The sequence below is a fragment of the Anopheles maculipalpis genome, chromosome 3RL (genome assembly GCF_943734695.1).
Source record: "Anopheles maculipalpis chromosome 3RL, idAnoMacuDA_375_x, whole genome shotgun sequence".
NCBI lineage: Eukaryota > Metazoa > Arthropoda > Insecta > Diptera > Culicidae > Anopheles > Anopheles maculipalpis.
The window spans coordinates 13873157-14158261 of NC_064872.1; the positions used below are offsets into that span (position 1 = coordinate 13873157).

Sequence of the window (285105 nt, forward strand, 5' to 3'; positions counted from 1 at the left end):
CACTTCACTAATAGCAAAATCAAACACTCGATTCAAAAAAAAAAAAAAAACTGGTACACACAAAACACACAACACACGCGGCCGGTTGAAGCTACTTCACTACGCCTCTTGCGCACTTCACTAGCCTGCTGCTGATAGCACCAATAATCACTCCGGGAGCCTCGCCGAAGACGGCGTGTGAATGACGATGAAAAAAGGCGCGTTTGCGGGGAAGAACAGGCGCATACACTTTTTTTTGTTGTTGTAAATATTTTCGTTTTAAATTATACACACACACACACACTCACAAAAACAAGCACTGGTACCGTTTGATTCACTTTACCGCGTGGAAGTTAATTTAACTGATAGGAGTAAGCCGTAATGGGCCGATAGAGTGAACAGAGCCTACTAAAGATTTTTTGTTTGTTTGTCGCTAAACTGTGGTTGGAAATTAAATTAGTTAAACTAATATGTTTGCGTGACAAAACGTATGAAAACGATCGACCGTCAATTCGAAACGCCTTATGGCAATTTATGAGCTAATTGTTATTCGCAGCTGTCAAATTGCACGTGGTAGGGAAGATCGCGCAAGATCGCGTGGACTTTATATAATTTTTAGATATTTTATGAAAATTATTATTTTTCTCATCTCACCGAAGAGATTTAAAATAAGAACAATGAGAGCAATTGAATCAGATTAATTAAAATTTAATACTTTTTGAATAACAAATACACAACGTAACAAATTTAAACTAAACCAACCAATTGAAAGCTATTTAAATTCTATTAAACGTATTAGACTCACTACAGCCATGTATCAGTAAAAACTGACTAGCTTTAAGCTATTATGTTTGCGGTTTTCACACAAGTTGTTATGAAAAAAACATCATAATAAATTTTTAAAAAACCCTCTCATATGTACTTATTTATAATACTGTTATCGTGGCTTTTCTCAACTGCTCAACAATTTGCATACAGTTTAATGCACTGTAGCAAGAATGACGACGGTCTCGTATTACACGCGACCAAAAAACACCGTTTTTACGGTGCTTTCAACTGCACACACAACTGGCACAATAATGCCGAGGATCAACAGTTGTGAGGAGCAAAAAAAAAAATCGTCTACAAATAAACAGCACATCAAGCAAAATTGGCATACAGCCCCGCTCGGTAGACGGCAAAGGGAACGTTCTCACGTATGTGAAAAAGCAAATAAAATTCGTATATATTTAATCAACTCTTCAAACGGCTTGGCAATGACCGTGGGGTGTGGTGTGTTGGGTTGCTTCGCAGTAAACGATCCCCGTTTCGGTCCTGTTGCATAAATCTGGAAAGATACGAGCACAAAAACGCACGTTAATAATTTCAACCAACGATGGTAAGTTATTGTTGAGCAAAGTAAAACTTTCAAAATTATTCTTTAGCCATGAACAACCTACTTTAAGATAACTTTAAATTAAATACATCTCACAAAAACGTTTATAAATAAAGGTTGCCTCTGTACGGATCTAAATTTGTCCAACCGGTGCTACCGTAAGATAAGGCGATTTAAAAATATTGCACAACCACCATTTGCCGTTTGTCTTTTGCTTTTTGGGTTGTGAATGTAAATTTAACCACATTCTTCAAGTCCGGCTAATAGATTCAAAGATGCACACAGCCGACCCGATTCGAGCTCAGCACGAACAATATTCTTCTTGTGCTCTGGTGCTCACAAAACGGAGACACCTCACGCCCCGAAGCAACTGATCACTATCAGTGGACAAAGCAATAAACGTGATCCAGCATCCATCCTCTCCCAGAACATCCCATAAAACCGCCGCGATAGATCGTTCGACAAATCTTGTTCTGCAGAAACAGGTTGAAAACATGTGAAATGTGGATTTGGTGTGTTTGAGTGCGGCAAGAAGGAAGAAAACATACACATCCAGCGGGCTTTGTAGAACACTCTCCGGTTATCCCTAGGAACCACGAAAAAATCCAATCCGACAACAGCCAAAAAGCCATTGAAGAACGATCTTCAAAACAACGAAGATCTTCTGCTAAATGTTGTTTGTCTCTTATAACGTGTGTGTGTGCGAGCGCGATTGTATATGACTTTTTATGCCATCCTTTTCTTTGAACGGTGCAGGCGGCGATGGGTTGTTTATCTACATAAATTAGCATAGCCGCCGCCGGTCACCGTGGAGCCAACGGGTTTTTTTGGGAAGCATTTCGGTGTGATGTCTTTAACGTCAGCGGAATTTGAAAACGCGGCACCCAAACTGGAATTGATTGCACTCCCCGTACGCTGAATGCAAATTGATGCGTCTTCCAGCGAAGGCTAAAAATAGAAAGCAAAGATGACCGGTTCGAGAGTCAACAGCACAGCAGCCGGGGTTGCATTAGAATAATATTAGTGAGGGCTGCGCGGTGATGACAACAGTTCAAAAGTGAGACATTTTTCGACATCTTTTCTAGATGCGAATGAGAGGCTGGGGTGGTGATTTAAAGCCTACCATTTTTAGTTAAGGAATGCCGGAAGTTCAATCGATTGCTTAATTTAATTTTGTCAGTCAACGGGTCTCCTCAAACTGATCGATTTTTTTAATTGATTGTAATTGAGGACCCTTCTAATAGGGTTTTAATGAGGATCATTAGAATATTTTTTCTAATGAAGAGTAGTTTTTCTTTCAGATCTCTGAAACAAAATGATTTATAGTACGGACAATTAAATGAAAATAAGGTGCAACGTCTAAGATCCGGGCGGCCCAGTAGTGCAGGCGACAACGGCGCCGGCCTTCAAACGGCAGGACCAGGCTTCAAATTCCATCCAGACCGTCACACCGTAATGAGGACTAACTATCCAACAACGTGGTTATCGGCAGTCTATCGGCAGTATCGGCCATTTTATTTTCGGCGTGACCTTAGAGGTCGTTAAGCCAAGAAGAAGTCTACGATCCTAGAGTTGACTTATAGGAAATTGTCCTAGAAGTTTACACCTCCGAATTTCGGAAGGTCCTTGCTAGCGTCAGATAACACAATTCTGTGATTCTAGCAAAGGAACTAGAGAGGTTTCCGTCACACAACATGTGAAGTTGTGGGTCATTATTCTAACAAGCCTAGTAAGATTATTAGAGATACGCGACGCCATAGTTCTGTCCTACGCAGTACAGATTAGTCATTTACTGTTATTTAAAGTTAAGCCTGTCAGAAATAGAAGAAACATACATCTTAAGCTTCTTGGGCCTGTACAGCCAAAAGGAGTTCAGATTCTATTTTGGCTTCTTCCTCAAGATTTGCCGAATGTTGAAGAATTCATTATTTTTGCAATCCTCTCTAATAGTTTCCCGTTCTAAATAAACAGATATGCCGAGAGGCGAATGTAGTCTCTAAGCCTCTAAAAATAAACAAAAAGTAGCAAATATGCTGCATTTCAGAAACTACTACTCAAACCATGCTAATTGTCATGTGAGAAACGTACTTTAACCGGTTGAAGAAAAAATTGCTTACACGATCTTGGCCGATGAACGTCAGAAAACACTCCTTCTGCTTAACATCTTATAAACAATGTCTTTCTTTTAAACAAGAACTCATTTATTTTACCACAAGAGTTGGTATTCTTTCCCATCTAAACAATTCAAATGATATAACCTTGTTCAGAAAAAAAGCAATCCTCTAAATACCTTGTCAGTGTGAGGATCGCCGAGAGGACACCAATGGTTTACAATTCAAACTTCTAAATGTGTCTTAACGGTCTGGTTCACATGAACTTTAAACAATTTATGTTGTTTACTTTCCACATAACCAACGACGCACTGAATGCATATGTTGGTCACGGTCCAGCTTAAGTGCTTTTCCTCACTGATCTGCAATACATTACACTCAACACTTTATGCTAGGAACAAAACACGTAGCACCGCGTAGTATGATGTCACACCGGTACGATGTGCGCTATGTAACGACCTTCACCGTCAACTGCGCCAACCTCAGTATCGTGCTTATCGTCGACAAGTATTTTAAAGCCATAAGTTCAGAGTACTCGCCCCAATTTGGGACACGAAATCGACCCCTCCGATTTCATATTGGACTTTCATTTCCTGTGTGTAAATGTGATTCTTTCTTCTTTTTTGGTTACAGACATATGAGTGTAAATCCACAAACATTCCAATCACTGGATGCGTTGCAATCGAACATAGGATTCTTTCCTCCCCATGCGTAGTATTAACTGCTTCGTCCCATCCATAAAGGTGATACCGAGCGATAAGCTCGTTTGAAGCGCTGCGGAGGAACCGGCGGCCGTGGCCCAGCTGCTCTGTTCATTAACCTAAACGGTTACGATCGGTTCGCGCGCCATCGATAACGTGCCCATGTGCTCGATACACGATAAGGATAAAAATAGATGCCGACAGTGTGCTGCACTCGAACAGAATCATGCTCACGTTGGACCATAGAACAAAGAAGAAGAAGAAAAACACAAAGCCGCTTGACGGTGTCCGGATAAAAAAGGGTGTCCGAATGCAATCAACAGGCACCGGTTGCTGAAGCGTTGTGAGGGAAATTGCCGGGAAATTGCTATAATCACCTGGTTGCAACTCTTGCACGAGATAGCAACATTTTACCAGCATCAATGTAGGACCACATACGTTACCATCACTCGCTTAACGGTACTTTGAGTGGACACAAAATAAGATGGGATGAAACAATCTGTCAAACCGCCTCACTGCTCACATACCACGAATGATTGATCAGAATTGTCAAACGCTGTGCTTTGCGCCGGGTAATTAGCACCCGTTTGCTTGTGGAGCCCGGCATCGTTTGGAGGCTGATAAGCGAATTTCTTCTGACCAACTGACCGACCGAAACGATCGATCAAGCATTCGCTCGTAAAATGCACATAAAAGCGTGTAAGAGCGACAGATTTGATGAGATGTTAGAGATTGGCGGGTGCTGCTTGATACTGTACGAGTAAGGCAATGTGCCGTGTAAGATAAGACCCTCAAAATCCGAGGGGGGATCACGCGACTGGCGAGAGTTGGGATGACCAATTCACAATTCATTCATAGTTCTCCTGTGCTGATTTTGTACTGGTGGTCTTAGGTGATCATCTTTGACTGTGCTACTTTTGATACGCAGATGAAATATTGAAATGTATTTAATAGCTTTGGGAACATCCACCAATTATAATCCTGTTGATGATCTGTCTTCTTAGTGTTAACATGAAATAAGAAATGAGGCTTTATTGTCCAATATCTTGGAATCATGGAAACTTTGATAAGGTAATGAGAGCTACTTGCTTTAATAGTAAGAATTGAAATGAAGTTCAACCTCTGACTACATTAAGTTTCAGTACAAGATAGTACAAGAAAACTTAAACTTGATTTTTAAAATGCGACTTCAAATAAACGTATCAAGCGTAAAGACCTAATTATTGAAGAAGTATGGATTCCAAGCTGTATACTAATCCACCAAGAGGATCAACGTCGCTTTAACTTGGACCAAAATGACTGAAACTCATACATTCTTCTTGGCTTAACGACCTACTAGGTCAGGCCAGCCTTGTAATGACTTATTAAACTTTTTGATATCATGTATTTGGATAGCCAGTCCTCACTACTAAATTACTATTACTACTACTACTATACTCATATACCACCACTAAAAGGCATTCACCAAGTGTGATGTTGCTTCCCTATACTTATGTCATTAATATTGGCTTAAGTCTCTCACAAAAAACTACAAATCTGATACTCAAATTCCCCAGCTCTACTCCAACCATTTTTGGATAAACAAACACTCGTAACCGTTCGACATCTGTGCCGTGGTAATCTTTCCCTGCAAATCTGCAATCGTTGCAAACGTGCACAGCAAACTGATTCATCCGTCGGATATCACGATTCCGAAACCAACCTCGTCCATCGGTCCGGTCCATGACAGTTTCGCACAGAAAAAAGAAACCTTGGCCTGTGCACAACCGACCATGTATGCCATTTTGCTGCCATAATCGGCAACGCGTATTTACGATATGGCCGCCTACAGCCAGCATTAGCCAGTCATAAATGTTGTGCCGATACAGGGATAAGACCACCAAATGCACCGGGCAACGGTGTGCATTTTGGGGAGGGAAATCCCCCACAGAAATGAATTGGATTTCGAAGTCCAAGTGAGGGATGTCGAAGAATAATTTCGTCAGAAATTAAACATATTTTACAAGGACAAAAGGTGATAATGGATTGATGGCAATAAAAGGATAAGTGTGTCACAGACTGTTGAACGGTAATTGCGGACCTCTCCACTTGAAAGGTTCGATAAATTTAATGGAAATTTTATATCTTTTGATGGAATATTTTTAATAAGATAAAATTATTTTAAAAAAACGAATTAACAAATTGAAATCACTCTTTTTCAATTGCGCTTTTAAATGTACCTATCTAACCTGTTTACCCCTTCCACCGTCTCTCTTATCAGACCAGCACCATCTCTTTACGGCCCTTTCTGACGGGATTACGCCAGCACAAATATAGACCCAACAGACAGATCCCCTTCTAAGAACGCCAACTATTGCAGAACCATGCTGCTTCGGCATACCACCAGCCAACAGCCACCCACGTGTTTGAACAATAAAATCCTAACAACAACACAAACAACAGCGATTAAGTGCACCGTTGCAATTCTGCTGCACACAAAAGTGCACAGCGGATGTAAACACATTTATTACCCAGGCCCATAAAGACCACCACACCAAACCAAACAGTGCGGTTTCTTGAAGAGAACGCTGCTGCTCACAACCTCGATCACGGGTAACGATCACACCCCAAGAGAATGTAAACAAATCGCTGTCAAATCATCATCACTCTTCGCATACTTTGGATCTCGGATGCTGTGGGATACCGGGGAGGGGGAGGGGGGGGGGGAGATTGGATGCTGGGTGTATAGAAAGACGTCACTTTGATATAATCATCTGTCATCAGTACGATCGCGCGTTGTGGTTTATTGTGCGTTTTGTACAATTTACCTCAATTGTGCAATCTCCCTGTGTGTGTCCCGGGGTTTGCCGTGGCGTTTTAGGTACTGCGAACATACCAGAGAACCAGAAAAGTACCACGGAAACGGATCTTCTCCCCACGCACACACACGCGCGCGCACAACACACCCATGTGTTTGCTATGCTATAAATAAACAAAAACACACTCTATTGCAGCGTTCCCGCAGCACACGGTTTTGGCACTTCTTTAGACCCCCGGAGCCAGAGCAGACAACCTTCAACAGACAAAGGAACGACAAACGCCTACGCTGTTGATCATCGGGATGAAGCGCTGTTACTTATAAGCATAGCTTGGTGACACAGCCACGGCGATCATCACCTTAAGCTATGCGAAGATTTATTTGGAGACAAACACACACACAGGTAAGCATTTTTATAACGCAAAGTTTGATCAATTTTGACAGCTGTTTGATGATCGCAAAGAATCACTTCACTTCACTTCACAATCGCATTTCCTATGCGATCATATACCTGCGGTACACAGTATAACAACCTCCGGGTTAAAAACAACCAAGAAACACACCCGCTGATACGTACCTCCTTCTACTTGTTTGGTCCAACGGCCAACCAGCAGCATACACACCGTAAGTTGCATCCGGGGCGCCGATAATGACTGATAAAAATCCGGTTTTCGCTTCTTGCAGATCCCCGGTTGCTCTGGTTGCTGCTGGTGCACACACACACACACCCGGTTGTACCGTTATGCACCACAGAATGCACACACAACGCGTTCAGGTGGCGGATGGCCATGCGATTTTCCGCGCGAGATCTACGGCTTGCACCTTCGCTCTGGGGAAGGAACGCTTCTTCTGCGCTGTGAGGCGAAAAAACACCTCGTCCGTCCGCCAGGGAGGGAAAGTAACAGGCAAACAACACCACTAACAACAACAACAAAAACCCGGCGTACTTTGTCACACGTTTACACACACATAGTGGCCAAAAGGGGGCCTCGGTCGCGGAAAAAAATAGAAACACGCACACACACACAGCCACAACGATGTTGCGCGAAAGACAACGCGAAGAGGAATGCGTGACGGGAGCACGCGCGATCAAGCACAATGTAGTGGAGACATAATACCCGCGCGCGCTCACAACACTCACACACGCACACGCGGGTGCTCGCTGTGCAGTAAAGCCGAATTCGTCGATCTACCAGCTGTGCAGAGATCGGTGGATCGCGCGAATCACTCGTTTCTGGATGGTGATGTGTGCGTGTGTCGCGAAAAGGGGTTTTTTGTCTTGTCTTTTCTGTTCGCCCTTTGGAAGTTGCTGGCTGCCCTGCAGGGGGGTACTGTATTTTGCAAGAAGGCACTTGTTTCACCAGAATGACTACCTTCCGTTGCGCAAAAAAAACAACGGGCCATCGGTGATGCGGTTCGCTCCCGGTGAGCAAGAACGATATTGAAAGATGTTAATTGTTGATTGATATCTTGTGGCAAAGTAATAGTAAACAATTGTTTTAAAAAACACACACTCACGCACTGTTGTAAAACTTGCCAAGGAAAAACGCACCGTGCGTGCGTGAACGAGCCCGACCCGTACACACCGTACTGGACGCAATCGGACGGTGTAAGCGCTGCTGAGGTAATAATAATGGACGTCGTGTTTTTGTGTGTTATCAGTGCCGATGCCGCTCTTCTTCGCATAGGGGATGGTTTTAGGAATTCTCTCTCTCTTTCTTTCACTTGCATTAGCTCTGACACGCGCTTCTTAAAATCCCCGAGACTCAATAAACGATAGATTACTTTCACTCCTATTTAAAAGCGAAGATCATAGAGTGATCGGCATCTGACAACTGACTTCTTAATTAAACACCTCCAATATGAACTCACTTGTTTGTTTTTTTATAATAAAACACTGGCGAGAAACCCGAACTGCACACAGCTTCGCGCACACGTGAAGATCGCAACGCAACAACACAACAAAACGCGCTACTTAACGCTAAGATACCACGGACCGAACAGCGTAAATCACGGTTCCTCGGGCCCGGTGCGTTTTACAGGGTGGGCCAGATTTTTTTTTGGGCGAGGAGTTTGATTTACTAAATTAAAAGCAGTTTTTACAGCCGCCTAATGAATTTGACACTTTTTATGAAACATTTGGAAAACTAACATGCACTACGTTGTTTGAGTATATTTTTCACAATTTCCAACTTTAGCCAGCTTAAGCGTTCCATCAGCTTAATCTAGATGTTCGCTGAATAAATCTTTGCTATTCAACTGATATGATCAAACAGACTATTTTTAACCTGTTGGCAAGTAATATTTGTTTATTTAATTTGCAATTCTTTAAATGTATGAAATTGTTACTAAATTTCTAAAAAAACACACATATTCTGACAAAAACAAAACACTATAATGCCACTATAAACCATAATAATAACAAAAAACATGTTTGATTTATGCTGCTAAAAATAAATAAATCTCGGTGTACCCTGTAAGCTGAACGCCTTCGACAGTCGCGAACACAACTACGTGCGTTGCGTATGTGAAGTGAGTTTTTGGGGGGATACACATTGGGTGGATGGCTTGGTTGTGTATGTGCTACGTGCTTTGGACCATACGCATACACCGTGCTCCAATGCAATCAAGAAAGAGAGAAAGATACAGTGGGTCGAATAGTAGTTTGTACAAGATGTATAATAATGTTTATGTTTCGATAATTTACTTTTACAAGTTAAATTGCTCTTGCCCAAGAATAAGCTATGTTGATGTAGAATTTTCAACGTAAGTATCAAGTTTCAATATAAAAATTCGTGACTAGTGGTATAGGCGACAGTGTCATCGGTCTTCTCACTGCAGGACCGGGGTTCAAACCTCTTCCGGACCGCCTATTAAACTACGTGGTACGGGCAAATCTAGTAAGTCATTCGATGGCCGGCGCGACCTAGAAGGTCGTTAAGTTATGAAGAAGAAGATAAATATTAGAAACTATTAAAAAAAAAATTGGAGTGCACTAATAGCAAAAAAGAAGGCTTTTTCAACGTTACTTAAAAAAATCAAATCAAACTTGGTTCCGATTTATGTGAATATTTTGTTGCCCCAAACACAATCCAGCCAGCTATGACCTAACATAAGCATACGGTCCGTCCCTACCAAATAGTCCCAATGCACTGTCAGAGTGTGAAACGATGTTGGAAGAATTTAAACTGAAACCAACTGCACGTGTTCGCGGGTATCGCACTGGCATGATGCACCACAAACGATCGTGTTTCAAATGCTCTGTTAAATGCTTCCTTCCGTTTCGATTCATACAACAAATTGCCGAAGATCATAAGGCCGAGGATGTTTTACGCTTATCTATTATCGCAAAAATCGCCAAGAAACCGTGCCGTGCATCTACTGCAACGCTCCTGCAAACCCATGTCATGTAAGTGGAAACGATCCATTCGGTTTACATACAGTGTGGGAAGCCGTATGGAAGGAAGGAATTAGAAGGTAAAGGTTGCAATAAGCACAATTGACGGCCTCCGATCGACCCGACAGATCGTTTGCGCAATCGCAGATAACGCAAATGATACGCCTGGTGCATAAATGCATCTATGATGCTTATAATGATGCTAATAACAATGTCGATCCGGACTGGATGGTCACATCTCCCGTCTCGCTCGTACGCCATGCCCTCCTGAGCTACCCTGTAGGTATTGCACCGAAAAGAGGCGTTGTTTAGGGTTAGTGGGTTGCACATGCACCGTGCCGTGCATACCACCACCTTCGATGCACTTTGCATTTCTAATTGACCCGCAGTACAACAACGATTGCTGCTCGTCTGGTGGTGATGGCGTTTCGGGGCGATGAGGTTTTGGGGTTGTATTGTACTGGAGAAGAGTAGAGATATCTCATGCAAAACACAATGTTTGTGCAGTTTGTCTGCTTCGGCGTACCGGTGTGCGGTTTTACATTTCCATTGCGTTTGTTTTTGTTTTCGTTGCACTTCGTGGTTGCATCGGGCGATTTGTTTCCAGCGGCTTGACTGCATTTTGGATGCATTGATCGCGCCCATGGTCTGGGTGCAACCGAATATCGCGTGCGCTATGCACATTGCATGGTGTTTTGGCCGCGAGCCGAACAAAACGAGATACACAAAGTTGTATTTTCAATAGATTTGCCGACAGCCGGTGCATCCTGCATGGAATACAAATACCAAACGATCTTCAGTATGCCACGGAATCTTTTGTGGCAATGAGGAATTTTGATGGACACCGGGATTACATCAATATTGATCGAATGTCGAGTGAGCAACAACAGTTGGTGTCGGCAGGCTGGCATGTGGGTAAAATGTGGCAACTTTGTATCGCAAGGGAATAAGATTTTATACTTCAAGAGGGTATGGTACAAAGGTGAGATATTTGAAACTTACATTGGTAATTGATTATAAATCGATATAACTAACAAAAACGTCATCCAAACGAGATATTTTAAATTATTCAACATGAAAATTGTGTTTAAGTTTGCTTTGATTTTTTAATATCCAAGACTTTGTTAAAGAATATGAATTTGAATAAGTTGAATGGTGTAATAAACCATGAGAGAAATAAACATGCAGGATTAACGTGGTTTACTAAAATTAACGTATTATTTTTTATAAATGAAGCGAACTTTTCCACAAATTTTCCACAAGAAGCAGTTTTGAATAAGGAAACCATAATCATTGACGTCATTAAAAAAAAAACGAGACCGAACAACAGATGAGGAGAACATTCTGTGCGCTGGTATGAAAGACACATGGAAAGTGTTGGTAGCCGCTATTCCAAACAGAAAGCTTTTGATTTCGCCTGCTCGTTGATACAGGCGAAAACGAACTTGTACAGCTTGGAGGGGAAACTGTTGAAAGCTTTACGCCTGCTGGTATGCAATCTGATCGGCAGCTTATCCTAACCGTTACGTCATTTATAATTTGAATTGAATCTTTGAACATAATCGTTAGTGTGTTTAGGATAAAAATTGTATTTATTCTTTTAAATTATATTGAAGGGGCATGATGGATATTTTGTTGAAATTCTTGTACTTTATTTCGTTTTTTAAGCGCTTTTAAATGTAACACTGGTCTAGCAAGGATGACAGTTAAAAGCTGACAGCTACAAAAGATTTTTTTTTATAACCACTATTAAATAATGATTTAACACAATTTTTGTAAAATTTATACAAAAAATATAACTGTTTAGATGGTTAAGAGATGTTTAATATTTTATGAAATACTTTATTTGCCAACCAAAAAATTCCAGCTTCAACAAGCCTGATAGACAAATTCAAACCCTCTGCATGCCAAGTGATGTATTAAACACTGACCAGCTCCTGACACATCTAATCATTCGATCACTAATAATAGATTAAAACAAATCTTCATATTCAAAACCCACAATGAAAAAAGTTTGATCTTCGGAACAGAAAAAAAAAAAAACAAAATCATTTCATTCCATTTCGCCAAAAACTAAATAATCCTAACAGGACCTCCGGGAGGCTTCAACCCGGAGCCCAGTTAGTACCACTTTTCCTTCCTACCACCACAAAGACATGTAGAAAGAAAAACAAAACAAGTAAAAAAAAAACCTTTTGCAATCCGATTTACGAATCTACTGTCCAGAATGGGTTTTGGCTCCCATTTTCGTTAAGTGATTGGATTTCAAGGGGAGCAGCAGCAGCAGTGGAACCTCCAGAGCAAACCAGCCAGCAAGAAAAAAAGCACATGGAGCACCCGTCGAGGGTCTAGGATGCGAAAGAAAGCAATTGTTTTGTTTGTGCCACGTAAGGATGCTGCCCGTCTGCATTCCAAACAGCGTACGTATTGCGAAGATATAAAGCGTCCCACACATTTCTCACTCACGGACTGTCCTGCAGCTGTAGGGCGAAACATACCGAAAACCGGAACCATTTACTTCGTTAGTGCTTTAGTAGCCGGTTGCGGTGATCGAGGGAAAGAGAGTGAGAGATAGAGTGAACAGAAGGGCCCGAAAGGCTACGAACGGACTAATATCCGAAATAACACACCAACAGCAAAACGGGAGCAACTCAATTCGAGGATATAAATGACCTCTATTATTGGAATTTATCTTAATGGAAAATGGACCATCGTTTCTAGCGGTGCCACATCCCATCCTCCAAGGCAATCGTTATGGGTTGTTTGCCCAATTGCTAGGAAGGTAATAAATTTTATTGGTTTTCTTGTTATTAGATTTTTTTCCACATTCCTTCACGGAAAAGCTTGTGCGTGAGGATGCTTGTGTTCTTTTGTTTTGCAATTTGTTTATTATTCGTTATCAAACAAATTTGTAGTTTTCGTACATTCATTCTCCCAATCTTATGTCTTCAGTAATTATTAAAAAGAAACACAATTTAATTGGTTTTATTTATTTGAATTTGCACTACAACTAATAAACTGTTGGATGTTGAAATGATGCGTTCCAGGGCCGACATCCTTCCTTTCAAGTCTCAAATCCGATCCATCGCCTTCGAAGACATGCCCACACTACCTCTAACTCAAATCGTAGTTTAATCTGTATGTGCCGCGCTATGACATTTCCTTTCATTGCTCTATTTAACGTTGAGTAAAAGCATCATTCAATTTTTTCACATCAGAACGCTGGCAGCCTTTTCCATTTAGTTGAAGTATTTATCTTTTGCTTGCATCTGATTGCAATCTAACAAAAAGGGTATTTATGCTTTCAGTGCCCGGTATTTACGATTAACGTCCCGTTTGTGGATGCCCCGGCTGCCATACCTGAACCATTCACGTTCTTCGCAATTTTTCCGCAACTATTCAATTTTCGTTTCTACTTTTCTTGGTCAAAGTGCAAACCTCCCGCTTCTGGAATTTGCTTACATTGACAAAAAAGAAAAGAAAGAAACTGCACCGGTTGCATCGAATACTCATTGCAAAGCATCCCAACTTCATAATATATTCCGATTGATCCCGAGCCTTGGGATGACATTTTTATTTGTTATTTATCTCCCCACTTCTTGTTGCGGGAGTGTCTCGATTTACAACTACTTGGGCTTGTGCTTGGCTGTAAACCAGCGCCCGTTAGTCGATGAAATGCATTTAAATGCGTCTCAAGTGCAGATGGACATCAAATAGATGATTCCGGCTCACTGATAGCTTCCGTTTCTTCTCTTCTGGGATGCAGTTAGGTTTGATAATCTTTTTCGGATTGGTTTGAAGGAAGGGATCTTACCGGGCGGGTAAGCAAAACAAATTATTCATTCTTTATCGCGGTAAGTTTCCTGGAGCAAGGTTAAGTATATGTATTTTGAAATTTGTTTGCTAAAATTATAGGCAAAGCTTTGATGTTTCCTTGTTGAATGCGTTTCCTTTTCATGAGCAAAACATGTTACATCAGCTGTAGAATAATAAAATATTCGGTTTGTCGATAAAATAAATAAGAGTTTCAAAGGGTACGTTTAGTTAATTCGAGGACACACATTTTAGATTGAAACTGTTGTTATTGCTCTGATTATAAGTACTAGCAATGAATAAATAATCTTAAAACCATGGAAAACACTTGGATGACATGGATACCAGAGTAGAAGATAAGTTTGAATAATACTGAAATATTTGGTTTATTCTGATAAACAAAAAATCATAATTAATAAAAATGGTTAGTAGACCTTAAAAAGTGTAATAATAACTACCTTAAAACATAGTGAACATAGAATAAATGGAAAAATGTTGAGATGATGTCACACGTCAGGTGAAGGCGGATGAATAACTCTCCTTCGCGAGGGAGATGGGTTTGTCTGTCTTCTCTTCAATTCGGTGCAATATCCTAGGCTCAGAAGAAGGACTTTCGAAAACCATCTCTTATTTATTCCACATCCTGGTATATTCAGATGATATAGGCATCTTTGGTTTGAGGCTCTCCTGTGAAGCAAAACTTACCAAAAGGACGAGCAAACCTCCAAGCATATACGACGCAAGAGCGATGTACACATTGGTGATCGCAGTTTTGAAGTAGTTCGAAATTTTACCTATTTTGTGTAAGTACCGTTAACGAAACAGATGTTGAGTTATTGGTGCTTGCACAGATTAAGTGCAAAGAATATTAGCTGCCTACCCGTCATACTCAAGAAAGAGGAGACTTTTCATGCTTTGGTGTGCTGGTCATGTCTCAAAAATGACTCCAGACGACCCAGCTCAAAGAGTCTCTTTAAGACGTCCACAGAGACAGAGGAATAGGTATAGGAGTAGTATCCAAAGAGAAATGGATGGACGGCTATAGACCACGAACAGTATCAAGTATTGTTAGAGCAGAGCAACATCACGAACCCTTCGTATCAGGACTTTGTAAAAATAGCCAAAGAGAAGGAGCCCGTTTTTTGGGGATAATTACCAATAAGTTGTGTGTTGACAATACGGCATTGGACCGTCATAATCAATTGTAAATAAAATACCAATAAGTTGTGATCAATCAATTAGCATTTTATAAATTTAATTCATTAGTTCATAAATTTTATTAGCAAAAGTTCAGTTTAATATTCTCCTCCAAAAACAAGGATTAATTAATTCCATAAACAATTCCTTTCTTCTCGACAAAATAACGGAAATCCTTTTAACCAGTTAAAGATCCTGACTTTCTCACAAAGTACTGCGTCTGACAGTCAATCCGATCTTACTGAGTTCCTTCTATGCACACCGAAACAGACTATCCATGTGTCCATGTTTTCCCAACAGTGACCAGAAATTTGTTCTTCCCCATGCAAAGAACGTACGCAAGCGCCAGTCTCAGTCTTCACACAGATGCTCATGGCGTAGCACGGGAAAAACTTGCTGGAGGGAGAATTGCACTGAGAGTTTTCTCAAAGTTAGGGGAAGCGTCAGACTTCCTTGTCACGCTAGCGGGCAAACCCTTCACGCCTCTTATCATTACTGCTAGCCAGCAGTATCATATGTTGATTAAATTCCTGTCCAAATCCACCCTACACCGTGCAATCCCTTCCGTGCACCTCACTTCCCGTTCAGTCCTTCCCTAATTTCCCCTTCTATTTTCCCCGTTCTCTTCACAGGAAGAAACGAACTACCAAAACCAGTCAACCAGTGCTGCAGAAGAGAGAAAAAAAAGTCGCAAATATTATATTTTTATCGTTTTCATTCAATTGAAAGGCCGTCCCTCGGCCCATCCATCCGTCCCTCGCTCCACTTCCGGGCGGAAAAGTGTCCTACCCGAAACCCCCCCTGCTCGGGTCTGATGGCGGAGAAATTCGATTACCCATACATGCGCACGTGGGTCGCGTGTGCTGTACGCCATTGCATTTTTGCGTAAGCGCAAACGAGAGCTCGACAGCATCCGCCGCGTGCGCTCCGATTGGAAAACGGGGAGGAAGATCTCATCTCGCAGGCCGCTTTCGATGTTAGATGGCAACGAGCGCGAGCGCGCGTGACAGAGCAAGCAAACTATAGCGGCGAGCGTGAGTGGGACAAATTGGATAACGACAATAATGGCACGCCGGGGCCGGGGTGTTGATATCAATCGTGCACCACCCAAAAGCGACAACCCTTGAACGGTGCCAGTTCAGTGTGCGTTTGCGAGCTGTACGTGCATGTGAACGCGCGGTGACATTTGTCGAACCTGGCACGTGAGCCAGTCTGGTGCTAGAGTCCTTTGGAAAGTCCAACAGTCGTTCATTGGCCGTCGCGTAAGTCTCGTATGCTGAACGTGGCAATTCTGGTGCTTCCTTGTCCTTGGTGAACGAACGCAGCAGTTACGCTTGGACAGCCCTATCGTGTAGCAGCGAGACTCCAGTGCGAAAGTTCTACAGGGCGTTCGGCTTTTTGTGAACTTGTAATTGGATGTGAAGTAATTTAAATCGTTCCATAAGAAAGAATTTTATTTTTTAGTGAATCGAAACAAGTGGTTTGCTGAACGGTGCAATTCGTTCCAGAAAACAAAGTTGTGGAGCATGTTCTAGAACTAAGTAAAAGTACCGTCGGGAAAAGTGGTCATATGCGTTTCAAAAAACGGCTTCCCGAAATTCGTAAAACAATTAATTGTGTTAGTGAAAATCCAATGAAAGAAGAGAACAAAAAAAAATTAAGCTGTTTAGTGTAGCACAATTGAAAAATTGCATACTTGCATTTGAGTGTGTGCTAAAGCTTGTGTGTGTGTGTGTGCGTTAGAAGGTTTTAGTGGTTAAACGAAGGGTCCAAAAAGTTTTAAAAAAAGCTGAAAACATAACCGTACTTGTTGAAGCAAAAATCTCTTGAAAGGAAAGGTTTTCCTTCGTGTTTGTGTTACAGTTTTCCAGGTGGACAAGTGACGAGGTCACTAGGCCTCGTTTAGCAACAAGCAAGATTTTCACGGACGGGAATAAGGTATGCTTGTATAGAATGAGATTTGTACGTTGTAAACAAATGGTTTGAATATATAGAAATTGGTGAAAGTTTAATAAAAATATTTTCAAAATCAATTGAAGTCAATGTTTATTTCACCATTCATGCCAGGAATGTAGTAAACAAGAATAAAAAAATACAAAAACGGCTAGCAACAAATCAGTTGATGGTAGAACTTAATATTTAAGTAAAAAATGTACAAAAAATTATAAAAGAATAACTTCCATTAACAATCCGAAAGAAAAGTTCACAGCTACAATAAAATGTTGGTACTTATTTTAAATGAGAAGACATATTTTAGAAAAATTACGAGCAAAACAAAACTCAAAGTTTTGAAATGTTTTTTTTGTGAAAATAATTTTATTATTTCTCACCAAATCGTCTTGTCTCCAAAATATTGATTATCAAGAGTGCACTTTTAATTTTGATGAGTTTTTTTAAATCTAGTCCTTTCTTGTTATGATGCAATATTTACTATTTTAATAAGCAGAAACCAACATGAATTCTTTATGAATTCAATGAATTTCTGTTTTTTTTAACAAATAAAGCAAAAAACTGAATAGATACTGTCCAACGTTTTCTTTGTTTGTGCATTTTTTTTAATTTAAATTTTCTCAGTTCTTTTTGCAATAAATACATTTCTTCCTTGTTAAAAAAAATGCACGAACACTTGCGAAAATTGTTTGATTATTTCATACAAACATTTGCTTTAAAACTCGTTCAAAAATGCATCCGACTTAGCACCATTCCAATATGAGATAATCCATTGACCTGAGTTAAACTTTATGCGTGTTTTAGGGTCTTGTTATCATTGATTTTGTTCTTCGTTTAAATTTTCGTTTAAATTTTCGATTTTCGTTTAAATTGTTTTTCATGGCATGGTTAAACATTTTCAAACACCTGACAACCAAACACTGAAACTGATATGAAACTGAAACTGAAAGAAGATTACGTCACGTGATCACGCGTCACGAATTAAGGATTCTTTTAGAAAATATTGCTTTTATCACATTGCCTGGGACTATCCCATGACCTAGCTCTCGGTAGCAGACACATAATAAATAATTGATAACGTTAAGGATTCTCTTTCGTTGTTTCATTAGAAAGAGAGACATTTAAAACTAAAACTTGATGAATATTTTAATTTTTTAACTTACAATGTCATTTATCTTATAAGTCATTTCATATCTTAGCATAAATTAAACTATTATTTGAGGATTAATTCTTATCGATCTGTACGCTATTAAAATTTTCCTTCGTATTTTGTATATGATTTGAGCAGGAAATTCATTCAAAACCGCTGGAATATCCGTCTGAATTTAAAATATTTATCGTTTTCAAGTGAACAGCTACAATCGTTTTACGATTTCATGCCGTACAACGTCAAATTCAATTGACGGTGTACACCTACCGATGTGAAATTATTTGTAAAATCTCTGTCCAGCTTTTGCGTGCGTGTGTGTGAGTATCTGATCGAACAAATCAAATGTTTCCAATCGAATTCCTTTTCGACGCTTGGCGCTCCCATCACCCACATGTCCTGTGCCAGCTGCAATCGCAGCGCAAATAATGCGTTCTGCCTCCACCCGTGACACATTTGCAACATACCGATACCGATAGTGGTATGAAAATTGCCCTTGGGGTTGGTTCATTTTGCAAACTTTACAGCCATACACCCTACCCCACTAAAGGACCCAACACACATACACACACACACGCACCTTTCTGCTACATGCAGCCACCATGTTGGAGTGCTGGTTGGCGGCACGAAAACAGCAACGCCATCGGAATGCAAACAGCAAATTGCACAGCAGCCGCCCAATACAGGCAAAACCTCGGCAATGCGATTACGGTTTTGGGGGCGTGGGGGAAATCGGTTTTGACTTGTGCCGGAAAAATGGCACCAACCATTTTGGAAAGCCGGAAAACCCTCCGCCCGGATCGACACTACCCCCTTCCGGGCGACACATAAATCTATGTTGTGGTGCCAAAAAAGCTGCCGGAAAGAGCCTTGAGCTTAAGCACGAAAAGAGCACATTTTGTCTCGTTTTATAAAGCCGTTCGGGTGGGGGAGCAATTTTTCCCGCTCCATCCTACCCCGGAGCACCCAAAAGCCAAATTTCATGTGGGTCAACGATGGTTTACGGTGAGTTTTACCTGCGTGGCCCAATGTTGATCAACTTAAATTGCATCCCGGTGTGAATAATTAATTTTTGTTAATTTAATTCGATTTAATCCACCCGGACAGGCCGGTTTGCATTGGTTCAAATCGTTTTCCATGCTCGTTTTCACTTGTGGAAAGGTGGGATTTTGTGTGATTGTGTGTGTGTGTGTGTTTTTTTTTCGCCTGTTGTTAGCTCTGATTGTTTTTGATATTAATTTATTTCGCACAATAAACGATTGAACAATCAAGGTTGTTCCGGAGGTGTTGTTGAGTGGTGCAGTATTTGGTTTTTGGGAGCTTTCATCAATCTCAATCAACGATTTAACCAAGTCATTGTACTGACTTGTACACAACAAATGACAGCCTACAATGAATGTTGATTTTTGACAAGAAAATGGAACAAAACAGATACGAAAGGCTTGTACGTTACCACAGTAATAACTTTGATTGTAATTAATGTATGTTATGCTGCCATGAATATGAAGTTTTGGGCACATCTGATGATTGATTAGAAAATTTTAGAGCTACAATTATTGATGTTAGTTTTAAATAATCTATAAACAGTCAACATAACCACCACTATAACCATTGTAATGGGTCTCAGTATTTGATTCGCTACCTGGAAACTTCATTACGCGAGTGGTCCTTTTTTTCAAATAATTTATAAACAATTTGGATTCTTGCGAACAAAGTGCTCGTAGTTGACTTCAATGTTGACTTAAAAACCCCTCTATCGCTCTCCCTTCCCTAGCACTAACAAGCTCTTTTACATTCTTGCCTCGCGAAGTATGATTTAATTGACTACAATTAGTGGAATTCGCAGCATTTGCCTCCTCCACTATGACGATCATCATGCGATCTAGCGGTCCAACAAACCAGCTCCAACTCCCTTTACTCGCCCATACTGCGCTTTGCGTTCGTTTTCCGGGTTCATCATCGTCATACGCACTCGGACGACTTCAAAGTTCCCCATCACGCAAAGCTTCGGAGGCTTTGGCACACTTTAATTCATGAGTATCTTCCGGTGCTATCTGTCTATAATGTCCACGGCTATTTTTAGCTAAACATGACAAATGCTAGAATTTATTTTAGCATCAAACCTACGCATTTCGGCTCGGTAAAGTAGTTTCGGCGGCAACGCGTGTGATGTATTTTTGTTAACAAAGGATGCATATAGTAACAAAGTGCATTGCGCTTTTTCCTCTGCAATTTAACGCTACGCTGTGCGTAGGTTCAGGTTGAAGCTGGTGTGAAAAAAAGAGGACTTATCTTACTATTAATTGAAGGTGGTGTTTCTAAAAATAGAAATGGTCAACGAGCGGAAGGTGTTTGTTAATGCTTGATGAGCATAAACCCACATAGAGCCACATTTATTGCTGATACAATCATCGTTCTACATCTAGTAAACGCATACAAGTTTATTTTTGAAATTTAAAAATTATCAATTCAGATGCAGACATATTGTTTGTAACTTTTTTCAATCTACTGGAGCTTCAAAAGACCGCCTTGTGTTTCAGCGTTAAGGTACTGTACTTTGAAAACAAGGCAATGTCTTTTAACATCAATATTACACTCATCTGCCTAGCTCTTCTTAACCTCTACAACCCCGAGCGGTCTTGGCTTATTATTGGTTCCTGTGACTTAGAGTTTACGTTGTAGTCGCTAGCTCCTCGATACTGTCAAAACGATGTTCCAAAATGGCCGTTTAGGCTTGTTAAACAGCCAGAAGTTGGCTGGTGCCAAATCTGGCGAATACGGCGGTGGCTAAAAAAAAAGGGAGCCAGTTGTTGCTATAAATCCCTCAAAATGATGGCCGTATGGGAGGGCGCATCTTTTCCATCTTTCAGGATGGTGTCGACCGAGGTTTTGGAAATCCCAACACATTCCGAAAAGTCTCGTATCGTTAACTGACGATTGTTAACCACCAAATCCTTAATTTAAACGACGTGGGCGTCGTCGGTCGAGGTGGATGGTCTCCCCGGACGATCCTCGTCTTCGACCTTCTCACGGCCATTCTTGAAATCACTGTACCATTTGTACATATTTTTCTTCAACAGACTTTCTTCCCCGAAGGCTTTTTGTAACATCCACAATGTTTCCGCAGCGTTTATGTCATTGCGCAAACAAAATTTGATACATGCGCGTTGCTCCACAAACTTGGACATGGTCAGTATGGACAAAAACACTAAGAGCAGCTCTGAAAACAAATTGTCACTCCTAGACGGGTAGGTGTTGTGACTTGAAACGTGACAGAACTGTCATAAACATACATATTGACAAACGAAAAATAAAAACAAGGGGCTTCTTTTAGCGCGCGAAATTTGACATCCAACGTCACCTTACTTTTCGGAAACAGTAGTACTTCGCTCTATCTTGTGCTTCTGTGTATCCTTCTTATTGTGTGTCCATCTTTTTCAACATAAGAAAAAGAATTCACAGCCCTTGATTTAGTACAAGCTGGTCTGTATCTTCAATGAAGGATATACACCCTGTTGCTTCTAGATTAGCTACACTTAGAGAGACCCAGGGCTGATATGAAAAAGGATTTAAAAATAAAATGTCCCTCACGTCTTCTTCTTGGCTTAACGACCCCTAAGGTCATGCCGGCCAACGAATGGCTACACTTGTTGGATAGTCAGTCCTCACTCAATGCCCCTCAACATCCAACGAGTAAAAACTATAAATCTAAGATTCCGAAGCTAATTTACTTATGTACCAAAAAACAAATCAATAATCAATATGCCCTCAGCACAGATACTAATGATTCTGAAATTTGATTTACATCTGCAATTTCTTGATCACGGGTGCATATGCACCTAGCACATGGAACCATGCCGTAAAGAACGCATCATAAATGGCACCCCGCACTCCTTGTAGCTTGCAATACCACTCACGCTCGCAAACACAAACACGCAACACGAATTCTGCCTGCTGAAATGTGCTGGACGCTCAATAAAGCCGAAGATGCGTCCCCATGCGTGCGATCCAAGCGGATGGCGACAGGGCTTAAAACAAAATATCAACCAACCGTTTATTAAATTAGATTTCATTGAATTAAATTAAATTAATAATTTAAATTTATCTGCATACGTATCAGCGTCATCACGCCCGTCACCATCATAATCGTGGCGTATCGGTGTACTGACGGAGCAGAAAAATCGTCGTCGTTGTCGTCGACGCCGTCGCAACCGTCGCTGTTGCGTGGTGGATTCCGTGCCAGCATCATTTTGCGCGAACATCGTACTGCAGCACTACCACATCACAGCCGATGGAGCGAGCGTGTCTGGCCGGTGCGCTGCTCGGTGCGTGGATCGTGGCGAGGTTTGCCCCGTCACTATTGGATCTTAACATTATGCTCATTGATGGTGGCCAAATTATCGCTTCGTTTCTAGTGCTGGAGTGTTCAGTGAGCAAAGCGTCACTTTCTAGACTTGCTGGACGCCTGGACGTATTCGTCGCTATTCGTTCTCTAAGAATTTAAATCTGAATTTAAAGAAGATATTAAATGAAATTTTAGCATTCAACGCACGAAAATATTCAAAATAAAAGGGTAAAAACACACTCTACATCATCATCTGTCCAAATCCACTGACCTGCATGACCTCATAACACACATTTACGAACCCCAAACGGTCGGAAAGTAAATTCCATTTCCCGGGCCGTTTTAGACATTCGTCACAAATTTGCAGTACTCAACTGCAGATCAATCAATCTGTTCGCTTCACTGCACTAGCTGCTGCCACTATTGGTGCATAAAACATCCCATTCTGTTAACCCGTCGAGGCCGTGATGATGCTCGCTCGTACAATTTGTCCGGCAGGACTTACGTACTATTTTTATCCAATGTTCTGCTTTTTTTACGGTATTCATATCACTTCTAAATCAGTATGCCGGCAGTAGCTCTACTCGAAAGGGTCGGCATGTGTACGGTAGTCGATGAATGTTTAATCGACACAGGCCCTATCAACCCGTTTCCGCAACCACGATGCCAAGGGTCAGTTCAGCCAGCCTAGACAGCAGCAGTTGAGCGAGGGCGACGAAATGGCCAGCTCCGGTCGGTTAACGCGGTGTGCTATGATACTGCAAAACTTTTCAACGACCACCCCTCCGCTGCACCCTAGCCGGGGAGACGTTGGTCGTAAAAAAAAAGTATCCCTCAGTAAGCCAACAATCAAACTGCTACCGCTACCCGGGCATCGCTAAAGTGTGCACAGTTCAGCCGCAGTCGTCCGCAGTCTGGACGATCTCGCGTTCCGGTGCGTGATGTCCCCAGTGCAGAGCAAATTGTTTTAAATTTATGACGGATGTATTATGTGAATATGATGAGCTATAATAGAATGAAATTTGACTACTAGATCAGGCACCGGGCTCCGGTGCTCGGGCCTCTCCCGGGACAATCCCGGGCCAAGGTCAGTGCACGGTGCAGTTCAGGGTGGGTGAGTTTTTGTTTTTTTTTATGGGTAGAGCATTTTGGAAGTGAGACACTCTTTAACGAGTCTACTGAGTGATCATATGTTTTAGTCTCTTGCGAAGAGTGAGAGAGTTAGGTATGGTTGACTTTGAGAATGTGAAAATGATCAAAACAGATGCAAATAATGCAATCAAATTACACAATGTTTATTAAATATTTACGCAATTTTTGTTAATATGTATCATAAACATGATTTGAGGAGCACTCTTTCCTGGACTCATTGTTTTAGTTTTTATTTTTGAATAACTGGATTCAAAATGAACTTTCTCAATATTGTAAGGTTTAAGCAGTACTTGGCTTGGACGACCGTAAGGCCATGCCAAACTTCAAATGGCTTACTAGTCTCTCCAATACCACGTTGTTGGGCAGTCAGTTCTTACTACTGGAGAGACGTTCCGGAAGGGATTTCTGGTTCATCTTCTTCTTGGCTTAACGACCTACTTAGGTTACGACAGCCATCGTATGGCTTGCAAGACTTTTCAATACCACGTAGTTAGGTAAACAATCCTCACTACGGGAGAATGGTTCGGATGGTATCTGATCCTCGGTCCTGCCACGTGAAGACTGACACCGCTGTCGACATTTCTCTAGTGAACCCTAAAATCTTACTTTTCTCCCATAAATCTTAAAACCTCACTCTGAATGTGCTGTGGGATGTTCGGACAACATGTGTCATACTCTATTTGAAGCTAATAGCGACAAGTTATGCCAACCTAACTACAAAAGCACTAGTGATCATACACACCAGTCCTTACCGGTCGTATGTTTTATTGAAACAAATTACAAATTTAAATAATCCTTTCCTAACTCAATCTTGTCGCAACCATTACAATGATTTCGATTATTACATTATCGTGCTAATAGCCGCATCTTAATTAATGCTTCAATACTGTAGATGCGTTTCATGCTGGTCACAAAAATACGACTCATTGTCGATGTTTATCCTGCATCATTCAGTTTATAATCTTTTTTTCCGTAAGGGAACGTGCAACCCAAGAAAGGCGCCAAACGATCATTGAAAAATGGCTGCGATTTATGACGCCTCGCTTGCCTGCCGTACAGATATATTCTACCAGCATAAGCTATCGTAAGGGTAGGCGCTAGTATTAATCGATACATCCATTTGATGCGGTTATCATCAAATCAATATAATTTTGATAACATTGAACAACAAAAGTATTGTAATGCTTAAGCACAATAAGAGATGTGATTATAAGGCATGATTAGAATTTTGTTAAAGAATATCCCAAATTGATTCCTATTAAAGGGTAGAATAGTTGGAAGGAACCAAAATCCATTTCTGCATGAGCCGAACGGGAAGCAAATGATACATCACACATGTGCGTAATTCGTACAGCATCCGAGCTCTGTGTGGAAGATTGCGTCGGTTTATGCGCTTTGACGCTTACGCACAGCCGTACGCAAAACTTGGGCCGGCTGAGTGACGACGGCACTACGGCGACACTAATTGACGATGCTGCTGATGGGGCAGACGATATACATTTTCATAAATTAATATTAATTAATTCAATTTGTGTCGTTTAATTTCGTGTGCCACCAGCTTGTTTTTGGGTCATTTTTTGAAATAGCATCAGTTGTGTGAGGTTGATGACGAGCAGAGACTAGAATTTTATTTACAACTTGTTGTAGCCTATAGTTATGGCAAGTTGAATGATATAAGATATGAAATAAGATTCTTACAAAAAAAAAAAACAATTCGGTTGAAGGAAATATTAAAAAAAAATCTGCTGTCTCTCTATAAAGAGACCAAAACACATTTAAATCACTAACAAATTATTTTTATAACTAAAAAATTTAAATTTCTTCCAGTTTCTTTTTTCTGAAAATATTCAGTGAAAACTTTAGTTGTTTAATCGTCACCAAATTGCATACACTTTTGTTGATAAATATTAAACTCGACTCCATAGCTGTCGGAAAACGGTTTAACACTGTTGAAGTGTTTCCTTTCGCTCCTTGGCCGAGTGATTGAACGCAGACCTGCGTTCCCCTTTCTCAAAACACAGCGCAAACGGATTAAACCAGCAAAAGGAAATACACAAAACAAAACATAAACAAAAATGCGGGCACGCTCTTATCAGAAGTACTCGATCATCATCCGCAGTCCTGCTGACGCACATCGAAAGAAATCCGTGACAAATGGAGCATTAGCTCTTTTCGACCGTGTGTGTGTGTGTTTGTATGATTTCCATTCCCGCGCACATAATTGAATGAGGCAAAACATTACATAGCCTTTCCTCTATCTCAACTGCGAACATCAAGCACGATCTTTTGCGATCGTAAAACGGAAGGATTTGAGTGAACCAAAGTATTTGAATTGCACCAACCTTCCCATAAACAAAAAAAAAACTCGCGCTTAAGAACATAAACATGGTGCGCGTAATAATCTTGAGCTGGTGGTACACGATAACCATCACGGCAACCGCAAAAACGGGTTCTTCCCTAAACCGAGTTTTCGAGGCGTTTTTCAAGAGGCTGCTAAATTCATTTTCCCGCTGTAGTGTGTGCTATTAAGTGGTGGTTAGCGTAAAAACAACAGCAAACAGGAACCCGGAACCGATTTTACCGGAGCAGGAATTCAATTAATGCTATAAAGGTGGGAAAAGTGACGGCCAACGGGCTTTTGAATTGGTGTTTTTTTTTTCGGCATGAAGGTGTAATTTGTTTGTGTACCGTGTGAATTCCTGCCTCTAATCTTTATCGTCACACATTCCATTATGAAATTATTTTTTTGTAGTTGATTTTCTTTTCTAAGACAGCGGGGAAAGGCGTAAAGATTCTAAAGAAAAGTCGACGGCTGCTCCCTACACGCACACGTACAGGACAGCCATCCGTCTTGATTAATTCAATTCGTTTGGCTATGTGTATGCTGCTGCCGGTTGTGGTGTGTGATGCCGGTACCCTAGCATGCCTAGCAGTGTGAAGGCATCCCGCCGAAGCGTGGAAATGAGTTTTTATTACAATTAATTTATGTATAAAATTATTGACAAAACCGTGCCAGCGTGCTTTATGGTCAAACAATTCGATCTAAATTGAGCTTAATTGAATTGAATGGTATCAGAGGCATTGAATCGAGTTGACCATACCCGTTTCTGCGTTGCGGTGATCGTTTGCTCTCTGGTTTGCCTGCCGTTGGACTGCCGTTGAACTGCCTGCATGCACCGTTCGTTTGGAGTGAGTCGAAACCAGTGCCGGACAATGCAAATCGATCGTCAGTGATTGATGTTAATTTGGTGAGCAGCGATGTGCGAGAGGGATGTACTTAAGAACACTTGCCAGTTTGCAAGGGCTTGAACTGGTACGAAATATTTCTAGTCAGATTCAACTTATAATATTGTGCATTAAAGTATTGCTGAATTTATGTTGATTAGTGCCATTATAACTATATTAACAACAGAAAGTTAAAGCAAGAATAGATATACATAAGTTTGTAATAGATTTCCCAATTTTTTATTTAAATTTTAGATTGGGAAAAAAGTCTTATTTAAGGAATTGATTTTGAGAATTTTTTGCACAAGAAAAACGAATTCAAACGACTTGTTACACGAATTTTTTATCATCTGACCTTACTTTCATAGCAATGTGAAGTAAACTTTTAAAACCTTGGTCATACGAAGCCAGAAAATCCCTAGAAAGCACCGTAAAGTTGATATGACAAAACTAGGCGCTGCAGGTGGCTTCATTGATTCGCTCTATTATTTCGTTGAATGTCAAAACATTCAAGCGCCAGAATAGACTTGTAGAAGAAGCAATATTTTAATCTTTATACTCATTTAATGTTTTACGTAAAATGAAAGGAGCGTATAGGAGTGCGCACATTTCAAAACAATAATATTGAATTACATTTAAGTTTACTGTCATTTCATTTATTTTAAGAACGACGGTCGTATTGCCAAATTTGTTTGTTAGATAGCTTTAAACTTGATTATATTGTGCTATTGCTAAATTAGCATCCTTGAGCCTCGTTGAGGTAGTTCAGAACAATGGAATAAACACTCGTTTGAATAAATTTGGGTCCTGTACTAACTGCTTAAAATCATGCGTTTTACACATATTCCAATCAGCAGAATGCAAATATGACGTTAGAATAGCCAATTCAGACAGGAAAAGGTAGGCGTTAAACGGTTGTTGCTCCGATCGCTGGCAGCATCCATCAAAGTTGTAGATCCACCGTACCCGGCTATCATAAATCATTCAAACATGAGTGTAAAAATATCTCCCAGATTGCCTGATAAGCGTCTATTCTTGATGACAAGCTGACCTAATAAATCGTTCAGTTACTTTCTACGCGGGCAAGCCGCTCACGCCTAGCAAAGTACACTTCCGATCTCGAGGGCCGAATATCAATGGTTGCCCTTGAGCTGGAATCCCTCGAAGGTACGAAAGCCGAATGGATCAACTTTCCTACAGCAAAGAAAAAGAAGCATAAGAACCGTATCGTACTGTTTCGCCACTAATCTACATGCAATTATCGTATCATCCTATTCAATTTACCACTCAATTACACGGACGGTCCCTCACGGTAAACAGGACAGCGGGATAGCGCAAAACCTCGGAAGTAGTGCGGCCCCTAGAACGGACGGCAGACACGACCGGATCTAGGCAATAGACAACGGCGACGCGATCGTTGGAGGATCGCAAAATTGTCATAAATAGATTAAATAATTACATCGCGAAAAATGGATCCACTCGTTTGCGAGCCTCTTGGTGGAAGGAAGCGGGCATGCAGATGCAACACACCAACAACCGATGGGGCACGATGCCGGTCGTTGAGAATGCACCGTATTGCATCATCCAAAGCGTCCGGTACGGGTTCGGGTGTGCCGTACGAACGCTGGACGCTACAGCCTGTTCCGGATGTGACGGCGTGTTTGTGCGGAAATGCATGCCGTATCTTGTCGTGGCCGAGATGCATTTTATGCAAAATATCCTCCTCCAGCTGTACAGTGTGTAAGAGTAAAATTGAACCAAAAAGCAAAACAAAAAAAGGTTTGTTGATGTTTTATACGAAAACCTTGACGAACCGCACGAGCGCAACGTTTTTTTGTTTTTCGTTGTATCGTTTCACGCGCCACTCGCGCTTTGATCGTATACCGCCGCGTTAGACTAGTTGTAATTTAGCTCTTTTTTTATGCTTTCCACTAAACTGCACAACTGCATTTCCACCACCAACAATTCGCACACAGTCACGGCACGGTTTGCCACGAGACAGGTCGCAGATATACATATTCTGCCAGCCAACAAAAATAGGCAAGCCGACTTTCGGGGTTTGCGGTCGGCAAATAAAGGAAAAATAAAATTTACATCAATAAATGCATTTGAGCCAATCGGCGCTGTTACTGATGCTGGTGTAACGTTTGCCGGCGGCTCAAACCGGGTGAAGCAATGGCAGAATGGTAGAGCTGCCTAGTCGGTGTATGGCTAGTTGAGACAATTTAGGTCTATCACTATCATTCGACACCAGCCACGGGTGTACGGGTGTCCCATCTAGGGGGAGTAGGGAATGGAAATGCAATTCACGGATGCAATGAAATGCATCTGTTATGAAATTAAAATGCACATCAAAAGATTATGCAAAACTCTACATGTGAGTTGTTGCGGAAAGGATGACCAGGCTTAATGAATGTATTTCGTAATTCCTAATAACTGATTTCAACTGCTTCAAGCCTTTTTTTTAGTCAATTCTACCAGTCAACATCTTTGCTTTTCTGGAGAAAAGTAGAAAAATGTTGTTAGACACTTCTAATGCATCAAAAACTTTGCTTATGATTAACTAATAGCAGCTTCAATTTATTATACGTGGGCTGCTACATAAGTTTCTAGCCTAGGCCACAAGAAGATTGCCAGATGCAATCTGGTATTTTTATTCGAAAGTTGAAGCTGGAGACATTTTGGAGCATAATCACACTCACAACGTTTTGACGTACGACCATCATTTGTGATGTTTACGTTGACTTGAACAAATCAGTAACGCCAAAGAAATGGAATTAACCCGTGGACTTTTTTTGTGCGATCATTTTTCACAACTTTCGACTTGGACTATCAAGACAAGACTGCTTTGAAGAACTTAAATCGTTGTATGATGATAAAGCACCTTCCTATAGCACTGTTAAAAACTGGTATATTGAATTTAATCGTGGCCGACGCTCGCTCAATGACGATTTTCGAGAAGAACGTCCAAAACCGACCGTTGTGTCTGAGAACATCGATGCCGTTCGAGATCTAATTGCACAAGATCGTTATGTGACATAATGCGAGATAGAGGTAACTTTGGGCATTTCTTCCACCAGCATAAACACTATTTTACACAAAGACCTGGCCATACAAATTTTTTTTATCGGAGGATCCCGTACAAGTTGACAATCGCTCAAAAAAAAGGCTCGTGTCGATTGGTGCAAGGAAATTTTGAAAAATTACGATCATGGTGCTTCTCAGGATGTTTAAAATATCGTATATAACAGGTGACGATATCATGGATCTATGCGTATGAGGCCCGAAACAAAACAATCTTCGGTGAGTCTTCAACCTACAGCCAAATCCAACTGTTCCGCTAGGGCAACGTAGGACGATCAATTCTGAATGATACACCACAGTTTATTTGCCAAAAGTCTTTGAAGAAATTCGGAAAACGAACAACAGAAGACGAATCATTCTTCACCATGAGCGATACGAGCTTTCACACATCGGTTCAAACCTTCGCTCATTTGACCGGCCAAAACGTCGAATTAATGGGTCATCCGCCCTATAGTCCTGACTTGGCACCCAATGACTTCTTTACATTCGCGTACATCAAGAAAAAAAGCGTGATCAACGATTTTTGTCCCCAGAAGATGCTGCTAAGGCGTTCAAAAACCACGTTTTGGAGGTATCTTAATCAGAGTGGAAAAAGGCTTCGACAATTGGTTTGAGCGCATGCAAAAGTGTGCATGCAATCATGCTGGAGAACACTTTGAAAAATAATAAAACAATTTTTGATGATGAATAATGGTGTTATTTATATATATTTATCCAAAAAAAAAACGCCTAAAAAATTGGGTAAGTTTTGTCGTATTTTTTACATTTAAATATCTTTCATTAATTAGTTTCCTGCAGCAGCGGATCACAGCACAAGCACAGGGTGGCAGGTTTGATTACATTTACTAGATCAGATGGTTGCAATTGCTAATTATTGTGCGCTCACAAACAGCTGGTGCGCACGCAAATTTCACCACAGACCTACGTCTACACGACGAACCGTCAATAAATCTTCCATTACCACACAAAACGGCATCGTGTTCGTACATGCGAAGGACAAGCCAACCCTTTGGAAGCATCACATCCAACTTGGGCGGTACTCGCACACTATCAGAAACTCTCCCACTGGTAGAGCGAGAGAGAAATGGCAATAAATTATTCACCTAATGAAACAATATTAATAACAATTATAAATAAAATACAACTCTCATCCAATAAAATGACGCCAGCAAGTCGCTGAAACCGGGGGAAGTGCACAATACCCTAGCAAAGAGTAGAAATTTACTATTCTACAACAGAACGCGGAGGGGTTCGTATGGAGGTTGAATGTTCAAAACGGGTATAGAATCGAACGCATGCTCGTACAGCAAAATGGAAGCGAATGAGAGCTTTCGGAACCGATTTTGCCATACTGGAACGAGACTCCATTGTGGTTAGTGTCGATGTATTGGATTGGACTCAGATGGTGTGAAAACGGTGACTATTCCACCCATTGTCTAAGACTGGAGCCTTTTGTAGGTAATGAATTTCCCAGTTATAAATATCGGAATGGAAAACTTTATCACACCTTCGGGATGGATTTTCCCAGAATAGAGTGAAGAACAGACACATCGGAAACTGATTGTTTTGTTCGTTCATTAGTACGGCGTAAAGGGGTTATAAAATAAGAATAAGGACTTTGAGGAAAATAACATAACTATTTGGTAGTGAAATGTAAATATGTGAGAATATATAAATAAAATAAATGTTAAACAAGAAACAGAAATTGAATCACTCATAACAACTGAGGCAAATACGTGACATGAAAAGTGAAACTAAAACGTAATGAATAAAGAAAACCAAATTAGTATTGTATGAAGTAAGATGGATAAAAACAAATAAATTAAATCAAATATATAATGAAAATTAAACATATATAAACCAAAACTAATCAAAAGAAAACGCATAATGGCGCTGTTGCCAGCAGTCTTCCTCATTGTGATACGTTTTAACTACTCTCTAGCTCACCACATCCACTCATTCGAACTTGATCCCGGATATGTGACACCCTCAAGTCGGCATCACCATCAATTACGCCTCAATTTCACCAAAGAACAACGCGATCTAGCAACATTTACCACGAAAACACACACACAAGGTAGTCCGAAAGCTGTTGAGCTTTTTGGTGTGAATTAAATGGTGTCTAATTTTGCCACCAAGTTTTGGGTCCCCGATGAATTCTGGTCGAGGTTTGCACCGGAACAGCAGCATGCACGCATGCACGTGGCCACCCGAACCGTCACACGACCGTTGTACACGAGTGCCGTCCAGCGGACGATAAATTTATAATCACAAATCCTTCTCACAAGCCCGTATAAATAGGAAGCCTCAAATATGGATGTGAGCATCTGCTGTACGACCGGTACAGCATCCCTCCGCTGTCGAGCTGTTGCTCCAAGTGGTCAGCTAGCCACCAGCTTCCGGTCGGTGCACATTGTTGATCGTGGGTTCTGTGCTTCATCACAGCACAAAAGCGACAACGCCCGGTTGGTGTGAGCAGGTGAAATAATATAATGACAATAATTGGAATAAAAGTTTTCATTATACACATCCTCACCGCACGGTGTGTGCAACTGGCGCCGGGAAAACTCCTCCAGGACATCAGGTGCGATCTCGTTCCAAAGTCCCGACTTCTGCTTACTCTCCGTCGAACGGGTTTATCTCGGCGTGGTTGTTCTGTACTGACTGTGCAGACAATGTGCCGCCTCGGTACGCTGCTAGCTCCATTTTGAATTCTGAGTTATGATAATTTTTAATTAATTGTCAAAAGTAATTACCCACAATTGCTTTGCCTTTCAGTGGTGCGGGTTTTTGCGCGCTTGCAAATGCTTGCAAAGCCGGGGAGTAGAGGAAGTCCTTCGATGGTGGTCCCACTGTTGGGTGGCGCACAATGAAACATCCATTCGGTGTAATTTATTCGATTGTGTGTGTGTGTGTGTCGGGTAGGGAAGCACAGAACCAGAGCTATTACGCCATCGTCGTGGCTTACCGTATCCGGTAAATGAAGGGTGGTGGGGTAAGGTTTGTGGAAGGGATTTTGTGGGTTTTAATTTTTAATCAACGAATTGAAACCATAAATCAGAATTAAATTTTCACCAGTGCAAATGCAAAATTTCGCAACAGCTCCACCACAGCCAGAAGGCGAACCTGGCTGTTTATTTTGTTTAACAATTCTTTTCGCCACTTTATGGCGGCATATCCTGCAGTACATTGGGTTTGGTTTTTTGAGATTAATTTGATGTTTTCTTCTTTCCTTTTGCATCTACAGCTCGGCTCCGCAACGGCGGGAAGAGGAATGTTTTGTTATCATTGTCCACCGTCGCTGCATCCTGCCGGACCACATCCCCCTCGGTTACCAACCCTGGAGTATCCTTTTGCGCCAACACATCCTTGTAAGTATTCGATTTGTTTCTATATTCTACAAAGAATGAATCTTACTGTACATACGGTTTGCAACACAACTTAGAGAAATTCAGAAATAACACAGGAATAAATTAATATTCCTTTTAAATTCTGCGAACTTAGTATATTTAAAAAAATAATATTCAACTTGATGCAGCTTTGCAGCTTTTTAATATGCACATGAACGTTGAAGAAGCTTCATGTTTTGAAGGGAGCAGTTGCTATTGGCCCTTTTTCTTCTTGGCTCCTGCTCCTTGCCTGCATGGCTAGATGACATAGCCAGGTCCCCAATCCGTTTCCAAGAAAATCGGTCTAGGACTGCAAATCTCCATTCACGGCTGCATCCGATCTCTGACAGGTTTTACTCCAAGTCAACGGGCTCGCTGTGCTCTTCTACGCTGAAATTATGGCTGACAAGCACCTTCCTGGTGAGGCATGAGTCCGGCCCCTAACGTGCTCCTAACATCGTAGCCGTTCGTATCTGCAGTTCGCAAATAGCGAGTGATTCCGTTCCGTTTTCCTTCAGGGTTTCGGAAAACGGAGCCAGCATAGTCCAGGACTCGTAAGAGAACTCCAGTAGAGAACTACTGGACGTATCAGCGTGCGATACATCGTGTTGCAGTTTCCTGGATCGCATGGGTTTGTGGAGACCCATAGTAGTAGAGCTCTTTTCTACCTCGAGATCATCGCCGACAATTAATACTCTGCTTCCGAGTCGGGCTCTATCATGGTCAGAACCCCCGGTAAACAGATACTTTGTCATCGTCGTATTGATCTTCAATCGAATCCTATCGGCTTCGTGTTTCTTGTTTTTTCACTATTTTGGAGTAATATTAACTGTAGTTGAAAAAACTCTACGATTATTACCCAACAGACGTCATACAGACGATCGAGCAAGTACGCCCCGAGCGCCGCCCAGAGCAGTGGCCCAAGTTCTGGCGGACGTGTGGATCGATACAATTTTTAGCGCGGATCTAGCTGCAAGAAATACAGCTCGCGCCATCTATTGGCGGTAAATAGCAATTATTTGCTCATTAACCCCAAAATGCCATCTGCATTTTGGTTGACACATTCAATAACAGAAGAAAACAATATTCTTTTGGATGAAGAATTTTCTGATGCTGCCGCTGTGACGCTTTTTTCACGCACTGCACTTCACTACGCACTTTCGCACTGTTATCGTTCCACTGAGAGCAACGGATTGATTCCACAAGAATCACTACGAACACCACGCTTTTCAACACTCGTTAATATAGTATGCCAGCTACATCACTCGACTAACAATTCCAGATGAAAATTTAAAAAACTTACCGATATTTTTGTTACAGCAACTGCACCCGAAGTCGACAATCACAATCACAACTTAAAGTACATAAAGATAATTGCGGAAAACATTGCTTTTCACTACAAAATACGGAGTGGCCAGCACGCACTTCCTTCCCCATTGGAGATTTGTTTACATTTCGATTTTGTTCACGCTGTCAGAAAGCAGAATCAACATTAGAAGAAGATGGTGAAGAAGCAGAAGATCAGACCGATCTGCAGCACGCAGTTCAACCATGGATCCAATCCATTTGACCTATTGTGTATAAAAAAGGTTTTAAAAAATGTTATACTAACATTATGGCTGAGTTTATTACTTTTGATTGACGTACATCATTTCTTTAAAAAAAAAAACCCCTATTCTGGGTGTTTAAAAAACATGCACTCATGTTAACAGGAATAAAAAGAATTTCCAATGGGTTTTTTTACGATTCAAAATTGAATTTGGCTGTTTTGTGCGGTTGCTAGATTAAAATAAATCAAAAATCAATTACAATCAGTATCCCAACACGGCTAATGCTCTTTTTACTCCCTCGATTTGGAGCGTGCTGCTATGTAAAGGTGGCTTGATCCTTGAGCTTAGCGAAGCAAGCAACTGTGGATTTATTTCCAATATTAAGTAAAAATTCTGGCTAGAGAGAAAGTAAAGGGAAGAATGAAAAGTATTAAGTTACAAGGTCGACTCCAGTGGGAATTGTTTCACTATCAACGCCGTATATCGAATGTTGGTGGAAATTGAAAAGGGCAAAAGCCGGTTCACAATATTCAAGCATTTTGCAATCGCGATAAGGATCGGGTCGGAGATTTTTCCTCCGCGCATAATGTTCGTTTTCCCAGCTGGGATGTTTTAATAATGATAATTTCTAAATTATTATCATATTACACTTTTTTGTTGGGGAGTGATTCTTCTCGGGATTTGCTTGAATCAGGTTTCTTATACCATTTTAAAAAGGTAAAATTTCACGCATAGTCATGCTATGCATTTCTCAACAAATATTTCCTACAAAACGTTATTTCACGCTGATGCTACAAAATCAATTTCAAACAATTTCCCATTAACCCTATTGCCCGTATCCCAATTTCCCAAAGCTAAAAGGTGCCACGCTTACCAATATGCTGCACAAACGTTCGACCACCGGGGAACCGTGACTTCGCATCCCAGTGCATCATTGCGATGGCATTCCGATAGCACTTTGATTCCATTACTGTCAACTCTTATCCCATCCATCGTTAGTCACCGGAGACAACCACGACGCGAAAGGTTGCATCTCAAACGCAATGCGTGTCCTACTGGGCAGCGGACCTGGTGTTGAAAGATTTCCCGGACTGATCGATTTCCCGTACTGTGGGAAGGCTATCCGTACGGGCATCAATCCATCGAGCAGCGGCCTAATTCGATTTCGCTATTTCTGCCATTAATTGAACTGGAATGACTCCTGTGTGGCCTCTCCCGTGAGTGCTGTTCGGCATTGTCGGTGTCAAGCTGGACTGTGCGACATGCGACGACGAGGAAGGAAAGAAACATCTAATAACGAATAATTCGATGACGACTGACATCGAAGTCGAACGTGTGCAGGAGTCAGCTCTCAGCGGCGCGCCAAGGGATATCTGGAACATAGGCATCTACAAAACATCGAGACGAAACTTGCAAGAAACATCGACCGCCTAACCGCCCGCTCATGGTAGGCGCCTGAGCAGCTCAAGGCGCTTGGCCCGAACTTGAGATTTGCCCTCGAACGTATCGATGATTCTATTAGTGTTTGTTAATCCTAAACTCCAAGGTGGGAGATTACGGTCGCGAAACGCGCCTAGTATGCGGTGAGAATTGGCCTGGTAGTACGAAGATTTGCCTTCCCTAATCCGGTTCAAGGGTTCCTTCCCAAACCCAAGTAGCGACCCGAATGCTTCTAATGGCTCTGCTAAATGACGATAATTCTTTCGAAAACCGACACTTCTCCTCGTGGCGGAAGATGGTGATAGGTACAAAACTTCTCGAATTACCGAAAACTTTACGCCCCGTTCGTAATCTTTGTGGGGTAACTTCCGGGCTGTCGGGAACTGTACTGCCAGCAGTGAAGCTGAGGATATGTGCGCACCACTCGGTAGGCAAGTGACGAAGCTCGGCTCATGATGATGCGACTGATGATCCAAATGAGTAAATTGAAATAACGTCTAATGTTGGGGAGGTGAGCACGAGTGCGTTGTGCGTTTCCGTCACTGATGCACTGGCAAACTGAGGTCATTCTCGTACGGTTCGTGCTTGGTCTGTACGTACGTTTTTGATAAGAGTCGGTCGTACAAATTGAATTACACGCATTCTGCACTCAAACATTTCGCTCCCTCTTACTCTGCACCTCATCAACTACATCACCATCGCCGGAGTTCCAAACGATGCATATGGCTGAAGGCCGTGGTCGAACATGCCCACTTGGTTGCGGACCGTACATGAAACGTGAAATGTGATCCTTCACGTTTTATCCCTTGCGAAGGAAGCAGCGGTTGATGATGAGTTTTAATTAATTTACGCTCTAATCAAATATAGAAGCATAATGTGGCGTAAAAATAGGCTGCACTTTTGGGACTTTCAGGAAGCATGTGAATGTGTTAGCCGACGGAAGCAAGGATTCCATATGACGGTTGACCTGCCGGTGACGTTATCTGGAATGAAAATGCTGAACAGCATTCAACGGAGCAGAAATTAGCGTGCGAAGTTAATTACTTTGTGTGACTTTCGGTGCAGCCAACTGCAATCTGATAATTAGCAGATGGATGTTATGTGATACAATGAAATTGCTCCAGGAGTGTTGATGCATAATGCTCTCATGCTGTTGATTATGAGTTGTTGACAGCACTGGACAGTCCATATTGTCCAAAATTACAGAAAAAGAATAATTGTTCAATTTGAGTCCGTTCGGCCTCGTGCCGCTGCTTACGTCGTTGTCCAAAGTTACGATCATTCCAAGGTAGCAGAACTCCTCTACCACCTCGAGATCGTCGCCGTCAACTGATACTCTGCTTCCGAATCGGGCTCTATCACGGTCAGAGCCTACGGCAGGTATTTTGTCTTCGTCTTGTCTTATTTTGTCTGCTGCAAGGTCATTCTGCCCATTGAATGGTTTACAAAACTTGTTGATACCTCGTAGTTGGATAGTCAGTTCTCACTATGAGGAACCGATCCGGATCCTTGAAGACCGATGCAGCTATCGCCTTACCACCGGACCAACCCAAGTGCTGAGAATCTATCAGATTTAAAAGTAAAGTTAATCGTAAATCGCGTTTGCCATTGTCCAACCAATGTCTGATGGATGAATTCGAATGACATGTTTTTCGGAGACGTCTTAAAAATGGTATGGTAAAAATAGATAACAAAAAGATAAACATAATTGAAGCATAAAATGTTGAGGTTATTTCATTCATTAAAGTGCATTACTAAAAATATCTAAAAATAAACTGAAATAAAATGAACTCAAACACCATCTGGATCAATTTTACAATCCACTTTATCCAACAACACGGCAAAAAAGGAGCAGCGTCGGGTAGCATATGCAAATCACGGTCGCATTTGCTTTTACTATAATCACTGCTGCACCCGAATTGACATCACAAGCTTGATGCTTATCGTCGCTTATCGAATTCCGATCGATGCTTCACCGCCATGATAAATCTTCTTGAAATCAAATAACAAGTGCCGCCCGATGTTTTATCCTCCCCTCAAGTGCCAGGAAAGGAAACGATAGACGAAATCTGTATGAGTCGTACCGTTCGAGATAACAATCGATCAACAGGGACTGATTCAAATTGCATCAGACTGGTAAGGTCTAATACGGTTAGGGAAGCTGTGCCTTTTAAGGCATTCAACTGTGGAAGGATAACGCTGGAACAAGATAACGTTGTTGTCATTTGAATATTTTATTCCTGGAAGAAAATGTGTCATCGCACACATTTCTACGTGTGTATGCCACTAACTGGGAGAATGGTTTTCGGTTTGCATTCTAAGAAATATTTTTAATTATAGAAAGATATAGAAAATATGATACAATTTACCACTACAACGCTTCCCATGCTAAGTAAATCCTCAACATTTGCTTCTTAAAATAGATTTTTTTTAAACACCAAATATTAAACGAAATTATGCTTTATCTCTTGTCTCGTATCTTCACGGCTACGATCATCTGATTCACCCATCCCCTCAACGACCAACTGGCGACTGTTTTCAATATCAATTACGTCATTTGCATATTTTAAAATTAGATCAACTTACGTTCACTCCCAAAACCATCCCCGCCGGTCACATTCCCCAAGGAAAAGGCAAATTTGTCACTGAGCCGTAAGCGAAAAGGGACGCACAAACCGAGGCCTATCGTGCTTTGCTAAGCCAGGAAATTCCACATGAACCTTCGTTTGAAGTTACTACGCAAACACCCACAGCTACAGTATGATCCCTTGGAGAGGGTGCGTTGGTGCTGCTATCTCGCGCTACACCTTCTTTTCCTTTCCGTTTTCCCTGTCAAGCTCGGTCATAAAATTGCCCCGAAACCAAACCGCGAACCGGGTCTCCGTTTCGCTGATGGACGCCGACCGAAAATGGGAAAACGGGATCAAAAATCATGTCGTTGTAATTCAATTATGAACCATTCGTAATTTAGCAGTGGGCCGGTTTTTGCGTCGCGTCCCTGTCTGGTGTGGGAGATTGAGAATCCTTGAAGAACCTGGTAGAGTTCCGCAATGTTGGGAAAGCCATTGCGACTAGAGCGTGGAGCGATCGTCCGAAAAGTTTGTAGCGGTATGAATTTTTGAAAAGGTGCCATTCTTTTTTCATGATTTTGGTTCCACAGTCACAATGAGCTGCTGCTGGTCGGAGCAGCTGGGTAACGGGCCAGCTATATTGACTGATAACCTGACGGATTAATTTAAAGTAACTAAAATTAATCAATTGATGAAGTAACTTCAAACCAACCCCATATTGTTGGTGGGTTATTGAGCAACCTGGTAGTCCGATCCTCACACTCGTTGCACCGTTCGAGCTGGAGAATTTATCTGTGGTTTGCGGATTATCGGTCAATTTCGATCAGGTTGTGGTTCGGTGCAGATAAAAACTCGTTACATTTATTTTTGATTGCGCTATTTTGTTATAAAGTGGTTTTTGCACTTCCGTACCCTTTTCCGCCTGTCAGCGATCCGGAATGACTGAGCAATCAATTATCGGGAATATTTTTCTACGTTTTTGGTTTGCAATGTTTTTTTTTTTTTGCGATGGATCACGGGTTGATCACTATGTGGATTTAATTTTTTTCTGGTGAAAATGGAAATTTATACATTTTAATGGTTTTTCATTTGTGGCAAAGTGGTAACCTAGACAAAAGGGCACCCCCGGTGCATTTTTCATGAGCAAAAGTGCAATGTCAATGAGTTGAAAGGAGCCGTAAAAAAACAGTTCATCCAATAATTGAACAAAAAACGCGCAACGAGACAAAAAACAAAAGAACACAGCGAAAAAATGTAAAAAATACGTCAAATAACGCACGCGGCTCCCGTTAGGAGGAAAGGATTTGTGATCGGTTAGGAAATTAAAACCGAACCATCCCGTGGGGCTAAATTACTGTTTTAAAATTATTTCCGGTTAGGCAACCACGGAAATGAGCTTACCCGGGTTGTGGTGTTGATTTCCATTTATTCAGGTGATGTATTTCAACTGGATTAAGGGTTTGCTTTTGACGCAACTGATCGCGAAAGTATTGGTGGATAGGATGAATATTTGAAGCTTTCAAGTAGCATAAAATGTCGAAAAATTTTTAAAATTGTTGAAAATATTTATTATTGTGAGGAAGACGTTACAAGCCCAGGCAGGTATTTATTCGGTTAAGAAGTGTTAAGCCAGATACCAAATTGTATTACATCTTGGTTAGTTTGAAAAGCCTTCCTGATTCATGTTATAACAGCTTGACCGATCACCCTGTAGCATCGATTTCAGGATATTCCTTGGCCTTGGCCATGGTTTTGCTGACGTAAATCCTGCTAATTTTTTGAGAACCTTGATTATAAGTGAGAAATAGATCAGTTTTGTATAATGTCAAAAGACGACACTGGCACTGACTAAAAACTAAATTAATGTGGAAGATGATTTGAAAAATTCTTTTATTTACGTATCATAAAGTAATACAATGTTCAGGTCAAGCTACTGATTAGTTACTGCAGCAGACTTGTCACGGTTTTTTATTGTTCAAATCAAACGTGAGAGAATAAGGTAAATATAAAAACAATTAAAACATATTTGAGTTCAATTTTTCCCTGCTGCTTTTCAAAGACCAGTAAAAATCGCTCCGTAATTTACCATAAGTCCTGCAACAATAAATGACAATACCAAACAGTACTTATCCTCAAGTACCAGCCGATTACCAACAACACTCGATTGTTCATTACCAACCCAAAGCAAATCGTGTTTATTTTCCACAAGATTAACAAACACCAGCCAGAAAGCAACACGAGTTCGACACGACCGCACCAAAGGGCATTCAAGTACGCATCGTACACATGAATCAGTTCGAGGATTTTCGGCACCTTCAATCACCACCCATCTCAGCCGGTTATGCATGATTTTCGGTTCAGAGCATCGGAGATCTCGTTTATCCCGCTGTCTCGTCAGTGTGCACCGTTTTCCCTCACAGGACAATCTGTTCGCTTTCTGGTTTGCTACTTCGGAGTTTTTATGAGTGTTTTTCTTTTCTTTTTTTTTGCCCGCCATTGATTGCACTGCAGGACATGCAGGGTCCTACTGCTTAATTGTTGGTGATATCAAGGGGAAACCATAAAGCAAGCGAAGATAGGCACAAGTCACCCTTCGATGTTGCGATGTGCGAAACAGCCCTCCTGTTTTGTGTTGGAATACATGAGTGTCACTCTAATTGCCCTCACCGTAGTGTGTTGATGATGATGTTAATGATGCAGAGACATCCAGCCGGGAGAGGGTGCGTAATGTTTGGTGTTTCGTTGTAATGGTACGGCCTTCGCTCGTCTTTTGCGGATAATTGTTGCTATCGATCGTTGCTAACTGTAGCTGGTGTTGTTGTCATAGGTCTAGTGAATGAGGATTGGAAAGTAATATGATTTTAAATAATAGTTTTTTTGGTTAAATTTTTGGAGAAAAATTCAGTTGATTTTGAAAATAATTTGATACTCTTTAGAATAAAAATTATTCTAAATTATTTATTATTCAACGTAACAAACAATTAAAATATATTACATTAAGACATTTCTGCTGGTTCAGCAATCATTAAATCATGGAAAACGGATCGTGCATCAAAGAAGCAAATAAAGAAAACTAAATAATCTTCAGACATGTCCACAGCATCACCAATTTCAAACAAATGGTATGATCGGTGCATACTTATCAATCAAACCACGCGCCTATATGCGCCTCTCCTTGTGCATAAATCGTTAAAGTTGCTTTTGACACGCGCTTCAAGATGAAATGCTCGAAGAAAGAAAGTAAATTGTTTTCATCGAAGTCATAAAAATTGTCGTATTACATTGCGCTGCCAACGTTTTGGTTTCCTTGGCACGTACGTGCATTTTCCATCCCTCAACAACTCCCTCGAACACATTTCTTTTCACGAAACGAATCGAAATTTCTTGCGGTTCGATAGATTGTTACTGTAATTCAATTGTTCCGAACCTTTTTGCGCCTGCATGTTCGCACCTCGCAAGATGCCACGGGTGATCGCTGTACCGATGTGGGTGACGTACGGTTTGCGTGTTTTTGTTTTAACCCAAACCCAGAAACTCCACTCCTTGTTTTTCGGCGCTATGAAGAATGTATGCACTGTGGTCGGAATGTCTGCATACTTCTTTGCCTGATCTTTGGCCGCTAGTGTGTTTCGCCGATTGGTCCAATCGGCTGGTAGAAATGCAATTATTGACTATTGACAGGGTATTCGCTTCATCAAAACATCCGTAATCATCATCATTACAAACATCATTGGCACCGTTGTCATTATGCTTATTAGCGCCCTTCTGCAGTTCGGTCTGCACGAAGAAACGGCGTCAACTAAGGGGATGGAATTCACAGAACTGGGCATTGTTTTGATTTCTGAGAAATCAATTTTGCCATTGCAATGTTGCGGTGCACGAAAGAACGCGTCAATCACAAATTAGAAAGGAATTTTCGGTATGTTTGCCGTGTGTGGTATGCTGCGCTCAAGATCAAAATGCTATTCAATATGTACCGATGAGTGATCAGATGACGTTAATTGATTTCCAAGAAAATGCATACTTTCCTTAAATTACATTCGTTTTACATTCTTAAGGCTTGAAATATAAGCTGCTTACAACAGAGTTTTCAACAGTTTCTGAAATTCTTTACCTAAAATTAATGTTATTTGCAGCGAAATTCATCATCACATAAATACTCTGGAAAAATGCCCTACAGAAACAACGACGAGTGTGATTCAATATCCTTGCCATCATTTACACACATCAAACATTGAGCATGTTATGAAGAGCATTGCAATCACTCCCTCAACCATTCCCCCCCAAAAACCCGTTAATCCAACCGAATGTTTTAATTCCATCAGTCCATCTTATTATCGGCAAAAATTCAATTTCTCCATTTCTGCCATCGATTCCGCGTCCCAAATTGGGTGCGAATGGTTCGGGAAATAAATTGTGCACGCATCATCGCTGATGACCGTTAATTTCGGCCACGTGCCCTCGCACGACTCGACTAGTCGAATTATCTTGTTCGTTTTCCTTTGCTGCTGAAGTATCCCTTCGGTTCGAAGCACTATCACCATCGCGCACCGGTTGCTGGCAGTGCAAGCTGACTTCCATTTCTGGGTTCTCTTAATCGAAAAGGTTCCTCGAACCCCCGGCCGGAACAAACCCACCCTTAGCGTACCTGTTTAAACGATTTTGCAAGGGCTTCGACGGCTCGTGCTGGTTGGAACGATTTCAGTAATTTGATGTTAATTTTTTATCACGGGAAAAATCGTCATTAATACGCAGGATGTTCTGCTTCTGGTGCAGGATTGCCAGCGGGCAAAAATGGTTCGATCAATCTTGCTGACAATACAGCAAACAAAAACAAAAAAGCGGTACAAAAGCGGCACTGCCCACACGTTAAACCCGTCCCTGATCCTACTACGACCTGAACAGAAAAAAAATCAAATACCGGACGCACGCAATCTCGGCACGGATTGGATTCGCGTCCGGTTCGGGACGATTTAACGCGAATCCCGGGTCAGAATGGATGAACAAAAAATCACTTCGCACCGCTCTGGTGAAACTTCCGTCCCACGAGCGAGGTTGTGGTTTCAAACGGGCGCTTTCGACTGACCTCAGCGGCAAGGAACACTCGTAATGGAAAGATAAAAATTGTGAAAAATTAATTTCCTATTTACGTGAATAAATAATGAAATTAATTATAATTCATATAACTTGCTTTACGGTGATGCTTCGCGGGATTAAAGCCGAGTCGGAAAAATCCCAGGCTTGTGGTACGGCGGTACGAAACGGCAAAACTCTAAATGGCGGTCACGTTGGATGGATGTTTGTCCATTACTCGAACAGGTCGTTTGACTGTGGTCAATAGAAAGCTTAAACCAAGGCCCTTCGTAAATATTCAGAAATGTAATGATTTGTTTTTCTATCCATTTTCTCCCTTAGACACCAGCTACTCGTACCATCCGGCCATCCATGATGAAAGTTTCGTTAGGCGGAAGCAACGGCGCAATCGGACCACTTTCACACTCCAGCAGGTATGCTTACATAGAAGTACGATTGCTCATTTCATGAAATGTCTTAATTTTGTTGCTTATTTTTGGAACCTCTCCAACAGCTAGAAGAGCTAGAAACAGCCTTTGCACAGACTCACTATCCAGATGTGTTCACGAGAGAGGATCTTGCGATGAAGATCAATCTTACCGAGGCAAGGGTACAGGTAAGATATGTATTTAATTACTTTAAAAGAGTTCAACTCTTTCGTGGTTTGAGCAGTCAATTGATCCTCCATTTTGTCTAGAGTATGATTAGATAAAGTCTTTTGAAATAGAATTTTCAAAACAATATTTTCATCGTATATATTTTAGAGGCTCCTTACTTTAGACTAGTGGAGATAATATTGTTCAGAGTATTATTGAAGGGCTCTGGCTTCGCCCGCCTCAAAGGCAACCTTTCGATCCTCGCAAAGGACAGTGCAAGTTACTGAGTTTGATCTTCAAAGATCAATTCAGTGTGGAGAGAAATATTCCATTTCGTACAATGTTTCAATTAAGTCAAGGTTATTAGAGATGATCAGTCAAGATATCTGGAAGTTGTGGAGACAATGGAGAAACTGAAATGGAATGAAGAAAAGAAATTGAGAGTGTGGTTTGGGCTACCTTTTACCTTCAACTGTTTCATCTGCAAATGTTACCACCCTAAATAAGTGGTATATATTTGTATAATGGTAATTGCTTTTTTACTCCTTCGATTAAACGGGTCTGTCTACCAAATCGTCAAATATTCATAACAATTCTCGCAAAAAAGGCATTCTCTTACCTCATGTCATTGATGCTTTAGAGTATTCATGAATTGCTGTGCACATCTATGAGAGTTAATCTAAGTAAAAGCCTACACGAAAACCCCTTGAACCTTAATAACAAACTCACTATCATTCATACACTTACGCACAGAGAACACTATTTACTTTATTAACGTTAAGCCTCACAAAAAGCACACCCACTTCCCAAATGACCCATTCTGCAAAGGAAAAAAAACCCCTTGATCTAAATGCAATTGCCAAACTTTGTTAGCTGCACGACCTCTTGCCTTTCTCTACTTCTAAGGTGCCGAGAAGAATGTTTCTACGTCAGTGTTTCGTTCTCAGTCGTCACTTGTAGGAGAAAACCAAACGTACACACAAAAAAACAGGCCACAAACATTTCAGCATCCCTTTTAGTTTGCCAGTTTTTTCTTAATCTATTCTTCCCGGTGGGATTTGCTGCAGCGAAGGGAAAAAGAAAACACCTCCAAACGAATGAAATTACCTCAAATTTGTGGCAGCTTGTTTGGTTAAGTAGAGCTTGTCTTAACCTTTACCAGCACAGCACACACCCACAGACCCACAGACAAACTATCATCGTTCGACTACCTTCCGGATGCTGGTCGCGACCATACACCTGGTGATACTGACGAGGAAAGATGTGGTGCAATGCGGGCAGTGTGTGCATACGTTAGTGCCATCCACCCTTGGAGAAATACCCGGGACTTCGGGGATCTTCTTCGTCTCGGTAATTCACTTTGTGTGCGCCACCGACAAGTTCATAGCCGTTGACAGGTCCCCTTACTGGAAGGCGTGGGGTTTTTGCATCGGTATTTCCGGCAGCTAGTCGACATTCATCTCACTTGGCATTTGGTGCCGGTGGGGCAAAAAGTCGAAAGGAAGGAAATCCTCGCTGACAAAAAAAAAGCTGGTAAGCGAGTTGGTAAAACATACGCTAAACACAGAGGAGTCTTGCCACAGGGTGCACCAGGGGCATAAAAGGGAACCGTATCGGTATGCGAGTATGGTTATGAATGTTGGGTACGGTTCATGAGAAAAGCATAGATCTGTGAATATGTGAATATGGTACAGTACTTTGTGCGGAGGGTAATTTTTTGGTGGTAGAGGGATTTTTTGTTTCTGTACGTCATGGTCCTTATGGTGCGGATTTTGATGACAGGTCCTGTACTTGACTCTGTTAGGATAGCATGGTGAAATTTACAAGCTGTATGCGAAGGTGAAGCTCCGGGCAACGGTTTCCTCTGCGTCGGACTTAACCATAGCCCTGGAAACAATCTGAAGCAGCGAGAAACAGCGCACGAGTGCTAGCAGTTTGCGATCTCTGACAGGTACCAACGGTCCGGTTTGCTGGGTGCTGGACGATTCGGTAAAATTTAATATTGCTTCGTAAATCCCTTAATCCGATAATGTGATGTCGATGCTGCAAAGGTTAGGTTGGAGTCCTCTCGCTGGTCCCGTTTGTTGGACTAACTTCTCTACGGAAGCTGCGGTTCTTCTGCTTTTTGTACTTACGTCACATCTAACATCGGGTAGGACAACATCGGACTAAGGTGCGGTACTACTTTCATCCCTACGGTACGGTTCCATGTGTTCCAAACCATGTGCCAAAACCTAAACCAAATTACTTCCCGCTAGTGAATGGTTGAATGTGTGTGTGTTTTTTTTTCATTCTCTCTATCTCTGGGTCCTTCTTTTGCCCTGGTTTTTCCGGCCATGTCGGTTTGCAAAGGGTGGTGAGATTAAAGTTTAGCATCCCACACACATACACGCCACGAGGTCAACCCGATTATAGCGCTCTCCAGGATTGTGGAACCGGATTGTGGTTGGTGTTTTAGGTAGACTCCACTTTTACCGCATTAGCGAGTCGCAATCAGGTTCGGAAGGATGTAATGGTTGCAGGACGCACTGTTGACACGGGGTTTGTTGTTTGAATTAGATAATGTGTGTTTGCAGGTTAGATTAACTAGCATAGAGGAATAAAAAACCTGATAGACTCAACCCTATTACAATGGTGGAAATTACTTTAGTTGTGTGTGACAATTTTGTAATAAATTTTTCTTGTCCTGTACATGTCTAGGTTTATTTACGTTTTGTCATGCTGTCTTGATACTTATGAATGGTTTTTTTTTCCGGAATCCGGATCGTCATAAACGTATGCTTGACTGACTGTACTGTTACGAATATAACCAAGTCAAGAAAATCAGAAATGACAAGCAAAGAAAACAAAAAAAAAATGACTATTTTTCTCTTCAATATTTTTGCCTTAAAAACGTTTAAACGTAAAACGTAGTTTCTAAGGAATAATTGTCTTTAAAAATTTTCAATGCATCATTCGCCACCTTAAATTTTTTTGTTTATTTATTTATATAAATCTCTCATGAGCTTTCTAATTTGGTTTTTGATTTGTCGTCTTTGCTGGATGCCTGTGCGGTTTCTGTATGATTGATTTGACTGAACTTGATATTTTTTTATTCGTAAGTTAAAGTACTTTCCTATATAATACTATAGTTAGTATACTGTAATTATTAAAGAATCTCTTTAGAACAATATTCTCAAATAAAGTCAAAGATTCCAACAGTTACTTACCCTACAAACTCGATAGAGATCCAAGAACAAGAACAAAATATGATAATATTTCTCATTTTTCGTACAACGAAATTTATGCATCCCTTCGCAACTCAATCAAAGCATTCGAACCTGACCGAAAGACCCCCCCGAAAAAGCCGACAGACTGCAGTGGTAGCAGAAATTTTGAATTTTTAATCATTCCAAAGGGTCAAACGTAGTGAGCGTGTCCCTTTTTTTTTTTGTTTGCTCCGGTACGCATATATACATGACACGGTCCCCATCTGTCAGGCAACCTAAACTTAACACCTTTGCTGCTGCTAAATGAAGGCAAAGGGGCGAGAGAAAATGGAAGCATGAAAACCCTTTGCTTCTTACACAAATCTCACAAGCACGGTTACTTCAAGTACCGCTTCCTTTTACTCCGGGGCGAGAGCATTTTCATTTACAATTCATTTACGCTACCATGAGTGAGTTTTCCCTTTTGCTGTTTATTTAATTTTCCTCCAAACGTGGCACAGGCAACCGGGCTTCTTTTTTCCCATTTCTCCTCTTTTGTTCGGTCGGTGCATTTGGACACTTTGTTCTTTGTTCTTGCAAGATGGACATGACATTTTTTACCATCCCCTTTTTTGCAGTACCCCGTACCAGCCGCCCACCCGTGGTACGAGTGGAAAAGGCTCTTCATCTTACGGTTCCGGTTCATAGCGAAGCATAAAGCACTTAAAATATCACTCTCCCCAACAAGGAGCAGTACTCAAGTAGCACAAACTCCTCAAGCCACCAGCCGTTTCCCTTCGAGGGGGGAGGGGGGGAGGTAATGTTTTACTTCGCCAAATGTGCGAAGACGGGAAGTTCACTTCATTTTCTGATTTGCGACAGAGCCCGAGATTCGAGGCGACCTTCCTGCGCCATAGGCTGCTCTCGCTGATGAGAAGTAAACTTTGTGCAAATATAATTAAGCAACAATTGAAGAAACAATGGCGGCACGGTACAGCGTGCCGAAGCAGCACGCTAATAGACCTCCGAGGCTTACCGACCGTGACAGTGTGCGAACGCGCGTGCAGAAAAGCGTTGAAGTAATTAAAGCTTAAGGTAAACATCAATCAGAGTTTCCGTTGTTTTGGGACAACCAAACCGGAATGTGCCGGCAAGGTTGCAAGTTTTCGAGACGGAGCCATCCCTGGTGCCGTGTGTTATACGATTACTAATCTTAAATTAATCAGATGTGTAGCGCAACGGTGAAGGAGGTCCACTTTCACGGTTCAACAACTTTGCAGAACGTTGCTAATGATGGAAATAAGCGATTGTACCGGCTGGATAAGGTATGGTGGAATGATTGTTTTGGCTTTATTTAGCAAAGACTTGAAATGTTCTTCAAAAAATACATGCAAATACGAGTTTATTTATTTTTCTATACAATTTATTATGTGGAAATTATTATTTTTGGCCAATGATAATTTTCATACCATCTACATTCCTCAAAAAAATCCTCAAACTCTTGCATAACTTTAGAATATATTTTTCAACCAGGTGTTTGAGCCAAAAAATCCACTCTCAAAATATGAAAATCAACCCTCTCAATCTCTTTTTCAAAACGAGCAACAGACAAATGCTTCCGCAACTCTCGAGAGATTTCCACTTACGCCGGTGTTAAGTTACAAATTGTGCACCGAGCATTAGTATCGATGCTCTGGGGAAGCAGAAAACTAGGCCATTCTGTGATATTAGTTCACTTACAATCCCGGCACTAAAAATCCTTCCCATCCATCGTGGAGGATTGTTTCAAGGCATCGAAATCAACCTACCGTGTGCAGTACCCGACACGTGTCCGAACATTGTCACAGTCCTAATTCGATTACGCTTGGAAGCGATTGTAAAGGTGGTTGGTTTTTTGTTCGTTTTTGGCTGGGAAAGTAGCAAGAAGCAAGTGTTCCACTTGACGTGAAAACGGTTACACAATTTATGACGGGTTATCGTGCGTATCAGTGTCTCCCGTAAGGAGGATCCTATTACAAACCTGCGTCCGGTTCGCTTGGTGGGAATGTGAATTCTATTTCGATTTTCTTGGAAAGGAGACAGAAAAAGGCATAGAAGAAAAATGTTCTTCAATTTGATATAAATGACATTTTAGGCCTGGAAATTCGAGCAAGAAGAGAAATGAAATTTTTATTTGACAGCTACGTGTTTTATTGGGCAAAGTGACTTAAAGTGACAGCAGCGTGCAGCATCTTACTAGGACGTACTGCTTGACCGATACGGGACACGAAATTGACAGCCCTCGGTTTGTTGGTTTGTCTTTAAAGTAATTGTGTACATTCTCTTCGTTGAAGCTATGCAATCTTGTTGTACTAAAAAGTCGTTAAGAAACAAAATCTGCCTGAAAGCTTGTGAGTAACATGCGTTGCTACCCATCACAACAGTTTGTCCACAGAATGACAGCAGTAAAAATACCCACTCGAACAACTACATTATCATCCAGTTAACAAACAAACTGTGACAAAAATTGACAAATTGTGCTTCGTTTAAGGATTCCCGTCCACAACAAAACCAGCTTATCCGGAACAATTGAATTATCATCTGCAACATCTTACGTTCACATCGCTCTGCATCTATGTATGTAGAAACTTCGCCAAGTCTCCAACAGCGCGATGTAGCCTCAGCTTAAGGAATAATTATTATGTATTACTCGATTATTATTTTCATTAGCCTTCTTGGTACGGAACTCGCCTGCTCTCGTAGGGGACGAACGTAAGCATGAGACAAACAAAAAAGCAAGCTAGTAGGGGAAGAACTTGGCTGTGGCCTAACGGATGTCAGCTCTTGATTGCTGATTGTAAGTAATAATAGTTATTATTTTCGATTAAGCCCGGTAATGCCCGAAACTGTCGACACCCGACAAATTGGCTCGAAGTACTTGAAATCTGCTAGTTGGCAGGGTGGACGACATGGACGCTTGCGATTCGCCGGTACACTGCCTAGTGTGCGTAGACAATAGGATTATCGTTTTGATGATTCTGAACGACGTCGTTCGAATGGGGTATTATTATCAGTTTGCCATTTCGCGAGGGTGAATCCTTCAGTGTGAGGACATTCGTGGTCACTGGTACATTGTCAAGACCAGCGAAAAAAAGGGTTCAAAAATGGGGAAAAGTGCACATGTGTGATGTCATGATCCTGCATCCCTTCGGGTTTGCCCCGAAGGATTGACGGCTTTCGATGGTGAGCACCTTCTCTCGTTCGCGTGGTGCGGTTAGCTGGTGAGCTGAACAGGTTGTGAGCATTACAGCATGCGAGGGTTTTCGGGCGGGTCACGCCATCAGGGCGCTACTTTACAAAAGGGGTTGAAATCCACCTAATCTGTTTATACACCTATTACGGCTCGGTGCTTCTGTAAAGCACACTTCTCGCAAGACGAGACGAGACGACCCCTTCACCGTTATGTTAGTACTCTGCATAAGGGTTTTTTTTTTCTTGCTTATGTTAGATGTTCTAACATTTACCTAGTTCCTAGTTCTAGGCTTTAAAAAAAACTCTCCCCTATTCTACCGGTGTTTTGTGGTATTGACTCGAGTACACACGTTTGTTATTTTCTGGCAGTCAACCGTCTCGATTTGCATTGATGGGTTTTTGGTTAGTGTTGTGGTTTCCGGCGAAAATATGTTTCCTTAAGCTGAAAAGTGATTGAACTGAGGGGAAGAAAAGAAAACAGGTTATTCTACTGTAGATGGGATTTAAAAAAGATGTTGATTTATGTTCATCGTATCTTTTGTTCATTTGATTTCAGTTCGTTTTATGCCAAGAGTATGCAAAGTTTATTTTCCAAAATATTTATTTGCTTCTGTTTGAATGCTTCTACCATTTATGATGATAAAATGTTTCCACAATTTTGAACTCATTTAGTAATTTAACCCCCAAATACATAAATGTTCTTTTTTGTATAAAAATTAAATAAATATTATTTGAAGTATTTCTAGCAGACAAAAAAAAGCAGGATGAAGAATCGCACAAAGTTTATTTACAATTTATAAACCTTCATTGATCATAAGACAATTTAACAATATTTATGCTTTGTGTATACTCGGAAAAAAAAATAAAAATGTAATAAAAAATATCAAAAAGTTATAAAAAAAGCAGAAAAATCGTAATTTTAGAAAAAAAAACTAACTAGCTATCTCAAACTGCAAAAAAAGGAACCGAAAAATAGATTTAAAAGTGTCAAATCTCAAATCTAAGATAACAAGGAACAAAATGAACAAAATAAGCGTATAAATCAACGAAATATGATACAAAAAAAGAATATTCAACATCCAACAGGATAAGCACAAAACTGTATAGAGCTCAAACATTCTTTACATAAAACAATTTGAAAGTTTCGAATTTTCATACAAACACTACAACGATTCAAAGTGAAATACAGCTTTAATCACGGCACTCTCCTATTGTGCTGTAACAGCTGCATTCTATTGCAGTTAAGCTACACTGCTATCGAAACTAGCTTCAAACTCTACCATTAAAAACCAACCAAAAACACAAAAACTGCCTTCATCACCCACAGCTACAAACCCGTTTCAAACCCGACCCAACGGCAGGGCGAATCAGCAAACGCACCAAAATGTGCAATCCTAGTCTGAAGAATTAGTTGGATCAAGTGCATTATTACGGCCTTTGATCCTACCATGTTGTGTGTGTGTGTGTTTTTTTTTCTTTCCTCAGCAGGTTTTTCCTTCTATTCTTTTTGGCCTCCCTCGTACCCAGAGGAAAACTACCGTTTCTCATCGCACCGGATTACCTCGGCTCGTTAAGGGACTCGTTGATGGGTGATTGAATTAGACACTATTTATTATCGTTTGTCGATGGGATTGTGTTTTTGTTTCCTTTCTTTTTGTGAGCGTGAGCACACCCATCGATCCATCGGGCATGAAAATCCAAAAATCCACTTCAACAAACATTCCACCATGAACAGCGGAAAACGAACTCCTGTAGCATTCCGAGAAAAAAAAGCGGACAGAAAAATCCACTTCCAAATTGTTATTGATGATTCGTGGCTAAGGCTAAACGAATCCGCACACCCGCAAATCCCTTGTTTGATTATTGAGCAGCGTGCGAAGGGATCGAGCGCGAATGGTGTTTCACCTTGCCCAGTCCCCTTTGACGCTAATCCCGTGGATGAGGAAGATTCATTTTTCATGGGTGAAAATAATGCAAAATTAAGTTGAAAGAAGTATAATATCTTGTGCCGTTGTGCCCGGTACACAGTGATGGTTGATCGAATTTTCCTTTATGCAAATCCACCTGCTGCCCATCGGTTCAGATCACTGAAGATGGAAATTGAAATTTCCACCAATGAGCAACCGGCTACAATTAATGTTGCAACAATAAATTTGCCGCTGGAAAACACAATTAACGGGCTTGGTGGAGCAAGGCATTGAGAAATTGAATTCTTAATTATAATTTCGCACAAAGTTTCGCCAAAACAGACTGCGCCGATTTTGATGGGCGGTGGCAAGAATGGGCCAAGGGAAGGAATTTCATAATGAAATCGTTTCTCGTTTCTGGGGAAATAATAATATTCTTCCAAACGAAATGAAAGCTACCCGTTGTGTGTGTGTGTGTGTTTGAGTGGGTGTATGTGGTGAAATTGGGCGCACTTGGCTTTTCCAACTGAACCGTAGAACCGTTGGGATTGGGTTGGCGCGATAGTGGTGCTTGGTGATGATGATGATAAGTTTTCCTCGACGAAACCGACCCAAACGTGGGCGCCTGTTGTCTAATAAAAGGTACGGCAGCACGAGGCAAAATTCATAACTACATTAATCCTATCCCTTTTCGGAATGGGAATGAGAAATTATTATCATTGTACAAATTAGGACCACCGGGGGATTTGTGGAAATGTGATTCATTTGAATCATTTCATACCGAATTGTACACTGTACCGTTTGTTGTGCGGTTGAATGAAGTTTTGGTTATGAAGTATTTTAAATTTTAAGTATTAAAATTGAAGATGTATCTAATTATTTTACTTTTATTGTTAATAAATAATTTCAAATAAATTTCAAACTATAGAAAAACTATCTTCAAACTAGTATTTTTTCCATACAATTCTAGATCAAGGTATAATAATACAAAAGTTCGAACAAACGCATGCTTTTATTCATTCGAAATACACACAAAAACTAACACTGCTTGATAAATGGAACTCAAAGTGGATCTTGACACAACACGATAAAGAACCATTCTGTGCGCCATGATGGTTCCCGGATAGGGAGGAAAATTTCATTTTATTGCTCTACATTATCTCGGTCTCCAGAAAAGAAACAACCGATTGTATCCTTGCGCAAGACGAATGTGATTGCACCGGGCAAACGAAAGAAACTACAATCAATGTGTATCTGTGTGTATGTGCATGCGACAAACGAGGAAAATATAAAATTCATCCCCACTACTATCAGGAAAAGTTTTGGCATTTCTTTTACACTCTATTGTGGCACTCAAGCACCTCAAACACAAAAGAAACGAAGCAAGAGAGAGAAAAAAAGACAACAAAGCACGCTCACAACCACCATCCTAAGACAAACGCCTTAAGGCGCATGTGCGGTGAAACAAAATGGAGAAGCGCCACACCAACACCGACACGCGCATCGGGGAGAATCGGGGTTTTTTTTCAAGGAATTCTCCCGAGAAGGGAATTCTTATGCAGCTCCAACGGTAGCTTCTTCCTTTGCTCCGGGGTCTCCGGAAAGACCCACCAGAGGTAAAACGTAATTTGGCTACCTTCCTTTCCCCGTGGTACAGCGAGCGATCACCTCAGAAAAAGCGAGCAACCGCCGGCCATTGAGTGTGTGTGTTTGTGTGTGTGTGTGTGTGTGTGTGTGTGTGTGTGTGTGTGTGTGTGTATAACATTTTGAATTCAATCAGCCAATTTCGTTCACTTATTGCACGTTTTGGCTCGAGTTGGCTCCGGTTGATCGGTCGGAGCGGCTTCAGTTGTTCCCCACAGCCCCAATCCTGGTGTGTGCCCTTATGATGCCAGCTCGAGCTCTTCGCAAGGGCTTCATTTAGGACCAAAAGTGAATTTGGAACGTCGGCAAAAAGCCGGCAGGCCGGCCCGGAAGTTGAGGAATTCAATTTGGTTCGTTATTTAAGCTTCTGATTTGGTAAAGCGAGCAAACGAATAAAAAAAAAAAGGGAAGGGCAAGAGCAAGAAGCGTACATTGGATTTCGTTTCGATTGCAAGATAAAGTTGATAAGCGAGCAGGCAGGGCAGGAAGAAGCTTGCCGATCCAATGTCTGCCAAACTCTTCACTAACAAGATATATGCTCACAAGACATAATACAGGCGCCACAACTCTTCCACCGCGCCGAAGAGCTTTGGGGCGGGAAGCAAAAAGACACACCGAGCATCCAATTTGGCAACAAATCTAATTCCAATTCCGGCGTGTGTTCTCGGGTCTCTTGATTGCAGGTCTGGTTCCAGAACCGGCGGGCCAAATGGCGCAAAGCGGAGCGGCTGAAGGAGGAACAGCGCAAACGGGGCGGCAGCGGTGGTACCGATGGGACCGACTCACAGCTGATGGGCGACAAGGTAAGATGCTGGTGTTTGGGGTCTTCTTCTACCATTTCCCGGTGATGTTGAGATGAAAATCTCGATAGGAGTTTGAGCGATAGACGGAAGTCTTCCGTATGAATAAAGCATAAATGTGTATGTTTGATTTCCGTGTTTTTTTTATGTCCCATTTTTCTTCAGCTCGATACGGACAGTCGGGACTCGAGTCCTGACATAACTGGCGATGCGGATGATGATGATATGCGAAGCTCCAGTGTGCCCCCGATGAGTCCTCGGGTGGATTCGGAACCGGAGCGACCCGGTTCATCGACGCAGCTCAACTCGGCCCATTCACTGTCCCAATCCGCTTCCAACAGTGCCGGAACGCCGTCGCCAGGTTTGAAGTGAGTTTATAACAGTATCTGTCGGAGTTTTATGTATCCGAAACATCGAAAAATCCTTATTTTAGTTTCTAGCTTTTAAAATCCAATAATTATTACAAGCTCTAAGGTATACATTTGTGGTTGTGTTTCGAGTAAATAAAGTATTATTTTAATCAGAATTTGTATCTGAAACCCATATCCAGCGCACGGTATCGATGTGTGAATTGACCTACTTCTTTTACTCCGTTGCAGATTCGCTCAATACTCCGTGCCAAGCCCGGCCCCATCCGCCTCAGCTGACTCACCGATCGAGGTCGGTGGTCCAATCTCGCTCACGACCACTTCCCGCACCCCACCGAATGATTCGCCTAATCAGAATGCCAGCTCCATTGGTGGCCTTTCGTCAGTCACTACAACTCCCAGCTTCAGCAGTCACATCTTCGGAAGCTTCGCTGAAAGGTAGGAATTTTATTTAAAAAACGTCTCTTTTGTGCATTTTCTCATGCAATTCACCTTTCCAATTTACCACGACCAAAAACCCCTACATGTTTGCTAAACAAACTGCAGGACGCATCCTGATCAAGGCTTTCAGCCTTGAAGCTTTGAAAAATAAAGTAAAAACTCATGAGAAAATATTTCTCCACATACTACTATTAAACTCGCATTTTGCCATAACTTTGTTTGTTTGCTCGATCGTTTTGTTTTGCCATAATACACTCCTTTGTTCTCCGCGCCCCGAACAATACAAGCAAACGCATTTATCGAATATTCCGTTTAATGTGACACGTGCCGGTTAGGCGAAGAGAGCTGTCAGGTTGGTTGGTTGTAAATCTTTTTTTCATCCAGCACTGGCACATCGGCCCTGCTGTACCAATGCAAAGTAGCACGGATAATTAAGACATCGTCATCACCCTCAACACACTGCTTCCTGCAGTGTCTTTTGCACCACATTTGAGAGCTAAAATACGTTACGACACGCGTAATTAAGCTACAAACTCTCTTACATCCCGGGAACCCGCCTTCCGGTTGGGTAATGTAAAGCGAGTGCACTGCTTTCCGCCGCGTACATCCGCGTAACGCATGGGACGGCCCCTATTCTAATGCAATTAAAGATTTGCGCGCAGATCGTGGCACGTGTGTTGCTGCTGAAAAATGCTGATACTGCTCGGCGTCGGAAGTCACCTCCTGCCAACAACCCGCCCGCCGGTTGGTTCGAGGCGTGGGGTGAAAAACAATACAGGAGGAACGCTCGCGTACCGCACGCCATGGGAGATGGGCATAACATTTGCCAAATATTGTCGTTAATTGTCCTGCACCGCACTCGTTCTCGGTGGGACAGAACAAGATGCTTGACATCGCACAATTGCACCCCGAGGACGCTGTTGTACCGGTGACATTTAGACGATGCTAAGGTCAGACAGTGTCAGAGTATGAACTACTGTAGGGAAAAGTCGTATCCGTAAGCGAAGGACAACACCGCTGAGAAGGGATCAAAGGAAAACCTTTGTGAGCCCGTTGGTGACATTCGACTTTGACACATTAAAGGATCAGCCACGGGACTGGTTGAATCTTTTGTTATGCTGCGTTTTATGAAGCAAAACGGTTATTAAACTTTTTTATAACATGATTAAAACAATGTTTTTGGAGAATAGTATTCACAAAAAATATATTTTGTATTAGATTTTTTTTGTTTCCTTTGTTTAAAATTAATATTGTACAACGATTAAAAAAAACGAACGCATTATTATTTTTTGCTTTTAAATGATTTGACATATTTGACGAGAGCCTTCGCGCGAAAGCAAAAAACTCCGAACGCGTAAGCCACACGGAACGCATCTACCCGCACGATGTCCTGAACCGGGCCCAACCAGAGCGAACGCTCCAAGGCTTGCCGCCAAAACAATTATTTACCTTTTCTGAAAAGCAATTTTCCGCAAATTTAATTTCCCCATACACCGAGCAATTAGGGCATAAAATATTGGGCAAATAGGTTTAAAGAACGGAACGGAGAGTTGTGGTTCCAGGTAGGCAGAAGACAAACTGTGGGGAAGGCTCGGGACGTCATGAATGTTTCGGGTGGTGAAATAAATAAAACTCCGGACTGGAGAAGTCGCACGAAGTCGGTGTACGGAGTCAGCTCACAGGTTTCGCGTGTTGTCGAGTTGCCTGCCCGCCATAAGCTCTTTTACGCTCGACATATGTGTTTTCCTGACTGTTCAAGCGTATCACAAAGCGAGAGAGCGAGAGAGAATTGGAAGGAAAATTTGACAGCAATCCTCGGCGGAAAACTCAATTCAGCAGAAATTTTCCTACTCCCAATCGGCAGACTGGAAGGCGCCCTTAGGAAATATTTCGACGCTGGCTCATACGCTGTAGTCGCTTGCTCTTGTTCCGGTGGTCGGGAAGATGATGAAAGTAAATAAATTGTACCAATATTAACTTTAGAGATCGAGCGCATCCTAACGTAAAACGGCTCCCGACTCAGGCTATGTGCAGTACTATGCAATTAGTTCTGGAGTGAAATTGTTCTGTAAGGTGCAGCAAATTTATCACTATTGTCTTTTGCTTTGCAAGCAAAGCAGCCATTAAGTAAGAATTTATTAAAGTTTTGTATTTATAAACAAACAAAAAATCGACTTTCTAATAGACTTTTAACCTTTTCGTAAACTCCATCATAATCCAATACTAGCGAACCAGCAATTGATCTTTAACAACAACAAAAGGGTTCAAAAACCCTTCACCGTACTTGTTGGAATTCAATTTGCCAATAAGGCAAATAACCGACGCCAATAACGATGTTCTGCACTTTATTATGTTTTCCCAACCCAGCGACCTAATCCGTTTCGAGTGCCCGGGAGCTTTTAAAAAAGTTTCCTTGCTCGGACCGCAGCAGCGTGCCAATATTGATTGAATCCTTCTGCCTGAGTTTCTTCTGGTTCTGAAACATTCCTCTAGGAACACTGGTGAGTTATGCGAGGCGGTACGGTCGGAGACAGTCGAGTCGAGCGCAATTTGAATTTAAGTAGATTTTGACAAGCGTAACGCAATATTCCTTTTCCCCGGTGGGTTCAATATTAGACCGGACTCCGCTTTGTTCCCCGCGCTACGAGAAGATGGTGATGGTGAACGATTCGTTTGCTTTGCCAGTGTCAAGAAACTTTTGCATTTTCATATTTTGTTCACATTTTTCTTCTCTCTTTTTGCATTTTTTTGTGTCTACATTTCGAAGCAAGGAAGCTGTTCGTTGGACTAACTTTACGAACAAGAAAGATGTAGAAAAAGAGACGGACAAATTCCTGCTAGAAGTGGGTTTTAAACTTTCATAAAATTCTGCACAAGCTCACCACCGAACCGAACGTGAGCTTTGCTTGGCCATCGTGCATTTTGCAATTGTTTCTTGCTCTCTTTTTTTTTTGCACAACAATCATTCATCCGATTTCCACCCGAATGCTAATGTGCTGTAGTGATTGGGTTGGTTTGTGGCGGAACGGAAGGTAAGATTATTTTCCCAATTTTCTTTCCTTCGTTGGATGACATTCTTTAAGGTCGAAGTTTTTATATTTCTCGACTCTACGAAGGCACGAAAAGGCTGTGTGCTGATGAGAACAAAAGACACCGTACCACTTGTAGCCATCATGTTTTGAAAGTTTTTTTATTTAGATTTTTAAAATGCGGTTTGAAGAAAATTTCATTTTTATTCTCCTTGATTGTATCAAACAATTATTTTTAAAGATTAAACCTGTAATCAAAAATTTCTTTAATTGGTAAATATTACGATCAGGCCTTTATGTCGTAAGGAATCATTCAACCTTAAAAAAAAACAAGACAATTTATTGTTTAATGTTATTATCAGAGGCAATCTCATCGATGGCCATAAAAATGCATTAAAAACAAGACAAGTCACAAGTCTTTTGGAAAATAAACGAAAAGGCGTTTTGAGATGATACAGAAAGTAAAGCGAAGAAAAAATCTCACCTCTTCAACAATACGATTATGGTTTCTACTTGATCTGTCCCTTTTCCTGGCGGGTGAGATAGAAGGTACTACCGATTCTCCTTTATTTCCTACCAGTTCTTGCCCAATAACACCAGAAAACACGAAGCAATAAAACCCTCGCAATAGACTAGGACAAGTCCACCCGGTCCTAATGACATCAGCATTTCTACCAAACGATGCAAAGAAAGCCGTTCCCCCTATTTTGCGAATGGTCGGTGTTGATTTCGCTTAATTTTCCACTCACATCCCGCTTGGTTGTGGAAGGTTTGTGGGAACTGTTTTGGTGTGCAGTTGAATCAGAAAAGCACAAGAGAAAGAAAATCTATTGCCCGATACAAACGGGACAATCAAGGGCACAGAAACAGATTTTTGTTTTCCATTTGTTTGGAACGGAAAGGGAGATGTTCGCAATTGAAATTAGCATTTAGCATGCCGTTTGAGGACACTTCTTCGGTAAAGCGTTCATGGATAGATATTCAGTTTGAGGATGCGCTAAACGTAGGCACATTTGAGTCCCAATTTGGCCAAGGAACAGTGTCACACCCTTGCCGGCATGACGTACAGAGATATTACCCTAATGAACTTCTCCTACTCACTCTACGTCTATACGGCCGCACGCTCCACGATGACTTCCGGATATCCGAGTACTCGGGCGCACCATTAGAACGCTCCATTTATTGCAACCAGCACCACGGTAGCGTGCATTATCATACATACGTCGTGAGAGGCTTTTTTTTTGTCTGGGAGAATTTATTCCCAGTTACACTTTGAAGCAGGGTCGCTTTTTTGCAATTGTTTATTTCTTAAGTACATTAATCATTCTTGTCCTTTTTTGCGTGTGGCTCACAAAAGACTTACATGACTCTTATTGTTGTAAGTCCAGTACATTTTGCGTGTTATTTTGTCAGTGTTCGAGATTGGTACAATTTTTTATCCATCTACCACCAACCAACTCACAATGCCGACGAACCGTCCAACCGTCGGTGGCAAAATTAAAGCAGCAAACGAAAAAAACCCACCCACGGTGGGCGGCACATCCGGAGGAAAACAAATACATCCCTCAAATTCAGTCGGCGATTCAGCAACGCTATAAATTGCTAACAGTGAAAGGAACCGCCCGCAGATTCGGAAGTCATTAAACACACTTTTCGAATAATCGATACCCTCGAAAGTGAACTGTCGCTGGAAGGTGACACTGTTGGTCCGATGTCGTGGAGAGCTAGTTTTTTTTTTTTCAAAATCATGTTCTCCCTTAGGCTGTATAGTGGTTGGTAATAATCGATGGTTGATGAACCCTTGAGTTTTTCTAATGTAACCCCGATGTAACGGGCTATTTATTTACATGATTAACGTTTAACTGGCTACCGGATGCGTGGTTAAGATGCCGGCGGCAAACATCCAGCAAACAACCGCAACCACATACGCATACAGGGTTCCACACGAATAACCTCGAGGCCATTCGGGAGAAAAAACTTATCCAAGTGTATTTTTTTAACAGAAAAGGGGTCTCTACAGCTCAATATGTTGCCTTTTTATGGAGTGCTGTTTGCTCATCTGGCACGATTATGGATTATGAAGTTCAGTAGAGTTGTTTTATTTGTAATTACAGTATATTATAACATTGCAAAGAACATCACCAACTATTTGGCAAAATTAGTATACACCACGCTCGTCAAATCTCGGCTGTACTCTAGCTCAGATCAACTGGGTACATGGGAGTTCCCTTCACACCGAGTCCAGTTACCGCAAACAGTGCACCAGCCGGGGCGGGTTGCGGCGTCTTAAACTCCTTGGCCGCTGTCGTCACGTACAGGATATCCAAGTTCGGTCCTCCGAATGCAGCCGACGTCACCTGCTCGCATGGCAACTTAATCTCCAGCTCCACATTACCCGTTCTGCAGTTGACGAAGATAAAGCAACCAAACATTGTAAACAACGTCTCATGTCTCGTAAACAACTCCGGGCCGGACGCGCGAAGGTCATCCGGCCCGATCATACGTACTTTGAGTTAACCTTGTAAACGGTAGATCCGCCAAACGTAGCGACATACAGCGAACCGTTCGCATCGATGGTCATACCGTCCGGCACGAACGAAGGTTTCTCGCCATTGACACGGAAATCAATAACAACACGCTCACCGGCTGCGAAGACAGTAAACAGCGAAGATGGGTTAAATCATGGGTTAAATCACAGCTACTGAACTACTTACATAGATCACCATTTTCATCCACCTGGTACTCCTTCACGTCCAGATCACAGGAATCGATGTAGTAGAGCAGGTTACCCGTCTCATTCCAGCACAGCCCGTTCGAGACACCGATCTGCTTCTTCAGCGTCACAAACTCACCGCGCTTGGCGTCGTACCGGTAGAAGGTACCGAGGCGCATCTCGAAGATGTCACCCTTAGCCTCGAGCCGCATAGTACCGCCATAGAAGCGTCCCTTGCTGTCCACCTTCGCATCGTTGAAACGGTTGTCCTCCAGGGTCGGTTCCACTGAACCGACCGTACGGACGAAAGTGGCCTTCTCCGAGCGACCATCCCAGTCGACAAGGGTTACCTTACGATCGGTGCCGATGATAAAGTGATGATCGTTACCCTTGACTGGGATGATAAACGAGATCACCGGGAAGCCATCTGGAAGGGAGGATATGAGAAAAGAATTTCTTAATACAGCCCTGCCGCCTCATTGAGAGTATTTCACAATTTGGAGAGGTTGATTTTTTCGGGTGACCTTTTGACATTGAGATCCCGAAAAGAACTGTTACGTAACACACACATACACTTCATGATGTAACAGGAGCAAATCTCCTTATCACCAAATTGATTGTCGAAAGTACCACACAGAAAGTAGGCGTTTGAGGATGCTTAATGATCACTTCTTCCCTTTCAACATACCGATGGTTGCGTTGTAGGTCTTATTCTCAGCGTAATCGTAACGATGGATCGATCCTCCGTAGATATCGTTGTAGTACAGGCTCTGTCGTTCCACATCCCAGTGAGGTCCTATTATTATGAGAAAACAAATCACATTTGTGTATTATTCCACATCACTAAATTCACTCCATAAATCACACGAAAACGCACCTTCCCCAAGCACGGACAGTGGCGACGGTAGCTGCTCAACCTTGTACGATGCCATTTTCTTCGCTACGGGTTCTTGATAGTGTACGTCTACCAACGGTTGCTACGATCGAATGAAACGCCAACCGGTGCCGAGTGCATACTTTTATACCGCCATCCGATTCCCGCGCTTCCGCACGTTACCTGCTACGAGAAGCGTTACACGATGCGTTATCTTTTCCGTCTTTGGTGCGTTTCTTGCAGCCGAATCTTGTGTTATCAGTAACGCGGCCCAAGATTCGGTGGTGGTGTTGTCTTATCAAACGGCCCGTCCTGTCCAACCGCCACATTAAGAAACTCATTAAAGGATGCGACTTATCGACCGAGTGCTCCGAATGGCTTGGGAACTGTTGGCTTCACGCGTTTTGCCATCCATCGCTTCGGAGAGCGATAATGATGAGCTCAGGTTTGAAATTTGAACCCACGGATCGGGTTCTTTTTTTTTATTTGGTCTTTTTTGGGTACTCTTTCATCGTACGACCGGTGATAGAAAACTCACTCTTGTCAAAATGATAGGATTACGCTGTCTGGTGGGATTGGTTCTGTTCCTTCTTAAAAATTTTCCAAATTATTCATTCACATCTCTAATGGCACCGGCATGGGTCGTAGACCGATAAGATGATGCACTGCGCTACTTATCTAGGCGTTGTCCGTTGCTTGCCGGTTGTGTCGCTTCCGCTGCACATCGTGTAATCTTGCTGAGCGCAATTATTGCCATTGAAACCTGATTGCTAGACGTGTCTGATATGAGGTAATTAATTTGATTTTATTGCCGCTAGTTTCGTGTTCGTGGATGTGCATTTTTTGTTTTGCAAACGGGTAGCGCCATTTGCTGGTCAAGTTCAAGGTCTAAAGATTTAGTAATGGTGAGTAAAAAGATGATTGTTTAATTGGTGATTTGGGTTGATAATTCTCTTGTTAGATGGGGGTTTAAAGTATGTTTTGAGGCTTACTTTCCAACAAAGAAACTATTGGGAATTTGAAGTATGAAAAAACCCAAATAATATTTTTTTTCTAGTAAAAGAAACAAAAATCTACTAAAATGACCAATTCCAGCCACCCAACAGTGTTGTAGAACACTCCTAATGCATCAGAAACTTACAAGGAAACCAAAGCTTTAATTTCTGGTGGATTTATCATTGAAACTGGTTTCTAGGGGTAAGACCTTCCGGCTAAACGTTGGAAAATATCTTGTTTATGATGGACATCCTTCGCAATCGCTTCGTCGATTTCTTCTAAATTCCAGGGAGACTTCCAACAGACCTCAGGCGAGTTCTTATTCATTCACATTGTATCTTCAACAGAGACGCAGCTGAAATATAAGGCATAAAAATCACAAAAATGAGATTGTTTGGCAAATTGTTGTAGAATGCTTCTTAGGCGTTGGATTCAAGCAAAATCTAATTCTATATGCGTCATCGTTCAAGTTGCATCTATTTCTAATACAAGCTTGAAAGCACTTGCAAATCTCTAAGAATCGCTCCATCTCAACATGAATGATTCTATCAATATTTCCCCAAACGATGAAATAACAACCACAGCCTTAAAGAGAAAATAAAACATATTTTTAAATGCTGATGATATTTCTTTACAAAGAAAAAAGAAACATATTTTTATGAAAGACTTACTCACTGTATCACCACCACGAACTCCCGGCAGTAATCCATTAGCCGTAATCAGTGTGTATAATCGTTACAACTATCCAAACATTATCATACCCTCTCCATGCAGCCTTTTCGCTCGAAAACTTTTACCCACCGACAGGCCTGGTCCCATACCTCTGCCAAATCACATCATCGTACCGGCCCCGTTTGATGTTTAACTGATAATTGATTCCCTTTTTGCCAAGCAAAAAGTAATCTGCCATTATGCATAAACCATAAGCCTCCGGGACCTTCATTACAGCAAAATCACGTTTGCTGGCAGGCAATCCGTTTGAGTAAAGTGGTTCGGATTCAATTATCGGCGAGCTGCCGCCCGATGGTTCGGTCCGAGGACATTGAATGAAAATTATGTTTTTCAGACACACACACACACGCACACCTATGCTGTAGTAATAAAAAATAACAAATGATCCTCCGCCGTGCCAGACCGTGATTAAAATGTACACAACATGCATGGCGGGTTAACTTGCTACCCCAAAATGCAATAATTACCCTTTCATTGGTATGCTAATTTATGCTTTCACACACACACACACACACACACACACAACACTGCCCAATACACACATACCCAATGGCCTGTAAGCGTGCCATTTTTGAATTTCCAATTTTTCATCTGCAAAGCTACACTCCCACTCACAACTACTATTCATATCGGACGCTTTATCTCATAACTTTACGTCCTACTTATTTGATTGCACCTTCACTACTCATCCCTCAATGAAAAGCATGATACTTCGAATGGGATGGGCATGTGAGATAGGGCGAAGTAAAAAGATAAAAAAATAAGCAAAAAATTGTGGCTTCAAATTTAAGGTTTTCCACCACAAAACACAGTCCCGCAGGAGTGGGCACAAACGTAAGAAGGATTAGAAGGCAAGATGCGTTGCAGAAGAGGAGTTTTTCACGACTTCAAATTTCGGCACCTCACGTCTTTTCCTTGCCATTCGTCTTCGTGCGGTTACCGCACTATGAAGGTGGATTGGTGTAAAAAGTGGAAATGGATAACGAAGCCATTTTCTTTATTTTATTTGCAAAAGGCGCTCTCGTACGCGCTCTCTCTCTGCCATCTTCTCCACACTGGAGCGCGTTTTGATGAAATAAAATTTTATCATCATCATATTTTATGAGGTATAATTTGCATTTTTCCTGCCTCCTCCTGCAGCGCCGCTGCTATCGTGTGCGGAATTATCGTGTCATGAAATGTGGGCCTCGCCACCGTGTGTGCCCATGTGCTTCGTGTGATGCGAGATGACTGACATTAAGCCTCCGTGGCCTGGTAGTATCCGAACGGGAGCCCCACACCTTTGCCAGCTTCCGGAGCCTCGTCCGTAGACTTTGGTCGTCTCACAACATATTTACAATTCTCACCGGGGAAATGTTCTTACCCTCGGTATCTGTTTTTAGCTTTTGCGTACTATTGCTTCTTCCGGTGCAGCCTACATGGTCCCCCTGTGTCCCCCATCAAGCGCGAAGGTTGTGCGAGTGTCACAAACATCACTTTCGCGTCGTGAATTAGTAAATGGCGAAACATTACTACCCGTGGCCTAAGGTTCTTTTCTTTACGCTTCCAACCGCCTCGCCCCCCACACATTTGCTGCCATTTCCATTCTTTGGCCGGAGTGTGAGTACCATCCGCGAGTGTCTCGGGCGTCTGGTGAGCTGCGTGCAAGCAAACAGCAAAAACCTCGCGCTACACGATGCGCCCGACAATCATGCATTTTTGATTACTGAAATGAAATAAAATTCAGTTTAGCCCATTTTAATGCACTTCACATTGGGGGGGGGGGGGGGGGGGGGGGTTCATCCGGGGGGTGGAGAGGAGGTTAATTTTTCTTTCCACCATATAAGGGAGGCCAGTAGGGGAGGACGAAATTATGACTGCAGAAACATTTCGAAGCTAAGTGGATTTTGGCCAATAAAAGCTGGTAATCCAAGTCACATGGCGCGGGGCATTTGCTGTGGGTTGAGAGAGTTTTATTTTATCTCATCACGTTTTAGGACGTGAGTTTTTGTGCGGTTTTTTGGTTAATGCATATTCAAATTTGCTGCGCGTGAAGATTAGAAAGAAGTAGTTAGATGGAAACTAAATAATTTGCCTTTTGGATATGTTAATGCAAGAGCATTTGGTGTTAATGGAAGAGACAACGTGATGCGAATGAAATAATGTGTATTATAAAGAAGAGCAATTCTTCTAAAGAACTTTGTTTATTTAAATATTAACTTGTTTTTTTATGCACATTTTTCTTGTAGATTTTAATGTGTTAATTTCTTTGTTGGACTCAATTGTTTGGTCTTTGATTTAATTAATTAATTCTCAAGTTTTTTCACTGTTAAAGGAATGTTTCTTCTTTTTCCACTTGTTCTTCTTGACCTCCTAGGTCATACCGACTAGTTGTCATACGAGATTTATTGCAAACCACGTAATTGAATAATCCGGCCCAGTTGGAGTTTAAGCCCCGGATTGTTTCACTCTAAAGGAATTCGATTGTTTGAAAATTTACTTGCACTTTACATAAAATATTCAAAAATTAATATTCTGAACACAAATGTATCCTTTTGGATTGAAAAACATATAGTACAATGATTTTGAAAGCAAATAAGACGAAATCAATATTTTACGTTACGATTTTTACATTTGCTTCTCTTCAAACAAAATGTTCCCGAAGAGAAAGGGGTTTTCTTGGCAAAATCTAATACAATAAAAATCAGAATAATACATACATAATTCATACAGTAAAGAGAGAAAAAAAAACGTAGAAAGAACCTTTTTTGCAAACCAAGCAGTTCAAACACCACGGCACAGAACAGGGTTCAAGCTATCCTCAGCCCCGAAGAAAACACCGAATGAGGTCATGAATAAGAAATTAAATCATATTTTTTGCATCAAAAGCTCGGGTGACATCCTCGCACCGTACGTACAAAGTACAAAAATCAAATAAAAAAAAAGGAACCGAACAAAGGGCGTTGAATTGTATGAAATAGGAAAACAAAAATGAAAACTCTCTTCACACATACAAACAGGGGGTGAAAAAAATCACAAATGCTGTTGTTCGTTTGTCACCGACCTTCCAGCGAACGTTGGTATGAGTGTGATTCCGCACCGTCCGTAAGTGGGAAAATATAAATATTAGGCACACTAAGAGCACGCCATCGTGGAAATCGCGTGGAACCAGGGAACCAGGGAAAACCGTCCCCGAAATGAAGTGGGCGGAGTTGATTGTGCTCGATTCTTTCGCAGCAAAGGGGAAAAAATGGGATACGTCGTCGTCGTTGTTTGCGTCCTTCAGAACGAAACGCTTGGCACGGGAAAGCGACCAGAAAGGGTGCCGATGGTGAAGGGTGAACCGAGGAATTCTTCACAATGAGCAGAAAAAGAAACACGTATGTCTGTGTGTTTGTATAAATGGTTAGGTTTGTGTACGGCTAAAATAACAAAACATGAAAGTCGGTATGTACTTTGGTGGAAGAGCCAGCAGCACCGCACTAACCTGTCTGCTCCGGATTGTCTTATAAATGTTGCAGCGGAGTAGCCGAAAGCGTCACGGGCCAAGAAAAACAAGCGGGCGGAATAAAATTATAATCCGAATGAATACATTTTTATCATTTTGTGATTACCTTCTACTTTCTGTTTCACCCTGCACATAGAGAACCTTTCTTCTTCAATGACTGCAGGAAGACGAAATAAATACATAATTCTACCGTTGCCTTCGTTTTGCTACTACACGGTTTCTTCCAAAGAACCACGCGAAGCGGTGTCAAAACCTCTTGACGATTCAAAACGCAAAAAAAAAGCAAAATAATGCAAGACGCGAAGGACCGGAAAAGGACGGGAGCGCAGATTAAGAAGGTTTAAAATGAAATAAAATCGAAAAGCAAGACGAGAATGCAGGAAAACGGGTCCCGACCGAAACGGAACATTTTTCTCGTAAATATTGCATCAGGCATAATTTGCTAAAACGATATTCAAACGAAGTAGAACCAGTACAGTAGCACAAAGGCAAAGGTGCAAAGGCGTTGGGTAAAGTAAAGAAGCATTCGAAGAAGTAGAAGCGAATTATGATTGCGTTTCTCTTTCAATCTTTCGGGAGTACACAAGAATATTTCGAAAAAAAATGTTAACGATACCGAAATTGAGGAAGTCTTCCGATTGGAACAAAATTAACTAAAAACGATTTGAAAATGGTGGGATTTTTCTTGAAACTTGACACTTAAAATAGAAAAAAAAGATCATTTAAGACAATGTACTGTATAAATTGTTCAAATTACTGTGGCATCATTTAATTCATTACCATCAATTGAAGTCACTATTTTGGTGCCCTTTGTAACTTTGGTTCTTCACGATCTGTTATTAATAATTTTTCTGCATGATTTTTAGTTTATGTTTATGTTTAAGCCTTAAAAATTAAACATGGCTAGCCTTAGACTAGACTGTCTTTAGTAAAATTCACAATTTGAAATACAAATCGCCAAATTAAATCTAATAAACCATAGAAAACAACCAAGTCAACTATGTGAAAAAAAAATCTATTAAAAAAAATCTTTTACAAATACGGACTTTCTCTTCTATATAGTCCCAGATTTGTTCATTGCGACCGATATTTTTTAAGCTTTCCTCAGGCTTTAGTGTGACCGATTGGCAGCCAGTATTCTTGTGCGTCACTGAACATCTGTGATGGTGTCAGTGCTGACTCTTGACTCCATTTTGGTGAAGTTTTGGATGACTTAAAAAGGTGCGATCATTTGTGTTAGCAAGGCCGCTTTGCTGGTGCTACCATCGCTCTTGTGTCCTTGGGGCTACATATTGGGGCTGCCTATGGCAAGATCTGGATTAACTTATAGCCACTTCCAAGCCTCAGGGATTCTCTTAACCATCTCTAAAGTAAGCTAGAAGTAAGCCATCTTCCTGCCGTAGACTTTTGATGGAAGATCCAACGGAAGGTGGAACATTTTTACAAATGAGAGCTTCCTCAAATCAGACATTAAATCTTTCCGCTTTCATAAACCCCTCATTGCCTATTTCGAATCAATGAACTTATGCTCAATGTCAAATTGTAGATTAAGATAAATCATACAACCAGCACACGCCATACGATGGTGCGATTGAAAAGTAATTCCATTTGATTGATTTTGTATGATCGATGACACACCATTCATTCACCTCTTTTACGGGCTGAATAAAGTAACACCAGGGTCGCCAAACCATGCTCATGTCCAGCCATTCTAACAGCAATTGATCACGTGTCCTCGAGACGATTCTGCAATGAAAACTCTTCAAAAAAACAAGTCAGCCGCTCGTTAAAGCAACACGCATCACGTCATCGGATTTATAAGCACGGGCTGGAATCCAACACCCAAAACCACCAACGGCGTACGACTGCATACTTCAAGTGATTCGTAAATTAAATTGTATACACATTTATTCAAATCAATTCGATAGCAGCGCGTTGCACGAAGGAAACGATCCCTCTTCACTGCACATCTCTGTTCATCTCACATCTCAAAAGCAAATGTCACGCATCCAAAGTAGTTTGCGTGGAATGCTTTCGAGTTTTTGATGGCTGTTGTGCTGCTACTTGTGCTGATTGGCTCAAGATGTATGCTCCAGTTCGCGAGTTCGAACACAGTGCGGCCCTAAAGTCGGCCACTCGGCCTCGGCGCGAGAATGGTTTTGAATGCATTAATTAATCTTAATTATGACTAATAAAATTTGTTCATCATCCGAATTAGACCGATACGGCAGAGCTGCATGCACCTAGAGCTACCCCACTATGGTGCCCATGTTGCGGGAGAAGGTCCTTACGGGAAGCACTCGGACACAGCACAGTAGAACAGTCGAACAATCAAACGGGTTGACGGGTGTGAACGAGCGTTTCGCGAGCCTGGATCTAGGCAGGGCGAGCGAACGAACGCCAGCCTCCAATTGAGCGATTCGTGGGTTGACAGATCAATTAGTAAGCATGGTGAAGCTGCTGGGTCCGCGGTATTAATTGGCGTTAATTAATTTATTTTCATCTGCGTTTGTTTTGCATAAGTGCTCAATTCGATTGACTCGAGCTCGGTTGCGAGTTGTCGTCAAGAGACATCACACGCTGATGTTGTATAACATGCAAAAGGCATCTTCCCTTTTCACACAGAAAGTTTTGCGGAGAAAAAAAAGAGGTTTGTATCATTTGTATCAAGAGTTTTCGCTTCAACAAAACAAGGGATCGCTTATGTGTTTGTAGTCTGGCCAAGAATCCCAAACACTGAACAGTATCTTGAAGTAGACTTCAGGCACATGATTGAATCACATGACATGACCCTAGCAAAATAATTCCTTCAAAAATAATTCGTCTATTAAATTTATTCAGCTTTTAACGCCTGATGCTATGATCAGCTCCAGTGGCGAGCGTTAGCGACCCCAGTCTTCACACATCAGGGTTTAAATCCCATCCGGATCATTCCTTGGTAGTATGAGGACTGACTATCCAACAACGTGGTTTCCATAAGTCTAGTAAGCCACTCGATCGCCAGCGTGACCTAGTAGATCGTTAAACCAAAATGAAGAAGCTATAATCAGTTTCATTCTCGTTGTTGACCTGAATAATACCCATGTGTTGTGAAAACCTGTAAAATACTCATGTGAAAACAAATGTGTTTTTCGAAGTTTAAAACATCATAAATCCAATACATGAAAGTACTGTCAACATATTCAAATCAATTGTTCTCGTCTAACCCAATTAAAACTCATCCAAAAATCTACGCCAAACACACATACATACAAAGCACCCGAATTCAATCATCACTCGTAAGCTTCTTTCGAAATCCCCATCATACAATATTTTCTTGAAGCCTTACCGAACAAAAAATCGCTCTAAATGAAAGTGCGAAAGGTTTACCGCCTTATTTGATTAATTATTTAACGGATTATACGCGTTTGATGTGTTCAGCGTACAGCGCTTTCCAACCTTCATGTTCCTTAGCCGCACAGATCTCAAGATCAATCGACCATTTTGCTCGTGCTCTTTCCGTAATGAAAATCTGTGCTTACCTTCGGTACCTACCGGCACAAAGACGGCTCAAACGCAGAATGTGCCTGTCTGTATGTGTTGTGTTGCTTTATTGAATTAATAATTTTCATGCACGAAAACACAAGAAAGTTAAGGTTTGATTTTCCCGTTGATTATTTACATGGCAGGAACCGTGTTAAGTGGTAAGAAAGGGGTTTCATCTCTGCACGCGTGTGATAAGGGGGAAGAGGATTCTAAGTGTGAGACGTTAAGTAAGGGCACGATTCAGAGAAATATCGAGATTTGCCTACAAAACCCATCCGATTTGTAAGCTCACCGTTGGATTACGAAACTCAGAACGGTAGATGCGACCATGCGGAGAAGGAAGAGCTCCACATTACAACCTACTACTACCCGGGGGGGAGTAGGCACTCTTGTACTAAAACATGTTTTAGCTAATTTGATTTCCCTGCTGCTTCCCGCATCGGCGCCTTCGAACCAACCCATACGATTGGAATCTGGGAATGCGGAAAATCGGATCCAACACTTCCCAACACTAGCTCCCGTGCGCTCAGCTCCTTACAACTTGAGGATGAACTTATCCCTCTTGATTACACAAACCCATTAGGAGAGTGTCCATTTTCTTCGTACGAGAGCAAAGATCCTCAAGCTCTCAAGTCATCCGGCCAAACCATCGCACCAGGCAACCATGGTCACGGAAGAGGGGGATTTAAAATGCAATTAACCAAATCACCGAGAGCTGACCAGGATTACTGAAATATTGATGAGTTTTGCACCGGGTGTTCGGACATCGGACACGTTCGAACCGTTCGAACCGTTCGAGACACAGATGCCGTCAGCACGAGCGAGGTGTGAACCGGCCGGACTCGATGTCTGGCCGGCATGTTCTAACACCGACGTTCGATAAATCGTATTTAGCAGGTGATGAAATTAGCACCTCAGGGCTAAGGGCGTGTGTGTGTGTGAGATATGCCATTTAATTAAGGATCGCTTCTACACATGCTAATTAGATTTTGACTTTGTGTTTGATAATTAAGAGACTTTTCTTCTAAGGGTTACTTTCTCGAGCACAGAAACAGATAGAAGAAGCTAATTTCTTTCACCATGGCAAAATTAAAATAATTTAATTTTTAAACATAAAATCATAACTGTGTGGCACGAAATGCTACTACGGGAAGCCGTTTCATCTCAAACGTAATTAAAATACGTACCATCACTGACACCTCCATCGTTCCGGATCGTCCATTTTCTCATTCACATTTCCATTCGCTGCGGGAAAATTAGCAACACGAGCGTACGTATTCCAACTTTTTCCCCTTTTTTGCTGCGTACGCTCATCCTGTTTGAGATAAGAATTAGCAAATTAAACAGCGTAAATTACATCAAAAAGCTTGAGCAGCGCTTCAAAAGCTGCCCTCAGCAAGCTACTTACAGGCGGGCTTCCATTGCCATTTGCCATCCCAAACCTGGCGCGCCTTTCAACCAGCAGCAGCAAAATCACGAAACCAAACACTAATATTTCCACAGAAGATTAAACTGCTCGCCGTGTTACACCCAGCCCGTTGTGTGTGTGTGTGTGCGTGTATGTGGTTCATTTAATTTGAATTTGAATTTCAAAAGAATATCAAACGCTTCGTTTTCCCCTTTTTCCCAATGGTGGAAACCGAACAGTTTTTGCTGGATCAGCTTAGTACGATGATGAAGACCGGAACCGTGTGTGTGTGTGTGTGTGTGTGCCCTGATGCCATACCGAAGTTGATTACAAATTCCTCGAAATAATCTTCTACCGTCGCAGTTGAACAACGGGCTCGCAAGATTGAAGGATGTTCTCTTCACATCAGACAGCAAATTTTCCATGTTCCAACCGTCCCCGTTGGCCTTAACCTGCCTTCGTTCCACTTTTCTACCCAATATCCAAAGTAATGGCGTTTCGGAGAGCAAAAGTTCGATCGTACCGGGTCGGGAACGTAACGAAATAAGCATCAGTGTAACGGTGTGCTGCACCGTGGAAAGAAGTTAATTCGATAATTGGAGATAGATTAGCGCTAATGAAATATGATCAAGCTGGCATCGGGAAGCTGAAAAGGCCCCACCCAAAGGTTACGTCTCAAGACGGTGTCCTTGGGCGTGAGTTGGCGTTTGTTTCTGCTCAGTAATTGTTTACTGAATGTGTAAAAAAGCTATGTCATAATCAATTATTCTGCAACTAAATCATCCGCTTATGGTTGTGCTTCATTTCAGCAATGGCGGATTCCGACCGGTGCTGGATAATGGACAGCCGAGGACTACGCCACCGTTGTTCTTGCCGCCCCATCTTGCTTCGCTTAGCTCCCAGTTTAATCCACCTCTGTTCCCCAGCTTGAAAGGTAAGCTAATTTAACGTTAAGTATGTTTCTGTTTACATAGCAAAGGTCGCATGTGCTTTATGTATAAAATAGGCGTGATCTGATCTATAACTTTGCAAAGTATTGTAATGCCTCTCTCATGGAAAAAGGGAAATATTTCGTGGAGAAAGGCGAATCTCTTGTGTTTTAGTGGGATCAGTTATAAATTCAATATTGTTTGCTTTTGAAGACGTAAGAAGTTAAAGTGCTAGAAATCCTGAGGTCAAAGAGTAGACAATAATTAAACAATAATACAATTCTTGGAGCAGTGTTCTGTGGGCTTGAAAAAAGTAACCTTCTTGAAGTCCTCCAAGTTCAAGTCAAAATCTCTATAACTGTGCTCTATAATGCACTTCTAATGCGAATATGCACTTTCCCCCTCTAAATGTGCTCTTCCAATGCGAAATGGCAGGACCAAAGTGTATGTCCCGCTACAAAGAGACTGTGTGCCACGTATTTACTCGTTAGGTAAGATGAGCCTACCGAAAAGTATCCATTCCAAGGCACCTTTTGGCCTTTATTACATTTTAGCCTAAAATATATTTTCATGCTTTATTCTGAAGATAAACTTTTCATATTTTACTTAAATTTTCGAAATGCTTTAGTTGTCTTTCAAAATATTAAAACAAACATTAATAAAAAGACAATTCGGCAGAGAGCTGTCGTACTCAAAAATAATTAAATAGAAAAATTAAATAAATTTTTCTGAAGTCAAAATTACACCTAATAAAGTTAAGTTTCTCATTACCCAACGTTCATTTCATAATCTTAATGAATCCACAAGGAAAGCTCTTAGCGATGTGCCAAGTGCTGAGACGAGGCCATCACCCTGCCACCATAACTTATGTGCTCCTGCTCAGCCACCGAGAGTAAGCGTTCGCCTCCCAGCAGCACAAAACCCAAAAAGACGGTCTCTTAGCTCACCCAAGAAAACCCAGTTCCCTCCCCGTTACAGGGTTTGGTGCCGGCGCACCAAAGTGATGCTAATTAATTATTCACTTGTGCACAATATTGATAATTTAAACAGCATCAAATTACACTTTAACGGCATGATTATGCTTCCCCAAAAAACAGTCCGCGGCAACGCGGACAAGGATGATAGGGAAGAAACCAAAGGGGACTCGCCGCCCGGATACGATGGAAAATTTAATAAACGAAAAGCGAAGGCAATCATGCTGCACCTGCGGAACACCGAGGACACGCGCTCGGTGTTTCGGGTGCCCTTTTTCGGTGCCCAACCATTACCGAGGTGTTGCACGAAAAGCCACAAGACGGTCCTCCTTTCTTCTGGCTGACTTTTGCAAACACTCGTCTACTCGTCGTTGTCGAGATGCCGCTGTCGTCTGTTCCGGATAGTGCTAATAGTTCAAAGGAACACCATCCAGGGCGAGTCGGTACACTAACTACTGGGGAGGGGGGGGGGGGGGGGAAAGATATAGTTTCTGCTAAGAAGATTAGTGAGCACCACACCACTTCAGCAGATGAAGCTCCCGCTTGATTGAAGTGCATCGGAACAAAACTTCCGAAACGTAGCAACGGCAAAACAGAAGACGGAAGCATTTGCACGGCGGCAAGTTCACTCTTACATTCAGGCACCTTGCAGCGCATGAATTATTCATCTAGAACGCAACGTAACACACACCTTGGTGTGCTCTTGGGTACTGTTGGCACGGAAAGCTAAACTATTTCTGCCAAAGGAACCGTACCCTTTATCGCTGCCGGGTGATGGTTGACAGCGGGACGAAACGTTCCTTCCAGAAGGATGCTTTCCTCACCGAAGTCAAGCGAATGCTCCATCATTCCATCAAATTTCACCGCAAACCCTCGTTCGTACAGCTGATGATGAAGATGATGTAAAACAATTTTCTCCCTACATTAAAATATAATTCTGATTCACCGCGGAAAAGATTTATGCTCGCGATACTTGAATTAGTCAGCTGCACTGCTACGGGCGGGCGTGTTTTAGTGGATGGAAAGTGTGCTGTATATCGTCTGTTTTTGCTTAAGCGGTGATCCATTGCATGTGCTACGCTGACGAAATCCATCAATTTTGATTAGATATTCGATACAATCAGGTTTGGCAGTAATCATGATAAAATGGTACGGCGATGTAATTTTTTAGCGTAAAATATTTAACATTTTTCCATGTTCATGCTACCTTTTAACAAGGTTTGAAGTTAACTTATCAGGTTAATCACTTCGTTGTGTGTTTAGTGCGTTACTCAGCTGTACAAACGCTGATTGAGTAAGAGTAAAATTAAAAACTTTTTAAATATTGTTGAAAAGTCATTTTAGCAACTAGCACCGAATAAAAAACACATATTTTTAAAATTATTAAATTTTATTACACACAATGCAACGCTTTTTTTCATTGATTATGGAGTTGATCAATGAAAACTCCATAATCGATTGATTTCGGAGAAAGCTTCGATAATTTCTGAATACATATGTAACGTAAAGATGCTGCTGGTATCTTAATTATGAGCTTATTTATTTTGGGCCGTAAATTTATTCTAAAAAATATTCTGAAATTTTTTATGCTGTTAGAACAGCCTGGCCGTATTACTAAAATATTCTTAGACAAAACTAACAAATTTAAGACATTACGATAAGACTGAAAATGCATGTAAAAAAGTTAAAAAATATTCACGAGACGTACAGTAAGGAAGAAAAAAAACATCAAGAAAACAAACAAACGAATGAAACTATTAAATTATAAGAATTATTAGCTATAAACCATAAACCAAGACAAGGCGTTAGGCATAAAAAAGGAGTCTGTTGCCTTTAAAGCTACAAAAACAAGCACAAACCTTACCCGAAGCAGTATCATTATAAGGCGCCGAAATGTTCCAATCCATGAAAGATTTACTTCCATAACAACTTTGCCAAATGGCGATCACATCATAACGATGGGGTTCTTTCACCCCTTAAATCGTCCATTGTCAACATCGAGTCGCTTGGTTTTCCGTATCTCAAAACCTACGTACTGAAGGCATCCAACCAACCGGTATCACGCTCATGGTGGTTATTTACTTATCGTCTTTCCCTAACCTTACCGTCCGACCGCAAACAAAAGCCCGCACACATCCGGGCGCCGGAACGGGCGCACCGTAACGCTACAGCGATGGCAACAGCTTTCGCTTCAGCCAGAATCGCCTTTTAATTCGTTTACCAGCGTCAATATCAAGTTAAAACACCCGTAAAAATAAATTTAAATTTCATTACATCCCCGCACCGCACCGTACAGACGGTGGTAGAAAGCTGGGTGTAAAAGAGCGGCAAAAGATATAAAAAAGAAGCTAAACACAGCACAGTATTAGCTCCTACACAAAGACTCTTTGGCTGTCTGCCGGTGGGGGAAAGGAAAAAAACGGTAAAGAAACAGGATAGCATTTTATGGGGTACAGTTTTGCAAAATTCTTTCCACACAGGCAGACACACATGCCTATGTGCGTAAGTACCCGTTAACTCAATATACGCTCCTTTTTTTTTTTGTTGGCCAAATTGTAACGAAGTGTTGAACATGTTTTCCACGACATGAAAGTCGCTTCAAAGTAAATACCTACAGCACACCTGCGTGTGCCTGTCCCAAGCTAAACGGGATGTACAATAGCGTTTTGTTAGGTTTAATTTTCAACCCGTGGCATCGGTGACCATTCAATTCAAGGACTTTTTTTTCCATCCAAGTTTAGAGCAAACTTTGTAGATGGAGACGCATGGTTGCTGGTGAAATGAGCCAATGGAGGCGCCCGGTCAGTGGTATCAGGTGTTTTTTTTTTTGTAGTCCACAACGACCATCAGGGGTACGGTACCGCAAACACGATGCTTCTGCAGCCTTCACATCCTTATTCTGATCGTACTCGATTAAAGTTTAATGAGATGCGGTACAACTTTCCCTAAGGGTTATTGTTTTGGGGCAAATTGAGTTAAATAAAATTAAGCGGATTAAACCTCACCTAGGTCCGAGGTCCATGGGTACGGTGTATTGTTGTCGATGTTCAGCATCAACACTCAGATGGTCAAACATGGAACAAACATAATGATATAAGCTTTGCTACTACTGGATCAATTATTAAAATGATGCCTCAACCACTTAAGTAATTTTTACGAGCATCTTTTATCAAAATTAATCAAAACCAATTTTTTTGTTTTTACTTTCAGCTGCCTTTCCTGGACTGTGTTCTTGCTGCCCAGTTAAAGCACCCACCACGACCGGTTCGTCCTCCTCACCGACGTGCAGCTCTTCTTCCCCACCATCCAGTCTGGCCGGTTCCGTCGTTGGTTCATCCGCTTCCGGCCTTTCATCGATCACCAACACGGTTGTCAACAGTGGACTGCCCGATCCCCGGTCGTCCTCCGTCGCTGAGCTACGGCGCAAGGCACAGGAACATTCGGCCGCACTGCTACACTCGTTGCAGGCGGCCGCCGCCGCCGGGCTTGCCTTTCCTGGGTTCCATTTGCCACCGCTTACGCTACATTCGGCGCTTAGCAGTGCCGGACGCAAGCCATCCGATTTCATCAACGATCTTTCCATGCACCATCACCACCATCATCATCATTTGGCGGCGGCAGCGGCAGCGTCGGCTGGTGCGCATCATCTGGCCGGTGCTGGACATCTGGCAGGCATGCATCACATTCCAAACAATAATAATAATAACAATAGTACCAGTACTAATAACAATAATAACTCCACTGGAAGCAACAGTGGAAGCCCATCGGAGAACAGAACCATCGTGTCGCACGCAGACTCACCCCGATCACCGCGATCGCATGCGGGCTCTAGTAACGAAAAGCCAGACTCTAACGAATAGAAGAGATTTCTTGCGGTTTTGCAATATTTTAGAGCAACAAAACACAAATTACACAATAATGCATAAAATCGATAAAGTATTCCCAGCGCAACCAGCTGAATAGGCGAGCTGAATCTTAATTAATGTTCGAAATTAAATCTTCACCATCCGTTGATTAGCTAAGGTGTAAATAATTCCCATTTGAAGAGTTAAACCACTCAATTATTGATAACATTTCAGTCTACTAAAATCTGCAAAAACAGTATAACATTTTTCAAAAGACAAATAAAGTACGTCGGAAATTAAATTAAGCAAATAATACTAATAAAATTATATAAAACGTACCAGGTTTTGTACAACGTAAAAAAAAAAAACTATAACAAACTAGCTTCACGGTAGTTCAGACAAGCGAAGAAATCCCCATCGAGCACTTGAACGGCAATAGAGAAGGAAGTACTAAACATGTACATGTAGATTATGATAACATATTAATTGCACACTTGTAATGCTAGTGATAACATAAGAATCAAAATGCCGATACACAAACACGCACACACATATACAAACAATTGTACAAAAAGATTCTGCGCAGTATTCATTAGCAATATAACCCAACACAAAGAAGCGAAACAAACCGCGAGGAGATTTCACCATGCTCTCTCTCTCTCTCTCTCACACACACTCTTTCACATTCTCTCTGTATTGTACGACGAGGATATTGAAACAAATATTACTTATTATTATGCAAACACATTGTAATTAACAGATAAAGATTACATTTAAGCGCATCGTGTGCGAAGAAGGATCGCTAATAACAATAGAGTGCCAGCAATATTATAATGTATTATGAAATTAAGATCGAAAACTCACACAAATTGTAGCGGTATAGACTTTTCCAGTGCAAGAAGAAGATAAAACCTTCCCGAGAATGTAGGACAACACCAGCAGCTATAGCTATGCTACTTTAAAGTATGTACATTAGTAAATGAATAGAATGATGGGAGGTGCTGTAAATCGAAACAATTCAATTTTGTGTTTTTTCCCCCCAGTTCGTCATGAAAGTAAACAATAAAATGCAAATTAAAATGTTCTTAAACCTTCTTCATCGTTTTTTGGCCCTGATGTTTTGAGCGATGCATAGGTGGAATATCACAAATATTTATTTATTTAGAAGACCTTCTTCTTGTTTATCTGCTCTACGAAGCACGTCATCAAAGCATAACCAGGTTTACAATCCATTTCCAGGACACTCGGTCAAGGGCTGCATCTAATCGTCGGATGGTTCGTTTGTTCTCGATCCAGCAAACGAGCTTGTTTTGCTGCTTTACTGTCGTATCCTTCCGGGTTGCCGTCTTTTCTTAGCTTAACGACCAACTAAGTCAGTTTTGGATGACCTTCTAGGTCATGCTAGTTGAAGGGGGGTTACGGTTCGGGTGAAATTAGATACCCGCTAATAGGATGTGAAGACTTCCCCATCGTTTGAATATCTACACCGTTGAAGAACTCTGACTCTTTCTACTTGTACACACGCCCTAAATGCACAAATCAAACTACTACTGGACGAATCAGAGTGCATTGTATCCAATAGTAGGAGCGTTTCTCATGAACAAACCTTTAGAACTGTTTAGAACTGCTCCTTTGAAATCGATGGTCACAATTTGGCTTTTCAGTTGGCCTCTATCACAGTCAGAGCGTACAGTAAACAATTAAAGTCTAAGCTGGAAAGATGCTTATAATAGAATTGTATGCCTCGCATATTAATCGCAGATATTAGTCCGTACATGTCGATGTTTTCCACAGGCTAAATAGCTTTTTTCAATCATGCAAAATGTGGGAGATGATGAATGCCGGTAGCTCCGTGATCACTGAGGACGAAGAGGTACTTCATGAGAAAGAAGAGCTCGAAAATTGCGAAGAGCCACCACGGCGAAGAGTTATCTCGTGAGGGAGAAGAGCTCGAAGAGTGAGAAGATCTACCTCGTGAGGAAGAAGAGCTCCAAGATGGCGAAGATCTAGCTCGCGAGGGCTCTAAGAGCTCTAAGATGGCGAGGAGCTACCTCGAAAAACTTGAACAGTTCGAAGAGCTACCTCGTGAAAGTGAAAAGCTCGAAGACTGTGAAGATCTACCTCGTTAGGGAAAAGAGCTCCAAGCTGGCGAAGATCTAGCTCGCGAGAGTGAAGAGCTACCTCGTGAGTGTGAAAAGCTCGAAAATGCGAAGATTTGCATCGTGAGGAAGAAAAGCTCCAAGATGGCGAAAAGCTACCTCGTGAGGGCTCTTCGCCATCTTGGAGCGTTGAGGTGAGACCTACCGGTAGCTCTCGAACTCACTAGTTTTTGAGTCCTTTGACTTCAACCGTCAATATTTCTAGCGAATCAGCAGTCCAACCAGAAATGTTATATATGAGACTGGAGTCTGCAGCAGAGTTTTCGGGAAAAGATGCCTAAAAACCATTGAAAATCGTTCGGTAACAAATTAATTAATTTATTTATATTATAGTATTACAACTAACCGCCGTATTGACAGATAAGGTTAATGAATTCAACGAGTTTCGCATTTAAAAATACACACGATATTTATTAAATTATTATTATAACCTTCACTTCACATTAAGTCTTGTAGAGTTACATCTTTACGTACTGCGTTGTTGTATCCTTCCTTGTACCGGTACCAAATTGGACTCTTTACAATCGCATCAGTTCCACCTAAAAAAACACACACACAAAATGATCACAAAATCTGGCATCATTTGTTAACAGTTTTCCAAACTGTACGATAGAAACGCCCCATTGCAAGGCGAACAAAAGGCAAAGAGTCAAATTGGAATGTTAAGAAAGAAACTCTTAAAAGAGGTATCCCGCTCCAACCAAACCATTGTCCGGTTCGGGGAAAAGAGATTTCTATCTCCACAACCTAACGATCTCCAGACACATAAACAATTTGATTTGTCACACGTTCAAACTTACCCTCCTTCACCGACAGTGCCGTTTCCTTTGTGCAGATCCGCCCGAAAAAGTCCTTCGAAATCTGTACCGAACAAAAACGATAAGAAAAAAAGAAAGAAAGGAAAAGGATTGAGAAAAATTGACTGAGATTATAGTAAAGGTCAACGGGTATGGAAGCTAGCCGTAGGCGTACCCAACCAAATCGTCGTATAAACTGTTTATATTTTCAAAGAAGGACCAACGAGTTACGTGTGGGGAGCTACCTTTGCTTCGTATACCAAGTTCCCGAACATACCCCACCGAGTAAACGTGAAAACAAGCAAACAATGGCCTTCCGGTCAGTGGCCAAACGCTAGACCATACTATTTCAACTCGCCATTTTTCCCACCCACGGGGGATTGAAAGTAAGTTGTCGCAAATTGACATGTAATTTGAACCTAAACAATATAAATTGTACCGTCTATTGGGAAGATGATATTTAGGTGCAATTGGTATGTGAGAGAAATTTCGAGAAATAAGTTCACTTTTGGTTTTTTTTTTTTCACTATAAATTGAGCAATTTTGAGCAGAAAGTTTTAATAAAAATATACCTGAATCGAGAAGCATCGTAAAGCGGTTAGTTTTTATTTACATTTGTTTATATAAACAAGAATTTTGTACGATCATGGTACGATTGACCACAAAAGTGTTCCACAAGAGTGCAGTAAATTTTTCAAAACCAAAAAATATAAAAATCTCCTCTCCAAAAAGAAAAAACCACCTTTGCACAGCATGAAATATAACTTCCACTGCATCAGATCGCTGCCGGTGCACTAAATAAAGCGCAAAGCCGATACACCATTTACCAAACGATCCATTCATTCTAACCGTTTTGGATTATACGCTTCCTTCTAGCTTCCCCTGGCATCATTTCCCCACATCCATTCACCCTACCACCCCCCTCATCGACAGTATCTACATCGTTAAGATGCAATAAAAATAAATCAACTGAATTTCCCTTCGTTTGGGTTTCCGTTACTCGGAAAATTGTTTAACACACTGAATTACGTTCGAAGCGTTTTTCGGCATCGGTTGCGGTTCCAGTCCGGTTGGGTTATTATACGCTTCTCGCCACCACTACTGCTGGGCCGATTGGCTTAGATTTGGGGCCTTCTCGTTTATGTGGCCGCGCCAAACACCACCAAATGATCCAGCATCCTTGCCCGCACATGTTGCGTGATTTGAGCGTTCCTTTCGGTACGAAGTGAAAATCCATCCACTTCCGGTTGGCTCGGTGGTTGGTGAAATTCACACAAAGACGCAGAAGCTACGCCACTTCTTCCCTAGAAGTGATTCCGCTGAGCTACACGAATAGAACGAGCAACCAACACATAACCCTGATAAACGGAAGTCCAGCAAGCAAGCAGGGATGATTACTTTTATTGCCTCTTTATGGTTCGTCCCGCCACTCGTCAGGGGCCCCACTGCTGGTTCATGGTAACGGCAATAAGGACAGGAAAAATTGTCTTTCCCACCTCCCCATAATCAGCAGCCGCAGCAGCAGCTTTTACTCTAATGCATCTCCACTTCGCAAAAGGATGATGCTAAGCGTTCGATTCGGTTGATGTTTATCTTTTGATTTCACAGCGCTTGCAAAGAGTCATAAAAATAAGACTCACTATTTTGCGTGCACAAAAAAAAATCCTCGGGGTTGTATTGTGTGGATACAAAATAATTGTATTGATTCTGGTGCAAAGTGAATATTCGGATGGGTTGTCTAAATGATTTGTATGAAGGTTCAAATTTTACCAGGATCATTCGAACAAACCTGTAAACCAAGGAAGAAGACTTAGAATCAAGTTCGTTGTCCAAGAGATTTCGATTAAAAGAAGTACTTGTAGTCTGCAAATTGTCTAAGAGGGTATATCAACCAAGAAATGTCATCATCAAGGAGGTCCCACCGTCCAAGAGATTTTGATTTCCAAGAGTCCACCTTGTATATCAACTTCCTAGGGGTCTCATCTTTCAAAATGTCTATTATTGCAACAGGTCTTTAAGTTCACGTGACTGAAACACTTGTATGAATCATTCTTAGAATTCATTTACTTATTATCTTAGTAAGTAACCTGAGTAATCTGTGTGTTGTAAATGTACACAGGATGTAAAATTTCCTTTTTTATCACGAAACGTAATCATATTCTTAATGATTTTTTTCATAAAAAATGTTCTTACAACGATCAAAACCTGAAACGAATCAATCTCGTTATAAGAGGCCCAACTGTATAGGATGTTGAAGCTTCTACAAAATGATAACTTTATAAGAAATCTATGCCATTGCCACTAACGCTTCGAACACCGCATCAAATGATCCCATACGAACGAGTTTCCGTTTATGTAATTACACGTATAAAGGCATCCTTAACGATCCTGACACCGTCCATAAAACGGGACCTGACCACTCAACCGACCCCGTACACTTCCGGCCAAAAGCAAACACAATCGCAACCCCAGCAAAAGCAAAATCCCATTCCCCACGCGGACAGTACAAGATTTACGTTCTACGGACGTTTGATTTTCTCTCCATTGCAGCGTCTTCTTGCTGCACAGTGCGTCTTGGTGTCAACCTTCTTCAGACCAGCGCTCCGAACGAACGAAAGCACCATGCTGCCCGGATCACGAAAGAAGTAGTAAGTGCTACGCAAACTCGCCGGGTGGCATCCCCTAGAATCCTTGACCACTATCGAGTCCATTCACCGTCAAAGGCGGAAAAACGTCGTGCGAACGAACGAATGGCGAGGAAGCAAAGCGTTACGAGAGGAATAATATAATATTCTCTATCTTCACGGAACAACGATTTGTGTTTGCGACCCGTTGGCGACCCTTACGTACGTACATTTTGGATCCGGAAGAGGGTTCCCCTGGCATGGGTCACCCTTTACCAGCACGAAGCAGACGAAATGATCTTATTTTTATTAAGCATTCAGCTAACGCAAATGTGCTTTTTCTCCAACCCGGATATAATACGAAAAAACAACCTACACACACCAATCCTTCCGGTAGGAATGGGTTTTCTTGTAACTCCACCCGAACACAGATTGGGTCACTGGCAAATAATAAATCCTCTAATGGTATCCGGTTCGGTTGCCCCGCTGAGCCACACTCGCATCGCATGCAAACGAAGCACATTTCAAGGGGCGGCGGGTGGATGATGATGATGGTACCACCACCATCATGCTGGGCAGTAAATGATTTTATGCATTAGCCTTTACTGCTCGTGGTTAGGAAGTAGCTGATAGCTGATTAGTAAAGAAAAAATGAACGCACACAGAAATGTTCCGTCAGCTTCGAGCGATAAATGATGGAATAAGTCGAAAATGAACGATAATCAATCTTTTCACACAGCTAAACGATCAATTACAATTGTGCTGATCACGGCTCGAGATGAATAAAACATCAGCCGATTCTAAGATTCTAGCCGAATTCATCTAATGCATCTAATAGCTTATTATTAGTTCATCAGATAAGTACGATTCAGAAGAAAGACGTTACACTCATTTGTAATACGAAAACTAAAGCGAAAAATATAGTAAAAACTATTACACAGAACACAGAATGTTATACAAAACAGTCTAACGATGATAAAAAGCTACCACCATGATAAAGCGTTATCGAGGACGCTTGAACGAAAAAAAAGGGTAACACCGATCCGAAACGCCAGAATGTATGCAATCAATCTGAATTATAAAAAAATACATCTCAAATTGATCCTTGATGGCATAACTCTAAATTACCCTCTCTTCTACCCCTTCTCTATGCTTCCCTCTTGGCTGCATATTCAAAAAGTAGTTCTTGCTTGCCTACCCTATCTGAGAAGCTAAAAAAACTCGACTAAAGTGGAAAAGAAGAGCTGCCAGAATCTGCTTACAAATTTGCTGGTTCTTTGTGAGAATGTATCCACACACACACACACACACACACACACAGCCATTGGCAACCCTTCCGAAACTTATCATCTAACGGAGCAGGAGCCCCCAAAATGGACGACCAGACACGACATGGAAGGTGGTACACAAATGTATCGAAAATTGTGTACAATTTTTCATTTCACCCTTCCCGTACAGCGCAAAGCGTGTGCAGCGTGGGTCTGTGCGCCTTCGAAGGCGCCATATTTCTACGTTCGCTTGTACGTAGGAACGCGGATGACGGAACGCAATTTCTACCCCGTGTTAGGCTTCAGCCACCACTTCCACCATATCGCAAGAAAGCGGACACACCAAGCAAGAGAGAGAGAGAGAGCAGCTTCTTGATCGATGCTTTCCCATTTCTCGGCAGCATCTCGGCGTCACACACGTACATGGGAAGGTATTATATTGAATGCTTTATTTTATTTATTTTGCTGCATCACACCCACACACATACACACACACACACCATTCCCCTGTGTCCATGAAACACACACTTACAGTTGGTGAGGGGTGAGATGGTTCGTTTTTATTTTCTGCTACCCTTCCCGCTGCTTCCCGACTGCAGCTTCTAAGCTGGTTCGTTCACTGATTCTGGGTGAAACACTTTTTTGTTGTGTGTGCTGCTTTTGCTGTTGGGCACACCTTCATGTCTTGGCATGCGCGTCCAGGGAAATTGATGCGAAATTGTGAGGATAAATCGGTCACAAAGTGGAAGGAAGGTAGCAAGGACCGAAAACTAAGGGATGAGGGTGAACCGAATATCAAAAATTTGCAGGATTGAGAAAACTTATTCTTCGTTCGTTCGTTTCTTAACTTATATTGGCAAAATTGCCAAACAAACTGGTTTCTTGGTGCTTGTTATATGAAATTGAAATATCGATGGTAAAGGAGTCAACAATCAAAGAGAAACCATTTCGTCCGATTCTAGTGCTTATAACCGACTTATAAATCATTGAAATTATTGCATCTTCTGATTGGTTTAACGACATTCTAGCTCATGCCGGCCATCGAAACTAGGTACGACTCCTTGTTGCCACGTAATCACACCTCAAACGAGAGAATAGGATTTGAACTTCGATCCTGCCCTGTGAGGACCGGTGTCGATGCTGTTTCTATCACCGGCTCTGCTCTGCTGAAGGTCTGCTTAGTTCAGACGAGCAGCTAAATGAGAACTCTGCGCATCTCCTGGAGAATCTGGACAACCTGAATGAGACCCACACGGTGGACTCAGCCCATCGGATGGATGACGATTGTTTTCTCTTGCACTATGCATTTAAGAAAACTTGAAAAGTTGACCAATAAATTAAAATTAAACACTATTGAAATAGATACCCAATATAAACAATTTTATCATTCTTATCTCTTAATCATATCATCAACTTTAAATAAATAAATAAAATTATCGCTTTCTACATAAAGCACTTTGTGTAAAAAAAACGTATTGCGCTACGTAAATACACCGGAATTAGTACAATAAAATGTATTCACATTTGGTTAACTCATTCCATTCAATCTGCTATACAAGCTCAGCACATTATTGTTCATACAGCAATGAATATATTGATGGAATCATTGGGCAAACATGCAAAACGGCACAATACATCAGTGCTTCAGAATATGATAGAATAATCAATCAATGTATGGAAAAACGATACGCAGTACACGTGCTACGTTCGGTATGTCATAGAGGAGACTTGAAATTGAAGGATATAAGGTAATAGCTTTTCTTTCGTTTTCACCTCGAGTACACGAATAAACATGGACGATAAGACAATTTCTTTACGACGAAAGCCTTCTTCTAACCGTGCAGCTTATCGCAATAAATAAAAGAAAGCATATCCATTTATCCATCTTGCCAAACAAGCCTCCGGGCCACTACAACGCATCTCACAAAGTCATCAAATTCATGATTTAAAAGATATAAAATTGCTCCATTCCACAACGAACCTCATCAACTTCCTTAAACAATAATAGTACCCACACTCACAAAGAAAAAAGTTCCTTCTCCACCAACCAAATTGCGCAAACGGCTTGATTTCAATTTCATTGTACTTGATCTATTGTACAAGCACCGGCGAGTATCGTCGCGTACAAGATGGGAACCGGGCACCAAAGATTGATTGCACTCAATTTCCAATCATCTTTTCCATATAAATTGAACCAGGTAATAGATTTGATGGCGTTTTCTTTTGTTTGCACCTTTCACCTTGCCAAAAACATGCCATAAAAGTATCATCGCCATCGTCAGGTTGACTGGAGGCGCCAAGGTCTGATCCCCAACCTCCGGACGAGACATTTGAATGGTAATGCAACGAAATGGAGTTTCACTTACCACTTGCTTCGTTTTCTGCACAATTTGCTTCGGCTTCAGTGTGCGCAGATGATTTGGCAGCTCATGCGATGACGTTGAGGCGGCCCTGCTTGGCTTCTCCATCGGCGGTACTGCATTCTCTTTGTGTCCACCGTTTGATAAAGCTTTGCTGGAGCTAACTTTCGTGCTGGAGGAGCTGGTACTAGCGGCAGTGCCAGCGTTCTTTCCCGCTACCAACAGTTTCGGTTGTGCTCGACGCATTTGCTCCAGCTCGACCTCACGTGCCACGATCTGCTTGCCGAAGTAGGTGGAGCTTTGGCCGGCCGTTCCGCTGAAGCAGCACAACTGATCAAGATCCGGATTCAGCTGATATTGATACGTTCCTTCGGGCGTTTTAAGCTGGATGTAGTTCAGCCCAAAATCAGCCATCACTTGCACCGTGTGCGTGAGGTCGGATTTTTCTCTACAAATATATAAATGAAAAAAAAAAAAAGAAATCAGTCATACCTTCCCAAGGAATAGCGCAAGCATTATCACAAAATGGAAATTTATTCCATCCTAATCCACTTACTTCTGGGATAGAAGCTGCAGAGAAACCGATCGCAGGGACGGATTGATGACACGCTTCAGCATCGGTATCGTATCGATTAGCACCGCTGCACCCTCGCCAATGCCTTTCATTTGTGCGGACAATCCTTTCCGCAGTCCGGTTAGAATCAACTTTGTACTGGCCAGTTTTTGCGAATGCTGAAACATATCGAATTACAATTGATTTCTCCCGCATTAGAAAAAGGATTTGCAGCGTAATCCTAAAAGCAACAAAATAACGCTCACAACAAAAGTAAACATAATTTATAACTCAAGATGGAAATCATCTAGCGGAGGATGAGGGACCCAAAATGAGAAAATCAAGCACCCAACTCGAAAATACAATCAAACGTACCGGCGGCACGACAAGGTGCACGTGGAAAATTATATAAATTTTCCAACACAATTTCGCTCGAACCTTCCCAGAGATCCGCTCCCGCGAGCGTATCCTGATCGTACCCTTTTGCGAGCTGATAAGCCTAATAAAGGAACAAAAACATGCGAATAAAAGCGGAAATCTGTGAGAAAACCGTTCATCCCTTCAGGGTTTATTTTTGGTCTTGCCATTTTTTTGTTTGTTGACCATCACCGCGCGTCTCACAAACGCTTTCAGAGGGGTCTTTCTTGTATGTTTCCACATCGAAGCCGTGGGGTACACGAAGCCGCGCTCCGAGAGCAACAAAAAATTAAAGGGTAAATTAATATTGAATAATTAATAGAATCATTTCATGAAAAACAAACTCGCAACAAAAAAAAAACTCGCGAACAAGGTCTCTTTTATTCTTCTGACCGGGGTACACGTGTTTGTTTCCTCCATTTTGGGGCACGTAAGCGGGCACAAATAGGTTTCTTTTATTCCCCGTCCTTATGGTCGTTTTTTTTTGTCATAGCCTTGATACGAAAGGGATGAATACTGTGTGCCTGCCATTCTACGGTTCTAATTTATCCGCGCCCTCACCGTGATTCGAGTGAGAATTAATTTCCTTTTCGTCCGAAAATAATAAAAAAACAACAAATTTTAAACGAAAATGGCGGCTTCACTCAACCTGCGACTAAAACTCCAATTCTTCACAGTGATGGTGACGGAGATGTGCGATGTATCTTATTTTTACCCAAAACACACCCCATCCTAGCTGGTTGGCGTATTTTGATTGGAGCAAAAAAAAAAAAAACGAAAGAATGTCGACCGTGATGAAGTACCACCCAGGGCTTAAAAGGTGAGTGTGTTCTGCAACAAACATGACACTTTTCAATACCCGAAGCACAATCTTGTCTTGTTGACACCATCTCTTGTGGAACACGTGAGACTTTCCGAGGTTCTCCCGAAAAGAGTGCCTCATTAGTGTAACAGGTGCTCCAAAAAAGTAGAGAAATCTGTACCACCAAACGCAAACGCCAACCCAAACCAGAACGGCAATGGCAATAATGAAGACTAAAAGGCGTTTGATGGTTATTTTCGGAAGAAATGTGCTTTCGGCTCACGTCAGCGACACGATTATAAGCTCAATTAGTACCGTGGGAGATAGAAGATGACTTCGGGTACATCGTCTTCCATCGTCCAATCTATGCCTCGTACTATGGACACATGCCTTCCATGTGCTCCCACCAAAAGAAAGACACAAAAGCATGGCAAGCAGCAATGGGTGAGGGGAAAACCGCATTATAACCGTTATTTACTTATCCACGTACGAAGGCTTAGGTTCTGGTTTTCTAATTATCTCTTCAACGGAAATAGCCTACCCTAGCCACAGCGGGAAACACTGGCCAACGTTGTTTTTAATGCACATATGCACATAACGAAGCCACAGGCAACACTGCTACCCACCACTACCGCTCACATTCGCTGCCCGCTCTTGGAGCTATTTTCCGTGTCAACATCGTCGCTTTCAGGGAGAAAGACCTCTTCATCACACCATCCATCCACCGACCGTAGTGATTTCCACCGCAATGGGAAAAAGCAGCAAACCCGAGCAATAGTAAGGAAGTACAAAAAGAATTATTTAAAATGGTGTAAATTATGTTTAAACTGTGTGTATTCTATTAACCAACGTGTACGGTACAGTACGGTTCCACCCGTACAGTGGCGCCTTGGTTGCATCTCAATGCAATTTTTTATAGGTCCGTTCTGTTCTAGGCTCGAGGCCATGCTTCCTGCAAACGTGACGATGATGTGTGCACTCGGGATGAAAAGCTCAATCACGCCGTGACCGTAATAACGTCGATAGCATAGGGTAGACGGGTTGATGGTGGGGAGGTGAACGGGGAAAATTCTTCAATTGACACCGTGACATTATCCGGTGGTTGAGGATGTGCAGCAAGAGTGTGTTCTTTCACACACCCTAGTTGTGGTGCTCGTTAGCGTTTAACCATGTAAGAGGTTGTAGTGCCACATTGTATCAGTAGTAGTTGGATTGATGGTCAAAATATTTTTTTAAATGTTTAATATTTGTTGTTTGGCTTTGAAAACCTCGAAAATTTTAGATCCACCATTTCACGCTTTCTTTGAACTCTAAGAAATCAAGTGGAAGAGGTTTCGTTGTCCTTCAAAGAAATCTTTTATCTCAAGAGGCTGCATTTCATCTTTTAAGACCTCCTCGGTGGAGCTAAATCCTCGGGTAAGGAGTAATAATAGCATCTCAAGTGAAAATCTTCTTAATAGACATTCTCATAGTCCTTCTTCCCTATAGCCTCCGAAAGATTTGCATCTGATCATATTTCAGTAAACAGAGGAAGCTCTGAGGCAAGGACTTTGTCCAAAATAGAAGAAATATTATTTAGTACGTTCGACATCACCATGCAAAGAAGAATTTAGCCCTCGTGGAATTGTGCAAGGATAATACAGGAGTCGACACAATGGATGAACTCTACGTACTGTATCTCACTGTGTATGGCTATCGGAGGGTTTTTTCGTGAAAAAGCTATTATACTAAGTGTTGGTGACGGGAAAAAACCAAGAGCCCGAACTCTCGCGCAGTTCCTTGTTTGGTCGTCAGATCTACTTGGATCAGACGGATAGAGTTTTTCCTGGCTCAACCAGGACTAGTTCCTACTATTTGATTCGCGCATCTGCTGACAACCAGTTGGAATGATCGGAATCATCCGCTTCCCTCAGGTTGGACGTGTAAACCTTTATTCCTGGACTATCCAAGAGAAGCATTTAACTACGGACAACACTTCAACCAGCGACGATCTCCCCTCATTCTTCTGATCCGTAGAGAAAGCAAAGGCGAAATTTCTCCCGAATTTGATAGAGATCCTATAAAAGACATGTAACGGCGTTATTGTGTCCGATTCGGACCACATCTTTTGACCACAAATCAGTTCTAGCGATTGATGGGTAAGTACCCAGATATTTAAAGCCCAACACAGCTTTATTTAATATACAATCTCAACCAGTTTTAAGCGCCAGGAAATAAAACGATGAATACCAACAAATACTGATCGAATTCTGACGGAATACGATAGAAATTGGCCCAATGTAAAACATATCCTTAAGTGCGGCTATCACTCCAGATTGTTGCCACACGGAATTAGAGATTCCTATTTAGATTGCATCCTTGGAGTACGAGTACGCGCACCCACTGTCCCACGAAACTGGGGGGAAAACCCGAAAGGTAATTAATAAAACACCAGAACGCTTTGTCGTTCATCCTTCGCCTTTAGCCGAACGGAACGGAGGGGGGCCGAAAGGAAGCGCACTGTTATTTAAGGAGAAACTTTTCAATTGTACCACATTGTACACAACGTAACGATAAAAAATTCTATCTACCATACTACTTCTATATCAAAGACCCCAACTGTTAAGAGCGGGGTTCTTTTCATCCTGCAAAAAAAAAATTAAAACTACGTAATAGAAAGCATAATTTTATCTTGCACCATATTTCATCAAGTGCAGCAAACGGTGCAATACAAAACTCCCGGATGAATAGTAAGAGTTCTTCAGAAACAGCTCCCTCAACACTTGCTCCAGTATGACAGCTGGATAACACCTGAACTTCTACCCTACTGTACCTACTTACTTCGAAGCCCTTGCTGGGAAAATTGATTTTTGGCCAGGCGAGCGTTGCAAACAGGTAGTGCCACATAACGAACGCGTACGCTAGATACGGATAGATGGCGTAGTTCTGTAGCTGATTCACCGTACGCTGTAACCGATCGTTGAAGCTAAACCATTCCGTTGCCTCGGCCACACCGCACATGTCCGCATCGGGCATCTTTTGATGCAGATAGTTTTCGTACACACCCTGCATTAGTCGTTCATAGTCACCGGCCATTGTGACGACCTGAAGTACGTTGGACATACGCGTCGAGGCGGACATATCGGTTAGCGTAACCATTTCTGTGACTGTGGCGTTCGGATCAAAGGTAATCGTTTTCTTTGGACGTGTTATCTGAAAATAATAATAAAAAAAGAATGAAATACTTGTTATTGGTGATTATCGGACACTAATCAATTAAAGCAACATTAACTCTGTTGAATGTTGTCTTTGCGAATCAAGAAATACAACTTTTCACATTCCTTAGCATGTTTCCGTGTTCCGGGGCAGTTTCGATAACCTCAATGAGGGCAATAAATTTTGTGAAATCAATTATGATGACATAAACAAACCGAAGTCATCATTATTGGCCATTATTTGGCACATTTTTCATTTGTTTTTCCCCATTCCTGAAGGGGGACATATGGTCCTACCAGCAATGTCGTTACCCTTCTACTTGAACGGTACGTACTTGTTGTACTTCTTATTAACTAGGGCATGGGCTTTCATTGACGTATGCATCGGTTAACGACCCGTAGCCACGTCACGCAACAGTCGAGTTGTATTACCCTGTCAGCTGTTTTTGCATAACACGGAAACCCCGTACGGGCACAAGTTTGATGTGGTGCTCATGTACACTACTGTAAACAATATTCCATAGCAACAGCAGCGAGAGCTTAGCAACGGTTCGAATATATCATCATAACCATGCATAATTCCATCGAAACCCCTAACCTTGGCTACCGATAAAACATTTGCTTCAGTTGCGAAAGTTCCGCAGGTCCGGCAGCAGCACGGAACTTCCTTCCAATAAGTGTTTACAGTTCGTGGGGGTTTTCAGTCTGCAATTGTGCTTCACAATGTCCGCCCTAGTCAGCTACCCAAGAGTGCGCCTGTTAGAACCGAATGCAGCATTAACACCTCTGCTGCAAGAAATTATCCGTAACTGTGAGCGACGAAACATCCGATACGATCGACCATTGGTCCACTTCGTCACGAATCTGCTGAGCCTGGACCCTCAGTACGAACTGTTCATGGAAACGCTCAGCACCGATCGACGCAATCATGATGATTTCGTTGAAGCTTGCTGCAATCTGCTTGCCGACGACAGATCGCCAACATTGATCACCCTCCGAATGCAGTGCTACTTTTTGGATAACTTCTTCGACAAGGACGAAATTGTCGAGAAACATGCACGCAATCTGCAGGCTAAAACGTTCGCCCTCACCAAAGAGATTATTGACAACGATGTGATCACGAAGGATGAACAGGACGAGGTATTTAACAAGGTAATACTGGACATTGTGATTAACATGGGTTTGGGCAATCCGGACTGTAAGGATGTGATAGCCGAAACGATGCGTGCCCTCAACTCGGTAATGTCGCGCAGCGATAAGGCAAAGTTTGTTGCACTCGATCGGAAGGATCGCCTGATGGCGTTGAAAGACATACGGGAAATTGTGGCGGGCATACGTATCTTCAACAAACACTCCGGAAATACGGCAAACGGAATGGCCGATTGTGAGTAGGGCAGCGCATTAAAGCTTTGACAAGGTAAGTTTCAATGATTTTTTACCTTTTTTTTTTTTCAGTGCCAAAAATTATCGACCAGTCACACGAATCGACGAAATCGATTCTTCAAATAACGCTGTGCGAAATCATGGACAAGGTAAACCTGCTGACAAGCGCCCTGAACGCGGCGATAGCGTACGATTTGCGTAATCGATCGATTATAACGCTGCTGGCGGAAAACATTAGCGCCGATGATTTTGAAACCATTAAAGACTTGCTTGCCATGTACCGGCAGCACGAGGTGTACACGCGAAAGCTTATAGATGAGCTGGCGAGTATTAAGCTGAGCATTGATGGATGTAAGCAGGAGTACGAGGCGAAGCTGTTGCGCATCCATGAAGCTGTTCAGTACCGTACGGCCATACCGACGGATCGTGTTTTTGTAAGTTTCACCAAGCGGATAATTAACTCAGCGCATCTGACAATTAGTAGAAGTACTGAGGGTGGTCTTACTATTCCAAGCGACACCGTACATAATACTTTCGTCTGCAACTACTTATCTATTATAAAAAATCTTTTTCTTTTTAGCCAAAATTCTCCGAACTGACACGTGTTTGGCTGCAGTTTCAAAATTTCATATTTCTGCTTTCGGAAATGAATCAAATCAGTAACATGCTGACAAGTCTCACGGAACGGTGTGGTAGCTTTGATGATCTGGCTTACCGTTTGCTTGGCGAAAGTCAGATCCAAACCGATGTCGATCGGTTAAACAAAGTCAGCACGAAGCGGTTCGTCCTGCCCGATCCGAAGAACTGTGAAATTGTTCCGTTCGAGGAAAATATGCATGTAAGTGGTTAAAAATTAAGCGCAAAAGTTCAGGCACCTCATTACGACTAAACGATTTTCATGTAACTGCATAGATCCAACTGCTAAAATTTTGCTTGTGGCATTTAGCCGAAGGCAAGGGATTACTAATGCCTGGAAGCACGGACCTGGGCGTATGTCGCGTGCAGAAGGAAAACTTTCTTTTCAACATCCCCGAGCCGGTCTCATTTTTCGACGAGGATCCGAATAAGTATGATTCTACAACTATAGTACACTTGCGTGATTGAAATTAAACTATTATCCTCCAACAGATACTTCTTCAAAATAGTGGAGACAGCTAGGAAGAAGGTACAACTGATCTGTCTGCTCAACATTTACGACAAGCTACATTCGTCATACAACGCACCCCGAAGCGAAGGCTTTCAGATGAAGATAACGACCACCTGCGATCAGGAAGTACAGACTGATCTACACCCCGTCCCGTCCAACATTGATCGCGAGTATCGCTGGAATATTTGGGACTATCGGCGTGAAGCAATTCGGCTTGCTAACATACGCACCAAACGGACCACTTCCGTGCAGACGCTCGAATCGAGCCGTGCCATACCGAAATCGACACAAATCTATCTCGGCAAACCGCAGACCACACAGACGCGCGTCAGCCGCAGCACGGAAACGGAACAACGTCGGCAAACGGGACTGAAAGTGATTGAACCGACGGCACCATCCCCTTTGAAGGTGTACGCACTGACGCTAGCGCAGACAAGTCGTTCCGCCTTCAATCGCAACGGAGAGCGTTAGATCGGGAGCTAATGATGATGCGAAATTTGGCAAAATAGTCGTAACAAGTGTTACATTGTAGTAGGTAGTGCTTTATGAACTAGTTCAACCCCTAAAAGCAATATACCTGGAATATTGATGACCATATGCTGAAGAGTCCTTTATGACGATCCTTTTGGCCAACGTTACACTTGAGTACGTCCGTGAGTCGGATCGGTTTTTTCATGCAGGCGAAGAACTGCAACATCGAAAGGCAGGCCCGTACATCGTTTCCGGTCTTTTCTGCCAGCGCCAGCATCGAGGTAAGATCTGTTGTTATCTGTTCCTTTTTCGCAATCACGAGCAAGCTAGCGGGGAAGAGGGAAATTTAAATTCATTTTAAATCAAAATGAAATCTCTACCTACCGTTCCGCTAGTCGAGCACATTCCGTTGGTGGAAAGTTCACCACATATGCAACCTGTCGCAACTGTCGCAGTGCCGGTGCATACATATCGTTACAAATGCAGATAATCGGACGCTTCAGCACAAATTTATCGCGACCAGCTTTGCCCACTTTCTTTGGACCTCCGGATTTCTGCGGTAAACCAGCGGTGCCTGCTATAAATCGTAGCAAAAACTCAATGGCCGCTACCGGTGCACCATCGATTTCATCGAGCACGATACAGTTCGGTCGGTTTTCCTCGTTCAATACCGATTTCATCTGTGTTCCATTTTCCAGCACCAACCGGAACGCATCCGGACTACGATCATCGGACGCATTTACCTCCCTTATGGCGTACCCTGCGTGCCGAGCAATTGTGTGAGCAAGTGTGGTTTTTCCCAACCCCGGAGGTCCACACAGTAAGGCCACCTTCTGAACTGGACAACCGTGTTCGTCTAGCTCCGTGTTGAGGGTGGCTCCGCGTGCTTTACGGGCTCCCTTCACCCAGCCACCGTTCGACTCGAAGCGACCCGTTTTCTTGTTGAAATTGCTCATCTGTGTTTTGGTGTCTTTTGCCTTTTTTAACGGCTCCCGGTTAAATACCACCTTGTCCCAGAGTTTCAGCCACTGCAAAAGGCTGCGGTTTGTGGTTTCATCGGAAAGCAGATCAATATAACGACGCGGACGATACTTTTCTACCCAAAGCACGTTGCTTTCGGTTGGTATAACGATTTCCTCTATCTCTTGGGAGGGCAGAGCGTTGGTCGGTTCCGTTAATCGTTTAGCAACCTTAAAATAAGTACAAGAAAACTCCAATCAAATTGAAATCTTCCATTTGAACTGCAAATAAAATCGCTACTTACTATCTCATTCGCTTCACGCCAGATCCGTTCCTTCTCGGGTCCCAACAAACCATGAAACCCGTCCCTCGTACAGTTGATCTCATCGATCTGCTTCTTCTCGAAATCCTCCGAATGAAAGCGAACGTAAACGCTCGTTTTATCGTCCCTCATAACCGTCATTGATGGCCACCTGAAATAAAAATTAAGCTTTTATTCTCTGCTTATTTCATTCGACTTACTAAGCGACAAATACTTTGGTGGTTCCAGTGAAATGTTATCCATCTTGAACCGATGTAACGCTTCCGCCCGCGAAAGCATTGACGGTTTAGACGGGTTTGCAACCGAATTGTACCGGTGCCGTGCTTCCAGTATTCGTTCAATCAGCTCCATGTCCTGCTCTTCTTCGGTTTTTGTCTTTTTCTGGGAAGAATACACGTACTGTTCGTACGGTTCCTCTTCGATGTCGTGAATATCACCGAACAGTGCCTCAAGTCGACGTTTGCGTGGGTTTGCGTCCATTTGTTGCAATGATTGAAGAGCGTTTGCATTTGTGGCTGCTCCTGGAAAGGGTGTTGATGCGGCAAGACCATATTTACGACCACCGTTCGGTGCTGTTTGGGACGGGCCAGGTGTATCGAAAAGTCGTTTATGGACGGTGCTACTGCCACGAGTGATGATAGACAGTGCCGGACTAGCAAGTGGACTTTCGTCGATAGTTCCTAACTGACTCGGTGTCTGATAGTTGGAGCAGGAAGTTGAAGCCCTCGGACCTCTGCTAGAAGACCCATTTGATGGTGTACTTGGCACAAGCGTACCGTTCACCATATCCGTTGGTGGACCATCGTCCATTTCGTCCATGGCTTCGAGATCATCGCCGTACACCAGCTCAAACTCTTCTTCCTCTGTTGGGTATTGATCCATCGCACGACCACTGAATTACCACACGATAAACCGGCTTTAAAACGATATAAAACAGGTAAAAATGCGTGAAAACAATGCTTAGAGAACGAATTGCAAACACACAACACAAAATGTAATCAAAACAGCTTGGTTTGACGTTTCACTTTTGGCGCCATTGCACAGTGGGTGTTGCTGAGCATACGATGTTTTGTCATTTCATTAAATACATTTTTACATTATTTTAAATTGTGAGAAAAATAAACAAAAACCTATTTTTTTAATTGTTTGAAATAACTTGAGTCACTTTTTAAAATAAACAAAACCTGTTAAATGATTAGCAAAATAAAACTAACTCTATTATCCAACGTGTGATGTGTTTTCCTTTTCATGCGATGTGGTGTGCTGCCACCTGCCGGCAAATAAATAAAGCTACTTGTTTTGAAATATATACTGTGGGAGTACGAAAAAGCCATTGGAACGTGAAAACAACAAAAATTAGCTTTAATAAAAAATGAAATGGTTTGTTGACCGAGGGGACTAAAAGAAGTTTAATAAATCGACCCACCTGGGGTCCCTCATTAGTTGCCACGTATAAGGCCCCAGGTCGCACGTTGAACATTTACAGGGGTTCAGAATGCCAGTCGCCAGGCCGGTGGTTAAAGCGACAGCAGCGCCGGTCTTTAAACGGCAGAACCGAGGTTCAAATCCCATTCGGACCGTCCCCCCGTAGGGAGGACTGAATAACCAACTACGAACTAGAAGTACGAACAGCGAACTCGTTCGTGTTGCTGCGGGATAGATTTTTTCCGATAATTCTTGAATTCAGATCGAGTTGATCAGATCGAGCTTGAAATGTACAAATTAATAAATATTTGTGCATGTGCATAACTATGATTGTTTTGTTTTGGTCAGGACGCTTTTCCTGTGCCTCACTTCAATATGTCAACATCTAAACCAGAAACAGCAATAGAACCGAACTATGCATAATATTCAATTCAGAAAGAAATATTTCATTCCAATTTCCAATTCATTTATAAAACTGGATTTCGAGTAACATATTAATTTATATTATTCGAGAGAGCATATTAATTCCGGAGGCAATCGATGATAATTCGCTCAGTTTTCGTACGATCGAAGCATGTAGCATATTGTTGGATGCGTCTTTGAGCAGCACATCTTTTTGTGGAACACCCCACCCCGATCCATCCTCATGCTGCTCAAATAGTCAATTTTTTTTAAACATATTTGGTTGGTTCAGTTAAGATTCCAAAGCACATCGTTCAGCAAAATTTTGAAAAAAAAACACCATATAAAAATACCGCTAACCGAGTATGTCCGCGATACGACAAATAACAAGGAGAAAGAGCCTTATCTTCATACAATTAACTCATCACAAGCGATGTCACAATTAGTTATAAATAAAAAAAATACTGCTGAAAATGTGATATTGGTTGAATAGGAAATTGTTCGATTATTTTAAATTAAACCAAATCATTAAGACAGAAAGATAAGATTTACATACATTTTTTATTTATGCTAGTAAGTTTCTTAAGCCTTAAGCCTTACATACGAAAATGCGTATCATATATAGCGCTACCACATCATCATCCTTGCTCCAACTTATCCTCGAAATTAGTATGATTGCAAACTCTACAGACCCTAACGTTCAACAGACACTGTGAGGCACAATAGCAGCTGCATCACCACTGTCAGCATTACTTTATTAACTTTATTCAGTACTGTTTTCGACACAACCTCCAACGCTTGGATCGATGGTTGGGCGTTGATCTTAGTGGGGTTTCTCTTGATTTTTACCAAGCTAGGAAGACAAGCTACATTGAAGTTTGAGACAACTAAGATTAACACTCTTTTTTCATTTCTACTAAGCAAAATCGCAAATGGCACAGGACACGCTGCGGAGACATTACACAGCGCGGAAAGCCTTAAACATCTACACGGGGGAAAAAATAAGGCGCAATTCTTCAGATTCAACTACCGCTTATAAATACTTCAATCTCGTTACGAGACGACACTACGAGGCTGTTTTGCGTTTGTTTTCAATCTGCCATACATACAAATTTCTTTTTACAATCCTTTTTTTTGCGAAATGAGAAATACTTGCGCTAACCAATCCAACCCAATTGAACACACTTAATAAAATCTTGTTTACTGATTGACTAAATGACATCTTGAAAGATAACCCCACTTTCTGCTCGAAAGCTACGGATGTCGTTAAGCAAATTCGTCTGCAAAAGCAATCAATACGGCAAACATTTCACCTCAACTGGTTGGTTGATGCTCATAGCCATTATTATCGGCTTTTCGTTATCGAAAATGAACACCGAAAATTGATTTCGCTTCGCGCTTCCCAAAAGCTTCATACTCTAGCACGCTTTCACACTCGCAAACAGCACTTCCTGTGTCGAAAGTGCATTCGCACCGTTTGGAGCTCTTTAGCCTTAATCTTTACCCTGCCTATTCCCTCCCTTCGGTGGACATATTCAGGAACGCTAAATATTTGCTGCTGTGCTTAAAGTTTTTCTGTGCTTTTAAAGGGGGAGAACACACAAGAAAAAAAAAACACACACAGGCTAACGGCTTCACCACACTTCAGCACCTCGTAAAGAACAGTTTTCACGATCATGTTACCGGTCACCGGGTGATGTGATCGAATTGCTTCCAAAACAAATGGCTTCTCGTTTTAAGTTGTTACGTTACTCACAAAAAAGGCGATCCACACACACAAACTGGATTCTCATTTAATGGTTTCATAAATCTGCCACCCATTGGGGATGAAGGGGCAAGAGAATAGGAAAAAAAAAACGGGAAAGAGATCGATCCGTTCCCGAACGATCGGGCGTAGCATAAGTGGGGAAAAAATCCAATCAAAAATCGATTGCATTTTTGTGAGCTAACCATCATCCACGTACCATGCACTTGATGCAAAAGCAAAGTACCCCACCCCTCTTCCATCCCTCCCCTTCTTTCACTACACATACCACCCAAAAAACCATCATCAGCATGATCGACGATGTTGACGCCACAATCGCGTCGAAGAGAAAATTGCCACCAAAACACTAAATTATTATCGCCTTCGCCTGTTGTTTTCTTTGGTGTGCCACGGCAAGCATCACGGACACGCACCAAAGAAAAGCAAAGAAAAGCGAAACACACACACACAGAGAGAAACAGGCACACGCATCCGAAACTTGTTTTGCATTTCGGCATTACGTCCAGGCGGCGGCAACGTGCTACGTTTCCCGAGGGCATCATATTTTGGCGAACCATTAACCAGAAACGGCGCAACGGTGCACCAACTGCATTTATTATTATTTTCGCCCAGAGTCTTGCGGCAAACGATGTGCATCTTCGTTTGCTGCAAACTACGATTAACCCTTAAATGATCGTGGTCGAATGTTGGCTTGAATGCTTCTTCATTTTCGGCAGTGACCATTTCACATTTTTGTGGACACCGAAAAATGGATGGTTGGTACAATTGACTGTGACATGAAGTGGATGGCCCATACAAAAAGCGAAAACTCAAACCGGAGGTTATAAAACGTTGCTCGTTACATGATCGTAAGGTGTGAGTGGTACGCAAACATCGGCCCAAAAAAAAAACAGGACTTTCAAGTTGAACTGTAAAGACACTTTCTTTTCCTCCAATATGTTCTGGACGGGATTTAGTAAGAAACAGCTTGAGGCATTGCAATATTTATTGATTTGGCATTGCGTACTTTTTGCATGGACAACGTTTTGCATCGTTATCAATCTATTTTTATACGCAACGTTGGCTAAATTAATCGAGAGTTATGCTCGACTGCTCGAACAACTTTGGGTGCGATATGGTACGTAGTGATCGCCACTTTCCAGATGCCTCAGGTCCTTCACGACTCAGGCCTTGTACCAAAGGATCGCTCCTCATAACTGTGGCTTAACTTTAAAGTTTACTCTGAATTTATTTCGGAGCATTGGATTGATCCGGAACCTTAGAGTACAGCCCAGAGTACACGATTCGTATCTGGTACTTCATAAACTCAGTCTTAAAGGATTCGGGAATCCATCCCAGAATTCCCATCATTTAATGGATCTCCGTGGAAACAGTGAAGTCCTAGCCTGGACTTATGGACTGAAAAAAAATTAAGATTTCCAATACCAATGTGCCAAGAAATTGCCATATGACATCACTAGACGTCGCTGCATTTCTCATTTCGCAAAAGACAAACCCTTTTTGTCCAACATGATTGCGTGACCATGTCCTCCCGTACTACTCTATAAACTAACTAGTTTGTTTGTTTTAAGTAGGTTCAATTAGTTTCAATTTTCTTAAGAATCTTTCCAAACATTCCTCCGTTCTTATAGACAGTTTGGCAATAATTTTCACTTTTTACAATCGCCATCATAGAAAATATTCGCTTCAAGAACCAGACCTCTTCTAAAATTGTTCGCTTTTGAGAGGATATGGTTTGCATTTGTAATAATTTAGTAATTTAACATTAATATCACAACTTTCACACGCCTTTCACACTGATCATCTCAGTCAAAAAAGGCGCATTTTAAAGGCTTTTTTCCCTCGTTCTCGACCCCAATCCTGCTCCTTTCTCTTCACAGCACCGTCTCGTTTCCTGTTAAACTGATCGTTTGCGTCGACATCTTGTAACTACGAGGTTTCCGGTTGATGTGCGAATGGGAAGGATACTTTCGTGCGTGCCGTACCGATGGCAACTTGCCAATCGATACCGATACGAGCGGATTCTGTGGACAAACGGTTTGATACGAAACGGTCGAGTAGGTCGAGGATGCTCCCGCAAATCCGCCCAGCTTTGGTCCGACCTGTTGCTTGTAGACGGAACCGGCGGAAAGTTTACCCGCCCCACCCCGTCCACCAACACCACCGCCGACATCTCCACTGCCACTGCCATCACCACCACGGCAGAGGCCTACGATCCGTGGCCCAACAGCCCAGGCTGACGCGAGCACACCCACCAACAGCTCGATAAACGCACGCAGCAGGAAGGGCCAAAGAGGGGCCCGCGTAGGTAGTACGGATTCCTGCGAAGGATGGGGCAGATGTAGCCAGTTCTCCCGGCAAGCGTACTCGTAGAACATCAGCATCAGCAGTGCGGCACTCGGGACGGTGTAGATAAACAGGAACTTGCCCATACCGTGTATGTGAACGGGAAGGTTGTGGACGAGGGGTGGGGCGGCCGAACGCTTCCGAAGGTAGGCGGTAAACAGGTAGCCGGAACCGATCACCCAGCTCGACAGTAGTGGCACAATCACGAACGTTAGCAGCGCTTTGTCGGATTGGTTTCCGATGAAACAGGATCCTGGGATAGAAAGTAAGAGAAAAAAAAGAAAAAAATTAGGAAAAGTCGAAGAGTCCCAGCTAAGAACTAAGAATTTTATTTTAGCTGCGCCATTCCACAACAAACAAAGCATACACCAGACAAAAAAACCCTCGACCTCCTGGACAATAAATTAATAAAAAACGTGGTTCATCTCCTGTCATCGCCTTGCCTAATAGAATACCAGAGGTTTTGCCCTTGCCAGCTTTTCCCACCGTTTCCCCGTCGTTGTTAGGACTGAGATTTAAGCGATTGGGCCTCATCTTTCCCCACCAACGCCCAGCATGAAACCAACCAAGTTTTGCAATCGTAGATTTATACTTCTTAATTTCGTGCAACATTTACAGATAAATACCCCACCGTCCCCCGGTGAGCGAAAAACATCCCGCCGTGAAACGCATTTAGCATCTTTTTCCACCCGTTTCTTGAAGTTGGGAAAACTCCGCTCGATCGATTAGCGAAGTGAGAGAAAAGTGCTGCAGATCTACGACCACCACCAGCTAAGTAGAGAAAATGTGTGTGCGAGGGAGAGAAAGATTGAGATAGATAGCGAGCGCGGCAAACGAAAGCAACGGAAGGAAATACTGAAGATGGCCTGGCTTACGCCCGTTGCCGGCATGAATTAATTATCCAAACAAAATCAAACAATAAATTACGGAATAATAAATAAACATCAGGTCGCGGCCGGGCGCGGTGAAATGCTACATCTTATGCGAGTCCAAAGTTTTCCGGCCGAGTTCTTGCTTTTCCGGCAATGTATATGTGTATCGCAACAATCCGTACGATTGGGAAATTTTATGTTCTCTAGATGAATTAGTTATTACATTATTTGTGCTTTACATTTTCAAAATAAATTGTGTAAAACTGTAAATCGTTCAAAATCTCACAGATGGCGCTAGGTTATAATATACTAAGCCATACTGTCATGCGTTTATTATCACAGTAGTTGATTGCTTAACTATTCTTTTGACAATAGCCAACTAACATTTTAAATCTCTTCAAACCTTCAGAAAAACAGCAATGCATCTTGAGCAAACTCAACAGTAACTCTCCCTGTTTGATTAAAGAATAAAATCATCTGTCAGCTCTCCGGTCTACCATGCTATCGGGGCGGCTGATCAAGACCCGTCCGATGCTCGTTAACTACCCATCCCATCCTTCACCCGTACGGAAAAGCCGGAAAAAAAAGTTGGAAAACGTTCCTTCACACATCGACGTAATCGATGGATTAACCGGTGAGCGCGGCTTGCGCAGTTTACGGCAGGCACAAACAGACCATCAGACAGACACGTGGTTCACGCTGCCATCGATCTCGATCACTGCACGGCGTAATGGGCGTGAATCCTGCAGCGATGCCCTTAATTTCTTTGAACTGTTTATTGTAATTTATTTAATAGAACAAACACTGAAAAAGCACACACACATAAACTCCCTTTCGAATGTTGTTTGATGCGACTGAGCAAGTAGCCATAAATCGGTGTTATCAGCTGGATGCGTTGTGCATTCTCATTTAGACATAGGCAGGTGCATTCTATCGCTCTGTTGAAGATCGTGATCGATTGGAGGGCGTACCGGGAGAAGTTATGTTATGAAGATGTCTGGGGCTGGAAGACTAATGCATTCTGCCATCTGATGTGCGAGTGTGTTGATACGAGATCGATGAACGATACCAGCTGGTTTGCTTTCTTAAGTCAGTCATATCTTGCATAATGTATACCTTAAACGTACAATCGTTAAGCTTCTTAAATCTTCTACTTAAATACATAAAAAATTAGTCAATTTTGGCACAAAACTCTTCAGCATAAATTGCGACAAATCCTCCTCTCGTAATAAAACAAGTAAAAAGTAAAAAGCCACTCTTGCTGAAGTGCAAATAATTTATTCGCTAAAGTGCAGCCCCAGAGGTGAAAAGGGTCAATAGGGAATGGCCAGTTAACCTCGAAGGTCATTATGCGGTGAACAACTGCTTGCGAAAGTGCGTGCCAAAGCTAGCACTCACGAGAACCCTCGCCAAATCTCACCTTCAATCGATGGTCAAATAAAATTAAAAGCAGCATCTTGCAGTTTTAACCGGAAGGCGAGATTGCAGCACGCAACTGCAATGCAAGCGCAGGAAAGGAAGCATATTGCCAATCTCTTAACACGCTCGTCTAACAAAGCGATCCGGTAGAGAGGCAGAGCAAAACAAAAAAGCAACACAAGAATACGACAACAAAACATTTGAATGCACTTTACTTGAGTGACGCACATGTACGCAGCACAAGCGCTCACATTTGGGGGGCACAAAACAGCACCTGGAATGCACTTTCAAGATGCAGTCGAAGCTGCGTCTCGATCGGGTAACCATTTCGCACCGTTGAGAGGGCACAAATGGATGGAAACTGTATATTGGTGGTGGTGGTGGAATATGCTGGAAGGGGGTTTCTTCGCACCATCCTTCGACCGAGGTTTTGCGCTCTGGATATGGCGGTGAAGGAGTACTGTGTGCAGTATTGCTGTGTTCGGTGACGTGTTTTGCCCTTACCTTTTTATTATGCCCACATGCTCACACACACACACACATCCATTCTGGCCTTGCAATCTGGTCCCTGGCGATTGTTAAGGCAGGTGTGGCATTTAGTACATACTTTCATGGAGTTACCCTTAACGTTGACGCATAGGCATAGGCAACGTCATTATTTGCTGGAAAGTCTATTCTAATCCCTCAACATTTTATCTAGGAATCAGCCCTTTCATTGAGGGTCCTGCAATTGAACAACGCGAATTGAAGATATAAAATTTTGAGCGACAGTCCTCTCCAATCAGCGGTGTAGCTGCTGATTCAAATTCGCTACAATTTACAACAACCATTTCGCTTTGGGCTTCAGCTCGGTGCCCCTTTAGAGCCGTGAGTCCCACGCGTCCGCTCAGTCCGCTTATAGGAAAACCCGCCTCTGGAAATGAGGGGTATGGACGTCCTATAACCTGGAGGACGGCTAAATAGCTACTGAGCGAATCGGAGGTCTGAATTTCTGTATCGCTACTTATTACCGTTGGAGCTGATGAGATTCCTCCAGCATTCAAAGCTTATCTACTGGCTGTGACGACATCTATCTCCCCAAGAGTTGGCCAGCGTTGTAGTATAAAGCCCAAGTTGCTACAAATGAGACGATGTCATTCTTAGTACTCCTTGAAGTCTCGTCCTTTTCGATACATATCCTTCGGTTTATCTTGCTTTCGTTTACTAATAAAAAAATGGTTAAAATTGCGCTCATAAAGACTTTAAAGATCAAAAGTTTCTCTACATAGATTAAACCAGTTACAGAACAACTTTTTTTACAATAAAAACACCTTCCAGTCTCAGCAAACATTCTCTCCCCCATTCTAAATGTTCTTCCTTTATAATAAATGCAGTCATTTACTTTACAAATACCTGCCTCATGCATTTATATGCTGCCCTTTTAACGAACCCAATTCCTTTTCGACCAACATTTCTGCTCTTGGAGCATTGCATTTTCCAGCTTCTTTTGAATATTCAGCAGCGTTCGTGAAAACGGTGAACACTGCACAGCCACAGCAAAATGCTAAACGAAGGTAGCACTGCGCCACGAATTCAATCCCCACTGCATTGCTGAACTGCGCCATTGTTCCCATCGCTATGCTTCCGCCGGCTATCTTTATCTCCTTTTCACTAGCAGCCATCCTCCATACCTTCACTAAATCGGTGCTTTAGTTTACTTGTGGGAAACGAACACCATCTTCCCAAATGTACATGATCCCGTGACCCGGAACCCTGGGCCACCGAAACTCCACAGCTTATGTTTACAATTTAAATAAATTACTAGCACAGGCCCAAGGGTAGAAGCCATCCTTATACAGCGCGACAGTAGCCAATGCCGAGCGGAGCCATTTATTTCACATTTAATTGAATGCATTCCCCATTTTGCCCTTACCAGAACTAGCAGGTCCAGGCTCTAAGGGGACAAAAACACAAATGAATCCACCTTTCTACCAAACAACAAGTTTGCATTTGTTCTCCCGTTTGCCACAACCACAATCGACCCGAGTTCGAATATTCCGGTGCCTTATTCCTTCATTCTTGTTCGGAACAAAACAGAATTTCTTTTTAAATAAAAACCAACCAGAAAGCAAGCAAACGCAAACGCCCGAAACAATGCGTTCGGTCAACTGACTAGCATCGGAACCGCTCTTCCTTGGCAGGATTCCGATCAACCTTCCACTGGTGCAGCTTTGCAAAAAGAGAATGAAAAGGGGAGCATAACTTTACATAGGTCGGTGTCGTGGACCAAAGAATGACTCGACAAGGATCGTGGTTTTGAATGGTTCCATTGTTTTCCCGTTTCGTGTATAGGGAGAGGAAAGGGGGAGGGGGAGGCGGTCCCTTCTCGATCCGCTGGGGAGCGAGGGATGCTGGTTAATGTAAAGATTGAGAATGATTTATGCGCTTCGTTCGCATAATTTGTGGCTTTGTTTTATGCTCGCTGTACGCGATCGATGCTACGCGATCGTTCGATAGTGTGGTGCATAACCCTTGAGGGTACAGTACGCGTATCACTACTGTTTCTTGTTCAGAATGAGAGTAAATATTGAAAGATTTAAAGTATAAATATGTAACAAGCCCTTTCATAATCGAGTCTTAAAATTTAAAGGCTAATTATGTTATTTCAAGGCCAATTGTGTATTAAAAGAATAATTTAGAAAACTAAAACTACTATCCTATTGCCTCGTTATCTTTTCGCTTATGGGAAGTTTGAATAAAAAGATCACAATGCTTCCTAGCGTGGGAAGACTGAGGTCGACACGGTCGTCCCATTGCAACAAACAGCCACTAACAAGCAGAACTCGCTTGTCTCAACCGAACCGTGTGCACTAAACCGCTTCAGACAATCCTTTTCCGAACGCGAACAGCTAGCAGAAGATCCTTTTTCATTGAAAAACCAACGGTTCAACTACCGCTTCAGTTGCTTCTTCTTCACGCCATTACCGACACGTCGGTAAGTTCTTTTGCCGGTATATTGCAAGTACTTCAAACATTACGCCGGCTCGACAGAAAATGGTGTGAATCCTTTCTTTTGCTTCTTACAAAAGAAATATAAAACGATGATCGCCAGCATGGTCCGTGCGATCATTTTGATGTTTAAATTATTTACTCAACACGTGTTCCTTTTATAGGATGAGCAACACAATCGGTGCTTCTTTATTTCAATGAAACTACAGACGACAGAAGTGCTCCTTTTTTCAATAGCAAAACAATAAGCTACAACGCCGCCATCCTCCGGATATGCAATTCGAGTGCACTAACGGATGGTTCCGGCCAGCAGAAGCGTGTGAAATTTGACGGTTTAAGGTGTAATAGAATATGGGGGAGTTATGGACCGTTTGAAAGGATTTGCCTGATTGCAACACAATGGAGCAAAGGTGAGAATGGAGTTGCATTGTACTCCATTGTGTCTGTGAATAAGGGAACGAAAATGAAAACTATTGAAAGTGCAAGCTTTATTGGGCACTGAATATTTATGGATATGAGCAGCATAATGGTGCAAAACTGCTAAATAAGAAGTTTTATTTAAAAAATAAGAAGTGAAATGCATTAAAAATAGACCAATTCTGAACAATAGAACATACTGAAGAAACATACATAGAAAACATCCTGCCTAGAATGTTTTAAATTTCGGGTACTTTAACTGATATTTTACTACAATAAAGCACCATGCAATATCTTCAGTTTTCCACGACATGAACGATGACCAAATACACGTCTTTATCTTTCTCTAGAAGTGAGAAGCAATTTTAAAACATGATGAGGTTATCGCCGGTGCTCAAGATATGCTTCACTGTTTCCAACTGCTTTGCTCAGTGATAAAATTTATAGCACTTCTTCAATATTCAGTTACACTTCCTCGTTGAAGTCATAACTGCTCCAAATCAACGGAAACATTTTTTCTACAACAAATACATTAAATAGAAGATGCTGAGCTGAGACAGCTGAGCAGATCGCTAGGTTATATGGTCTACAAAATTCTTAATAAAGGTCTTGTTTGTATTAATATCTACATTCTGTGATTTTTAATGTCACTATCTTACACCCTACCGTTTCTTCTGCCTTTACATGCCCAACAGAAAACGATCTAAAATGTGCCACAAAAAGCTATAAAACGACCAATCGTTATCGGTCGTTCAAAACCATTCCAACACCTACCTAAACAAGCAACCGACCAGCCTCATAAACCACTCGATCAATCCGACCAAAAAACGGCACCATTTCCTCAATAACCTACCCAAACACATCCGGCCAGTGCGGTTTCCAAGCGGTAGCCCTAATCAATTTCTATCGACGATAAATCAATCAATTCATTGCTGCTGCCTTTTTACCCTGAATCCTTCCATACCTGCTACACACAGGCAGGCTTGTTGCTCCTCCATTCAGTCACTTCACATACTTTAAAACATATCTTATCGCGTGGTTGGTCCGAAAAAGTTGTCGTTGATTTACAACCACGTGCTTCGTTCCCTTTCCAACATCAGCCACCCGGTTGAGGAAAGCGAAAGAGCGGAAATCAATCGACTCAACCTTACGCCTGCCCAACAATGAAGCTATTTTCGTAAAATCGTGATCACCGCTAGGGCGCCATTTGTCAAAGCGGTGCGATAAAAACAGTAACCGCGCCAGCAAACCGTCCGCGGGTGATTAAATGCGTTCTCTAATAAGCTTGTTAATTATATTTTTATGTTTGCCCTTTTTGTTTGCTGATGAGTGGTTCGTTTTATAGCAGAATTAAAATTGCATGTAGCGCATGGTAAACACCCATGAGCGATTATCGTTTACCGTGCGTGACATTTAATTTATCAAAAGCTAATTGAACGCTAAAAGCTCTTTATTCTGGGGAGGGAACAATGTTAATAGAGAATTGTCTTCACTACAATGCTTAACCGAAATGTACTTTATTTCCAATTGACTACGCTCCCAATAACCATCAACTGTCAGAACGTATGAGCGATTGCTTCATCCCACTGGCCGATGCGGTGCACCGTGCCGTTCCGTTTGATTGGCCCTAATTAACCAACCGACTCGAGACGACGTTGTATCCACACCGTCTCGTTTCCTATGACCATGCAATGGCAAAAAGGCTCCTCGCTCTACTCTCTCTTTGGCAGCTGTGCTACCGTCCCGGGGCAACCCTGGGACCCTAGAAAAATTGGCGGCATACAATAAAAACAAAAAGCGAGGCGAAAAATAATAACACCATACGGGACCGAAACAGACAAACAAAAACAACCCACACCGACAAGCTTCCGTTTGTTTGGCAGGGCCGGCGAAGGCAATCAATCAACGCGAGTACGCAACTGACCACAAAGAGCGCGTCTAGATTGCACGGAACATCATCGCTACACGGAACATCGTTCGCACGATCAATCTAGGCTGATGCGCGTACCCTACTGCTGCTGGGTACCATCGTCTCATCAACCGGTTGCCCGGCATGCTCTGCCAGACGCGTGGAGCATCCGAAGTGGTGGTGGTGGCGGCAACAACTTCCAACAGTACGACAGCTAGCTCTGGGCTCGTGTGGGGTTGGGAATTTTGGAGGTCCCCCAAATGTGCGTAGCGTCGCGAGGAAAGATGGCCCGAAATAACCGGTAGTACTAAACGGAGGGCTTTCTTATCAGTGGAATAGAGGCTATCGTGGTGGGCCGTTACCGCCAGCAAACAAGTAAACCCACGAATCCCAGACACGCATATGTGTTCCGTGATCGATCACATCTCAAACTACAGCCGTCAACGTCTGATAGCATCGAGGAACGAAATGTAATAAATTTCACCAAATCTGACAGGACATTCGATAGTGCAAGAAGGGAGCATTCTTCCCAAATATTGCTCGCTGAGTTTTGCTGAAGCATGTTAAAGAAGATGTATTAAATCAAATTAATGCTTCATTTCTCATTAGTCTGGGTCTGGGCGTCAAAGAGGGCTAGTGTTGTTTTGGTTAGCAAATGCACCACAATCCATACAGCACAAGTCATCAAAATCTCTATAATTAGAAGATTTAAACGTCTCGACGACGATAATGAGCATAACTAACGAGAAGCGTATCAAGAAGAGAGCAGAACCGCATACACACACACACTCACAACGCACGCAAAAGAACCCGAAAGGATTGGATTTTCTGATTAGTGTTGCTCTGACAGATGTCTCTTGCTGACACATTTTAATGTATCGCCAGACAACGCTTGGAGCTGATTTTTCCGCTTCCGACAACTTTAAATGACAAGTGTTGACATACGTTCTCCTTAATTATGCACCTCAGTGGGAAAGGTAAAGAAAGAAACTAAATCATTCGCAAAATTGGAGATCACGTAAGGTGTGTGAGGAAAAAGCTCCATAAAACTATTTTTCGTCAACGTTATGCACTGCAAAACATACAAAAATGTTACAATTTATTATGTACGAACAAAAAACCCGCTCCCCATTTCAGCGAACGCCAAGGACCGGTTTTAAATGACATGGAATGTCATTTAAAAATGTGCCGCCCGTTTTGCATTAAATTATGGCTCGCAGAATCGGGGAGGAATTGATTTATATTCAACAGCAACAGCAACGACCAGGTTTTTCGCGCAAAATAAAAACTTTTATATGACCATCGAAACAAGACGCGTCCCTGTTGCTTCTGTGGCAAGTACTTCCTTTTCGAATCATGGCTTCAATTCAGGCATTGCTATAAATATTACAAAGATTCTTGCATGTGGCAAGGGAAGAACAATTGAATTTTGAATTAAAATATTCAGAATGATAGATATTTAAGCATTCTTTGAGAATATAACGAAATTTTTCTGATTTTTATTTTACTTTAGTTTAAGACTTTTAAATTAAATATTATTTCTACATCCAATTTCGAATCAAATTTATTACTTCTTAAGACCCTTAAAATGTAGTTTAATGTACCTATTAAAATTTACACACCAACAGCCCTATAATCGATCATGAACGTACGTACGTCATCGCTTGAAAGAGACTGAAATCCATAAACCGCCAGCGCTGCGTGGCCATGGCCCGCTTGAAATGCTGGTGATAGTAAATCTCACTGGCAATGCTGTAGCTCCATTTATGGGTAGAGCAGCATAGCCCAGCCTGTCGACACCGCGTGTCACTACGAAGTCGTGACATTATGTCGCACTACCGTTCTTGCTCGCTAAACTGCTAACAAGCTTCCAGCAAACTCAAGCCATTCTTTTAACATAAAAATCCTTCTTTTTCTACTGCTTCGCTTAATACCAGAATATGGAAACCATCACTGCAAACGATATTGCAACGCACTGCTCGTGGAAGCAGGCACGAAAGGATAATGATTGGCCGAATGATCGATCGTTAGCGATTCTGCGCACCGCCGAGAAATGCAACTACAAGCTGCACCATTGTTGCCGGTGCCATGTTGGTACGAAAGGAAAGCATACATGATAAGGGAAGCATAAGCAGCAACAACAAAAAAAGGCATTCTGAGAACAAAAAAAACACGGGGAGGGTGAAATATGCTTCAACCAACGAAGGGCAACCATCGAGCACCATCATTCATAAAGCAGCATGCATCTTCTTGGTTCTCTTTATTCTCTGCACACCGATGCAAGAAGGTGTTGATCGTGTGCAGACGCGCTTCTTTCGTCTTGCTGGCGAAGGTGTTGAACTGAATGCATTTGCCTCCACGGTTCCGCGCGTTGCCAAGCACGCCACGGTACACACCGCACCGCACACATTCATAATAACGTTAATTCGCTCCTCGTTCCCGGATTGATTTATTTCCGATTATTACTGGTGCAGTGCAGTTTTCCTACACGTACACGTAGCACCTTTGGCATTGGAAGAATATTTTCTTCGACCTCCATCGGCTGCACTCTCCCTGGTGCCTCTGCTCCGGAACACTGAGGGCAGAAAAGTCGTGCACAAAAAAAAAAAAACGGTTCGAACCGAAACACATAAATAATACAGCAACACACCGTCTACGAGATTGCAAAACTTGTGCAGCTCATGCGAAACAGCAGAGCGAGCGAACGAGTAATGCGGGCAATGTGTTGGCGCATCCGATGCTGGGTGCATCCGAACAGAAGCATGGTAATACGATTCGCTTTGCCACCTACCTACCAGCGCCGTGTACGGGTCGGGCTGGTGGTATGGTGCATGCCGCATAAACATGCCGTCTGCCGCTCGGAACAAACTCGATCAACCGGTTTCAATCGACACCTCGTCGTCCCGAATGTTTCCACCTTCTCTTCGATCATCTCAATGCAATGTTGTAGGGATGATTGATTTTTTTTTGTCGCACTATGCTTTTGTTGTTTGAGTGCGCTTCGCTTTTTTCTTCTCTTTAAACACACAAGATAAATTTGTGCTATGATCGAACAGATTCAATGATCGATCGAGGTGAAGTTATTTGCACGCGGAGCTTTTTCCTGCCGTACTGTTGAACGTGTGGAAATTTTTAATTATTTTTGTTATGGGTCGTTACACCAATAACAGCTACTAATCAATTAATTAAGCTGTTCAAAATAAATATATCAAATTAAAACTAATTTTTAAACCTCGATTTGACGTTGCAGAGCATCCATCATTAGTTTAACGACCAGTTAAGTATAGTTAATCATGTCCAAGTACAGCCTAATCTCATCAGATATTTAAGTCCATTTCAGAGTAGAGATTTTTGGAAGTTGTACAGGAAGAAAATAATCTAATCAGTAATTGAAGCTAGATATTCCTGTTCCAATTCGTGCTTAACATCAGGTATCAATCTTTAAGGATACTCAGTTATTAGCTCTTATTCTTCTTGACTTAACGACCTACTAGATCACGCCAGCCATCCAATGGCTTACTAGTTCTGCCGATACAACGTAGTTGGTTAGTCCGAGGTTAGGGATTTGAACTCCGGCCCTGCTCTTTGAAGACCAGCGCCGCTGTCGCCTACACCACCGAACCGCCCCAAGTTATAAGTCGTTATTGGGATAATGGACAGATGGTTTAAAAAATGCTATAAAAAGCGTTGAGAAACCTCAATTTGTAATACGAATTGCAAACTGTTAACATTTATGTGACTTAAACCTGAACTAAGATAATAAAAACTGCGCTGTAATAGACGAATTGATCTTACTATTCTGATCAAAAATTCAACACGTGCCTAAGAGACTAGGAACTGCAATAGCAATTGACAATAAAGGGTACAGATATTTCATCACCATAGTTATAAGTTACAGAGCCCAATTGTAACTCGGCTAGAAGCCCTAATACTTTGTACGCCTGGACCACCAATAGTACTATTTAAATACATGCATGTTGGTAAATATGTGATCTACACTTCTTCCCATTCTTTCAAGAGCCTACCAGCCACTGGTCAACATGAATGAGCCAGTTACAATATTGAAACAAGCTCGTCTGAATCTGCCGACCGTTGCGGTTAGTTTTGTTTTGGTTTGATGTCATTTAAACACACTCTTTCTACTCAGATAAACTCAGATAGCTAGACAGCAAACATGCTAATTACACTGGAAGCATGAACGCTTTCTCGGCAGAAGAAAGGATTCTGACTTTCTTCTGCCTTCTGAGAGGAATAAGCTCTGAGCTTATTTAATCTTCCCCATCAAGCACCAAGCAAACATTCGTATTTCACCTTAGAGTGGGTGAAACCGTGTGAGAAGCCATACTGAGAGCTAACCATAACGCACACCAACACTGGAAGAACCTTCTCCCTCATGGGCACGCACATGGCGCACTGTCAACAGAGGGTGCGTATTGCCGCCAGGAAAATGGTTTGACACCAAACAAGTTTCAGCGATAAAAAAAAAAAAGTAAAACGCACGGGGATTGTACGTCGGAACTGTCCAAAAAAAAAAAACTCAAACGCAACACGTAACCTCCAAACACACGCGATCGGTGGCAGATAAGCACCGGTGACATCTTCACTGCACACACGACGATGCAAGGAAAGGAGGCAGTAGAATGGGGACTGGGGACTGCTTTTTATCAACAGAACAACAGTGCACATTGTTGGCTGTCAGGCAAGAAGGTAGCATCGTGATAATGGTACGCTAGGTCGTACCCGTGTCTCGTGGGGACCACCCCTCCAGGGGATGTGCTTTGGTTCTACAGGATAAGTTAGCCGCCGACCGTAGAAGATAAGCAGCAAACCTCTTGTTAATGTTTTTGTTTGTTCAGGGTTTTTTTTTTTTCGATGCACTGTTCGGTCAATATTTACTTGCTGATAAAACCCCCAAAAGAAAAACCAACCGTACTACATTTTTATTTCCCAGTTCGATTCCCAGTTTTTCTACCAAAAAAAAAACGCAGTTACATTACTTGAGTAAATTACCTAAATATATGATGCGGCGGAAATGCCGCCCAAGAAACCACCCAACACAATAATCAACGAGGTGTCATAAACGGAGGCAAATGTGACTACCAGAAGGTACAACAGTCATTGTGTGGTTCCGTGTCGCCTCTCGCAACGCGACGCAAGCAAACCCCGAAAAACTCCACACCCCGGCACAGGAAGTGGTGTCTCGTTAAATAGAACCATTAAATAAAAAAAGACACACCGAAAAACAAAAACAAACACCAACAAAACTTACCGAAAAGTTCATCTGCATCGACTAGCCGTGCCACCAGCACGATCACGGTGAGGATCGCCGGTATGCCCCAGGCCGCCAGCTGGAACAGCGTGTCGTGGGATGAGTTGGGTTTCTCCGCGTGTATGTCGGCGGGTGACCCAAGTTCGGTACCCAACAGTCGGCGGACGGATTTACTCCAACGCAAACACAGGATCGCCCACCTGCAGGAATAGAGAAGAGGGAGAAGGTATTTGATGAGTTTAGATTGGATGCGTCTAGGAATAAATAATTTAACGTATGTAGCAGCCGACGCTTACGGTCGATTTGTGAGGTCTTTGAATAAATTGAACAAATCTTTATGATTATTGATTGGGTCGAGTTGAATTCGCAGTCGAAAAAGTCCTAACATATATCTTTGCAAGTTTATTTATGGTATAAGAATGAATTAGAATAGCTGTCAGGTGACCAATCATAAATTTAATTTAAAACGATGTGAGGACTAACTATCCAACATGGTGGTATCAATAAGTCTAGAAGCCCGTTCGATGACTGGCGTCGATAAGTCATGCAGAAGATACTTAAAGCTTCGTAAAAATAAATAAGTGCTTCTGAATGATGATCTAAAGGACCTGTGTCTAAAGGATATTATGCTGATGCCTAATATTATAACTCATAAAACAATAAAACATATCCCCCAGTTCCCAATTACTAATACGTGAAGAGCCAATAAATTGCATTTCTGGAAGCCACACCCAGCCAGATGCCGACTGACCACCTACATTCCAACTATACGACCGTAGCTTCCAACACCCGGTTCCAAACAACATTTTTATTCAATAAACTAAAACCAGTAGCTACTGGGTGAATCCTTTTCTTCGTCGAGGCCGACATTTCCTTCCCACAACCATCCCATGGGCCGCAAGCGATCAAGACGGAAGAGAACATAAAAATCCTCCACGCCAGTTGGCGGAAACGGTCGCACTGAAGCAAAACGCGAGGAAAAATCTAATTAGTTAAGTCTATTTTTACATGAAACATTTACCGTGCCCGATTAGATAAACGGTTTGTGCGCGCGCGATCCGGCGTCCGGGAGAGCGTTCCTCCTCTCCCCCAGCCGAGGAGAAGCTTTGCTCGATTTAATTCGGCTTTCTTGGGTTGTTTTTTTTTTCAGTTTTTTCTTTTTCTCACCACCATTTTTCCCCCATTCCAAGTGAGAAGTTCGACGGTTGGAGCCGTTTGTCATTCGGTTTCATGGATCCTCCGGTGGCATGGATCCGGTAGATGGAAAGAAGGATCGGGGACGAAATAAAAAAGCGATACACATAAACTACGTCAACCGCGCGCTGGCCCCGGCGGTTTCTGCTACGGGTGGTGGCGGTCGTCCCGGCAGCGAGACCGAGCGAGAGAGATTTAATTAAAATATGCCAGATAAAATGGTGCGATTAACGACACGCCGCAACGGATTATGACAGGCCCGGTAGTGTGTTGACGGTTTTCGGTGGTCGCCGTGTCTTTTGCTTGTTTTGCTTGTGGCTTTGACCTTTGCATGGGTAGTTGGACTTTGCTGATGGTTGAAAGTGATAACTTATGGGAAGAAAATGATGGTTTGCTTATTTCCTTAATGATTTTTAGATCCCAAAGATCGTGAGGATCGATGATCACATAATGGACATAATGCATATAAAGCGCCGAGAGTCTAAATATTTCATATACATTTTGAGTTCCATGAAGGCTTAGTGCTTGGGCAGTAAAAAGGCAACAGTTTTCGTAAGGCAGGTCCAGGAATCGAATCCTTTCTGGACCGTACGTAGGACTGACAATATCTAGCTATGGGCAAAAGGAAACCGAGGAAAGCCTGGCAAGGCAATCCAATCCTTTCGAGGTTGCAGTGCCAAAGATGAAGAAGAAGAACATTATAATACAAAAAGCTGGTAAGAAATAAGTAAGAAAATATTCATGAGGAATATACATAATCTAACATTTTATCAAACTTTCCATCTGCTGCATAAATAATTCTTCTTGTTGGCTTAACGTGCTGCTAGGTCATGCTGGACATCGATTGGCTTTTACTGGACATGCTGATAACCACTTAGTTTGAGGGACGGTTAACACTATGAAGGAACGGTCCGGAAGGGATTTTAACCCCGGTTCAGTCGTGTGCAGACCGCTGTAGTCTCTACTTCCCGAAATAATGGTAAACTCCCTTTTGAAGTTCAAATGTGATACCCCCTATCTGTATTACTGCATGCCACGCCATTTTTAGCCACTTATCCACAGCTTTCCCAATTAATGATTGGCCAATTTTTTGCCCAAAAAATATGACCATAACTACCGATCATCTCTTCCCGCTTTCATCACCGTACGGGCTTGATTGGTTTGCCTATAAATTATTGCACGCTGCGGTTCCATCGGTCCAAGTCCAGCCCGCTTCATAGGTCATTATTTATTAGCTGATTAATTTTTAACATCCCCCAAAAGACCCGAAACGCGGCAAGTTCAACGGGGCGTTGTGCTCCCCATTCGGTAAAGAATTTGTTTTAACGATGTGTCAATCGCCCTTTCCGCGAGCGTTTTTTTATCGGACGCCGCAAGATGGATCGCAAGCGTTTAATTAAAATGGTCGGCCCCGAAATAAACGGTTTAGCTTAAACGCTCGATTTGATATCAAATAATTACATCAGGATTAATACATTGCTCACGCACCGTACAGAGTAATTAAAGTAGCGTTTTGGATGTAAGCTTTTGAACAACTAACTGGTGGGGTTCTCCTCCCAACCAGTCCCAAACATGACATGAGAAAAATGTCCAGTTTTACTATCATTACTAACCAACGACAAGAATTGAATAATTGGAGACTTTTCCTTCTACAACAATCACCCTTCAAACGATGGATCATGGTTGAAAGAATATTGCAAACACAACAGATACTTTACGCCTTTGTCCTAATAATAAATAATGGAAACAGTCGTGAGATGAAAAGATATTGCTTCCCTTTGCTGGATCGATGGTTGAAAACCGGTCACAAACAACAACAAAAATCGACCCATTTCAACCCGTCCCGAACCTCAATTGGACGGACACTCAATTTTGACAGTTTCCGTGTGGAGAGGGAAAGATTCCGAAAACGATTAGGATTCGTTTTGTGGCGCGGCAAACTGCACAAGCCGAAACGAGATCATCAAGCAGCACCACGGACGTATCAGATGGAAATGATAAATGGTGCCTAGGTCGTGTTGATTGCATCTAGACGATATCGCTATCGACCGAGATAGGCAATAAAGATTGGAAGAGATTGGAAATAGCCCCATCGTTAAGATGAGAAAGAGTTGGATATTTTGGACTTCGTTTGTTAAAAACATTTTTTTTAAAGCGATGATTAATACTCCTGCTTTTATATTATTCTTCTACCGTTTTCAAGAACGATCGAATGAAGTACTCCAAGCAAACCTCAACGACGGGAACGATTAGGTGAATGGCGTGTGCGTACACCTTCATGCAGAAGGAAAAGACCCGATGTGCACGATCTCTTGCGCAACTCGGTACATGCTGGCTCCACCGCGAGGGTCAATTAACCTTCTTCGCGCATCGATTGACCGTCGTCCCACAAGCCACAGAGAACAGTTTTTGTTTCTTCATACGTGCTTAAAGCTGTGCTGCGCGACGAGATTCTAACGTCCGGTTGTGTGGCTGAAAAACCACGGCTATTTTTCTACCCATCTTTAGGATGGCTCGATGACGAGACATCATTTATCAACATGGCTGATTGGTTTGAAGTGTGTTTATGTATCTCGACGCTCGTCTGTGTGTGTGTGTGTGCGTACACGGATCGATGGGTGATCGACATAGCTGCCGGAGCAAGCGGACAAGGAGCCGACCCATCTTGGACACTTTGGAAACTCCAACTCCACCAGATAGACTTGACAAGCCGCCCTGTTTTTTTTACCATTTCCTAGAATAGTGGTATGTTGCTTATTTACACTGATCGATTGTGCCCGTGGATTGAGCGCGAGACGCACACGTCCAGTTGGCGGCTAGATTGTTCAAGCTGGACAGCTGTACTGCCAACACCTCGCCTATCTATCGATCGTTTGATTGCTACACAGGGAGCGGGGTCACCGTGTCCGGTGGAGCTAGTTTTCAAGTGACTTCGATCTACCAGTCCGACGTCTTTTCAGGGTTCATTTCACCCTCCCGCCCAATAGGCCCAATCGCTCTACTGAAGGGTTGTTGTTGTTCCTTCGGTCAACCAAACATTCAAAACCACCGTATCGGTTCGCCGGCTGTCAAAGATGACAAATTGTTGCCTGATAAAGTGGAAATTAAATTCTCTACACATTTCTGTTCTGTGCCGTGCGTTTGAGGAGTTTTGTTTTTTTTTCCTCACGTCGGAGTCGGTCGAAAATGTGTTTTCACTTTTGGACATGGTTCATAAACATACGATTATGTTTTCCCTGCTGCCACTCAAGTCCCAGAGCAGCCCGCAAAGAAGTCAAAATGATCCAGTTTTATTTCGTTATTTCCAGCATAGCTTGCAAGAAATTCGGGCGAGATCATTCGATCCGTTGCAGTATTATTAAGTTATTTCATAACCAAGATTAACTTGTCGCCTCTCAACACGCTTCCTTAACTATAATCGCGGCTTAAACCTGATAACGTCCAGCCGGTGCACGATACCGCGATGGCGCAGGATGGAATAGATTTGTCACTTTATTCTATTTAGGTTAGTAAGATTAGCATGCCAGCCTGAGCAGCTGTTGTGCTGAGAAGCTTTTAGAGCGTTGATTCAAACACTGCGAAAGAGATAAGTCAGCCATGTCAATATAGAGTTGGGATGGGCTTAAAAACGGTCAGCTCTTGGTCAACACGGACAACAAAGTGACAAATAATTTTCCTAATTTTTCTTGTTTTTTTTTAAGGTTTTTCCTAACGTCCTACGAGAATCCGATTATGTCAGGCTGTCAGCAGAAACAAGCCAAATCTGTTTGAACAATTGTTGCCCTAAATTGACTAATAACTCTGTATAGTTATGTCTGTTCAAGAACGACTTAATACACAAAATGACAGCGACTAAGGTTGATCTTTAGTTGAAAGAACCTTCATTAAAAAATGCTACAGATTAGATAGGTATTTTAAAGAATCGTTGACTCATTAATCTACTACTAACAAAACAAAGCTGACACTTTAATCACTACAGAAATAGGACTATCAGTTTGGATCAAAATGAAGAACTCCACTCCACACAAACACACAAACCCAATCTAATCGCCAATCATGTTGCATTTCGCGCAAAACCAAACGTCCCTTTACAGCCATTTAAAAAACACAACGGCAGCTCGTTAAGTTTTTTTTTAGAGTTCCAAATTGGATCTCGTCTTGAAACGATTTTGACTTTATTATACCCCTTGAGTCAAAATTGAGGTGATCTTCCGTCCGTTGGTCGTTTATTGATTTCGTCTTGGAATTCATCCAGCGGATAAGAGAGAGAGAAAAAAAGTCCATACAAAAAAGCAAACAACACGATCAACGCCATCGTCCTATCGATCGATAGCCTAACCCTCGTCGACTGCATTATTCAATCAAAACACCTCCACAAAGACCATCCGGCTGGGCCGACCAGTCTCATCCTTGCTGCAGGCGAAATTTCAGCTGCCGCGTTTAACCATCCACCAATCGATCTGTCCATTCCGCGGGTATACGAACCGAATGAAAGCATCAAATCAATAATAGCGACCTGGTAACAATATAAGAAGAAAAAAACACGCTTCCTCTCTGTCCCCTTTTTTTCCACGCACCTCCGACGATCCGAGGGGAAATCGTTCAAAATCTTAATCGCTTTATTTTGTAGATTTTATTCCGCATTTATTTTTATTAATTAAAATTTATGACCCCATCGTGGATCAATTTATGGTGCGCCGAGATGAGGTAGGGGGGCAAGGTATTGGCAGGAAAAAAAGCCTCCGGAATGGACGAATTCGAATTGCTTTTTGAGTATTCCATCTCAAGTTCTACGCATGCACACACTCACCTTCCGAAAACTGGTCCACACGGTGTCCATGCCTATCTGCTTTGGATCCGTGCAAGGTGACCGGCGCTGACGCGTTCTGGTCTCAATAAGACATCGAAAGAGTGGAAAAAAGGCACACAGCGACACACTACGCTGAGCAGGACCATCCCACTAATCTACCATCATCCTCACCAGTTTATGGCAGAAAGCATCCAAAGCAGCTCATCCTTCGCGTGCGGAATGCTTATGCGTGTAGGATGGAAAACTGTTGGCCAAATCGCCGCACCCACCTTCTTTTCATCGATCGAAGCGTCCTGGACGACCTCCCCGGAATTTGGCCGGATTGATGAGCCAAGTGTTAAGAAAAAAAAGCTGTCAAAATATTTCTCTTTCAACCGGATCGCTTATCTGATGCTCAGAGTGCGGACGAAGAACTCTATGTTGCTAGGAGGAGGCATCGGGCATGGAACGGATATTCGATGGTATCTTTTCGACGATGGGGGTTTTTATTTAAAAATTATGACTTGAACTTGAAAGTGTGTGACTGATGTTTATATTTGCTAAAGTCTTCAACTCAACTAGACAAGAAATTGTTGGTAAAACCTCAAAAGAGCCCATAGAACACCTCAATTACACGGTGCTTCAATCAAGTCGTTCAGCAAGAATTCTACCATCTCTTTCGTTATGATTACACTGAACAAAGAACAACAAATGATAATCAATCCCACCTGGACTAACCCATTTCGAATGATCCTTTCCAAACGACTAACGATCTACATATTCCCTCCACTCCATACCTCGTGCCCTCTCTCTCTCGTTTTGTTGATTTGCCGAATAAAAATGGTTCAAAATCGATAAACCCTCGATCAGGCTCGATCGTGAAATGTAAATCTTCCCACTATCAGCTTTTCCATCCCGTCGTGTCTCCCCTCACTCAAAACCCCACGTGTCTCAATCCCAGATGCTTTCCGCAAACAATCGTGCGGCGGTGCGCCCGCTGTGTAAACGAATCAACCGAACGATGCGATCGAAAATTATCATACTCCGGAGAAGAATAATTTTCCTATAAAAGCAATCTTCCAGCGACCGTATAAAGGCCACTCGTGACTTCGGTCCAAAACGGACAGACAGCTCGTTACGGCGCAATCGGGGGACGTGCCTGTCCGGGCCGCAAAGGGGCGTTACCTGTTGATGTCTGTTGTTCGTTCCAGAATAATAATGGATGCTGCTTTGCGCACCGGCCATCTTGCAGGCACGGTCACCCTCTGTGAGTGTTTTGGGGGGATTTGGGGAGAATCCCAAAAGGAACCAGACGAGTGAATGGAGTCCGGGGACTTGGAATGTAATTATTCTCAACAAGCCTTTCGACATTTCTTCCTACGTTCGTTGTTCGTGCGAGTTCTTCTTGGGACCAGGAAGGGAGCTCTCTTCTGATCTCGCTCGCCTTTAGATTGGGCGAGCGTTTGCGTCGGACGAATTCTACCGCCCAGGTTGAAAGGTGGAAAGTGCTGCGGGTTCAGGCTGCTTAGCGTGCCTGAAATCCAATCTGACACCCCAAGCAAATCATCCCTTTTACCACCTCGATCTCCCTACGGTATGCGTTCAACATCAAGGCCCACAGCCTTTAGCAAAACAACCTATATTTTTATCTCCCCACATGCATACCACATACCCTTCTCGCAGTTCCCCTCCTTCCCCTCTCATCCCTTGGAGCTATATTCTTGTCTCATTTCGCTTGTTTTTCGCATGGTGCCTCGAAGGTGTCGACCGAAAGCGCTACGAAAGTCGCCCATAAAGATTACGCCAAACAGGATGATGCGGAGTGAGGCTGACGCTGATGGCAAAATGCAGTTGAAGGTAAAAAAGGATTGAAAAAAAAAACACCCCAGCAAAAAGCAACAACGCAAACAATCTACCGAAAACGGGATAAAGGCGCAAAGAGTTACGTGCAAAATCTGAAAAATAAAACGACCATCGCACAACCAAAATCGAAGTACGTTTTCCAATCTGTACCAAGGAACGCTCCTCCACGGCAAACATGCCCGGACAAGGAATGCAAGAGGAAGGAGTTTTTTGACACATTTTCGAAAGTGTTAAAACCAACAACTGCCGGATTATTTCCACCTGGATGCACTTCCCGTATCCCGGCTAAAGGGGGGGTTGTGCTGCGCACATTTTTCGCCAGCCCATTACCACCTTCGACATTCCTGACCTTTTTTTTTCTACCTTAACATTATTCCAGCTTTATGCATTTTTTGTTCTTGATTTAAAAACTAGAATCGATCGATACGCCAGGGCAAATCCAAACGAAACGAACGGATTACGATCTTCTCTTTGCCCGAATGCATGATTGCATTCCAAAACCTGATTGCGAGTGAGAGTTGCGTGTTCGTGTGGAGTTGCATCGCCCGGGTTGCCCCATGGCTAAAATGGCACGCAGTTTATTTTAAAGCTGCCGTCAGTTAGCGGTCAGATTTGGCTGTCACTGACCGGAGATCGTTACATGCAGGATTTAGGATTAATACTTCATCAGCCTCGCTCTCACATGTGTTGTTAAGGCAATAAATTGCCTTTATTTAAAAGTTAATTTTATTTACCTTTCGATTTGTGCAAAACAAATAATAAATTTTAAATGGAAAAGAAACTTATAAGCGCCTGGTGGTTAGGCTATGCGCATGCGTTAGAATTCGAATAAATGGACGAGTAACAGATATGTATTGTAAGTTTTCTAAAGGAAATTCATATTTAAATCATTTCCACATCAAAGAGCATTCAACGAAAAAATACATATTTAAAGATCCACATTTAAAGATGGTCCACAATTTATTTATTTATTTGTTTTCACGAAATTTTATACAAATTTCTCTCACAAAAGCGACAAAATAGCTCACCGAGTCAAAACAGTAAAAGACACGAAAGGCATACTAAATCATCAAACTGGAGGTTCACCGAAATCACGCTGCTACGAGAAGCAACGACACATAGGAATAGCTAACCTGATTGATTTATGGTACCACCGACCGTTTCCGTACGCACGCACCCATAAATCGTGCGATGCATTAAAGACATGCATTAGGTGTGTATGCAGCACGGAACAGTGAAACTGCATTTCACCCCGTAAACCGTACAGCGAACAGAGCAAAGATCAATCAAAAATGCAAATTGGTACATCCCTCTCCTAGAGACGCAGTGCAATGTACAACCTTTGCATGACACTTCCATTGCGGATCGAACGCAGATCGAATGGTTTGCCATTTGCCAGACCGGCCGCTCGCTTTCGGGACGGAGTTTGACAAGTTGATGCGTTGTTTATACGAGGATCTTGTAGCTGAAAGTCGACTTTATAGGGCGTCGCTGTTTACCGTGGGCATACCGGATCACACGATTTTCTGCCAGCTTTGTCCACTCTTGTTTTTGCTCAGCAGGGCATTAGGCGTTTCACTGCTACCGTCCAGCACATGCATAAACAGTGGGATGCTCAAAATAGATTGCATTCGGATATTGGAAGACCTTCGAAGAATTTTTCCCAAAGAGCGATACTGACTGCTGGTCTGCAATTGCTAACAAGTTTTTTTTTCCAGTAGGGAGGTTCTCTATTTTCTCCTTCCATATTCAGATCCAGATTCATTGCAATTGTTGCTCCGCTTCGACTCCCTCAAAGCACCAGCGTGTGCTTCGAACGATCTGGATAAACTCCAAAAGCAACGGTACAAGAAAGATGGTAAGAAGGCACAGAGGCAGTGGCCAGGAGTGCTAAAGAAAACTCGATACGAAACACAGCGTTCAACGCCGGCCATGTTTGACTGTCCCGGTTTGATATTTATGTTTTCCTCTCTTCCTTTCGGCTCGTTAGTCAATTCCGTCTTGGCGTCCGCCTTTTTCTTGTTCCCGCTGCTGACAGGGCCAGGGTGAGAGAAAAGGCAATACGAGCCACCGCATGGTTCCCGAGTTTTTTCTTTTCTTTTCTTCGTTTTACTTCCCTGCCAGACCTCTCTCTATCCAGGCTCCGGGATCGGTATTTGGCTCGTTTCAATGTGAAGGAATTTATTTTTTCTTCCCTGTGGCTGCTGACAGCGCGTTCCTTATGCGTTCGTTTCTCATTCACGGAAGGATACAGACGAGTGTTAAGCAATGCATTTTTTTTTTTGCTTTCTTTAAACAGGCAGCAACAACGAAGCAAAAACTTAAATCACCCAAAAAAGGTTCGAATCGGCGAACATTACCGAAATTGTATCTTATCTCGTTTGGGCCGCGAAGGCGTGCGCGCGAGCATTCGCGTGTTTGCGTTTCCTGCTTGGGAGAAGATCCTTTTTTGGTACCGTGCCGTGCTCCTTTCGCTCGTTCCTCCATTTGCAAAACAATATTTTCCCGATTGGGTTTGTCCTTTTTTTCCCTCAAACGTAGGACACAATATTTGGGCATAGAATTTCTAGCGGTCGCTCGGTTCCTTTGAAGGTAAGGTCTCGCAAAAGCATTCAACACAAAAAGTCAAACCGTTCGGCAGTGGGAACGCGATAAGAACGATTTGTGTTTGTCCACTTCCACAAACCGTCTCAGCCCATCTTATGACACTTGGCGTGCATTGTTGGCTCGGGTCACTAAAACAAACAGATCGGTGTGTCCTGCAGCCCGTAGACAAAGTTCAAAGGGCCGTGCTTTTGTGTTTTTCTTGTCCCACTTTTTTTTTTTTGGTTTTCTTTTTGCAAAACTACCTGCCCAATTCTATAGCGTTCGTGTTTTTGATTTGAGCTCTGGTCGATTCCTTTCTCCTGCAACGAACCTGCTGTGCACCATCCGTCTCATTCCTGTCCTTTCGACCTCGACCGCGCGCCATACACAATTAGACACCGTGGATGGATTAGGTTCAACCGACCAACAACAACAACAAAAAAACAAAAAAAGCCGACCAGTAAAACTAGTAAGGCCCCGCTTTGGATGTTTGTCGTGCTTTACCCTCTTACCCTTAATCTGGACAAATTGTTCGACGCAAATGCGTCAGCTAACTCCCGCCCGAAGCCAGGAGATATGATAGACTTCACATTGAAGCCTACCCTGCATACCGGAACCTAACACCGGAGCTTAGGGCTGCCGACAGTGCGTCGCCGTACGGGAACGCAACTGGCTTCCCAGCAATTGCGTCACGAGGAAGAAGCCTCACAGCCCAGCACACACGGAAGGTGTCAACGGGCAGCTTCAAACCAGACAGCGCACAGTGTCCGGTGTCCAGTGTCAGATGTACTAATCGGAAAAGAAGGGTAAGCAAAGCGTGCACAAGGTTTATAACACCCGCTCGATAAGGTTTCCTTTTCAAGGCCCAGCGAAAACTTTGCTGTCTGTGAGCTAACGAAATGTATGCAAACGAAATACAAACCAACAAATAGCTACAAACTCTCGATATCGGCAAACAGACATGGCAGCAGACTTAACCCGTTTCGAAACGAACGTACTCCGACAAATGGGACTTGCTCGAAACGGAAGAGTGGTAAGAAATATTGGCAAATTTTTACACGTTAACAAGTCCGGTACTTATACGTACTCTGGCCTCGGGTGGGTAAGAGCTACACTTATAAAAAAATAAAAAACCGCAAGCTCTCACCAACTCTCGGCCGTCTGTACGCCCATTCGCGTGTTGTGTAAAGTCTGCAAGAAAGGTGCCTACAGGGTGGGTAATACGATACCAACCTTACTGGGGGTCTTCGCTGGAGCCACCAGTGTACCAGAAGTTGGAGGACGTACACAAGACATGCAAAGAAGAAATCGGGACAGTAAATCTTGTCCATCCAATCGGCAGCAGTAACACCTAGGCTCTTGGGCTGTCTTATGGCAGCTCGTCTACGCCATCCAAGAAAGCCCTCCGAGAAACGGCAACCACACACGGGACGCTTACAACCTTGGCACATTATTTCCAGCCAGTTTGCCCGATCGGCTACGATTACTCTCGTTCATGCATAACGAGAGTCATCCGTCAAACACAACTCCACGACACTTGGGCAAAGACCAAGTCCGCCCGGTTCGGAAGGTGCAAGTTTTTGCGCTACACCGCACTACATGGAATGGCCGATCGCTGCTGATAGTTGTCGATCAAGGCAATCATCATCGCCATCATCATCAACATCATCATTTCTCTTCGCCTTTCAGCGTGTTCTGCCGCAAGCGAGCAAGTTATCAGATATTCTTTTCGCCGTGCCGTTTTGCCTTTATTGCTAAGTTACTGTGTCGTCGAACCCTCTTCAAACATGCCACCGGGCAGGGACACGATCCTGCCCTCCCTCCCTATCGCTAGCACGTGCAATTAGCGAACGAATGCTAGTGCTGAGTGGCTTTGCGATCGTGCTACTATGACTGCGCCCAACTTGTACGCAGTCGAACACGAGGATCAAAATAGCAAAAATCCTCTAGCGAGTGAGAAGGTTGTAAAACACCACTCCACTCTAGCACGTCGCTACTCCGATTAAAAATAGTGAAGCGCACGGAAACGAGCCCGTAACGGCTTCCTGCCGATGGCTATGGCCCGGAACCGGCCGCCGTTTATAACCTACCCCATTCGCCGGAGCACTTGCCATGTACGACCTTTTCGAAGGTTTTATGATCTGCATCGTACAGTGATTGAATTTGGTGCAGTAAACGTGTGCTGCGAATAGTCTTGGATCCATGCCCCCATGGGTCCAAGTCAGTCGCACAAGTTTCGCTTCAACGGACACTACCTTTGATCGCTGCAGGCGTGCTGTGACTTGGTTGAGGGAGGTTTTTTTTTTTTGTTTTCTTTTCGGCAATATCCCGCTTTAGCTAACAAGCAATTAACGAGCCTCTTTTGGGATGGAAGATGATTTATCATCCTGCCCGTGCGTTGGTATTAGTTAGCCGGTAAATTATTGCCACGAGGGTCCTTCAGTATCAGCCAATGTTTTCTTTCCACTTCAAAACGGCGAAAGGTAAGGAGCGGTTTTGGGGTTTTGAAGCTCAAATAGAAATTGACGTTTGTTTAAGAAGCAGAACGCCTTTCAGAACTATTTCTGAGCTGTTACTGCTTGCTTCCTGTGCGACAAGGTTTACACGAGCTAAACCATGTCGAACAGGCTTAATGTAAAGCAGACCGTTTCGTGTTACGTTACCTACTTTGCTCACTACGCAACGGTGTGTAACATGCTTTTATGGGTGACACCTTAAACACAATACAAACGATTTAAACAACAAGCGACAAACCGCTTCCCGGATGCAAACAGAAACCTCCATTACGCCCGAGTAGCTCGGATAAAAAAAAGCCGGGTATCCCATTATCGGTACGGTCCTGGTCCCATCTCCAACCAGGTAAGGTACATATTTGATCAATTACTCAAATATTGTTCAGTAGCGTCGACAGTGGCAACGAAAGCATCCGAGGCCCGGTTGGGGCCAACACGTACAGTCCGGTAGCGAGCTTTCGCTGCAGGGTTTGGGATAAAAGTAAGCCAACGTTGCCTTACCCCCACAGTTATACCTTTTTCCCCGTCCGGATAAACACTGTTCACGTTTCAGCACCAAATTACGTGGTGTGGTGCACGCGAGCCGGGAGCCTCGGCAGTGGAATGGCGTCTTGTTTGTACAGAAATCGAATTCTGCATCTATGTCAATAGGCAGCTACACAACACCCTTGTACAGTGTGTCCAGTGGTACCCCATACTACCGGAAGATCGGAGCCTACAAGCAACACCAGCATCAAGCAAACACACAGTTTCCCAGACCCAAAGCTGAGCATCATCTCCAAGAGAAGCATCGTGCGGCACAGTAAACAAGATCAAGGAACGAGAGGATGGATGAGAGAGTTCAATGTAGGGAAATTATAAATAAGAAGGCTTTTCACAGGCAACCCACTAACCACACAAACAAAGCTGGGAAGATCGATCGTCGAGACTCGGACGGGTCCGGTCGTCGTCCGAGAGCTCCCAAATCTTCGTATCCGTTGGGGACGCTATCTGACATGAAGCTGTGACTGCCGCTAGCTAATTATGATCGCAATGATTATGCTTTGCCCGAAGCATCAGGCGGCATAACTTTACGCGGAAAGTTGATAATGATCGAGTGCGAGTCGAGAACAATGTGAGGTACTGTAAACTGGTTTGCGTCATAGTATTACTTGCTTTTACAGCGCGTGTATACAGCAAAGATTCAGTAATTAAACACTTTCGTAGAATCAAAATGAATTAACCCGCAAAGGATTTAAAGACAAAAGAAAATAATAAATGTATCCTTAAGAATTTTAAAAACAATATGAGTTTTGTCTCATGTTCTGCGTATTATGTACTAAAAATAGGCTCATGAAGTTATTATCATAAAGACCAGCTGGTACTAAATAATCTCACTCCATCCATCTAATTCAAACCGCGTTCAAGTACCGTGAGTTCGATCGCCGATCCTCATTCACTACGCGCCACCAAAGTATGTTCGAAGCACACTGAATGAGAGCGATTGATTGGTTTGCTTTCGCCACTCGTTCGATACCCTCTGTTCAACCTTTCTCCAATTCTCGACTCCCCGGCACAATGCAATACACGCTCCTATTGACTTCAGCCCCTCGCTTGGGCCTCATCTTCCAAACGCCATGAGCCATGCCCAAGTGGGCCACAGCCGCACACTCGACGAGGTGGCGCTTTTCTCTCGGGTGCGGCACGCCATCCATCATGGCCGCAAACTCGATGAGGCCGGCCATCGAAACTCCGGAGCCGCCACTTCTCGTCAGACTCGTAACGAGTTGGCAATTATGGTGTGGTTGTTTTCGTAATGATTCAAATTTCACCCACCCCTGGCGTGATGGTGGAGGGGCAGTCAGGCTGGACAGGACGATAAATACACTCTGTCTCACCAAACGAGGGGGGGGGGGGGTTGTGCTCCGCTCGTTAGCGCTCCACGCGTCTGCTGTACCGTCGTGACAGGGTCCATTTCGAGAGCTCGGGCTCAAGCCATTTTTGCCTTCGTATGGAACGCATCTTTTTGGCAAATCGGTGCTCGCTTTCCACTCGTACGTACGCCAACGTGTACATTGAACTATAATTGGAGTGTACAAGCGAGTACATCGATAAATGGAGGTGAACGATGAAGCATGATGGAAAGAACGGATCGACAAGGCGTAGATCCTATTAGATGCACGCATTGCGCTACACTGGAAGACTAGCTGCTGTGAGTGGAAAACCTCTGAAACAACTCTTTTCAGTTACTAATAAGCCCTACTGAGGGCAGTTCATCATCCGATACTTTTTTTGTCTTGAAACACAGAAAACATTGCCAGACCAGCTAAATCTATGGGAAACAAACTGCACTTAACTGGTAGCATTTTTCTTCAAAACCCATCTACCATTTCCAACACCGCGTCGCTTTGATTAATACGAAACAGATAAAAAAAGCGTTTGAATTGCACTTCCAAGCTTATTCTTCTAGCGAAGAATAATAATCATGTTGCGGATGACGGAAAGATAGAAAGCCGCCTCGGGTTTTCCATTCCAACACTTGATCCTTATCGCGCCCCATTGCGGTGACAGCGAAGCGTGAAGCGCACCCGGCACACCGACCGACGGAAAACCCTGCTGTTTCCGCCTATCGACAATCAAAATTCTCACTTCATTTAAGCTAATTTAAACCCCTGCCAAGCGGAGAGCGTAGGCAGAGACGAAAGGCGGTGCAGGCACACATGTGAAGTGATTATTTATGCCAACTTCCAAGGAGCCGAATGGTATCCGGTTCCGGAGCAACGACGACGACGATCACTGTTCCGTCGAAGGCAGTCGCAACGTTTCCATTCCGACGACAGACACCGAACATCACACTTGAGTTCCGCCAGTACCAGCTCCAGGCTAGATTTGGTCAGAGGGCGATCGAAGTTAAGCGACGGATGCGTTGGAGCACAAACGCTAAAGTATCAAATTTCCTACCAACGTCGAGGGCATGGAAAGAATGACGAGAAACATGGCAAACAGAACCCCGAAAAAAAAAACTCCATATGAACAAATTATACTTTATTTATTCTAATTTAAAACCTCATCATATGCAGACGCTGCGGGATGCGTTCGGGCCAGTTCGGGTCGGCTTCAATATTTGTCCAACGCTAAAAAGGAACATTTAAATGTACGAACGAAAGGTACACAACAACGACAACAAGAAAAGGTTGGTTGGAAAAAACAAAACGCAACCCAACAAGCAAGAAATGAGTTAGAAACGATAAGAATAAGAGACAGAAAGATCAGAGCTATTTCTCTTCCTGCACATGTCGGTTGATTTCGACGTCTTGAAGAATAAGGGACTGACGCGTATATTTAATTGGGGAAAAAAGCCACTAAACAAGCAAGCAAGCAGACAAACAACAGACAGACGGAAGGCAGCCAGGCCAGGCTATCCGGAAGAGAAGGACCAACTAAATATGTTTTTTGGCAGATGCGTTTTCTGGGTAATGACAACTTGAGGATCGCCGTTTCCTAAGGCTCCGGAGCTGTGTGTGCTTTTGGTGTCTGCTACATTGGAAAGCTAATAAACGATTATGAAGTTACCGGAACCCATAATCATTTTGCCATTTTTGGTAGTTCTTTTTTAGATTTTCACTGTACTTTATTATACCTAAGTTAATAAATAAATAAATAACAGTCTTGTGGCCGTGATAGACGCGTTTCGTCAAATCGTTGCGCGACTCTGAAGTGCGACAATATTTTTTAAGAATCAATCGATTATTCAAGAGATAAAATCCTGAAAAAAAATCCCAACAATACACACAAAGAAGAGGCATCAAAATATGCAATCACATGTGTTTCATTAGGAAACAATCTCGAACATTTACGAGCGAAGAAATTAACAGCTCAAAACAGACTGTTTTTGCCTGTTTCTCTCCACTTCCAAAGCTTTGTGCATAAAAGCATCGCCACAAATACGATCACGTGCGATCGATTGGGCTATCTCGTTTATTCCGTTGGATCAACTTGGCGGATGGCATCCACCCGGTGCACATTCCAAATGTCATTCTTAGCCGAATGAATCGTGCGGCCGCCGTAACCTGTCGTCGGTGGTTGAATGTCACAAAACAAAAACGCCGAGCACCGCAAATGGTGCCGCTAAATGTTCATAAATCTATCAAATAAATTATTTCCTTCACGATCCAACACCACCAGCACCTTCTCCACCAGGCAATGTGGGTTTCTGCCGCGAGTGACAACCATTTCTAAAGGAAAAGCATAGCCCGAACCTGGACCGGATGGGATGGTATCGTTGCGGCGATTGTGGTGACACTTTATTTACGCGTTTTATGGGACTTTGATTTTCGGGAATTGATGAAACCTGACACCACGCTTATACCAGAACGATTTCGTCACCGGAACGCCTCAAGAGCAGCTATCGTTCCATCAACTGTCCGGAGGCATATGGGATTGCAAAAAAAAAAGAAAAACTACAAACGAATAACTAATGATCGTAAAAGTGGTGACATACAGTTTTCCTCACGTCCGTGATTTACCTCCTGTCCTGTCAGTGAAGATCTTGAGAGTGAAAGAGAATGTCAACATGGAACAGCAGCTCTGCAGTACCACCCATACTTTCAATCTTCATCCTCTGCTGCTCGCGTACCGGTCAAGCTAAACTGGAATGTCCGAAAGTAAACAGTCGCCGGTCGGCAAGCGGAAGACATTGGAGCTGGATCGGTTCCCTCCCTGTGGCGTCGAACACGGGGGAACGTTGGACGTAAATTAACATAATTTATCGACCGTTCTAGGCGCATAATTTCGTGTCGCCATCGTATATATTTTTTTTCTGCCTTGTTCGTTCTTTGGGGTCGCTTAATTACGTGTACGTGTAACCAGGGAGAAAAAAACGAGTGGGGTGGATCATAAGAGCCAACAAGAAAAGAAGAGAGTCGTAAAACCCTTGGCACGGCGATGCTGATCGTTAGGAGGTAAACGATCATCTTGTCGTTTACGAGTCCGAGGTTGGGTGGTGAAAATTAATCACGTCTGTTAACCCTCCGGATGAACTGATTTCTACAACCGTTCTGCTCGTTAATCTAACGAATTCTGATAGAATTGAAGCTGGTATCGCCGTTCTTGGTTGGTCCGATTTATTTTTAAAAACACATATGTTGCTGGCCCTTCTTTTTCTGTTCGTAAAGCGGAAGCGAACATGTTGGGCGTCTCATCATTTCATTAAGATTTCGGACCATCACCACCAAAACTACTTGTTAAACAGAGAGCGAATCTTGTTTTATGACGATCGATTGAGCATTCCTAATGATACCGCCACGAAGCATTGTTCAACAGCCGGGCGACAGCCCCATACCGGTGGTTCGATTTTTCGCATCGATCGGTTCACATGAAAGGCGCACAAAAAAAGACAACTATTTACCCAGGCACTTCACATCGTCGCCAGCAAAAGCAGGAAAAGGAATCACATCACGTTCAAACCATTCACGGCCCTTCGATCGATTGCGTGCTGGTGTTTGGTGGTTTGCTTCAGGCCCAGAGCAGCATCTGATTGAACCATCGTTCCCGGTTGAAGAGCCGTCGATTATTAGTATTCCCGGCAGGTCCGTGTACCCCGCCAAGGTGTGGATTCTTCACAAGCGCAAAAGAGCTCGAAAAACAACGATCGAAAGGGAAAAGATCTGTAGCTTTTACGGGGCCTACACCAGCAAGCCCAAAACGTTGGAAAAGGCGAATACACATCAGGCGCATGAATTGTGCCCCTACGTTTCCCGACAGGCCGTTCGATGAGAAGATGATTATCGCACAAAAATTGGGAAGGTGCGCGTGTGTGTTTCGATCGGACGTACAGAAAGACTCAAGAAGAAAAGGAAAGATGGGCTGGGAGGAAACAACACCCCTGGCACACCACCACCACCACAAGCCACGGGAGCCACCGTCAGCGTACCCGGTGGTAGAACACACAAAACGTCGAACGACCGATCGATCCACAAGCTTGTTAGAAAGCTCGATTAATGGAGCCTTCCTCTAGCAAACCTCGTTCGAGTCGTTCTTGGTTGCTTGGCTCGCGCTTCAACCTCCTAATGAGAAGCTCGCACAAGGGTCTATCAATTACGTTTCGGCCTCATCGATCCCGGGCTCGGGGGGTTTTTCCATAATTTCAGAATTCAGCATCGATCAGCTTGTTTATGAGGAAGTGTACAATTATCCCTTTCTGGACCACGGCACACCGTGCAACCCGCACGCCTTGTCCGGAAACCATCCGGAGGCTGTTACGGTCTATCCGATGCTAAGCCTCAACCCGTCATCGACTCAATTTTGTGTTTGTTTGAACAACAAATTGTTGGTGCCCGGGATCCCACTAGCTCTAGCAGCTCACTTTTCCTGTGTCCAAATTGCATATAACTACGGTAGCAAACCCCTTCAAACTCCCGGTTTCTACACCCACTCCAAACCACGATGCTAGTTACCGATCCCGTGTGATCGATTTCCTTTCTCCCGGCCACTAGCAATCATCAGCGAACGATCGAACCGTGGGCTCACACGATTACCGCACGTAATCAGACGGTCAAATTTACCTCCTAATGAGACCGGTACCACCCTCGTACCGATACCGGAACGGCCGAAATTAGCCCCGGTCGCTGGTTCCCTTTGCTTCCCTCCGCCAGTGTAATCACAACGTAATTGAGCGCCTTTTTTTCTGCGAAACCAGAGCTCCCAGCGCCCACAGCAATCACAAATCGGATGTATTTAGCAAAACGATAGTGATGGCTGGGAAGCAGGATGGCAAGTCGTATAGATCTCGCACCCAATAGGTAAGGTCCCACCATATCGACACGCCGTTTGCGTTTGATTGCTGGTGTTTGGATTGCGGAGTTGATGGGGTTCTGCTGATCATTTGTGACTCCCGAAACATCGGTAGGCCTTTGTGTTTTTGGAGGGAGATATTCATCCGATTATTATTATGCTGATGATATCCGTTGATGGTGGTGCTGGTAATTTGGCAGAAGATTAGTCAAATTTCTAGACCAATTATTACCCATAAAGATGGGAAAACAAATAATGGGCACGATTTTGGTACATTAGCGTTAGCTTGAGTTAGTTATAGAGATCTCTCCCAGAGTATTTGAGAATTGAAAGGATTCCTTTTCACAAACTTTAAAACACTATAAAGACTTCTCACACAATATCTAATAATAGAAGTAAATAAAGAACTCAGCAGGATGCCTGGCAAAACTAAAAACTCAGAAGCTAAGAAGTCATAAAATCGATCGTTTACCCATAGATTCCGGTAGCAGTCGCCTTCCAACGACCATGAAGATCTTCGCAGGTAGTCGATGCTTAGGGTCCCCGTTCGAAAAAAAACACCCCTTATTCGGTAAAAGAACAGCTAGAAACTGTTCGAGTTCCTGGAAACATTCAAATGGAATGGGTAACCTTACCATCTTGCCGCCATTCTGAACCTGGCAAGTTTCAAAGGGATGCACCACTTCCAAGACCGGGTGTATCTCGGGGAGGTTTGTAATGATTTTCCCGGAGCGTTATTACCCATAACTGACAGTTGTCCAATTTGGGAAATGATGTTACCCGTCCCCCAAGGGGACGTCCACCCAAAATTGGTAAGTTTATGAACCCCTGCAAAGCTCATAATTGTCTGCAAGCTTGCGTAGCTCCGTTAGCGCTAGAATGTGTGGCGAACGGTAGTCACTTTGCAAAACGGTGGTGCCCATCACCACCATCATACACAGCGGCACGGCCACGAACGGGGGCGCAATCGTGGCTGGTTAGTCCACTTTACCCCGAAGCGAACTAACCAAACCAAACAGATAATTGGCTCCGATTCCCTTTCCGGTTTGCATGGCATAATTGTAAACAGTTTCTCGCACTTACCAAACAGCTGCCGACAGGCTGAAGTAGTACCGGAGCAGGAACGTGGCCGCACACGGTGCCGTCGACAGGCCGTCCGTGAGCAGCAGGGCAACGCCCGGCAGTTGCGGATCGTACCCGCAGGCCGTAGCATTGCGCCCGGCTAACCACCGTACCGCCCATCCGACCGTCACCAAACAGTGGCTAATCACTAGCGGCATCAGGCTCTTGTCCCACCGTTTGGTAGACAGGATCAGGCACAGCGTAGCCACGATTGCCGTGCCCAGTGCGGCCACACTCCACGACGTTAGCCACACCTCGGCAAAGTGTTTCTCGTTCTGCTCGAACATAATGTCCGCCTCGCACAGTGGCGCACACCGGCCGGAACGGTTCAGCTGCACGTACAGGTTCGATCGCTGCAACCCCTGACAAGATGGACGGTCCGATACGAGCACTTCGCCCTCGGCCGGTTCACCCGGCCCCTGCATGCACATGTGCTCGTGGTTGTTCTCCTCCGGGAACCGATTGCAGTCCAGTGCCGAGGGCCACGGAAATCCAAACCCCTGCAGGATTGGGTGACATCGATTCTTCACCGTATTGCAAAGGCTTCGGCACGGCCCAATCGGCATCGATACCTTGGGCGTACACATCGGCACATAGGTGGCACATAGAAAGAACTTTAGCTGCTTGCTGCAACCGAACTGGATCAGTGGAAAGAAGGTCTGGAGCGTAAAGTTGGCATCTGATTGTAGCTCATGACCGACAATGTTCGGGAGGGACGTTTCATTGTAGCCAATGCCTCGGCATAGCTCAATTCGTATCGGTTCGCAAGTCCTTTGGCTGGAGAAATCAGAATTGGTGCCGTATGCAGGTACGGCTCTCAGCAGCAGATAACTCAAGATCACTAAACACACTCTTGGCAACACTGCCATTTTGATTTTTTCTTAATCCTCTCTTCGTAACACCTGCCGAAACTTCCTCTAGTTTGCACCCTTATCACACCGTGACGGGTTTCGGCCTACACACTAGGTTCATAAATTTTTCGCAACGTTTTCTAGCGATCCACTGCTCCACTGGTAATTGCATTGCCTGAAACGTAGCAAATCCTGCGTACGGGATAATTCACCCCAACAGCGCCATAATGGTGTACCCACTTAACACTGAGGGGAGTTTTTCCCCTCGATCGTTCCCTCGGCACTGAAACGATTTACGAAGATGGGTCTGCCTGAATCCCGCTAACCTTCACCCGGGACTCGTTAGTGTCGTTGGCGCGCTGCTTTATACGTTCAGTCCTACAGGTCGGACCCAGTTATTTCCACAACCGAAAATTCCCTACACGACGACCACGGTCTCGGCCACGCAGCGTTTCTTCGCCCGTCTGCCAGCAAATCGCTCGAGACGCTGGGTTTCGGGAGTGTTTTATGATGGTCCTTCGCCTTTCCTCTCGCTACCAACGCACCATCGAAACGTCTGAACGTGTTTCTTTAACTCGTGAACCCGTTTTCTTTCGGATCCGTTGTTTTTGTACGGACCGCGTTCTTGCCAGTTAGTTTTACGCTTTTCTGTTTACACTTTGTTTCGCGCTTCTCGTGCAGCTCACTCAGCTCACTCTTGAGCTCACGTCTCACTGGGGAACGATCTTCTGAAGGGGTGTTTTTGCTGGTGTTTCTATGCTTCGTTCACTTTGCGAACGAAAAATTTGCACACTTTAACTTGTAGCCATTTTCTTTGATTTGAACCACACATTTTGTTTATGGTGTTTTATGACACACGATCGATCGATCACAACCCACTCAGATATGAACCTGTAAATACAGAACCGACAATTAAGTAAGACATGCTTGGCTGGCAGGCTGGAGATCACCGACCCGTATTTTGAAGGGTCATGTAGCTGGTACAAAAATTAAAAGAAACAAACACACTCCATAAAACACATACGCCCAGCATTCTTTTACACATCCGTAGACACACAAACACTGGTATAACACTGCTGCTAGTGCATATTCGCGCTTCTAATTAAAAATAAATCATCACTCAACACTGGCCTGATTTTTCCAATCTGCTTCCATCTTGTTCCTGCACCCCTTCCATGCCGTAGGTGGATGCGTAGGGGGTGGAAAAATACACACCATACATCGAATTTCGTATGTAGGTCCCTACCCGCGATCGAACCGGACTCATGTTTATTTTTGCACCGAACACGCACTCTGCGGCGCAATCACACCGGAGGATTGCGGAGATGTGGCCCTTTGCGGTATGTTTTTCTTCTCATATTTTCGTGTTGAATGAGTAAACTCACACGAACCAAACATAGCGGACATGTGAAACTTCACCCTCCAAAACAAAAAAACAACTCTCTCGAACAAACCTCACTAAAATTCCGAACAATTTTTGCTGCCCGAGTCAGCCTGGCGCAAAAATTCAAAACCATCTGATTTCAATTTCAGCATCCAGCGCGCGAGACGATCGGCTGCATTCATGACTGTCTCACGCTCATCATCGCTTCCCTGCTCACGAGCATCGGGTGGGGGATGATGCTTTCGGTGTCTCTGTGTGCGTTAAGTTAAAGCAAGAAAGAGCGCAGATCGGATCGATTGCTGTTCGGAGATGGAGAGAAACAGTAAAGGAAAAAAGCACGTACACGCCAGAACACATGTGGATATGTGTGTTCTGCGCCCGCGAGCGAAACAAAACCCAACATAAACAACGCACTGGCGCGACTGTTTGTGCCGTTACCCGAATGGCGGTCGGTAGTAACAAATAAGTAAATACTGCAGAAACCATCTGCCGCCCGGGCTGTTGTGCATACACACCATACACTGGGGTCCGAAGGAAAAACATTCCGTCACCCGCCACAAACTGAAACAATATTTGAACACCCACACATAGAGCCGCCATGATCCCGGCCAATGATTCGGAGCTAAATGTGGCAACAAGTACGCTACGCACTTGGGGCAGCATGGTGTCGGTACAACTCGCTGACGTTACACTATTCTCCCTCCCCGAAAAACGCGCATACACAGCTAACGTAGAAGAAAGAAGAAAAAAAACGTAACATGAGACCGTAGGGTGTTCTGGATTCAAACCATCATTGACACCTGATAACAACGATAACAACCCCCACAACTGGACGTTGCTGATGGGTCGCCTCCCCGGTGTACCTCGGTGGCACCTTCCGCTCCGGTTCCCGTTACATGTTGTTTCTGTGACGTCTGGTGCTCCGGGTGGAAGATATTCTGCAGGCCCCCGTTTTAATGACACTGCACAAATTCACACCTTTTTGCCTTCGCACCGATCTGTGAACTGTTTTGTTTTGTAGCGTCTTGGTCTAGCGCGGGGTTTGCTTTGCAGTAGACAGATTACTTCACTTATATCGCTGTACCACACGTTGGTAGGATTAAACAGCACCAGAGCTTTAGCGTTTATGCCTTCGCCTTCAATACACATTCCAGTATCAGTGAGCGATGATAACCGCACGCGAGGACAAAATACGGATTGCCATCGGCGAACTCATCCACTCATTTATTAATCCACCATCAAACCCAGGAAACTAGTGTTTATCTGATCGATAGTGAGCTGCGTGTTTGTATGTGTGTGGCGGTTTATTTCACAACGTTCCAATAAAATCACTATTGCCGAACCCGTCCAGATATGGGATTGCATAAAATTACCTACAAATTGTAACACACTGCACTAGAAGCAAACGTTTGTGTAAGTAACACGACAAAACTACCGCGCGCACCGAGATCGAAGGCCGATACGGGCGCCGCAAAACTCCCTTCCGAAACGCAAGTCTTTCGTGAAAAAACTGAGAAATTTATCTCGAGCTGAAGACGTTGAACCTGTTTGTCTCTCGCCTTGAGTTTTCCCCCGAATGGGAGAACGGAATTCCAACATACGTTCGCTCCGGTGCGGCGAGAGAGAGAGCATAAAGAGTGCACTGTGGGAAAAATGTTTGGTCTATTTTTTTGAGTAAATTTCTCACTAGAAAGAGTGGTAGAATTCGATTTTACTATTCAATAAGTAAGCCCATAATACGCTTATTATTTCAATTATTATTCTTGTCACATTTTCTGTCACAAAAATTTTAATGATTCCTATTCTACTTCTTCCAGCAAAGTATTAAAAAGATAGAAGCACAAAACAAAAGCCACAAAAAAAGTAAATGTTTATTTTTTAGCTTTTATTTTAACTGTGTATTGTATGTTGCAAGGCATTTTTCTCGGTTTGCAACAAGCTTCTGGTGTTATCGGTTCTTTTAGGATAAAAAAAAGTATTATTTCTAGAACATAAAGTCGTGTTAGTGACGACAATACGGCACAAGCCGTCATGCTCAAAATAAAAAAATAAATAGTTGTGTTAGTAAAAACAAGGAAATTAGGTTAACATTCAATAACTCAATAAAACCTCTTGTGATGGTTTTTAGCTTTATTGGAAAAAAATCCTTTGTTTCTAAAGCATACACTTGTGCACTGAGATTGTAGTGCCAAAGAAGAAGTATAAGAAAAACAGATTGATTAGGACACTGTCGAAGGGATGTTTACTTCTATAGATTTGATCATTGAAATAACTTCTTGAACATAAATAACATTCACCTAGTTGAGGAAAGAGCTTTTTTTCCCCTGTTGTGTGAAAATTCCCTAACAGTGCCAAAAGCCAAGTATTTTGGCCTAATTTACGCCTTAAAAACTAGCATTTTACCTCCTTTCAAAATAATTTATTGTCCAAATATTTCCGATTCACCCATTGTGTGAAAAATGCGTAAGCATAATTTTCTCGCTCTGTCTTTCTCTCTCTCTCTCTCTCCCACAACCGTTCGCGCTCTTAAATACGCATACCAATGATTGATCCTCTCCTAAACATACCTTTTTTATTTTGAAAACAAGGCACCTACTTAGCATAAGAAAAATGTTTTAATTGCGCTGCTAATGCACGCTTTCATACGAAATCATCTCATCGTTCAACCAAAGGAAGGCCCATCAGCGGGTTCTCTGCCTTACTCATGGCAGACGCTCTTTACTTCTCCGTACAAACATCTTGCCCGATCTAATCGATCCTCCCGATCGAAGCAGCGTTCGAAGAGAAATGAGCTGCTTAAGATTCTTTCCAGAACTGGAAAAACCGTCCACTGTGCTCCTCACGCTTCGTTTCTTCCTTCTCGCAACGATTCTTGAAACGAAATCAAACAACAAATCGCACTCTCTCACGTGCGCACATTGGAAGTCAAATGCGTCCGGCAAAAAAGGGGACCGATGGCGAAGCACGAGAGATATCCAGCATAAGATGGTTCATCGCCTCCTGGTCCCTTCCCTTACACATAGAAATGGCACGCTATGCTAGCCACCCGAGAGAGAGAGAGAGAGAGAGAGAGAGAGAGAGAGCGAGAGAGCCCACAAAATGTGCCCCAAAAGTGGTACCGCGCATCATGCTTCGATCGATTATTATCGATGATGGGGCGAGCCCCCGTCTTCGCGCCGCTCGTTACGTGCGGGAATGGGGTGCCGATGGGTCCTCGATTTCGGTATGGGTAGAAAGATGGGCAAGCAAAGCAAAGAATGGAACGAGTGTCAATTGGAATAGGGTCGTAAAACATCATCCCCCGTCTTCCCCTACCAAGCTACCAACCAACCAACCAACCAAGCTAGAACAGATGCCAGGAGGGCAATAAATCATAGCGCAAAGTAAATAGCAAACAACAATGCGAGCCACCGGGCTAAGCCGAATATTTACCGCTTAATAATCGCCGGTCACAATTTTCATATGCAAATATTAATGCTAGAAGTGCGAAAGAATAAAATGTAAATAATACACGGCGGTGGACCCATAAATATAGCGTGAAAAATATGCTTAATAATGAAGATCGTCTCGTAGATGTTTGAGTTTACACATTTTTCAAGATCAAACACAGAGCTACAAAACTGATTCCCTCAAAAAAAGAGAGAAAAATAAAGACACAACAAACAAGGCTCTAACACACGCTTCGAATTCTCTTTATGCTACAACCCCCCCTCCCAGCAACAAGCATGGAAGCTGGCTATAATTATACCAAACAACCAGTGCCACGCAGCACCATTGCTGGCTCCACGAGCACCGCTTCGTGGCATGCATGGAAATGTTGGCTCCTTATTATGCTGCTGTCCGTTTCCGTTTTGTTTGGCCCCACCCAGCAACCTACCACCCCACCTACATTTGGTTTCGATCTGGCAGCCGCCTCATTATTCACTCCTCGCGTTCGATCTTCACCATGCTGAAACGGCTTTTGCCCTGTGCGCCGTTCGTTCGATTGGGAATCGTCAGTACAATATCACCTCACTTCACGATCCCGAATCGAATCGAGATTCTTGTCGCTCGAGACGTCACACGAGTTGTCAAATCAAACGATCGATTGATCGTCGTATCGCGCGCATAAAACGACCGAAAAGCGCCGGTCACACATAAAACTGCAAACGCAAATTTCTTTTCACATACACCGAAAGGAAAACAACCGGTCGGGAGATGCGGTGGTACTACAAGGTAACAGGGTGATTATTTCTATGTTTCCTTCCAGATATTGTTGTTATGTTTTTCTTACCTTTCTTTTGCTTTTTTATCCGTAATTTTATGCTCTTTTTCATACCATTCTACTAGCTCTCGTTCCCTCACTCACTCAACTTAGATTTTATGCTCATAATGCTTTTGTTGGCATTTCTTCTCGTTCTTTTCCGACCGTCCGATCGGCGATGACTCGATCATTTTTTTTTTCGGGATCTTCCTTTATTAACGAGGTCTTTCGCTGCTAGGAAACAAGTCATAAACCTTCAACCGTCAGACACTGGCGGCGCAAGGGTGCAAGGAAAGCCCCTACGTGCATACAGGTTTAAATGTCTGTGTATCGGTGGCTACACGATCGCGAGACGGTTAGCGTGGGGTTTTCTCTTGATGGTGGGATCTTGAAAACAAGTCCACGGACCAGAATCCACAGGGGGAAGCGATCGGGTGAAAAAATCGATGTGCCGATGCTGTTTTTATGCTGTGCGACTGCGCTACCACGCATGTTGCGCCTCGTTATCAGTTTTCTCAAGCCTCAGTCTCGAGTTTTTTGTCCTCCTGTGGCAGTAAGCGTGCGTGCGTGTGAGCGAGGGAAAGAGAAAGAGGCACAGAATCGGCCAGTTAAGAGGGTCTTAATTTTCTTATGTTTTACCAAACCTGATCGTACGAACCATGCATGTAGTTCTTATCTTGTTGAAGCTATTCAAACTGTCCTACTGTCGGGATGTGTTAAATGTGGCACAGCATCGCTTCGAATGGAAGCAACTTTTTTTTCGTGCTGTGCATCATAAGCACTAGCAGGGTGGTGTGCAATGGGGTAGGTTTATTTCATGTCGTTTAGATAGGCTATTTACTGTTGGAAATGGGTAATTAAATTGAGTTTTAATTTAATCTCCCTCGACTGCCACTGTTTTACGTAGAAACTATGATTTAAACTCGTTGTTTTCTAATTTTAAATTGTATAATACAAAATATTTACCGCTTCAAACGTAAAATATTTTCCTAAATGCATTTGTTGCTTGCATTAATTTCTTGTTTCACACAAATCACATTCCCTTTTGGCGCCGAACTAAATTGCATTTCCCTTTGTTTTAGTTTTTTGTTCTCTTCTTGACAATATTGTGTTACAAGCAAACGCGCGAACCTTGTAATCCATTCACGTGTACCACTTTGGAACGTCTGGTTACGCGTATAAGGGAGTACCGGCAGTAAAAGAAGTAAATGGAAAACGGGAAAAGGAATGGCAAGTGAAGCTCACCCCGCTACGTGGACAGGTACCACTTAGCAAGATATATTGGAGCACAGACAATCCAGATTATAGCCCTGTGCCCGTGACGCAATTGATGCAACCTTGAGCTGGATTACTGGCGCTAAGTGCAGTGGAGTGCATACAACTAAGCTTTAGATGGGTTAAAAATTATTTTTTTACTCTAAACGTGTTGTATGTGCCAACTGTCAGCAGTTTTAGCATTATTTCAATAGTTCAAATAGCAATAAAAAATGCAAAAAAATAATGCTTTTTATTATATCAAAGATTCCTACTAATATGACTGTCCCCGTAGCTTTTCTGAATTATGTTTGTGACTTCACTTGCAAATGGCAAAATTATCATGAACATTTTTGTATGCTTCAACCCCAGCTTCAGTGGTAATCGCATGGCAGATTCAAAATTGTATTTCTTGTATATTCTTTTCTTCCTTTAATTTGTTACTCCAGTGGTGTCTAACCTCTTGATTTTGTCGTATTGTTTATTTGATGATACATTTAATATCATTTAAGTTCGTTTTTAATCATTTTTAAGTTCGATCATGATTAAACAAATAAAAAAAGTGTAATGTAATGTATTTTCTTTTAAATATTCCTATCACAAACAGTTTTATCTCTATTTATTTATCGAAAACACTTAATTTTTAGTGTTTATTTTGTTTATTTTTATTTTTTTTCACTTTTATATTTACCAGTTCATATATTTTTTAGAATTAAATTAATTTTTAGAATTAAAAAACATGACGAACTCAAACTTAATACAAATTTGATGAAAATGCAAGAAGGACCTTAATAAATATTCATAAATTCTACAATGATATATCTACAAAGGCTAAGGAAAAGAGCTTGAAGTTGAAGCGTTATGAAAACATTTTATCTATATTTATTTTTAAGAACCTGATAATAAAATATAATTTTCATGCTTCACATTTTTTTTATTAATTTGAAATATGATTCTAAGTGTTTTTAAGCACACATCGATCTATCTTTCTAAAACATTCCAACACAATTTTAAGATTCAGAAGTTTCGAAAGAAAACCGACTCAAACTAATGTACCCAGCCCAGGCTTTTCCCTCGCTCTCAGTGGTGTTTGCCGCTCATGACTTTCCAGTATCATCTGCATGTTACACGGTCACGCCTGCCCATTCCTCTTACCTTCCAAGACTGAACCCAAAAAGTGATAAAACAGGATCGAGTTTCAACAAACTTTTCACGCCCCAAAGCAGATGAGCAGAACATAACAGAACAAAAAGAAAACCACAACTGCTCCGAACCTCAACTCAGCTCAGTACTCGGACAAAGAATCGCTCCAAAAAGGTATTGTGAATCCTCCTTCCTTGGATGCATGGAGCTTTAAGCTGGAGTGTGTTCGGTCTACGTACAGGTATCAGTTCTCGTTAATCAGGGACGAGCTCGTTTTATGTTGTTACTTATTTATTTTTTCCCCAAGCAATCCACACCAGTGTGGGGCGTTATTTGCGCACCTTCCTTTCTGTTTTGCCTTTACTTTCCTCGCCTTACCCTGCTTGAGAATTCCCCCTAGCCCCCTAGAATTGCAGCTTGAGAAAGAGAAAAGATATGCTTATCACCCGGGACCTTATGGTGGAAACGCACAGGAAAAATCCCGTTCCTGCGTTACCGTGCGTTTGCCGCCACAGGCGTGCAGCTCACGTACGAACCATTTACAGATGTTTTCTAATACGGCAACGTTCCTTTAGCAACGCTCATTAGCAACAGCAAGGTTTTTTGCTTCCCCCCATACTCCCGATTTCCCCAGGAGTGAATCCGCTGAAGTAGGCGGTCAATTGGACGTCGGTAATGGCGATTGCGCCCGGGTGTTAACGATGCAAAATAGCACAACATTCTGCGCTACATGCACGTACGGATGTTTATGTTGTTCTGCTGATTAAACCATTCAGTGCAGCAAATGTTTGCCTTTGATCGATACATGTTCCGTCAATTTATGTGTTTGCTTTATCTGCGGTTGACTGTGGAGCATATAAATGATGATAAGCTTGTTGGACTAACAAAATCAAATGCATACAAAATTATGTGAAATGTTGAAATATATTAAACTAATCTCCTAGCTGGTGTGAAATTAAACGCAATATTTTTTCCATATGAATGGATTCGTCTGAAGCTAATAAAATGTGCTAATTTCTACCATTGCCAGATTGGTGCTGCTTGGCTTCTTCTGCTTAGTACACACATACACCATCATCCTCCGTGAGATTGCAGAATAATCTATCTTGTTAAAATAACGATAGCTTGTTGAACGAACGGATTGGCACGGAGCGGAAACGCCACCATATATCCGCGTTAAGAAGAAGCTTGACGCACTTTTCTCCCAGCGTCTCCTCAAACTCCCCAGGCCGACCGTTTTTTTTTTCTCCCTTCTTCTTGTTACGTATTCTCGCACGCCTCGTACCCATGTCGATACGGTAAAAGCGATACAGAATAACGAGCGCAGAAGGCACAACAAGTACATGTATTTAATTTTTCAAACCGTACCCTCCCAGCCGCCTCGTATCGTATCTGTCTGTTCTCATTAGGCAATGGCACGAACCACCAAGCCCAAAGCCAAAGAATAAAACGCGAAACACACCAAACCTTCATCTGCTGGAGTTTAAATCACGATAAAAAATGGTTCTTCGCGTTCGCTTTGCATCGAGCAACAGCGGCAGCAGCGTGTTGTCTGTGTTGACGCGAAACTTTACGCAAATGGTGATGGGTGCCGCAAGAAAAAAGAGAGAATGAAAAACCGAAGAAGGCAAGAACAGTTCATCTTAAGAACGTACTGAAATCTTTCCCGCCGTCCGAAATGTGTTTTTGTTTTCTCCTTTTGAGGTTCCTCGCTTGATGTTGCATCGAAGTCTCTTGTTTTATTTTACATTCGCTCACACCGCAACGCCATAAACCGTCCACGCTCTTTTGCATGTCCATTTTTCTCGCATACGTACCCTTTTCCCTCTCCTCCCTTCACTTACTTCTCCACTCCACCGATCCTCCCTACTCGGAGGGGTGATCCATGCAATCCACAGGTCTGAGGAAAACAAAAAAAGAGCGATCGTAAAACAAAAGTGAATAAACCAAAATATCGTTAATCACCGCAAACGCAGCAGATATTTCAACAATGTTGCCCCAGCCCCAAACGCTTTGCTGCCCATACCCATACGGAACGGAACCCACCCTTTTGCAGATGCAGCAACTTTCTTAACAATGCAATGAAGGAAGAGAAGAACACACCACACACACACACACATACACCGGCGTTTGTTGGCCGGTTCGGCTTGTTGCAGAATTTTGGCGGTCATAAATAAGCATAAAGCAGTTGCGTTCCTGCGTTCCCGTAATTTTTGGCAGCTTTGTGCAACATTTTTCGCATCCGGGTAGAAGCGTTGGGTGGCGGTTTTGTACCGCCACGGCATGGGGGGGTGGGGAGGGGAGGGATGGTAAAATAAAATCTTTTCCCGTTTTCATCGATGTTGTACTTTCAAATAGAGTCGGTGTTTCAATTTGCATGTTGATGGGGAAAACAAAAACGCATCTTTCGCTCAGATTTATGTGTATGGTATTGATGGTAACATCGTATTTTTTTAACTTTTAGTTTTGAACAGCGAAAACAGTTTAAAAGTGGATAATAAATAACTCTACTTTTTACTTACTTTCTTGTAAGCAGAAAAGCATTTAATGCTCGGATTGCTATCAGAATATAAAAAAAAGTTTGTTTATCATTTTTTGTCTACAAAAATTAAAGAAACAACTACTCAGTGTGCATTTTGTGCATCATTTTCGTTGAGCATCAAAATTTGTTCGAAAGCTTTCGAAAGTAGTTTCCGACGATCTTCAGTTAATTTAATATGTTTTCCATTGCTTATTTTTCCATTACATTCATTTATGTATGCAACAATGTTGTACATATATTACAGATTTATTCCATTAAAGGCGTATGTAGATTAAAATATTAATTGTTGATTAAAGAACAAAAATATGAGAAATACATCGCATTATAAGGATCGCTATGAGGAATGAGTGTTTAGCTTGAAAGAAAAAAATTGTGGATTTTTGAAGCAAATAATAGTACTCAAGATAGCTTAAATTTCCTCGTTAATATTTAGTTCAATAAATTACGTTTATAGCAAGAAAAATGGTTAATTGATCATGCTCGGAAAAAAAAGAAAAAGTTAAGTAGGAAATGCTTTGAAATACGTTAACAGTATCAGGGCAACAAGTGCTGACAAAAAGGCGTCCAACCGTAATAATGAAATAAATATACGAATAGTAAATAAATGAGAGGTTGTATTCTTCTTGGCTTAAAGATTTTCTTAGTCTAAGTATTTCTAGGGCTTTATTTCATTATTTGTACTACAAAAAAAGAACATCTGCCCCTCTCGACCAAACCAACAACACTCGAAAACAATCAACCATCCGCACCTTATGCTAATTCAATGCACACTCCATAATTTGCAGCCTATTTATGAGGTTCACTGTTTTTTTTTCCAAAAAGAAATGAATAAAACTCTCATTAAAAGCGCTCATTTATACGGTCGACATGCGTTCTGCAGGTCAGCTTACGTTTGTGTGTGTGTTTTGCTGCTTCCATCCAACTATAAATTATTGCCCACCCTTCGCACTCTGGCACACTGGCACGCAGTCACGCTTTAAAACATAGAATGCGTACATAATAATCACTATTTATCTACCCAAACACAACTCTTCTTTTCACTCTTCCAAGCTGTTGCGTACAGTCACGTACACCTCTCGGGAAAGTAAGTAATTGAGTAATAAAAATCGTTAAATATGAGGTGAAAACTTGTACTTTCGGTGCATGCCGGGCTCAACCTTTCAATTGGTATCATCCCAGAGGACATTAAGTACAGTAGCCAATTAGTGGAAACAATAGTTTCCGTTTTTTTTCTTTTGCTTTACGCGAGGATACGATAAAATCTTTTAAGCGTATGCACCGATCAGCTGGTAGCGTGCCACGAACGAGTGCATCATCGCATACAATCTACAATGCTACATTCTCGATAACATGATGCTTGTTTCCATGTTGTTTTTTTTTTCTTGGACAGGAAAGAAAACAACGGAAATACACTGGAAGCTCGTCTTGCTGGTGCGCATGAGTGCTTTAGCGCATCGACGTTTGTTACAGGGTGTATCTGAGTGTAAAGAAGGTGAAAAGGATATATAGCAAAATTCAAGACAATTTTTTCTACTAGAGATGAGATACGTTTGAGTTACGAGTTTAGAAATAAAGAGGAAATTTTGACCTAAAACCAAGTCTTTTTAATATTTTTGCTACCCAAATTTAAGCTCCTAATAGGCATTGACAAATCATTTTAATCACCCTTTGACACATTTGAATGATTCCAATCAAACGAAGTTTCCCCTAGCAACCAATGTGTATGTTTGTTTGCTCTTAGTAACGGCTAAAACAACAAATATTTGACCCTTTTAAAGTCATGTACCATTCGTAATGCGTGAAACATTCCTTCTTACCCTTAACTTGTGAACTTAATTGTTAAAAAAACACCTCCAAAAAAGGCCGCAGAAAATGTTTCGCAACGAGTATAACCTTGCAATGGAGCGAGACTCGGGCAGCGTTTCGTCCGTGTCCTCGTTCCAGGTGGACGATCTGATGGAGAAACTGAAGCTCCTGAACTACGAGCGACTTCTGCTGAAGGAGATGAAGATGAAGCAGATCAATCGCTACTACTTCCTGCGCTCGTTCAACCCCGGCGAGCAGTTCTTCATGTTCACCTCGATCTGTGCCTGGTTGATACGCAAAATCGGTAAAACCTTCGATCAACCGCAGGAGTTTGACGATCCAAACATTGTTATATCGCGCATCATAAAGGTGCTGCAGGAAATGGTACATTTTTGCACGAGTTTTCGCAACACGGAGTAAATGTTTCTAACGTGTCGGTGTTTGATTGTAGGATGTACCGACCGACTTTCAAACGAATCGACTGATTCAAGGTGCTGGCCCGATCTGTGTCTACATCATGGACTGTCTCGCTACGCAAGCACTCAAGCTGACCAAGTTCCAGATGAAGCGTCCTGAATGTCGCAAAGAGGATGACCCGATGGTGGATTTGATCGAGAACGATTCCGAAATTATACTGGAGAAGGTGGAAGAGGAACAAATGGCAGGCGGTAGCGATGACAGTGATGACGAACGGAACGGTCTGTTCGATCTGAGCTTCTCCGATCCGGCCCGTTCCGCTGCACACACACGCAAGGAAACGCGTGAGTATAAGGTCGATTCACTGTCGGATAGTGAGGCTTGGAGGTTAGAGCTGGAACGTGTCCTGCCACAGCTGAAGGTCGTGGTAAAGACGGATCCGCGAGACTGGCGAGCTCATCTCGAGCAGATGAGAAGTTTGCGAAGTAATATCGATTCGGTGAGTGGTTATGAACATGATGATCTTTTACTACGTAAACCCGGCTACATCGTCCTCTGCTTTCTGGCACCTAGGCAACGGAAGAAACAGACAGTCAGCTCGCCAAACTTCAATCGGACATAAGCTACGTGATGGAGAAAATTGAAAGCCGCGAAAGGCACCTAAACAACGATCTAAAAGACCTAATCGCACAGTACAAACAGATCTTGATCGAGCACAACCAGGCGACCGGACAGATACGGCAGGCCGAGCAGGAGAAAACGGAGCACGAGCATGAACTATCGAAGATCACCAACGAGCTGGAGAATGTTAAGATCCAGATGGAGCAGCGTGGCAACTCGATGACCGATGGTAGTAAGTGTTGGAACGGCTCCCCTTTTAGTAGATCAAACTACTTCTGCTACATCAATCGGGTGTCCCTCGTTTTAGGTCCTCTGATCAACATCAAGAAGGCAATCTTTCGCATCAAGGAGGAACTGTGCGAGATGGACATCAAGATCGGTGTGATGGAGCATACGCTCAATTCGGAAATTGTGAGACAAGGCTCACAGTACGCGGAGTTGGACTCGCTAGTAATGGCTGCTCACTAAGAGGGAGTATTGTTGGAGAGAATATAAGGAGTTTTAAGTTTGTTTTGGAATAAAAGTAGTGTTGGGACCATGAGATTAAATTCATATTTTCTGTCTATATTCTTCATATTCATAGTTTTTCTGACGGTCTGGAAATCGAATCCCATCCAGACTTTTCTTTTATCTAATTTAGCAAGTCCTAGACATGTTAGGCCACGCCGGTCATTGCTAACTAGAGATGCTCAAACCACATAGTCGGATAAACAGGCCTCAATGCGCAGCAACGATCCAGATTGTGATTTGAACTCTGGTCCTGCCGTGTCCAGCGCCGTTGTGGCTGCCCGATATTTTAACTAAAAATCTCCAAATACTAAAAATTGCATATTAAGATTTTGATTGGACCTGGTATAAATAACTCACCAGTCTCGCATAAGAATTATAACGATAAACGATCTCCAAAACGATTACTTGTGGTATGTACGGCGACGTCGTTAGCTTGCATGCTTAACTCCGAAAATTCCCCAAGGAAAACCCTTATTTCTCACCGAACGAGCAATAAATTATCTTCGATGAAAATATTTGTTTAACTTTTCATCACAACCCCGGCCCGGCCCCATAATACGGAACGAACAGCACCAAATCGCCCAAAAACACGCCAACGAAAGATCACGACGAGTGCCTCTTGGCATAACCTTTTTGCTTAATTGCACACCCCGCGAATCAGCTTGCAGCCTGTAAACATCAGCATAGCCAAACAAACAAAACAAGTCGGCGATCAGTACAAACTACCACGCGTTCGAGGACGATCGCCGACGTGCAGTTTCCAACCCCCTAATCAGGTTTGTTTGTATTAAATTTGGGACAGTCGCAGGCAGGGAGGAGTTTTAGCAAAAACTAACAAGCAAAACGTTCACCATAGCAAACAACGGCCGTCGTGATCTCGTTAGCAGATTAAAACGTGCAAAGGTTCGGTTTTTTTCCTTCTTATTGTTGTGTCTTGTGCCTTGTAAGTTGTAATTTCCGAAACATGCTTATCCGTCTTGCTGCAACGATTATCATGCATCCTGATCCTTTTTTTTTTTTATTCGGACGCACTTTTACTGTCTGTTCTGGAGACTATTTTATGGAGCATAATTATTGCCAACATCTTAAAGCTGGAGATAAAGGAAATTTAAACAAAAAATTCAAACCCAATATAGTGTTTCTCATAAAGCCACACATGATCTCGATCAACCACGCGTTGAATTTCCGTTTTTATTCGGCCTATTAGTTTCTTCTTGCGCTCGCAACATTCTTCCACAGTTTTGTTGTTTCTTTCATATCACGTCCGACCAACGGGTAGCGGCTGCTGCTTTTTTGCTTCTTCTTGCTTTTTCTTGCTTTCATTACTACGAACAGTAGCAATAGTGCTTACACGGTAGTTTATCTATAGTAGCAACAGTAGCAGCGGTGTGATAAAACTTTTGTAAAGTAAACAGACAAGAACTCTACCGGCACGGTTCGTTTGCAAATAGGGGGCCAAATTTCTTTGTGACCGCTCGACTAGGGCTACTTTACAGCGTTACAGTAGTAGATCAGAAGACACAAGAACCGGACACTAGAAATCGAAACTGCGCCATCACACTACACGCCATCTCGTATCGGATAAGAAAAATGGAGTTGAAATGTTGCGCTTCTTTTAAACGTTGATCCCTTTTCCTGTCCTACTAGCTGAGCGCGTCTAAGTCCAACTCCATCTACCGCTTCCTCATTGGCAGGCTCAAGATGTACAAGCTGTAGTACATCCATCGGTTCATCCTTGCACTCACAACACTATCTTCCACGTGGCGCCATACGATACGTAACGCACTTCAGGTCCCCTGCAGCCATTGAACATAAGCGTAACGGTTGTAATGTTCTACTCTTATTGTTACATCTTTTTTCTTCATCCTTTCCTTCTTATGCTCAAATACCTTAACACATTTCGCACATTCATTCACACACAAGATCTTTTCTTATTTCCAATAGCATTCTATCATACTTGTTACCGAGATATTTGTAGTTGTGTTTCTTTTTTTTTTTGTGTTAGAATTTTGTCTATCAGCTACTTACACTATTTATAACGATCCTTTCCTTAACATTTTTCTGCCTCTAGTGCTCACTCCCTATTCAAAGCATTTTTTTTTTCTGCCTTCAAATCCGTTCCCCATTAGCGCGTGATTGTTTTGGTAGAGAAGGAATACGATATTTCATATAAAAAAGCTGAGTTTTAGGTAGGCAAAACATACGCTAGGAGAAGATATTTTACACTATTTCTTAGAGAGCTGGCCACACACTAGGCCTGGTTGGTTCACGCTCTATCAATGTTATCACGTAGTAAGGTATCGGTCTTATCCTTCCTTATTTTCCCACTGCAGCGATGTGTGAGATGATGCAGGTGTGTGTGAGTGATGTAGCTGCTGAGTTTTGCATGTTTAGTTTATGTGAGCATTATTTGAACGAAGGTTTAAATTATCATTACCGAGGCTTTACCGGATATTTCGAAGTTATTTGACGCTTTTCCAAACATTTTAAAGGTTTTGTGCCAAGGCTATTGTTGTACAATTTCCCAGATATATTTTAATTCATCTCACGATTTTTTAACGATTTCCCAAGTACTTGGAACTCAAGCAATGTAACTACGATTAAAAAATCGTTCTGCACGTATAACTATTTAAAAATTCGATCGATAATAAGAGCAGTTCTAAACGATTTTTTTGTTTAAATAAATATATTTTAAATGTTTCTTTCAGCTGGCTGCCAAGCAATTGTTTGAGTTAAGAGATGTAATTTGATTTGTATTTAAATGTTCAATACTTTTCTAACACCCCATCTTGCATCTTGAAATTAGCACTGATGACAAATATACTCAAAATTTCAATACAAAATATAGAGCAGAGCCAGAGCCCAACATTTAAAATAATTGTTTTGATAAACATTACCGTTTTAAACTACTAATATTTTTGAACGAATTTAAAAAAATATATTTGTGCCGTTGGTTGGCGAAGAGTCCAGTTTCATCCATTTCTTTAAATGTTGGCTTCATTCTTAAGAAACAACCCCAGTGTTTCGAATAGATTAACACGAATCCAACAATATTAGGGAACAGAAACCTTAGGCACAGTTTCAAAAAAAAAAAGCTGGATTTCCGTCCAAATACTCCGAAACATCCTGTGCAATGAATTTGATTGTTTTATGCATGCAATCACAACAAACACAATTAGTTGTTAGTAGCATTGAAGAACGTTCAGTCAAGATCAACATTAATTGCTCACATGAAACCATTATAAAAAAAAAGAATTAATTCAAAACGTATGCTCATACTTCATATGAAACAAACATGCCGACACAAACATCCAAAACCACACTTTCTTTTTACCATTTATCAAAAAGCGTTTAATATTATTTAACTTAATCAGTGCACTCAACAACGGTCACTACTTTCGTCCAGCGTTCTAGGCAGTGGAGCTGCCGCACTATCACTGTCCTCCGGATCGTTGGCCTCGAGCGATCGGTACTCGGAATCCGCCGAATCGCTCACATCATCCGCGATCGAACCGAATCCTGCGGCACCACCGCCACTTCCGATCGACAGCAGCGACTGTACGGGCTGTGAGTTGTGGTTGATAGCGGTGGAAAGCGGATGTGTGCTGCTGGCAGTGGAAGCCTCACCATTGTTATCACTGTCGGCATCGACAGTCGGTGCTGGTACGGTAGTTTGGGCATCAACCGAGGAACCAAACTGTTGAATCTGCGTGGTGCGAATGGCAACGATGGAAGTGTCAGTGGCGCTTGTGTAGCAAGACGGATGATGATCCTGTGCCAACATTTACAGTCCAGCCGAGTTAGGTAGCGGTTAGAAGGGATGGAAAGAAGAAAAAAAAAAGGCAACACACAAACGGTTGCATACATTGCGTTACTTAATGATCGTGCAGTTAGTTATTAGCAATGAGCGTCTTGATTTTGCTTACTGGTTAGGATGGTGGTGAATGATGTTGTTGAGCTATCTGTTAGTAAGTGGTATGCGCGTTATGGGATGTTATATGTGAGGATGTCCACGTCCGTGACGCCACAAGTAGTTGGTGTGCGCGAGAGGAATCGGTATGACTTTATTCCGATAGGTTAAGGTGAGCATTAGCAGAGTAGCATTAAAAAAACTTCTAGAGAAAGCAAACGAAGACTGTCTATACCAAGCATTTAGGAATGGAGTAGCAGCAGCAGTAGCAATAGCAGCAACAGCAGCAGCAGCAGCAGCAGCATCAGAAGTAACAGGATTAAATACGCATACGATCACAATGTGCAAATTGAAAGTGCTTAAGCAAACCAAAATTATATTCGTACAAACTAGCTTTCTGCTCAAAACTTATCCGGCGATATCCGCAAAAAACTGACATTCAAAAAATTTCCATTTCTATTTCCAACATTTTCTGAATCGATCGTTCTAACGCCGAAAGTAGTTAATACCATGTTTTTTTTCTGTTTTGTTTTTATTTTTAAATTTTCATTAGAATAATTTCACCGTTTTTTTGTATTTAATCTACGTTTTTCGTCTGTTCCTTTTTTTTTCGTTTCGTAAGCTAAGCATTGTTCGATACGACAACGACGAACGAACGTTTCGCTCCTGACCATTCTTGCTGGACATAAACAATTAATTTTCTCTGGTTTTGCTAGGAGTAAACTTTACGCGCTCACTGTTAGTTGAGTTCCCTTCCAATTATTAGCTTTATCAAACACATAGTGTCGCTGTGCAAAAATAAAACTGGAAAGCAAACTGTCCCTCATTGCCCTGTCCCGCTTTTCCTGCGTCCTTCTATTCTAACAATTAAAACACGGCCATCACGGTACGTTGCTGCTTTTTTGATTCTGTTTATGTCACCGGCTCTTGGTACACCACCACAACGGGATCTCCTTCACCATACATTCTCACCGATCCTGAGAAATCAATGAGAGACCAAAGAATTTAATATTTCGATGTTTATACAGTTTTCTTTTCGCCTACCGAAAAAAAAAAAACGCTTTCCTGCTTCCCGGCTCCCCTCCCTATATCCTATATTTACTGTCGCTTTTGGTGGTTTTTCATGCCCGCACACACACACACAACACTATGTTTAGAAGTATGAATTAGCTTCATTTTGTTTTTCTTTTTCATTTGTTTGTTTGTTTGCTTCCTTTTTAGTATTTTTCTTCTTTAGCGATAGCCACAAATTGGAGGCGATCGCTCTTTGATTTACAACCCGCTGGATTCTATCACTGAATTAAAAAACATCACCGACTGAATACATCATTCTTAACATCACAATCGTTCTTCATCATCATCTTTTTCCTCCTCATCTGATCATCTCATTCCTCGTCGCCGTTGAGTAGTAGAAAAGCTTTAAGCAGCATCAACTGGAGGAAAACCGAAGGAGGATCACAATCAATACAAAACGAAACAAAAAACCGAAAAATAACTATAGCGAACAGCGGGGGGAGTTGGTGTTTGTGGAAAAGGCGGATGCAAAAGACATTAGAGCAAGCGCACTTTTAAACAAATAAAAACCCGTACATCTATTATTAGGCAAAATTGATACAAACGCACGTGTGCAGTGTACGTTCATATGCAATTATTTCAAGCTAACTACGCACAGAGATAGAAACAGCAAGCAAAAGAGCAATGCATGACACCCAAAAACTGTTTTGTTTGTTCTTCTTTTCCACGTAAGCCATTATATTATTAGCTGCTCCATAGCCTATCAATAGCTAAATGAGGATGTGAGCCATTGCTGAGTTATCTACAAATGTCTGGTGAACATGTTATCCATGTGTGATGATGATTCATTATATTTCAGCGATGAAACACAATTCGTAAAGAAGAATTCAAGCATAATTTTTTCTTCGTCAATATTATTGAGTGAACTACTAAACTGTTACAATCAAATGATATTATTGATTTAGTGGTACAAATATGTACGTACATGAAATGAATGCATTTCGAATGATCAAACCTTTTTAAGAACATCTGGGTGTAAGAATACATTTAATACGTATGCATTAAAAAAAGCGACAAAAATTCTCCGATTTTTCATGCGCTTACTCTGTCACCTGGTGGTCAGTGTACCGGTCAGAGGTCGATGTGTACTACTTGACTACATACTGTCATAATTTGAGAGCTTTATCTCTTAATTTAAAGTAAAAGTTCTTTGCACAAAAGTTTGTTCGTACTCGTCTGCCGTTAGTTCGTACCTGTCGGCAGGATACGATCGGGCAAATATCTTATCATATCTCTGGTCTTTCTGAGGAAGGGCAAGTTTATAGAGAGTAGAAGCCGTAATCTGGCCATCCAACCATTTTAAGCCCCCCCTGGAACATTGAGGAGCCTCTCAATAGTTGCTTCACATGCATTCAAAGCCACAAAATACACGAAGTGAGCGCTGAAAAAACAGAGCGTTTGGAGCGATTCTGGGGGATCCCAAGTAGCCAACCTAAGTGTGCCCCAGTACCGTCCGATTGCAATTTTCTAGATCAATTTCAAGAGGAAAATCTATCTTATTTATTGCATAGTCAAAGTCAGGGATGAATTGATTAAAAAGGTGATCTTTTAACAGAGAAAAAGGTCAAGAAATTAGTTTGAGAAACTTTTGGCTTAAGTGTCGCAAGATGATGAGGCAAAGATTGGATTGTTTTTCTTAAAGATCTTTAAGATTTATCAAAGAAAACAATGCAATTTTATTGGTTACCAGTATCTTTTACCGTTTATACCATGTATCTGAAAAAATGTCGCTTTTTTAAATGCATACGTTAATTTGAAAAAAGTATATATTGCACTTTTTAAAAATCAATGAATAACAATTGAAAAACAAGCGAAATGATGATGCCAAATGAAGGTGCCCAAATGAAGGTTGCTGTAAATGAATGTAGCTGAGGGCTGTTTGCTGGGAAGAGTGGATGTATGAAAACTTCTTCATCGGTATGAGCACGCCCGGTATGAATATATGAATGAAAATGGGTGCATAATACACAATAACCACGAGTTATACGCTTTAGAGGATGTAGCAGCGAAACCAACCAACAGCGAAAAGGAAGGTACAGTACAAAAAATAACCCCGAAACTAATGGGATAACTATCACAAGTAGAAATTTACCGTCGCACTACTGCCACCGCCGGTACTCTCCGCAAGGCCACCGCCGTCCGTCGTCTCCTCGTCTTCGACTGCCGGATCTTCCTCCTCGCATACGCTCTGATAGCGGATACGATCGATGCTACCGGTCGAACCGATTCCCGTGACCAGTTCGTCCTCATCCGTGATGCTAATGTTGCGCTCCCGGTAGCTACTGCGCTGCTGCTCGACCACACCGGAATCGATCATGTCACGGCTAGTTGGCGATTTACTACCGTCCCCGATAAGCCGCGTCGTCGAGGAGGAGGTCGGTTGTTCGGTTTGTGCGAAAGAATCTATTAACCGACCGCCGACACTGGCACTAATCAATGTCGTATTGCTGCTGGATTGCATGTCGATCGTTACTTCTGCCGTAGTAGGAGGTTGCTGATAGGAGGCAGAAATATTCGCCGCCGATCCACTGCTCCGACTGGACGATGTACCTTTTGTGTGGATAGAAGGAAGGAAGAAATTGTAGATGTACGAATTTTTTCGATTCCGTTTCAATATTGAGTGTACCTTTGCGTTTCGTAAGTGTGACGGTCTTTAGCCACACGCGATAGAACTGAGTACCGCGCGAAACACCGTACCGGTTACCATCCTTGCGTGCGTGACAGAATTCCTTGTTCGTGACGGTGCCGTAACCGAATAAAACGGTTGGCAGTTCGTTTCTCGTCGGCTGCACCAACCCCAGATCCTTGTAGCTGCTTTCGTGCAGAAAGTACATGAAATCTGCCACCTAAAAAATGAAACCATGATTTAGAACGGTTTTTTTTTTTTGACATCAATGATTGAAGATCGAACACCCTATTTGATAACGAACCTGCGGAATAGTGTAGTTCGAATGTTTCGGATTCCACACAAACGATACAGTATCACCTTCGGAGCAACTCAACAGCTGTACCGCATCCCTCCGGTGCTTTTCCAGCTCACGCACCAACGAACTCTTCTCCAGCTCGAGCGTTTTCATACTTCCGTGCAGCTTTAGCAGATCTTCCGCCAACTGCTGTCGATCCGCTTCCACCGCTTCCAACTGTTCCCGACAGCTTTGATCGTTCAGTGGACTCAGTTCAGGATCTGTCAGCGATTGTATGGTTTCCCGCATTCGCATCACCTCCCGGGCAAGTTGCGTTTCCTTTTCTCGCAACTCGTCCAGCTGGCGATCCTTCTCGTCCAGGATGCGTTTGTACACGTCCTGGCTGCCACCGCCAGGTGAACCGGCCGTGCCATACGACCGATGCAACCGATTCGCACTACCAGCACTGCCAACCGGTACACCACCGCCGATTGCGGTCGTTTCCCATCGTTGTCGCTCTTCCTCGATAGCCGCCCGTACGGCCCGTTCCTTATCGCGCTGAAAGTCGTCACGCATCTGTGCCACCAGCTGCTCGTGCGTCGCTATATCGATCATGTCCGGCTTCTCGATCTTCTCCAGACTCGTATCGGACGGCGAACGATCCATACTCGTGGCCATCAGCTTAAACCGACAGCGCAACGATTCAATCTCCGTCCGGTGCTTGTGCTCCAACTGTTCCACCGCTTCCTGGATTGCCTTCTTCCGGTCTACCTCGGCACTCGCTAGCTGACTCTCCAATCGACCGATCACCTCCCGCATTTGGGCAATCTGCTCGTTTAGTTGCTTCTGTTCCTGCTCGTAACTCGATACCGTCTCGATGTGGCTTGCCTTCATCGTGCTGTTGTCCGACCGTAGCGACTGTATTTCGTCGTCCTTCTGATGCACGCTTTTGCGCAAATCGTTCATTTCCAGCTCGTGGTCAACCGTAAGCTGCTGGATTGTTTCACGTTCGCGATTGCGTGCTAACTGCTGGATGTCGTTCCAAGCACGATTCATTGCACCGAGCTCGGATTGAAACTGGGAGCGGTTGCACTCGGCCTCGGCACGTACCCGGGACAGTTGATCGCGTAGCATCATAATGGATTCCTGTGACAGCTGGTAAACGCTGCTGAGTAAACCTTTAAGCCTTTCTACCTCTAGGCGCGTGGTGCCGAGATTATCCTACGGATAAAGAATATGGAAAAAAGGTTTTCAAGACTCAAATGAATGTTTTAAAGCGATGGTTTATATGTACTGTGCATCGTTCTTTTGTGTCGTTAGTTATAAGTCGCCCTTACTTCTAGTCAGAACAGAGTGCATCTTTAATAAACCGAACAAAATCAAACAAAATCTGAATACTATTAGGTCCGCAACTAAATGCTCGCTGTTTTTCAAACAAAAAATATCGCTGTTGCCTCACAGTGCCTCACATTGCCTCACAGTGAAAACTTATATGGAAACGCTGAAATGGGATGTTCCACCCTATCCGCCATATTTATCGGACCTTTCCCCATCAGATTTTCACCTGTTCCGGTGACTATGGAACATGATCTACGAGAACAACAATTCAGATCTCGCAAGTAAACACAAAACGCAACTCTTTGGCTCGATACGTGAATAGCATCCAAAGAGCAACAGTTCTTATGGGACGCCATTCACGCTCTGCCCAAAAAATGGGCATAAGTTGTGACAAGCGATGGTGCATACTTTGAATGAGTAATGTTTTACCATTATTTTTTAAATAAGCAAATGTTTTCATTTAAAAAACAGCGAGAATTTAGTTGCGGAACTAATAAATATCATAGTATGAGTTAAAATGTTTGCTTCTCAAGTTAATTATCCTCTTAACAGTCCCTAACCAACAACAACAAAAAACCGAAATTATCCCAAAATAAAAGGAAATAAGCCCGGATTTGTTTGAACACAAAAAAAGGAGCAACAAAACGAAGCTTATACCAAAAACGTAAAATTGAAACAAATTATAATGTATGAAAAAAGTAATAATTTGTTTCGTGCAAATTGTTTCCTATTTCATCCGTTTTCTTTCCGTAGTTTCTCACTCTCTCTCTGTACCTGCAGGAGCAAAATGACGGTTCCCTCGTCATAGCTGCTACGACCGCGGGCCAGCAGACAATCGGCAAACGGATGCCGAATATCTTGGGAATAATATGGCTGTTGCTGATACGCCTGTTGCTGCTGATGCTGTGAGTGTTGCAGATGGTGCTCCAGCTGTTGGCGTCGCTCGACACTGGCCGCACTTGACGGCAACGATTCGTCGATGTAAAACTCACTATTAATAAACTCGCCTTCCTCGCCGGGAGAACGCAACACTACACTGCCCGGACCCGGTTCCATCAGTGCCAGTAACAGCAACTCCTGCGAGCTGCTGGACCGTTCCGATGAGGAGGTGCGTGTGAAAATTCCTTTACGCAGCCTGCGTCCACCACCACCCTCGTGCGAGCTCGGAACGTACAAAGGGCAGCGACCATCAAGGCCACCAGCACCACCGATTCCAGACGAAGCATTTTCTTCTGGTATCGCCGGATGGAAACCCGACAGCAGGATCGATTGCTGTTCCACGTGCTCTGTTGCCGTTACAGGAGGTCTTGGAGACGCGTCCTCACCGGACGCACTCACCATCCCAACAGTGTTAGTGGAAGTTGTCAAAGTGTTAGTAGCCATGCAACTAGCTGTGTTAGTAGTAATAGTAGTAGTGTTTGTCCCTGTGATCGCTGTTGTACAAACAGCAGCGTCCGGAGGAATTATGTCGTTAAAGCGCACCTCTGTTAGTGTCTCCGCACAAACCGTCTCGATCGGTTCGGTACAGGTGGCAACGGTGCACGTCACCGGAACAGGCATCTGCGGTATTTCTTCCTGCCGCGAGGAGCATCCTTCGACTGGACTCTGATTCTGCACCTTTTCATAGTCCTCGGTGTCGGTTTCTGATTCCGCTCCGACTCTGCACAGACAAAAAAAAACACACAGCGGAACAGAGACAGAGAGGTTAATATGACATTGGTGACAAAGATAGAAGCGAGCAGTGTACTTGAAATTCTTACTTATCACTCTCTTTGATGCCCGATTGCTGGTCAGGCACATTTGAAGCTGATTCAACATTTTCGTTACTGGATGATGCCGTTGCGTTGTCTTTACTTCGAACTGAGGTATCATCCTGTTGCAGTTGCTGCTGCTCTACCGATCGGGTTTGAAAAAAATCTATCACAGAAGCTATGTTCGGTAGCGGAATCTTTTCCGTCAGTTCAGGCAGATGGCGGGATAGTTCCTCAAGGTCTGGAAAACAACAAGACAGGCAACAAGCTTACAATGAAGTACACGTTGACGGGTATCCTCGCATCCTCTAACAACACACATACCCTGCTTGTCCAACGCTGGTAGACTAGAATCGAACACCGATGGTGCCTGAATGGCGTAGGACGGTGGCATATCGTTCATGCCAGGAAACAGTGTGCTCAGGAAGTGACCATCGAACAGAGATGCAAATTCCTGTCGTCTTGCTACCTCCTCGTTGTGTATCGCCATCAGTCGGCATGCTAAGTCGGAAGCCCACTGTAAACAGGGATGGAGAAAAGCAAGTTCAAAATCAAATCAAACGTGGGATCTCCTTCCCTTCGAATCGGGACACGCTCGATGCTCACTCTTAAAAATGCGCTAGAAAACATGCGCCGACGGACCACCTCCGTTACGGCGCTTACGTATATGCATGGCACCATATGGATTTGCTCGATGATGCTCAGATGCTTCTGCAAACGCTGCATCGACGTGTGGTACAGCTGCAGGGTACTGTCCAGCTCTAGTACCCTAGTTTCCAAGTTCATAATGTATCTGAAACGTTAAAAGAAATGGTGTTTGAATATTAAGGTTACGCCTACAGACCCCGGCGACAAACATCCACAAACACTCACTTTATCCTCGTGGTTAGATGGAAACCAAGCTCGTCCTTCGAATTCGTGCACTTGTGCCGGTATCCGAGCAGTTCGATATGATTATCCTTCATCAGCATCAACGTGTTCTGATGCATCGCGCACAGATCGGGTAGGACTGAAACGTCACCGATCTTGGTCGCTCGATCCTGATTCTTCAAAATTCCTTGCGCCAGTTCGTTCTGATCCTGGAGCAACTTTTTCGCTTTCGCCAGCAACTCATCCAGTCCGCGCAACCGTTCCTCCAAACCCTTAACAACTTTGATATCTGACTGCAGAATAGTAGAACAGGGAAAAATAAAATCTCAACCTGCTGACGGTAGCGCGGCGTCATACTTACACTTTGTGACGCTTTCAGCGATTTGTCAATGCGTTCGTTCAAGTTTTGCAACAGCGCTCGGTTGAATTTTTCTATATTGATTCGACACTCTTCCGCCATACGCTTCAGCGTTAGCTGACCATCCTTCGCGGATATCCAATCAAGCAGCGATATACCTTTCGCACGTTCCAGCTCCGTTATGGTGAGCTCTTCCGTCGTACCTCCGGCCACCGTTGCCGTTTCGGCACCACTTTCCAGCGTGGTGTCTTCCGCTCCCGGAAGCTCCGACGATGCATGAGCAGATTGTGTCGTAGAATCGTCACTTGTGTGTGCTGCTGCGGGCGTGACGTTCGCCGATTCGACCGTACCGGATACGCCCGGCTCGGACTGTTCATTGCTGCTAGCGGTGCGGCTCGCTCCACTGTTCGTTGTTCCTCGCGGGTGAAACATCTCGTCAAACACACCGTACGGGCGCAATTCGACATTTTCCATCAGTGACGAAAGGATTGGAATGTCTGCCAACTGCTGTAGGCTTTTGTCAAAGCTGTGGAGGAGAGTTAGAATTATTTATTTATTTTATTGATTTCAAATGTCTGCCTCAAAGGCTTAACAATGTAATGTATGAGCCTGGTTGGTATTAAACTCATCCACTTGATCCTATTACTTACTTTCGCAAAATGTCCATCTGCTCCTCATGCAACCGTAACTGGTCCTCATAATTACGGTTAAAGTATTCGGAGCGCTCCTGAAACACGTTGATCGTGTCCTCCATGTTGGCTACTACTGCCGCCCAACCCTGCTGCTGCAGATGTTGCTCGTGTATGAGCACCTCACAACGCCTCAGCTCCTCCCGTCCCATCTCGTAGATCTTTTGTGCCAGCTGTGCACGTGCGGCGACCGTCGTATAGGAAACGGGAAGCTCCAAACTTTTCTTTACCAGTCCTTCCAGATCAACCTCAGCTGTGTTGTTGGCGAGATATGGGAGAGAAACACATTATTATTACAACACAAACAACTATAATCAGAGATCCGAATCCTCCAAGACACGTACTCTCTTTGATCGGTCCAGGTGACAGTAGCGGCGATTCGCCCACTGTTTTGCAAAACATGTAAATCGGATTTGTGTCGGTACCGGTTGCATAGTGACAGGCGCGACTATCGTCCTGCAGCTGCTCACCGCCACTGACAAGCAGCACGATGTTCCTGGCCGGTATCGCATGGTTTCGTTCGATCACCTCTTTTAGCTTCCGGATACTTAAAGAAAATTACGAAATATGAGTTTTGTGAGATCTCCATAGAAGTGCACGAGGTTTACTTACTCCTCAAACATGCACTGCATCTTAAAGGTCAGCATGCGACCTTGATCCACGTGAAATACGAACATCATGATGCCGGGGCTTTTTTTGTCGACGATGGTACTTTCGTTCCGCTTTCTAGTCGCTTCTACGACAATCGTCGCCGGCCACACTTGCTCTGCCTTCTTGCGGGTTGCCTTAGTTTCTGCCTCCACGCGCGTTTCACCACGCCTGCCAGCAGCGGTACACTCGAAGAGCCGCACCACCGCATTCGTTTGTTCGGTCTAAACCAACGTTTTCGATATGATCCCTGGCGATCCTTTAGCTGTGTTGCAGCATTCCTTACGCACGCACAAATGGTTCTCGGTATCGAAAAAGCCTGCTGTAGTTTGTATGTAAAATCGCACGCCGTGTGCCAGTGTGTCCAGGTTCAACTCTAGCTGCGCTCCGTTCGACCGACCGACGGATGTTTGTTGAATCTCAGCACATTGCACGCTTGTGCAGGACACACTCCAAAAACACACATTAACGTCTCGATGCTACAGTACGGTGGGGACACTCCAATGGCGACGCCACCCGGTATGGCGCATCGCTAATGCAACACAGCGTTTCACGTGTTTTTCGTGCTGGCGAGATTTTTTAGCTTATTACTCCAACCACTCTGCTACTCTGCCTAGCTTATTTATTATTCGCACACCACACTAGCCGTTTCGATGCTATCCGCTGCAGTGTTGCCGCCTGCCGGTCTACACTGCCTCACTGCGCATATTATCGGAGCATGCGGGAATATGGCGCCTGCCTGCACCAACAAACCTATGACTCTATGACGCTGCAACGCGAACTCTCGATGATCGCGATTGCGATCTACTCTGTTTGTTTACCGTACTCGGTTGCAAACGCGTGCCTTCGCGTTTCTTGTTTTGCTCCACCAAAACCAGCCCCTTCTGGGTGTGATCGTTCCTCTATCGTTCTATCTGGCAGTGCCAAAGTGTTTCACTACTAGCTTACTGTGTGGGCGAACTTTGTCCGCGTGCCAGTTATGCTTTACGACTCACACACACACTGCCTAGGTGTGTTTTTTCCTGCTTTCAATGCGGTACGTTACTGTGTGCTGTGAAAGTAAACAAAACGAAAACAGACTTGATTAGACAAAATGTTGCAGAATCTAAACCAAAGCAACAAAATCGCCAACTGTGGCAGATTATACAAACTATGTATATGAGGGTGGATTGTACAATGAATGCCTCTCTGTGTGTGTCTCTCTCACTCGCTCAGTCTCCTGCCATTAGCACGTTTTTTGCACACCCTATTCACGTGGAGGACGGAATGTGGTGCACGATCAGTTCACTGCACCGGCCCTTTTCGTGCTGCAACCGCAGTTCATTACCCAAACGGCAGTTGTACAAACTCCTGAATGAAATAGGCCGTCTGAACGGTGTTGTGTAGGTTGCGATGTTTCTTGTATTCAATTAGTGTATGCCTCGCCCAGCTCAACGACCAACGTTCATTAATCAAACACCTTACCAGATACAAGCGGCACACGCGTTTACTCGTCCGAAACCAATCGTTTATGTTGCGCTTCTTGAGCCACACTCATCAATCGCAAACGCGTGCTGACGCGTGCAAGTCCCAATACATACACGCTTCTGATAACACCGCCGGATCACCTTGATACTGTCTTGTTGATAATGAAACCCACCCACCCACAAACGCATCATCCGACCGGTGAGGTGAAATTACGTCTTAGAATAGGAAGGTGACGGTGATGTACCGCGTGCGCTACCCTTCGTTCCCCCCAATTCCATTTGTCGGTATCAACACCAAAAACCGACAAAAACAACTGATCGTCAGGTAGTGCGGGGAAAGGTTGAAGGACATACAGCAAGCCATACGGACGATGACGAGGTGTAAGGGGGTGGGTTGGGAATTCCTACCCCAATGAAAACACAATCTCCCACTGACCTAATTACGGTCGGCCCGCGGTCCGTATCTGTCAAATGGCGCTTATGGCGTGTTGGTGCATTCGAACGTGGAGGACGGTTCCTACTAGTAGCTGGGGATTAGTAAACGGAAGAAGACCTACACATACAGAGAAGAGAGACACACACACACACACAAACATACCCCGATGTGCATCATCAGCATCATTCACATATCGCTAGCAAATAAATGGGTAAACAAACATTACGAACCCTCGGCGTGAGTCGTTAAATACAGACTATTTACGCCGTCAAATATGGGCCCATTCGCGAACGAGAAAGCGGTTCGCCGAGAGTTTTTTTTTTTCACGTTCAGTGATAGCACCCCGTCATCCGTTAATCGCATCGAGAGTAAGTGTTGGACCGTTCAGGTCATCTAAGTTTAAGACACGAACGAAAATGGGACGTCAGATGTGATTCACGGGGAAATAACCTCACGAATGACCGAAAGAATGCAAGCGACATATCTGTGACGAGCGTGACGGCGTTGGTCGCGCACGAGCGTAAGAATATTAATTTAAATTGCATCGTATTTTTGGAATATCGACAGAATCTTCTTCAGAGCATGCCGAACTTCCGGTAGGTGATTCCTTCTCGGGTTTAACGACCTTCTATGTAGATCGCCGTTGGCCATCCATCTAATCCATATCTTACTAGACATGCTGATAACTGCATAGTTGGTCAGGCCCTCACCTCACTACGGGAGGACGGTGCGGATCAGAATTGAGCCCTGTCCAGCCATGGTGAAGATCGACGCCGTTGTCGTCTCACCACCGGGCCGCCCTGATACTCCAGACTGCTAGACATACACAACACACTATTTACTGCCCCCTTCCAAACATACAAAAAGCCAGCTCCGTTCGGTGAAGGTTTGCTGGCATTGGCACGCGCAAGAACACAACATACATGCCGATCCACCGCCACCCTCATTGCTTTTGCTCTTGCGTTTGAGCCAAATTCCAATCGAACGTGAAGGTTTTTTGTACCACCGCATCGTGGAAGTTCCGTCTACATTGGACGGAAGTGTATCTTCACGACCTTAAAGAAATGATTGCTAACAATACAATTACAAATTGCTTCCGATGTCCGATTCCGCACTTTGCGGAAATACCGGTACGCAAATCTAAAAAAATTCTATTATCTAACAGTTTCAAATAGCGATCTGAAAACGATTGCTTTCAGACGATCATTTATGCATTTCGCAATCGTTCCGTGATTCACTCTTCAGCGGGCAAAACAAGCAGCTACTTTCGAACGACTACAGAGTGGACACAAATCCTCGCAAAGATGAACTGAAACTGATGGTCCGTATAATATGCCCTCCGTCGCGTACGTCACGTAGCCAACAAACCTCATTCGATCGTCCCGACGCCAGTCAGACACACTAATTGCGCATGTTTGTTATGATCAGTTTTGTTGTCATACCTGTTTTCCTTTTCTCGAACAATGACATTGCACTGATTAATGCAACAAACCCTCATGATCGGTGTCCAACTTCCTCTCCAAATCAACTATGTCACCATAGTTTGTGTTTCACAATCAGAAACATCTGATCCGCAGAAAACGACACAAGTGTGCGTGATCACGCATGTTGAGCTCGATCACACTCGGCTGGGAGGTGTGTGTGTGTGTGTGTGTGTGTGTGTGTGTGTGTGTGTATGTGGGTATCCAACCCGCGAAACAGCTTTACCACCCTGCGCCGTTGTTAAGATACGCGCCCCAACAAAAACCAAAAAAAACTTGACGCGACAACTGACTGGCATACGCATCGACAAAGCATTCAAGTCGAACTTGAAACCGAACACGGACGTCATGCGTTGTGGAAAGGGGTAGTTACAACCCCTGACGGTTACTATCACAGCTCATTACCCTTGAACGATGGGAATCGAGATTTGGGTACAACAGGCGGCTACAAAATTGTGCGTCGAAACTTTTGTATGTAACTCACGGGGCATTACAAAAAAAATTTTGGCCAAAATTTTGATTTTGGACATGAGCTTATGGATTGAGTTATATATCCCAACAGCACTACTCCTACAAAGTAAAATTTTTTTTTTTATTATGACCCATGCAAATGAGATGATCATTCTGCCCGCTTCATTATCATCCATATGAATTTCGCCCCGTCGCACCTTGAACTTTTTGTGGCCAAGACACGGTTTTAAGCTATTCTTGTACAGTGTACGGCACCTGTCCTGTCCGTTCCTTCCGAGTGGACTAGCTTCCGCAAACATGAATCATGGATGTAGACACACGTCAAACCCAGCAGGTTCAACAGCAGTGAGTGTTGTTATCTAAATTCAACCCACACACCAACATACGAACTATACGCACAGGACAGGCTAGAAACTTGCCCATTTGTTAGCATTTTTTAGGCACTGATAAAAGTTCGGTTTCTTGTCCCCTATCGCGATTAGCATCGTAATTAAGCACAGCTGACGAAGAACGCCGTCGTGCTCGGATGACAACACTGGAAATGAACGGTTTGCTAATGTGCAGACCACCGCACCATACAAAACTTTTCATGTCTTGCTTTCCGGGTTAATCGGCCGCTCGGGTCTCCAGTACGAGCGGGTGGTTCTCGGTGTACTTGTTGGCTACTTTGTTGCGGACCCACAACAAGAGGGCAAAGTCGTAAATGGGGTACGATTACACAACATAATGCAATGTGAGGTGGTGACTTCCTCAAGAAACGAATGCATATTTCATGACCCCCGTTTGTGTCAAATCGGAATGGATCGACGTAAAAGTCGGTGAAAACAATGGAGCTGTTGGCGTACGATCAGATCAATTCAGCATTTTTTTTTTTTGCCATTTTGAGACACAAATGTTTGCCGAGAAAACTTTCTAAGAATCTTGTCTCAGCGATGTCTCTTGAGAGCGTTGGTTAGTTTAATCCATCCCCGTTTTGCTGATTATCTTCAGGGTGAACAAATACTTAATGCACAACAGCAAAGCTCTGATAACGATGATGACATCATCCACGTTCCTCACAATAAAAGGGGAAATTTACAATTTATTCCCAATTTCTGCGTGATATTGCTATTTCATTACTGTCGGCCACATTCTAGCCCGGAATCGAATGCAACATACCGATCCCCCCTCCCCACACACGCACATAGAGGCTATTGCACTTGCACGTGAGCGATCAGCAGCGTACTGCATGGCTTTTAATTTGCTGGTTTATCAGTTGGCTAACCAGGCCAGCACATGGGCTGGGGCCAGGACAACGCAAACAACAACAAGAAATCGATTTCAATATTATCGACCCATTACATCAGCTAGCAGCAGCGGGGGCTTAACACGAGCAACCGTGCATCCCGGGCGACACACAAAAACAAACTCATCCCTGTCTGGCTGGGCCTGGAGTATTTGCCTCGGGATCTCTGCTGCAGCACGTGCATCGTAATGTGCAACGCGGTACAAAACACCGACCGACTGGTAGGGCGCAACACGGGTAAACAACAGGCTATATCAACGCAGGGGAGAGGTTGTTTGGCACTTTGGTTGGTTGTGTCTAGTTGCCTCTTCTTTTCCTCTTCTGTCGCGATGTTTAAGCACTGAAGTGGCAAATGATCCTCCCGACAGACGGTCACTAGAGCATTAGGAGAGATTTTGCATTGCTGGAATGAATAACAAACAATCGTCAGAAGGCGCGTTGTATGATGAAGGTAAGAATAACTACTTGTGGCGATTCAGGCAGTGCAATGCTGCTTGTTGGCACTGATCATACGACGATCGGTCGACTTTATTCCAATATCTAGTGTCCTCTGGTGATCACAACCAAACTTCTTTTTTCCTTGGCATGGCGGACTTTTAGGTCCCATTTGACTTGCTGGATATCACATAGTTGGGCAGTCTATCCTCAATATGGAGTGACGGTCCGGAAGGGATTTGAACGCAGGTCCTGGCGTTTGAAGACTGGCGCACAAACTCTTCGAGTATCATATCATGAGGCACTATATTGCACGGTGGGCACAATCGCCAATGAAGACTCTCATCGCACTACAGCACTGACCACTGAAGATTGTTGGGTAAATCTGGACCGGAGGACCGCATCCAACAATTGTGTGGACAAAATGGATGAACAACTAGAAGAAGGACCATTAGCCCTAGCCATTAGATCATTAGCCTAAGCTTAGCCTGTTCTAATTTAATTTTCTAGCTACCCTGGATTTTGGACTTGATTCCTGGTCTTAGTTGTAGTTAACCAGATTGTGTTATCTGAAACACTTTTATTTACTTTCCCATCCAATTTTTTCCAATTAGACCTACTCCAGGAACATGATTGAATCGCTCCTTCCGGACACCGGATATGTTACTCGATTATACAATATTCTAGTCCAGACATAATGGCCGATAATGGACGATTTTAAACTCAAGCAAAAAGTGGAACTATTTATAAGTTTTGTTACCGATAACACATCTTATCGTGTATCGAGTGTATCAAAACCGAATCAGAGCGACACCACTGTAAATAAGATTAATACTATGGTCTGCCGCTAATGTGGACAAAACCCGCTACACACTAAACCCTTGTTATCCTTGCTCGAACCACACGTAAAGGCAACTTTGTGGGGGCTCTGTTTGCACTCTGCACTCATGTTGATTCATACCGAGTCTGGTCAAACATGAATGAACACGGTTACTTCACGCGCACACATACACACATATGTGGCGTTACATGTTTTGGTGCCACTTTCTTGCCGTTTTCCTTTTCTTATGCTATTTTTGTGACATGTTGTACCCCACCAACTCAACCAACGATTCAATAGACACATATCCGCGTGTGTGTGGACGACCCCCCTCCCCCCCCCCCCCCCCCCTAACGGAGAGACGATTGAACTCCTTTCCGGTGCTAGGTGCTTGTCTCTTTGTTTGGGAATGAACCCCGTGCTTCGCAGTGCATCGCCACCACACTGTAGAATGCAATCGAATATGGGTGTCATCGTCGGATTCGCGTGTGCGCGCACACACAAAGGGACGGTCGTGCGGGAGGCTTTTTGCGTATAGAAAGGGCGAGGAAAATGTCGGTTTTTCTGGCAAACACGCACATCACACGCTTTAAGGGATACACGTGTAATAATCACATTATACGGTGATAATTGCCATCGAAAGCTCACGTCGAAGGTTTAGCAGCTTCAGATCACAATGCTTTCACGCATTCGCAGGACACAGGCACACAGAGACGGGAATCAGTATCGAGGGCGTTATTTGTAAACATTGCCTCATACCACACACACTGACAGTCGCTTTAACACCTTGCCCTGACGGCTGGTCTTGTTGTTGTTATTGTTGTTGATGATGACGGTGATGATGATGATGATGATGGTGGTGGTGGTGATGGTAGTACTTAGACACAAGCTTAAAACGATTGCTTGGATTCAAATAGCGCACTGTTCGAGGGAAAAATGAAGCAAACCGTACACGCATACACCACTGTCACACCAATATTTTGCACGTCCCTATTGCTTCGTATGACTTTGTGACGAGTTCGAGCAAATCATCAAACACACACGCACCGTGTAGCAAATGGCGAAACATATTCAACACACTTGGGAAGCTTTCCGCGAGGCAGCGGAACGCACAAGATTTAGGACGCATTTTGTTTGCCTGCTACTACTACCGATACACACATTCGCTTTATCCATCCATCCAGCACACGCACGTAAAAAACGACGTCATCCATAGAGAAGAACGGCCCTTGTGTTGCCGAGCATTATTGCGTACGATTAATTTTCGTGTGTGCCTTTACGTTTTTTTCGCGTAGGGATAGGATTGAAGGGATAGTTTTTGTGTTGGTTGGCAGAAAAAAAAGCGAATTTACTTTATCATAACAAATGAGATGCACATATAACGCAGGCTCACACACATACGAACAGGCACATATTCACGACGGTGGTAACGATGTTTTTCCAAGAAAAAGCAAAGGGTTTACCGTTTTCAATTTCCACGCAAAAAAACGCGAGGACGATTCTAACCATCGAGATCACTTTAAACGTTATCGAACAACTGACCAAAGCGAGCAGCAACAACAAAAAATCGCCCATGTAGATGTGTATCAAAGCACACATACACGGTCAGCACAGTGAGCAGATAACCTTCAGGCAGTAGAGACTTTAGCAACAAAACAAAAAATAAACACAACACCACACGCTCATCACCCCCGTCCGTTTACGTCACTTCCGACCCGAAAAAGACATTAGCAAGAAGGGAAGGGACTTGCCCATGTGGGGCGGTGCTGTTGCTATACAAGCTAGCCTTACTTCCGATTCCTCCACACTTTGGGGGCTGATTCATACGCCAGATTGACTTTCGATTTCTGCTGATTAGCTGATCTTTACGCAGTTCGATAATTAACCCCACAGCGGAAAACGGCCCCCGCGGGTGAAGTGGCACCAACCAAACATAACAAAGCAACCCTTGCTGGCTGTGTGTTGGTGGTGTTGTGTTGCACTCGCACACACACACACACTGGAGCTACTTCACACAAAGCTATTTACGTGTCTGGAAGTAGGTACCAATCCCGGAGCAAGGACCGGAAGGGTCGACCTGAGCTCCCGTTTTCGATTGTTCCGTATGGCGTGAAAATGGAGATTCCCCACCCTGCTGCTACATCGAACCAGGAGAAAAATAGATACGACATTCAAATACACACACACACACACACACAACACTTGGTTGATTTCTTGACCCTCACTGGTGGTTTTGTAGACACCTTTTCTCAGCACACTTACAATTCGCGGATGTTGTGTATTTTCCGTCGTGATGTTTAGCTTCGATACTTCTAACTACACTCCTGTTTCTATTTTTCCTTGGTTCAAAGTTCGGTACAATTTCAACAATGATCGACGCACATACACACACGCGCGTACCACCTGGATCACAGTTTCGCGTAACAGCAGCACGGGTGCACACCGTCCGCTCGTATTGTTTCGCGAGAAGTTTCTGAACAACAGCAGCGGACGAGCAGTGGGTAAAAAACTCTTGCTTTTCAAAATGGGCTGAGAAAATAAAACTGTACACAGAAACGAAACGCACACACACGCGCAAAACGCTGACAGCTGTTTTTTCCCAGCCAGCTGTCAGTTTCGTGTTTTCATTCAAATTGTTCGTCTCTTTGTGGTTTGATATTTTGATGTAGAGTACACCATTTTGAGTAGAAATGGTCGATATCAATGTATTTGTTAGTACGTTTACTGAAATCAATAATTGAAGTAGCTGGTTTATGTTTTTTATATCAATTTTCTATGCTTAATTTCAAATCAAACCTCAAACATACGGGTGTAGACATATGCACCACAGAGGTGTCGAACTCGGCTACAAATTTCGAGCACGATAACGTTTTCTTCCGTTGTTACCACTTGTAATTATTTAAATTATTTCGGGAAGGAATTCTTGGCCATATTGTTTAAAACTAATTTACATACTAGCTGCAATTCACATTGGTTTGGAGACAGCTCGGACGATTCATTGATAGTTGATTCGTCTTCCAAGCATTAGGTCAAGTTTTTAGCGAGGGCCAGTATCATTCCACGAGAGGACGTCACTGCCCGGGTGTGCTTGAGAGCGTGTTCAGTGATTTTGATGGTTTTGCAGGGCAGTTGTTCCTCCATCAATCTGTCTAGTTTGCAATTGTTGGTCGTTGTATTCTTTACAGTGTTTCATCGCACCGCTTATAATTACAAATTTATAAACTACTAACCTATACAACACGTGCGTTATTCAAGCAACAAATATCTTTAGCTACTTTCACTTGTTTATCCAACAAGCATTTATTTCAGCACTTTTCAATAAAAAAAACGCCCAATCTATCCCCGAGCTCGATCACCCTACCCATACTGCTGCATCTTCTTCTTCCGTTCCTTGGAATCCATCCATTCCTTCACGAACAAATCATACTGCCGCTGGCTTTTACACACAATAATCAGCGACTTTGGCCGACATCCTATTTCCTTCAACTGTGCCATTCGCTTCTTCGTCGTCTGCAAACTGTGCATCAGGATGCGCGGGTTGAGCGCAATATCGTTCGGGTTGTAGTCTAGCTCGTCCAGCAAATAATCGATCACCTTTTTTACCTTCGTTATGCGCACATTCCGCACCGAGGGTGCTTTAAGGATGATCGAATTAGCTACCTCCCGATTTAACCCTAGCCGCTTGCAAAAATACTCAACAATCGTTTCATTCTCGCCAAGCAATGCACCACTCTCCTTGGTCAACTGTAATGATTTTTCCAGCACCACATCCGGACAGCGAACCATCCATGGCATTAGTTTCTTCCCGCGCACCTCCTTTGCCCTTGCGATACGTTCCGCAACTATTCCCGGCGAGTATTTGAATGCCCACAGATCCGCAAGGATGTCTTCACGGTTCATGTGCTCCAGAAAAAGCTTCAAATTGGCGAGAAAGCTATCCTTTGGTACGCGAAACATAAACGTTCGGCGGGCAAACTGTTCCGTTACTTCGCCCGGTGAAAAGCCGGTACTGTCGGAGAAGTAGTATATCCGGTTCGTGTTGACTGGACCGAGCTGCTCGTTGTTAAGATTGGTAACGATCTTTCTCAGCTGGTATGCCTTCAAAACACACAACGGTATAACGTCGTTCAGATTTCGCAAGCACTGGAGCGTTCCTAGCGTGGCGATCTTTTGCTGCAAATCTTCCCGCTTTACCATAAGTATGGTGGCGTGCTTTACGATCGTTTCGGCAAGCACTCCCTTCTCGAGCAGGAACTCAATATTCTCGACTAGGTGTACCGATCCTTTACACTTTTCGTATATCTCACGGCTAGTTTCCTCGGTGCAGCCGAGCAACGACTCCATTCGCTTGAGCACGTAGGTCTCGAACCAGGCGCCTGTAACGCTATCTTTAAACACCGGCTGTCTACCCTTTTCAATTACTGCTTCAAACGATTTCCCCAGTGCAATCTCCGGTACACGCACCATCCATGGTTTAATCTTCTCCAGTGGTGAGTTCTCCAACGCTTTCAATCGTTCCCGTATCGAAGCCGGTGCATAGGCTAAAACTGACAAATGCCGCACGACGTGAGCCGGTTCCAGGTGCTTCAAACAGAGATCCAAGTTAGCAATGAATTTGTCCAGTGCAATACGATACACGCGTATGTTGGTGGCGAAGAACTTGATTACAGTACGAACTTCGGTGCCAGTCCGTTCGCTGATGTAATTGATGCGATTTCCACCAGCTATTTTCTCCTGCTTGGCCACATCGATCATACGCTGAATGGATTTGAGCGAAGCTTTTAGGAAAGGTGTGAGCATTTTACTATCATCAACCGCCGGAAGCTCTCGCAACAATTTCAATTTGGTCGAAAGCTCATCTACAGCAAATCAGAATGGAAGCAGCATTTGGTAAGCTTCGGATTAATTTTAAACGTTATTTATCATACCTGTAGGTGTCGACAGTACGCGCGGATTGTCGTAGATAAACTTATCCTCTATCCCGTTCGCTCGCAGCAGCTCAATGTTGTCGGTCAGTAGCTTTGGTGCGAAGATACGCAACGCCTTCCTGTTTGCTTTGTACAATTTTTCCGTCTGCCCGTGGCTACAGTTTAGCAAGCTTTGCAGTCGCGATAGTAGCTCTTCCTTTCTCCATAATGCTGTCGCGGCCGATATCGAATCGTCCACCAGTGGTAAATCGTCTTTGTTTGCATCGTCCGTACGAAAGGCGTGACGCAAAAGTCCGCCATCAAGTGCACCAACGTACAGGTTTCTGGTGGAGAGCGTATTACATTTCTTCGGGACAAATTGAAGCCACTTAAACATCTTCTACTGCGACCTTAATACATTTAAACTAGCCTAAAATGTACGCTTTTTCTCGAAAATCACGTTGCGCACAAATGGGAAAAAGTGGTTTGATAACCAGCCGGTTTACTGTCACAAAATTGTAAACAAACCACCTTTTGGGATGTTTACACTAGCAGGTTCATCTATCGTGGGGCGTTTTGAATGATTTTAGTATTTCAAAAATGAATAGATTCGTAAAAAAGTTTACTCACTGCACTATCAACTGTGTGTTTATTAATTGTGTATCTCATCATTGCAATATCGTAGAATTTATACATCAATTTAGCAAAATTTTCCAATAGCTATCTCCCGTTCCACGTGGGTACCCCACCAAGGATTGCATTTGTTGTGAATGTTAAGTGACATTCGAATGACGTTTCCCGTATTGATTCTTTGCCAGCAGGTCACTTTTTCTTCGCTCGATGTAAACAATCGAAAGAAAAACGTTCATTTTTATTTAAGTTTTTACTATTCTACACGCAAAAATGATGAAACTGAACGCATTTATAGAAAACAGTGACATCTCCACAGCAGAGGGCATCGAGGAAGTATGTCAACGAATGACGAAAAAGGAGGTATGCCAATGGCCGAACCGATGGGTTCTGGATGAGTGGTCAATTAAGAAAGTATGTGATTAATGTTTCTTTGTACTTTGCAGCAACAAATCGATTCCCGACTGGAAGAGATACTTTCGCAACAGTGTCAACTGGAGGCAAAAATGCGCAACATAGGCGTAGCGTTGAGTGGACTGAGCGTGGTGTCCGACAAGAGCCGGCAGCTTTCCGACATGATCAATCACACAGCCACACTGGCGGAAAGTGTAAGCGCTAAAGTGAGACGTTTGGATGAAGCGAGGGTATGTGTGCAGATTTCAGCTTTCCCCGTATCGATTTTGTAACTACCGCTACCATGCACCGATCCCGTTTCAGAGTCGTGTTTCGGAATGCCAGCAAAGGGTGCACGATCTGATCGATCTGCAGCTATGCAGTCAGGGTGTAATGAGTGCAATCCGCGAGGAAGACTTCGAGCAAGGTGCGGGACACGTGAATCGATTCCTTTCGATGGATAAAACACTACTCCAGAAGACGGCGGACGATGTAAGTGGTTCAATAACGTCGGTCAGCCAGGCAGTATCGACGCTAGAGCAAGCAACCGTACAGATCCAGCAGATGGTAAACCACAAATTCGACGAAGCAGTCAAACGAGATGATCTTGCGTCGGTTGAACGGTTCTTCAAGATATTCCCCCTACTCGGTATGCACGACGAAGGGTTAGAAAAATTCATGACGTACATCTGTGGAAAGTTGCAAAACAAAGCGGCCAAAGAGTTGCGTGCTTCGATGGATATCGCCAAAGCGGAAAAGCGTACGGCCGTTGCGTATGCCGATACGTTAACGATTCTGTTGGAAAACATTGCCCGGGTAATCGAGGTCAATCAGGCAATCATTGAGAGTTGTTACGGTCCTGGACGGTTGGTGCAAATTTGTCGCATTTTGCAGCGGGAGTGTGATGACGAGGTGACGAAATGTGTGCAGGAGTTCAACCGTAACCGGCAGACGGGACGCAGGATTGCGCAGATAAATGATTATATAAAGAATGCTGGAAGCAATTCAACGATCGGTCACTACCGGAAACCGTCCGGCGGTGGTGGATCGATTGATAAGCTGAACGCGAAGGACATCGATAGTTTGATTGGCGAGATTACGATAATGCATTCGAGGGCAGAATTGTACGTGAAATTCATCAAGCGAAGGTGTGCTGTAAGTATCAATGATAAGAGCAGTGACTCCAGCCTAAGGTTGTGAGTTGGACAGAAAACCCCTGTATGTCATTAAGTATTTTTGCTAATTTATTTCTCCATCCCTCTTTGAAGAATGATTTGGAAAAAAGCTCCCTGTCTCAGGAAGCCAAGCAAGAACGACTTGCCGAACTGCAAGCACTCCTACAAAAGTCTCGTCTAAACACGCAAATGCAGGAACTGCTCAGCACCTATTTGCTGTTCGAGCGTTACTTTATGGAGGAAAGCGTTTTGAAAGCAATCGGATTGGATAAGCTGGAAGAGGGCCAACCGTGCTCCAGCATGCTGGATGATGTTTTCTTCATCGTGCGCAAATGTATCCGGCGCTCGAACGGTACCCAATCGCTCGATGGTGTGTGTGCTGTGATAAATAATGCCGCCAGCTGCCTTGAGGAAGATTATCTGAAAGCCCTAAAAGCACCGTTAAAAGCCGGCTACCCTACCGGTTACATCGATCTAGCCCAGGCGTACAATGCATTCCAAAGTTCCATCCAGCAGGGACGATTGCAGACGAGCGATTCGGATCAGGCCCGCGGACGGTTCGTTGCAGCACTGAACAATGCCGACATGTCGACCGAGTTCATCGAAACGCTGTGGAAGATGATGAGCGAGGAAACGGAAATTACATTCCCGGCGATGGGTGCGCGGGAGAAAGAAAAGTTGGACAGTTGCTTGGGTGGTTTAAAGTCGGTCGGGGATTCGCTGAAAGCGTTGATTGATTTTGGATTTCAGCAGCTACGGTCTTCGGCCATTAAACCACGGCTACATCCTTGGGTGGATCAATTTCTAACCCACAACCATAACCTTACAGAGGAGGAACTGGCCACGTACGAGGCAAGCGAAACGTTTGTGCAGTTTTTGATCGTTCAGATCGATGGGCTGTTGAATTCGTTTAAAGTGGCGTTAACGCCTCGCAACTATGATGCACTCGTTAGTATTGTGACGACGGAAATAACGGCAAGGATGGAACGGGCAATCAAGAAAACGACCTTTAACCGGTTAGGAGGGTTGGTGCTTGATCAGGAAATACGAGCCCTTGCTTCGTTCTTGACCGGTGCAACATCCTGGTCGGTGCGGGACAAACTGGCCAAGCTGCTGCAAATGGGAACGATACTGAATCTGGAAACTGTATCCGAGCTGCCGGAATATTGGGAATCTTCTTCAGCCAGCTGGCGCTTAACGGCCAACGAGGCGCGCTCTATTTTGGCACTGAGGTAAGCATGGTTTCAATTTAACAATGGCTTGTAATAGATGGAATTAATATAGCAGAACGTTTTTTTTTTTTTGCATTTCATTGTTACAGGATCGACTTTAAAATGGAGGACATCAAAAAGATAAAATTGTAACCGGTTTAATAAACTGCTAACAAACAATTTATATTCCATTCTCCACCCTTGTGTTTGTCCCTTTTTTAGAGTGAAATTTTCTCCTTCACAAATGCGTTGCTCGTGTTGAAATAGATGTACAGAACGGCCGAAGCAAGTCGGGCCTGCGAATCTAGCCGCTGTATATCATGGGCCCACTCTACCTTGCCCCAGTGTCCCTGCTGAAATTCTTCCTCAAGCCGCGCGAGCTGAACAGCCTTCTCGATCGGTATGTACCGGTCGACGCAAGCCATCGTCAGTATGATCGATTTGATCGTATCCACCGCGAACACAAAGCCGTGAAGGGCGGCCGCATTGTAGGAGGAAAAGTAACGACTCAAGTTCATTGCCATGCCAGGCTCAAACGTTGGCACGACGAGTGAATCCGTGGAGGCAAGATTGATTTCATACCGTTTGTTGCACCATTCGACTATCGGTGTCCATTCTTGCTGTTGCAGCTTTTTCAGCTCTGGTTCTTCCTGGTTGTGAAAAAAGCAGGTAAGTAAGACAAGTAAAGCGTAAGGCAGTGCAAACTTATACGTACGCTCGAGTGGAACAAAACGGTGTCGGTGTTGATGTAATTGACCAAATAATTCACCATGTCGTGCTTCTGCAGACTGTTGGGATTATCGATCACTGTGCTGCTTAAAGCGGTCTGTGAGCGTAAAAGACGAAAAAAAAAATGTTTTCACATTAAAATTGCATTTAAGCACTCATCTACCCTACCAAATGCATCGACGATCGATCAATCACATCCTTCTGTGCGTCCCATTCCGTAGCAATCGCGATAGCAAGCGGCTCACTTTCGACGTAAAACGGTAATCCTCGTGGTGTTTTTAGCTTACGACTATCGAGCGTTATTTCGTACCGACCGTTGCTAGAAATAACGCCCGTGTTTTTGTAGAACCGTTTCGGTGGAGCGGCTAGAATAAATGTACAATTTTTGTTGCTGTTGTACTCCGTGTTATGCTGGGATATCTTATTCATACGTACCATAATGCCGTATGCTTGTTTGAAGCGAGGAGCATGGAATTCGTGCAATTTGCGAAATACATGAACGTAACATTTTGTGTCTTTGTTTCGGATTCTGCTAAATTACATAAATGCCGCAATTGCTGTACCAAACTTACAACAGCATGGACTGTTTGTTATGAAAATGGGACGCAAAGCAAAATAAGAGTAAAATGACAGTTCATCTGACATAGGGAGCTGGCCCTGATTCTATATCCCGTAAGGCCGTCTATAAATTACGAAACGATAAAAGTTTATATAAACTTTAATGAACATTAAAGTAGATTTTTGTTTAAAAAGAAATACAAAAAATGATTACGATTGCCAACTTGGATTTAAAATGTATGAATAAATGCTTTTGCTGGAATTGATCACTTAAAATAATAAACAACTTCTGGCTGGTGCGTGAATGAAGCCCTTCCCAAAGCTACGAGGTTGACAGTAGAAAGATTCTTTTGTTTTCCGCGCATTTTCGTACCAATTCGCCGAAACAGCTACGCCTGTTGGAGTCGATTCGTTGGGGTAAATATCTTAAGTTTTAATGCTTTTAGTGAGTAGTTTGTAGTTTATCATAGTGCTGATGTGTAAAACCGTGTTTTTTTTTTTTGCTTTCCGTCCAGCTCGTTATCACCGGTCCTGTCCAGCCCGAACAGTATTCTGTGCCATTCCATCTCCATGTGCCATCATGACTCCCGAGTACAAAAATTTCCATCCAAATCGATGCAACATATGCTTCCGGGATAGCCCTAACAAACTGAGCAAAGAGAAGTTAAAGTTTTGCTCCAAATGTAAGCTTATAAAATACTGTGGCAAGGAGCACCAGAAAATCGATGCACCGATTCACAAAGATTTTTGTTCGGCCGTACACTCGGTGCTAATGAAAAGTGGCACCGATCATGTACTGTGCTGTGCAGATCGTTACCTGAGCAAGCCATTCGCTTCCGCCAACTCGAAAACGAACAATATGAGCGATCTGATGGTACGGATCAACTGCACCAGTGTGCTGTTGGCGAAGGTTTTGGGTCGTTCGCTGTACTATCACGAACAGCAGCTGATTAGCTTTCCGCTACTATGCAACGTTTGCATGGAGTATCGAGCGGAAAAGCTAACGCTGTGCCAAGACTGTCAACAGACTGGTTACTGTGGCGAAGAACATCGGCTCGCCGATCGGGAGAAACATTCCAAGCTATGTGATCGATTGCGTATCAACTTTCTGTACGATGGTAAGACGGGTTTTCTGATTAAAGATGGGAAAAATAGAAAGAAAAAAAGGTGGAAGTGGTTCCGGACAGTTCCGGATGGAATCGGAATTGTTTGTGTGTGTGTGTTCCAGAGAACAAATCTCTATATGGGACGGTTGACTTAAGGATTTTGCTACATGCTGGCTGTTGTTGCTCCTTTTTCTTCCAGGCCGTCCTGTTACAATGCCGGAAAACGTGTATCCTAACATGCATTTTAACGATCATGAAATGTTGCAGAAACCGTTCCCGAAAGATACATTCGCGCTGGCAAGTGCAATGCTGCTGAAAGACTTCCAAAATTGGGACACAGAACCCGGCCACGAGCTGGGGCAACAGATGGAGGAGCTCAAGATAGCCGGGATGTTTTCCCACGTCGGTACAATCCTGTACGTTTTGCAAAAGGTTCGTCTGTTGGAGGATGTAGGAGCTAAGTTGAATATTTTCATACTTGGGGCCGAGAAAGAGCTTCTGCTCTTTAACACCGTCACACAAGCGGCATTTTTTGCCTTTATGCCAAATTTGAAACATCTTCGATTGTGCTTTATCGGCCCAATGGTGGAAAAAGGGCATAAGGGCGTTGCGCATTTTGCAGGCAATCGTAGGGTGGAGATCGAATCGTACCACTACCTTTACCACAGGCTACCAGAAGCCGTTAATCTGCCCAAACCGCATCTTGTCATAGCTTTCAATTGTGGATTTACTGAGTTTATCGGTACACCGAACCATACGTGGAATAAAACGATACTAAAAGTACTAGCCATTCCAAACGTTCCCTTCGCATTTACATCTTACACGCTCCAGGAAGCTAGCGAAGATGCTTGCATTGTGGAGCTGTTATCGACAGATAATGCGCAAGATGGAACAATCGCGTACGTGGTTCGCAACGCGGTCAATCCATTCCGTCATCCGGTACCGCTGCGCAATCCCAATCTGGATGATGAGTTTGATGTATTGTATCACGAAAATGGGTACCTTTCCGTGTGTTTTATGCAGGACAAATAATACTTTTCTTACATTTAGGGGACTTTTTATAAGAATGTATTAAAATTTAGAGTTAAATATCTTATACATGCCATAAGATGGCACATTTCTGCACAAGAAAGACCATCAAACAAACGGATTTCCTGGAGTGAGCGTGGAGAATGCAACGTTCCAATGTACAATGGGAGAATATCCCTTTTCTATGCATGTTTTTCAAAAAGACTAATATTGATGTAATTTTTCACGAATTTATTAAACATCACAACAAATAAAGTACAACGATGAGTGTTGTAGAAACACTTCCAAATATCGACGGACGTTTTAGTAGCCTTGATTCTGAAATCAAATAGATCTACCCTTTTTATTAAAACTGAGATAAAAAATTAGAACGTAAAACTTTACATAATTTTAGAACTTTAGACTTTAGACATTAGAGAAACATTTTGGCATTCATAAAAAAAACGGGAACGAGAAACTATTTTCAATTATACTACATATATCCTAAAGACATTTTTCGTCCCTTCAAACATTTGCGATCAGATTCCTAGAATAGTCAAAATCTGCAATCTGAATTATTTACATTAAACTAGACATCGAATCTGTTCTGGAAATCAAATTTGATACAAAGTAGTTTTCGGTCAACGGTGGTTAATTAAAAAAAAGGCTTTCAACGGTTCAGCATCCGCGAGTAAATACCATAATTCCGCAATGCCGAATCCCTAAAGAATCCAAATCGGATCGAATACCAATGGAATCCGAATCGTATCGGATCTCAATCGATTCGAATCCTTCAATGCGATTCCAAACTTCCTAGGGATTGAATATTCCGAAAGATTCCTAACGTCTGATGCGTAGTGTCAACAATTAGTGTAGACTATGAACGTAAAATGCTGACCAATCTTGTGCTTTCGGATAGAAAATAGAGATAACTGCGGGCGAGGACAGACGATCCAACTACGTGGTATCTAGTAAGTCATTAGACAGTCGCCATGACCTTCGGAGGTTATAAAGCCAAGCAAAAGAAGAAGAAAAACGCATATCCTTTACAGTTTATCATAGTCGATGGTCGTATTTATTGTCAATTCAGGTAAAACGGGTTGGTAAACGTAAGTTAATAATTGTCCGGTTGGGTAAAAAAAACAAAAAGACTCTAGAATATCCTCCTCCTCATGGAAAAAAAAACTCTTAGGTCTCTTAATACTGCGCCCAATTTTAAGCGGTAAGTCACCGGGACTCACCAAGCTTTCCACGTAGGTATAGTACCGCCTTAGTTCACCTTCAGGAAGTCGGACGAGTGCTTCACCCAGAAGGTACCTCCGTTGAGAGCGATCGTGCAGTAGACACGTGCCTGCTCGCTAAGTCCCTTCGGTGCGATCCAGTTGAAGGTGATGGCGTTCGGTGGGTTTTCAATCTTCTTGTGTGTAATGGCCGACTGTAAATATTAGGTGGAAAGAAAATGAGAAAAGATGGACAACATTAAAACCTTACTCTACTGTAAGATGTGATGGCAGTTACAATTTTAAATTATCTCAAAGTTCCCCCGGACGGCGTACAAAGTCATCTGTAACCGTAGCTCATATACGGTTTCATGCTATGGTAATCAGAACCAGTTAGAACAACGAGCCCCATTTCGCGTCTAATTAATATCCATTAGAAACCTCGCGGCTATTCATGGGCACAATCACGACAACGTGCCGTTACTACAGTGCGCTTGTACAAATCGACTGTTTCCACACTTGTTTCCGCCGTTAGAATGCCATCGCTTCGTGTTTTTACACTTACCGCCTTAGAATTGCCGCAGTCCAGCTTCTGGATGTAGTTGTTGTTCGGCGGCACATCGAATGCACCGACCGGTGTCTCACCTACGCGCGCTTGGCAGAGCAGTCCCTTGATCGTGTCCTTGGCGCTGTTACCTACCGGAGAGATTCAGGTGAAAGGACGTGAAACGTAAGTATCATATACAACACATGCCGTTTGTTTCTCATGTTTATTCGATTCCGAATTTCCCGCTTCTACCTTACCTTGCACAGTGATCGTGACACCTTCGCCAGCTCGAATCTGCTTCTTCGAGAGGATGATCTGGTACGGGGCAGCCGACTTTTGTGGATCGGTGTGATGCTGCGGGATCATGTCACCGCAGGCACCGTTCGGGGCACCGGCGGAAAAGCTGAGCGCCGGAACGGCACACAGGGCCACGGTCAGCAGGACGCACGCGAAACGGTAAGCCATTTTGAGTATTATAGCTGTCGGTAATAAGTTGGGAACGGAGGTTACTAATACGAAGATACTATGTGTAAATGAGCGTTGGTTGTTTGTAACGGTCATTATTTATTGAGCAGCCGTAAATTTCACCAGCCATGTCATTAAATTAAATTGTAGTTCTATTGTAACAATATCTGTTTTTTTTAAATATTCCTGTATTTGTAGCTCATTTGGAACTATGAGCTAGCAGCCAAAACACTTTTAGTGAGCTGATCTTCGAAGAGTTGTTACAAACTACAACAAGGTTGTTTCGTTAAACCAACCACTTTCCAACATTTAAAGTTAAATTGATAAAAAGCTAGGAAAGATACAGAAGATGAACCACATTTTTAAGGCCAACTGAAAGTGGCCATTTTACCGATAATATCTTCGGACATTGCTGACAACACTATTTTTCCATTTTATTACTCGCTTCGGAACAAGTCTAATGTGATTGCTATTAGGAGCAAAATTACTCCATTAGTTGTAATTTAACAGGTAGCAGAATTCCGTTCAAATGCCCTCTCTGGCATTTCGACTAACGATCTAAATTACACCGAATCATTAAAACTGCGTAAGGTCGTATCGATCTTCTTTAACCATGATAATCAAAGCACGTGTGTGTGTGTGTGGGTGCAAACGTAATGTGAACGGATTTTCTTTGCTGACATCCGTGCGGATATCCACCTTCGCATGGCCTTGTGGCCATTTTAGAGGAAGTTGATTATACGGCGATCAGTTAGTTACCGCCGGGGAAAATTTGTTGCTAGATATCAATTCACTTTTATTGTACTTCTACCAGAATTCGGACCACTCACATTTGAACTTGCGGGAAGTACATTAATCAGTGAGTAAAAATCGAAAGTAATGTGTACTCAGAGGGTGGTTGGGAGGAGATATCGCAGCCAGTGCTTAACCAGCCATATCAAACCTATACAACACTTGTTTGGGGCCTGTGAACCTGTCAACCGGTTTGGACTGTAATTATGTGGGACGTACAAATTAGCATAACGGCGACGAAGTCTGCAGCGTGTGGAGCAGCGTTCCACCGCCTTCGCTGCCGTGTCAAGTCTGGCAGCTCGAACGGACAGCATCTCAACTGGTTGTGACTTTTGGGTCAATGCTGTCCAAATGTGACTGCATAATCTCAAGCTCTCTGCAGAGCCGCGGGAACCGCTAGTGTTTGGTTGATGGCGGTCGGGTCATACTGTGAAGCTATGTTCTTTCTGTTTCTAAAAGATCGAACCCTCTGCGTTCTTGAACGTTTCCGTTCTCATCAGGCACAAGACGGGCTGCAAAAAAAATCCCCCCATCAATCGAGAACCTAGAAATCAATCAAGTTCTCCTCTCTAGTCTGGGGGGTTCTGTTCTTCTCGCTTCAACTCGCTTGTGCGTGCGTAAGATGGCGCCAACCGGCAAGACGTAGCAATTTTAGGAAGGCCTTGAAACGGACCTATACTTCAGCGTAGGCACCTCCACAGCACCGGGTCATTCACCATTTCGGTATACTTACTACGCCAGCTTACGAAGAGCGTACACGAAGATAAATCGTTGTGGTTCGTTTGCGAATATGCTAGGCTGCCCTACCCCTACTTAAAAGCAAACAGACCAAAAAATCCTCACAATCAAAACGAGCTTAAGTAAAACTGGTTTTACTTTTCGGTGTGGATTTTACCCAATAAAACGATCGATGAGACTGACAGTTTTTTTTACTAAACGTTGGTATCAATTTTACAGTACCGGGTACTATGCCAGACGTTTAAGCTTGTTTGTGATGAAGATAAAAAAAACTCCCCAGAGGAACTCTCTAGAATGGAAGATTTGTTTTAGTGTGTCCAATTCATCATACGAGCCCGTTCCACCGTTTGTTCATCCTGCTTTCCTTCGCCTCTGGCCTGCCGAGTGTTGAGTGTTAAATCTATCCACCAAATAGTAAGGCAATGAACTGGTTTTCGTCAGTGTTTGCAATGACACTGAAGATGAACGCTTCCAAATTTTATGGTCAGCATCCTTCGAAGCGAAAATCCTTCAAATTATGTATAACCTATGGGACTTGGGAGGGCAGACAGCGATCGCGCGTAGGAACCAAAGCTAATTTCGGCGCCTTTACTCTAACGCTCGACCGGTCGTGCCTCCACATGCTGTGTTGCCCCGAAAGCATTGAAATTGAAGACAAAAAAAAACACCTTCCAGACAGCAACTTTTTTTTGTACTCCTTTTGTAAGACTATATGTATATCCTACGAAGGCTAACTGCTTTGAATCTAATCTCCCGGCCCGGTCGGGCCACTCTGCATAAAGCTGTACAGTCATTGCCCGCAAAATAAAATGGAGTATCGATGGTGTCGGTATAGCCTTCCAGAGTTTGTTGCAGCATTATTGCGACAAGGAAGTATAGGTTTGCGCTTTTTTTACTGTTTTACATGCTAAATCCATTTCGCATTTCAACTTATTTCCTGATCCGCGAGGCTCGGCTCGGCGAAGGACAAATGACAAAGGAAAAAATATCATACGATTTGTTGCAATTAAAAAGGTTGTCAGAAATTAATTTTATTAAAATCTATTAATGTACTCTAATTCTATAAGTTCTATAAGTTTTTGCAGTGAATCAGCAATCTACTATTCCCACCTGATGTAGCGTCGTCCGATATAATAGAGGAAACCTCCACAATGGTGGTTTATTTCCCTCCGATTAAAGGCAAGATAAGCGGCTTACTCAGCTCAACTCCGCTTATTTTACAGTTCTAGCAGTTTAGTAGCAACGAAGGAAATCGTTACATGATCACGATCTCTCTCTCGATCGGTCGTTGCGCAAATCTTGTAACAACCACGCAATTATAGATAGATCACAAGTAAATGCAACGACTCTTCGTTCCATGCGATTGTGCATAGGAACTACGAATAAAAAAATTAACCATCTCCATTTTTTAACATCACTTTAGATAATGGCTTCCCGTTGCAACCACAGCACAAACACATGCAAGAAATAAGCAACTTTTGCAAATAAAATGGCTCATTAACGGACAACCCACACGAGGCCACCTCGCAGCACATCTTCAAATTCTTTTTCTATCTTTCCAATTTTGGGGCGGAAGCTTTTGCCCACGCCATTACATGCTCGATCAATGTACGCTCACTAGCAAAATCCACTACGCTTCACTAAACCGCATGCGTCTTCCGGCCTGACACTTACCTGATGCTGCTGGATGGATATCCGGAGTAATTAAACACTGTGTTGCTGAGGGTGATACCACGAGAACGGCACACTGGACACACTGGGCTGAATTGATCCTCTCGAATCGAACTCAAAACGCTTATTGAAACGATTGGCCGTGCGGTCCGAAGCTTTTGTTCGCAACTCGCCGCCCAGCACGAGAGCAAGAGTTACCCCTCCCACCACCGTCTTTGCACGCATTTTGCCCGTGTTGTCTGTGTTGCGGTTGAGAAGAGAGATCGTTGTTGGCCGAAAATGTATTTTTTGCTTTGCTTTTGCTGGCTTAACTTGCGAGAACGATTGTCGTGAGCCGTGCCTTCGCTCTGATGCGTATGACGTAATGGATATGCGTACGAGAGCTTTTGCAGCGTTGATCGATGCACCGATAAGGTAATTAGCGCGTCTGATTCATTCGCATTCGCAGCGCCTTTTTAACTCCACTTTACTGCTTTTGTTGTGTTTATCGATTGGGCGAATTTCGTTTTGAAGCATAGAGTTGTAGGTCACAAGGAAAGTATGAGGTACGTCGATGATAAATTTTGCCCTTTTATAATTGTATATTAAGCCATTCGCTATAGTTGAAGAATGTCTGAAGGCATTCGTTATATGAGCCTTACGTTTGGCATGGTTGGATGATGAGAATAAGATTTAAAATGTTCTTATGGGATGTAAGAAATATTTTTAGTTCAAGGAGTTCTTGCAGTACGTTTTTATACAGTTATTATTGTAAAAAACAAATATTATCGTCAATATAATCAATATCCTACAAATAAATATTAAACTGTTTTTAATATATTTAAAAAAAAATTCTTTTAACCTAAATACTTTTAGGTCAACCCCATTTGGCTCAGATTATGTTGCAGCTTTGCTGATGCGTATGAAATGTGAGCGACGAGAAACAGTTAGCAAAGAGAGAAGTTACACTAGACCGACCACTTTTCAGCTTCACCATAGCATATCAAATCAATCGTTTTAACTATTACATTAAATTGATAGTTTTCGCCTTTCTTAATACTAGTAATTGACATTCAGATAAAAAGTTTTCATATACATATGAACAATAAATATATACAATAAATCATGTGTATAATATCTTCATAAAACCAAAAGAGTTTGTGTGAATAAAACGATCGTCTGGTAGGCTGGCACCCTTAGGCAATACCGATCCAAATCAACCATACTTGACCCGGCATCAAAATTAGGCCGAGGCCGAGGCCTACTCAGTATTCCGTCAAACTTTATAAAGAGTTAAGGCAATTATTATTTGATTATTGTTAACTAATCCTTCTTATTTCAAAATTAAACGTGCATCATAATGCATTAGCTGAAGAAATATTGTAGAAAAATATCAGAAAAGTTACTGGAAAAATACAGTTCAACGATCATCGGTTCAAATTTCTCCACTGATGATCGATATTTTATGGTTCTGATAAAACAAATACGCTTCTTGTTGCCTGTAGTACATTTTAAATGAATTATCGAACTGTAAAAATTCGAGTGAAAATTAAAAAAGCTATTCGAGTAGCCTGCAAATATCAAATAACTTATCAGAAACAATTATCTGATTTATATGGAAAGACTTATGTGAAGTTAAGACAGAATACTTATAATTTTATGAACTCAACTTTTTTATATATCATGGTGAGCTTCCCGGCAACAGTAAAACCACCAGGCCGTACAGTTCTCAGTTCAGTTTGGAGGGCCCTGCCCTAAATGGTCTCACAAACACAAATCAATACCCAGAACCGAAATTAGACCGTATCACATCGGGTTCTCATATTCTCCCTAGAAGGTTACAGCTGCCTTCTGTCTGTGTTGTCGTTACCATGACAATGATCATACCGCACCAATCGTGACCACATGTTTGTAACGCCAAGCAACCGAACGAAAGGAAAGCATACGCCATCCTCCACCGTATACCGCGCCATGTGCCACGATAGGCGTTCGTGCACAAGTGCCGGCATCGCGCGGGTTCATTCCGGTATCGATAGGGCAGTCGCGTAAGGTCCGGCATCGGATGCAGTCGGTTTCGGAACAGTCATAAGCGTCGCTCCTCAGCAAGCTTACTCCGAGCATCGTGGTTGATCCACTGGACGCTGGTAAGTAGGGGGTTGGAAAGTACAGACAGATATTTGGAGCAGCGTTGCGCAAGGCGGTGTACAATGTTACGATTTCAGCATTTTCGAAACATTGTGTGGTGTGCCAGAAGCTATATTTACATCGTCTGCAAGCAGCCGCGGTAGCCGTGGCGTGCTGTGTATGCCGAAAGAAGTTATCGACCGCAAGTAATCGTGTGTATGAATCTATTCTCCTTTCCGGTGCAGGCTTTCTTCGATCACAGCTGGTAGTAGTGGTGTATTGTCCTTATCTGTGTAATGCTGTGCGCGTTTGTCTAGGGCTCCTCGAAGGACTGTGAAGGCGTGCTGGCCGGAAAGAAAGACGCCGATAGAGAAACAGTGCTTATTTAAGTAGAACCGACATTTATAGCAACTCTCAATCGGGCCTGTGAAAGCTGAAACGTGTTTCAAACCGATGTGATAACAGTATTCCTATAATAGTTGAATTTTTGTGATCGATGTGTGAAAGTTAAGCCCTCAAAAAAAAAAAATGGCCGGTATACTGTTTGTGGTGCACATTCCATCGGCGCGTTATGAGCGGGAGCTTCGGCGCAAGGAGCAGGAACAGCTAGCGAAAACGACGTCTGTTACAACCGAGGATGAAAAGGATTCCGAGCGACCGTCCGGCAAATCGGAGGAAATGGAACCCTTCGTAACGCCACAGCCCAAAAAAGCTACATCAAAGGTAAGAAGGATTGCATGTTGGCCAACAAAAAAAAAAAAAAGAGAAGGATAACGTGACGTGATGCCCCACGCCTGTCCAAACCTAACCTATCCATTATGGGGTAGCAATCAACATGGTGTCGCCGGATCGGAACAATCGATTCCGATTCCGTCTGGCACTATCTGCTACACCTATCAGCAATTTGCATCCCGGCCAGATAGGGAGCAAATCACCCTGGTGTGGTGTGCGTTATCAAGGTTCATCGCATGAGGTGTTTGCACCTCGTGCTTGCCACAAACAAGAAGGCATGATCATGATCTCCCTGTATGAGATGTAATGAGATTGAGATGTAACGCACACTTGTAATTAGAGTTTAAAGTTAGCTAAACGATGGCGTCTTCTTGTCCAATAAAATCCAGCATGGCTGAAAATGGCATAAGCGGCAATACCCCTCAAGCCTTGCTAGCGGATATATCCATATGGTGACTTCCTTTCGATACGAAATGAATGGCAGTTTAGTTAGCAGTTCAATGGCGCACTTGTTGGTCCGTTGCACTTCAAAAGAAAGAAGCAGCGAAGCCGAAATGTGTGGTGTGATAAAACAACGCGAACGCTTTATACTGCAGCCGTCTTCTTCCGATCATGGTGGATGATAAAAATTTACCAAAGAGAAAACCAATCTGTCCGACAAACGAAGCTTTTTTGGGAGGGTGACACGTTGTGGAAAGTATCGGGCTTTTCCTCCATTACAACGTCAATCAGCTTAATGTTTTTCTTGCTGATTAAAGGTACTTACGTTCCGACACCCGGTTTCCTGCCGTAAATATCGACCACAGTCGACAGTTTGTGGTTTTTGTTTTATTTCAGCTCAATATTCGTCTTTCTGACCTAGAGCCAGCCACTGTTTGTACAAGTGAAACGAAATGCATTGCACCACGGGGAATAGAACACACAAACGGAGAAGAAAAAACTAGTGAATTATGGTAGTAGGGTGCAATTTGTGACTTGCTTCCGAAGCGACAAACATGCAGGTGACCTTCGCTTATGATAATTTGGGCGGTACCTTTTAAAAGAACGCTGCATTCAAGAGTAGAAATGTTTATCGATTTAAATTTTTAATCACTTTTAGGTAGCGCATAAAATAAGCTTTTATTTGCCCTAAAGAATTAACCTCAAAAATTAAAGTGAGAACAGAACAACATCCTCAGTTAATAATAACAAACTGAAGGTGCGTCAAACATTCAGCAAAATGATTTACCCGCCCCGACAACATTGTCCAGGGGATGAGTGTTAACTGTTTGCTTTTCGATTAGAGTGTTACCTTCCTATCCGCTAGTTCCTCTGCATCGCTCAGCCATGTTGGTTGGGTCAAATACAGTGAGCGAAGAGATAATTTCTTTGATAAGCAGCAGTATTCGCGGACGGCCCGGTGCACAGGAACGGTGGTGTACTTCCTTAAATAAGAATGCACTACAAGCAGGTATCTCCAAAAACATGGCTTATTCTGAGTGGCGGAAATGTACAAAAGATTGAAGACAGTTTTTGGAATCCTATACAGTTTGCTTCAACCTCATTTGTCTCTAACCTGAACACTGTAAGGCATTTGTAAGAAGACTTGTTAGAACTTTTAAACTTGATCATGTAAGTTGCAGGAGCGATTGAATTATCTCTGAGGCTCAAATTTAACAAAACTCAAAAACTTGTGGGTCAATTGAAATTGAAATTGGATGCGGAATCGGAAACAGTACTAAGAAACGGAATCGGTTATCAAACCGCAATCTGTTCTGGAATTGATTCCGAAGTCGATTTTGGAATTAGTTTTGGAAATCGGTTCCGGGATTGGTCCCGGAACCAGAAACAATTCCGAACACTGAATCGGAATCAAAACCGATTCCGAACAAGGAATCGATACCAGGTAGTTCCCATTTCGAGTCTCCTATCTCTTATTTAAACATATGAATCTTTGCAAGCCGAATTTTTAAAAATAGTTTACTGATTGCAATAACATAGTGAAGTTGTGATAGCATTCATTTGTCTAGGTCATCCTACAAAATTAAACGAAGCTAATTTTACGGCGACCAACAAGTTTGGAAACCCCTGTGTACTACACAACGTACTTACATACATTTCCATCAACGCGCCCATCTGCTTTTGTCAGCAAAAATCCGTTCGAAACGCGGCTTGTTTGACAATTTTTGTTTTGAAAAGCTTGTCACTCGTTGGATTTAATCCAAGTGCGATACTTTAAACCCATTTGCACTTGAAGCACCACCCAACGGTCATGCAGTCGATCATCGACGAAAGAGGATGATTAAGAAATGTTCACACTATTTAAAGAACATGGCGAAAAACCCGACCTCCACATCCGGAGGTAGTAGCGTCATCACGTGCTTTACTTTCTTTTACAATTCTCCAAGACAGTCCACACTAGAGCTGCATAAGGAAGATTAGATTATGAGTGTGTTAGTGTTTTTTTAAAAATAACTTCTCGAAAATAAGTTCTCTCAAACGGCGGTTTTCTATTCGCGCGCCTGGGGTAGTATGGGGAAAAGCGTAGACGACGGTTGTCACGGTTGTTTTGTAAACTAAGAAGCACATTTACTCTAACACGATCGCAGACGCTACGCAGTTCTAAATAAACACCTCGATCGCTCTATTCCAGCCAGTGAGGTTCGAGAGCATGATTCAGTTGGAAAACAATTTATAATCTATTTTTGCCAATTCCCAATTCCAACGATCTTTTCACTTGTGTGGCAAAAAATCGTGCCATTTTGTCTACAGATTCCAAGATCCAGCAACATAATAAAAGCGTCCGAAGATGAGGGTAAGAAAGCGGAACCGGGCGGCCCACCAACGATCAAGTTTATCGATCAGGATGGTGAAGAGATAGCGACCCAAGTGGCCGATACGAAGGACGACGAGGGTAAGGATGCCGGCGAAGATGGTGATAAGGGAAAGGAGAAAAAATCCAACTTCCTGGCGGAACCGTTCGATCGGGCGTCCGCTTTGCGTAAGTCGTGGGATGGCTTTAAGGATCTTATCGGTTCGGCACGGAAAGAGAAGACGGCACGTGAGGAAGCGGCCGAAAAGCTAACCCTTACCGGTGAATCCTCGATGGAAGAGATATTGAAAACAATTATCTCGGAAAAACGCATCCACACTGCCGCTTGGATCGAAACCGATAAAGGAAACGGATTTCATGTAAGTGTGCTCGGTACCAACATTTTGATGAACCCATGCCCAAACTCTTAATTTAATTTTTTTTACAGATCATGTTTTCGATCGAATCGGGCCCGATTGGTGACGATATCATCTATATGCTCAGCTCGTGGGGCGTTGGTCAACGGTTCAATTCGACCATCTCGATCACGTCATGCACGCTCTACAGTCAACCACCGGAGGCTCCTGAAGAAACGGAAGAGTAAGTATATCGGGTGCTAGGAGGCAAACAGACATTCGAAGACGGTTTGGGTGATATTGAGCGATACACTTCCCCTTCCTATCAGGGATGGTGCACCTGGTGAAGCGAACCGAAACGCCGAGGGTGGCGCGTGGAACACCTTCCTATCGACCGTCCGCGCACGGCTAAACGTGGCACAGATCGTGGAGGAAGTAAAGCACGATGCACAAGTGTCGTTCGATTTCGTATCGATGCTTGCGGTTGCCAGGTATGTGCGATAAAAATGTTTTGTATGAATCACACCCGCAGCTCGAGGTAAATGTTTTTCTTTTGTTCCGTTTTTTACTTTTTTTCCAATTCAATAGCATTTTGGCTGCATTCGGATTGGTTGAGGACAGTTCCGTTTTCCTCATCGCCAGTATGCTGATTTCTCCGTTGATGGTAAGTGTCAGCGTTTGACGTATAGATGGCGCTTTATTCGTGGAAAATATTTAACCCCTTCACATCTAGAGGGCGCTTAAAGTTAGTTGAATTTAAATTTTGTTACCTATTTCATTCCAGGGTCCGATTATTGCGGTTATTTTCGGAACGGTAGTCAAAGAACGAACTCTCCAGCTGATTGGTTTGAAAAATGAAATTATCGGCATTATGCTGACCGTTACGGTGGGCTTCATCTTTGGCTTGATCGTGTGCAGCATTGACGATCGGTACAGTGTTGGCGAGGGCATTACGCACGAAATGTTGGCCCGTTGCGAAACACATTCGCTGCTGGTCGGTATTGCGATTGCGCTACCATCCGGGGCAGCCGTTGCGATTGCGATTTTGGGCGAAAACATTGGTTCCCTCGTCGGTGTTGCTATCTCGGCATCGCTGCTTCCGCCGGCAGTAAATGCGGTATGAAAACGATGAAGAGAATCCACGCGATGTATGTGAAGTCCGGGATTTAATATGGTATTAATTTCTATTCCAGGGCGTACTGTGGGCTTTATCGTGTCTCTACTTCCTGTTTGGATCGGAAGAATCTCGCTACGGAACTCTGATCAAAACACAAATCTACTCCGAAAATCAGGGAATCGAACTGTTCACCCTCGGATGCATGAGCATGTCCTTGACGTTGCTCAACATTTTCTGTATCTATCTGGCCGGTGTAATATTCTTGATCGTAAGTGTTCCATTGCTTCCATCCTTCAGAGAACCGAATTTAATTTCGCTTTCTGCTCCGACTTTCAACAGATCAAAGAGGTAGCACCGGTAGTACCTAAAGATCAGAAACAGTTCTGGAAGCACGACATCAAGATTGCCCGCGACTACAACCGAACGCTGCACACTACCGATGGTCATTCGATGAGCAAAAATCTCATGCAGGAGCTAACATCTCTTCACCACAACAACGACACAACCGGTGGGTTGCGGGGTGATTATTTGCTAAATTCGGCCTCTAAAGGAAATCAGAATACCTGGTCCCCGAGACACAACTACCATCAGCGAGATCATAGACCCACGATCCAGGAGTTGGAAGCACTTTATCTAAGCTTGTCGGCTAATACTAGTGAAAATCAGTTCCACTACTCTTCACACCATGCCGGACCTCATTTCGCGCACTTTGAACGACTGGTAAGTAAATATTTGGAGGATGCAGGGAAGGACATGTACTTACTTTCCGCACTTCATTTTCTTGTCTACAATAGTCCACCTCACCCACACAACATCGGCGCATGAATCCCACGAACCCGATCAACATCCACGGTGGAATCTCACGGCACAGTCGCTTCTCGGAATCGTTGCGCGGAGCATCCGCCCCGCTGTCCAAAATACTGGAGGATGTGGCCGCCGGTACGTCCGGTGCCAAGGGTGACACTAGTCACGGTGTGCACCACGGTGAGCGTGGTGCGAAATCGACGAGAAGTTACGGTTTGCCGGGATTCAAGCGCAGCTCGAAAAAGTTCACCGTTACCCCGGCTTACGATCCGATCCAGAAGGAGTAAGAGAGTCTTCCCGCTGGGCAGATCTTTTTCCGCTGCTACAAAATGGCTGTTTTATGCAAACTGCTGCTGTGAGATGCACCCCGGGTCCACCGTGTCCGGGGTTACGGGCAGTATCAATGTGTTTTCGTATTGTCTAGTTCTTATTGTTTCGATTTCTCGATGCTGAGTGTTTTGTTGTTATTGTGTAAGTTTCATTATCGTCATCGGTTTTGTGTCTCCACCCGTCCACTATCAAAGAGCACAAATTTTGTAAATAGTCGTCATATCCGTATAAGACCGTGTAGTTTTTAAGCAAAGAAAACGGTAAGAAAGGGCAACATTTGTCTAGTTAGGTAGGTCGTCTGCAGGAAAGAAGCCGCAGATGCAAATACGAATGGTACTGTACTTAAACGGTTGGTAAAGGAGAGTAAAAGATGCTCGGATGCCAAAGCGATTTATGCTTATCGGTATACGATGATTGTAATAAAAATCGTGCAAAAGTGATGAACATTACAATCGTTCACGAGGATAGCATTTCTTTATTTATCAAATTCTGATCAGCGTTTTGTTGGAGCTTTACACCACTTCTGCATCATTTGAATATTTGATTAATTTTTGAAGTTTCAGAACGATTGTCTATTTTTCAAAACTGATCCATCATTTGCTGTCCGCTCGTTAAACAAATTCCTATCCATTTTAAACGTGTCGAATCTCAAGATACGGCTTTCACTTGTCCCCGTACCTGTCCGCGCGCTTCTCCTGCTCTACTGTCCATCAGCTGCTTCCCGAGCCACGTCCGATGGTACCTGCCAGATGACCTTTTCGCGCAGTGTTTTTGGTTCGTTCGTTGTCACCACACGCACCGTCTCCAGCCGTATTGGCTTCGTCTGAACGAACCGGTCAGAAGATTCGGTTGCATTCCGGGTCGTATTGGTGGACTGATGATTCTCCTTACTAACTGTCTCTAGGGCGCTACCATCCGTCGGTAACGGTCCTACCTGATGGCGCTTCTTGCTAATGGTGATCGTTTGGTTCCTCACATTGCTTGTATTTTCCAACCGCTCGATCTTGATCTCTTCCGTTCCGTAGAGCGGTTCCGACGGTTGGCCATTCGGTTGCTGATGGTCCGCTTGCTGTTGCTGAAACCGATGCAGCTGCTGTTCCAGCTGCTGCTGCTGCTCGAGCTGCTGCTGATGGTTGTGGTTGGTCTCCACACGCATATCATCCACCGCATCATTATCGTTCGTATTCATCAGAAAGTCGCTAATCTCGAGGAAAAACTTGGCCGGCAGATTGGCCCCATTCACTTGCAACATTGAGGCACTAACATCCGGAACTCCTTGGGACTCATTTTGATTGGGTTGTTTCTCCGTAGATGAGGGTATTTCTGCCGGAGGACGTCTTGAAGATGCTTCCGGCTCGGAGAGCCCACCGATCTCAATTCCCAACAAACGCAACACAGAATTTCGAATCAACTGCGCCATGTTTGATCTTTGGAAGTGTTCCAGCTGCGATTCTGGCAGCTGAAGCTTAAAGTTCTTAATACTCAACCGTATGTTGGTTTCACCATTGACCTGCCGCTGGTCATAGATAACCTTTTCGGCAGAATCGGCCTTGCTGTCATCATCATCGACGTTTTCGGTAGACCGATCGTCTATTACACTTTCACGTTTCACTTTCCCTGCCAGCTGAGACGATCGCACGATCACGTTGCCCGATCCATACTGTTCAGCGTTGGTCGCCAGCGTTAATTGGAGCACTATAATCGCGATCACTAGAACGTCGCACAGTTTCATTTTCCACATTTCACTGCGTTACTTCCAAACGAAGATTAAGCGAATGAGGGCGTCATTCGCTTCCAAAGTGACAACCAATGCACATTCACTATCGGCTGTGTGGGGCTGTCACACCGTGTCACACAAAAATAGGCGAAGCACACGGACCGATCCGCTAGGCTTAGTGAGCAATGTGTCTGCACCGTTCGGCAGCACTTCGACGGATGACGATCAGTCTCCGAGGGAATCGCGTGCACATTGTGCCATTGTGACGAAGATGACAACGGTTCAAACATGGGATAGGAACCCCCTTCTTGACCCCTCTTGAATATTCGGGACGGCGGAACATAGAAAACAAGCAACACAGAAACAAATATTTTCGGGTCCTGCCGAGAGGAAGAAAAATGATCATGTCACGTACACGGCAGGCTAATACATTGAGTGCTTTAAATATATATTCGTAAATTGTTTCGTTTCTATGAAATTCTGAATCAAACTGATAAAACCTATGTAGAGATACAGAAAATGTTAAGATGTATTCACCAAATTTCTAGGCTAATACCAACATACGCTAGAAACAATTTTATATAATTAAAATTATCTGTGGGCTATATTAATCCACGGGAAACTCCAAACTGTTAAAATTGATTCGAAACTGTAAAGAAATAGTGTAGGTCGCTTGTGGGCCAGGTTCTTAAACAGCAATTTCAAAGCGAGAAAATATCACAAAAACTCATGAAAATCTGACATTTTAATATTGAAATCGTGGCCTTAATTTTAAAATTTTATTTAAACATGCCACAAAATATAATGAAAAAACCTTACTTCCAGGTCTCAAAAACTAAAACTTAAATAACTTTAAACTAAACCTATAAATACACAGCGCACCGTACATGATCGATTGATCGCATGGCAATACCATCTCAAAGACGTGACCGGCCGCGTGTCCGCGGTGAAGAAACGGGGAACCAACCGCAAACAAACATACGCCACCCAAACACACACACACACGGGAAGAATAAAACCAAACCCATTCAAGACACTCAAGACACAAAGAAATGCCATCCGTGGGGAAACCGATTGGAAAGAGAAACCCCAAAACAGGTGACTCGAACGATGCGTGACACGCGAACCTCTTTTGTCGCAGCGCCCGTCGTACGATCGGATATGCGGATTGGATCGTAAACCTCCCAAATGGGGTGGGTTTGCGGTTTTACGGCTCGCAAAATGTTGTGTCCTTCCTCTATTTAGCAGTGGTGGGGGATATGAACAAAACAAGGGCTGAGTACATCCCGGTACGTAGTGAATCCCGCGGTGAATTGATTAAGCTGTTAATGGACGTCAATTTCATGGTAGATTAAGTGATCTTGCCGTTCTTCACTTGTTTTATTGGCCTCGTCAACGGTGCTGAGTTTGAAACGATTGTTGCTTATTGCCTTGAGGAATTTGAGTCGTCTAAATCAACAAAAAATGCCAATAATGATTTAAAATTGGTTGGAAGCTATAAAAATTGTAGAATTCTAGTTAAAAACACACGGTCTTCACACGGTACGATCGGAGTTCAAATCCCATTCGGACTGTTTCCCCGTAGTGAGGACTTGATTATCCAACTACGTGGTTATCAGCATGTCTTGTAGGCCATTCGATGTCCGGCATGACTTAGTTCAGCCAAGCGAGAAAAATAATTCTAAGGTAAATTCCTTAATTTTTAGCGTCCACCAAACTCAAACTTGACCCAGTTTTTGCCTCTGCTTCTTTCAACAGGTCAGTGGCTCAAATAATATTGTTCTTTTTTCTTTCTCCAAAGAAGAACTGTTAGCTAAGATATTGACCCAAGAGCATTGAAACCTCAAAAACAGGTTCCTTGTTTATTGACGGCATCCCGCGACGTTCCACAGAACAACGGACCGTGGAAGATGATCGAAGGAGAACGTGAAGATCGGTCAAAAAGTATGCATTTTTCAATGATATATTTTCATTAAATTTATTTTACCTTAATTTACGAGCTTTTATTGAAGTATTCTCAATGTTACAATAAATGCATGTTTCTTACTTTGCTAGGGATTAGTTGTGGCTTGCGAATGTGTAGTTCGTTTCGCGGTAATGTGATCTTCCCATGTTTTTTTATCCATTTACCCTATTTACCCTGTCATGTAAGTCCTCAGTCAAGTTATTTCCTCCCTTTCATAATGTTCTTATCACAACAGAAGCCACCAGAAGAAGGACGACTTCACTGAACCAACACGGTACGTTGCAGTAACGGTCTCAGCAGGTTGGCAATGCGCACCTTGTACCTGGGAAAGTAAATAAAAACCGTTACAATTTAACTAATAACACATGGCTATACACACACAGCTGAAGTCCTGCCGAGGGAACAATAATTACTTTCGCTTATGCTTACGCTTCTTCTTTCCGGACAGCTGTTTGGGCGATTCTTGTGCAGCTGGTTCAGCGATATCACGGCTATCCTCCTTCGAGTCGGTTAGCTCTGGATCACGCGCTGCAGACACTTTATCGAGCTTGGTCTGTACTACCGGGATTGCCGGATTCGTTGACTCTGATGCAGTATTGAGACGGAACGGAATCTCGCCATGCTTCGGATTGAAGAACAACGATAGACCCTGGCCGATCAAACTTGCGGGCAGATTGGCAGGGAGCGCTTGGTAAGCGAAGTCATTGACGATCAGCGGATCGGATGCTGGAGCTACCGTCGTAGTACTTGTTGTGGGAACAACACTACTAGAGGTGGATGAACTTGCTCCAGTCACACCGGAAGATGTTGATCCCGATATGGTTCCGTACGTTTCCTCCGAACTGTCGTCCTCTTCGCCCTCGCCAGCAGCAGCCAGTTGAGATGCAAACAGATCCAACAGTGTTGCCCCGGCAAGTGTAGCGGAAGGAGACATTTCTGGTGCCGGAAGTGCTAGCATAACACCGTCCACCGATACACGCACGTTAGCCGTTCCGTTCTGACGCTGATCAAACACTAGATCGTAGTCATTCTCGAAGCTATCGTCATAATCACTGTCGTCGTCGAGGAAGGTCGTTAAGGGTAGGGAGTCGATTCGAACCACTGTTAGCACAAGCAGAAGCCAAACGGTTACCGAGCGATCACTCCAGCGCAGGCCACCCATGGTCGAGAAGTGAGTTACACAAACGCGCACAACAAAACTAGTGGACGATGACGGTTAGGATCGCTTACACAGCAGCAGTCCGAGATGCTGCTCCGAACGCAGCCAGATTTAGAGTGAATGGTTCTAGCGATGGACCACCAGCATCCAACCTGTTCGAATTGCAGAATTGGGTGTTGTTTTTCCCGTTCTCTGGAAGAACGTCCGGGCGATCGCCACCATAATCCGCAACTCGATCTCTCGTGAAAGCGCTTTCTTCGTGGAGCTACTAGCCCCAAGCAGTCATCATAAAATCTCGATTCTCACGTGCAATTCTGTGGGCAAGGGCAACCCCCTGGAGGAGGTGTCCATTCTGGTTTTCTTATGTATTGCAGCGTTTGCGTCGGTTCCTATGTACAGTGTTGGACAACTGTTGGCTTCATCTTACGTTCGTCCTGACAAAGATATGATAACTGGTGATTTTGTCCAATAACGCCGATCAACATGGATCCATAAAATTTCGTCACAAGTCTCCCAAAAGATTTCCCAATTGACTATGACAAGAGTCCGAGGAAGGTCAATCAACAAAGCGTTATATTCGTTACTCACTGTGGCAAAAGATCCCTACGACTTTCACAGCACGTTCTACCCTTAATATACTCCCCCATAGCGCTCTTCTCTTGTCTTTTGTCCCTCAGCTTGATCCAACCAAAACATGCTCGAGAGCGAAGAAGGGTCAATCGCAAGCGAGAGGCGTAAGGAAACGGTGAAACATCAATACCACTTGTTAGAAATCATCTAGCAAGAGAAAGCCTAGACAACGTACGTCCAAAAACCCTCGAGAAGAGACAGAGATGCAAAGAACCACATCCTCCAGGTTCACCCCGAACAGGTTACCGGTGCGAGGGACACTGGCCTCGAACCATCTACCTGCACTTATCCAATTCACCCATCGGACGCGAGAGCTTTCGTCCCCGTCTCCCTCTCGAAGCCTTCCTTAGGGGTCAACGAAACTAACCGTTTCTTTGCCGTTTTTTCTTCATTTCGAGTTTGTTTTAGCTCTGCGTGAAAGCTCAAGCTCGTCGTTTGTTGGTGTTTCGATCGATTGCGGTTCGCTTCTGGGCGCGCTTGGTTCGGGATTCAAACTGTGACATCCGTTTGGGGTGGGATGAAATGTTTTGGTGGGATTCGCTGGACGATACGATAATTGACACTATCCGGATATTTTCGGTGGTTGATGTGCTTCCAACAAGCGATCATAGCGTAGGCTCTTTTCCAACATCGGGAAACATAACCCAGGGCAGTATCATTGACCACAGAAAAATGACCTTCGCCGGAAGCTGTCACGAGCTCCAACCGGACCAATTTTGTGTCGACGGTGGACGGCCGAGGGTTGAAACGGTACTTTGGCTGGCTTCTTCGTGGTAGTGTCCGAATGCACAAGAGCAGGATTTATTTACTTTTCTGACTTGCTTGGATTCGAGGGCTTTTGTTTCACTGCCTAATGACGCCAGCAAATATGAGTCCACAATGAAGCAGACGAGAGTGCAATTAAGCTAAATAGAATTGCATTTATTTGTTTCACCGCTGAATCGGTAGAAATTGAAGCTATGAGAAAGATTTTGTTCTTACGTTGAAGATTCTTGAACTGGTACATCCGAGATATGCATCTAGATGATGCTATTTTTAGAACCTTATCAAGGTGATCTAGATTATCTCTCGAACCTCTGACAACAATTGTCCATGCTCCAAACCCTTCTACCATTTCGGCCCAAATGTAAATAACCTCCCAAAAAAAGCAGGTGATGCGAATCACCTTCAACACGCAAGGCAAACATCAAAATATCACTCGCTAGGTTTGCGTTCTTCGCTAACCACCTTCCCGACTCTCGGATCGTACGTGAGTAGTGTGTCCCGCTGCGTATCAAATGCGACATGTGCTCGATAACGACATTCACCGGAAAAGTAGGTCGTGGAATATAACGGAATCGTAGCCCGGCAGGCTGCCACTGGATGACGGTGGCCTTTCCTTTCTGTGTGTAGTTTCTGATTCTTTCTCCGCGTGTTCCGCGCTCTCTTTTGCTAGCATTATTTTCTTCTCCTGCCAAGAGTAGGTGATCGTTCTGCTGCTTACGTATTTAATTTCACAAATGCTGCTTCGCGGTTTTGTTTGCCAATCCCCGCGCGATTAATCATCGCGAGCTGTCCATTCTTGCATGATGGGCATCATTTTTTGTACTACTCAGAGAAAGTCGTGCGGACGTGATGGCGGCGATGCTGATTGCAGACGGTAGAAGAGTGCTCTAGACAGACCCGATGTAGATTATTCTTAACAATACTCATTATCCCGCAAGTTCTACCCACCCCCAGGAACCCTCTCTCCGCAAGGCTGTCAACGCTGCTTGTACGACATCATAAGATTATTTTGAACACGGCCGCACCGGTACACACGGAGTCAGATTCGGACGGCGGACTGATTTGGGGTTGTGGCACGCTCCAAGGTTTCCATGTTTTTCTTTTCAAAGAAACGACAAAAAAAAACACTGATCACACAGCGCGAATCGAGTAGAATATGGCTTTTATTTGGCACAATGGCATCAATAAATAAACAGCAATAGAATAGGGTTGCCCTATTAGCACAAAAGCTCCCCAACAAAGCTCGCGTGTCGCTCGAGCTGCGGGAGATCATCTTCCGATCCTCTCTTAACCACACTTAACCTATCAGAGCTCTAATCACTAATAAAAAAAATGTCTGCCACGATCATGGCTGCACAAACTGACAGACACCGTAGCTGTCTCGCTTCCGGTCCGGGCCACACTGCTCCTGTGCGCCGAGTAGCCGCAGCTCGTCCCAGTCACCGTCCAGTGTGTCGGCATCGTTCTGCTCCAGATCGTCGTAGCGGTATTCGCTGTCCGGCTGTAGCTGCAACTGCGTCATGTCGACGTCGGAGCGCAACGGCTCGTACTCTAGGCTGTCGAAGGAGGAAGGTGGAGGAGGATGGTGAGAATAGACGATCATCCCGTTGTCACCGTCGATACCGTCCCGTTCCGGTTCGGCAGCACTGCCGGCAGCGTCGTAGCTTCGGCGAAGCAGTAGCAGGGAGTTGGTTCCGTCCCGTGGTGGATTGTAGTCCCCGACACCAGGAAGGATGTAATTGTTAGTGGCACTACTACTACCGGTGGCTACTAGCAGGGTGTTAGTGTTGGGATACCCGCCGACCCGCAAGGCCCGCCCGAACCACTGCGGATGGGGATAGTTACCTGACGCGGCCGGGAAGCGAACCAAGCGGCTCGACGTCGCCGGCTCCACACTGAACGTGAACGATGACTTGCGGCCGGGTGCACCGAGCGAACCTCCCAGGTTGGTATCGGCTCCATCCACGCTGCGCGCACTGCTCGACAGATCCACCTTGTACGGTGTGCGGCCCTCGATGAACTCCTCCGTCTCGAGCTGTCCCGATCGTTGGTTGTTCTCGTCCAGCACGATCACCTCGGGCGTTACCTGTGCGATCTTCTTCTGGACACCGTGGACCTTGTTGTTTTTGCGCCTGTGGGACGCTTTGCGGGTTTGATGGGCGTCCTTCTTCTGTGCCGAGCGGGTCAACAGATCCAGCAGCGATGCACCGGACGACGAGCCGGACGGGACGACCACGATGACGAAGTTTTCCAGATCGGCACGAATGTTGTACTTGCCTTCCTGGCGCTGATCGAACGTGATCACTTTGCGGGGAGGCTTTGTCGTGGGCACGGTCAGTTCAACGCTCACCGTAGTACTTGGAGCTTTCGTCGTGGAGGAGGTCGTCGTCGACACTGTGGAAGATTCGCTCGCTGCAGTCACCGTCGTCGATGCTGATGTTGTTGGGACGGACGTGGTGGAATCGCTTTCCGTTGGCTTTGTTTCACTTGCAACTGTGCTCGGGGCATCGTTCGAAGGTTCATCATTACTGACCGGAAGTTTCACGGGAGTTGGAACGGTTTCTCCCGCAGCAGGAGCTTCACCAGCTGGAGGTTTCGTTTCCGGCTCCGCAACAGTTGTAATCACGTTGGCAGCCTCATCTTTTCTTACGGTAGGCCCGGCGGAAACGAGTGTCACCATCGCTACGAACAACAACAGTGCGTGCGTGAATCGTAGCATCTTCGTAGTCAATGTGAAGGTTCACTGCTCTCCAATAGCGATCCCAAACTTTCGGAATTAATTCTTGCTGAGCTCTTTTCTGGTTCAAGTTCAACGCGCGACTGCTCGGCACAATTCTCATCCCCAGCTAGCTCAGCCCAGCGCCAACTTGGAAGACTTGAGCGACGACTCCACCGGGAGAGGCTTTTTTTGTTTTGGGGGATGTAAAAGCGTGGGGATAAGCCCGTGGGAGAGTACTACGCAACGCAAGCAGAGAATACGAGAGGAATCCAAGAGAAATCACTGAAGAGGACTGCGATCGTGAGCGATCGTCTAAAAGAGCAAGAGAATCCGCAAGCAAGAAGAATACAGTATAGTAAACAAACAGCAAGTAAGGGTAAGGTTTGGAGGGTAGTTTACGAACGAACTGGGGGATGAAAACCTAATCGGGATGGGAGAGGATTCCTCTTTGCTTTACGTGCATTGAACGTTGCATGTTGTTTAGATTGTTGCATTTCTTATCATGTTGTGCGTCTAAAATTGGAAATTTATTGATATTTCGCAAAAAAAGAGGATTATTTAAAGTGCCAAATTTAATTTCGCAAATAGATAAAGGACTAATATAACATGTGAGGATACAGTACAACACTATACTTAATGCGTTAACAAATGATCGTTGATCTCAAGTGATCTCACACTTAGAGTGATCCCAATATTCTACTTCGAATCAAACGATCTACAATTAGCATATCACTTTCACAAGCAGTGTGTCCTCTTCCAGGCAACCAGCGATGAGTGAAAACATTCGTAGACTTTCACGACCGATGCAGACCAGCTATGGTAAAAAAAAGCAATGCATCAGAATCATGCCCTTGTTCGGGCGGCATGTTGGAGTACCGGTGAACGGGAATTGGCAGAATCGCCCTAGAACAACATAACGGCATCGCTGATCGGACTTAATTATGAGCGCAAAGACTACGGGACAAACTGGTTGCCGATGGCTGATGGCCAGAATGGAAAGCTACCGTCTTCAGCGTTATTACCAGCAAGGACTGTATCATGAGTACTTTTTAGAAGTTCAAGTAGTTCAAAATTCTTGAGGTAGTTATTAAAAACTACTACACTAATTTACTTACTTAGAAGCCTTTTCAGCTTGTTCACACTTGTATCACGAAATTATAAAATTTATATTTTATAATTTCAAAATATCAAGATCAAAATATTGGCGATAAGCAGATATCAACTATGATCTTGATCGCATATTAACACCGTTTTGCTTCAACCTTCAGCAGTGTTTGCAATTCTCTGCTAAATATTAATCACTTCGCAGTCTTGGCAAGCAGCTGAAGGCCTCGATATCGTCTCACAGTCTAGAGCGGATTGGTCTGCAATATCACAGCTTTTCTGGGGGACCTATCTACGCCTATATTACTTTTGAGCCTACCACGTGTTCTCTGTCCATGTGGAGCACGTAAAAACGACTTTACGGTTTGGGTTGTCCGATGACTTCTTCCTCTCGAACATGCGACACTAAGAGGAATTTACTCATGCTGTAGTAGTATGATCTTTCTGGCAGGTGCGATCACCTATCTGTACATCACCCATGCATAGTTCGAGGTATACAATAGTGATGGGCACTACGGAGCGCACCCACGGCTATGGAACAACCTCCGACCCAACGGTTCCGTAATCGGCTCCGATTTCAAAGTTTCGTAGCTAGATCCGAAGCTGTGGGTGCTTAATCATTGGGTCGGGGTCGTCGGTTTTGAGCATGATCCAGAGCTGAGGTTTCGGAACCGTGGTTGTGGAAACTTGGTTTCGGAATTGGCTACGGAGCCGTGGTTGCAGAACCAGCTCCACTTAATTCTGAAGCCGGTTGAAGCTGGTACCGTACACTACACTCACAAAAAAGTTTTCTTTAAATAATTATTCACTTTTATTGACTTTCAATAATGGACAATAAACATACACACGGAAACTGTGTTGATTTGACAACAAAATGTGCCTGCATTATGGCTTGATGTAATTTCTAGCACTTAATTAAAGCCAGTTGGAACACAAAACGTGATTTAATTTGAAGCCATCCAGACAGTTTTGTTTGTGTTACTTTCTTCACATAATCACTGCATAAAGGTGTGATGTATTGTTTTCCGAAATTAATATTTACGTTACGTTCTTGTTTTTGTGAATATTATAGCCCCGTTGTGTTGATTTGTCCCTTTTGTGAGTATCAATTTGTATACGATTAATGATTTGCACTTCACATCGCAAACTATTCCATTCTCATAACACTGGAATTTGTGATAGCTTTGCTCCTTTTTTTTTCAAATCGTCCACACCAAACACGTTGCCGTACAAAGGAAGCGTAACATAAGTTTAATTACAATAAGAGCAGTTAATAAATTACAGTCAGGCTTTCACACGACACTTTACCCAAGCTAGCCTCACACTACATCAATTATTACCTTTAGATAGCCTGGTTTCGAAACGAATGCTTTTGCAACAATCAATTTTACTTGATTTACTATAAAGCAAACAGATAACATATGGCACTGTTTTGTTAGAGAGAACTGGAGCGGTGCATGTATGGTGCTGTGAGGAAAAAATAAAAATTAATCTGTGCAATGCTGACGACTAATTCTACTGCCCCCGCATGTGAGGGAATCGATGGAGCTTCCGCTTGTTTGGTTTCAATGCATCACGGTTTTATTTCACTGTATCCTTACTTCTATATAGCTGCGTGTTAGTGGCGCATTACTGAAAAAGCCCGAACAAAATGGCTTTATTGCTGCGTACTATATGGCTTAATAACAGACACCAAATCTTTGAATACTTAAACTGTAATATCAACATAACAAGAAGAAGGGGCGTCTAATGATGTGAAGGGAAAGGAAACTGTTCAATCTAACGCGCAGCACACGAACTTGCTGTCATCTACTCGTTATTGTCGTTTACTTTTCCTTCCGGGAACTGTTAACATTTGTGTGGGTGTGTGTACCACAACGAGATCGCTGTTACTGTTGCAAGCAGGCACCAATTTGCCACAATTCGGTTTTCTCTCAACCAACTTCCGTTACAAACAAATTATTACACCGGAAACGATCGCATTTTTTTCCTATGCCAGTGCACTACTCGTTTCGTTCTTTTTTGTTTTCCTGAATGAATTGCCACGATTATAAAATGCAAAAATCGCGCCAATGATGCAAAATACTCTATACAAATATGTCACGGCACAAAAATTACGTCAATATGCATGCATTTTTAGCAGTGTCTCCGCATGCGATCGCAATCCTCTAGCGATCAGCTGGCATAGCGCGTTTAATTCTTTGATCCGTCGCAATACAGTACATAACAGAACAAAAGGGGCTACTAGTTTTTTGAGAATAACTGGAAAAGTTGAGGCGATAGGTAAAAGCGATGTTCTACAAAGATGTAGAGAATACAAAAATACATTTATTTACATATTTTTATATTTTTACGCAAACTATTACATATTTTATACTGGGATGCAAACAGCTACAAGTATCACAACTAAATAGAGTCATTTACAAAAATCCATTATTTTTTAATATAAATCATTTTAAAATTTGGTAAAAAATATAGGTAATAAAAGAAGTTTCCGGATAGTGTAAAAACCAACTTTTGTTGTATCTTTTTGAGATATGTATTGCTGTAAATGCGTCGTGAAAAGTCAAAAACCAAAGTTTAAAATATATAAAAGGCTCTATATAATAAGGAAGATCAAAAATACTGTTGTCAGATTTTCCCTACGGCCTGCGGAAGCGCCGCACACCCTGCCTCTGCTGATTTACATATAAAATAATGGATTTTTGTAAGTGGCTCTTTAACTATGATACTTGAAGCTTTTTTCAACCAAGTATAAAAATATGTAATCTGTGTTGCGTAAAAATATGAAAAAAATGTGAATGAAGTTTTTATACAACTTCTCAGAACTTCTCTTCAACTTTGCAGAACATCATAATTTTAGTTATACCTTCAACTTTTCCAGTTTTTCTCAAAAAACTCGGTGATTGTTTTGTTCTGTCACTGTTCTGTATAGCGATGTAAGTTAGCTTATTTTTCCATCCGGTCAGGGTGTAAACACCTGAGCCCGCCCGGGGAGGGATGCGCCGTGGAACACATACATACACGCACACACTAATACGCCAGATTAGTTTGTTAACGTAATAGATTTTCTTTTTTCCTTACACGGCCACTAATATGTACAGAGAGAAATGCATTGTAGTATACGATTAGATAATGTAAAATGTAGTTAGTAACTGTGAAATACAACTTGGCATTTCAAAACGGAGAGCATTATGTATAAGGAAGAGCAAAGCGAAGGTTAGACATTAAATTACTTCTTTGGATGCGTATTTGTGTGTGTGTCTGTTAGGTGCTACGATATAACTATGGAATCATCAGTTTCCGTGTCCTTTTTGCTGATGAGTCTGTGTGTATGTGATGTCGAGACAGAATACTAGTAGAAGCGTTACAGTTTTCTAAGTAGTAAAATTGTGAGGTATGTAGTTATGGGAGAGATAAATATACCAGCATGATATATCGTGGCCATTAAGATAGGGCCACCACTTTTTCCTAATACCCTTTTGCCTCTTTCGATATGGTCGAATGGCCCCGTTTGACGCTACGCGATTTTTCTAGGCCAATGTGTGTGTGTATTGACTGGATTCAAAGGGACTGTCTGTATCACTTTAAACTAGGCGTTACAATTCCATTTTAAAAGGAGCAGCGGCGAATAACGACTCTCCTGCAAAGCTACAGTCGTGCAGATTGGTCGTTAAGATCGCTAAAGCATTGTATAATCGTGATGGCATTCTAGCTACTTTGCACCTCAAACGTGGTGATAAAAGTACTTAAAAGCGTACTTGCTTCAAACTCGATGCGATGTCCTCTCAGGAACAACACATTGGGGTTGTCTGTACAACTGCACGGTACAGAGCGTTTAACAAATAACCGACTTTAAATAACGCGCGATGTTTCGGTGAACATCCGAAAACAACGCTTGATGAAGAAGAAGTGTCCACAAAAATTGACGTTGCACTGGATCGAGCTAGACAGCGTACAGGAGTGTTTCCTATTCTTTGGATTCTTCCGGCTTTGTCACCATGAAGCAGCGTCGATTGAAGTGTTTGCACATTTGTTGAACCTGTTAGCGCGTAAATCGTGTATTATTATCGAATTAGGCAAAACATTAAAGATTTATTTATTTAAAAAACTCACCACACCAGATCCATAATGCCAATGTGCTAGGGAAGATCCAATCACAAGCAAATACAATATCGGCCTTTCCAACAGTGGCATAGTGAGGCTCATAACGATTGCTGCACATAAAACACCCGTCAACCAGTTAAACGTTTCCGCCGTTGTGTTGGACATTTGGGATACAATTAATCGACACTGGAAAAAAGGTATGCATGATATTAAAACTCATTTCCACCGATTGACGAACAACGTCCTACTTACACTGATGTTACTAAAAATGGTACCCGTCATGATATAAACGGCCCGTGGATCACGATTCATGATATCGCCCGGCGAAACAAACACCCACAGCAAGCAGACGAACATAAAGCTACCATACGTGAATAGTGGCCGCATCGCTTCCTTCATGGTGCGCATCTTGCCGGTACGATCCTTGTACGATCGGTACATATTGTACACGACCATCGGCAGGTTCGACATGGCGCTAATGTGGAGGCAAAGTTCCATGAGCTGACCGGCCGAAAGGCCCCACGGTAGGGACACCTTCCACAGCTGATACCCAAACATCCACGTGGCTAGGTACATTAAAACGGAACCCTACCGGGAGAAAAGAGAGAACAAGATAGAAAGAACACGTGTTTTAGTATCCTGATGTTTGGTAAGTTGCCAATCATTGCACACTATGTAAAAATTGGTTTACTTCTTAAGGTTTAGTGCACATAAATGATTAATATATTTTTTTTAGGTTTTCATTTCATTTTCATAATCATTTTTCCGTTTTTCTGCTGATCTTGCGGAATACCGTGCTGAACCCAGAGCACCCAGAGTTGGCTTTTAAGGTCCGTTGCCATCCAAGAGACGAAAAAATACATGGAAAAGGCTCTGGAAAAATGCGTTACTGATGTGGGATTAAAATCAGTCAAAATCCATTCCAAAATCAGCTATACAATTTCGCCTTGAATCGGCAATGGACAAAGAAGTTCCGCCGATGATCAAAGACTATTCTAACGCTTCAGGAGGAACTTTATATTATGAAATGGATCCAATACAAGGAGCGTCGTGGGTTTCCCATCACAAAACACACTCTAATTTCTAGAGCAAAAGCGTTTCTCGGTAAAAATCTCCTCAAACTTATGTTGATAGCTTCAAACGCGGCCGTAATACCCGTAATTTCTGAAATCTCATTCTAGCAGATCAATCTGATGATGAAGTGTGAAATAAAGTGTTCAAAAATTAGTCATGGCAAGTGTGCAACCACCGTTTGGGTGTGTTTCAAAATCAATGTTGCTTAGCATAATGCAGATTTTTTCTGCCTGAATTAAAACTATTTTGTACTTTGCAATCGAAAATGTTAGGCCCTAGACATGGGTGGGCAATAATTGACATATGATCCTACTATAATTCTAAATGAGATACTCACCCACATACCCAAATCGTACCCCCAGGGCAAATACAGCACACCCGTATTGTACTTTTCCCAGTGCGATAGATAAAAATTGAAAAATATCGTCCACATGATGTAGTACATCCGTATCGGCGGTACCGACGTAGGTCCCCGTCCGAATATGCTGTACAGGCAGGCCGGTATGAAAAATGCCGAATACGAATCAAGCCCATGATCGAACAGTTCACCGAGCGGTCCGGATAGTTTGATCCTTCGGGCCTGCTTGCCATCGATACCGTCTAGCGTGTAGGCGAGAAAGATGTTAACGGCTGCCAGCGCCCAGAACCAGTTCGGTACCGGTGCAGTGTTTTCTAGATCCGTGCTCGCCCAAAATCCCCAATCGTACCAGGAGAGCATTACGAAATTGGCCACCGTAAACAGGAAGCCGGCAAACGTCATCAGGTTCGGTGCAATCCATTTTGGGAAGTACTGCAATAGAAACAAATGTCGTTAGTGAGGTGATATGGTTGCTTTTTTTTGCGTTCATTTCTGTAATCGGAGGCCACCTTTTGGGGACCTTATCAGCAAAAGAATAGGACAGTGTACCCCGAGGGTACGAAGGGGGCTTATGTATGATGCAATCTAAAATTACGCGTTGTTTCTTCCTATCGAAAACGACATTTTCGGCACCTTCTGCTTGAACGTTGTCTATCGTTTTTGAAGAAAACGATAAGACACCGACATACCGGACACGCCTAATCAATGATAAGGGCCAACGGTAAACCGGGACGGTCGATCTTACTACATCCATCGACTCATCCCCGGCATTCCTGAACCGTCTTAATAGTTACATTTAAATGGTAATAATCGATTTTTTTTATACAACTTACCTCTACGAGCCAATTCCAAAACGGATGCATAACATAAATACTGAGCGGTGATGTGTCCTTAGCATTGTACTGAAATAAAAAAAAAAGAAATTTTATGAATACGCTGGACCAAAGAGGAGCTCCCGTAACCCGGAACATATTAGTACTAGAGCTAGAGGCTTTTTTCAAGGACCTGCAAATAAATGCAGGAATTATCGACTAAAAATAGATCCAAACAGAAAACATAAAAGTACAGTCTTCGCCATTTGGTAGGGAAAAATATTTGGTCGATATCTTTGCTTGGTGTAAAATTGATTCGATTGTCCACACACAATTTTAGTTCACTTTGGCCATATCCTGTATCACTAAACTGTTCCTTGTACTTATGTAACGGGGGCAACCAGCGTGTCCTCTCACCTTGTAATTATCGAACCCGGCCAGATGCTCCTTGGTCAGGTAGGCGTCACTCATGGTAAACTAGTTGCACGCACGCACGCACGTTAACGTTAGCAGGGAGTTAATTAAAAAATCGTGCTTCACAATCAGCAACTTTTTTCCCTGGACCCGGTTTCGAACTCCCTTATTCTCTCCTTTGCACTTCAAAAGTTGGAAACAACACTCACTACCCGAATTCACGGCCGCGATTGCCTGTGTGGAGTGCGTGGCCGCGAGGTGCCAAATAATCGCTGCTGGTCAGCCCAGTTTTGCCGGCTGAACGCGCCGCGATGATCGATATACACTCGTTGGTACACGCTTACACACCGCACACGCTTCAACACCGTCCCGGCAAGTTACACATCGCAACCCGCGCTTCGGATGGATTTAGGTGGCCACTGGACGGGAACGGGGAAAAAACGCGGCCAATGTGGTGCGTACGCGAAAACCAGACAGCATGCAAATTGTTTCGATTTTTTTCTTTCTTTTCCAACCACCCTCCGAGACGGTTTTCTATTGTGTGCTTTCCTTCTTTGCGCTGTGCGTTGTTTGGGGGACGGCTAAGGATTGTTCTGACAGCTGTCAAACCGATGTTGGGCGGTAGTGTGCGTGCAGGCGTGCATTTATGATGGATTGTAGGAAATTTAGTATTTCATGGCTAGAATTGATAAACTTGTTAAGATATAATTTAATTTATTTCAAATCACTTCGATTCGCTTAGATTTTAATAGCGATTTAAAAAATCCATTGAAGGTCGATTTTTTCCACCGCCGCTTGATGTCACCGGTTTGTTTACATCGAACTGTCAAAACAGAAAACACACGTGCGGCACATTTCGCAGGAGCAGCAGCACAACAGCGATGCAGATAATTAAAAAATTGGTGTAAAAATACCGAAAAAGGCACGTATTTACGATGGTTAAATCAATAGTTAAAATGCCGCTCGTTGCGGATAAGAAGCTGGGATTGAAATCGCAGGTTGCAAAGTTCCGCAAGTACACAAAGCATCCGGAAAATTACTTGAAGTAAGTTCAGCTTTGCTTAAACATCGTCGTTTGCCGGATAAGAGTAAACATTTTTATTAATATATTATTGCTACAGGTTACAGAAACCGCTAGCTAAAAAGCTAAGATTGTTAGTCAAAGAAATATACGACCATGGAACGAAGAACCCGATCGTGGCGCACGAACAACCACTCCCGTACCTTGACGAGCTCGTCACGGAAAAAATGGATGATGAGCAAATATGGCAGCAGCTAGAGCTCAAGAATGACCATTTTATCGATCAGGATCTGAAGCAGTTTTTGGACGTTGTATCGAAGAACGAAAAACGTTTGCAACTTGCGTACAGTACGAAAGCCCCTTCACAGCATGGATCTGAGGAAGGTTCCGGCGAAGAGATGTCCGATGAATTGGACGAAGAAAACGGGATTGGTGGAGATGAAATGGATTCCGAGCAAGAGAACGCGCCAAATGGAAATGGAATGGATTCGGAAGAGGAAACAATGGTGAAGAAAGCAAAGAAACAGAAAAAGAAGGAAAAGAAACAATCCAAGGGCAAGAAATCGGTAGTGGACGATCGTTTCTTCAAGCTGGATGATATGGCTAGGTTCTTGGATGAGGAAGATGAACGTGAAAGGCGCAAGCAGTATGGATTGGCAGAGAAAAACCCGCTCATTGAGATTGATTATTTTGATGAGCAAACTGGACAGGTAGTGCTTTTAGTCCCTTTCGGACTGGAAGTGTTCTAGAAATTATAATCATTTGTTTCCCTTTATTGCACAGGACGATGACGATGGAGCTGAAATGAAATATGCCGATTTCTTCGATGATGAAGATGATAGTGAAGACGATGAGAATGAAGATGAAGACCAAGACGAAGAAGAAGATGCGGAAGAGGAGACTATTGAAGAAGAAGCTGACGAGGACGAGGAACAGAATAAAAGCAACAAGGAACCAAACCAGGACGAGAATGATCTCTCCGATGAAGCAGAAGTTGAACGCAATCGAAGGCTACGATTCGAAATCTACAAAGGAGATGGAGATTTTCCGACGTCGATGGAGGAAAGTCCTGCAAAGAAGACGATAATTGATCAACCCGAGTCGAGTGCTAGCGAAAGTGAGGACGAGAAAAATGAAGACAAAACCAATGGGCCCAAATCCTCGTACGAACTTCGGCAGGAAAGGCTCAAGGAGAAGATAACACAAATGGAATCGAAGTTGCTAAAGGAAAAACCGTGGCAGCTAAAGGGTGAAATATCGGCTGAAACACGACCGAAAAACTCGCTGCTCGAGGAGATTCTAGAGTACGAGCATACAACCCGTCCGGCGCCGGTGATAACGGAGGAAACGACGATGCGATTGGAAGATATCATTAAGCAGCGCATACGCAACAAAGCCTTTGATGATGTGGAGCGGAAGATACGTCCACCGGATAACCCTCGCGAGTACCGGAAGCAGCTGGTACTGGATGGGGAGAAGAGTAAGGAATCCTTGGCCAAGGTGTACGAACAGGATTATTTGAAACAGCTCGAGAAAGCGAATCCCGATGCCGATGGTAAGTTAATGAAGAATTTTTTTTTTTAGATTTTCGATTTTGATGATAAATTTAATACGTAATCTCAATTAGTTCAAGCGAACGAGGAGGAAGAGGAACCGAAAGAGCATAAAGAAATTCGCCAGATGATGAAAGCTGTTCTTGCCCAGCTGGACGCCCTCTCGAACTTCCACTACACACCACGCCCGGCCGCACCGGACCTAAAGATTCTTACCAACACGCCTGCCATCAGCATGGAAGAGGTGGCACCGGTCGCGACGAGCGATGCAAATCTACTGGCACCTGAGGAAGTACACCGACGGCCAAAGGGTGACGTCATGTCCAAGGAGGAACGCACCAAGACGGATCAGAACCGCGAACGCCGGTTGAAGAAACGCTTCCAGCAGACAAAGTTCCGCCGGGAAGCGGAACGAGAGCAGAAACAGCTCGAAAAGGCTGGAAGCAGCAGCTCCAAGCAGAACCGGGCACTGCAAACGTCTCTACTAAAGAAGGTGACGAAAGCGAAAAATGTACAACAAATGGTGGAAACATCGTCCGGACCGGCCAAGTCTTCCAGTGCGTTCTTCTCGCAGCTGCAGGATGAGGTTCGTTCGCAGGTTAAGGCGAAGACAGATGGCACGGTGAAAAAGAAAAAGAAAAATACGGACAATTTTATAGCCAGCAGCTTGAAGCTGTGAGCAAAACGTGTACAGAGGTACAGAAGATCAATAAACGGAAATCTTGTTTCTTAAGCAAACAAACTAGCAAAAGCTAATTATATTCTTTTCCTCATATCAATCGTTTTGCCTCACATCCTAAACACTGTAAACCATACCATAACGTTATGTCTTAATATGACCGAATGGTTATTTTTAAATGTCCGCCTGCATTTGCGTGTCGCTGAGGAGAATCTTTTCACCTGGTTTGAATGCAGGCATACCCAAATAGGGACAGGTCGCACAACGGAATGCATCTCCTAAATAGCACTGTAAATACATCAATTAAAAAAGAATATGTTGTAATGACTCCGTAGAACAAACGAACGCATTCTTTCGACTTACACTTCCACAGGAGGATTTGGTTGTCGTGTCGACAAGTGCTTTGCCTTTCGCTTCTGCATCCAGTTCTTCCGCTAGCCCACATGAACAATCTTTGCAGGCCTTTCTCTTACCGGTTGTACCACAAACTAAAACGGAATGATAATTATGTTTGTAATCAGGTAATATTTCAATTTTCTAATTACTACACATGATGAACTTTTGGACAAAAATTAAGATGATATAGATAGATATGGAATGATCATTCTACCAAAGTTTGTTAATTTTATATTTAGTAGAAGTATCGATCTCAGCTTTTTGAAAAGTGGAAATGAAGGTAGTCTTATATTATTGGAAAACACCGTAACTTTGAACTTACCTCGAAGCGATTCGGCCGACGGTTTGGCTTTATCTTCCTCATCCAGTAGTTCCTCATCATCGATACGTTCTTCCTCCTCATCATCGTCCAGCTTCCATACGGCAGCGACCTTCGATTTGTTCGCAAAGGACAGCTTCGATTTTGAACCAACTTCGTAGTCGGGTTTCTCACCGATGTACACTGCAAGCACAAATGAGGAACACCACGTACAAAACCATATCACAACCATTTCGTGGTTATGTGATAATGACTCCACTCTTTTTAGCTAAAGATCGTTTATCGTTTACCATTATTGTCCGATGCCACAATGTTGATAAATCCCGCCAGCAGTAGATTAGAACGTGCCTGCTCAACACTCGCTGCTGAATCATCCCGGAATACAACTTTACCCTTGGGCTTCAGCAACTTTACCAGCAGCGTTACAAGTTTTGTGTTTGAGGTAGATACTTGTGCCAGAATTACATCAAATTGTGAATTTCCATATTCGGCTTGGGTGAGGAGAAATGGGGGAGAAACAGATCAATGCAAAGTTTGTGCAAGCAGTAGAGCGCGCACATAGAAATTACGTTCCAGAACTTACCAAGCTGCAGACGGTCAACATTTTCCACATTCACCTGCACATTGGGAATGGATTTGATTTCGTTCACTTCCTTTTCGATTTCTGGCCCAACGCTACCGCTCCACAGGTAAAGGACGTGATTATTTTCCTGTACAAAATTCATCTTTCGGAGCGTTTGCAAGTGCAAATTGTGCTTCTCTTGTTCTTGAATGGAATCAACAATAATTCGTCGTTCGACGATATTTTTGACATTTACAGCAAGATCGATCGACGAACGAAGTACAATCGATTAGTTTCATCGAGACATTTGAAATCATTGTTATTTTTTCATGTTTTACATATAATTCAAATCGTAATTTTGAAAGATTTGATCATCAAAAAAAATCTGATTTTTTTAAGAAATACATTACGTTTATTTCCTCATTTTTTCTGATTTTCGAATTTCTCAAACCTCTACACGTTTAATCGATTTTCAACCCCTTTCTTTTGACAGCTGCATTTTCACGTGGGGTAACCTTTTTTCTTTCAACGTCGCTCGATAGCAAAACAGAGTGTGTGCCGGAGTGTCGTACGATGGATTTCTAGCTGCGTGCAAAAGCACCGTCCACCGTCTGTACGATTTGTTGCTACCCGAGGAAGGCATAAAATGCTCCCAGTGTGTTGGCCCACCCAGTGTAATGCATAAATTCCTCGCCAACGGGCGATTATGGTGCGACCTAGTGCGTCAAACCGGGCCCAGAATAAGCGGTCGTCCTCCGTTTGCTTTCTGCACTCGGCTGGTAAGTAGAATGGGGATGAGAGTGCGCCGTGCGTGATGTTGTTTTGATTGTGTAATCAATCGATGAGCCCTTCTTCTCGTGTGACGAAATTACCTTGAGCAAGGTTTTGGCCACTATTTTGAAGTCTTTTTTTTTTGTTTGTGTTTATGTCTATATTTATTTTCCTAACAGGACACCACTGGCACAACATCGAGTGCGGTACACCTGTGTGCTATCCGAGAGCGACATAGCGGAAGCAATGACACCGATTCCGCACAGTTTAGTAGCGATGCAACAAAAACGTCTCCAGTGCATCGGCCGGTGGCCATACCATTGGCTGTCCCACTGTCCGTAGTACCGCCGGTAGTGGACGCGAAAGCGTTAGTTAGTGAAATTAGTAAATCGGTTGGATTGCCGGCGGGAAGTACGTTTAGGAAAAGTGGGAAAATTTTCAGTGAAGATGGCACGAAGGAACCCGTGGTTGCCTCCGTAACGTCACTTCCTGGCTTTAGTCGGTTGATTTATCACTATCTAATGTTATCCAAGATCCGCTTGACGTGTAAGTGAGCAATTGTAAATGCAATGTACATCGTAGTAATGCACACACTGCTATCATTTCAGCCCTTGTGGTGTTGACCGCGATGGCCGGATATGCGATGGCACCGGGATCGTTCGAGCTGGGAACGTTTCTGCTTTGTTCCGCCGGTACGACACTCGTTTCCGGCGCGGCAAATTCCATCAATCAGGTCATTGAAACTTCGTTCGATGCACAAATGGCCCGCACGCGCAATCGTGTCCTCGTCAAAGGATATCTTTCGTAAGTATAAACGTTTTTGACAAATGTTTCAAATCATCAATCAATCTTTGCTCTCTTGCAGACGAATGCACGCGGTCGGCTTTGCGCTCGGTGCTAGTACGGTCGGATGCAGTATGCTATACTTTGGAGTGAACGAAATGACGGCATTACTGGGCGCCGCCAACCTTATACTTTACACCAGCATCTACACCCCAATGAAACGGTACAGTATTTTAAACACGTGGGTCGGATCGGTTGTCGGTGCTATTCCACCGCTAATGGGTTGGGCAGCTTGTACCGGCGGAGATCTCGGTGCCGGTGCGTGGATACTGGCCGGCTTGCTGTACTGTTGGCAGTTTCCCCACTTCAATGCACTGTCGTGGAATATTCGACCGGAATACCTGAAAGCTGGCTACAAAATGATGGCCAATTCCCATCCGGCCCTCTGTACACGTGTTTCGCTACGACATACCGGTTTTATTGCGGGTCTTTCCCTGCTTGCCCCTGTACTGGACGTCACGAACGTTTGGTTCGCACTGGAAACACTTCCACTGAATGCTTACTTTGCGTACCTTGCTTACGATTTCCATCAGAAAGCGGATAGCAAAAGCTCCCGCAAGTTGTTCCGCTTTTCGCTGCTACATTTGCCACTGCTGATGGCATTGTTTCTGCTGAACAAAAAGCATTGGCTGTTTAGGGAGGATGGTAAGAATGAGATGGTGGAACTGGATGGTGCCATGCCGACGGGTGTGTTTGTGAGTGGAAGTGGCGAGAAAGGCGAGGATGGTAGTGAATACCTGGTACCAAATATTGTGGCAGACATTGGTGCATCGACACCGTCCCCCGGAAGCATCAAGGCGATCGAGGATAGTTTACTATCGAACGTGGCCACTGTACTTCCTACGGCAGGCAAACAAAAGCTTTGAGCGAACGAAAGAGATGCGATTGTACAAAGGAAGCTAGATTTACGAAGTGATATAGTATCAATGATCAATAAAATGCCGTGAGAAAGGAAAACGGTTGTCTAAATTTTCAGTATTGAACAAAGTTCAATAAAGTACGAAATGGTAAAATTGTCGTCCACGCGACTCTTCGTAATTCAAATTTTGTTGCATTGCGCACAGTGTGCGGGTAGCCATGCGACATTAGCATTTTATATTATACTTTATTCTTTCTCTAAAATTAAGTTTTTGTTTTACAATGAAGAAGCAATATAACAAGTTACTGTCAGCCAAAAAAAACCATGCAATAAGTGCAGGCAAATCTATAAACACGAACTTATATTGCTCGATCAATGATATCTAGCACCAGCTATAAACCATACCCGATGTAAAACTCTTTTTTAGGTTAGAAAACAAATTAGTTTTTAATTCAGTGGCTCAGGAATACTAATTAGCTTTTCGTCAAACCAGATGAAAATAAAATAAACAATTAATTTTCTAAATTGCAATTATATTTTCTCCACACTGGTGCAGTCAGCGTCCACTATCCAAATGTTGTTGCCGAATGGGAAACGTCAATGTAAACGCCTTCGAAAGAATAATAGAAGCGTAGTGCGTGTGTATTTCTCTTTGCAAAAAGTGTAAACTAAGTAAAGTTTTATTCATTGTATATAGTAAGGATATTCCCGGTCGGCAGTATTGCCGCCTTTACAGTAGTTGAAACTTTATAGTCAGTACCCGCGGTAGAAAAAAAGATTATTCACTGCCGGTACAATCTCTGGTAAAAGCTTTGTATTTACCCCAAGCGCGAGTGTAATCCCTAGCTATGGCCGATCCGCTCAGTTTGCTGCGTCAATATAATATCAACAAGAAAGAAATCATCGAACGCGATGGTCAGATCATATTTGGTGAATTCAGCTGGCCGAAAAACGTAAAAACCAACTATCTCAAATATGGGTAAGCTTCGTGGGTGTGGAATGTCGCACTCTTCCCCGTTCTAGCACGCCCTCTCTGTTTGTTTACAGTTCCGGAAAGAAGGGTGCACCGAAAGAGTACTACACGCTCGAGTGTTTGCTGTACATACTTAAAAATGTTGGGCTGCAGCATTCGGTGTACGTTCGGCAGGCCGCCGCCGAGGATATACCGGCCGTCAACCGACCGGATCGTAAGGAGCTGCTGCAGTATCTTAATGGCGAAACGAACACCTGTGCAAGTATCGACAAAAGTGCCCCGTTGGAAATTCCGACGCAAATTAAACGGCCGGCCGAATCGGACGGACTGGACAGTTTGGCAAAGAAAGCTCGGTACGAGGACACACAGGTGCAGAAGGTGAAGGAACAGCTGGCGGCACGGTTAGATGTGAACAAGAAGGAAGCATCGGTAAACATAGATAACATTAAGTAAGTAAATGCGTCAATTGGGATCGTTTTTCTGTAAGCAATTTGTTTTAATATCCCGAACGATTGCAATTGACAGGTCGCTTTCGGAAACGATGTCGGTGGAGAAAATTGCTGCTATCAAGGCGAAACGTTTGGCTAACAAGAAGGTCACAATCAAACGTACCGACAATGACGATGCGATGGGCGTCGGGCCCGATCTGCGCGTCATTCTCGATTTTGACGTCGACTCGACGAAGGACATCGTTAGCCGCGAACGGCAATGGCGCACGAGAACGACCATCCTGCAAAGCAATGGCAAGATATTTGCCAAAAACATTTTCGCCATACTGCAGAGCATCAAAAACCGGGAGGAAGGTCGTGGCCGTCCGCAGGCACAGCCGGTCAAGCTGCCCGAACCACCCCGTGTCAATCGTCCGCAACCACAACCGACACAGTACAATCGTTACGATCAGGAACGGTTCAATAGGCAGAAGGAGGAGACGGAAGGTTTCAAGATCGATACGATGGGTACGTACCACGGTATGTCGCTGAAGCTCGTGACGCAGGGATCGGCCGGCCAGAATAAGGCGCAGCAAAACAGTCTCAACAATAATAACAGCACCAGCAATAATAATCTGTCGGCGGCGGCCGGTATGCCTCCGGGCCGACCGAAGGAACTGATCCCAACGGCACAGGCACGACTGTTGGCACAGAATGCGGCCAACAAGCGGACCTCACGGACACCGATCATTATCATACCGGCGGCAACGACCAGCTTGATTACGATGTACAATGCGCGCGATGTCCTGCAAGATCTGAAGTACGTGGCTCGGTGGATGCGAATGGAAGCACGATTCTTAGTAGGTACATGGTGATTGATTCATTCATTTTTGTTGTTTTAGGTTTGTCACTACGGACGAGAAGAAGAGAGGCGGATGTTCGCGCGAAAACGAAGTACTGATCCAGCGACAGAAGGCGGGCAACTTGACCGTACCGTACCGTGTGATAGACAATCCCTCGAAGCTGACGGCGCACGATTGGAACCGGGTGGTGGCCGTGTTCGTGATGGGACCGGCGTGGCAGTTTAAGGGCTGGCCGTGGGATGGCAATCCGGTTGAGATATTTTCGAAAAGTAGCTATCCTTCCAGCAACGCCCCTTATCGCCCAAAGAAAATGCTAATGAACACTCTCTTTCAGTTGCTGCCTTTCATCTACGGTACGACGATCTCAAGCTGGACGCGAACGTAGCGAAATGGGCTGTGACGGTGCTGAACATTTCGAGAACGAAGCGCCATCTGGACAAAGCGTGCCTGATGGCGTTCTGGGAGAAGCTGGACCTCTATATGACCAAGTACAAACCGGACCTTCGATTCTGAGCGATCTAAAACAGCACTGAGCACTACTAGCGCACGAAAGCGGGGATTGTCCTACAAAATCTGCAATTCAACTTTCGAACTGGAACAGCGCAATAAAAAACAATAGGAATTATTTTTTAAACCTCAACCGGCACATGGTTGCGATTTGATTTTTGCCGAAAGAATTTAATTACTGCTCACAAAATATCAAACTGTTGAATTCGATTTCATAGCGAGAAAAATTCACAAACACTCTTTAGACCCTGAAATTTTTGGTTTTGGATTCTTCTGTGGCCCACAGCCTTAAACAGCGTGAAGAGCGCGAATCGTTCGCATTCGGGACAAAGAATAAAGTATGACAAATCGAGCGTAAGCAATTTCACGACGGCAGTACTCGTCTCGATAAACATTTGATAAATCTAACCCAAAAGCTGGCGGGATTAAGCCGAAGGTGATTAAGATATCGGACAGGACGACGTACAATAGCAAAAGCGTACAGATAAAGCGATCGATATGGGGATATCTTTTCCCCCCAAGTTTGCAATTTTTGTGCCGATCCGTGCCGTCGAATGTGAATGAAGCGAACAGAGCCGTTTGTGGCGCATTGGCGAAAACCCGGTAGTGATTGTGTCCCTTTGTGTACCAAATAAAGCGGAAAAGAGATCATTTTTTGGTGGAAAACGATAGATCAGCCATCAAAAAAATGCATGCCTCCCGTAAGGCACTCAACATGATCAAGTATCTGATCTTGATGTTAACGTTTATGTGTGTTGTAAGTATATGTGTTGGAGTGCAAAAATTGAACAAATAATGATTCGTTTCTAACTTTTTATTTTTGTGTAGATGATTGAAATCATACAAATCGTCGTTGGGGCGGTGTTACATCGACTGTTCGCTACGTACACTGTCTTCATTGACAATGACTTCATCCGTGCGACTCACTTCCTGATAGCGGTCGGTATCGTGCTAGTGTTTCTATCCATTTTCGGTTTTGCTGGTATTATTTTTGAAAATGTGATAATGATATTTTTGGTCAGTATGGCGTGTGGTGGGCAAGTTTAAGTTTAAAAAATACATGACCGTTTTACCCTTTTTTATTCTACAGTATGCCGGAATGTTCAGTTTGGTAGTGATCCTTGAAATCATTCTCGCATCAGCCGCATTCTCAATGTATAACCGTGTGGATAGCATGCTTACCAGGCGGATGACCACTGGAATACAGCGCTTCCACACCGACAGGTTTATGCGTTCTAGTTTCAACCATATGCAAACGGAGGTTAGTATAAACGTGGAAAAAATATAATGACTAATTTTATTGACCATTTTTCCTTTCCCCCAACAAGATGAACTGCTGTGGCGTTCAATCGTACGTCGACTGGAGCAACTTTCATCCTAATCGTGACCTACCGAACTCCTGCTGTCGAAATTTTGAGGATGGTTGTATGCCACACGAACGTGGCTGCCATTCGCCTATGTCGGATTTTATTGGATCGCGCATACACATGATCGCAACCGGTACGACGATCATTATCGTGTTTCAAATCGTCTGTATCATAACAGCCATTATTATGGGTGCCCGTTTGTCATTGTACAAGAAGCGACTGAGGGAAGCCGGAATGAGTACGGGTCCTGTAACTGCTCCCGAGCCGATCATGACCGAGAAACCGAAATATTGATTGCAACGGGTTTTGCGGGGCTTTTAATGGTCCATTGATCGGGCATAGAGGTATGTGGTGTGGAGGTATAATCGAATAAATCAAATAAATTTCTAACCGCAGTACCAATGGTATTGGGAAATGGAGCTCTAAACGAAGGCTTCTGTTGTAATGATAAAATTGATAAATAATGTTGATTTAGTACCTTAGAGATAAAATTGTAGCACATCGGTGGCAAAGTGAGTAATTTGCGCGGGTAAATTAGCAAAATTCGACTACTAATAAACTATGCATCCAAAGATAAAATAAAATAAGTGTTTCTACTGAATACATATAACACACTTATATAATATAAGTCTAAGTTTTTACGTTTCAATAGAGTTTTCAGAAGATTTTTACTAGTTAATTACCCCTTTTGGGGAGATTTTTAGAAACCGGCAGTAGTAAACGGCTTAATTTAAATCAAAAACATCAACAACCCCAATGTCAGCCGTCTATTTGACACTACCAGAAGGCGATCTCACGCGTACATCAGCAAACGAGCTGTCACCGCTATTGCTTATCAAAATAGAAAAAAACGGAAATAATTTCTGTTTGTTCGTAAATACGTCATCCTACGTTCGGAACAAAAAAGGGAGCAAAATCATCTGTGTTTTTGAGTCATTTCCTGGCGAGTCTAGTGCTAAAGAACGTCACGAAGGCATAGTTAACTAATTGAACGAAATCGCACAATGTTTCGTACATCCGTGTTTGATAAAAGTTTGGGTAAGTAAAGGAACCTCGACACTTGGTGGGGGAGGGTACCATTAGCCACATCCAGGATGGGTTTATGAAAATGGAGCTTTTATTTATTTTTTGCACAAACGTTTCAGAGAATGCCACTAGTAACCTGAACCTGGAACCGGACTGGCAGGCAATACTGGTCATCTGTGACACCATCCGGCAGGGTGATGTTAAGTGAGTATAACCGTCTTACGATGGGGCTGAGCATGCCTAATAGCTACCATTACTTTTGTAGTGCCAAGTATGCGGTTCAGGCGCTGAAAAAGAAGATGCAATCCCCCAACCCGATCACGGCCATGTACGCACTGCTGGCGCTGGAAAGCATTGTCAAGAACTGCGGTACACCCGTGCACGACGAGATAGCGAACAAGGCAAACTGCGAAATGTTCCAGACTTTGGTCAACACTACCAAGCACGAGGAAGTGCGGGCAAAGATGCTCGAGCTAATACAGGCATGGGCGTACGCGTTCCGGTCCACCATAAAGTATCGCTCGATAAAGGTAAGCGAAAAAAAGGTTCTTTACTGTGTTTGTTTGCGCATCGGACGCGAGTTGACAGTTGTTTGTTGGCCGTCGAAGGCGAAACGGGTCTGCGGTCGTATTCGTGTGCAAGCAAGCTGCATTTCGCTACGGTCTGTGTTAGTGCTCAACGTAATTTGATTAGTGTGAATCATCAGTGAGGTTGAAAATGACGGTAGGCTTTATAGGAGAAAAGTTTTGTATTATGCATATTACTTATCGTTTTGGACGAAAAATTTAATAGATGAGGGTGCTGTTACTAGTTTGCGTTCTAATTTTGAAGATTTGGACCATTTAAAACGGATTGCACTCGATGGTAGGGAGTGAAACGCGACAACAAAGAACGAGAATACCGTAAAGTGCAGTGATAAAAATGTAGAAGATGTCGAATTTCCTTCTCTTGAAACGAACTAAGTGTTGTGCACTTCATAACAGAACGATAGGGCCACTAGTTTTTTGAGAATAATTTGAAATATTCAAAGAGATGAAGACTTGAAGAGATCAGTAAAACTAGTGGGACCCTATTGTTGTGTTACGTACTGTATTTGCACATTTTAAGGGTAGAAAAAATCACTACATTCATGTAGGAATTATTTCATTTTTCAAAAAAACGAACACATTTCTTTGTCCTATTTTATAAACATAGTCGTTGACATCATACATTGGTCAAATGTTTTCTTGCCATTTCTGTTAAATCTTTTCGTAATTGCTTTTTTCTTGTTCTACCAATAGGATACGATGAATATTCTGAAAACGGAAGGCCATAAGTTCCCCGAGCTGAAGGAAGCGGATGCAATGTTTTCTTCGGATATCGCACCCGATTGGGTGGATGGAGATGTGTGCCACCGTTGCCGATCGCAGTTTACGTTCACCGTGCGCAAACATCATTGCCGCAACTGTGGTCAGGTCTTTTGTGCTCAATGTTCGTCGAAGAACAGCACCCTGCCCAAGTTTGGCATCGAGAAGGAGGTACGCGTATGTGATGGATGTTACGCTCAACTTCAGCGACCGACGGCAACACTCACCAAGAAACCGACCGAGGAAGAAGATCTGCCGGCAGAATATCTGACCAGCTCGCTTGCCCAGCAGGCACAGGGTCCAGCACGCAAGACGGACGAAGAATTGCGGGAAGAGGAGGAACTCCAGCTCGCCCTTGCATTGAGCCAATCGGAAGCGGAAACGAAGCAACAAGTTCAGGCACGGCGTGTCACGTTTCACAAGGCTCCGGAATCACCGGAACCGCAAACTCCTCAGGCTCAAGTTAAACGAAGTCCCTCGCCAGTTGAGGAACCACCGTCCGATCCGGAACTGGCTCGCTACCTAAATCGCAACTACTGGGAGCAGCGGCAGGTGATGGATTCACCGGCTTCTCCATCGGCACCGAGCCCGATGCCGAGTCCGATGCCTTCGATGCAACCAAGCCTGCTGACCAAGAGCGCACCGGAAGATGCAGAAATTGATGAGTTCTCTAACATGATGAAAACGCAGGTGGAAATCTTTGTGAATCGTATGAAATCGAATTCGAGCCGTGGTCGGAGCATTTCGTGCGACAGCTCGGTACAAACGCTGTTCATGAATCTGACCTCACTGCATGCGCGGCTGCTGACGTTCATTAAGGACATGGACGACAAGCGTATGTGGTACGAGCAGCTGCAGGACAAGCTGACGCAGATAAAGGATTCGCGTGCAGCGCTGGATGTGTTGCGACAGGAGCATCAGGAGAAGTTGCAGCGGATTGCTGAGGAACAGGAACGTCAGCGACAGTTGCAGATGGCCCAGAAGCTGGAGATTATGAGAAAGAAGAAGCAGGAATATCTGCAATACCAGCGACAAGTGGCTTTGCAGCGCATTCAGGAGCAGGAACGTGAGATGCAAATGCGTCAGGAGCAGCAGAAGGCACAGTATCGTATGGGCACGGCATTCCCGTTCATGGCGCCTGGTCCGGCACCGGGTCAAGGACCGCAGGGATCGCCTGTGCATGTTGGAGGTATCCCTGGTGGGTATCCGGGACCGGGATATGGACCGTACGGTCCAATGCCTCCAACAAACGGTACACTTCCACACTATCAACAACAGCCGCAGCAGCAGCAGCAGCAACCACCGCAGCAAATGTTTTCACCTCAACATACCGGACAGTACGGAATGCCTGGTGCCACCGCTCCGGGTGCCGACGGCCAGGTGTCGATGCAGCAAGGCCCGATGCAACCACCACCCGGTGGACCTGGTATTATTCCTCCTGGGATGAATGTAATGCCTGGACAGGTGCCACCACCGGGTGCTATAAATATGCCGGGCGGAGGTCACATGCCGGGAGCACCGATGATGGGACCTCCACAACAACCGCAGCAACAGCCGCCGCCGCAGCAGCAACCACCACCACAACAACAATTACCACCACCAACTCAACAACAGGCCGGTTTAATGGGCGGAAATCCAATGCAACCGTCGAACGATCTGCAGCAACAACAGCAACAGGTTCCTCCTCCGGTTGCGCTGCCACCCGTAGTGCAGATTCCACCACCCGCACCGATGGTCTCTGCTCCGGAAGCAGCACCGGTTGTCGCTCCACCGCCGCAGCAAGCGCAACCTCCAGCCCCAAATCCTGAACCAGCTACAGCGGAATTAATTAGCTTCGATTAAAGAAAGGAAGGTAGACGAAGCAAGATGGAAAAGCCGTACAAGTGTGAAATATTACAAGCAAGTGCAGCTGTCGCTTTAAGGGCTTTTTCGTTTTGTGTTTTCCCTTTATTATATGCCAACAATTCGTTATTATCAAAACTGTTGCGCAAGCGCAAACTAAATATGTACCGAACCACATGATATGATGCAAATAAATATTACTACGAAAGGTTAAACATTGCTAAGTCACAATTGAATAAAAAATTGAAAAAAGGTTCGTCGCTTTTGGAGATTTCATCAAGCTTTCAGTAGCATATCTTGGCTTGAAAAAGGCTCAAGAGGGAACTACTCTTAGAATAATCATTTTCGATTCTGCGAGGTTTCTAATCATATGACCTTTGAACTACGATGTCCTTTAGCAGGAACCGCAGTAATTCAATGCCGTTCAGTAGCCGAGGCGCTTTCCATTTGTAGAAGTACATTTTATTTTGATTGAGAGTACTCTTAAGACGACGACGAGGACTTTTGGAGCATAAGGCCCCTTGCACGATGAGACGTTTCACTACGAGGTCGCTAAGTATGATATATGAAGCTTAGGACAACTAGGTCCTTCGGTAGAATAAGCTTCTTCGAATCAAATCAAAGCTCTTTAGACTACGAGGCCTTTTGGTACATATAGCGAAGTCTTTCAATAATCAAGGGGGATCGGTATACGATCCTATCGGGGCATTTTTAATTGGTAGTCTTATTCTGTTAGACCATTAGGTCTTTTGCCAAATAATACATGTTGGAGAACAAGGTACGTTGGACAATAAGGGCCTTTCAACAGCGATGTTCCCTAGACATCGAGATATCCTGAACAACGAGGCACCAGACGGCCGTTCACTTTGCTCACTTTTAAACATATTTTCGTTCATCAGTTGTGGATTCAAACTTCTGGTAGCCTTAGGTGAAAATACTATGAGTATGACTATAACAATCTTGGCACTTGTAATCTTTTGGTAAATGGTGCTTAACTACACCCTTTACATGACTAGGCCTTTTGGCCTTTTGTGGCCTTGGATTATGTGGCCTAATCAACGACGGGGTATCTAAGTAAATGAAGACCCTAGGAGATCTCGGTCTTTTATCAGATGTGTTTCCTAGCATAATGAAGATTATTTTCCTACAACGTCTCAATGTAAAATAAGACCCATTGAACGACGAATCCCTTCAGACTCCTACTTCCCTTGGCCGGTGAGGTCCTTTAGTAGAAGAATTGTCATTTTGTGCGCATTTAAACCAGCGAATGTCCCATAGCAAATACTACATTAAAATATATTCTGGAGGCATTCCAAATTTGAACAAATCTCCATTTAAATTTTGATTAACGAGTAAACAGTTATTTCCCCAAACCATGCAATGCACGTGATAATTTTATCTCGCTATAATCTTTTAAGCATCTTTCTAACAGCTTGTTATGAGGGCAAAAAAGTCAACTAGCCACAAGTAAGCACGCACAACCGAGCGATATGAAGTAATTAAACTTACTTTCATTGTTTCGTTCGCGCTGACGATTCTATTCCTCGAGATTGCGGAAACGAGATTGACCGGTTGGTTGTACTTAATGTTGTAGAAAAAAAAAGAAGAACTGCTCCCAGTTGCACCCGATCGACGCGAGATCCTGGCGCACGTTGAACACGTTCATCTCGCATTGTAACACAATTTTTGTTTGTTTGTTTTCGACATCCCTTATCTTGCACCAATCAACGCTTAAGCCGTCGCGCTGCAGTTCGCGTGAGTTATCAGTCATTCGCATCACGAAGTCTATAACTTTCACGCGGACCGAACCGTGGATCGTGCCCGACCGTGCACGGTTTCCGCCAGATTGTCTTACAATGCGGTGAGTGACGAGGTAAGACGGGAACGGTGTTGCAGCTCTCCTTAGTCTGGCTGGGTCCGAGATTGAGTGAATGGTGCGGTCTTTGTCGTAGCGGAACGGCACGAACATCCTTGAGACAGCGAGCTTAGGCCATTGACAGCAGGTGCGAAATGCTCGGCCGGGAAGCAGCTTGCATTAACGGAATAAAGGAATGCGTACGACTCCCGCCAATAAATTGTTCGTGGTGAATGATTGAGAAAGAGCACTGCCGAACGTCGATCATCAGTTAAGTAGCCAATTCTTGGCTTAGTTTTAATCCCAATGTCCTTGTGAAGCAAGAGTAGAGTATAAAAAAACGGTAGGAAACCCTTTTGTAGATGAGATGTATCGGAGATTAATAGTGGCTGATTAGGTGGCATTCAAAATGGAAGGTCTGAGTCTCGCACGCGCACACCAGATGAGTCAGTTGAGGCATTATCGAACTGATAGGGATTTTGCAGAAACTGGTCCAACATTGACCTGTTTCCATCTCAAGGTAGCTTACAGCGAAGGACGCCCAAATTGATAACCATTAGGTTACTACGACGATGATCACGTCACACGTGATTGTGGTTGGAATGAGGCATTTTAATGTCTTATCTGCATTAGTATAAAAAAACACAGAATTTGAGATATTTTTACAAGTCTTTTTTTTGAATTATTTTTGGTATATATCGCACATCTTGCACTAGAAATTGTGTGTCCTAAAAGTCTTCAAAAAAAGGCAATAATTGCTTTTCAACTTTATAGTTTTTAATATATATTTTCTATTTCTTAACGCGTTTCAAATACATTCCACCTTCTTGAAGCAACACTTTTGTTTCATCATAAAATGTAAAGTTTCTTTACCACCAGCATGATCAACACGTCGCCCGCTGATAAGGTTAAAGTCATTCAGAAATATTGCCACTCCGTCTCCGGACCGTTGGTTGGTGTGGTGCACAAGTACGCAAGCACGCCGTAAATCAATTGCAATCGCTGCAACCCGATAAATAGTGGTTCCCTATGTATCCGGTGGTACCTCTCCGCGATACCACCGTACAAGGAACGCAAAATTGGGCAATAGCCTAACCGCAGTGGGATGCAGTCAACAGTTGCTTCCCTCACTGTATCGGTCGGTGGTGTGGTTGGCCGGTCGTGTTAGGTTTGGCACCAGACGGAATAGTCCAACGGGGATGTCAACGTTTGGCATTTCGCGCCTACCAATTGCGCACCCAACCCAAACACGTCGTCTTACTGCGTGTAATGAGCTCCTATGGAATGCTAGAACGTGGAAGTGAGTATCTTACACCAGCTACATGTATCTTTTTTTTCTCTTCTACTAACAGCAGCCACCAACTGCACCATTGGCAAGATGTCCTAAAGTGTAGAAAAATAAATGGAAACCCGAGCGCGAATGTGGTTTTTCCTGTTCCCACCAAGAACCATCCGCTGGTTCGGGCGCACCTACAAGCACCGATCGTTACGCGCCTTCTCGGCATGCCCGGTACTACGAGCCGATGGTTTGTAGGCGCTGTTACAAACGAACCTCCGCGAGCACACGACACACACGAGCACTTATGGATACGAAAAAGATTGCGAGGTTTTTGGGCAGGTTCCAGCAGGCTCCCCGGACGGCTAACTCGATGAGGCCGGGTGTAATGCAATGTACGAGCGGGAGCCGAACAGTGTCACCGCGTGCCGTTTGTAAAACGGAACGCATCCACTTCTCAACCTCCTCGCGCCATTATGGGCCACCCTGCTTCGCGCGTGTTGTGCAAGATGGTAACCGTGTCTCCGTCTCGCTGGTGAGGGATGAAAATGGAAAGTAGTTTTTCGTCGGCATTTTCCGCCGGTACCCCGCATCGGGTTGGAGTTAGAAAAGTAGGTTGCTGTGTGGTGGTGGCCGGTTTTCTGTACGTGCGCGACCATTGTGCAATATTGTTTGAGGTTTTGGGACCCTGCACCTGAACGTGATCATGATCGGTGATCGCTTCCTAATAGAATCCGCATTCGCTCTCCGATCGTTGGGAAAGGGAGTATATTTGTGTGGTTGAAGGTATTTTTGTACAAGAGTTTAGTTTTTTTTTTCACTGCAAAGATTGTTTACTCAACTGGACATGATCACTTTAAGCCTACTGCTTCGTAGGTTTGAGTGTAATTACGATCCTCTAGTAATAAGGAGCCATTATCCCGTACGTGATAAACATGCTATTCTAATTCTAATGAGCCATAACAGGCTTCAAAGACCTTGTAGGTCGCGTAAGGTCTGATAAGAAAAAAGTAGCTCTATTATTTGTTGATTAGAATGATTTGATGAGTCTGGGAAATCGAACAAGCAACGTGAAATTTATCATTAGCGGCTAATGACGCTTTTGTTCGTATGGTAACTCCCCATTGGATAGAAGATGGATGCTTGTTCTGTTCATGGAAATGGCGATCTTAATTTGAGAGCAGTGTACTGATAGATACAGTGCATCTTTCTTAGAGCTGTGCCTTTAATGAAAACTTGTGCAAGACATATCGTGTATACTACGCACCAATTGGAACACTTGTACCAGCTTAAAACCATCTCTACTTCTTGGCTTTTATGATCTACTAGGTAATGGTGATCATCACTACCGGGAAACGGTTGGGTTAGCATTTGATCCTCGCTCCTGCCGTTTATGAACCGGCGTCGAAATCGCCAAGATCAACGGAACTCCCTTGTAGTGTTTTTGAAATGTAAACAGAAAAGTAAAACTACGTTTGAAAGAAAGATAAATATGGCCTTAACAAAGGCGAGCTCTATACAACGAATTTAGTGCAGTAATATCTGTGTGTTACGCTCCGGTAAGCAGGTCACGTCAGGCGAATAATGCTTTACAGGAGATATAAGGACAAAAATTGTGTTCCTGTCACTGAGATAGCTCGAGGGATTCGTGTCCAGAAATTCCTGGAGGTGCAAATCAATTTGGAAAGCAGTTTAGGACATTTTTTCAACCGATCTTCACACCGCAGGACTGCGTATTGAATCACGTCCCTCAAGGTTATAGAGCCAAAGAAGGGATAGAAAAGTAATTAAAATATATGGTTATAACAAATTTGTCTGTCTGGGCGTTAGTCTGGCCCACCTTTTTGTTTTTTTTGGTCCCAAAATTTAATGCTCCCATGTTTTAGACAAATTTCTCGATTTATTCTTAATAGTTTACTGAGCCTTTTTTCTGAATAGGACGATTCGTCAGATGACTAGTATACTGCAATCATTTCTATTATGCAGCTCCACAGTCGCAGTCCGTGTGTCCTAGGTATTGATTGAGAAATTCTTTTTTTTTTCGAAATGAAACGGAACAATCATTGCAGCTCCTCTGAGAAGGAAGCTGCAATGATTGTTCCTTCCTTCAATGGAAAATGATAAGGGTTATGGGGTCTATCGTGAAGTAGTTGTCTCGCTTTTCGTGTACACAACAATATCTCACAAGTTCTCAAAAAAAAAAATTATTGTATTATTACAAACAAAAATTCTAAAAAGCTACTTTGAGTATTGTTTTTATCATAATAAAATGTTATAAAAGATAAGCTTTATGCAGGAAAAAAATTAGTAAGATTACACGTTTTTAAACTCCCTAAGGATAGAAGAATGTAAGTGCAAAAACCCTACTTAGTGTTTTTCTTTGAACCAAGGTTCGATCGTTCCATTGAAGTAACGAAATTCTCATCCCTAGTCCAAGGGTTAATCGAAATGATTGATCAGCAATTTTTCTGCCTTGTTTCCTGTCTACCACATGGGTTGGATTTTTTAGTAATTTGTTTGAATCCCCTTTACAAACTTGTATCATTAAGACGTATCTTAATCTTGTCAGTTTTAACAGTTAGTTTTACTTTTACACATTTCTTCTGCCAATTGTATCACACCCCTCGGCAACTCACCCCTTTTAACAAGCGCTATTAGGAAATGCGGCGTATTCGAAACAATTATTCACCCTGCGAAAGATTTATTACATCGTTACAACCCGCTTATTCGCACCAAATCAATCGCCGGCATGCAGCCGTGCGTGTGCGCCCTTCTGCTGTGGATAATAATAAATGTCATGGAACTTGATCTAAGACGACATTCTCGGCGCCCGATTAGTTGGCGATCGGCAGCGTGGAAGGTCATCGTTGTTTTAATGCGTCTTGCCCTCTCCCCCTTGATTAAAACGAGTATTAAGAAGAAATAGAAGAAGCAGGCGGGAGGAGAAAAAGTGAAGGCTTTACACGTAAAGTTTTTTTTTTCATTTAATTTTTCCTTGTAATGTCGCTTCCACCCTGTGTGCTGTTTTGTTTTGATATCTTGCCAGCCATTTGATAAACGAGCAAACGTGCGGTTGAGGTGGAGTCCATCATAATGGGACACGTGGTTGGCAGGCGGTTTGTTTCTCGTGCCTTACAGGCGTCTCTAGTACCGGGGAGCTGCGATCTGTTCGGGTGCGTAAGTCATTATCGTTAGCCGGGCGGATGTTCATTAAAATGTACTCTAGATCGAACCGTTTGGAGGCTCGCTAAGAAAAACACAATCGCACGTGTGTTCCTCCCGTACCTGCTGCCCGTCCGTGGACCTCCTTGTCTGTAGAGTGGTAGTGCACAGTGAGGATGTGTAGTATACAAGAACGTGCAAAATTTGTCGATCATTGAGCCGCTATATCAGCGAGTCAGCGCCACCGCTGTTCGCTAATTGCAAGGCCATTAATTAAACACCTCAAATCTTTAGGTGTCGGTGGACCACTGGCTGGCAAGTGGCAGATTTTCGCGCATAATTTATCATAACTTAGCCGGCCAGTTCCCGTTGTTCCGCCGTCTGGTTTTAGACGAAGTTTAGTTCGAAGTTCCCATTATCCAGCTCCGTCGTAGAGTTTTAGGGCTAAAGGTTAGTTTGGGCATTTTTTTGTTGTTTTGTTACCCATTCTAAGTCTCTGACGTTTTTGGTGTACCGTTCTTGTCGTACGTACGTCGTTCCAAGTGCAGTCGGGCGATCGCAATGGATTGGATTAGATCAGACAATCATTAGCGATCGGAAGGTAATTTGATGATTGTGCACAGTTTCCAACTGGCGTGCGAACTGGCTTTGATTGCATGGGGTACACCCAGCAAAAGGGGGGAAGGTACGTCACATACACGTACGTCACCTGGTTCTCGGAAAAGCTCGATTAAAGTACTGTAATTGCCGCATGCGTGTGTGTCGCAAACTTAGAACCTATTGTCGTGTAGTACGCTGCAGGGCAGCTCGATTCTTTGTTTTACATGCCTCATGTTAGCCCTTTTATTGCTCACTTCCTCCCTTCAGTCCTATCAGTCTCGTAGTAGTGGCAGAAGTGAAAGTCAACCTGGAACGCATCGTTCCTGTTGTCGCACAAACGTTCAAGTCCAGGGCCGGTTCACGGTCATGGTTAGGTTGCTACGTACAAGATCTGGAATCTTTGAGCATGGACACCTTCCTGGTAGAGAGCAAAACAAACTTTGACCAAGGAGTAATATACTCATTTGCACTTCAGTTTGAGTTGTTCCTTCATTCGTACGCTGTCTTGTTAATCCAGACACGGATAGATCTTTCGAGAGGATCACGTTCCCGGGTGGAGGTGGAGTGTGCCGCATAAATGTGATGTCGGTTTTTTTTTTCTACTGTTGATTATATGTTTTATACAAACCCTGTGTTTGAACTTTCAATGATTCATAAATCATTTTTTATATTGTTATTTGTTTGTGAATCACCATTCTTGAGGATCGTGCAGAGTCATTTTCAGCGTTTGTCCATTTGGGCGTCTTGATGTTTTTGCTACATTTTTAGTATCATTAGACTCTCAAGGTGTTAATTGTTGTGAGGTACATTGTAAAGTATCTCTTAACTCTTAACTGACACATCTATTTGCAGATCAAGGTGGCAAAAAAGTTTGTTTAAATGATAATTAAAAGATGCCAACAACTGTATCTGATGTATTGGAATGTATACAAAAGACAGCAGTTCATAATAGTTCAAAAGATGTAATGAATGTATGTTACAGTTAATTTATGACTCAAACTTTATTTTCGTTTATCAAAGTCTTAAGCATACTCTTAACAATGGTGGCTCAACTTAATGCTCTACCCTTATTAATAATGTTCAATGTACTAGATTTGTCGCGGCTCGGTGGTAATGCGACATCGGCGCTGGTCTTCAAACGGCAGGCACTGAGTTCGAGTCCCATCCGGATGTGTTTACCACATCCACTCCCACAATCCGTTCGGATTGTGAGGACTGACTTACCCAACTACGTGTGGCATAAACAAGTTGAGTGAAGCCATCCAATGGCCGGCGTGACCTAGTAGCGGTCGTCAAACCAAATAGAAGAAGTAATAAATTTGTCACTAATTTTCGATACCAGTTAGAAGATCTTTAACAGATTAATTACTTATAATATTATTGCTCATTAACTTAAATGCAAAAATAAATTTAAATGGCGGCTAGAATTTTCCAATACTTTTTTTTATCCTCAATTATATAAAAAAAAAAGTTTGTGTGGATTCGCTTCCCAACAAAAAGCTATAATAACGGTATAACACATTACTGAACCAGAGAATCGATAAAAAGGGACATGTTTTTGTTTACAAACAAACATCTTCTCCATTTCACCAGTTCCGTCTTTCGCTGTGACGAACACATTAAGAATGTTTTCCAAAAATGTGTGTGCCCTAGACCAGGAGAAACGCACAGCCGCCAGCGAGGGCCTGATCGACAGAGTTCCCAACCAACCAACAAACAAAAAATTGTTTTTCGCAACCGTGCGGCGCCATCCAACCAGATATACCGGTTTTCGGTAGTTTCGGCAACTGGATGGCAAGCCGACAAGCAAAGAAGGAAATAGCCCAATTGTTGCACATTTTTCGCACAAACTTCGCATAAGAAATTGAGACACGGAACCGAAAAAAACAGTGTTTTGCAAACGGAGGGAGCAAGAATGATCTTGTTATGGTGAATTTTAAATACTTATTTTGAATATAGTATTGGGATAGCTAAGTCGCTTGTAAAGTTGGGTTAAAGTGCGGACATTCGTTTCGTTTTAGCGTTGACCTGCATTCGGTAGAGATGATGATGCAGAACGGCGAAAAACAACGATCCCTCATTTTTGCTTGTGACTGATACAACGACTTGAAAAGGTTTGGTTAAGAGTTTGATTTTAATATACGATCGTTAGCTTCTTCTCCAAACATCTCTTCGGGATAACGAATCTTCAATTTAACTCTCCAAAATACGCGTTTCTAGACGGCACCATTTGCCCGACAGATCGCGTCAAATCCATCATATGCGGTGCGAAAACACACCACGCTCGCTCGTTGCTCAAGTTCTCGACGGGTAATACCGCGCGCGCAAAACGGCCTGAGAAATAGCGGGCGCGTGTGCACACACACGGTACAGGTCAGCTGTCGATCGGAACTGGCGCGGTTGCTCAGTTCTCGCGTAAACTCAAACCGGACGAGACGTCCGTTTGCAAGACCTCGTGGTCCGGTCGTCTTCGCCGTAGTGCTTATACATTGTGGGAAGTGAAGCAGCTGGCACAGTAACCCGTACAATAGTGCTGAGTACAATTTCGGCTGAGAAGGTAATGCATCGCATTACTTGCACTTGTGGCAGTGATCGCGCAAGTGGATGCACCGTTGTCGATCGTATGTAGCGCAGTGTCTTATTTTTAGTGCAGGTAATCGTGCGCAATTCCAAACGATTGTCACACACCGTGCTGATACCGTAGGACAGTCATTTCTCATACCGCAGTGATTGGTAGTGAAACGTAGGGAGCGATCCTCTCGGTAGCAGCGTCGTTTGAGTGTTAAGAGAACGTGGCCCCTGGGGAGACCAGAGTACGAAAGAACAATTTTGCCTAATTGAATTAAGAGCAACGCTTAAAGGTTGCGACACGCGATATCACATCGCGACCAGTGATGAAGTAGTTGCTGCAGCAGCACGAGGTCCAGATCGAGTAGTTCCCGTCTGTTTGTATTTTTCTTCTGGAGATAGCCGCCAATATTATGAACCTGGTGATTGTGCGACTGATGATACAATTTTGGTTCAATTCAAACATTTTTGGGACCGGAGTCCGGATACCCTGATCGTCATTGTTTGTGTGTGCGTGCGAATATTGTAAAAATAAAACGTGGTGGTGCCCTACATTGATAGGGCACCACCCTACCATTCGAACGAAACCGGCACACGGGTTGCATATTGCATGATGAAGTACCTTCTCGTTTGCTCGAGATGACGCAGTCGTCGGCACAAGTCCGCCACAGCTGTTTCTGACTCCACGCCATTATCAACCGATGGCGGAAGATGGTTGCGTGCCGCATTCCGTTTTTCCCGGCATGACTCTGGCCAGTTTCGGTGTCTTATGCCACGGTTTGCCGGGCTTGTGGAACTGGCTCGTCTTGGGAACTTACGAGAATGACAGTGAATAATTAATTAGAACGCGCGGCGCTGTTGTGTCGTGTTGGATTACACATCGTACTGCTATCGATTGCCAGCCTGCTTTGGTTGGTGGAAGTAAACCAATATTGGGAGAGGAAAGCGAGCGAGGTGACCTCGTTCCAAGGCACATTGTCGATAGGTTGGTGCGCTTAACGATAACGCGATGCGTTCTTATGTGATGTCTGTGACCTACCCCAACAACCGTCGACCGTCTCCGGTTCGACTTTGGCCGTTATCATGCAAACTGCCTGCTAGAACCACCATCATCCTCTTCCTCTGGGCGGGGATTTTCTATGCCGGAAGTCTGGCGGGTAGTGCATTCTAGCAACATCTCCAACCTTCTCGAGGCTTTTCTTCGCTTCACCTCATTACTGTGCCTTATCGCAAAACGCATCCGACAGTGACCTTGCGGCAAATGATGAGTTAAGATCCCTTGGGACTTGGGCCTTGCAGTCTGGACTAGTGATGTTGAAGCTTTCCCTACGATACGGTGACTACAGCCCAAAAACCGACGTTCTGACCTAGAACCGGTGGTGGATTGTTGTTAATTAGATTAGAGCAGCTTTCGAGGTTGAATGTTCCGAAAAATTTCGGTACACATTCGCAGCTTCGAGGGCGTTGCAGTGATTCATGCTTCGCTTGCTGCTTTCGATTGCAGGACAAGGTTTCGCTCCGATCGCTTTTTGGTTTGGATCGAAACGTCGGTGTAGTAGGTTTGTGTGGGGTATTGTGCTAGTCATGGTTTGATGAGAGTTGATGGTGATGAAATGGCGAAAAAGTCCTACCAGTGTACCAGGTGTAGAGAAGTGCTTTGGGAAAGTATTTGATTCAACTATTTGTGAGACAAAGTCGTGTTAAATCGATAGATAGTGTGCTAGGTAGATGTAGAATAATGTAGAAGTCATCGTTGGATAATGCTAAACCAATCGGGATGTCTAAGGACCAATTATAAGCTGAGCTGCAGCTTGTCATCCGATTTAATTTAATGCAACGTTTAACGGTAGCTTTGAGGAAGAAGATCACACTCATCGCACACAAAAGATCACCTTCGATCCACAATCTATCTAAGCGGAACCTATTAACCGGTAAGGTACTAGCGTTCCGTATGCGATCCCTTCGTACAGAACAAGCGCCTTGCCTTGGATTTGTCTGTTCGGGGAGGCCTAGTCAAACTAGATTTGCGGGGCGTCTGCTAGTGCTTCCTGTTTGTTCGCCTAACGCCGCTTCAACTACTACTGCTGCTGCTATTGCTCTGCCTGTTGACTGTTCTGTTGAGGGTACCATTGTGAACAGGTTGTTCACGCGATAGCAAATGTGCCTCGGCAGCCGCGTGAATAAATGATAGCGCGTTTGGAACATTTGAAATGGTTCTCTTTTAAAAATGATTTCCGCGTTCGTTTGACACTGTGAGCGCACGAGGCGGAGATTTGTTTAAGGAAGCCTATTAAGAATCTCAAGAATTGAACGGTGATAAGGCAGCCGTAAGGGATGAAGCATAGTTTTGTTGTGCAAGATGATCTTACAGGTGGTAAGCTGAAGCGCGACCTCTTGGATCGATTTTTATTCAATTACAAAACCGCTTCATGTGACGCCATTCCGTCCGTAAGTGATGGCAGGCGGGAACTTGGTAGCTGCTAGGATATTGAGGTGCGCAATTCATTCGAAGCAAAATTTTTACTTACTGGCAGCGACACTCTCCACCAGTCCACCGGCTAATGGGCCGATCTGATCGATTCCTTTGCTGGCGTCCCAGCTGTGTCGGGGTTTGGATGTCGTTTACGTAAAAGCCGTTTCCACTTGATCATAGATTGTTGCTGCATGTGCGGGTTCGGCTTGCAGTCTGAATTAGTAGAACCAGTTCCACGGGGCTCGCTTGTCGGATTGCACAGTGTTCTCGGGTAATAGATTCAGCCTGTTTGGCGTTTCTTTTCCCTGCTACCGTGGTGTCGCCAGATATTCATCGGCAAGTACGCACGGCAGGTAATCTAATCTGGAGCCTGGTTGTTAGGTGCGTTGCCGGTGACGTATCTGTTGCTGATGCTGGTGGGTGACAACCGTACGGCGGTTAATTTGAATTGCAGGAATCATTCTCACGAACCGGGGGAACTGCAACTAGACTTAAGATTTGAATGATTCTCTTATATAAGGGGCGTAGAACTTTCCACAGCATTTGATGAGATTTTTTTGATTACTTTTCAGCATTTTCAGTATTCGTAATGAACATTCCGTCCTGTGTTAAGACTTGTGTAGTGGTTGCGAATTTAGAGACTCGCCCAGTGAACAAATGTACGCCCCAGTGATAGTTGCATCTCAGTGATAAATGATAAACATTCCGAAAGCCAAGTGACCAGTGACTGTGTACTATTAAGTCAGAACAACCAGACATTCACACGCGAACGATTGATCGTTGCTGTTCGGAAAGTCCATATACGTCCCCAAACCTAACAGCCAGACCTTCGCGGCAATGGATGTCACCTTTGACAACATCACCTATACGGTATCCACCGGTAAACGGGGTAAGTTTTTTCTACGTTTAATTGAGGACATTCCGAGTATATACCGACACGGGTATATGTTTTTTTTTTGTGTTTCGTGTACACTTTCGGCGAGGGTTAAGTTTGGTCGATGTTTTCTTCAGTTTTTTTTTGTGTGTACATTTTGCGCAGTCATTTAGTTTGTGCCTTTTAGCGTTCTTTGAACCTGTGCCATGTTTCTACTGTTTTCAGCACACGAGAAGGCAAGCTCGTGGATGGTAGCAATTAATTAGCTTAAGTGGTTCTAAAGGTGGCTAGGGTCATACGCATACGCGATCGTATTATTTTGGACTAAATGTGCGGTTGGGGAAAAACAAAATGTGTGCCTGAAACCATCGGAATGAGGAAAAAAGGAACCAAGTACAATTTAGCTTATCGGTAGACATTCGTGAGGCTGTTGATGTTAAAATGCGTGTTGTGAGGACAATGTTTTTTTCCCCTTCGCGAGAAAGATAAAGACAGATCTCTTTGCACATCTTGTTGACATTAGGAGAATGAGGTCACAGCCTGTGTGTCTTGTGTGTATGATCACAAAACAGGAACTGATGCGACCATAAGGAAGAACGGAAATGGTGGAAAAGCACAAGTTGATAATTAATTTAAATCTTCTGCGGGAAGTAGTTACAGAGATTAGTAGATAGTAGACAGAAAGGTTTATTTTGAATTCACAAGAGTCAAGCAGACAGCGTCAGAATCTTATGTCAAAGTAATTAATTTCTTTTAACGATCACTACCGTTAATTCAGATAACAGCAGAACGATAACACAAAAGTTACTGTCAAGACGTGTGGCATAACAAAAAACCTGTCGAAAAAACTCATCCGGAATAATAATTAATCAAACCGTCGTTATAAATCAATCCAACTCCATCAACCGTGTGATGAATCGGCTTGTCCTAGAAGCGTTCGAAGATGGAATTTGTCTGATTTGCTAAAAAGTTTCGACTTGTAAATAATCCGCCATTTCGCAAAGATGGGCAAAGACTTCCACCGGACGTTCGACGGTTTATTTATTTTTGCTTTCGAATAAGCTTTCATATCAGCCATGCTGGCGCAATTAAGAGGCACCGCCATGTTCTTGCTGGTGCTGCTGGGCAGCGAGGCACATCAAAGTAGCTTTGCGTCGACCTTGAACATGACGGGCGTACGATAGTGAAGAAGTTCGCTTCCAATGACTGCCAGATGGGTGTACCATACGTTCCGTATCGTTGGGTAGAGCTTTATTTATTTGGTTGGGTTTAAAGCTCCCAACCTTCACTCTGTACTCTACCTCACTACGCCCAAATTTAATGACCAGCTTTAATCGCTTGAAAGAAGTTCCCAAAGGTGTGACCTTATGCTTAGGCGTTTAGTACGATCTTTTTGCGCTGCATTCGGGAACGATACGCATGTGAAGTTGGGCTATGGTGATCAGTGTGGAAACTTGAACTTGAAACCGTGCAGTATTACGAAAGCGAAGAGAAGAAAACAACAAAAAAAACCCACCCCCCTTAAGCCCTCTCTACGATCGCTCTCTCTTTCTTACTTGCTCCGCCAACATAAGCATCGATCGCAGATGGTGATCAACGCCGTTACCCCGGCAAGACATGCCTCCAGCGGTGTGCGTGCGTGTCGATGTGTTCTGCAAGCGATCGTAGCCGCGTGGTCGCAAGGCCCGGCGTTGGCCTCGCGAGCGATTTCAAAGTCAAGGTAAGACAGCCATGGACCGGCGCGGCTTTGGCTGCTTTGGAAACGGATTGGTTCCAGTGGTTTCGGTTGGAAGTTTGGCAGGTTGGTGACTTTCGAAGAGGCTAATGACTGGATGCAGCCCGTTGGGTGGATTCCTCTCTTGTCCGGCGCTGGTAACGGGTTCTCGTGCAGATTGGACCGGGAAACGGATTGAATTGGGCGCTTTTTTTTATTTTAACTCGTTTACAAACTAGTTTACGAATGCATTTCGGTCGCAAATTTCGTTAAGGTGGATGGAGTTTTTGTTAAAAAAATATGCAGTTCTAAAAATATCTTCTGCTGCTGCGTTTTTCTGCGAGCAGAAAATGCCAAGGACAACCTTGTGAAGGCATTTTTCGTCCCAATCGTTGGCAGTTTATTGGTTGAGATTTTTTGAAAAATAAAATTAATGAGTGTTTGGAATTATGTTGATAATTTTTGGTGAAACGCTACTAAAAATTGGATATATTTTGGTAGGAGCTTTTAAGACCTCCTCGACAAATTTATTCATCTCAATGATATTTCAATAAGCCCTTAGCAAATTCTGCATGATGTTAAGTCACAGCCATTCGTTTCTTTCTTTTACAATTTTACTCACCTGGTCAGCGTTTGCTCCACTAGCGGTGAAATCAATTGTAGGCTAGTAATTTAATTCGAACGCTTCTAGCTTTTGAACGCCCCCTTTTACCGGTGCGGTAAGCAGGTGAAGGATGCACCGCATACTCGTATCCGTCCAGCAATGCCCTAGAAAGCGAATGTCGGGTGCAGTGTCAATTCACGCTGCTCTGCCGTGGGTTTTCGAACTGAATCAAATTAATCTCGCCCGGTCTCTCGGACGTTGAGACGCGTTTGCACCATCGTCGCCGGAATTGCTGCAATTCTCATGCACGATCGGTATGTGTCAACTGATACGAACGGGTGCACGTGGAGGGCGTTTCTTGGCCACAGAGAGATGCACACACGCATGCACGCCGTTGCTTGCGGTCGACTAATTCACTCAGACTTGACCGAATAACCGAGGTGAGCAAACGCAAGTGGCATGCTTTCGCACCGATCCAATTGGCAAAACGTGCTGACCTTAGGTCAAGGTGGCCCGTCGGCTGCTGGATTGCTGACTGATTGGTTGTTCTACAGGCCGCCGTAGTGCCGAAGATTGCATTAGAACCGATTTGGGGAGCAATTATGACAAAAATGGATCACAGCTCGACCCAAAGTTGAAAGGGTATGTGTGTGTGTATTTTTTTTTTGCTGCACCTTGTTTTCACTGGACGATCAGTCAAGTGAAACCCATTTGCTAAGTTAAAAGTAAGGCTAAAATTTAAAAAGCTTTGAACAGTCGACACGGTGAGCGAATAAAGAGAGCGAGATTGAAAGCGCGATCACAAAAAAAAACCCGGCAAGGTAATTTGGCTATTGTACGTCAATCTTAAGGTGACAGACTTGTTGATAGGTTGGTGGCTAACACCTCTGTCCAAAGGGGTCGAACGCCATCAAAACACCTTCTTTAAGGGTAAACAAAAAGCTGCACTAGGCTCCAGGAGAGGATAAGCCAACTCGCCAATGTGGCCAGAGTGGCAAGATTGATCGAGCTAACCCATTAAATTATCGGACAGGTGCTGATTGGAACCGGTCCAGCTGTTTCTTCCGGGGTTGGCAAAGGTTTGGGACGTTTCGAGACGTGTCAATATGATGTGCGACCTGTCAAATACCTGTAAATAACTACGGAAACAACAAAAATACCTCCCCCATTGCCAGCATTCTTTACGAATGATGGAAAGGACGCATTAATTTGTGCTACCGAAATCAAATGCCAATAGCAAGGCATCGCATCAATTTTTACACGATGACACATACGCGCGCCCCGTACGCGCGTTAGTGACGCAAACTCCCGATGAATGTGATGTTTACAGAGGCCGTCCGGCACACCGACCCGGCATTTCTTCCGCCGGTGGTTTGAGACGCGTGCACGGGCACACGGCACCAGAATGATCGAGTAAATATTTGTTTTAAAGCTATGTGCGGTTTTTTGTGGGGTGTTTCTTTTTTTTTGTTTGTTGCAAACATTCTTACCAATTTTCTGCATGTACATCAACCAACAGACAATTCAATGGCTGTTGCGCTACTCTGGAAGATTCTCCCGGTAGTTTGGGTGTCTCGGCCGTCTACACTGTTTGCAGTATGATTTGGTTGTTTTACTTTGTATTTATGGTGTAGGAAAGACAAACACGCTGGAATTTGTTTCGGGATGCTTCTTTGATTTGGTTTTTTGTTGTTTTTCGTTCGATATCCGTCGGCATGTGTTAAGGTCACACATTGCAAGAACCGAACCAAACCTACCATGCTGGAGAGGGTATGTTTTTTGTTTGAAAAACAATTTCCTTACGCGTGGTTCGCAAATGGAACCGTTAAACAGGAGCTGGCGTTTTGTTTTCCCGTTCCCCTCTATACAGCGTCAAGCGACATGTCTTGGTGGAGGAAATCCCCAAAATATACGCCCGGAAACATTGCAAACATGAGCAACAGAATGGGAGTGCGAGTCACGACGGTTCGCGGGCTTTTGGTGTTGGGTTTGGGTCAATATTTGTCAATCATTCGCTGACATTTGTCGAAGTCAACAACGGTAAACCGAGGGTTCTACACCGTACTAGCGTATATTGTTTGATAGATTGGGGTAGCAAGGAGTTTGTATTTTATGTATGTTCTAAAAGCGCTTGGAGAGCTTTTTTTTGTTTCCTTTCAAATTTCTCTCCCAGGATCATGATGTTAATCGGTGTGCTACTTTTATTATTTTGGCGACACTTTACACCAGCAAGAAATGTTGAGAAAGAAAGCATGTCAATTACGCTTCAATCACGAGCTTGCTTGCGCGATAAGCAGGTGAACGAGTTCCTCAAATAACACTCCTACAGGCGATCTAAGACGTCCTTCGCACTTGGCACAACGATCGGAACGGGACTGTTTGCTCGCTGAATCATCGATTGTAATGCAATTAATTATTCGATTACAAGCTATTTTAAGGCGCGTGCTTGACTACTTTCAATACAAATCAGCACAAAGCAAATACACTTGAAGATGATTACTCTCCGGATCCGGATAGTCGATTATCCGCCAGCGTTGGTGGACGGCTTAGGTTGTGCAAACGGTGGCATGGTGAGTTGTTTCTTTGCTACAGGTAGTCCTTTGGCCCTTTTGATGCGCGATGGCATTTGAAATTATGTTAACACGAAGCAATGTCTCAACGTACGTCACTTTCGGCGCATTGTATATGCGGTGCTGCTCATTTGCCGGTACGCTGGAGCACCGTAAAAATGAGGGAATTTATCGAATGCTATTGACATCTTCCCCGAGCAAACCACCCCCTCTTCGAAAGCAAAGCGTAGAGATAGAGAGAGAGAGAGAGAGAGAGAGAGAGAGAGAGAGAGAGAGAGAAGGAGAAAAAAAGCCGATAGAAGAACATTCCCGTTCGAGTATTGGTATTTTGGATGCGTGACAGGAATTCCTGAGCAGCATAACGCGGCGAAAAACCGTTGGAACCGTTTTGTCTAAGCCGGTTTACCTTGACATATTTACAACGGTACGACAACGTGCCACGAACGGTCGCGTGCTGTACGCATCAAACGTGACGAATAATAATTTGACTCTCGGTTTTCCGAAAATTTTAGCCAAGCAAAAAGGGCCGGGTTGATGCTGTCTTTTTGCTACACATTGGGGAGCTGAGCCATTATCTGAGGAAGTAAAATTGTAAAGATTAATTGGGCTGGCAGAACGCGCAGATGAGTTTCTTTCAACGAGCAAATGAATTTCAATTGTGATGCTGCAAATTTTAAGTGGGAAAAATAAATGAACCTTCCTGGTAAGGGAAACAACCTGAAAACCACACCACATCATTCATTTAGCTCGCTCGTGTTACTTATAATGTTGTTAAAATACCGCTTTACTAGTAAATCATGCCATCTACCGCACGTGGATCAAAAGCATCTGGCACTAAAATAATAAAAAAAACAATGCCATTCCATCGATTTTGGTCACGTTATACGCTCAGTTTCTCATTTCGCGATTAATAACTTGCCTTTACCGTACTGCCCCGTGTGAATCCAGTTTCGTACGTCCGCCCAACTCAGCGACACCACTACTGCAACCGATCAAAAAATAAAGCTTTTAAAGCTTTCATCGAGCCTAATCTACCCGTTTACCAACAACGGTGCTAGGGCGGGGTTTTGATCTGAATGTGCTCACCGAGTGCCATAATTAAACTGAGCCCGCTCGGAGCACACACTACCGATGAAGCGTTGAAGGTTTTTGGGATGCGATATGCATCTTCAACATCGTACTGGTAGCGTGGAAAGTGTCGCTGCTCGTCGAACACCGGAACACCGAAAGTGACCGACGATAGCATGCTCCGATAGCGGGCCGGGTGATTTAATAATTTGCTCGGTACGCGTTACGCTGCTCGGACCGGATATTAGCGGCATGCATGCCCAGCACTGGGATGAGACATTCCGAGATGATCGGAGAGCCGTATAAATAGCAAATATTCACGGTATGCGGTACGGCATTCGTTTCGGTTCGGTGCAACGGTCCGGTAAAAAGGGCACCACAGATTTGGGCGGGCAACTTAGTACGTTGCCAGTGTTGTGTGCAGTGTGTGCCAGTGGAGAGTGAAACGATGAAGTGCTTGTCGGGTGCAGTGCTGCTCGCGAGCGCTACCTTGCTGCTGTTGGGTCAAGTGAGTGCCTACCGAGTCGTTCTGTTTGTATATTCCAAATATTAACCTGCCAATCCATTTAGGTAGCGACCGGTCTTTCGGTGAGACCTCGGCGCGATCTTCTAGAGACGGGGAAAGCGTTAGTGATACAGGGCATTTCCAAGGTAAAGGAAGCGCTTGACAACGGTGTCAACGTGAAGTCGGAAGGGAAACGATCTATCGGTCAGTGTGAACAAACAGGTGTCACAACAGTCGTTGGCCGCATAGTAGTGATAAACCTCCCACTTTTCTTTCTTCCCCGTGTATTTGCTTGGTTAGATCTGTTTGGATTTAAATTTGGCGGTGGGTCAAGCGTGAACGCCGGTTTCGGTGATGCAGCAAATGAGGATGGTTCCGAAACGGAGGAAGACTTGGTAAGGCGTCGTCGGGCTGTTGATGTGCTGGGAGCCGCGTATGCCGTCAGCCTATTGCCACAGTCATCGCACGGCACAAACGTTAACATCGTAAAGGTTAGCTCGGTGTCGAATGTCAATAACTTTGGGGAACTACCGCCAGCTGAACCGACGGTGACAACTGCCGCTGAACTACCAGCCGCAAGACGTCGCCGATCGCCCGATATGGTGCATTTGGTCGGCTTCCAGAAGCAAACGTACACGGTTGATAGTGAATCCGGTGGCAATCGGAACGTAAAGAAGCACGAAACACTGGAAACGATTAAAGGCGGTAGCCGTACGCTGGTGAAGGATGGTGTAGCTCGCAGCAAGCGTTCCCCGCAGGAAGAGAATGGCGAAACTGATGCGCCACCGAAGGGACCACCACCACGTGGTGGACCTCGGGGACCGCATGGCCGTGGACCACCGGGTGGATGTCGGGGAGGACGACCACCACCGGGTGAGGAGGAAGACGCATCCACGACTGCAGCTACAGCAGAGCGCAGGCGCAAGCGTGACACGATCGAGCAGTTGGAGATGGAACGAAGTAAGCGATCTCCAAAGGGTATGCAGAGTGCCTCGTGCCGTGGAGGCAAAGGCGGTGGACAAGCGACCACCCCACCAACTGAAGAGGTGAGACGAAAGCGTGACACATCCGATCAGAGCAGCGATTACAGCGAGCACAGTGCGTCGGAATCGGAGGAATCGCTAGAAGAAGGAAAGGGCCAGGGTAGGGAAATGAATCGCACCCGGCGACAGGCTTTCGGTGGTGGGGAAGGTGCGGGAAAGGTGGGTAGCTGGTTCGAGCAGCTGGCCGGTGTATTTAAGGAGACGGTCAAGAAGGTGGTTGAGGTGACGAAGAAAACATTCGGCCGAGGAGAGACTGAAATGTAGCGTCTTGAAAGCGTATGCAATTGAGTTGTTCGGGTTGTCGCGTCTGTCGTCGCAAATGGTGTGATTTGAAGTGTAATCAAACTAATTGTTCCTCTGTTATTTTGTAAGTTGTTGTTTAATAAAGGTAAAAATATAAAAATCAGATTCAAACTTTATCGGGATTTAAAATTTTTGAACCGTTTAAAAAGGAAACTCAAACTCCCTGATACATTCTGACCAACTTGCGAATTCTAGGAAGAGAATACGTACATTTGCATCTTTAAAAAAAAAATCTTAACAGAATGTCACAAGCTGGAGCAAATTTGCATGAAGAAACCGTTATTATCTCGTATAGATTCATGACGAATCGTTGAAAAAAAAGTAGTAAAAAAAAAAAAAACGTTAAAAACTGCTCCATAGCAACCAGTTATCAATGCTAAACTGGACATGTAACAGATCAACATGCAGATATGATCACTCGCGGAAATGTAGTGGTTTAGCAAAAAATAAAATACATTAAATAGCACTGATGCAGGAAGTCACCAGCAGATGTGTACTTGCTGGAGAATTAGGCTTTGCAATGTGTTTGTGTGGGTCTGTTTCCTTGATTTGGTTTAAACTGTCCGTTTTTCCTGTCCGGTTCCTGTCTTTGCTAAAAGAAAATTATTTGCATCCCACTTTAGCCAACCAAGATGACCTCGTCTATCTATTTAAACATCTCCAACCATCCAACCGGTGATCACTTCTGTTTACAACAGGCGGGGATTTTCGTTCGCAAACATTTAATTATTCCATGTATAATAATTAATGGTCCGGTACATCCCACCTGCCCAAAACGGAGCGGTGGCGTGTTAATGTGTCGTCAGAAGAAAAGATTCGTGTCAAAAATTAGAAACATTACAACCCCCAATTATGGCCAACTTTGTGTGACGGTTAATCATGCAACGCGGACGGGACGGGACAGGATAATCGATTTGTTTTTACCATGCTATTTGCAGTTGTTCTATGGCTGTTTTCATTGAAACGCTTGATTTAATTATCTGTCCCGCCTGTGTGAAAGACGTGCCGTACAAAATCTGCCAAGTGCTCTGTGGTTTTCTCCACCGTTCCGGGAGCATCGTTGCAGGCAGCGGTGTAGAATACTTCACCTCAAAGTGATTTTATTACACGCGACAGAATGAAGTTGCGGCCCGCAGGATGATAGCAGTTATCATATGGTTACTGCACGCAAATGCACTGCCTAGTGCGTCGACACCTCAACCCCCAGCAACGCCAGTTCGTGTCCACCGTTCGAGTACCCTAGAAACAGAGTACTTCGACCTTTTTTTCCCTGGCCCTGTCATTCCATTCCAACTGCGAGAGGTTGTGCGTACTCCCTCCCAGGCAGTGACCACCGTTTGTGTGTTCCTTCCGGGAGCGAGCCCTTTTTTTGCGCTAATGAGATGAAACCACTTACGATGCAGTGGAGCAACGAGGGTGCAACCGCGCGAGTCGCGGAGTGCGCTGAATGAATCAGCACTGGAATCACTTTTTGCTAAGTGGCCGCGTGGGTAATTGTGGGAGAAATGCAAACAAGAAACAAGACAGCACGATGCGTACGTCAGCCGGTTCGGGACGGCTGGCGGGGATATATTTCCTTGTATGGTGGGCACGTTTCTAGTTATGCTTCTCGTAAACGAATCCGGTAAAAAGAACCGTGTCGGTACCGGAGCTCATTAGCGCTATTGCCCATTGCTCATTAATATGTTACCCGGGTGCTAGAACCAATTAAAGCGATAATCTCATTGTGATGATGATATTTCAAGCAGTTTGCGTACCAGGTAGACGGTTTTGTTTGTTTGTTTGTTTTGATATGCATACGCTTCAAGCAACAAGTATTGACGGGTCGAACGGTACGGATCAAATGGCGGTAGTAATTGTATGTTTGCGAAAGTGATTCACTCTAGGATGTATAATTTGCATCACTTTAAGAGAAGATTGCCAATCGTTTTTATTTGTATCCGGACAAGGTGCGTCAAATGAGACAAGATTTTTTTTCATATGTAATGGAATTACTTATTTTGTAGCTGAGTAAAAGACATAAAATTAATCAATCCTATCATCAAAGCAAATTTACAAGCGAAAGTACACGTTTTATTTAAAATAACTTGCTTGATTTCAATTGAATTTCGCAAAGCTTTTGCTACAGAAGACATAAAAAGGCTCCAAAAATTGTATTTGGTCCTCGTAAGGTAAGACCGAGGTTCAATTCCCATCCTGACCGTTTCCTCGTAGTTAGTTCCCCGTAGTGACTATTCAACTACGTGGTATATACTAGCCTAGTAAGGCATTCGATGACCAGCGTCAATTAGTGGGTCGTGAAGGCAAAACGAATTTGAATTATATTTAGTTTCCTACAATTACTGTTGGAAGCCTCATAAGGTTCCCAACGCCCTGTCAGTTAGGAGGCGCCAAGAAGAAAAGGAGAGGAAAGAAGGATCAGAAAAATGCAAGACGAGTCTGCTCTGGCATCAGTTAGCGAGTGATCGATCCGAAAAAAATACACAAGCGCGCGAACAGCGGACTAATTTTTTGATTATTTATAAGAGCTTACCAATAAAACAAGCTACACAAAAAAAGCAAAAGAAGCTGCGTCTCGTTTTTCAACAATTACTATCTTTTACCTATTCAATTCGTACTTTAAGACGGTTCGGATGATATTTGATATCGAGTTTTTTCGTGTTAGCAACTTGTGCCGCCATCAAACATCACTGGGCGTCTCCATTAAGAGTAGAATTTGGAATTTTGTTTATTTTTTTTGTTCACAAGCGGCGTCCTGACCGCATTGCTAGGTAAGGAAGGTAGGAAGTTCATGCAGTGAAATGATGATTTAAAATTTCATAAACATTAATAACACTTTCTGCATATTTCTAGTCCACATCGTATCAAGGACCTTCTTTTTCCCTTTATCCGGTCACCCTCAGATTCTTTGTAATGTGATATGGTTGTGAGTTTTGAAGTGTATAGTGTCAGTTTCTTCTAAAGTGTAGAATCCAAACTGTCATTTGCAAAAGTCTGGCAGTCCAATGCTGCTACAAGCTGGGAAGTAAGAAGTACTAGTTTAATTTTTGATCGTTGCAAATGATGCTTGTACCATCCATCCCTCCAAAGAAGGCCTCCATATTGTGCTTTGTTTAGTAGAAGCTTTCGAACAATCAAATGGTGTTTGTTTATGTGTCATTTTTATTAAAGTCTTAATTCATTCACCTCAAGTTGCATACTTACCTTTTGCACTCCTTTTACGTAAATCATTATTTTATTTCCTTTTGTTTCCCCACAAGTGCAAGTTCTAACGAGTAAACTTATGACGGAAATAAGTTTTATAATTTTATTTCTCTCTGCTTTTTTTCCGCTATCTTTCTAACGCTAGCCCAGTGCGAAGAATGTAGATGCGTGTAGCAGATGGTGGTGAAATTCATTCCATCAACCATTTCCTGTCGCAGCAAAAATGTCAAACCATCACGCCATAACGGCTACCGCATGATTAACGATTACATTCATTATCTAGTTTTTAGCGTCTGGTTTGTAATGCCCGCATGCTGCGAGAGCAAAACCAAGCAACAACAGCGGCAACAGCGAGCACCGACGACGACGCTCTAGCGCACACTTCAAACCCAGAGTTCGCTCCACGTGGCGCATAAAGTTTAACATTTGAATAATCCCACCAACCAACCCGTCGGTACTGTTGCCCTTACGACCTGCACTTGCTGCTTAACTTGATGCGGAAATGTGAACCGTGTCGGTGTGTGGTTGTGTGAGTGGACTGGCGCATGTCGCACTGAGAGGGCAAAAATAAAATATTAATTGTGATTTGTCTGCTGGACGGTTCGCGTTTGCAGCACGCAAGAACTTAAAACCCTCACGCCACGGAGCGTGTTAAGCGATGAGCATTTGTGCGGGGGCAGGTGTCCCGGGTGGAATGGATCAAGGATCATTGCTAGAGACGTACTTCGACTCGTAAGCTGGTCCAGTTAGTGAAGTGTTTTGTTGTGGCAGCAATATGCATCTGCATCGTCGATAGGATGTTTGTAAATCAAATGAACTGCACCTTCGGTAGCAATTGCATCAAGATACTCCTCAGTCCCCCGGGCTGGGGAGTATGTTTGTTTTAGGGGTAATGAAGGAGATGCCCACCGACGGTGGGCGGCTATAGCTGGCAGTATGATTGATGAGTCAAGCTCTCGTGGAATATTGGACGGTAATTCAATTATATTCGATATACTCTAAACACAGGCGCACAACTTATGCATATGCAACGATGGGAAGCTGGCACCACTTGACGGCAATGCATGCAGCTTGAGCGCAGCTGCTGAAGGTGATGGAGATGCATCAGCAGAAAAAGTCCATCGTGTGTTGCATCAGCAAAAATGCTCCTTTCCCTCTAATGGTCGACCGAGGGAACTAGGAACTAGGGTTACGATCGCCACATGCCAATGCACTGCACAAACGTTCCCAGCCAAACCTCAACAATGATGGTGTTTAATAGTGCTGATGATGATACTTCCTCTGGCCGGAAGGCAAGTAAATCCGGAGCGTTCAATCGCTTCCTCGGGCTGCTCGTGGATGCCCTTCTGAGCGCCATTCTGTGTACCGGCTTAAGGGTGTGCAAATTTATCGTCACTTTCGACTGAGATGGTTGCGGAGGCTAAGTGGATGTCTGACGCTTGTTGCTGTTCCCCAAAGCTGCTGATGCTGGAGTGGTTTGGCACAGGATGAACCCATGTGCCCATTATACGGTTGCTCACGCCCGGTAAAGATTCGTCAAAAATCGGAAGCCAATTTGAAGGCGGTGAATGTTGGCTGCCGCCGGCTGGTGGACGTTTACCGAAGAGGAAGCAGCTGAGTGGATGTGTTTTTCGAAGGGCGCTAGTTAGTGTATGTGGTTCAGCAAATTTCGATACCAGTTGGGGCGAGGCTAGCGCACCGTACGATTAGCTACGGTATGCGATATGGTGTACTACCCTGTAACACTAATTCTTCAGTACGTGGGAAGAATGATTCTACACCCGCAGGGTAGCTATTGAGCGGAAATCCATTATCTAAAGCAGCCAAGCTGTTCTATTCAATGCTGTATAACAGGCAATCAGTACAATTATAGATGGCCAATGAATGGCGGCACAGTGCACACGATGCACCAATTGTTGGGACTTTATTTTCATCTCGACCCGTAACATTTGCCGTACACTGTACATCTACCGTACCGACATGAATCCTGCATGGGCAGCAACATGCAGCGCAGGCAAGGCTTCGTTGGTGTGAAACGAAGCCTGTTAAGTATCGGTCAAGTGTCATTGCGGTGCTGTGAGTGCCTGACTGTCAAGAGTGTGTAGCCCACCGCATACATCCTTATCGTGAGGTTCATTAAGTAGCCTGCCACAACGGACACACAGGCACACAGTTTGATCCTACGGCTTAGGGAAGATTACCGATAGGAGGAACTTATCCTTGAGACTCGGGATGCTTCAAGTACATTGGCTAGTGTTAATTGCAATTTTAACATGCTTTGCATACGCATTTTTCCAACACCTTGTAGGGTAATTTATCATCTCTGTATGCTAATGAGGGCAGGGTTTCGTCGGTGCCTTCTTTTTAACACTTTGTATGTGTTAAAGATATGTTATACGATATCATTGGCACGTGATATGTGGTTATGGAAGTTTTTCTTTCATTAAAGTCCTCGTAAAGTATTATTCTTTGTGGAACGATCCTGTGCGATTTGTTTTCATTATTTGCAGCTGCTTCCTTACTGGGCTTTTCCCAGGGGCTTTCCATGTTTTTTTTTTATATTTTTTGTAAAATGTTGAAGATACAAAGAATCATAATTTACAAACTTTAGCATTTGTAGAATATAACTGTTGATAATTTTTTTTTTCAATCTTATTTTATTTCAATAGAATTTATCTTATTAATTCATTGACCATTTCTTGCAATGAACACAGTCCTTCATCCTTTTTTTTGTATTAATAATCACTTATTGATCATAAGTTTAGATTCTGCATGATATATACAAAAAAATGAGTGGATTTTTATACAAATCACATGAATGATAATAGAGAAATTGCATTTTCGGCACAAAAATGAACACGATTAGGATAAAGCTCTGAAAATGCCGCGAATATTGGTGTTGAGTTTAATATTCAAGAAATATTTGTTAATTATTCAAGAAATTCACTAATTACCAGTTTCTAAAGCGTTTCGTTTATAGCGTTTATGTATAGTGTTGAACCATAATAAATATTTTAAAATAAAATAATAGCCGATTCATTCACGCCCCTGCATTATCGAGATTCTGGGATGCATTTACAGGCTTCTGGTAAGAATTTAAGACCAAGACCACTATTACTAAATGCTGTGCTGAGTAACTTCGAGACCCATTAAAATCAAAAATGCTCGCCGGGGATTTAACGGGTTCTTTGGTATCGTCCTTCTGACCATAAGTAAAATATTATTTGATTTTAAAACGTACCCGTAAAATCAACCATGTAAGAATGAACTATTGTAAGAATAAGAAAATAAATATCATAATTTATTTCGAGAACAATTCAAAACCAAAAAATAAGATTCTTTCGCTTTCGCTTAGTTTCAAGTTGGCCTCTGGTCACAAACAATTGAACATCACTTTTAAAACTTTTTCACAGCCTGCATTGAAAAGGCGATAAGAATGCTTTTAATAAAATTGACCGTGAGATAATATGTTAATAAGCTTTTCGCGTGCTTTTTACAACGCAATGAACCGCATCGTCACCAGCCAGTGATATTATGGAAATTAAATTCTGGCAAACAGCTGGATGGAGCAAGCGTACCTTGGCTGTGTGTGTGTGTACATATTTCCCCCCAATTGGCTCATCGTACACGATGGGAAATTCTCACAAAACAAACATGTGAAAAACGGTTACGGACTCTTTTTCCTTTTTCCTATCACGCTCGTTCTGTTTGTGATAGTGTGTACAACCGTTTTTTCCCAAAATTTGAATGCCTCAAAGAAGAGTATAAGTTGATTTAAAATAATTTTAAGTGATCGTTCATTTTACCCTCTGGATGCAAATTGTACTTGTTGTATACTATAAGCAAGTAAATTAATTGCAATATGTAACCCGTTAATTTCTTTGTTTTAATTTTCCAGAAAAGAAAACCGTCCTCAATGGCGTTTCGGGGCGGTTTCAGTCCGGTGAGTTGACCGCCATCATGGGTCCGTCCGGTGCAGGCAAATCTTCGTTACTAAACATCCTTACCGGTTACACGTGAGTGCACCCATGTCCCAGGATATCAATCGCCCGCTGCTGTAACGTTTGATCCCCCTCTCTCTCTCTCTCCCTCTCCCGTTACAGGACACAGGGAGTTAAGGGTACGCTTGCGTTCGGTAGCGTTGGCAGCACAAATCGCAAACTCTGCAGCTACATCCTGCAGGAGGACTATCTTCAGCCACTCTTCACCGTGCACGAGATAATGCTGATGGCCTGCGATCTGAAGGTTTCGTCCGACAGTCTTAACCGCAGCGAAAAGCTACGGCTGGTAAGCTTTGCTGTCGTTTTTCACGGATGTGGGTTTTGTCCCCTCCTGTGCGGTGATTTCCCTCTTCCAAAGAATCCCATTCCCGTCGTGCCGTGTGTGCATTCTTATGCAATTTTTTTTTGTTAAATCTTCTCTTGCATCTCGTTTCATCCTTCGCAGGTTGACAAAATTCTCGACACGTTACAGTTGAGCTACTGCAAGCAGACACGCTGTGGTAGTTTGTCCGGTGGCCAACGGAAGCGTCTATCAATCGCACTGGAGCTTATCGATAATCCGCCAATCCTATTTCTGGACGAACCAACCACGTAAGTATGGTGAATGCATTGCTTTTGTTCCTAGCAGTTTGGGCTGAGAATTTCGTCCAAAAAAGTCGATAGAAATAGATTCATCGACACAAGCGTCGGTAACAATAGGTTATGCAATGTCCAAGTTGATGGAAATCGTAGCCAGTAGCAAGGAAGGTTCTCAAGCTCAAGAATGCAATAAAGTTTCGAGTGCAATGAAAAAGATTACGGGCAGTGTAGGTTCACAATGTCGTTCCTAGCTGCTAGTCATGACAGTTTCAAAGAAACTTTATCCGCTTTCGTTGATAAAATATGGTATTTGCGGAGGAAAGTTTGCGTTCGCGTTTGCCAGGTCGAGCGAGATAGGGCAATCGTTGTAGTGCTGTTAGAAGTTTCAATGTCATACGTTAGAACATAAAGCGCAATTACATTAGTTTAATGAGCTCCTCAACAATCGGCATCATCATCATCATCATCATCGCCATCGACATGCTGACGCCAAGTGCACGCGACCATTTCTCACCGTGTCATAATTTTTTCTTTTTTCCTGCTCATTTAAACTTCATCCTTTTGGTTGTTTGGGTATGGTCGCGGATGGTTCCTACCACTACGTCCCCGGGGTGACTGCATCGGACTTTGCAACAATTGTGTCGCATTTCAATCGTATCGCAACGGACAATACGCCTGTTGGCCGTTATGGCAACTTTGACGTTGACGGTGGCTATGGTGACGAACGATGAAATCAACGTTTTGGCACCCGGGCGCTTCGGGTGATGCGCTTGGCAACGTCATCCAACAGCGGGCTGGATAGCTCATCATCGCTCTACACCATCAAACTGCTGCAGAGTTTGGCGCGCGAAGGGCGTACCATCGTGTGCACGATCCATCAGCCATCTGCAACGGTTTACGAAATGTTTGACCACGTGTACGTGCTGGCTGAGGGCCACTGCGTCTATCAGGGTTCGGCCCTGAACACCGTACCGTACCTGCGCTCGGTCGGGCTCCACTGTCCAGCGTATCACAATGCGGCCGATTACTGTAAGTTTCCGCTTTTTGCTCACTATACCTTCCGCCCGTACCCGTCCGAATGGCTCACTAACTCCATACCGTGCTTTCGTTGCTTCTCGCACAGTGCTCGAGGTCACCAACAAGGAGTACGGTAACTTCACCAAAGCGCTAGCAAAGGCTGCAACCGATCCAAGCTGGCGGCTGGGCCCGCTGGTTCCGGTGGTGGATCGGCTGGCCGGTGGGGTACCGGTCTGTCCGCCGGCCTATGACAGCAATCACAACGACGCCATCTATCAGGGCCACCGGAAGGAAGTGGAACCGCTGACCGTAACGGCCGAGCAGCTGCCGGCAAAGCAGCACCAGCAGCGCCGACCGTCCGAGTTTGCCAAACTGTTGATCCTGATGAAGCGTTCCAACATTCAGCTGTACCGTGACTGGGTAAGGCGTTGCGATACGGCACCGATATGAGAAATCAAAACAGTAGCAAAAATCGAACCATTTCCCCGTTTTTCGACAGACGGTGACACATCTGAAGCTGTTTGTTCACATCGTGTGTGCCATCGTGATTGGATTGCTGTTTGGCGATTCGGGAATTAACGCAACGAAATCGATCTCGAACGTGGCCTCGTTTCTGGTGCACATACTGTACCTGTGGTACACGACACTCATGCCGGGGGTGCTGAAATGTGAGTGTCAGGGTTAGGAGCGGATACAATTAATTGAAATTTCTAACCAATCACCACTGTACGTTTGCAGATCCGTATGAAATGAATATCTTGAAGAAGGAATCCTTTAACCGGTGGTACAAAATACGAACTTACTTCGTAGCATCCATGCTGACGTCGTTACCAGTGCAGGTGAGAATAATGAGATTAAGTTACGCCGTTTAAATGATGTCCAGTTATACTAGGATTAAAGAATATCTCAAATCACGTTTAAGAATGACATCCAGTAATTCACTTCCATTAACAATGTCCTTAAAAATCAGATGCTAGAGATATAAAACAGAACAGAATCCATCGTTTCGTCAAGACTTAGGCTCCAAATTCCTCGCGCTTAGTAGTAGTGCTCAGCAAACCAGCCTGGTTATGTTTGGTTATGAACTTTTGTGTTACGAAAAAGCTCGGAACGCTCGCTCACTCAATTACCTCCAGTAAAAGCAGTCGAGCACATGACATAAACTGACAGATGTTTATTAGTATAGGCTCTACTAACGTTTGCTTACCTCCTGGTCCCGTCAACTAACCACTTTGACAGATCTTCTTTTCGATTGTTTACGCCTCGATTGTCTACGCGATGACGTACCAACCGTGCGAGCTGGAGCGATATCTCATGTTTACGGCCGTGCTGGTGCTCAACACCATCGTTGCCGATGGGTTCGGTCTGTTTCTGGGCACGTTCCTGAACGAAATCGTAAGTCGGCACAGCGGAGGTCGCCCGAGTCAGGTCTCATTAGCCGGCCCCATCCCATCCATCCGATCCTGGTTGGCTGGCTGGCTGGCTGGCTTTGAGGATTTGGCTTTGAGCGGTTCCTTCCCGATGCATTTGCTGTTTGTGTTTGACGGTGGCTTCGAGTGAACGGATTGTCTTAACGGTTTTACTGTTTATGTATGTTTGCGTCTTTGCGTCGGTTTCCATGCGCTCTGCAAATCCTCGTACCCGTACCAACACAGAACGGAACGTTCATCGGTGCCATCATGACCTGCTTCATGTTTGTGTTCTGCGGTTTTCTCATCATGTTCAGCCACATGTCGGAAGCGATGCGGGGCATCAGCTACCTTTCGTCGCACCGCTACAGCTTCGAGGCCCTCGTGCTGACCGCCTACGATGACAGCCGGACCGACCTGGTGTGCCCGAAGGACGAGATGTACTGTCACTACGTGTAAGTAGCGTCTTGCGGCCCCGGCCGTGTGTCACGTGCCACCTTCACCTCTCGTGCCACAATAAATCATGGCAATCGCATGGTTTTGATCCCCCCCCCCCCCTCGTTTCCCATCCGACAGGAAAGCCAGCACGATACTTCGGGAGCTTGGTGTGGTGTCCGGCAACTATCTGTTCAACGTGGTAACGCTGGTCGTGCATTTCGTTGCAATTAAGGTGGTCGGATTCTGGACGCTCAAGCGCAAGCTGAGGATAGGTTGAAGTGAATGGTTCGAGATAGCAAAACATACACAAACGCACAAAACTACAAATACATGCAGGGGGAACACACAGCAAATAAATACACACACACACGACTTAAGCACGGGTAGCAAGTCATACCGGAGCGTGCCGGACCAGGCGTACTGGCTGGACGTATATGGTGGAGTAGTAGCACTAGCAAAACCCTTAAGTGGAATGGATTGTGATTAATATTTCGTTGTACATGTTTGGTACTTTAACGTTTTAATATGCTTCATACATGTGAAGATGTGTACAGGGAGGATGTACTAGTGATCAAAAGCCGACTCGACTTTCAATTCCAACAGCTCATCTATGGTAAGATAAGGAGCAAACGCATTAAAGAGGTACAAATGGAAAAGTTCAAATACATGGTTGTTTGTTTGCTCTTGGCTAGAAATATGAGAAAAATATACTTCAATGTATAAGGTAGACCAGTAAACTAATGTTTATATCTTGTGTATGTATTATTACAAAATTTCTACTATTACAAAGATTGAGAAATAAGAAAACGAACGTCATTTAAGTTGTAGATTGTGATACCTAATATTTAAAGAGTGTAAAAGTTGGCAGCAATTCAGATTGGATCTGGTAACGAAATAACAGGTTTGGGGCATGGAATTTACACTGTACACGGCGATATACAATAATAGAAATAGTATTGTAGGGTAAATTTACCTATTTGTAATGAGAATATGTCTGTAAATTGTATACTTTTAGGCGAACACAATGCTTAAATAATTTTCAAAAATCTTCCCAAGAAATTCCCAAAAAAACAATCGTTCTAGAAACGCAGCATTAATCCTCCGCTTTAATAAAAGAAGTTATTGATCTAGACCTTCCTAAATTTGCTTGACTTCATTAATTTGAAAATAGCGTAGCAGTCTTTTAGCATTTAGCTGGCATCCAGCTATGGCTGTTGACAAAATAAATGTACATAAATTAACTGCCTCAGAAATATTGGATTAGTTCCCATCTAATCCTAAATCTTAGATTAGTGTCTAGAATGCATCACTTAGAATCAAATTATGATCACATGCAACGTTTCCTCTAAGTCACGGAAGACGAGATTTGTGTGTCAATGTCCATATTATTTAGAAATTCTTCAAGGATGCTCTAGATAAAAATTCTACAACGGCAAAGCTTTTTCATTATTTAAAGAGTTTCATTAATTCATATTTTATCGTATTTTATTTTTTATTCGTATCGTACTGACGTAGCAAGCAGTCAGTATTCATCAGTATGTAAAAAAAGCTATACAGTATAGTTAAAATGTTTGGTATTTTATCAACTACGTGTTGACGGCAAGATTTGTTCACACTAGATAAACCTATTTAAAACGACTATTTTGTGTTATAGCATTAATATAATGATAGAAAATGTTCCAGTAACAATTTCTCCTCACTATCGGATGTTTTTGGAAATAGAATAATCTTGCGGATCTTTAAGGCAACATTAACAGCATCATGTATACATCGCCCGAATTCTCCCATCCACCACTTACCCCAGTAAAACGTTAGATGAAATTGCGATCTTCTGTGGTTCCGCTGAAGGCACACACGAATAAAAAAAAAATCTCGCCGATAGAAACCCACAACGAACATTTGCCGGTGCAGAAGGGCGTGCATAATGCACATAGCGTACGGTGGCCTTTCGCAACGCTTCCCGTCGACTGAATGGAACCGATCCGGAGCATATCTAAGCATATTCCATTAAAATATTGTAAATGCTTTTACTGATATTGCGCGAGATATGCATATTTGCGCTGATGCGCTGACGAGACACGACGAGGATGTTGCACTTTGGCAAATGCCTGCATGTCCGCCATGTCCGGTGCCTTGGGCGTGCTCGAAAATAGCACACCGTTCGCCCTGACCGGTGGGTGACTTGTTCGTTGGTCCGGGTGATGAAATGCTTGTTAACTTGTACGCTGCTACCTGTTATCCCGATTTCCGCCTGCCGGGTTTTTTGGGGCCACCGACGAAGCATCACCGACCTGACGTCTGACGTATGTCGTCGAACTCGGTGAGTGTGTGACCGCATCCCGGACTGCATCCAGGCGTGCATTATATAAGCTCTCCCTTGGCCTGCACATATGCACACACACAATCACAAGCTACGTTCATTTACGCGTATTTCGCATTCTCGTCGCCGGTGAAGCGTTGAACATGACCGCGGCACCTATGCATCGGTACGAAACGGCTCGAGGAAAGCTATCCGAAATCTGTGCATATCAAAACATGCACAAACAGGCGAACAGGTGTATGCTGCAGCCGTGTGATGGTGTCAGCCGCAGGCGGCAACGGCCGGGTGTCGGATGTTTAAAATCGGGTCGATGGTTTCCGTCAGCTTATCATATTTTTCCCACCCTTTACGCAGGGAACCCGCTAACCTTTCCAATTCATGCTTCAAACCCCGTCGCAGAAAATGATGTCCGTGGCAGGAGCATCGATAGGCCATCGACAGTGTGCTGGAATTCCCGGATGGACCTATTCCTTCATCAGCGTTGGCATGTTGTGGTTCTGTACCGTCGGACTGTTTTGGAGTAATGGTCGATTTCCGTGCCTGAGTGTGTTTGACGAGTGCATGAATTTGTTTAAAGCTTACTGTGGAAGCCACAGGATGTGTGTATGTGCCCGTTTGGGATATTTGAACACATGGAAAAGATGAAAAGTAATGGACATATTGCGATAAAAGCTCATTATATTGGGCTGTATTGTTCACCCATTAGTTTAATTTCCTCTCCAACTATATAAGTTTAGTTGTTGAAATGATGAAATGACGATGGGCCACGAATGAGATACACGCGCCTAAAGGTAGGCAATATTTGTGTTTAAAATCAATGCGGGTTTAACGGACACGTGCGTATATCGACATTTGAATTTTCTAAATAAAATGAACCCAATACATACAATAGGGACATTATTGAGTTCGTAGAAACCGCAACGTCATCTTTACATAGCATTCCTTCTCTCAAACCATTCAATTACTTTCCGGAATTTCGCGAATACGCTTCCTCTATAATGAATCAGCAGCAAACGATGGTTTTCTGCATCGTTTCAGCAGGGTACACGTGATAAACGTATTGCAAAATCTGTTTGTTTTTGGTCACGGATATGTTTCTACTTCCAAAGTCCCCTGCTACCGGAACGAACGGCAAAAGAAAGCCACAGGATGAGTTGAATGCTACCAGGTGTTACAAACAGTAATGATGCATGATGCACTGTGATGCCTGTTGAAGTTCGAGTTGTGGAGCTCAATTCGTAGAATGAATTTAAATTTTATATATTAAACTGCATGAGATCTGTTTCTTAGAACGTGTAACATTGCTTGTAGCAGCTTATTCAAGCTAACCGCATTTAGTTTCGTATCATTACAAACGGCTTCAATAATTAAACAAAATCATTAAATTATATTCTTACACAGATCTAAAATTTAAATCATACTGCTGAGTGGCCCAGTTGAGCTGTTTTTTTTATATTCGTTTCGAGCAAAAAGAAAAGCTTAAACGCTTCACAGCACTAATCCTTTCCAGGAGCCAATTTAGTGTAAAATTTTCCATTGAAAACCTCTCCCACAAAAGCAAATGAGAATTGTGTGTGTATGTGCCGCATTTATAATCTCCAACACGGAACGGTGCCAACCAGTGCACACACTCAATCCGACAATGTCCGTTGTTCACACCACAATTGTGAAGCTGATATAAAAGCTGACAAGCTTTCGCCTAAACGAAATAGTTGAAAAATTTATCACCACCCATTCGCTGCTGTTGGCCACTTTCGGATGAACGCTGGCAGTTTCTGTGCACACCGTTTCTTCTTACCGCGTCTTCCTGTTGCGGTAATTCATGTCCATCGGGCATGCTGTGATACAGCTTGTTAAGGATTTAACACACGCCCAAGACACACCGATGGACAATGGAAACGGGGGCGAGAAGGGGAAAATACCCGGACAGCAAAACAAAAAAAAAAAAAAAGACACGATCCTGGACGGTGGTGGAAAAATACGGACGCTGCTTATGAATAATTTCGTCTCGGAAGCGTCAAGGTGTCTTGAGGCAACCGTTTCCTCACAGCGAACCATGAAACATTCAGACACGTCCATTTCACACGAACACACGAAACGATCGGTCGTGCGATGCGAGGATGTACGAAAAATATCCTCACGGGAAGCAAAACGTTTCTGGACAGCCAGTTCCAGAAATCTTATTCCCAGCAGAACCGATCATACTATAACGATTGTTCGATTGAGTTTTTTATGAAGGCCGATAATGAAGTGCAGCTCACAGGTTGCATGGTGAAGTGAAATGAATTTTCCATGGAAAGTTGCTGTTTTAATTTAGACTCCTTTTTTTTTAATCCTCCACTTGCCGAAAGTCTAGCTAAAACGCTTTTCAATTCAACCCCAGTTTTCGGGTCGCTGGTGTCGAGCATGCAGAAGGTAGCACCTTGCATGGATGGCACATGCAGAACTGCACCTTGGAACGCTCAACATCCACCGTACTGGGGCTTTTGGGGATTGAAGACGAGACGCGTCCAAGAATTAATTCTACCAGCATTCAAGAAGCGAACTGCAGCCGGAATCAGGTGCATGCAGTGGTTGTCGAGGTCGAGGGGAGGGTTGGCTTGCTGTGGCAGTGCTTAAAATTTATAGCCGTCGTCCGTGAGTGTGACAGTAATTTTAAGTTATTTCTGACATATTGGCACCGCACGAATCTGCGCTCCGTCATCCGGTTCGGGTAATGTGATGTGATTCGGTTGAGTATATGTGATTTCAGTGCAAAATCAGGCTGCCGGGTGCGGGAAATCCTTTTCTTATCCTTTTCAAAGGACCGTACCGTGTGCTGGTGTACCGACTGGGCGGGTGAAAAGTTTGAGACAGTCGTTTTGGGTCGTTTCGGTACTAGAAAGAACCCTTCAACCCGAGCCTTCCCCAAGCTGCCCGTGTAGTCGTATCCCCAGAACACCGGAGGTGGTTGTTTCGCATGTTTCAGGAATAATTTCTGCTGTCGACAGCTTCCAGTGCTCGGGAGAAGCTGTTAAGCACCACCATTCCGCATCCGCTTTTTAGAAGCATTCAAAGCTCGCCCACACACACACACACAGCCCTTCTTTGGAGATGCATTCGAGGAGTTGCGGTTGATTTATACGTCATGCCAGGCAGCCCGATACAGCTTGGCGTGAGAGCGTTGGTGCTGCACTGGTCACGGGACACTGACACGGTGCCGAGGTGCAAAATATTGCGGCCAAGTTTTTCAATCTTGCTGCGTGTGTAAGGCACCTTCTCCTCAAACTTCCTGTCTGTCTCTTCCCGTAAACACCACCAGCAAGAGCATTTATGTTCGAGCGATCCGTAACGAATGAAATTATGCGCACATATGCGCCACCCGGCTTCAGCGGCAACCAACGCCCAACACCAGCAGGAGTGATGAGTGCAGTTCGTCGGAACAGAAATGTAAATGGCCGCAAGATGTACTGACAACTTTACCAATTTCATCACCAGCAAGCCTGTTACTGCTTTGCCGATCGAATAGCGAGGCCGCACGGCTGTTCTGCTTGCCATCGGTGCATTTTAATAACACACCAGAAGGAAAGGTAGCGTTGATTTTGTAAACTCATTTTAGTGAACTTTTGGCAATCTGTTACTGGTTTGTTTAGATAAAGTTCGCGATGCTGGCTGCAAGTGTGGAATGCAGATATGGGACAAATAACTGTATGTAAATAAATTACTGCGATGGAAATGAATATTCACTTTTAAGCTGAATGATAACTATGATAACGGGCCGTACGCTGCAGTGCAATGAATAATATTTCAATTATGCTCAAGGGCAGCGATTGATGAATAAACATGAAGTTAATACTTATCTATTGCAGGATTAAAACAATAGTAAACATTCCGCTCGTCTTCTTCAAGATATATTTACAACTTCAAGAGATATGGTACCTCCATTCCCATTATGCGATTTAGAGTTTTAAACTCCTCTTAACGTCCCCTGGACTAGGGATGAAATAAATAAATAAATAAAGGAAGAAATAAATTACCTGTAATTGGATTTCAGTGTGACGAATATGATTCCTTGAGTTGCTATTTTGTAAATTGAATTTTTAAGCAAAATTAACTAATAAAAAATATGGAAAAACGGTTTTACTGGAGAGCAAGCATATTCTTTGTTTTCTTGACTAAATTATTCCCGTATTGGAATAGTCAGTCCTATGTAGTTTTTACCATATTGGACACGGGTTCGAAACCTACCCTGATCATTTTTTATATGTAAAATTGATTGCGGTAAGGTAGCAAGTAATCGCAGTTTTAGACCTTGCAAGGTCACAGAAGAATATTCTAATAAGAAATAAATAATAATGTTTATTTAACGAGTCTTCAACGTATTATTTATCACTAAAGTAGTGTTAGACAAGTGATGTAAATATCATCAGTCAGTAATGGAATAAATATAGTCTGGATTTAATGCTGATCGTGAGAAAATTGCATTGAAAATCTCGGCTTAAACTAGTCAGTTGCTACAGGAATCATCGGCTGTCCATAATATAGTTTTTCGGACGTAAAGTCGCTTACTCTGGATGCATCATTGTACAATAAGTTCAACGATTGTGTTTGAGGAGCATATCTTTGTGATATACCAGCCCATAAAAGGGCTTTCCAGCTGATCAGATATCAAAATGCATCTGCTGTGATGGTATGGGGAGCTGTATCGACGTAAAGGAAATTGTCGTTGCTATTCATTAACAGAGGTGTAAAACTCAACAAAGAGAACTACTTAACGGCTATATGAACCCGTGCTAAAAATGCTGTTTAGAATATATTTTTTAAATATTTCAACAGGATTTAGCTCCAGTCCGTAGGACTTTGATCGTTGAGGAATGGCGTATTTTTTTTATTCATATAAAACGGCCCATAAAACGGCATATAAACGGTATTGCTAGGAATGGCTTCTGAAGTTGAGAAAAAACGAAGAAAATTTAGCGAGTGGCTTACATTCACTTCTTAAAACATCTAAGAGCTGTTATCGAATACAAGGGAGAAACATTGGAGCTCAACTAAGTAAAAAATGGTTTGATTTTTATGATATTTTCTGAGTTCGATATCCCACGTACACGGAATCTTCTATTTTCGTTCAATCATAAAAAGAACTACTTCCGGAAGACTAACAGCAGTATCAGCAGCAAGCAGTGCGCAACCCAATGCTGCAAATCTGCATGCTGCATAATGCAGCGCAACTATGTCGGCAACGGCTCCAGCTCCGGGATGTTCTTTATTATTCAACAACACGCCACGCTTCACTCTTAAATTCAATTACACTTCCATTAACGCTTTCGATCGACGCAAAGCAACGCTGGGTGTTGCATTTGGGGGTAGGAAAAGCACACGCACACATGTAATCGAACCGTTGTATCTTTGGAAGGCAATCAAAGAAAGAAAGCTTCCTTGCCGGCAAGGCCAGCGATAAGGCACGGGAAAGCGCAATCCGTCCCGTTCGGAGGACATCCGTCAAAGGAACGATACTGTTCACGTGCTTCTTTGCCGATGTTTATTTATTCCTGCAGCATCAGGATCAGGTTGAAGGGCACGATTAGCTAAATTGTGCTTCGGGAGAAGCGGGGAAATTTTGGAGACGCGGGGCAGAGGAAATTTCAGCTTCACTCAAGCAGCTTATCTGAGCGATGAATAACGGATACGGATAGTAGGAAGAGGGCAAAATCGAGCGCTTCGAAATCAAAGTGGAACACGATCGGGAAATGCGTCCGAAAGATGCAGGAGTTGAATTTTTCGAATAAAAGCGGTAAATTTGTGCTCGAAAATTCTGCTCACGATTCTTGTAAAACTGTGCAAACTATACATATCCCATACTACCTTAGCAACGGCATTGGGCGGGGTGGTTGTGCTGGTGTTGTTCGGTCGATGGAAACTATTTCCGGATGCGGTTGTAAAACAGGATTTGACAGTATGGAAAGAGTGGCACGTGAGGGAGAAGGATATGAAGCCTGTACCCTGTACACACCAACACACCCGCAGACTTTCCCACCTAGAAGCAAGAAGTTGGTCCTTGCTGTCGATGTCCAAATCCTACGCCCTGCCGGAAGGCACCCAAAGGCGAGCATGCGATTGGCAGGGAAAATGGTTGCAAAAAAGGACATTTACGATGGCACTTAGATGATGGTGGTGAGGGATAGAGGTGGCGGAGGGTCGCCTGTGTCTTTTATGTTGGTTGGGAGAGCTCGATTTTCAATGCTTATCTCGATTCAATTTATGTGAATAGAAAAGGGAGACTAGATGGAAGCGATATGGAACGATCAGAGTTGGTGGTTGTCGTCTTTGGAGCGTTTTTTGTCCCACTCCCGTCGCAATCGCACAGGTTTCGGTGACAATGTTCGGAGTGTTTTCGTGCCGTTCCTTCAGCCGTATCATGCTGGCAAAACGACGGAAGGGCAAACGGGCTGTAGGATCAATCGCACCAATCTTCACATCCTGGCACTGATTGAATGATGAATGTGTGCCATCCGTGCCACCGATCTTGGCGACTCCATCTGGCGGAAGGACTTTCCGGCTTCCGGACATGCTGCGCCTTCTCGCGAAAGAAACACACAGACACACACACATGGACTATGATTCTGGTGAAAAAGTTGAAATTAATATTTCCAATCGGTGCTACCTATATTTTCGGTGCAGACAGTACCACCCGCTTGTTTTGTCCACCGTAGGAAGGAAGCGGTATGGAGGCGAAGGCAGCTGAAGTTTAGTCCACCGGTGAGGGGCTAAGGATTATTGTGTTTGTGTTCGAGCGCTCCAAGCCCACGTTCAATCGCGCGAACCAGTAAAACGGCGCGAAAGTGTAGCGCGAGCGTCAGAATCCCTTTTTGGACGAGCTTTTGCCAGCGCGAACGGTGGGATTATAATCTCTGATTGAATCGAATCATGGTACCCATGTTGCCGGTGGAAAAGCGGATTACAAACCCTGCTCTGGCAGGGCTTCAATTGTGCCTTTTCGTGCTTAGTCGATGCTACTCATCACCGTTGGATGCAATCTTGCAGTAGAGCGCGCCATTTCACCATTGGGGAAGGTAAGGGCCAGGCTGCCAGTCAATGGCCCGTCATGGTTTTGGACGATTGGGATGGTGCGTGCTGATCGCTGATTAGGTTCGGTTCGGAAAGTTCATCGTCGTCGTTTCGCTCGTCCTGACGAATCTTGCGGGTTTAATTACATTCCATTCAAAAGAGGGTTTTGCAAGATGCATGCTTTGAATTTGCTTTAAGAAATGGGTACGAGCGTGTGTTCTTGGGCATGTAAGGAGTGATTTCTTGTGGTTAAAGTGTTGTAGTACCTTCTCCACGTTCCATTTCAATCATTGCTTGGGGATAAAGTTAAGACATGTCTTTGGAGTATTTTTCCGAAAAGGAATTGGATTCGTCCGAAGTATTTGTAATTTGTTCTTGGTCGGTCTGGTGTTTTGGGACAGTGTTCGTTTAGGGTGGTACAGCAAGTGATCTCGTCGTAAGATCCTACTGCAAGATTATTATGAATCTCAATTCCTATGTAGATGATTCAATCGCAAGACTTTTTTGCAGATAGTTTGCATTGAATGTGTGTAATATCTATGCTTTAAGGGTCATATCGACAATCGATAATTGGATTTTAATTATCAGTATTTAAATTATTTGTGTTTAAGTACTCTCAAGGTCGCATTTAATTTCGCTACAATTAATTCCCTTCTCCTAAATGCTAGCTTTAAATAAATACGCCCAAATGTATGCAATCATTATGTGGTTAATTGGAAACCTTTACGATGGATATGTTCAAATTAATCATCTTTGAAAGTAATTTTGATCCTTTAAGCAGCAAATATTGAAAAAAAAATTTATGCAACAGCTACTACTTTCAAAACTCAAACCAATTTTATTTTCAAGGTATGTTTGTCAAGACTGCTTATCACTTATCCTATGCCTTATTGTACGCCTTACCACTCACAAAACAGCTTAGAATATATTATAAAAAATAAAAGAAGATATGAAAAGACCCCTCTGCACACAATTCATCACACGAGCTAAACGTTAAAGCCATAATTTAACGTTTCAACTAGCTTGAAAATAGATCTGAATGCCCCTCTGCGGGACGTGCTTAGATGACTTTTGTTGCAAACGTCTGGTAATATTTATATCACGGCCATCCCCATGCCTTCTGTTCTACTCGGTCACCTAGAAGCCATGCAATTCACGGAACCCTTTCCGTGTCGGCACACTTGTAAAAAGAAAACCAGTCTGCGGTCCATCATCAACCCTGTCACGAGTGGCCCCACCAAAAAAAAAAAAAAGAAATGACCTCCCTGTTCACCGGTAGTCGAGCCAACGCGGCAAACGTCCTTCCGTGGGGCGAATTTATTGGTGAATTTATTGAGTAACTTTTCAAATCTCACTTTCACGGCAACCGAGCGTGCTGGTGTCGTTTGGCCCAGCACAAGCTTAAGATATGTGTGTGTGTGTGTGTGTATGTGTGTCTGGTCCGTGTGTATGAGATCAAGCACGAGTGCACGGATCAGAGATGATATAATTTCACATGCAGCAGGAAGCTACCGTTGAGAAGGTGCAAAAGAATGAAAAAGTATAGGGCAAAAAAAAAAGAAGAGAATTCGAGCATAAAACGGCTGCCAGAATGTGTGTGCCGTAAGCTGCTTTCGGTTCCGCTCGTTTCGTTATTTGAATAGATAAATCAAGGCTGTGGTGCACTTCCAACCGAAGCCACGCAGCAGAATGCAGAAGTTTTGTGGAAACGTATATTTTCGGACACTTGAGATCGTTTAATGAAGAAAAATGAAGATTGATGCCTCGCCGGAATATGAATGACTGTCGCAAAGGGATGTGCGAATCCTTTTGGCTCGCGATGGATCGTAATCCACCTGGCTGGCACGTTATATGCGCGAAGTTTTGCGTGAAATTCACATAAATAAGTCCATAAGTACAAAAGAAATCACACGACCTTAAAGCGGAATTGTTAAGGCATCAGCGGAGGAGGAAAATCGTAAGGTACGGTGATTGAAACGGATGTCCGATGGGCGCAAATCAAACGTGCTTTTGCATTGCATACATTTAGGGTTTCGAACAGAATGTCGATTTTGTTGACTTTAGCTTACATGATAAAATTATATTGGCGCGGCAAGTAATACATTAAAAGGTTTTAGTTTTCCACAGGCATATGATGCACGAGTAGTGATGTTCCAGCGATCGAGAAAGAGAGAAAAAACAATCTACAAAAAAGGTATAGCAAAGCTCATCCAAAATTCTTGCATCCGACAACTTGACGCATAAAATGCAACGCAATCGTGACAATTATACTCCCTGTCACTTGCGTGCATTTGCGAACCGCGATCGAAACGAAAAGGAAAACGACGCGATACATTTTTCATCTTGCAAACGACTGGTTGTGCGAAAGAATGTTGATAACACTTTCGCTGTCACCGACATACGAATAACGTTCAGGTTATTCAAACCAATTTCAATGAACCTTTCATCGCCGTTGTTCTTCTTTATCCAGCCTTGCCTTTCCCCTCCCCCGGTTTCCCCAATCATCCAAAGCTGCTGACAATATCTCGTAGTTGGACCGAGAGCAAACCATAAAATTTGAAAACTTTCCCCTAACAAATGCAATGCGCTCCGGTAGCACGCAACAGAAGAGGGAAGCTGAGGTGAACTTTTTGGTTTTCTGATTGAACATTCTTTGCCACTTGGTTGCACAGCGAAGGTACTCGAGATGGGTGAGGGGTGGAGCCATTGGAGTGAAATATGTGTGTGTGTGTGTGTGTGGCGAAGGGAACGGTTAACAACGATGTAAAATCTGACTCATAACTTGCATTGCTTAATGAAGTTGAAATGTGTTAATTTGGAAAGTTTGTCCCATGGTTCGGTGGTTCGGTGCAATCGATTGCTCGGTGGGAAATAACGGAACCAATGATGCTCGGTGGGTACGGAGGCACGGCAAAACAATCCCCACCTTTTTTGGGCACGAGCATAGAAAAGCGAAGAAAGGTAATGGGCGGAAGCCCGGCATTGTATAGCTTGTAGTGTCATGTACCTCATGGTAAGTGCGTACCGTTCACAATTCCATTCGGCACAGCACGAATGCACGCATTCGGGTGGAAAACATTGGAATGTGAAGCGCAAAAATTACGCGACCAAAAGTTTTCTCTGTCTGTGATTAGAATTTTCAATTTTAAATTCTTAATGTTTCTTTCGTCGTCGTTGTCGCTTACACGAAGTGTGCCATCCTCAGCTTCATATCTGCAATCACTTTGTCGGGTTTATTGCGCGAACAAGCGGATGGTTTGGTTCTGGGAACATTTCATCGGCTGCGTCAGTACGCAGCCAACGGTGTTGTGTCAGCCACTAGGCGTCTCCATCGAGAAACGTTTTCAAAGCTCAAACAGTTCGCTAGCGCTAGTTTCGTTTATTTTTCGCTGTGTGTGTGTGTGTGCGCGCTACTGTGTGCCATACAAAAGTTTTCCAATGAAATGTTCAACTCCAGCTGCAATAAGTTACTTGGTTTTATTGACCAAAATTGATACATTCACCGTGGTAGGAGATGAGCGTTGAGTACGTGTAGAAGCTGTGCAAAGCTTATTGCACTCAACCACTGTTGTGTTTGTTTCTCGCTTCGAAAAACAGAATCGTACGTTGCAGAGCAAATTCTTCGCCTGGAAGTTCGTACGGTAGATGTTTTCATAATGCTGTCTTTAGAATTAGTTGAACCATTGATTGGATGTTGGAAAAGCAATTTAAATGGCGTTTTACTCACATCAGCTTACAAATTTCAATCTCAAAATCTTGATTTGAAATAAGTCGTACACAATAATGAATATATTTTGGAAAAATTTAATATAAGAAGCCACATAAAACTTCATCATCTTCTGTACGATTTCCCATACATATCGAAATGAATTTCCGCGCCATTTTAAAGCCCATACATACCACAGCCCTAACCACCGTTTACTGCAACGGAATGTTACACATTTATACACAGCATCTCGCTCGACGTGTGTCGGCCCGTACCGAGAAGGTGCCTCAAGTGATTGGCAATGTTACGGCCGCGCCCACTCTTCGACGTACCGTGCCAGCTAGCAAGCTAGAGCTCATAAAATATAATTGGATTGTAAAACAAATTTGTCCTAGAATATGGAGGGATAGCTTTTAATTAAAAATCAATAAGTTAATTAAAGGACCACCGTTCGCTTCGCGTTACCTGGTGGACGGGTAGTCGAGGCACGTTTCTTTTTGCAGCGGAACTTTTTTCCTCCGTCATGGCTCCTCGTTCTTTTTTGAAGTTGCAAAGGAAAGATCGTTTGTCGCTATGGGCCGATAGCATTTCGTTCCTCTGCCATTTACCTTACCGTTCCTGTTCTGCTGGCAGCGACAAGTTAAAAAAATGTAGTATTTTCCAGATGGAAAAAGGATAGCAACAATCACACCGGCTTAATTCTCGTATCGAGTTTGTGGTGCATTTACAGCAGTCTGATCGGATGATCCTATCGCTGCAAGGTAGGGAAGAGCAGGTGAGGCTGTTGGAATGGCTGCTTCCTAGAGTTTCAGTTCGATTTCAAACGATAGAACTTTCCCGGCTACAAAACCTTCCCTGGAGGCGACGACGGTAAAGCATGAAGCTAAGACCTTCCTTCGACGATCGAGAAGGAGAGAGGGGGGAATAAAAGGGGAATGGGAACGGATCTGACACCGGTTGGCTGGAGGTGTCTGGAGTGATATTAAATTTAATGATGCCGACGCCGGCAACGAACGCCGACGGCCGACAACCGGAAGTGGGCACGAAATGAAGCGTTTTCGTTTTAATGATGGTGTGCGCTTTTGATGGGATTAAAAAGTCGTAAAATTTAATATTCCAATTGAAAGCCTGAAACTATTCTCGGAAGTCGAACACCCAACCCCGATGTGATGGTTCCCGAAAGGCTGGGAAGGTGAAGGCTGGTAAACCGGAATCGGGCTAGAACGAATCCACTTTTTCCTTGCCAAGTTCTTCCGTTGAACGGTCAGCTGAGGATTATAATTAATCCACCAGGGGGTGAGGAAAGAATCAAACCAATCCTTTCCCAAGGGGGGAGGGGAGGGGAAGGTTGTATGGCATCAAACATTGGGCGCTGACCGGGTGGTTTAGTAAATTGGCGCAATGATAAGTGTACCATTCAGATTTGATGGTGCGAGTAAGGGTGAAATTGTTCGATTGGTTTTGTTGCGAAACGTTTTTCATTACGTTCGATTCTTGCTCTAAAAGATAGAAAGGAAGCGAAAATGTCTTACCCGTCCCGAGGCGTGCTCATTAAATTATGAATAATGATCATTAAAATATTAATTTCTTGCGGGTCAGAAGAAGCTTAGATGGATGGGTTGTTCATTTGTTCGCCGTCAGCTTTTTTTTGTGTGATAAGAGCGTCTAATTATCATTGTATTTGTAAAGCTAATTTGCGAGAACAAGTTGCAATGAAAAATCATTTGCAATTTAGATACGATAATTTTTAATTCTTCAATTTCGGTGAAGTGCATGAATGTCAATGCACAGGATCAATGCAGATTCTAAGTAAGAAATCTTTCCTGAAACTTTATGCTTTTTAAAAGTTTTACGGGCATTTTTGGTTCGAATGAACCCATCAAAGATATTTTTAGAACAGCATCAGTTTTTTCAAGAATTTGATAATAATTTGTTTTTCAATTATCTGTTTCAATTAAAAAAGGTAAAACAATCATTTACGCCTTTCCTACTAAGAATTTTCCGATTTTTTCCCACTTCAAACACACAACCTTTCTGCCGTCGAAAGCATAATACAGCAAGGAAGAAATAAATAGAAACGATCAAAGCATTAAAGTCGCGTAAGTGAATAGGACTTCGGTGCAGCAAGAGCTTTACGTAGCGTCGTGTTTTGTCTTTAGCCGGCCAAAACCGACCACCCTTGAATAGAAGACGCGAACGAAGCGTATCGAGAAAGGAAAAGCGTCAGCGGGCCACCGGGACGGAGTGCGGGAATGGGGAAAAGAAGATTTATTTCCAAACTTCCGGTCTTTTGGATGTGAAATTCATTCAAGTTGAAAATTAAACTCAACACGCCAGAAAACTTAATTCATCGTTGGTGATGGGGAATCGAACGACGGTCGGGGCGAACACTACCGTGTGGGTAGCTGTAGGAGCTCAGACGACCTACATGCATGTGGAACACACGTTGATGTAGTGTATGGTGCGTTAATCCACCGTCGAGAATAGGCATTAGTCTCCTTCAAATATCTTCTTTGTGAGTGTGTGCTTTAACGTTTTTTTTTTGTGTCAAGATTTTATAAATGTTTACTAAGGTGGATTAAAATAAAATTTATAAAAATACATAGTTTTTTGATTAAAATTCACTTCACAATAGAACTCAAAAATAAATTCTGACTTAACAGTTTTGAGCGTAAGAGTTGTGCCTTTGTCAACCAAAGAGACTAAGGGTGAAAGTTTTTCTGTGTTTGTGTTCTTAACAAACTACTGGACTAAGTGAAAAGGTTAAGCATTTTTGTTCAACTTTGCATACTTCGCTTAACAATAGCACTGGAAAGTTTTAACGCTTTTCTTACTTTACCACACACACACACAAACACACTCTCAATCCACATTTGATGTCAGAATCATAACCCGATTTCGCGACACAAGTTCCAAACCAGTACGAAGAAAATGGGCGAACTGGTTCGTTCGCCACACGCGGACACAGAGGGCTTAACGTCCTGTAGTGCGAAAGTATGTGAGTGTTTGAATGCGCTTCCGGGTTCGGACTGCTTTGTGCGATTGTTCGATAGCCGTTGCCGTGCCAAAAAAGCGTCCAGGCCCCAGGTGGTACTGGTCGTCTCGTTGGCGTTGTCTCCAGCTGTGCAGTAGTTGGAATAGTAAACAGCCCAAAAGTAGGTGAATAGAAAAGAAGCACATCCACACCCACATACGCCAAACAGGAAAGGGAGATCATTGGGCTAGTTTGCGCCCAGGATGCAGCTTCACAATGGAAAAATTCGAAAGCAAAAAGTGAAATTATTCCTGTTAATCTTATTTATGCTGGAGGATCTCCATAAATACGGAACCCACCTCCGGTATGGGAGAAAGTTGCTGGAAGGAGACGTTGTGGAAAGACAGAGAAAATGCGAATAAACTTACTACTGTCATACGCTGGCCGACGGACAGATTCCGGACGCAGAAGAATGTCCTTGTTATTTCGAGCTTAAATCCGTTGACTGGTTTATTTGTTTTTCCGTCTATCTTTGCACGAATGTGTGTGTGTGTGTGTCTGTGTGTAGTCTGTGTTTGATTGCAAGGGTTATGCTTATGTGTGGCAAGCGGATGAGTTACCATGGGTCGCTCGATCGGAACGAGCAGGCCAATGAGATGATCCGGACCGGACGTTTCCGGTCGACGTCATTGCATTGCGCTTCCCGAGGGGTAAAAACTTTCTTTCCCGCCGGGTGTCTTCTTCGGGTGTCCTCTGCCAATTCCAGCGCATCCCGCGCCAAGGTCTCTTCCGGTAGATGTGAGCGCTCTTTTAAACTTCTTGCGATGCTGGGTAAGGGACGGGATAAAGGAGTCGCAACGTGACGGACGACGGAGAGTTCTGTAAAAAAACTTTTGCTTCATTCTGTTCAGAGCTGATGGTTGAAGGCGTTTGTGTGATTCGTTTTTTTTTTTCGCTTTTTTCTATTTGCATTTTCCTCCCCCAGCATAGTGTTCTGCCACCCATGCACACCCATTAAATGCCCGGGGAACCTGGGGTGTCCCGATGCAGTTCGCTGTCCACTATGCGGGGGCAGGAAACAAAGTTTGCGAGCACAAAGTTTTACCGGCCATCAGAAACAGAGCGCCTGGGAGTGGACGTACGCGGGTGGTTTTAGTGATGTTGTTTTGCTGCGTTGGTAGTTTTTTTTTGCGAGCGCTTACAAACAACTGCACTGTACGGGCTGCAAATGACACCGGAAAGAGGGAAGATATGGGGCAGCAGAGATCGGCAGACACTGATGTGCGCTTTTGTACTAACTTGGGAAATTCATGCGCTTACTTGAAGAATTTGTTTGGTCTGTAGAGGGGAAAGCTTTTGCAAACGTGTCCACAAATCTGCACTTAATTTTCAATGGGTTAGTATGAATTTTGGGGAATTTTTTATTCAGAAGAAATGGGAATTATCACCAAAGCTAGTGGAGGGTGATATTTCATCTGGACATTCAAGGTGACCTTCATTGTGCTATGTGTTTTGGCAAGAAGCCTAACCATTTGCCAGTCATAGAACTAACAATAAAAATCGTTGCATAGAAAAAAACAGGCCAATTCTATAGACTTTTCGATCGAAGATCTTGTCACCTTCATCAGTTTATTCTGCAATTTATCGTCTACATAAAAAATCTAATAAAAATCTAGAGCCATTTTTTTACCACTAGCTTTTGCTGACTCGTAACCGAGTATGCCCGGAATAAGGCAAAGAATAAGGAGGAAATGCCTTATCAATATAATTGTTTTTTTTTTTCAACACAAATGGTGTTGGCAATACGGCACTGGACCGTCATATTCAATTGTAAATAAATAAATAAATATTGCTGACTCGCCCTTTACTGCTGACTCGAACAGGGCACAGGTTCTGTTGAAAAATCCTAAAATAGGCTTCTCTAATTTCTAGATGGGCAGCACGGCGGTTTAGGCGACAGTGGTGCCGGTTTTCAAACGGCAAAACCGGGGTTCAAACCCCTACCAGACCGTGTCCAGTGAGAACTGACTATCAATTGTCTAGTAAGCCATTTCGATGCCCGGCTTGATCTTAGAGGTCATTATGCCAAAAAGGAGCAGAATTCCTAAATGCCAGTGGGTTTATCACTCTCACAAAGATTTTGAAAACTACAGATAATGTTTTGGGAAACGAAAGGCCCAACAGTTAGAGAAATGAGTTGTTTGTTAGACCAGCAAGTTTTTTTATAGACCAGCTCATAACACGAATAAATACTGAAGTGATTAGAAAGAGAAAGCCTATCTGCTAGATCACGCCGACCTTCGAATGGCTTATTGATTCCACGTATTTGGATGGTCACGCCTCACTACCGGGGAGCTGTAGACGTAGAAATTCTGGTAAAAATTGTCTGTAGATGATTGTAAGCCAGTTGAAAAGAGACGTTCTAAAATCCACTGCTAGTACCTGAAAGGTCTCTGAGCAAATAATGGAATACTACTTGAAAAAATTACATGAAATAGAGGAGTAATTTCAATCGAACATTTTCAAAGTTGTGCAACGAAATTCAACACAAATCCCAATCTTTCTATGCACCAAACGACAGCCAATCAGTCCGCCAGGTTCTCGCTCCTTTTTCATCCCAGCAGCTGTCTTTATGGTAAGAAGCCAAGATCATAAATAAAAACCGTGATAGCTTGTGATAGTTAATATTTATCTTTTTGTTTTGTTGCCGTACCAGAAACGCTTCGCTTCTTTGTTCCGACCGATTGTGATTGCATCCATCGATTTTTATTATCGTTCTCTCAATACATTCACCTCACCGCTAGCTTGTCGGGTCGGGGTGACAACGGTGAAGAAGGTAACCCCCGCCTGACGTAGTTCAGCCGTTCCAGCATGCAAGTCTGACACTATCGCTAAGGCCTCAGAGCAATAAATTCTAATAAACGAACGATGGCAAACGAATTCCCGCGAGTGGACAATTGAAAACGCAGCCAATCCACCGAAGGGTACGCTAGAATCCATTCCGAAACCATGCCGATTGCAAACGCGTCCTGCGGACCGTCACCGCAATAAAAAAAAAGAAAGCAACGCGCTCCAACTCTCGGCAAGTTGCATCAGAAAGCCCAAGGATAACAAGTCGCGCCCAGGCACGGGGGCGCAAAGTAGCGCAAGGAACAAAAAGAAAGCTCTCTCACACTGGTGAAAACATCACACCAGGCAATAAATCAATTTTTTCTCTCTGCTTGACACCTTCGGCTAGGCGATTGTCAGCGTAGAGGGAGAGTCAGCACTACGGGAAAAATAAAAATAAGCATGAAACTGCTTGTGGGGATGGTGACAGTCCCGGTAGGTAATCCATCCCCATCGGACCAATTCGTGGCTGGAAATGGTGTGCGAGCCTCGGCGAAGACAGTACATCCGCGCGGGCAAACGTGGTACGCGCACGGCATTGATGAAGACGATAATAAATGGACAGTGTCAGTTGATCCTGGTCTTTCGATTCCCGCAGCTCGATCAACCTTCAATGCTGTGTGTTGGTGCTTCGTTTCGGTTGGCTTCTTTGGCTGTTGTCGTCTGTATTGAGCCGGCCTGCTCGCCACATTTTTACCGTGGGCACGTGGGCATCGCACCGGGACAGTAAATTACCGAGCCTTGTCATCTTTCGGACAGTGAATCTGGACCAACGCTGGAGCAGGAGCTGATGTTGCTAGGGTGCGCACCTGCTTTGAGATGGTCGTGATTATGGCCGTAAAAAAAAAAAACATCACACGAATGTCGCTTTCCAACAGCGTTCGAGTCTCTCGCTCTCTGGTTGTGAATGATTTATTGAATATTTATGACTGACGGGTGGAGCATGACTACCGACGGGTACCGAATTCAAAGCACCGTTTGCTAAGGTGCGCATAGCTACTTTACGTTTGAATATAGGAAAGGTTGTATTAGAATGCGTCTAGTATGAGACAAATGTTTAATAAACTATTTTATCTCTTGATATTCCTAACTAAAAATAATCCAAAACACGAGCGAAAAAATGTCGTTCTAAAGAAGCCCGAAATCAATTAAACTTTAAATGCCTCGAGCGGTTCTTTTGCAGACGGTTGAAGATGCGCCACCAGTAAACAAGGTATTTCACTCGAATGCTTTTTAAATAATCATGAACCAGACGCCATCAAAGGAGAGCACACTGTGCAAAATACAGCTGCCTATGGAAGGTGCCAGCTACCTTTCGCCTAGCAACAACCTAGAAGAAAACGATCAACCTTTCCAAGTGCTTGGCTCTCAGTCCCATTTCGGTATCGGTTAGCACAAGTGTTCCATTTAAATGCGAATGAATGAGTTTCTATCATTTCTACCACCCGGACCAACCCCACAACAGGACTTTCCGTTCCCCCCCCTGCATGCATGTGTTTGCCATAGAGATGGTATTGTGAGGATGGGATGGGTTTGATGTTGCTTGTTTGTTTGTTTCACACGATCGCTTCACATTTTCATCGCCAAAACCTTTTGAGCGTTTCGGTCTGTTAAAAGGTTAAGGAATTCAACTTAATCCCAGCTTCCCAAAAAATTTACAATTGTGTTTGTGTTAAAATGAAAATAAAATAAAGAAAAAAAAAAACGGTGCAATTTCCAAGAGGGTTGTGAGCGAGGTGCTAAAAACGCACAAAACGAGACGATTTTGTATATAGCTGCATGTTGCTCAGTAAACCACGTTAGTACTGTGAAGAACTGTTTTAAAGATAAAACCGTTAAGCACCTATCTAGGTGGAAAATGAAAAGAAAGTATTCAATTCAATTTTCTGTATTTTTTTTAAATGACGCTTTCGGGATGTGAATAAAGTAATTGCATACTTTTAGGAGTGAATTTAGCTCTACGAAACGACAAACCTAATGGATCAAATAGTTGCAATTAAAGTTATTTTTGCATGAAAAGCCTATCAGCAGTTCACAGCTACGTAAAATATTCTTTAACAGTTTATTAACGCTCTTGTGACCATGTTGCCAGTTCTCGTGAGGAGCGAGTATGAATCGTTTATTTTCGCTAGAATGTCTAGCGTCTGCTTGGGAAAATATCTAGTATAAAACTAGACAAAATGTGTTAATAACTTAGGTGTGATAACACAATTATTTAAAATTGATGATTATCAGCCATAAAAAAAACTGAACTCCAATTGGGAGCAGTTAACGTGTATTTTCATTTGCACCCACCTCCTTTTATATCCTAAATTTCAAGCAATTGTGTTGGAGCTGGAAGCAATTTATCATCATTATTAGCACATGGTATTCCGGAGTTTTATGCCACTTCAAAGGATATTTTTGGCTTTTTCTCTGGTTCTTTTACTGTTTCCAAGATGGTTTTGAGTTTATCTCTAATCTTGTTTTGAGTTTTCTCAAATATTTTTTATTTAATACAACAATCGGTAGAGAAAATTTTAGTTTAAAAGTTTTTGGCGTTTTTTGGCTTAAAATCGTTGCATATTAGTTTGAAATTGAAATTAGTTTGAAATGAAACAAACGAAAATATATAAAAATACTTTTTAATTATTCTTATCACTTTGCTAATGTATCATCCTGCTCTCTTCAAATCAATATTTGTCCTTAAATCACACATGCATGAAAAAAAAAATTGAAAAAGAAACATTAAATCTTAAAAATGTGCGAAACAAAAATAAAACACTTGTGTTATCTGTTCATCTCCACATTATGTTGTTATGTTCATCTCCACATTTGACTCGAGATTTCACTCCTTTAACGAATAAAACAGGTTTCTTATTTTATCAAAGCTTAAAAAATATTCTATGTTGTGACTGGTAATATCACTCACTATCTCTGTTAGCAGATAAATTTTAAAAATCTATGAACTAACCGAAATAAACTGTTAAATGCAAAATATAAGAGAATTGTCTTAATTCAAGGTTTCAAATATTAAATAAAAAACAAAATTTTCCTCTGCTCATACTTCCACTGAAACTTAAGCTGATTAATGCGGCGATCAAAATTCACTGCATTAACGAAGAGCTTTACAGTATGCATTACTTTTCTCTCTGGTCACAAAAATTGATAAGGAGAGAAAAAAATAGCAATTTCTACAATATTATCCATTTGATTGCAATCATTCTCCAACTGTCGAAGCTCCGAAACACTAACCATTTGATTTGTGCTGGCTGCTTAATCGCCGAAAGTACCTCGTTCACAAATTGCATCGCTTTTTATTGCCCTTTTTTTTTGTTCCCTTATTGTTGATCGCACTTTTTGTTTTGGTTCTTCGCCCCCATCGAACCAATCGACAATTTACCAGGTAAAAAGGAAAATTAATCATGCATTTTTTATCGACACCATTCCCTTTTTGGTGGATGAAAGTGATTTCCATTCGCAATGCACGGAATGAGTTCATCCAGCTACACGATCGGGCTAGTTTGGGGCTGCTGAATGAAATCTAAAACTCGTCATAAAGCATGGGACGCGGGTCAGGAATATTCCTGATTGGAAATTAGTATCGCTCCAATAAGTACGGTAGTAGTTTTGCTTCCAACCAGTTGCATTTGGAGCTGCTGGGCAGCTCCCGGGGGAGGGATCAACGAAGGGGGGGGGGGGAGTCTTTTTAATTTACGATAAACCTCACTCCCTTACCTGATCATTCAGGCCATGATTGGGTCTGTACCGGTGGTCCAGAATGGTTCGATATCGCCGGCTACCGGATATCGAAAATAACTGCCAGCATTTGCTACCGCTTCCCCCACACACTTGGTGACGACGGTGGGCAAAAGTAATCTAGCTTTAGCTTGCAATATTGAATATCGGTCGGTTGGAATTTAATTTTCCTCGCATGGCGTAAAATTGCTCGCAGTAAAACATTCGGACTTGCGGTTGCGCTTCGAATCCATCCGCGGTTGGTCAAACTTTCGCTAATACTCTCGCGGGCATACACGGGTACGGAACACAATCATTATTAGTGCATCGGGAATCAAATCGAGATTGACCGAAATCTCGATGGAAGATGAAAACGGGACGTATAAATCGGGCCGGGCTTATATAGGATTGAAGGTTTACATGCAGCCAGGGACTCAGTGCATGCAAACACATTGAGATTGGGAGGGCTAGCCAACGAGAGACAACCATTGCAGTGGTATTTCTTGTAATTGGCAGTAGGAAATTGAGGAATTTTCATTGTGAGTTACATTGTTTTTTTTATATTAACTGTAATTAGCTCTAATTAAACACATATTAGATCTTGACCATTTTGACACGACTAGTCCTAAGTATAAGTATTTTAGACGAATTGCTGTCCGCAGGTTTTGAAAAAAAAAATGGTACTTTTATATTCCCAACTGACCACTGTCCATCGCGAAACACAAAAAGGACATTAAAACCGAATAAAAACTCTCTGTACAGAACATTTCTTGATCCGTAAAACCGCAACACAAGCGATCGAGTGCAATGGAGTCGGCTGGGTGCATGCTTGTTACTATGGTTAAACACTAAAAGGCACCCTAAAGCATGCTTTATGCGATGCCGGCTTTACCGAAAAACTCACCCAAAGGTATGGGCCATGTCCTAGTTGGCTTACGATGGGATCGAACACCCAGCTTCGTGTAGGCTGTAGCTACCATTAAAACCTGTCGTGAAAATGAAAATTTGTCGAGCTTTTAGCACCAATCGAAGCCGCAAAAACACTGCTGTGTTCCCAGAGGGACTCCTGGTCGGAAGATGTGTCGCTCTCGTGCCGTCCGGAACCGGCCCAAAACACACGGCAAAACACTGGCCTGTACCGATAATTATCGATTGGCAGTAGTTCTGAACCGGGGGTTTACCGATATGCTTACGGTTTGGCCGTAATCGCTTTCGATTCCGAAGCGCACCGAAGGAGATTAAATGTGGGGTTGTGAACTACGTAGAATCCACTTTTCGGCCAGTTTTCCTATTGATATTTGATACCAGAACAGGCAGGTGAATCGAGAAAAGGACCGTTTGAGGTTTCCTTTTACTCCATGGCATGTTGGCGTATGTATATCGGTGTGTGTAATTATGTGAGGTTAAAAATAGAAGCGTATTTTAGTAAGGAAAACAATTCCCTTTCCGGGATGCCGGGAGGTTTTCTCTCAACCAGAAATATAACCCTTTTTGCCGGGGCCGGGGCATGTGTTTTGCCAGATGGTAAACTTGCAAATGTACCCATCCAACAGCCCTGACCCATCCCATCCACAGCATCAGCACCCGATCGTTCCGCATGCGTACCGAACTGATCGCAACTGCATTATGCAGCACACGAAATCGGCACCGAAGCGTGCCGATGTGGTGTGGCGAACCGGGATACCGAAAAACGAATATGGCCACCCAATAACGATTAACATATATTGATATTGGGGTCATCATCGTCCCACCGGGCATTGCTGGGAATTTTAGCGTTAAATTAAGTTATAGTTTATTGCAGAAAATTATGCTAATTTCAATAACAATAACG

General features: G+C 43.3%; 25 protein-coding genes across 26 annotated transcripts; 13 read left to right on the forward strand and 12 right to left on the reverse strand.

The window, feature by feature from the left end:
- The first annotated feature begins 17215 nt into the window (after positions 1-17215).
- On the forward strand, positions 17216-78997 carry LOC126564487 (diencephalon/mesencephalon homeobox protein 1-like). The gene is made up of 9 exons (XM_050221546.1): positions 17216-17308; positions 33521-33644; positions 44638-44729; positions 44810-44911; positions 55545-55664; positions 55827-56029; positions 56261-56467; positions 74044-74168; positions 78348-78997. Exons 2-9 carry the CDS (start codon positions 33548-33550, stop codon positions 78995-78997), a joined length of 1596 nt encoding a protein of 531 aa, XP_050077503.1. The 5' UTR covers positions 17216-17308; positions 33521-33547.
- LOC126565102 (regucalcin-like) lies at positions 61695-63224 on the reverse strand. Its single transcript, XM_050222241.1, has 5 exons — positions 63090-63224; positions 62901-63008; positions 62214-62639; positions 62007-62145; positions 61695-61899 (listed from the first exon to the last, which is right to left on the reverse strand). The coding sequence occupies exons 1-5, from the start codon at positions 63142-63144 to the stop codon at positions 61695-61697; spliced, it is 933 nt and encodes a 310-aa protein (XP_050078198.1). The 5' UTR covers positions 63145-63224.
- LOC126564160 (conserved oligomeric Golgi complex subunit 4) lies at positions 69168-180295 on the forward strand. 2 transcript variants are annotated; one of them, XM_050221113.1, is made up of 6 exons: positions 69168-69172; positions 177583-177695; positions 177779-177976; positions 178050-178880; positions 178994-180132; positions 180222-180295. In XM_050221113.1, the coding sequence occupies exons 2-6, from the start codon at positions 177606-177608 to the stop codon at positions 180262-180264; spliced, it is 2301 nt and encodes a 766-aa protein (XP_050077070.1). In that variant the 5' UTR covers positions 69168-69172; positions 177583-177605; the 3' UTR covers positions 180265-180295. The 2 variants fall into 2 exon arrangements, with proteins under 2 accessions (XP_050077070.1, XP_050077069.1); XM_050221112.1 differs by lacking the exon at positions 69168-69172 and having other exon boundaries at positions 177572-177695.
- LOC126563995 (chromosome transmission fidelity protein 18 homolog) lies at positions 81574-98337 on the reverse strand. The gene is made up of 9 exons (XM_050220888.1): positions 97654-98337; positions 97422-97590; positions 96542-97347; positions 96264-96483; positions 92783-93154; positions 88747-88922; positions 88197-88638; positions 81942-82002; positions 81574-81680 (listed from the first exon to the last, which is right to left on the reverse strand). Exons 1-9 carry the CDS (start codon positions 98319-98321, stop codon positions 81580-81582), a joined length of 3015 nt encoding a protein of 1004 aa, XP_050076845.1. The 5' UTR covers positions 98322-98337; the 3' UTR covers positions 81574-81579.
- Positions 93880-96157, forward strand: LOC126564350 (cilia- and flagella-associated protein 206). The gene is made up of 5 exons (XM_050221370.1): positions 93880-94540; positions 94612-94973; positions 95120-95377; positions 95452-95606; positions 95668-96157. Exons 1-5 carry the CDS (start codon positions 93880-93882, stop codon positions 96155-96157), a joined length of 1926 nt encoding a protein of 641 aa, XP_050077327.1.
- LOC126564360 (frizzled-4) lies at positions 102906-137963 on the reverse strand. The gene is made up of 3 exons (XM_050221383.1): positions 137051-137963; positions 116252-116451; positions 102906-103630 (listed from the first exon to the last, which is right to left on the reverse strand). Exons 1-3 carry the CDS (start codon positions 137956-137958, stop codon positions 102906-102908), a joined length of 1833 nt encoding a protein of 610 aa, XP_050077340.1. The 5' UTR covers positions 137959-137963.
- Positions 150379-151818, forward strand: LOC126564785 (intraflagellar transport protein 57 homolog). The gene is made up of 4 exons (XM_050221891.1): positions 150379-150696; positions 150764-151228; positions 151303-151582; positions 151658-151818. The coding sequence occupies exons 1-4, from the start codon at positions 150379-150381 to the stop codon at positions 151816-151818; spliced, it is 1224 nt and encodes a 407-aa protein (XP_050077848.1).
- Positions 155189-165444, reverse strand: LOC126565788 (RB1-inducible coiled-coil protein 1). Its single transcript, XM_050222998.1, has 13 exons — positions 165366-165444; positions 165098-165300; positions 164715-165006; positions 164068-164590; positions 163710-163999; positions 163443-163629; positions 163161-163353; positions 162846-163077; positions 162568-162745; positions 159775-160968; positions 159471-159690; positions 158937-159394; positions 155189-155632 (listed from the first exon to the last, which is right to left on the reverse strand). The coding sequence occupies exons 1-13, from the start codon at positions 165431-165433 to the stop codon at positions 155240-155242; spliced, it is 4431 nt and encodes a 1476-aa protein (XP_050078955.1). The 5' UTR covers positions 165434-165444; the 3' UTR covers positions 155189-155239.
- LOC126565516 (putative defense protein Hdd11-like) lies at positions 162444-187288 on the reverse strand. The gene is made up of 5 exons (XM_050222700.1): positions 187270-187288; positions 185537-185758; positions 185298-185428; positions 184779-184947; positions 162444-162457 (listed from the first exon to the last, which is right to left on the reverse strand). The coding sequence occupies exons 2-4, from the start codon at positions 185742-185744 to the stop codon at positions 184783-184785; spliced, it is 504 nt and encodes a 167-aa protein (XP_050078657.1). The 5' UTR covers positions 185745-185758; positions 187270-187288; the 3' UTR covers positions 162444-162457; positions 184779-184782.
- LOC126564330 (transcription termination factor, mitochondrial) lies at positions 175143-177105 on the reverse strand. The gene is made up of 2 exons (XM_050221337.1): positions 176724-177105; positions 175143-176654 (listed from the first exon to the last, which is right to left on the reverse strand). Exons 1-2 carry the CDS (start codon positions 177097-177099, stop codon positions 175153-175155), a joined length of 1878 nt encoding a protein of 625 aa, XP_050077294.1. The 5' UTR covers positions 177100-177105; the 3' UTR covers positions 175143-175152.
- On the reverse strand, positions 180291-181351 carry LOC126565228 (ATP synthase mitochondrial F1 complex assembly factor 2). Its single transcript, XM_050222384.1, has 4 exons — positions 181276-181351; positions 181009-181205; positions 180827-180937; positions 180291-180761 (listed from the first exon to the last, which is right to left on the reverse strand). Exons 1-4 carry the CDS (start codon positions 181346-181348, stop codon positions 180330-180332), a joined length of 813 nt encoding a protein of 270 aa, XP_050078341.1. The 5' UTR covers positions 181349-181351; the 3' UTR covers positions 180291-180329.
- Positions 181944-183536, forward strand: LOC126560417 (uncharacterized). The gene is made up of 2 exons (XM_050216376.1): positions 181944-182516; positions 182704-183536. The coding sequence occupies exons 1-2, from the start codon at positions 181979-181981 to the stop codon at positions 183534-183536; spliced, it is 1371 nt and encodes a 456-aa protein (XP_050072333.1). The 5' UTR covers positions 181944-181978.
- Positions 187289-191569: 4281 nt separating the features above from the next.
- Positions 191570-197180, forward strand: LOC126564189 (uncharacterized). The gene is made up of 9 exons (XM_050221154.1): positions 191570-191771; positions 194532-194951; positions 195020-195171; positions 195257-195418; positions 195516-195591; positions 195712-196044; positions 196121-196312; positions 196384-196764; positions 196839-197180. Exons 1-9 carry the CDS (start codon positions 191577-191579, stop codon positions 197133-197135), a joined length of 2208 nt encoding a protein of 735 aa, XP_050077111.1. The 5' UTR covers positions 191570-191576; the 3' UTR covers positions 197136-197180.
- A 695-nt stretch (positions 197181-197875) lies between these two features.
- Positions 197876-198919, reverse strand: LOC126564961 (uncharacterized). The gene has a single exon (XM_050222091.1). The coding sequence runs from the start codon at positions 198917-198919 to the stop codon at positions 197879-197881; it is 1041 nt and encodes a 346-aa protein (XP_050078048.1). The 3' UTR covers positions 197876-197878.
- A 2200-nt stretch (positions 198920-201119) lies between these two features.
- On the reverse strand, positions 201120-202023 carry LOC126560418 (uncharacterized). Its single transcript, XM_050216378.1, has 2 exons — positions 201275-202023; positions 201120-201183 (listed from the first exon to the last, which is right to left on the reverse strand). Exons 1-2 carry the CDS (start codon positions 202021-202023, stop codon positions 201120-201122), a joined length of 813 nt encoding a protein of 270 aa, XP_050072335.1.
- Positions 202024-204701: 2678 nt separating this feature from the next.
- LOC126564667 (uncharacterized) lies at positions 204702-206164 on the reverse strand. The gene has a single exon (XM_050221754.1). It carries the CDS (start codon positions 206132-206134, stop codon positions 204761-204763), a length of 1374 nt encoding a protein of 457 aa, XP_050077711.1. The 5' UTR covers positions 206135-206164; the 3' UTR covers positions 204702-204760.
- A 5010-nt stretch (positions 206165-211174) lies between these two features.
- LOC126564840 (ethanolaminephosphotransferase 1) lies at positions 211175-214134 on the reverse strand. Its single transcript, XM_050221958.1, has 6 exons — positions 214007-214134; positions 213611-213679; positions 212757-213209; positions 211598-211933; positions 211355-211531; positions 211175-211280 (listed from the first exon to the last, which is right to left on the reverse strand). Exons 1-6 carry the CDS (start codon positions 214058-214060, stop codon positions 211209-211211), a joined length of 1161 nt encoding a protein of 386 aa, XP_050077915.1. The 5' UTR covers positions 214061-214134; the 3' UTR covers positions 211175-211208.
- An 804-nt stretch (positions 214135-214938) lies between these two features.
- On the forward strand, positions 214939-217259 carry LOC126564220 (U3 small nucleolar ribonucleoprotein protein MPP10). Its single transcript, XM_050221203.1, has 4 exons — positions 214939-215048; positions 215125-215734; positions 215808-216579; positions 216652-217259. Exons 1-4 carry the CDS (start codon positions 214939-214941, stop codon positions 217254-217256), a joined length of 2097 nt encoding a protein of 698 aa, XP_050077160.1. The 3' UTR covers positions 217257-217259.
- A 171-nt stretch (positions 217260-217430) lies between these two features.
- On the reverse strand, positions 217431-218720 carry LOC126565266 (anamorsin homolog). The gene is made up of 5 exons (XM_050222430.1): positions 218555-218720; positions 218262-218462; positions 217975-218154; positions 217620-217744; positions 217431-217544 (listed from the first exon to the last, which is right to left on the reverse strand). Exons 1-5 carry the CDS (start codon positions 218694-218696, stop codon positions 217431-217433), a joined length of 762 nt encoding a protein of 253 aa, XP_050078387.1. The 5' UTR covers positions 218697-218720.
- A 437-nt stretch (positions 218721-219157) lies between these two features.
- Positions 219158-221104, forward strand: LOC126564550 (protoheme IX farnesyltransferase, mitochondrial). Its single transcript, XM_050221628.1, has 4 exons — positions 219158-219312; positions 219484-219850; positions 219913-220108; positions 220170-221104. The coding sequence occupies exons 1-4, from the start codon at positions 219211-219213 to the stop codon at positions 221011-221013; spliced, it is 1509 nt and encodes a 502-aa protein (XP_050077585.1). The 5' UTR covers positions 219158-219210; the 3' UTR covers positions 221014-221104.
- Positions 221105-221820: 716 nt separating this feature from the next.
- LOC126564463 (parafibromin) lies at positions 221821-223784 on the forward strand. Its single transcript, XM_050221526.1, has 5 exons — positions 221821-221985; positions 222054-222428; positions 222505-223227; positions 223310-223539; positions 223605-223784. The coding sequence occupies exons 1-5, from the start codon at positions 221855-221857 to the stop codon at positions 223781-223783; spliced, it is 1638 nt and encodes a 545-aa protein (XP_050077483.1). The 5' UTR covers positions 221821-221854; the 3' UTR covers position 223784.
- A 681-nt stretch (positions 223785-224465) lies between these two features.
- Positions 224466-225438, forward strand: LOC126565901 (tetraspanin-7-like). The gene is made up of 4 exons (XM_050223111.1): positions 224466-224534; positions 224606-224794; positions 224868-225038; positions 225106-225438. The coding sequence occupies exons 1-4, from the start codon at positions 224466-224468 to the stop codon at positions 225436-225438; spliced, it is 762 nt and encodes a 253-aa protein (XP_050079068.1).
- Positions 225439-226139: 701 nt separating this feature from the next.
- LOC126564163 (hepatocyte growth factor-regulated tyrosine kinase substrate) lies at positions 226140-229361 on the forward strand. The gene is made up of 4 exons (XM_050221118.1): positions 226140-226182; positions 226290-226374; positions 226436-226700; positions 227451-229361. The coding sequence occupies exons 1-4, from the start codon at positions 226149-226151 to the stop codon at positions 229356-229358; spliced, it is 2292 nt and encodes a 763-aa protein (XP_050077075.1). The 5' UTR covers positions 226140-226148; the 3' UTR covers positions 229359-229361.
- Positions 229362-242129: 12768 nt separating this feature from the next.
- LOC126564364 (ATP-binding cassette sub-family G member 1) lies at positions 242130-260925 on the forward strand. Its single transcript, XM_050221392.1, has 11 exons — positions 242130-242181; positions 257076-257193; positions 257281-257464; positions 257624-257769; positions 258548-258786; positions 258881-259194; positions 259274-259442; positions 259513-259613; positions 260014-260169; positions 260430-260638; positions 260760-260925. Exons 1-11 carry the CDS (start codon positions 242130-242132, stop codon positions 260896-260898), a joined length of 1827 nt encoding a protein of 608 aa, XP_050077349.1. The 3' UTR covers positions 260899-260925.
- On the forward strand, positions 248565-249934 carry LOC126564797 (uncharacterized). The gene is made up of 3 exons (XM_050221906.1): positions 248565-248630; positions 248693-248831; positions 248928-249934. The coding sequence occupies exons 1-3, from the start codon at positions 248571-248573 to the stop codon at positions 249932-249934; spliced, it is 1206 nt and encodes a 401-aa protein (XP_050077863.1). The 5' UTR covers positions 248565-248570.
- Positions 260926-285105: the final 24180 nt, after the last annotated feature.

Coding starts and splice junctions, on each gene's coding strand:
- LOC126564487 (XM_050221546.1), top strand. CDS start 33,548: ATGTTTTGTTATCATTGTCCACCGTCGCTGCATCCTGCCGGACCACAT. Junction 33,645..44,637: donor TTTTGCGCCAACACATCCTT/GTAAGTATTCGA, acceptor TTTCTCCCTTAG/ACACCAGCTACTCGTACCAT. Junction 74,169..78,347: donor TCTGTTCCCCAGCTTGAAAG/GTAAGCTAATTT, acceptor TTTTACTTTCAG/CTGCCTTTCCTGGACTGTGT.
- LOC126565102 (XM_050222241.1), bottom strand. CDS start 63,144: ATGGCATCGTACAAGGTTGAGCAGCTACCGTCGCCACTGTCCGTGCTT. Junction 63,009..63,089: donor ACTGTCCGTGCTTGGGGAAG/GTGCGTTTTCGT, acceptor TCATAATAATAG/GACCTCACTGGGATGTGGAA. Junction 62,640..62,900: donor GACCTACAACGCAACCATCG/GTATGTTGAAAG, acceptor CCTCCCTTCCAG/ATGGCTTCCCGGTGATCTCG.
- LOC126564350 (XM_050221370.1), top strand. CDS start 93,880: ATGTCCGCCCTAGTCAGCTACCCAAGAGTGCGCCTGTTAGAACCGAAT. Junction 94,974..95,119: donor TACCGACGGATCGTGTTTTT/GTAAGTTTCACC, acceptor TTTTCTTTTTAG/CCAAAATTCTCCGAACTGAC. Junction 95,378..95,451: donor CGTTCGAGGAAAATATGCAT/GTAAGTGGTTAA, acceptor GTAACTGCATAG/ATCCAACTGCTAAAATTTTG.
- LOC126563995 (XM_050220888.1), bottom strand. CDS start 98,321: ATGGATCAATACCCAACAGAGGAAGAAGAGTTTGAGCTGGTGTACGGC. Junction 97,348..97,421: donor GGCGTGAAGCGAATGAGATA/GTAAGTAGCGAT, acceptor ACTTATTTTAAG/GTTGCTAAACGATTAACGGA. Junction 88,639..88,746: donor CTGCAGCTTCTATCCCAGAA/GTAAGTGGATTA, acceptor ATATATTTGTAG/AGAAAAATCCGACCTCACGC.
- LOC126564360 (XM_050221383.1), bottom strand. CDS start 137,958: ATGGCAGTGTTGCCAAGAGTGTGTTTAGTGATCTTGAGTTATCTGCTG. Junction 116,452..137,050: donor AGCCTGTCGGCAGCTGTTTG/GTAAGTGCGAGA, acceptor CTATTCCTGCAG/GTGGGCGATCCTGTGTTTGC. Junction 103,631..116,251: donor CGATGCAGATGAACTTTTCG/GTAAGTTTTGTT, acceptor TTTCTATCCCAG/GATCCTGTTTCATCGGAAAC.
- LOC126564785 (XM_050221891.1), top strand. CDS start 150,379: ATGTTTCGCAACGAGTATAACCTTGCAATGGAGCGAGACTCGGGCAGC. Junction 150,697..150,763: donor TAAAGGTGCTGCAGGAAATG/GTACATTTTTGC, acceptor GTTTGATTGTAG/GATGTACCGACCGACTTTCA. Junction 151,583..151,657: donor CAACTCGATGACCGATGGTA/GTAAGTGTTGGA, acceptor CCCTCGTTTTAG/GTCCTCTGATCAACATCAAG.
- LOC126565788 (XM_050222998.1), bottom strand. CDS start 165,433: ATGATGTTCGTATTTCACGTGGATCAAGGTCGCATGCTGACCTTTAAG. Junction 163,354..163,442: donor TTTCTAGCGCATTTTTAAGA/GTGAGCATCGAG, acceptor CCCTGTTTACAG/TGGGCTTCCGACTTAGCATG. Junction 162,746..162,845: donor GGCATCAAAGAGAGTGATAA/GTAAGAATTTCA, acceptor TTGTCTGTGCAG/AGTCGGAGCGGAATCAGAAA.
- LOC126564330 (XM_050221337.1), bottom strand. CDS start 177,099: ATGTTTAAGTGGCTTCAATTTGTCCCGAAGAAATGTAATACGCTCTCC. Junction 176,655..176,723: donor CGTACTGTCGACACCTACAG/GTATGATAAATA, acceptor GATTTGCTGTAG/ATGAGCTTTCGACCAAATTG.
- LOC126564160 (XM_050221113.1), top strand. CDS start 177,606: ATGATGAAACTGAACGCATTTATAGAAAACAGTGACATCTCCACAGCA. Junction 177,696..177,778: donor AACGAATGACGAAAAAGGAG/GTATGCCAATGG, acceptor TGTACTTTGCAG/CAACAAATCGATTCCCGACT. Junction 178,881..178,993: donor TCATCAAGCGAAGGTGTGCT/GTAAGTATCAAT, acceptor CCCTCTTTGAAG/AATGATTTGGAAAAAAGCTC.
- LOC126565228 (XM_050222384.1), bottom strand. CDS start 181,348: ATGTTACGTTCATGTATTTCGCAAATTGCACGAATTCCATGCTCCTCG. Junction 181,206..181,275: donor AACAAGCATACGGCATTATG/GTACGTATGAAT, acceptor CATTTATTCTAG/CCGCTCCACCGAAACGGTTC. Junction 180,762..180,826: donor CCGTTTTGTTCCACTCGAGC/GTACGTATAAGT, acceptor TTTCACAACCAG/GAAGAACCAGAGCTGAAAAA.
- LOC126560417 (XM_050216376.1), top strand. CDS start 181,979: ATGACTCCCGAGTACAAAAATTTCCATCCAAATCGATGCAACATATGC. Junction 182,517..182,703: donor TATCAACTTTCTGTACGATG/GTAAGACGGGTT, acceptor TTTTTCTTCCAG/GCCGTCCTGTTACAATGCCG.
- LOC126565516 (XM_050222700.1), bottom strand. CDS start 185,744: ATGGCTTACCGTTTCGCGTGCGTCCTGCTGACCGTGGCCCTGTGTGCC. Junction 185,429..185,536: donor TGTCACGATCACTGTGCAAG/GTAAGGTAGAAG, acceptor TCTCTCCGGTAG/GTAACAGCGCCAAGGACACG. Junction 184,948..185,297: donor ACTGCGGCAATTCTAAGGCG/GTAAGTGTAAAA, acceptor TAATATTTACAG/TCGGCCATTACACACAAGAA.
- LOC126564189 (XM_050221154.1), top strand. CDS start 191,577: ATGGCCGGTATACTGTTTGTGGTGCACATTCCATCGGCGCGTTATGAG. Junction 194,952..195,019: donor ATAAAGGAAACGGATTTCAT/GTAAGTGTGCTC, acceptor TTTTTTTTACAG/ATCATGTTTTCGATCGAATC. Junction 196,045..196,120: donor TTCCGCCGGCAGTAAATGCG/GTATGAAAACGA, acceptor TTTCTATTCCAG/GGCGTACTGTGGGCTTTATC.
- LOC126564961 (XM_050222091.1), bottom strand. CDS start 198,919: ATGTGGAAAATGAAACTGTGCGACGTTCTAGTGATCGCGATTATAGTG.
- LOC126560418 (XM_050216378.1), bottom strand. CDS start 202,023: ATGGGTGGCCTGCGCTGGAGTGATCGCTCGGTAACCGTTTGGCTTCTG. Junction 201,184..201,274: donor AAGCGTAAGCATAAGCGAAA/GTAATTATTGTT, acceptor TTACTTTCCCAG/GTACAAGGTGCGCATTGCCA.
- LOC126564667 (XM_050221754.1), bottom strand. CDS start 206,134: ATGCTACGATTCACGCACGCACTGTTGTTGTTCGTAGCGATGGTGACA.
- LOC126564840 (XM_050221958.1), bottom strand. CDS start 214,060: ATGAGTGACGCCTACCTGACCAAGGAGCATCTGGCCGGGTTCGATAAT. Junction 213,210..213,610: donor TTTGGAATTGGCTCGTAGAG/GTAAGTTGTATA, acceptor TTTCTATTGCAG/TACTTCCCAAAATGGATTGC. Junction 211,281..211,354: donor GGCATTATGGATCTGGTGTG/GTGAGTTTTTTA, acceptor ACGCGCTAACAG/GTTCAACAAATGTGCAAACA.
- LOC126564220 (XM_050221203.1), top strand. CDS start 214,939: ATGGTTAAATCAATAGTTAAAATGCCGCTCGTTGCGGATAAGAAGCTG. Junction 215,049..215,124: donor CATCCGGAAAATTACTTGAA/GTAAGTTCAGCT, acceptor TTATTGCTACAG/GTTACAGAAACCGCTAGCTA. Junction 216,580..216,651: donor AGCGAATCCCGATGCCGATG/GTAAGTTAATGA, acceptor AATCTCAATTAG/TTCAAGCGAACGAGGAGGAA.
- LOC126565266 (XM_050222430.1), bottom strand. CDS start 218,696: ATGAATTTTGTACAGGAAAATAATCACGTCCTTTACCTGTGGAGCGGT. Junction 217,745..217,974: donor GTCGGCCGAATCGCTTCGAG/GTAAGTTCAAAG, acceptor ATTCCGTTTTAG/TTTGTGGTACAACCGGTAAG. Junction 217,545..217,619: donor CCAAATCCTCCTGTGGAAGT/GTAAGTCGAAAG, acceptor ATGTATTTACAG/TGCTATTTAGGAGATGCATT.
- LOC126564550 (XM_050221628.1), top strand. CDS start 219,211: ATGCATAAATTCCTCGCCAACGGGCGATTATGGTGCGACCTAGTGCGT. Junction 219,851..219,912: donor ATCCAAGATCCGCTTGACGT/GTAAGTGAGCAA, acceptor CTATCATTTCAG/CCCTTGTGGTGTTGACCGCG. Junction 220,109..220,169: donor CTCGTCAAAGGATATCTTTC/GTAAGTATAAAC, acceptor GCTCTCTTGCAG/ACGAATGCACGCGGTCGGCT.
- LOC126564463 (XM_050221526.1), top strand. CDS start 221,855: ATGGCCGATCCGCTCAGTTTGCTGCGTCAATATAATATCAACAAGAAA. Junction 223,228..223,309: donor GATGTCCTGCAAGATCTGAA/GTACGTGGCTCG, acceptor TTGTTGTTTTAG/GTTTGTCACTACGGACGAGA. Junction 223,540..223,604: donor GGTTGAGATATTTTCGAAAA/GTAGCTATCCTT, acceptor ACTCTCTTTCAG/TTGCTGCCTTTCATCTACGG.
- LOC126565901 (XM_050223111.1), top strand. CDS start 224,466: ATGCATGCCTCCCGTAAGGCACTCAACATGATCAAGTATCTGATCTTG. Junction 224,535..224,605: donor TGTTAACGTTTATGTGTGTT/GTAAGTATATGT, acceptor ATTTTTGTGTAG/ATGATTGAAATCATACAAAT. Junction 224,795..224,867: donor ATGTGATAATGATATTTTTG/GTCAGTATGGCG, acceptor TTTATTCTACAG/TATGCCGGAATGTTCAGTTT.
- LOC126564163 (XM_050221118.1), top strand. CDS start 226,149: ATGTTTCGTACATCCGTGTTTGATAAAAGTTTGG. Junction 226,183..226,289: donor CGTGTTTGATAAAAGTTTGG/GTAAGTAAAGGA, acceptor CAAACGTTTCAG/AGAATGCCACTAGTAACCTG. Junction 226,375..226,435: donor ATCCGGCAGGGTGATGTTAA/GTGAGTATAACC, acceptor TTACTTTTGTAG/TGCCAAGTATGCGGTTCAGG.
- LOC126564364 (XM_050221392.1), top strand. CDS start 242,130: ATGGATGTCACCTTTGACAACATCACCTATACGGTATCCACCGGTAAA. Junction 242,182..257,075: donor GGTATCCACCGGTAAACGGG/GTAAGTTTTTTC, acceptor TTAATTTTCCAG/AAAAGAAAACCGTCCTCAAT. Junction 257,770..258,547: donor TTTCTGGACGAACCAACCAC/GTAAGTATGGTG, acceptor GTCATCCAACAG/CGGGCTGGATAGCTCATCAT.
- LOC126564797 (XM_050221906.1), top strand. CDS start 248,571: ATGAAGTGCTTGTCGGGTGCAGTGCTGCTCGCGAGCGCTACCTTGCTG. Junction 248,631..248,692: donor CCTTGCTGCTGTTGGGTCAA/GTGAGTGCCTAC, acceptor CAATCCATTTAG/GTAGCGACCGGTCTTTCGGT. Junction 248,832..248,927: donor GGAAGGGAAACGATCTATCG/GTCAGTGTGAAC, acceptor TTGCTTGGTTAG/ATCTGTTTGGATTTAAATTT.